This window comes from Pituophis catenifer, unplaced genomic scaffold, assembly GCF_029215685.1.
Source record: "Pituophis catenifer annectens isolate HBS135680 unplaced genomic scaffold, rPitCat1.0.hap2 SCAF_2, whole genome shotgun sequence".
Lineage (NCBI taxonomy): Eukaryota > Metazoa > Chordata > Lepidosauria > Squamata > Colubridae > Pituophis > Pituophis catenifer.
The window spans coordinates 251,888,453-252,176,810 of record NW_027256882.1 but is presented as its reverse complement, the minus strand read 5'-3'; the positions used below and the strand labels follow the sequence as shown (position 1 = coordinate 252,176,810).

General features: G+C 37.5%; 2 protein-coding genes across 3 annotated transcripts; one reads left to right on the top strand and one right to left on the bottom strand.

Moving 5' to 3' along the window:
* Positions 1-102,761: 102,761 nt before the first annotated feature.
* On the top strand, positions 102,762-144,233 carry RGMB (repulsive guidance molecule BMP co-receptor b). Its single transcript, XM_070934540.1, has 6 exons — positions 102,762-102,850; positions 103,375-103,510; positions 121,507-121,596; positions 127,390-127,870; positions 130,722-131,230; positions 143,377-144,233. The coding sequence occupies exons 1-6, from the start codon at positions 102,762-102,764 to the stop codon at positions 144,037-144,039; spliced, it is 1,968 nt and encodes a 655-aa protein (XP_070790641.1). The 3' UTR covers positions 144,040-144,233.
* An 8,135-nt stretch (positions 144,234-152,368) lies between these two features.
* On the bottom strand, positions 152,369-215,269 carry CHD1 (chromodomain helicase DNA binding protein 1). 2 transcript variants are annotated; one of them, XM_070938763.1, is made up of 37 exons: positions 214,972-215,269; positions 212,258-212,453; positions 202,693-202,894; positions 199,082-199,186; positions 198,571-198,638; positions 197,140-197,289; positions 195,764-196,032; positions 194,441-194,666; positions 191,391-191,491; positions 188,855-189,033; positions 186,135-186,262; positions 184,377-184,593; positions 177,490-177,579; positions 176,497-176,687; positions 175,356-175,544; positions 175,077-175,239; positions 172,255-172,407; positions 172,062-172,133; positions 170,314-170,463; positions 169,546-169,694; positions 167,590-167,686; positions 167,408-167,503; positions 166,916-167,092; positions 166,627-166,787; positions 166,352-166,393; positions 165,708-165,838; positions 163,507-163,645; positions 162,943-163,093; positions 161,099-161,221; positions 160,662-160,799; positions 159,108-159,362; positions 158,503-158,643; positions 156,996-157,174; positions 156,547-156,643; positions 156,274-156,328; positions 155,718-155,928; positions 152,369-153,346 (listed from the first exon to the last, which is right to left on the bottom strand). In XM_070938763.1, the coding sequence occupies exons 2-37, from the start codon at positions 212,308-212,310 to the stop codon at positions 153,001-153,003; spliced, it is 5,394 nt and encodes a 1,797-aa protein (XP_070794864.1). In that variant the 5' UTR covers positions 212,311-212,453; positions 214,972-215,269; the 3' UTR covers positions 152,369-153,000. The 2 variants fall into 2 exon arrangements, with proteins under 2 accessions (XP_070794864.1, XP_070794863.1); XM_070938762.1 differs by having other exon boundaries at positions 156,274-156,331; positions 214,972-215,268.
* Between the last annotated feature and the right edge of the window lie 73,089 nt (positions 215,270-288,358).

Below are 288,358 nucleotides of genomic sequence, written 5' to 3'. Positions count from 1 at the left end.
CAGCCAAACAATGTAGGATGGCAACCCCCAGGGGGAGAGCCTTCTCTGTGGGGGCCCCAGCCCTATAGAATTAATTGCCCCCAGACATACGAAGGATCCCCGACCTCCGCGCCTTCCGTCGTGCTCTGAAGACCCTATTATTCCAGCAAGCCGGTTTGACGGGATAAAGGATTTTAATTGGGTTTTGATAGGGGTTTTAAATAATGATTTTAGTTGGGTGTTTTAAATTCGGCCAGTGATTGAATTATTTTAATAAGTTTTTAAATTTTTTGACTTGTATACTGTTTTTTACCATGGCTGTTCACCGCCCTGAGTCCTTTGGGAGAAGGGCGGTATATAAATATAATAAAAGTAAAAGTAAAGTAAAGTAAAAAGAAATGAAGCTATGGCTAATCCATATTATAAGGACAAGTTGACCTTCATAGGTAGAGAGAAGGCAAGCCACTTAGGGGTGCCAGAATCTAACCTGGGAGAATATATGGGAAGTCTGTTATATATTGTTGCTAAGAGAATTTATTTTTTATTTTATATCCAATTTATATACCGCCCTTCTCCCTGAGGACTCAGGGTGGTGTACAGCTGAATAAAAACATAAATTACAAACATTAAAATAGTATTAAAAGAATATATATAAATTTGGCCCCGTAATTTAAGAACAATAACAAACCCATTTAGAACATTAAAAAAATTAAGAAAAAAGTTAAGCCAGCCCGGCTTGCTGAAAAAAGAAGGTTTTAAGGGCACGGCGGAAGGCACCGAGGTCTTGGATTCTCCTTATCTCTGGGGGCAGTTGGTTCCAGAGGGTGGGTGCCCCCACAGAGAAGGCCCTCCCCCTGGGGGTCACCAGCCTACATTGTTTGGCTGATGGCACCCTGAGGAGGCCCTCTCTGTGGGAGCGCACAGGTTGATGGGAGGCCATCGGTAGCAGCAGGCAATCTCGAAGATATCTAGGCCCTATGCCATGGAGCGCTTTAAAGGTGATAACCAACACCTTGAAAGCGCATCCGGAAGACCACTGGGAGCCAGTGCAGCTCACGCAGGAGAGGTGTTGTATGGGAGCGCCATGCAGCTCCCGTAACTACTCGTGCGGCCGCATTCTGGACCAGTTGGAGCCTCCGGGTGTACATGTCTATTATATTTTGATTAGTTTGTTGTCAATCCTTGGAATGACAACAAGAAGAATATTGGAAGTCTGAAAACACATCCAAGCCCACCTTTACTTTCTAGGCAACTAGGGAAGGTCTCTTATGAAATATTTTCCAGAACTTCATTTCTTTGGTTAGGTGAAAAGAAGGTCAGATCTTCTTTCAACCTCAAGGCTATTCTCTCAAGGATATTCCCACAAATCATTATTTCTGTTCTCTAAAGGATAATACCCCAGATTCGAAGACCCTCTTGTAGTTATTACAAAAAGTGTGAAAGTGTCAAATGTTCATAATTACCTGGTTGTATGACCAGACCAAAGCTGCATGGAAATCTGGATACTTAACAGCGTTAAGTTGTTGTCCAGCTGCTCTATTCATGAGAAGACAACAAGACTTCCATCTCACAGTTTCCTCATGAGCAACAGCTGTTCAGAATGCAGATGGGCATCTTGCTGTCTCTCCTTTATCTGGAAAGACTTCATTGACCAGAAACCACCCCTGGCCACTGTTCACTGTAGCACCATGCCTGATCCTTCGGAGATATCTAGTGTACTATAAAACATCATCCATGTTATAGCAAATCTGATAGATTTTTATGCTGTCCAAAATTGTGGCAAGGAGAATCATGTTCAAGGAAGAATAGGGCAAATATCTTTTAATAAATGCATAAAAGAATTGCTGTCTAGTACCAAAGGACACAAAAGGAAGTATGTCACTGAATCCAAGATCTTTTGTTAAGGAGAAATGTACTTCTGAAGATTAGTCAACAATATTAACCTTGAGATTGTTGAGATTGTAAAATACTGAAGGAACTAAACAAACCACTGACCACACCCAATCAAATTGTAACATTTTATTGACACGCAATTCTTGATTAAAAAGAAAAACAGATTAAATTTGAAAGCCTTGAAACAACAACGAATGCCTTGTACAGAATTCCTCCATATCTGTTCTAAATGTATAACATGTCTTTGTACTCACTAGTCTGGAACAGAAATGGTCAAGGACATGGAAAGACAAGCCTCTGGAGCATTTATGTGCTATAACCAACCAACAGAGGTCAGCTAAGCTCAACGTCTCATCTGAATATAATATTCACATAAATTCTTCAATAATTTAGCTGAGTAAGGTCAAGTCTTGTCAACCTTTCTGTACAAGAGTCTGATCCAAATCTTTGGATAACTGTTTTTCTGCAAAATCCAAAGTTCATTAGAAAGTTAAAGACATCTAATTCTTGATTTTAAGGAGACCAAAATTGAGTGCAGTCAAATGCATATTTTAAACTTCAAAAAATGAGTGTTAATAAAGTCAGGGCAGTAATAAAGAGGATTTCATGGTAGGAGGAGCAAATGGGGAAAAGAGAAAAAAGTGATTCAGATAAGTGGGACTTTATAAAAAAAAAAAAAAGGAAATACCTAAACATTTTGATTAAGAATTCCAATGTGGGATAAAATAGAAGAATGCAGAAGAAGCCAATTCATGAGAAACCTAATGAGGATTTGAGAATAAGAAAGGACAAACAAGGAGGTGGATATGTGGTTGGATTTGTCACCAAGGACAGGTGTGTACAATAGCTCTGAGCTGTAGAAAGCTAAAGATGACATAAATGAAGAATAGCATGAAAAATGAAAAGGTTTCTTCAGATATGTTCTAAATACAATTAAGACAAAAGAATGTTATTTTGACTACATATCGTCGTCACTCCATACAATCTCCCCCCTCCAGTTTCCCACAGTAGAATTTATGGCAGGCCTGAAGGCTCAAAGGTGAAAAGATGGCTTCCAGGTCTGACAACTCTCTTGTTCCAGAATACAGGACACAGAATTATGAATTCAAATTACAAGAAGGTAGAACTTGATTGCAAATAAACTCCCTTTCACATAATACTTTCGGGCAACAATAAAGAGCCATTATACTTTAATTTGAATTCTTGAGCAAGTAATTGGATTTGATGGACTAGTTGGACTCTTCCAACTCTATAATTCTGATACAACCAACAGTTGTTTTCACTGTTAGAGCTGCCCCAAAGTTGAACTCCCTTATATTGGTCGGTTAGGGAATATTTTGTTGTCAAACATTCCAAAATGCTATGAGATCTGGCAAGACTTATTCTCATCTGAAGACTCATGTGCAGTTCAGATTTAAATTAGGTCATCGAAGAACATCTTCCAAACAATCATATTTGTGATTAAAAACAGAGCCATAATCGGAATCTTTTGTTTATCATCCTTCCAACTGTTATTTATGTGCAGATTTAACATCTTCAAGTCGAAACGGTCAGCTAAACTGCTGTATACATAAAAAAGAGAACATGCAGAGAGTGGAAGGAAGTTAAATTTGGCTCCCTATGAACACCTGTGTGTGCCTTCCTTCCTTCTCACCAGCTGCAAGACATAATAGAACTAAATTCCAAGTATTGATTGATCCTGTTGGTTCAGAAAATGAATCCAGAAAATGAATCCAGATGGCTTAAATATCCTCCAGGAAACTGATCTGATCTGTTATGTACATCTTCTGTATATCACTCAAACACAATGAACAAAAAGAGTGTACTGCATAAGAAGCACAATTCTGCCAGTTGTGATGACTTTCTGTATGAACTCCCTTGCCCTGGTTTGGGATGCCCTCAAACATACCTTTGATATGATATTGGATATTGGATCATGATGTAATAGCTAATGACAGATGTGTAATCCTGTAAATAGCTAAGCAAGCACAAACTTTGGAAAGGGTTCCCTTTAAGATACTGGCTACAATAATTGAAAAGAGTATATGAAGAAAAGGAATTCAGCAAGTCCTAGTTCCCTAGAAATAGGAAAATAGTAAATAGTATGGCCATGGCATTCTGGAACAGCAAAAGTTTCTGAATATATTTCTAAGGCAGACCTCAAAAAGTATACCTTTTTAAATATTCTTTTATTAATGTTGTATACATTTTATTCTGAAAAGTGTACTTTTGTATACATTTTCCTTTAAATTTTTCATTTTTGACCTCTATTTTACCCAAACTTTGTTTTTCATAGTTTGACCTAAATTATCTCATTTTGTAGCATTTCAGTTGTTAGATTATTTGTCCTGCAAACTCTATCACAAATTAAGAGAAATCCAGAAAGCAAAGAATGTTTGCATTTCAATCCATGTAATAGTCCAGAAGTGCATATTACATAAAGTCATTTAAAAGATACAAATTGAACATGATTCTTTGGTATACATTCATTAAAGGGACCTTGCCACTTAGTGTACAGATGTTGTTCCTAGGGAAATATATCTGACCTCATATATTTCTGGCATCTGACAAGGATCTTCTTCTTTATTTCATCTTTTGCCACTCAAGTGTTGAACAAAATTCTGGTTCTTGGACTTCTGGCAGCCTCAACCATTTTTAATCCATGCTGTTGTAATGTGTCTTTGATATTGTCTCTCCATCTTCTTCTAAGTTTGCCTCATGTTCTTTGACCTTCTTCTCCTTTTGTATATACCTTGTATGATATGGAATCCCAAGATATTCTCTCCAGGTGAATAAATCCCTTTATGTACTGTTTTTGTATGTAGTTTAGAATTGGTTCTATGTCAATTCTTTTCTTACGGTCTCATTTCTGATTTTATCTCTTTTGATCACTCTAGCAGCTTTTTTCAAACATCTTATTTTCGTGGAGACTAACTTTTGATTGTAAGTGTCCATGTTTAGCACCGGTAACATAGGATAGGAGAGAGGTGAGGATGAATATGCTTTGAATGGGATACTTCTTTGTGCTATCTGGCAAACATTATTTTATTTAATCAAGCTTTCAAGTATGCTATCTTGGATGATTTTAATTTACCATTTTCTTACTAGCTTCAGTTGGCTTGTTAACTTTGTTGACTTTTTCTTCTATAAAAAAAATGGCTGTGTTGGGGGTGTTTCCATGAAAAATCTAGCCAGAAAGATCAACCGTGGTTAATATTTTTTCAGTGCATTATCTGGGAAATTTAGGACTGTAAGATAGAGTAGGAACTCAAATGCCATTGTTCTATATTGTAGCTAAGAAACTGCCGAGATGGCTCTGTGTAAGTCAAATCAGCCTTCCATCCTTTCTAAGGTAGGTGAAATGAGGACCCAGTTTGTGGGGGCAATAAGCTGACTTTGTATAAAATATACAAAAGAATGAAGGCTATTGCTTAACGCATTGTAAGCCACCCTGAGTCTCCGGAGAAGGGCGGCATATAAATCAAATTAAAAAAAAAAAAAAGGTGATACAATATCATCTATCCTTTTCTCAGCCTGCCTTGAAGAAGTATTTCACAAACTAGACTGGGCAAAAGATGTAATAAAAATCAATGGCACCTATTTAAATCACTTAAGATTTGCAGATGATGTTGTTCTCTTCTCACAAAACCCAGAAAAGCTACAAAGACACATTCAAGAGCTGCACAAAGCCCGGAGAACCATTTGGCTTAAAAATAAAACTGAAAAAGACCCAGGTTCTGTTTAATAAAATCATCAAAGAAAGAAAAAAAAAGTATATATGGAGAAGAACTAGACATAGTAGACCACTACATATATCTTGGCCAACAGATCTCAATGGAAGATGATACAATAAAGGAAATTGAATGGCATGTTAAATGTGGTTAGCAGGCATTTGGCAAGCTAAGCATAATTTTCAAGAATAACCTCCCCCTATGCTTGAAGCGAAAAGTTTTCAATCAGTGTGTGCTATCTGCTCTAGCATATCCCAGTGAAACATGGGCACGCTAACCTCACAATCAATACAAAAGCCAAGAGTGGCACAAAGAGCCTTGGAAAGATAATGCTTATGATTAAAAGACAAGATAGAAAGACCTGCACATGGATTAGAGAACAGCAAAATATACGATAACATCAAGAGAATAAAAGAATTGAAAGGGAAATGGGCTGGTCACATAGCAAGGAGAACTGATGGCAGGTGGACCAAGGCAGTCATAGAATGGAACCCACTTGTTCAAAAGCATCCACAAAAGAGACCTAAAATAAAATGGATTGATGACATCAGCAACTATTGCAGGTCCAATTGGCAAAAGAAAGCTCAGGACCGTATTGGTTGGAAACAGGCGGAAAAGGCCTTTATCCTGCAGTGGATAGACAATGGCAAAAATAATGAAGTCTTCAGAGGTTGTACTTGACTTGAACAAAACTTGGCTATAAAAAATAATAAATAAATAAATAAATAAATAAATAAATAAATAAATCAATCAATCAATCAATCAATCAATCAATCAATAAATTTATTTCTATACCGCCCTTCTCCTGAAGGACTCAGGGAGGTGTACAGCCTATTAAAAGCACAAAGACAGACATCAATTAAAAATAATTAAAATTATTAAATAATTTCGGCTCAGATTTAAAACCCCAAAAATGTAAAACACCCAATTTAAAATCATTACATTGGTAGCCTGGCCTGGTGGAACAGCAGGGTCTTGAGGGCACAGCAAAATACATGGAGGTCGGAGATCTTACGCATTTCCGGGGGCAGTTCATTCCACAGGGCAGGGGCTCCCACAGAGAAGGCCCTCCCCTGGGTGTCACCAGCTGATATAACTTGGCCGATGGCACCCTGAGGAGACCTTCTCTGTGGGAGCGGACTGGCCAGTGGGAGGCTATTGGTGGCAGAAGTTGGTCTTGATGTGTTTTGACTTATATGTCCTCTATCCACTTTTATTTGATACCCTTTAATGAATTTGGTAGCTGTTCTGGGATATTTGTTGAGTAGAAAAATGGCATAGCACCACCAACAAATATATCAGTCTAAAGATATTATTATCTTAAGTGACTTTAGTTAAGCAAACATTTCTTATATTGCTTAATGGATTACAAATAAAGAAGGAACTAAGAACCAGCCCATGTAAAACAAGCTTTTCACAATTTATTTGAAGAATGTTTTTACTTCTTAAATAAAAAGTATTTAAACATTATTGGTTATTTACATTATGACTATGTAAATAACCTTTTTTATTCATAGATCAGAATAATAAATGTAAACCTTCATCAGCTACCCTTTAATTTAATGGCAAAAGGAGTCATAGAGAAATATAGCAGGAAATTTATGGCACATGTTCTTTACTGTGACATTTTTATGAGTTTGACTATTTCTTAAAAAAATAATAATCCTGTTTATGACATATTAGGTCTTTCTGTTCCCCAAACCCTAAACAGAGAAAGAAAATAGGACATTACAAAGCCCTTCATGCCACAGTGGTAATTCAGATAAATACATTTCTTTCACCCACACATGCTAAAACAAGCCTTTTAGTTATCATTCAAGACACATGTTGTCACATGGTAACTATACCATTTGCTATTTCTATTAGCTTTTAGCAACCATATCTTTAAAAAAGGGGGAACTTAGTATCTTACACTTCACACTAGGAGCCAATACTTCATTTCAGTTGTTTGATGTATTTCAGAACCATTGGTTACGCTTTCCTTTTTTCCCTGAAATTCAAAGCATGTGCTTCAGTCTTATGCTTCAGGGCTCCTATCATGGACATTTTTTTTATTGCCTTTTGCAATCACTGAGATGCTTCTAAAAAAAACCCAACAAAACAAAATTAGCAGCAAAAGGCAAAATGGAAGGAAAAAAACAGAAAATGGAAGGAACCTAAATAAATCAACAAAACAGAACGAATTTGAAGGATGCTCTACTAAACCATCTGAATTGTGTAGAGTAGGACTCACAAAGTCAGCCCTGCAACCTCTATCCTTTTCACCTAAAGGCCTCATTGTCTAAGTTTCAGATCTTGCTGGGTTAAGTGGCAAGGATGAGAGAGAGGGGGAAGAAAGAGAGGGAGAGGGAGTGGGACGGAGGGAGGGATGGATAGATGATAGATGATAGATAGATAGATAGATAGATCACATCCTCACAAGGCTGTAGCTATAGTTCTACACTGAATATAGTTCTTAGTTCTTAAGGAATGGACTTCTTTATGCCTTACTTCATGCATTTTATAGAGCCTTGATTCTTCTGGCAACTGAGATTTGCCAATCACTCTCTCTGTACATGAATTGTAATCCCGTGACTATTTTAAAAATAAGTAAGCAGCTTTCAGAATATTTTAACCAAAACATTCTTTGTGAAGCAAAAGGTACATTAGATGGCACCAGTTAGGATCAGTTTATCATTTCTAAATGTTCTCAGGCACTTAGCTGACATTTCAGAAGCTTCAAGGGATAGTACCACTGCATGCAAATGATAATGTACAATTAAGGGGAAATTATAATCTCCTACTAAATAGATATGTCTCGCTTGGCACAATATTCATATCTGTGCATGGATGAGACCAAAAGATGGTGATGTTTGAACAGCTACTGCACTCTAAATCTGCTTCAATTGATTATGATCTCTTTGCAATTGTTCATGTTGTATTATAAGGTAGCATTTATTTTAGAGGGCAATAAAGCATTCTGTTTTCATATTATTTCCAAAGTAGTTACCAGTATTCTGTTCTCAAATTAAACTATGAATAAACCATTCAAGCTGCAGACCTACACTCTTCTGTCAGTTTTAGCTGAATGGATTTGGTTTAATGGTATCACATCTTAATAAAATATTTTATGGGACCTGTGCATCTTGCACAGGTCCCATAAAATATAGGTTAATAACCCTCTAAAATACATACTATCTTACAGTATAATACAGCATGGATACATCTCATACAAGTAGTGCTCGATTTACAAATGGTTGCATAGTGACTATTTGAAGTTACGACAGCACCCCAAAAGTACTATGAGCTAGTTCTGAAGTTAAGATGCCATCCATCCCTGCAGCCAGATGAATGGATTTTTGGATGCTCAGCAATTGATTTGCATTTATGATCATTTGAGTTACCTTATTGTCATGTGTTTCGATTTATGACATTTTTTTCTGGAAACTAGTGTTACTTCTGGTTTCCAGAAAAAAAGTCCCATAGTGAACAATGGGTTTGCTTAACAACCATGGTGTTCATTTAGTGACTGCAGCATTTGCTTTATGATTACTGCGTTTGCAAAAAAGGTCATAAAATTCAAGTCTGGTCACATGATGGTCTGCTTTTTGACCATCACAATTTACAACTGTTAATACCAGGCTCAATTACAGTTGTAGGTTGAGAACAATCTCTAGATCAGGTAGCACATTTTTTTCAAAGTAGGACTGATGTATTGACCACTGCATAATTTTTTAGAGATCACCCCAACAGAAATGGATGTTATAGAAGATTATGCCATGTACAGAGCTTTTCTCACATTGCATTGTGCCCCAGCAATGCTATATCTTACTGGGTCCTCAAGACATCATGTTCCTCTGTCCCCAACTTAGAGGTTTTCCTTAGCTTAGCTGTATGATTAAAGTAATATTTCCTTCTTATCTAACAAGGTTTTGTCATGAATACAATCTAACACATTTCACTGATCATTTATTGGTCATGCACAAAAGTGATTGCTAAGGACTTGGATCCTCTACTGGCTTCCTTTTCTTTCTAGTTCCTGGACATTATCTTCCAGTCCTATTGAAATCAAGCACTTTCCCAAGACCTATCAGGTCTCTTGGCAGCTCCTTGGATCTGAGACTGGAATTAGCCTCAACAGTAGCGGCATAAGTGGAAATCAGCCTCCACATTGACGTAGCAAATTTGTACTGTACGTTAAGCATTTCAAAGTGAAGACTACGATTGGTTCATGATTGAATTCTGAAAGTATAATGGGAGGTTTTCTACATCATCCTTCTGCTTGCAATCAGTTGCAAAATTCCACCAAGAAACTTTTGAGGACCTTAAATGGATCTTTCAAAGCAGTGTATGATGTGCTGTTTCGAGGGTTGTGGCTAAGAGGCTAGGCTAGTGATGGATAACCTTTTTGCCATCACGTGCCGGGGGGGCGGGGGAGGTTTGCGCATGTGCATGCCCACACCCATAATTCTATGTGCTCTGCCCTGCACATGCGTGCGCAACCCCACCTCCCCCCCACTCCTGGCACGCGATGGCCCGGTAGGCCCGTTTTTCTTTCTCACCTGGCTCCAGATCCCCTCTCTATGCATCTGGGGAGGGTGAAAACAGTCTTCCCCAGCCTCTCGGAGGCCCTCTGGAGGCCTGAAACGGCCTATTTCCCAACTCCTGGTTGGACAGGAACTGACTTCTTTTGCTGTTCCCAGCCTCTCTAGGAGTCTCTAGAGGCTGGGGACAGCAAAAAAGTCAGTTCCTGTCTAACCAGGAGTTGGGAAATGGGCCATTTCAGGCCTCTAGGGGGTCTCTGAGGGGCTGGGGAAGGCTGTTTTCACCCTCCCCAGATACATAGAGAGGATCTGGAGACAGGTAAGAAAGAAAAACCAGCCTTCCCCACTTCCGCAGCCCCTCCAGAGGTAGGAAACAGCCTGTTTCCCTACTTCTGGTGGGCCCAGAAGACCTGAAAATCAGCTGCCTGAGCTGGCGTGCCCACTGATATGGCTACCCGTGCCACCTGTGGCAGGTGTGCCACAGGTTCACCATCATGGGCTAGGCAATTAAACAGAAATGCTTTCCATTCTTACCTGAGGATATTATAATACACCAAAAATAGTTAAATATGAAACTCTTCTGCACCAATTTTTGCTGCAGAGTTTATTCAGTTAATTAAAAGATGGGGTGTATTTAAAGATATGTACTCGTATCCAGAGTCACAAGTTTTTATACATAATAAGGTGTCTTTATGAACATCACTTGGAAAAAACTTCAGTATCAATGAAAGTACAAATTTATAACTGTATTTTTATAGAATTTTTGTTTTTGATCTAAACAACTTCATCCATGTTCACTTAACCTATTTACTGAATTAATCTATATACTGGATTTGGTCAATACATTGAATATTGAAATAAATGGCTTGAGTTCTCATAACACATTAAACCCATCACATACACTGCTAATTAAGTGTTAAAGCTAAGTTTAGTATGTCGTGCCAAAGCAGAGATTGCATTTATTTATTATTTTTCAACTGCATTCTGTGAACACTGCCAATATGTTTGCATTATGATAGTTATCTTCATCGTTTAACACCTTTTCAAATGTGTTAGTGAATTCAGACTCAGAAGAAATGTTATTATGGAGCTGTAATGGGTAGTAGAGTTCAAGCTTTTGAACAGATTCAAGTTTCCTACTAAATTTTTACTGAATCTCAATTCTGTCATTCCTTTGAACTATTCATCTTTATTCTTTTATTAACTTTCCATTTAAAACAGTTTCACGTATCATTTATATATCCATTCACATCATCCACTTTTCATTATTATAGTGCAATTATTTCCAAAAGTTCTTCCATTAGTGTTTTGAATCTCCAGAGATTCTTGGCTGAATAAAGCTGGTTCTCCAGAATCATTTTTTTCATGACTTCCATACAATATTTCTGTAATCTTTCAAAAGCCTATAGAATGAAAGTAGTGAGAATTTGTCAGTTCTGAGTATGAATTATCTATTCAAACTATTTCATTGATAGAATCTTTTTGCTTTTCTATTCCTTTTAACTTAAATAAAAGTTCTAAAATTAATTCTATAACTGTATCATTTTGCTGCTGCATTTTGTTCCTTGAATCTATTTTCCCTTTTTTTAATATTATGGAAATACATCCTATTGAATAAAACATTAAAAAAACATATTGGAAGCTATATAAGATTCTTCTTATGCAAAGTGTTACTAGCTATCACAGTGAATAATAAATACATTTTGCACAATAAAGTCATTTTGCACAATGAATAAAACACTGCACAAAAATATTGTGATAAAAAGTTGAACACCCAATCATCATAAGAGTACTTCTATACATGAAAAGGCAAATATACTCAGATATAATATTCTTCAGGAAAAAAATAAACCATGAGGAAAATATGTATTATATAGGCACATTCTGATTGAAATTTGGTAGGTGGGAATTGGTTACTGTGGTTTTAGCATCACATTGCCATTGTATGCATTACTGCCTCAATTCTATGAGGTGATTCTGTGTTCTGTATTAGATCCAGGTTCAAGTACACCCTTAGCCACAGAAGCTCACTGGGCATCACAATTAAGATACAATTGATTCTCATTATTTGCAGATTCTATGTTTGCGAATTCATCTACTCACTAACAGTTCGGCAGTTCGAGTCTCACCAGTTCAACATTGATTCAGCCTTCCATCCTTCAGAGGACTCGGATTGTTGGGGGCAATATGCTGACTCTGTAAACCGCTTAGAGGGGGCTATAAAGCACTGTGAAGTGGTATATAAGCCTATATGCTATTGCTATTGCTATTAATTCCTATGAAATATTTCACACAGATAGTTAAGTAAATGATTTGTCAGGTTAAATCATTTTAGTTTAAAGTGCCTCAGCTATCTTTGGCCAGATTGTGATTACTTTATGAAGAAGGCATTCTATGGTTTCTTTAACATATCAGATTTTCAACTATATCATATCATTTATTTTAAAATGTATACATTTTGGAATGAGACATTTTGCAATTACTTTCCATTTGGGCCCATTTAGAGAACAAATATGGCCAAGTTTTAGGTCTGAGTGTACCAGATCTTTATTTTCTGCTTTGAAAGGGGATAAAGATGTTTGATTATTAGTGGGTAAGTGGTTATATTTTGATCCCAAATCATTTGAGAAGTTGATGTTATGGAATAATTCAAGTTGAAATGCAGCAGAAAAGAAGTTCTGTTGAAATGCTTGGGCTAAATAAGGGATTAATACTTTAAAACACTGAATACTTTAAAGTCTGAAAATTATGGCTGGGGAATTCTGCAAGTTGAAATTCACATATTTTCAAGTTGCTGAAGCTGAGAAACACTTGGGTTTGACTTACCTTTAATATACATTAGGCAATATATAACAACTGAAATATGTACAGTACAAATGAAACACAGTGTCCCAAATGCTTTGGCAGTTCCATGGCACCTCCAATTTGAACTTCTTTAAAAGATGCTGTACTTGAATTGAATACCTTTGATCTATGGAAGGAGAAAGTGGAATATTTAGTTTGGAAAATGAATATAAAATATATATATAAAAAATACACCTTCTATGATTTAAACATGAAATCAGTTCGTTATAAAATATGTCCATTGGATATTAATGCCTATAAAAGAAATTGACATTATATTTTTTTTATTTTGACAATATAAGAAATGTGGGGTTTTTTAACTAACATAATTTATTCTTGCTCTGCTATAGCTTTGCATTGATTTGACAGCATGTTAATATAACTTTGGAAGAAATATTTTATTTAGGGCCCGCTATTTGATGCTGAATTATATTCCTAAAGCATGTATTATGCTATAACTTTATCATCCTATGTATAACTGGCACTACTGAGCCTGGGCTATAGCAAAAGGGACAAAGAAAGAACCCCCTCTCCTGATTTTAAGATATAGATCCCAAATATGAATTTATTACCTATTTTTGAGAACTCAGGGGTGAAATTCAGCAGGTTCTGGGGAACTGGTAGTGGAAATTTTGAATAGTTCGGAGAACCAGCAAATTCCACCTCTGGCTGGCCCCAGAGTGGGGTGAGAATGGAGATTTTGCAATATCCTTCCCCTGGAGTGGGATGGGAATGGAGATTTTGCAGTATCGTTCCCCTGCCATGCCCACCAAGCCACACCATGCCCACCAAGCCACGCCCACAGAACCGGTAGTAAAAAAATTTGAACTTCAACACTGTGAGAACTCCTTACATTCTAAAAATGAACAAATAGCACAGTACATTATTATCTTAGATTTAAAGACAAACTAAATATATTTATATTTAGTATTCTTTATATTTAAGGTTTTATGTATATGGGTGTTAGTTGATTTTTTTTCTTCACTATATAGCTACCAACCCCCAAACCTCAGAAGTTCATGAAGTGACTTTGGGCTACTCATCTTTCTCACCCCTACCTATCACACAGGTTGTTGTTGTTGTTGTGGAAAAACATGGAAGATGACAATATTATGTCTTGAACTCCTGAACAAAAGGAAGGATGTAATGTGAGAACAAATAACGTTTCTTTTGGAAGGTATATATGCCTTGAAAAAATAAGGAACCTTAATATATTAGCTGCACAGCTACATGAGAATATTTTTATCTATGTTGTACTTCTATGCTGTCCAAATCCAATTCACACATTTATCAGTGAGGCATATGCAGAAAGCTCCAAGCTTAGCCTGAGATTTTAGTCTACCACCTGTATTTTTTTTATTAAAAAAAGCACTAATGTCTTTCCCACCCTACCCCCCCAAGTATTGACTGCTAATGCACATCTGGGAATTCAAAAAGTGTGTTTTTTCAGATGTTAGATATTAAGTGAAGGTCAGTCAGTTAATAGCAGGCTCTACTTTTCTTCCTTATTTAACTGCATTATCTAAAGGCTTTTAGAATCTATGCAGAATACAAGAAAATGAGCATTGTTGTGTCATATGACTTCAGCATTAAACTTACAGCTCCTTCCATTTCCAGTTAAATTTTGCTGCCATTCAATCTTCCAACTCAGTCTGGGGAGCCCTTCTTGTTGATGGCCGGAGCTTAGTTGTGGTTGAGTTCAGGGGTGGGGGGACTCTTCAGTGAAGTAACAACATTGCCAACATTGCTGCCTAACAGATCAATTTGTTGTGTAGGTATAAAGGCATATGCTTTATCTACCTCAGATTTTGGTGGATGTAGCAATAAATACAGCCACAAGAATGTTGCCAAAACCCACTAGATAGACCAGACTAGAAAATGATCCCCACAGGAAGATCAAACCCATGTTCTATTGAGCTTGTGATAACAGAATTTTGCAGGTGTGATAGTGCCTCACTTCCATTCCTTCTCATACTCTGGTGAATCCGGCATTTAAATAATGTTTCAGACCCTTTGCTTAGAAAACAGAAGAAAATTTCTTAGAATTTTTTAGAAAATTTCTGTCAAAATCACCTCTGTTACTCTCTACAAATATGAAGGTATCTGATTACTGAAGTATATATCTGGGGAACTATCAGCCAGGTATCATCAGTTGAAAATAGGACATGAATTTTGTTATAAAGATCTTCTTAAACATTCAAATAAAATACATTTCTGTGACTGATCAGACTTATGCTAGTTCTTGAAAAGATTTGTGAAGAGATGCCCAGGTTTTCACTTACAAGATGATTAAAGAATATAGAATTCAAGAGGACAGACTTTGGGACATTTTGAAGTTAGAGAACTGCTGCAATATTATTCTTGAAGTTGAGTTTCATGACCTGGTGCCCTTCATACTTATTGAACTAAAACCCAGCATGGCAAAATTACTTAGCTTCCATGCTAGCAGAACATATTGCAGCAACCATATTGTCTCTCTTCCATTCCTTCCTTCTTCTAACCTCTTTTCTAACAGCCTTTTAGGCTGATTATTTTATTTGCACCTTGTCCCTCTAACCTTTCTTCTGGTAAATACTAATAATATGCTGTGCCAATGTTAAATACTGTTATGGTTCATTCAGTGCATTTGAAGTTAGTTAAACAGGGGTTTAATTCCTCATGTAGGTGATATAAAAACACTTAACTGTCACTATATTATACCAATTCAGTACCAAAAACATGATCTGGGCTCAAGTACTTTTACTCATTTGCATTTTTACTGTCAGATGTATCTCAGAAGCTCTGTATGCTTAAATATTATTTAACATGTGATTGTATAGATGTGAATGCAATATAGATAACCATCCTATGTGCTGGCATTAAAATATTCATTAGTTGAGCTCAACAATAATGTTTATTTATAGCCTGATCTCAAAAGATTTGCAAAGCTCACAGTATCACAATAGGGCCCACACCATGTTATTATTGCTGCTCAGAATATATAATTTATCTTGCTTAGCTTCTTTGCATATATCCTATTTTAGGCTAAAAGACTCTTAATGGCTTCTAGATACTTCAGCTTCTGTTCCAGCAAATGACTTTGGAATTGAGAATGTAATAAATCATTTTGATTGACAGGTCTGACATTTCACTGAGGTGCATCTCCAGCAACTGGCTGTGGGGCTGCAGATTATTATTATTTTTTGGTACAGACTAGAAAACTGTCAGAAAATATGTTTTCTATCCCTTCAAACAAAACACCAGACCATGTTTCATCCAAACAAGCCCCTTCAAGTTACTTCAGAAGTGTAGTCAGAAGGCTTGACATATGGGAAAACGTTACACAGAGAATTGGTTTTGAAAGATTGTCAACACTTTATATTTCCCATATGAAAAAACAAAAGTAATAAGATATCCTAAAGTCTAATGTAGACATTTAACAGAAGTTAGGATGAAGGTATTTAGGAGATTCAGATTACAAAATTACAAGATTCTGAGAAATATTCAGGTAAATAATATAAATTAGAAAAAAGTAAATATATTTAAATGACTAAAAATATCAAAATATCACACAACACCTCTATGTGCACACTTGAATTCTCATGAGATGTTGGCATGTTTCTGCCAAATTTTCAAGATTTCATGTGGGGAAACCAAAATGATGATATAGTGGTCTAAAAATAATGAATAGTTTGGAAGATATTGGTGCACATCGTAAGACTCAAGTGTGCCAAATTCATCTTTTTAAAAAAAATATTTAAAAGTCTAGTTACCCATTCAAAACTAGATTTTCTTGTGTCTTGGGTGTTGTGGAGATGATAGAACCCACAAGCTCTAAAAGATATAGATTCATAAAAGAAAGGCAGTTTGAGGGGAACTCCTCTTTCTTCTATCACAATTTCCTTTTTTCAACTAAACGTCTGTTTAGATACCTGCTAAAGTGAAAAGGGGACTATATGGTTTTATTTTCTCATATTTAATTTCTCATTTCTTTGGTATATTATATAGGTAAGTGATACATTGGTTAAAGGTGAAAAGAAACATGTTATGTCTTCAAGAGGTCTGCCCAAGGTCTCTCAATTTTCTCCCCAACTTTGGTTACCTCCCAAATAGATTATCGCAATGAGCTCTAATGGGATTGCCCTTAAAAGAACATATAGCTCCATGATGCAAACCTATGGAACATGTGCCAGAGGTGGCACAGAGCAGCCTCTCTGTGAGCAGGCAAGCCATGGCCCCAGTTCAGCTCCACCGCGCATGCATGCATGCTTCCTAAAAGAACATATAGCTCCATGATAGCAAACCTATGGAACATGTGCCAGAGGTGGCACAGAGCAGCCTCTCTGTGAGCAGGCAAGCCATGGCCCCAGTTCAGCTCCGCCGCGCATGCATGCGTGCTTCCTGCCAGCCAGCTGGCCTTCGGATCTCTGCCATGCATGCATGGGAGGTGGGGGTGTCCAGGGAGGCACGTGCACATGCGTGGGGGGCAGGGGGCATGCAGGGTGCACATGTGTGGGGGTCAGGATGCACACATGGGGCCGCATGTGCATGCGGGGGGCCTTGCGGGGGGCACACACATTGCATTTGGGCGCTTTGGGCACTCAGTCCGGAACAGGTTAGCCATCACTCACCTAGCTTCAATTGATCTAGAATGCAGCTGTGCAGACAATTATGGGTATGTCATTTTACACTTTTCTTCCAGAAGCTTCACAGGCTTCCAATTTGCTTCCAGGTGCAAATCAGATCACTGATTATTATCTATAAAACTCTACTGGCATAGGGTCGGAGTACTTGAGAACAAGCTTACTCCATTGTTTCTACCCATCCCATTAGGTCAGCAGCATGAATATGCTCTGGGTACCACTGATTAGAGATTGTCATTTAGGAAGATACAGGAAGTGTGCCTTTTCTGTAGCTGTACCTGCCCTCTGGGACACCATACTGTCTGAGGTTAGGTTGCCACTGATTCTCTCACCTTTCAAAAATCCTTGAAGTCTTGGCTGTTTTTTCCAGCATGGGAATTGGCAGAGTAATTTTATTTATACATTTTGTATACCAGGTATTCAATAGCTACTTTGTGCTTCAGTTGATTTTGAAATCTATTGTATTTATATTACATTTTTATTTTTTTATCAGCCACCCAATTACGCATTAGTGAGATGGGTGGCCATATAAATCAATTTAAATTTAAATAAATTATACCTTAATTTCCCAGCTGCCATTGAGTAGCAATTATGAGCAATAGAAGTATCCATCTATCAAAAATAATGTTGAAATGCAGAGGAAGGGTGCATGCAAGACTAAGTAAAATTCCAAGAGGAGGTTTTCTTCCTGTTAATGGTTTACCTGTGTGATTGAATTGCCAAGCAAAACCAGGTTTAATTTGCAGCATCCATTTTATATTGATTCTCAACTTACCTGGTTGTTTTTCTTAAGCAGCAAATTTGTGCACAATAAAATTAACTTTAAAGTAGAAACACTAGAGGATCTTGAAATAAAAGATATTAATCACTGAGTCTGAAAGAAAATATGACCCTTTATTGGAAGGATCAGTCCTATCAAGCAGATATAAAGCAAGTGGTTGTCCAACCAACTTGCTTTATATTTAGATTTGCCCCAGATTTAGAAATTCATTTTATTGTATTATTTTCATAATGGTTGATTCGGGTTGCTGCCAGCGTCCTAGGTATCAACCAAGTATCTTCTTAAAATATATGATGTTCCGAGTAGCACAGTTTTTTGCAGTTCCACTGGTGTTATTCCATTTTGTGCTCCCATGACTTTTCGGATACAGGTATGTCATATGTTTTACATAATGACCAGTGGACTAATTTAGCAACTCAATCATGTCTAGCTTTGTAATCAGTTTGTGTGATTTTGCTGCACTCACATATTAAGAGTGAAACAGTTTCAACGTTGTCGTTGCAAAGTCGGCAGTTTGGATTGTCAGTGGATTTTTGTATCTTCGCTTTCATGGTATTAATTTATAGTGCTTGTTCTTGAGCAGCAAGTATTAAACCTTCTGTTCCTTTTTTAATGGTTCCTCTCTTAAGCCATGACCATGTCAAGTTGTTATCACACTTTCCTTCAATGTTTTTCTTCTTCATCATCATCATCATTATCATTATCATCATCATCATCATCATTATTATTATTATTATTAATTATTATTATTATTATTATTATTATTATTATTATTATTATTATTATTATTATTATTATATTGTGAATCATCTAGTCATTTGGAGTTGGGCAGTGCCTAACTCGAATGAATAAAATAAAATTATATTAATTGGCCATTTTGGCATACCACATTTAGTCAGTTTAAAAAGCTGTGGCTAAATTGGGAAGTACTGTTTCAACACACAAGAAATATCCTAACGCATGTAACTATTTTACTCTCTTACTAGTCATGGGATTTGAGTCATTCAGATAAAGGCAGGTCAATCTTCAAGACAAAAGGTATACCAGCACATAAGCAAACACGCAGCCAGGATGAAGGGTGTGGAATTTCTATGGAAAGATAAGTTACCCTTTCAACTAAGTCATTCTTTGTATTTTCAAGGCCACATTTGATAGCATATCATAGAATCTAAAGTCTGAATCCTTTTAATTAAATGGAGATATTTTCAGTAAGAATACCCTTGTTTTCACAGCAAAGTTGTTTCTGAAGGAAAATAATGGTACTTCTCTTCTTGTTCCCTCCTGACTCAAAAGGTATGCCTGAAACTTGTCCTTTGCAAGAACAATCAAAGATAACCTATGTGCAATTGATTACAGACATTGTACACTTTAATTACTTGTTTCTACAAAGTTGCCCTATTCCAAACTGAAAGTAGATCTCTCTGAATTCATGCTAAGCTTCTGTGCTTTCTCTGCTTACATGGATAAATAAAAGAGCCATTAGTAAAGTGCCACATCCATAGAACAATTCTAGCATTGACAGAACCAGATTTTCTCTCTGTGGCCATCAAGTATGTCAGCAGAAGCAATGGGAAGCTTTGGTTCTGATTTTGCTGTTCTGATTTTTGTTTTTTTGTTTTTAATGTACAAAAGGTAACAAGAGAAAGAGGCAATTGTGTCCTCAACAAATCAGAGCTGGTTACATAGAAAAGTTATTTGCTTACTAGAAGGAATAGACTTAGAGGTAGCTGATTGCTTTCATTAGCTGTTTTCTATTCCAAATGCATTTTTGAAGGTTCATTTCCTCCATATAAACATCCTTTTCAGTGTACAGAGAAGAATAAGATCAAAATTCCTCAGAAAGTTGGCAAGATACGTTTCCTTGGAAAACTCTTCTGTTCTGATAAAATGTCAAAGTCTGCTTAAAATTCAACTGCTGTGTTGACAAAGGAAATTTTGAAACTTTTGATATCTAACTTTTATTTTGGATTTGGCCACAAACCAAATTAGATGGTCTCTGAATTAAACACAAAATTATAAGCTGAGTTAAATCTTGGGGTCAGTGTTTACCTTAAATATTTCCCTAAAAATGTCATAATTGTCCTGCATGAGACTTTGTAATAAATGTGATGCACATGGCTAAGAATTCTTTTAGAAACATTTCCCTCTTGGATCAAATGTAATTGCTGTACATATATTCTTGATTATAGAATATTTCTTTAAGCAGGAACTTCATTTCATATTCCATTTTCATAAAGCATATGGACAATCAACAACTTCACAATATGGATTATCATTTCCGAATAGTTTTGCAGTTGTGTCAGAAGAGTAATTTTTCTGGCTATATTTGGTTGCCATTATACAGCCTAATAAGGTAGAACACTGTCTTACAAAACAAAAGTACTTACTTCTAAAAAGGGACTTGATCAGAAGTGTCCAGAGCAGTGCTTTATAACCTCAGCAACTTGAAGTTGTGTAGAACTTCAGCTCCCAGACTTCCCCGTGCTAGCTTGGGAATTCTGGGAATAGATTTTCAATACATCATAAACAGGGATGGTTCTAAATATTTTTACTACCGGTTCTGTGGGCGTGGCTTATTTTGTGGGTGTAGCTTGGAGGTCATGTGTCTAGGTAGGCGTGGCTAGCTGGTCAGAGTCATTTCTGGAAGGTCCTCGCACTTACGACCAGTCCTCGCACTTACGACCCGACTCATTTGTTTGCTTTTAACACTGATCAGCTGTAGGACAGCCCTTTGAAGCCCCACGGCAAGAGTTTGAACAGTTTTTTTCCCTGTAGTCATCAGCTGGGACTCAGGAGGCAGCAATAGATTGGGGATGGGACCAAATAAAAGGTAAGAATAATGTGGGTGGGTGGGGGGATGGGAGGGAGGGGGAGAGAACCAGTTCGATGACGTCATATCGTCACCGCTACCGGCTCGGCCGAACCGGACCAAACCAGGAGGAACCCACCACTGATCATAAAATTGCTGATATTGAGAAATACAATTTTAGAGAATTCTTTTTTTTAATCACTGGGCAGGTGATAAATAACAGGTTTATTTATTCTAACGTTCATCCCTAAAACTGATGATACAGGATCCCTTTCTCTTTACATTTGGAGAACAGGACATGCATGCATATGCATGGAGAGGCTCAAAAAAGAAACAAAAACATTGTATGGGTAATGAAGGAATATAACAATTCATTCCATTGGGGATGCATGTAAGGTCTTCTGTAACATCAGAAAAAAAGAAGAGAATTGTTTGAGAATCTGCCTTTTTGTTCTTCATCATTTTTGAAGCCTCTGTTTTTAAGGTCCTTAATCCTAAAGACACATTCTTTTCATAAAAATTGTGAGTCATTCTGACTGTAATTTAATTTTGATACTTCTCTTTTGCTCTCATTATTCTTAAAAGACCTAGCTTTTACTAAGTGGTTCAGTTATTTTTTTTCTCAGATCTGTATCTTTCTTCCAAGGAAACTAGACTGATAAAGAATTTAATCTTGGATGAATTAAACAACCATGGATTATACCACAACAGCTATTTAAATTTGAACCTGTACTAGGGGTGAAATCCAGCAGGTTCTGACAGGTTCTGGAGAACTGGTAGAAATTTTGAGCAGTTCAGAGAACCGGCAAATACCACCTCTGGCTGGCCCCAGAGTGGGGTGGAAATGGAGATTTTGCAATATCCTTCCCCTAGAAGTAGGGAGGGAATGGGGATTTTGCAGTATTCTACCCTGGAGTGGGATGGGACTGGAGATTTTGTAGCATCCTTCCCCTGGAGTGGGGTGGGAATAGAGATTATGCAGTATCCTTTCCCTGCCATACCCATCAAGTCACGTCCACCAAGCCACACCACGCCCACCAAGCCACACCCACAGAACCGGTAGTTTAAAAAAATTGGATTTCATCACTGAGCAGTACTGCATTTGGAAGGCAGAAGTATGATACCCAATAAATGTTAAATCATGTATTATTTGTAAATATTATAATATTTACAAAATATTACAATAATAGTTGTAACAAATGTATTGTTTATCTTTTTCCTTTGGGGGCTCAAAGCAGCATAGATAGAAGTTTCTCCTCTAGCTCCCTGCAAGGTAGATTGGGTTGACAGAGATTAGTAGTAATGTGAAATACTAAGGAAGTCATTGTTTCTTACTTATTTAAATAAAGGAGTAGATATTATTACATTCTTAACTTCATTGTAGTGGTTTCTACAAGGGTGGTAGGGTGATGTCAGGCTGAAAAAAGCAGTGTTACAGTATTGCACCACAAAAACTGCTTCTTTGGGATGTGCGTTTAATATCCTGATACCTCCAGAAAAGGGATGGGACTTGTGTTGCAATGCCACAGTAGTCTGATTCCCACATGGCCCTTCATTATGAACTCTGCCATTTCATTAATGATAACCTGTATTAATTATATAGTGTCACTTAGATATTTTTATGGGGGGAAACTCTATACCTGAATGCAATCTTCTCAGTCAGTGTTTTCTTTCCCCCTTCAATAAAGCAAATTGCATTTTATATATTCTTGGGCTATTTTTTGTAGTCATGCTGACTGAGAATGATGGGAATTGTAATCAAGTGTAATTTAAAGGCAGAAGATTGCACCAATCAGAAACCAGCCCTGACCAATCTGCACCAATCAGAAACCAGCTCAGCTAAGGACCAATTGGAAGTCAGATCACCTGGCTACAAAGACAGGAGCCCAGCAAGTCCCTCCTCAGTTGTATGTGGTCTGTGCAGCAGAGCTCCTTGCCTCTGAAGAGGCCAGCCACTTTTGCTAGCAAAATGTCTGGACATCTATTAGGTAGACCATGATCACAAAACCCTGAAGCTCAATGCCGCTCAATATTCTGAAATCAATTTTGGAGAAAAATACTTTGTGGAGGAAATGCTGATGTGGTACTAGCTAAAGATATTTCTTCCAAAGTAAATTAGATATTTATTATGTTACCAGTCTGCTTCACTCATCTAATGTTATAGAAAGGAATGCTTTCCCCCATTCATTTTTACACTTTTTCTCATGCCACACAAATCTGTTAAGAGAAAGAGAATAGCTCCATAATATATTTTGACTTCAGGCACTTCAAACTACCTTCTGGAATTACCCATAGTCAAAATGGAAGTTTCAGGCTGCCTTGTCTCTGTCTAACATTATTAGGCTAAATAGGATATATTTTGTTTTAAATTGTGCATGATTTATTAATACTTTTCCAGCTCTTCAATTCACACCTGCAGAACTTTGGAAAGATTTTGGTATAAGGTTTCATGGGGTGGCTTAAAAGAGAAGATTAAGGCTCTGATCCCAGAGGAGAGATTGTCTTTCCTTGTTAAAGAAACAAAGTTTAGAAGCAGAACAAGGTTTCAGAGGAGGAGCTGAAATATATATATTCTAGCCATGCTACATGCTGCATTCATTGTTCCTCTTCCATAGAGTGAGCTACTTTATGCAGTTATCCCACTGACTGCACATTAAACTGAAGGTCCTCAATTCCACAAGAGTCATCTGTTATCCTGGAACAATGAAGAATTCTGCATTTAAAAGATGAGGATCACTTTTGGATACTCTTAATGCAAAAGAGATTTTCCTTTAAATAACTTTTACCAAGTAGCAGTGCTTGCTGTAATAAGTTGTAGCTATGCTGTGAATATAGAGAAAGAAGTAACTAAACATGTGCTATGATATTAGGGTGGAAACCTCATGACTTTGGTCCTTGTGTCTGACATTGGGACATAAGGGCTGGGGTTTGCATTATCATATTTGTTTAATCATTATGTAAAGGACCTAGACTGAAAGTAAACTCCTACCTAAATGGAATGTCAATGTACTGTACAATACTATCCCCTGTGTGAGTCACAGGATGTTTATAAGGCACCATATACTGGTCCCTTTTTGACCAAACAATTTTATCTGCTAGTTGACTGATGGAGCTTGGTAAAGGACATGGCAACAGTCAGTCTCCACTGAAGATGAAAAGCATGGAAGAAAGGTGCCACTAATGCAACCATTCCCCCTGGCATGGTGGCACAATCAGAGAAAGGCTTGTTTCCAACAATTCTCAGATTTTTGTTTTGTTTTGCTTTTTGTCTGTTGTGTCATGCCACTACAGCAATGGGGTTAAGTATTGGGATGTCTCCAGTTGCAAATGCAGTTTCTCCCATGTGCATCACAAGTCAATTTCTGGGGGGGAAAAAAGAAAATTTATGGTATACAATTCCATTTTTTATTCCAAATGAAATAAAAAAAAATTCCACTACTTTCACATGAATCTTACACTGTGAAGCAGATATATTAATTTATTAGAACTACTTGCACGGGATTCGCACACACTGCAAAAAACAACAATAACCCCACTCTATGCTGTATAGACAATCCTTGAGCTCCTGATAACACATGATCAATTTTGAATGATGGCCATAGTATTGTGGAATCAAAATAAAAGTCAGCCTACCAAGAAATGTGTGTACAATGTTATATGTAAACCAGGACAGAGGCAGAACTTTCTGACTTAACAGAGATTAGATGCATGAAACTGAAAAGTGGAGAATGAATGCTTCAGTTGAATTACGCCAGTCTTTGAAATTACTATTTTTAACAATGGATAATTTTGCTTATTAAACTCAACATCATTCTTCCAAGTCAAAAGAAAACCCTTCTGGAGATGTGCTTAATGGAAATTAATTTAAATATAATCAGAAAATTAAAAGACTAATGATTAATCAACTATTTTTTTCAAGGTTGACAATGATATAATTGAGCCCACTAAATACTGGGAGAGTTATAAATAATCTATAAATACATTCAATGATGAGTTTTATTTAATGTTATTTCTGGATCAGTAGGACTGCTATTAATGTTATACCTAATTCTGAGCTGTACAGAAAGTGGGACAAATGTCTGTCTATAAATTAAATCCACACAATGAAGTTTAGAAAGCAGTGCTGCTATTGCAAAATGTGGAGGTTTTTTTCCTTAAAAAAAATAGTGATATTGAAAAAATTCTGCAGTTTTTTTTAAATCATCTTAATTTTGTTTTATGACAAGGTGCTTTTGAGGCTTTGAGGATGGCATGCATTGCTACATTCCCCTGTTTAAAAACATTGGCTTTTTGAAAAAGGAAACATCTTTTGGATTATTTCTACTAAATAATATTTCATACTTATTTTTCAAAATGAAACCCTTAAGGCAGCATGTTCCTGATTATAAGATGTAAAAGATGGCCTCTAACTTGCCAGCATGGGTCAACGTGCTTCAAATTCCAAAACATTTGCCAGAACAACAAGCTATTTTCGACAGAGTTAGGATCTATATAATAGCCATCACAAATTCATCTGTGAATGAAATTTGTTTCTACAAAGCCTAAGAAGGACAAATTGCTCTTCAAAAGACTAATACTGCAAATATAAATACAAAGTCATACGCTTTTCATGTTTCTGCTAGGACTGGAGCCTGTAATGACTTGTTCAGGATTGATTAGAAATGTTAGAATTCTTATATAAAATTCAACACCTGAACTATGGTCCAGTTGTGTCATTAGGAAACTTTCTCTTTAATTTATGGAGGAAGAATTTACTAATAATAATTTTTAATAGCAAAGGCAGTTTGCTATTAAAACCCCCAGTATTTAGTTATAAGAAAAAAAAGCCCAGTATTTAGTTATAATATGTCTGGAATAGTTGAAAAAGGAATTAGAAGATATTGTAAAATGCATACATGAACAAAAAAATTTGAGGCTGGAAAAATATTGAAAGCACAAAACAGCATGAATAACAAAAACAAGGGCAATGAATAGGAACACAAACTGTGATGTAAAGCTTACACCAAACGCCATGTTCCTGAACAAGATTGTGAACAGGAAAAAGGAGCCAACAGGATTCAGCATGAAAGCAATTAAGTCAAGAAGGTCTGCAGAGTTGCTGCAAAATGTCCTTGTCTGTTGTGACTCCGGCTCCCAAGCCTGTCCTCATGGAGGAAGATGACTCTGAAAGTGATGGGGAGGAACTGACAAGGCCTCCCTCTCCAGGACCCTCCTTTCTGGCAACGCCTCAGTTCCAGCTGAAGGCCAGGAGGAAAGCATGTTGGGGCACCCACTAATAGGGAGTGATGAAGATCAATCTTAGATTGATCCCAGGCAGCGTCGGAGGGAGAGGAGTGCACAGCAAAGGAAGAGGTGGGGAAGGGCCAGAGATTGCTGAGTCACTGAGCCATGCCCCACAGGGGATAAAAGTGGGTGGGGTTGCTCTGCAGACTCTGTGATGGACAAAAACTGCATATCGTGAGCTTCGGATGGGATACTTTTCGGAATTAAGGCTTGGACTTTGTAAATGACTTCTGACTACTCTTTGAACTCTTGGTTGCCCCAGCAATGGACTATAGATACGCTGACTCCTGTTTCTAGAGGTGATAAGAAACTTGGCAGCCATTCGGAAAGTAGCTGCCAGAATTTGTATCTGCGAAAGGGACTCAGGTCGGCTTGTAAAAATAAATTACTGTAGACGTCTTTTGCTTGTGTGTCTGCTTATGTGAGGTGGGGGGACAGAACATTGTCAATAGACACTCATCTACTGTTTAACATTGGCAAGATTCCAACACAGGATCGCGAAAGTTAAACAAAGGATTGTTTCAGAAAGGCAATAAAAAATGGCAAATAGTGGTGTGCATGAATTGGGTTTAATTTCATGGATGTGACTTAGGTATTTGCACAAATTATTCTGAGCAAATTCTGAACTAAAATCCAGAAAGTTTTGGTTATTCCCAGTTTAACCTGAGAATAATGGAAAGTGGGGGCAATTGATATCAAGGGCGAAGGTGATGCAGGACCTGTTCATCAGAATGCCTGCCTTTCTTTTCCTCCCATTGTCCACAATCACCACTGATCTATCCAACCCATCCACCTGCAGCTCTCTCCAACTGTCTCATTCTCTTCCTGGCAAATTCATGCCTAACTGGATTATCCACATCTCCCTCATTTTCCCAGTGTCATCTTCCCCTAGTATTTCCACTCTTTTCAGAAATAAGCAAAGCATACCCAACAAGCCCACCTACCTCTCTTCTCCAGTCTTTTCCTTTCACTTTCCCCTGCTTACTTGCCTCCAACTTTGCACTTCCCCAAATGTTCTAGAATATCTTTGCTTGGAACATGCATGTCCTGGGTCAGTGTCCAGACTAACTCATGAGGACAAAGCATGACCTAGAGATGCAGCTAATAGAAAAGACCAAGCCTTCTTTCCCAGTATTAAAACATATAGAAAGGACCAAGAAATGACAAATATTTGGGATCTGATGAACAACAACATGATCACCTTGAGTTTGCTGATTGGTACAGCTTCTCGCTTCTTTATTCCCCCAAAGCTATCTTGGGTGCAAGTGTTATGTGACTATGGATAGGAAACATCAATAATGCTTTAAATATTAAATCCATTTTGCAACAATAAATATGAACAACAGGGAACATATATCAAACTATCTTCCATGTATTGTAACATCAATATTGCACAAGGTGTATATTACAAGGATGGAAGGATGCACATTCTCCATAAATTATACAATGGTCTGAACAACTTTCTTCTTTTTCTGTTTTAGAGTAAAGCGTCTGTTTCTGTAACCTTTATCAGAAGATTGTTTCAAACTTTGATCTACTTATATTATTTATTTGGGTTTGCTTATAATATTTATAAATTAAAGCTTTTCATTTCACCCTTAACATTGCTGAATAGGTGTATAACATTTTTCACATTTAGTTATTTATAGCCTGCCTTTATTATTTCTACAAATAACTCAAAGTGGTGGGCATATTTAACAAATCCTCCTTCTCCTATTTTCCCCACAACAATCCTATTAGGTGGGTTGGGCTGAGAGACTGACTGACCTAAGGTCACCCAGCTGGTTTTCATGGCTGATATTGGTGGGACTAGAACTTACAGTCTTACAGTCTCCTGTAGCCTGGCACCTTAACTTTATTAAGAAACAAGCAAGAGAAAAGAAAAACACTGAAGCCTTTTGTTGGAATTAGGAAAAGAATTATTGAATTCAAAGAATATATGTAAACAACAAGTAAGCTCATCACAATGGAGACTGAACTTCATAGAAAAATATTTGTGAAAGAATGTGGGCAAGGTTTTGAGCATATCCAAATAAAATCAAAATCTGAATACAGTTTAAGTCAGGGGGGCGTCAAACTCATGGTGTCATGGCAGTGTCACATGACATATCGGAACTTTTTTCCTCTTCACTAAACTGGTGTGGGCATGGCCAACACGTGACGCATCTGGTCAGCAGGCCGGGAGTTTGACAGCCCTTTAAGTGATTATGTACAGTAAGTATGTGATTCTTTCTTCAGTTCTTGAAATTTCTCACTTGAACATAACACAGAAGAGGCCATTTTTATTTTTCCCTGGAAGACTCTAAGACAAAAGGCCCTAGCAAACTTCTCTCCAATAAGTTAACATCAAAGAGTGGAATTTAGTTGGATTTACCTGTTCAGGGTTTCCTTACTTAGAGGAAGAAGGATATTAGGTTACAGTTAACGTGTGTCCTGTTCTAATAGGGATCTCTGAAGTTTGCCTTAGTAGAGGTTAGCCTGCAGCAAACTGAATCACACTGTTTCAAATGGATAGGAACACTCAAGGCAATAACAAAGAAAAAAAAACTTTGGAAATGAAGCAAAAAAAAAAAAAAAGTTCCCTGAAGTTCTTTTGACAATGAGTTGATGATTGATGAAAAAAAATTTCACTTCAGCCTTCAAAAAATGCTTGGCTCCCCATTCTGACAATGGGGCAACTGAGTGGTATGAATAAGCTCAGACTAGATTCAGTTCATTGATAAAGCTGCCTCTGAAATTGCTTAGAGAATCACATTACCTGCAAATCTGAAAATGTTTCCAACTTCACAGACCTGCAATGTAACAAATTGCAAAATTGAAGTTTTTTTCAATTAAATGCACTGCACCTGAAAGAAAACTACTTTGAGTGGCTTAAGATGGAGATGTAGAATGATATGACACAGAACTGAGGCTGGACTAGGAGCCTATATCTGATGAACATTTCCCATAGGTAAATAATATGCTATTATTGATGATTGGAATAATAAATTGGTGGCTGGATACCATGTTTAATGCTTTTTAGAAAAAAAAATACCACAAAGTGAGGCAAAGTCATGTCACACATATTTATATTGTCAAAATTGTCCATTCCAATTATCCAATTGTTAAATTGGAAGATATTCAAGCCTGTTCATTAAGGCTTTTGGGTGAGGATGTTTCTTAGAATGGAAAGAATTTACATTACTATCTTTAGATAATTGTAGCCTTAAATTGTAGCAGAAAGGGGATGTGGAGATCATAAAAATTGCATGTGGCTTAAACTTTATTATCTGATCTAAAGATCTCTACCCTACATTCCCTGAATCTCCTTGAAACTCAGGCTCTTAATAGAGTTTCAGTATCAATGGATTTAAACATATTGCTTTGTCCTTCAAAGAGGAAAGACCCGTGCTGCACTTCATTGTAGCATTTACCACTTCTAAGGTCCACATATGTAGCTCAGTTTTGGCAGATTTATCTTGTCAGAAAGTTAAATAGTAAACTTTTCAAATTATAAGTAAGTACCTTTAAATTCAGAGGGGTTCATTATCAGCTAAAATATACAACGAAGTCCTCAACTTACAACAGTTCATTTAGTGACTGTTCAAACTTAAAATGGCATGAAAAAAGTGACTTACAACCAGTGGTGGGTTGCCTCCGCTTCAGACCGGTTCACAAGAACCGGTAGTAAAACCGGCTGGAGGCCCCGCCCACCGCCCCGGATGTCATCATCAGTGATGTGCATGCGCGTCCCATTGCGAACCAGTAGTAAAGGTAAGTAGAACCCACCCCTGCTTACAACCATTTTTCACACTTATGATCTTTGCAGCACCCCCATGATCATGTGATCAAAGTTTGAGCACTTGGCAATTGGCTCATATTTATAATAGTTTCAGTGTCCCAGGGTCATATGATCACCTTTTTCAACCTTATGACAAACAAAGTCAATGGGAAAGTCAGATTCACTTAACAACAGTGTTATTGACTTAAGAACTGCAATGGTCCACTTAACAACTGTGACAAGAAAAGTCATAAAATGGAGCAAAATCCAGTTAACTTATGTCTCATTTAGTAACAGAAATTTTGGGCTCAGTTGTGGCTGTAAATCACAGGATTACCTGTAATCATTCCACACAATGATTATATTCCAATTTGAAAGGAGATCGAAATTTCTGAATACCCGTGATTAAATATTGTTGGAGATGTGACTTAATTTATTGCCAGCTCAGTTGTGGTATACTTGAATTCTGTTGTTTGGGAGTTGGATATCGCAAAGAATATGAGATGATCTGCAATTACTAAGAGCTCATTGTTTTTGTTCTGATGATTTGATCTAATTAATGATGCAGCACCTGTCAAGAATGTGAATCACCAGAGTTTCTTTCAGTGCACCACGATTCCAATCAAAACACTTGTTTAAAAATAAATTATAATTTGCCTTTTAGAAGCAACTCTCTAATTTCAAAACTGTCTATCATAATCACTGTGGTACATTGATTTGTTTATTTTGCAATATTTATATACTGGTCAATTATAAAAATGATAAACAATTTACAAAACGCACTAATAAAAGCGTAATAAAACTATGTCCAACTATGGTATACTTGCTGAAAAATCTTGAATTCAATTACCGCTCATAGTGACAGTCTTCTTTCTGAAACATATGTTGATACAGCTAAAGAATTCTTCTACCTCAAATATAAGCCTTGATACTAAGAAAACAGCTTTGACCAGAAATATCCTGGGCCTGTTAGACAGGCAGACCTCCCCAGGGAAGGCTTCAGTGACATATGCTTTAGTGACCTTATAAACGGCCTAAATGGACACCGCAATGTGCTGGTGTGAGCTGCCTTTGCAAATTAGAGAAGATACTTTTCAAAGTGGGATGAGGTAGAACATTGACTGCTATCCTCATTTATCTGAATCAGGCAGATGGAATGGAATTCTTCCAACCAGAACCATAACAGACTGGTCTTTTACAGTCTTCTTTCTTTCATCCATCCATCCATCCGGTGTGTTTCCGGTTGTTGTAGCAACTCCCAAAAGCCTTTGGGGAAAAAAAGAAAAGAAAGGCTGAATAGAGTTTTGTTCTTGCCAAATCTAAAGCCAATGGCATTTTCATTTCTGAAGCTTCACCCTTCCATTGCCTGTTTTGCCCTCCGAAATGCTGTTTCCCTGGAAAATGGTAAGACGAGTAGCCAAAACTTTCCTCCAGCTTAAGCCAGTCATAGAGAGCCATGGATTTGTTCACTTTTGTTTTCATGAATCAAACAAATTCAATAATAAAGGGTTGCCTTCAATGGGGATACAGTTTCGTTCTTCCCAGGGTTAACATGCTCTACTTTTTTTTTCTTCTTCCATTCTATTATGTCTCATTCTTGGAGACCGCCTCAACAAGTCCCTGCCATTTTCTTGACAAGGTATTTCAAAAGTGATTTGCTACTGCCTTCTTCCTCAGGCTGAGAAAAATGACTAGAGTAGCAAGGTCACCCAGCTGGCTTCATGTCCAAGGCAAGAGTAGAAATCACAGTCTCAGGTTTCTAGTCTGAGGCCTTAACCACTACACCAAACTAGTTCTTGTTCTACTTTCAGCCATCTTTGAAGTTATGCTATCCTCTACTTTCCTTACTAGGAAGATCCTTATTAGATCGAATCAGTGGCCCATCTAGTTCATGCTATGTCACATAATATTCAACCTGTGCACTAAGGAAGCTCACAAAAATGGACAGAAGAGGCATAAGCCTTTTCTACTGTTCTCCCCAGCAGCAGAATTTGAACGTATCCTTCAAAAAACAGTAAATAACTACCAATAACCCAATCTTACATTAATTTGTCTAGGTCTCCTTTTGTGCCATTCAGGCATTCAGTTGCTTCCAATTCTTTGTGATTCAATAAACATCATTCCAGGATGTGTATAAGTACTAAGTAGCCACTTCTTTGAGTTCTGATTAGGTCATAGTTGTGATATCTAATCAACTCATCATCTGCTAATATCTTTTTCTATTGCTTTCCATTTTTTCCCAAACATTCAAATTCCATGTCTTGTTAAATTGGAGTCTATAACCACTGCAGTTACAGTTTAATAATCTGTTGTGTAAAAAAGTATTTCCTTTTATAAAACCTGAATCTCCATACTTTGGGTGTTCCAGGACTTATATTTGCCATGCCATGACAACTGTTATTTTATAATGTTTTAGTTGATCCAAGCAAGATAAATAATTAATAAAGAAATTAAAAGTGCTAATGGTAGCATGTGCCACATCTGATTTATTCTGCAATTGTAAAAAAAAAAAATACTTGGGCAATTGTTAGGAATAAGCACATTATTTGTGCATTTAAATAGTTGAAAGAAAAGCTAATCCTTTTACCACCTTTGAGGCAACCCATATAAACTGAAAAGGATATTAAAGGGAGAAAATATATAGTTTTAAGATCTTGTAAAAACCTCTTTTAAGTTTCTTACATAATTGAAACAATTCTGCACCTCAAGGGTTCAGTAATTTTTCTAGAATGGTTTCTTCCTTTCGTTTTTTAACACACTCCTGATTGCAAAGCCCAAGCTACAAATTTTCTCAGCTCAGGACTGTGGCTAATATTCCCCAGGTAGCTATGTATAGCAGTATGTTTCACAGCTCACTAGATCTATATAGATTATATGGTTAAAGTTGCCTTTCCCTGGGGACATTTGTGTGAAGTGGGTGGGAAATTGAACAATTGTAAAATAAGAAAGAAAAATAGTCCCATTATCTCAATTGGTCAGAACAATGGACAACTGGATTTCCTGTGATATTAGAAATGAAGACAGTGGTGGCAGGGGAGATGAGGAGAGCGACAACACTCAGCTACCAAAATGGGTTGAGATAAATCCATGGCTTGGGATAGCCACGCGGTGTGACTGCAGAATATGCCTCTTGAGTACTATAAGTCAAGCTTTCATAGACTCAGAGCAGTTTGTTACAACCTAGAATGTGAATCCTGAACGCATATCCCTCAAAAGCCTCAGTGCCTCTGAATGCAGATCAAATTCAAAGGAGTGCACCAGATTTCTTTCCTTTGAGCTCAACTTAAATGCATCTGTTCTGGGGCTGTGGAATTTGTGGCTTGAGTGGTTAGGAAAGAATAGCCGGGTTGTCCCAGCTGCAATACAGTAGTCGGCTCTTTGTGTGGTCTCTCCAAGGAGAGCTTTGTGTGGGACTCCCCAGCTGTGCCATGAAGAGTGGGTGAAGGTGAAAAACAAGGAATGCTATGAGCGCCGTGCTCTTTCAGCCCGAATAGCTCAGGGTGGGAAGGTAATGGCTGAGAGCAATAAGGCCAAAGGCCAGTTTGTTCCCACTAGGCAGAGAAAAGGGGGTGAAAAGATTGAACAATCACTCTCTCTCAGGTTCCCTGGAAATGTGAGGCTATGAGGGACTAATGCATTATTCATTCTAGCACTTTGAGCTAGTCTGACAACCATCCTCATAGTAATAAGTTACACAATTTTAAATAGGATATGCACGGCAACTCTTTAACTGCTTTTGCAACATGCCTTTAAGATAAATGTGTTCGCGTGAACGTGTGCACACGTGCATTTTAGCAGTCCAAAAAAAAAGTACAGCATTCAACTAATGCCAGCTAATTTTAATTTGTACCAATACAATACCCACATTCATTGTGTTCTTCTGTAAGCCTGTAATACACTTGAAAAAAAATGTAAGGTTGTTTGTGTGGGCTGCTACAGTATCGTAGGCCTATATTATATGTCCATATTTCATTTAACTCCAAAGCTATGCAGGGCAGCCTTCTTCAAGCAAGTGCCCTTCAGTGGTGTGGGACTTCATAAATCCTGGAAATTAAATTATGGAAGCTAAAGTCCAACACATATAAAAAGAATCAAATTGGGGAAGGCTGATATAATGGCTATCAAAATACGTTCTGGCAACAGCCTCTCTCTAGTTTGAACTTTGAGGAGAATCATCAGCTATCATTCTATTTACAACCCAGGAAGTTTCTCTGAATAGGGAGACAATTCTGGTAGCAAAAGATTTGGGGAGAATCAGATTTAGTGAATGTGGCAATTTCAATAAGAAATAATAGATGCAGTTCTCAAATATCCAAATGGCAGCCAATTGCTACAGAATGCTCAATAAAAATTAATTTGTAGAAAAAGATTGTATAGCCATGCTTTTTTGTCTTATCACTAGTTTACCATAACTTGTTCCTTTAATGTCAAACTAGTAACATGACCTATTTCAAATAATCTTATTCTGGAATGCCCTTTCCCTTTTTGCTTTTAAAGCTTACTTTAGACTTTAAAAGCATTTTATGGATTTCTTTTTGGCTGCTGACCTGGTGTTTTAAAAAATCCTTTTAGCCTTTAATGTCATGCATTTCTGCCTTTTTTACAAACACACATATGGTTGCATTGTTCCTCAATAAAATATTGAAATGTCCAAAGGTGTTCTAATTTACTTGCAGCATATTTAAATATTAATAGTAGAGGTAATAGTAACTGTTATTGCTATTACTCAAAGGAACTTACATCAGTCATAATTAACTCAAATCTCATTGATTTCAGAAGGGTTTAATTTAAAAAAATTAGGCAACCCATGACCCATTGGGTCATAGTTTCAAAGATATTCCCTTACATAAACAACAACAACAACAATAAAACCCACCAGAATGAATAAGGGCAGCCAAAAAAATCAGTAGCAGTGGAAGTGACTTCTGACTTTCTATTGAGTTCTCCATTGAGTTTCCTTGTAGAAAATTGTCAGTGAACATTGGAAATCTTCCTTCTTTCCGTCTTTCCTTCCTTCCTTCCTTCCTTCCTTCCTTCCTTCCTTCCTTCCTTCATTCATTCATTCATTCATTCATTCATTCATTCATTCATTCCCTCCTTCTTGTCTTTTCTTTCCTCCCTTGAGTGCCTGACAGTTTCTGCATTTACTTTGCTTGTGAAAAGTTTGCAGGGAAAAAGTCAGTGGGGAAGCTAGCATGAAGTTGCAAGTCCAAGACCAGCAAGCAGGTAAAGGTGTCACATAGGCCGGAGAAAGTGCATGAGAGGTGCACCAGTTGAGAAGGATACATTGAAGTGCACATGAGATAATATGTGGATTGGGGAAAGCCCTCAAAAGGGTGGGGGGGTACATCAGGTCAGGAAAGGTGTGCAGGGGAGCAGATCAAGGGGGACCATGTGGGTGTGGTATGGGCTGGGAAGGGTACATTGGGATTCCTTTTCTCCTAGTCTTTCCCTTCCCTTCCCTTTACTCCCAGCAGGCAGCTAAGTGGCTGCTGCTAGGTAGGGGAGGACGCAAAGGATTGAGAGCCTGGCTGGGAAACTGACAGAATGTTGGAAATTTAGATCATGTCATCACAGCGGTCACCAGAGGCACTGACACAGTAACAGCTTTTCCAAATGTTATTCTCTTGAGAGTCATAGGTTCCAGATATTAGACCCATATTGCCCTGTGGTGTACTGTTTTGTCCAGTTAAAGATGACAACAAGAATTTTAGTAGTATTTATATAGATAGTTACCAAGGTCTGGAAATTAAGTGACAGATAGTTTACAACTCTGGAAGTTCTGCTGCTTCATGCGGCCAGAATAGCAGATGATATATCCACCTCAGTCAACAAGGCTCAGTGAAGACTTCCAGTTTGCTGTTCGTCGCTGCCAGACGTTCCTTTGGGATCGTCAGCTTCCATCGCCTGTCAGAGCCGCCTTCACAACGGAATGGCGGCTCGAAAAAACTCCATTTCCATGAGGAAACGGAGATAGAGCCGGCAGGGGTGGGTAGAACTCTCTGCGGAGTCCCAAAAGTTTTTCCTTTACTTTTGGGACGGAGCGGATGAGATGCCCCGTATCCCCAGCCGCTGCTCCGGGCTTTGGGAGACCTCTGCTGATGCAGAGCTAGGCGTCAAAAGCAAGCCTGCAAATTTAACAGACTACTCAAAGAAAATGTGAGCTGGACCTGTAATACTGAACCGCAAGTATTTTACTGATTTTTTAAAAGAAATTACTTAAGAGAGAGGAGGAAAAGAAAGAGGAAAAAAAGCCTTTTAAAATGGCGTCGGCTGGAGGAGAGGCTGAAAGGGAAAGTCCTTCCGTTTTTTATTATTACAATGTAGCAGAATAAATACCACTGGCTACATTTGTAGACAAAACTTCGCTCCTGTGTCTTTTTCTCTTTTTTTTCCCTTGGAGACCTGATATTGTTGTTGATTGGAAAGAAGTCTTTCTTGTTTTTTTTTTAACAAAGCCTGCCTGGGCGGAAACATGGCACTGAGACTCATAAAGTCAGATAAACAAGAAGGGGGGGGGATTCCCCCACCAACAACTTAAAGGAACAAGTCTTAACTCTTCAGTCTCAGAAACCTGATTTTAATATAATATAATTTTTTATAGAAGAGATTGAAAGAAGGGAGGAGATTGTGAATCAGCAATTTGAAAAATTTAAGCAGGAAATTAAAGAATTGGTGAAATCTAAGTTTGATTTTTTGGAGAAAAAACTCTCAAAAGTGGCTAATGGTTTTATAGAATTTATGATACAGTTGGACACAAATACTAATGTACTAGAGTCTAAAATGGAAGAAATTCAAGATAAATTGGACAATAGAATTCAAAAAATTGAAAATGACTTGACAAACATTCAGGATAATAGCTTAGAAGAAAAACCTAAAATGGATGCTGATCAAAAGTATGGTAATGCAGAAAATCTGCAACAGAAGATTGAAAAAGAGATTTTAATGGTACAATATAATTTCACAGACTATGCGATAAGATTAAGAGGTTTGCAGGAAAATAATAGAGATGATTTAAGGAAAATATCTTCTGAATTTCTAGCTGGGATTCTAAAGGTTCAACCTGACAAAGTGTTTTGTAGGATTGACAGAGTTTATCGAATCAACTCCTGGATTGCCAAGCAAAGGCAATTGCCTAGAGATGTGGTGATTTATTTTACAGATAAAGAAATTAGGAATAATATCGTGCAAAATTCCTTCAATTCTAATTTGCAATTGTATGGAAGAAAGATTTGGATTTACAAGGAACTCCGACCTAAGATATTGATGGAAAGGAAGAAATTTGGTTTTCTGGTGAATGAGTTAAAAAAAGAGAAATATCTCATTCAGGTGGGATGCCCCAGTTGGTATTATATTTAGATACCAAGGAGAAAGATATCAGCTAAATACTGTTGAAAGAGCGGAAGAATTTTATCAAAATAGGTTGAAAATGAACTTAACATCTTCAGGTATAATACAGGATAAGCAGAAGGAGCCGGAAATAAAGGTAAAATATCGAATTACAGAGACTGTACCAGATGAATTGCCTTTGGATTCATTGGATACCCCAGCTGGACTATCTACAAATTTGAGAGAAGTGGCATCTAACTTTAATGTGATGACTTATCAAGGCAAGGATAAGCATGGAAACCAATTAGGGGAAATACAAGGGATAAAAAAGAAACATGAGATACAAAAACAAAACCAACAAGACCAATCTACAAAGCAGAACAAAATCCGACCAGATGATACACAATTTGTAGAAAAGAAACCAGGATGGAAACCAAACCCACAAAAAGAAAAGAAAAAAAGAAATAGGTGGCATAAAAATAGAAATTTCTAAATCAGGCAACAGTGAAGCCAGTGACTTTAAAATATGAATGATTATGTGTAAACACAGAAGAGGCGACGTATTGGTTAATATCATCCTGAAGATTGTGGCAGATCTCTGCATGGCCGTAATTTGGGGACGTGAAATGAGCCTTAAACTGATGGATTTGAATTATCCATTTTGGAATTTTTTTTTGTGTTGATAAACATATTATATTATCTTGAATTACAAGGCAAGAGAATTATGCTGGGGCATGCAGAAGATCGGGTTGTTACCCACTACGATGATGGAAATTAATAATCCTGATGAAACCCACAATTATTACTATATGGAATATAATTATAATGTCACTCGGGTGGTTGTTTTTACTTTTATACATATAAGAAGATATTTACTACTGATGGGGGCAGATATGATTGAAGATCCTGAATAAACTGTTGCACCAGCAAGCTATGTTACCTGATTATGGATGTTGGTTCTACCAATCCAGTGGAAAGACCTTAAAGAAGATACTATATGGATTATAAATTTAAAGTCATTGTCTTTTCTTTTTTTTTTATTTAGATATAATGGAAAATATAGACATATATTTTTAAGTAGTGTGGGCAGTGAATCAAAGATATTAAGAAATGTTGTGTATGGTAATTTTGCATGATAGTGGGTGAATAAGCTAGTTAGTAGATTGATTAGTCTAAGAAAAGGGATTTTTAAGTGATATATTTAGGGGAGTGGACGAAATGGATAGAGTGGAATAAATGTTAAACTAGATTTTATGGGGAAGGCTGCTTTGAAATGTTATAGTAATATATATAGAAGATTAAATGTTAAAGTAGGACTTATTGTATAGTTTTAAAGTGGAGAAGTTATTTTATAATGTCATAGTATAATGTCCTTTTTTTTCCCCTTTTTTCCCTTTCTTTTCTCTTTTCTGAAATGTATGGATAAAGGGGGATGTTATAATATAAATAATATTTTTAGTAAGTAAAGGTCAATATCTAGAGGAGGGAGTAAGTAATCTGTTATGAATTAGGTTTTTTTTTTGTTATGAAGAAGTCACAGGGGGGGATGGGTGGGGAGGGGGGGGTTAGGGAGGGGGAGGGAGAGGGGGGAAAAAAAGGGGGGAAAATTTGTATTTGAAAACTTTTTCAATAAAAAAAAAAAACAAGGCTCAGTGAAGAAACTGGAAGGTGGGAGATGGTGAAGAACCCTGGAAAAATCTACATCTTTGGTCATTTGTTTGGCCAGAGTAAGCTAGCTGGACATGGCAGCTGCTGCAACAAAATCCCCAGTCCACGAATCTTGGCTGTAAACCATGTTACATATTTTTGAAGGCGATGCGATAAAATGTATATTATTTATATATTTCTCAAAGAAGCAATGTATACCCCCAGGGCAGAACCTGACCCAGCTGTTTAAGAGCTTGTAATGTTAAGTTTGCTGAAGTTCATAAATCACTGCACTTACCAAGAAGGTGCTGAGAGGTACAATCCAGGTTTTTTCCTTCAATATTTGTTTAGTGTCTGGCAGAACATCATGTAAAACCTCAAAACAAATACAATATTAAAAAAAAAAAACAGCCTGCAAAAAATACCTGAATATTTATTTCAATGTAGGTTTTGAGTGGTCAACTGTTTTATTTATTATTTATTTTATCTTTTTTTCCTGTCCATGAGAAGAAATGTTCAGAGTAAACACATAAGGTGCAACTCAACTTGTAAAAGACATAAAATGAGAATCATCATGCTGGCTGGAGAATTCTGGGAGTTGAAGTCCATATGTCTTAAAGCTGCCATGTTTGAGAAGGATTGAATTATATATTGTTAATCTTTTCCACCCTCTATTCAAAAAAAGCACCTGACTGATAGGAGAAATAATTACTCTAAGAGCAGTTTTCTAGATCGTTTCTACTGGAACAAATCCATGGATTTATAGAGAAAAGCTATATTTTGTTTTCAAACTGTCAATAAAATAATATATCAAGGGTGAAATGTTATTGGTTCGCACCGGTTCGGGCAAAACGGTAGTGATAAAAGCTACCAGGTTGGGCAAACCGGTAGTAAAAAAAACCTACCAGTTTGTCCATACTGGTATTTCCAAGGATCAGCTGTGCCTCACAATTTAAATTTCCTAGAAAATAGGAAATCCTGCTTTCTAGTGAATCCAAATTGTGCAGCACACTGTTCTCCCCCCCTTGCTGTTCTACTTATCTTGTTAAGCCTCTTTTTTCTGTGTGAAGCATGTTTTTGGCGTGCACTATGTATGTGTGTATGTGCATTTGATGTGTGCATTTTGATGTGTGCATTTGATGTGCATTGTGCATGCACACACAGCGTGCTTTTGGACTGCACTGTGTATGCATGCATGCGGCAGCATCCTTTTGGCGTACATGCAGCACACATTTGGCACACACCGCGCATGCACAGGCAGCGAACTGGTGGCAATCTGCAGAGGATTTCACCACTGTAATATATGCTTTCAGATCTAGCTCTTTTTTCCCCCCAAAGAACTTGTCTTTCTTTCTTGTACTTGTTTTTATAGCAAAGTCACCATCATCACCACCATCAGTTTTAAATTATACCTTTTTCTCATTGATTGCTGAATGGTCTGGCATCAAATTATGAGGAAAATATTACAAGAGGCAGTATGAAATTATGAAGTATTGTAAATACCATTCTACAATATCATATTTCTTCCTCGATCAGGACATAAGCAAATCAAAGTGTCTGCACTTCAACCTGCATTTACTCTAGCGCTAACATAAGAAGGAGAAGAGGGGGCAGCTGGCAAGAGGACGCTTGACTTCTCACCTACTTATTTTCCCTGAAGATAATATCCCCTAGGAGATGAGATGGGAGGGGGGACATTCCTGGGAGCTGAAGTAGTAGATATGGGGAGAGTGGATTGGAAGAGGGCCAATGAGACACAGAGACACAGAGAATTGGGGAACAGAAAAGGAAGGTTTGGGGTCAGGAAGTCACAGTTGGCTACACCACGATTGGGGACAGGTTGTCGTGCTTAATAAAATGAAAGATTTCTTCAAAGACTATTTGTTTGGAAATGCAATTTATTTTATTTGAGATGACATCGAAACCTGACACAAAGCCATATTGTTATAATTGGACATCTAATAAAGAAAACTGTAGACTATGTTTCACTTGGCTTTACCTTTCATTCTGAGTCCAGAGTCCAAAAAGAACCAGAACTTTAAAAGTCCAAATAGACTGTTTGCAAAGGACCTGTAATGCAGCTTTTTCCTAATTGGAGCATTCAATTGTGCTGTAATTACAACTTGCAACATTCTCATGTTGGCTGGAAATTCTGAAGCAAAAATGCTAGTATAATTGGAAGATTCTATGTTGGCGGTGGCTACCATAAAGAGAGTCAACTATGCCAGTTATGTTGAGACTTTTAAAATTTAATTTTATGACACTTTTATTTTGTTCAACAATCAATGCTTTTCAGTTCATTTTCAATTGTTATTCTAGGCTAGTCAATCCAGAATCTCTTACTGAAGATTCAAGTTAACTTTATGAAAAGCTCATAGCATATCGTAAACATTAGTATTTTACTGCAACTAGAGTAACCCCATAAATAGTAGTAGTCAAAGACTATTTAGGTTTATATATTTCAGGGTTTAAATCCTAGGGTTTTAATTTCTGTCTTTCCAAGCTGATATTTTTCAGTATTCTTCAAGGCCATAGGAAGCAGTTCAGATATGTTGACATAACAATATTCCTGAGGCTGAAAAATGCTGGTGTCTTATCTTACAGGCATCATTCCTAACATGTGGTCTTCTTGATGTGGCTGAAATACAATGGATGCTCTGGGAGTTGTATTTTTAACAATATGTAAGGAAAATAGCTTCCTCCTCTATGGGATGTATATTCTCAAATTCTGGAGTTGGACAGGACAAGAAACATGGATGGAAACTATTCAAGGAGAGAAGCAAACTGGAATTAAGGACAAATTTCTAACAGTGAGAACAATTAACCAATTAACCATCAACCTTCAGAAGTTGTGGGTGCATCATCACTGGAAGTTTTAAAGAAGAAACTGGACAGCCACTTGTCTCAAATTGTATAAGCTCTCCTGCTTGAGCAGGGGGTTGGGCTAGAAGACCTCCAAAATCCCTTCCAGTTCTATTCTGATTGAGTGATACGTGCTTGTTCTCAAAGTGCTTTTGGAATACATACTGAGTTAGGTCAAGCTGCAAAAGCATTTCTCCATAGGATTCTCAGAACTGCTTTTGGTTGAAGCTGCTGACAATTTTGTGAAATATTCAGTCTCTTATAATGCTCTCATTCCTAGTTTCTGGGGCAAGGAACACTTGTTGCACAGATTTAAACTACAAATCTCGGTATTCAATCTTGGTATTCAATAGGAAAAAATAAATATGCACTGGAGACTATAGGCTCCTCACTTATTGAAGTAAGTTTCAGAGGTTCTACAACTGGGGTGAGTGACCTGTAGCATTTCAAACATGGAACATAGGATATAACTCTGAAAGGCAATTCCAAATTCCTGACACTGGCCATTCTGCCTTGGGCTGATAGAGATTAGAAGAGGAAATTCTGGGCAGCCAGGGTGTCCTTAAGATTATTTATGAATGCAAATTCTTGGGGCAGAGCTGGCTGGTTCTTCCCTACACATTTTTATCATTATTTGTGACTGACTTTTCTCCAAGCTACCTCTAAGTATCCTTATTAAAATTGTCCCCTGTGTTTGCTCTGTTTCCTGGACAAAACTGTATCAATATGGGGTGTGTTTTCATTGTAATCATCCATATAGTCCTGGCAAGAAGGGCATATTTTTCAAAGATAAACATGGAGATACCAGATGGGGGTTATTCTTAGGTATCTCAACTAGAAACATTTCAATTTTCCACCTTCTTTGGAGAAATAAAATCAAGTTCTTCACTCCAAAGGCAGCTTAAGAAATACTGAGAGTTTTAAGAAAATACACAATTATTTAAAAGTGGACTTTCAGCTATCCACCTATAGTTATATAATCATAATAATAATTACAAATGTAATTGTTTTATGAGTAGGATATGAAATCACTGGACTATGAAGTGGATAGCTATTTTCAATATAAATAAATGCACAGTCTTATTATATATAAAGCAGCCACAAAAATACTTGTAACTTGCAATATTGAGAAGTTGTTTTGTTATACAATCCTCTGCATGCTTGCTCACAGCTAAGTATTATTTTATTGAGTAAGTGAAACTTTACATACTTTATCTACCTACTTAGATAAATTTCTACAATTTTGATCCCATAGTTTGGAACCATATGCTAGTAGCTGTAAGATTCATTAATTTTCCTACTTCTGAAATGTAGCTAGAACTCCAGTTTTGTAAAGGTTGAAAAGCCAACACCAAATTTTCTTCCTCTATCATCCATGGCTGACGTGTTCTCAAGTCCTGAAATATTGAACTTAGAAAAGCCCAAAAGAGAGAAAGCAAATTTGAACAAGGTACCTCTGGCCATGTCCATGAGTATGGCAGAAACATTTATTTAAACTGAACAAAGAAATGCAAATGTCTCTCGATTCTCAGAGAGGTTGTGGAATGGCATTTAATTCTTTCCTCCTGGAAATTCTGAGGATTTTTCTGATGAAAGAAGGCACTTTTAAAGAGCAATGGGCAATGGAAGACCAGTGGTGGGTTGCCCCCGGTTCAGACCGATTCACAACAGGTAGTAAAACCGGCGGGAGGCTCCGCCCACTGACCCAGATGCCATTAAAGTAGATCTGCACATGCGTAGAAGCGTGGGCACGGTGCGAACCGGTAGTAAAGGTAAGTAGAACCCACCCCTCCTGAAGACTTGAGGTAAAACTATGAAGGTCTGTCTAGTTACTGCCTAGATGGGATCACTTGAGAACTCTGAATATATGACCTTGATCTCAAAAAGGAAAACAAATAGCATCTTATTTTAATAAATGTAACATTAAAGCTGTCAAGTTTTATGGACGTTTCCATAAATCATCAAGCTGTTGTTAAACACAAAGAAACATATAGTTTATTTTCTAGTTCTAGGAAGTGATACCTTTTCTGTCACAGCACTTGCCTTAAACCAGCCCACCAGAGATTTATCTGGCCTCTATCCTAATTGTTTTTAAAAGAACTTTGGAAACTTGGCTCTTGCCCTGGGCTTTAGGTCGCAAGGTGGGTCCTTTGAATTTTTTGTTGGTTAGATGGTTGTTTGGGCTTTCCCATTTGTGTGACCTGCTTTTTTGCTGGTGTTTTTATGTGCACCACCTGACTCATAGAGTTGGATGGCCCTGTACACTTAATAAAATAAATAAACAGTCAATGGGCATCCCTAAAAATGAAATGGGAAGTTGAATTGATTAAAATGAAATAAGAGCCCGAGAAAGAGAGGCATCAGCTAATCCCAGTCTTACTTTAATCAAAAGTCTGTAAAAGCTATGCCTGAAAATGAATATATGCTTCTGAAAGTTATGTAGTAATAGCTGTAGTTGTTAGTTAAAAAGCTTATTTCAGGGAGCTTATATTTCAATAGTTGAGAAAATTAACATAACAAAGAACATCTTGAAAATTTGCATTAAAAAGGATTGTTGGGCAGTTTACACAGACATCTATTTAAATTTAAATTAAGAAAAGTTAAATACAGAGGTTCTGTATATCAGGAGAAGTTGCATGCATCAACAATTGCTTTTTTTTCTTTTTTTCTTTGCTATAGATTAAAAAAACTGTAAACAGAAACCTGGAATACTGCATTACTAATGCCAAAGTAAAAAGGATTGAATTTCTTCCAACTGCATATCCCTAAGCACTTAGTTGTGTAGCTGTACCTGTCTTTTTTGTCTTTTTCATCTTCATCTCCATTTTATGACTTAGCTATATATCTACTGTCTAAATTCAGCTATTTATGTCAACCTACATTTATCGGATTTCATGTAAGCAAGCAATATTATAGCAGCCTTTGCTTGATCAGAATATTTGTTCTCTGTCTTATTAAAACAACCTGTAATGGAAAAGGTCATTGAACAGATATAACAATATTTCTCATCCCTTGAGTGACAAGGCTCAGCAACATCAATGCAGCTCGCTCCTTCCTTCCTTCCTTCCTTCCTTCCTTCCTTCCTTCCTTCCTTCCTTCCTTCCTCCCTCCCTCCCTCCCTCCCTCCCTCCCTCCCTTCCTTCCTTCCTCCCTTCCCACCATTACCCAACTGGGTACTCAGCTAAAATCAATGCAGCTAATAATGGGTGCCCTGAGCCAGCACTTTACAAATAGGCAGCTAGCTGGTTGGCCATTGTCTTTGGTTGCATGACAAAGCGAGACTTTGAAAGGGTCACTGATGTTTGAATGCACTCTTAAAATTAACCATTCAGGTGGCCAATAGCATTTTCCTATTAGAACTTTTGTAGCCTAAGAAATACAACAGCTAATGAACTGCAGATAATTATTTATGCTCCTTAAATTTGCATTACACATCTCAGCAAGAAATGTCCTATCTTAGAGGAGTCCAGATTGGATCGTTACTTCGTGAGTTATTGTTCTGTTTGAATGGTTTTGTTTAGTTATTTATTTTAAGAATTTATATGCCAGCCCAACTCAAATGTGTGACTTAGTTGTATGAAAAACAAGCAAAATAAAATATCAGTCAACAATAGCAGTAATTATTTAAACAGATTGGCTATGATTCTTTTGTTTATAAAATGGAAGGAGAGGTGAGGCAAAACTGTTTGAACAGGAAAGAGAGGTGGGGCAGAACTAATTTATGCCGCTTTTGAAGATAATTTTTTATACAATCAAAAATTGAAAAATCAGTAAGAAAAAAAATGGTAAAGGAGGAAAATACTAAGAAAAGAGGTTGTCAGATATTATGCTTCTGATTTATAAAAGCATGAAACCCAATGGATGGAGCAAACATTTGACCTATGACATTTTTTCCCTCTTTAGTTGAGATTGGCCTGGACACTGCAGCATGGGCTTGTGATGGTTCTTCATAAATTAGTAAGATGGAAAGGGAGAGTTCATTAAAGGGAGAACCAAACCCTCCAGGGAAATACTTCAGTTTGCTGCTCCAGCTGCTGGTTTGTCTTTACATTCTATGCATTAATTATATCAAAACATTAGCTAAAGTAATGATCTGATTTGCTGTTTTTGTATTCCATATACCTGATTCTTTTTTAAAAAATAAAATATTTTTTTTTAAATTTCGTAATTGTTTCAAACAGGAACATGTCTTTCCCATTGTTTCATGAATGGTTCCATAAAGATGGGAGCCTTGTCTTACCTCGTCTGAGGTAAACTAAGCAGGAATATACCTGGATAGGGGACCTATAAAGAATCCTGGATAGGAGATCTTTAAGGAATCCTAAGGCTATGAGATAAATTAGGAATAGAAAGAACATCTTGCAATAACCTTAATTTCAATCTACTTCAGTACTGCTTCCAAGCAATGTATATACTGTGAATATGTCCATGAAGTCACAAGGAATCAAGGAGATACTTACTTTTTAAAAACTGGATCCTACTACCTAGATAAGGGAAGGGAAGGGAATGGAACTTGAGATCCCCAGTGTTTCATGCCTCTATTCCAGAGGTGCTATTCAACAGGTTCTGAAGGTTCTGGAGAACCAGTAGCAGAAATTTTGAACAGTTCGGAGAACTGGCAAATACCATCTCTGGCTGGCCCCAGAGTGGGGTGGGAATGAAAATTTTGCAGTATCCTTCCCCTGCTATGCCCACCAAGCCATGCCCACCAAGCCACACCACACCCACCAAGCCACGCCCACAGAACCGGAAGTAAAAAAAAATTGAATTCCACCACTGCTCTATTCAAACCCCTGGATGTGGCTCCCACACAGCCCTTCCACAATCTGACACTGAATGGTGAATTCTAATGTGACCAAAAATTACTAATAGAAGAGGATTAATTATATCACCTGTACCTAATGAATGTTAGTTGTTCTGACACCAACCGTTTATTTGTTTTGGCTCTATTTTTTGGTCGGGTGGGGAGAAGTCTCATTTGGGGGAATTCAGATAAGGAGATGGCTCCCCCACTATTAGCATCCATATTTTCTGCCCCCCCCACCCTAACTGAAATAATAAGCTACAATAGTAGGTGTAGATATAGGTACAGATGGATATAGATATGTACAGTATCTTTGCGTTTGCCTTTACCTTCTACGTTAAATCTTAACAACTTCATCCTTCCTCATGGCAGATGTGCTTTGCTAGAGCTTGGGAAAGTCCTGTTATGTTAAACTGGGACATGTGGAAGGCAGGGCATTAAAAAAAAAGTCAAGATGGCAACGACAATTGCATAATTAGAGTTTTGCCCCCGTTTTATGTGCACAGTTGCAGCTTTCATCTTGACTGTTTTGATCGCTTCTCCGCTTTGCCTGCTATATTAAAGAGATTCTGGGTGATGAAAATAATATCAAATGTTTTCTGCTTTATATTCTTCATTCTTTCTTGAGATTTTGTTTTGCTAGACAGATTGAGACACTACGTTTCATTCATTCTTTAATGCCAGCTTTCATACCATACACAGGTTGCATTCACTGTCGATCAGATGTGATTCTAATTATTATTTGAACACTTCTCTGACCCATGCAGTTTTATTTAGGTCGATGTTGATGAAGTTCATAATCAATTCTAGGGTGTTGCACTATTCAAACACAATTGACTGTGAGCTTAAAAATTAAGCAATAAATCAGCAGTAAAAACCATCCATAAATGTTTATTTTCCCAAAGGTCAAATGATTAAAAATGCATGTGCCTAATACTTATTTGATTTAAATACATTTTGCATTCCAGTCGTTGCAAGGAGTATTCATTCCTATTCAGTCCACACAAAGAAGCTTGACTTTTGTTTTTTAAACATCAGCTTCCAAAGTAGAGGTTCGTTTAAAAAAAAATAAAAAATATTCTGGATATATTGACAGATCCCAATTAGTGCAGATAAACATTTACTGCTCATAGATAGTGTCTGGAAAGTTCTGTTGTGCATTGTTGATGCTCAGAGTTGCCTCTCTCTGAAGGTTGCCTTTGTCTGAAATATTTGTTCAGTTTTACCACTTACAATGTTGATTTAACAATTTTAGCCCTGTCAATTCTCATCCATCTAGCTCTGTACAATTAAAAGTCCTGCTTAATTGACCTTCTGTTAACTCAATATAAGTTGCTTTGACCAGAATAACAGTGAATATGACTTAGACAATATGAAACATCTGCATATATAATTTCTGTTCAAGTAGCTGCACTTCTACAGTTTGGTTATGATACCTGCATTGTGAGCATCCAGACCATCACATTCAGCAGTGTACGTGCCCATAATGAAACCTACCAAAGGATGGAGAAGTATATCAGAACGGGTTAGAATAATGTCAATATAATATCAACATGCCATGCTTTCTGAAGCATACCACAAAACTGCTTTGAGAAAATAGATTGAAGATCAAAGCATAACTATATATAAATATTGTACTTCTATTTGAGTACTGTGTATGCTAGGATGGGCAACATGTGTTTATTCAGATATAAATCTATAATTCCCATTATTCCCTCACCATTTAGTGTTCTGACTTGGTGGTGGTGATGGTAGACAACATTACCTGGTCAGATGTATGCAAATACTGTACAGAAAAGGAACATCTGACCTAATTTGACAAGAATACGAAGGCCTTTCGTCCATCAGAAAATAACACACCTGCCAGAAAACATGATTTCTGTCAGTAGACCCAATTACAAATCCTGTTAACAATATTAAAATGGCCTCAAGAGACAAATTTAACTGAGAAATCCAAATAGAAGTATATACAATTGGGATTCCTGTGGAAAACTACACAAGGCTGATAAAATGTGATAACTGGGACTCATTTCCATAACAGGTCAGGAGAGTTGTTAAAGCAATAGCTTTCCCATGCAAACTGTTTATAGATAAGAAAGTAACAGAATAACCCAGAGGGAACAATGGTGAGTTGACGAGGAAAATGAAGGTAGCAGAGAGCAGCATTTACTTGAAAGCTTATTATCTGTACAGTTATTTATTCTAAAGCGTTTCTAATATCCAGCTAGCTCAAGGTGATCTGCAAATCATTAGTATTTGATACCGATAACATTATAGACGTGACTCAGGCAATGTGGTAGCCGCCTGCTCATCAAATTTCACTTCTGGTTCTTCACAGCTTCCCAATACCCAGAAATTCTGCAGATGGTTTATTATATTGATTTTTGCAAAATCAGCAACTTCTGTGAATTCTCTTTCTATCCCTGACTGAAAAATAAAATAAGTCTCACCAGGATGCCAAGGCGACCATTTTAAAAGTTTTCAGTCTCCACATAACGTAGATTTATCATTGCACCCTACCTCCAATCATACATTTCTTCTCCCAAAAGCAGTTATGTAGGCAATTTATATCGTGACGAAAGAGGACAGTGTGGGCTGATATAACGCTTTACCCCATCTGAATCGTTCAGTACAAATTGTTTGTTCCCTGAAGCTATTCTTGATTTGCAAGGACACAACTAATAAAAACCAGGGGGTGGAAAACAATGTGTGGGACGGTTTAACACCGTTTCTCTTTTATCATATTTCCAATTCATAACATCCTACAATTGTTTTTAGAAATAAAAAAGGTCACTGCAAAACCCAGTGATAGGTTTCTCCTGTCACTCATTGCAAGATACAATTTGTGAAGCACCCACTCTGGAAAGTACAATATATATCTAGAAGGCCATGGCTTTCTTCAGAAATAGAGAACAATTTATGTTATGGCTGTTAGTATTAAAGCAATGGCCACTCAATCAAGCAGAAACAAAAACCTAATCAAGGAATTGCTGAGGAGAAAAGAATGCCCACACCAAAACCGATTGGGCAAATTATTGTATATAAACAGAGAGCAAATCCCATTCCCTTCTAGTCTGGTATTGTTACCTAGTTTGGTAATGAAACATCTGCAAGCAAATAACTAAGCTCAGAGGCACCAAGGACTCCACAATTCAACCATGAGCTACAAATATTCTCTTCTATTGATTTTTTTTTTTTTTTACTCTATGGAAAATACAATTACCAGTGTGAGTTTTTATGTATGTGTGTATTTCATATCTATATTGATTTCTATATCTATATCAGGTTATTTGATCTCAGCAATGACCTAGGATATTCTAAAGGTAACCATGAGATAGTGCCAGCATGTATCCACATCAAACATTTCTTTGTCAAGACTGCTGATTAATTTTTAAGAATTGGTAAGTTACAGCTTCCTGTTTTTATTCCTTGGTTTAGGATACTTCAATCATGTCTCACCGATCATCTTTACACTGCCCAGTTTATTTGTCGATACGTGGGAGAAAACCCCATGCTGACTTATTGATCTTTGTAATCTTGTCCCGTCAAGCATACCTTTACATTTACAAAACCTGGTTCTCCATTATGGAAAGCTACCAGGAAAAAGAAATTAATCCTAAATATACAGTACATCCAAGGACATCCTTTGGATCCCCAAAGTAATTTTCATTCTAACACAGGTGTTAAAATTGGCTTCAGTAAGTAGTGACTCTTGGGTGAAATCAAAGGCAGCCCTTCATAGCTTTTAATCCCCAAACTGACATCTTCTCTTCGGGAAGCTTTGATGTTCTACGGGGTGTGAAGTCTTGATTGGGATTCATGTGGATTAGTCTCGCTGGGAAGAAAGAGTCATTCTGCATTTGTTTTCAGTGAATGACCCACTTCTGTCTTTAGACAGTGCCTTCGCTGAAAGCACAAGACTGAATGTGGTGATTTATAGCAGAGAGGGGGGGAGGGAGGGAGGGAGAGGAGGTCAACAAGGAAATAAGGAATTTGTCATAAAAGAAAATATTCTTTTCTCGTGCATGCAGATAAAGAACTGATGAAAAGGAAGCTTAGCAGTTTATAACTGCAGTTGTCTGAGTTATGAAAGAGAAGAGAAAGAAAGAGAGAGCTTAGTAGGCACTGTGTGAATCAACAGAGGCTAAAGAAAATTAGTCCCCATTAAAAGTTTTATATTTTTATTTATCATATTCATAAGCCCCTTCATCAATTATGATGAATAATACAACCTCTGTGGACCATGAAAGCATAATGAAAAGTCCAAACTAATTAAAATTAAATATATAAGAGAGGCAAATGAAGAGCTGAATATTCATTAGAATAAAATGGTTTTAACTTCCTGATAAATTAGGGGATGGAGCCATTATCATTTTCAGGGGTAAAGTGCCCCAAAGAGTAGAAGCTACAGTAGAAAAGGCTATTACCTGACCCATACTCCATATACATTGCTGTAGGGCAGAGGTGGATTTAACAGGTTCTGACCAGTTCTGAAGAACTGGTAGCAGAAATTTTGAGTAGTTCGGAGAACCGGTAGTAAAAATTCTGACTGGCCCCACCCCTATCTATTCTCTGCCTCTCAAGTCCCAGCTGATTGGGAGGAAATGTGGATTTTGCAGTATCCTTCCCCTGGATTGGGGAGGGAATGGAGATTTTACAGTATCCTTCCCCTGCCACGCCCATCAAGCCACACCCACCAAGCCATGCCACGCCCACAAAGCCACATCCACAGAACCAGTAATAAATTTTTTTGAAACCCACCACTGCTGTAGGGTAAAAACAAATGAAACTACAATGTAGAGCTAGGCTACAAATTTGTTAGTGTGTCCTGAATGAAATCTGGAAGCATGCAGATACCAAGGATCCCTCATTTCAACCCTGAACTACAAATATTCTTCTTTATTGGCATGTAGATACATGTGGCAATTTATAGGTTACCTGTATAATGCGGTGCTTATATATCTATTGTATATTTTATATAATACAGGACTTGCCTTTGCTGTAGTGGTTAAGGCATCAGACTGGAAACCTGAGACTGTGAGTTTAATTCTCATCTTGGACACAAAATCAGCTGGGTGACCTTGGGCCAACCTCTTTCTCTCAGCCCTAGGAAGAAAGCAATGGCTAACCACTTCTGAAAAACTTTTCCAAAAAACTGCAGGGACGAACACAACTGAACAATTAAAAAAAAAGAACATAATACATCATCCAACACTCAACAAATTTGGTAGCTAAATTGCCAATGGATTTCAATGTTAGAAAATCAGTGGGTGTCTCTTACGTAGTTGGAAGTGCTGGTGATATAACATCTGAGTTCATGAAACCCGATATTTCAGCTATGGTTATTTCAATTCTTGAAACAATGAAATGGTTTATTTCAGCTATGGTGATTTCAACTTGATGCAATGAAATGGCTTATACTGTATTGCCTCGTTAGTGTGGTTTTTTGGGTGGGGAGATAGGCAAAAATGCTTAGTCAGGGTTCTCAAGTAAAATAGGAAATTCTTTCATTATATTGTTTTTTTCTGAAATAACTTTTTCTGAATTATTTATGATATACTGTTGTGGGATCTGAGGACAGACGTTGGCAGAATATAGTGTTGCTTATCTTTTGTCCTGCTAAACTCACACAAAATGTATAAATCTGTGAAAACCTTGGAACATTGTGTAGTTGCTTAAAGAACATTTTCAAGACAAGAAACAAAGACTCAAATAAAGACTCAGCAATTATAGCCCAAAACATTCTGGTTCAGCACACAACCACAGATCAAACCCCACATTGTTAACAAAAAATACCACAAGGACATCCCCAGATGGATGTAACACTGAACTGGATTTTTACACCAAATGCTTTTGCCAACATGCTCAAGCCATAATAATCAAGTAAGGAGGAAAAAGCAGTCCTCTTAGTCAAACAATCTCAACAGAGCAGAACAAGATCCACCCAAACTTTGAAAAACACTATAATACCCTTCCTGTGTCAACAAGTTGACACAGGAGGGGCAGTTGCATAATGAAGAAGATGTATTGTGTCAAGGAAGTTGAGAAGCAACTCTCCAATTCACTCTATGCATCTGATAAATTGTGTTGTAATTCATGAAAATGCCTTTTAATTTTGTTGGTCTGATTTATAAAGCTATGTTATCTACAGTGCATTCAGAAAGTATTCACCTCCACTTTTGTCAATTTTATTATGCTGCAGCATTATTGCAAGGCACAGATCTGGAGAAGGCTACAATAAAATTTCTGCTGCACTGAAGGTTCCTAAAAGCACAGTGGCCTCCATAATTCTCAGCCAGGACTCTTCCAAGAGTTGGTCACCAGTCAAACTGAGCAATTGGGGAAGGAGGGCCTTATAAGAGAGGTGATCAAGAACTCAATGGTCACTCTAACTTAAGTCCAGAGATCCTGTGTGGAGATAGGACAGAGTTCCAGAAGGACAACCATCCATGCAGCCTTCCACTGATCTGGACTTTATGCAGAGTGGCTAGATGGAAGCCTCTCCTCACTGCAAAACACATGAAAGCCCATTTGGAGTTTGCAAAAAAGCACTTGAAGCAGTGGTGGGTTGCCCCTGGTTCAGACCGGTTCTATAGAATCGGTAGTAAAACCAGAGGGGGGCTCTGCCCACCCACCCCAATGTTATCAAAACGCTTCTGTGCATGCGCAGAACAGCACATGCGTGAGTGAAGTGAGCGCATACCCGTGGCCCCATTGCAAACCGGTAGTAAAGGTAAGTAGAGCCCCCCCTGACCTGAAGAATTCTCAGATTGTGAGGAACAAGATTCTCTGGTCTGATGAAACCAAGATTGAACTATTTGGCCTCAATTCTAAATGTTATGTCTGGAGAAAACCAGTCACTGCTCATCACCTGCCCAATATCAACCCAACAGTGAAACATGGTGGTGGCAGCATGCTGGGGGGGTGTTTTTAAGCAGCAGGGACTAGGAGATTTGTCAGGGTTGAGAGAAAGCTGAATGGAGCAAAGTACAGGGATATCCTCAATGGAAACTTGTTCCACAATGCTCGGGACCTCAGATTGGGTTGAAGGTTCACTTTTCAACATGACCATGATCCTAAACACTCAGTCAAGACAACATAGGAGTAGCTTAGGGACAACTCTGTGAAAGTCCTAAAGTGGAACAGCCAGAGCCCTGATTTGAACCCTATTGAAAATGTCTGTCCACCAATGGCCACCATCCAACCTGACTGAGCTTGAGAGGATTTGCAAGGAAGAATGGCAGAAAATACCCCAATCCAGGTGTGCAAAGCTTGTCGCGTCATATCCAAAAAGACTGGAGGCTGTAATTGCTGCCAAAGGTGCTTTAACACCATACTAAATGAAAGATCTGAATACTTATGCCGATGTGACATTTCATTTTTTTCTTTTTAACAAACTTACAGACAGTTCTAAAATTCTGTTTTCACTTTGTCATTATGGGGTACTCAGTGTAGATTAATGAGAAAAAATGAATTTCAACAACTGTAGAATCAGGCTGTAGCATAACAAAATTGACAAAAGTGAAGAGGGTCTGAATACTTTCTGAATGCGCTGTATATCTATATACACAAAGGTTAATGCCAAATATATTTTTTCTAGAAATAAGTGGTCTCCTTTAAAGGATAAACTCAGTAGAGATAGATAACAGTATAAAATATGAAAACAAAAGTTACTATGGAGCTGGGTGACACTTTTAATTCAGTTCCCAAAAGGTACTTCAAAGCACGCAGGAATGTATGCTTAGCATTTGCTCCAACTCTTTAAAGCAGTTTGCAGAATCACAGGACGTCTGTGGAGGACAACTATATAATCCTAACAGAAGATGCAATTGCTTTCAAAAGCTGTAGGCCAGTGCTATGGTTTCAAAGATATAATAAACATATTTTGGGTGCAATGTATTAGTCATTAGAAAACCACAGCATGAAATGTCTGGGGGTGGGGGGGAGTGAAGGCAATCAAAAGAAAATATATAAACTAAGCAGAGGGAAAATAAAAGAAACATGATGTATAAACACTGTGCCCCAGATGTAAATCCCAGCCAATTTCAAGGGAAAACTACTCCCAGGATTTAAAAGGTTTTCCTTTAATGTGCTGAAATCTAGTTTGAAATTCAGTGTATGTACACCATATCTTTTGTTTTCCTCCTTAAAAAAATACAACTTACATGAAAATGAACTAAAATAGAATAAACATGAAAATTTATCTTAGAAGCCAAACAAGTAGTGATAATAGCCTTCCATTCAGGATGTGATTCCTTTACCAGCATTATTTGTTTTTATTGTGTTTATTATTTCTCATCAATGTTAATATTTATTTATTTACTTATAAGTGTATTTATGAGCACTCTGGGGATTCCAGAGTTACAAGAATGTAAAGTAAATGTTTAAATAGTTTCTTTCTTTCTCTTTCACATGGATATTTCATTACATCCATAGTTTCTGAATGTGGATCAGTGTTTCTCAACCCTTGCAACTTTAAGATATGTAGACTTCAGTTCCCAGAATTCCTCAGCCAGGCTGGTTAGGGAATTCTGGGGATTGAAGTCCACACATCTTAAAGTTTCCAAGGTTGAGAAATACTGGTGTGCATAATTTTATTGTATCTTATTCTTTGCACACTGCTTGGTGTTGAAATTATTCCATAGCATACACATGTAATAAATTATTACTATCATTGTAAATATCGGTAAGTTTACTACTATCTCAAAGGAAGGCATTTCTAAGGTAACAGTCTAGATTGGGAAATTGGGGAAAAAATTACTGAGAAGAATGCTGTGGCAACCATTTCTGAATTTATTTATTTATTTATTTTGCTGAGAAGTGTTTATAAAATCACCTAGAGCTGAGCTCAGTTCAAGAGCATCTTTAGTTTTCAGCATTCTGTGCCTTCCTTGAGTTGGGTTGTACCTGTTCACAATAGGCACATGCTGATTTCAATAAAGTGAAAGAAAATGTATGGCTTTTACCGGTTGCCTTGAATAAACCTTTTCTCCACAGACATGCACACATGCACACATACACACTTTTGTGCTCTACCTGCTGTCTCAATTTTAATCCCGGCTCCCTCCCCCAAATGGATAACCCACTCAAAATTTCTTGATAATTTTGATAATCTGGTTCTATCCCGTATAAGGGTCACTGTTTTTCTCATTTCACCTAAGGCACCAATCAATTTGGGGCCTAAGTCAGTCAGATAATACAAGTCCCAGCAGCTTTCTTTTATAGAGGAAAAAAAAAGAGATATTAAAACAAAGAAAATCCAGCTTTCCAAACCTCCGGTTCCCTAAAACTTTATTTAAATCGTGTAGTAAGCTCATTGAACAAAATAAGCAGTGAAACCTATTCAAAACGTATGCTAGCAAGGCTTCCGGTCTGGCTTCCATCGCCACCAGACGGTCCTCTGAGACCGCCAGCCCCGTTGCCTGTAAAGAGCCGCCTTTACATCTGAAAGGTGGCTCGAAAAACTCCATTTCCTAAAGGAAATGTGAGACAGAGCAGGCAAGGGCAGGTAGAGCCCTCTGTGAAGTCCCCAGAGTTCTTTTTTTACTCTTGGGGACGAGCAGGTTGTGGCTCCCTATTTCCGCTCGCCGCTGCTCCGGGCTTCGGGAGAACTCTGCCTTTTTGCAGAGCTAGGCGCTGGAACCAGACCAATTAACAAAATTAACAGATGGACTAATTAAAAAGGACGAGATTTGGACTTGGGACCCTAAATCGCAAGTATTTTTAATGATTTTACAAGCATTTCAGAGTGAAGGAAAAAAAAGTTTATAATGGCGACTGCTGAGGCTTGAGAAGAAGAAGAAAGCCGAAAGTGAAAGTCCTTCCGTAACAAGCTACAAAGTAGCAGAATAAACAGTGCTGGCTAGAATCTGGAAGAAAAATACCTATTTTAAGTTTCTTTTTTCCTGGAGATTTGTACTTGATCTTGCTTGGGGAAAAGTTTTCTTTCTTTAAAAAGAGTTTGTGTGGCAGGATGGCGTTAAAACTAATAAAGCCTGACAAACAAGCAGTGGGGGGGGGTGTTCCCCCATTTACAATTATGTGAACAAATTCTGAGCTTACAGACTCAGCAGAATGGCTTTAATTTAAAAGAATTTGTCCAGGAGGAAATGGCAAGATATCACGAGACTGTGAACCAGAAACTTGAAAAATTTAGGCAAGAAATTAAAGAAATGATACAACTAAAGTATGATAATTTGCAATGAAAGATTGTAACAGTGACTAATGCTTTTTCAGAAATTGTTATAAAGATGGATACAAATATCAAGTTATTAGAGTCTAAAATGGAGGAAGTTGATGATAAGATTAATAATTTGGACAATAAAATACAAATAATTGAAAATGATTTGACAAATATTCAAGACAATAGTTTAGAAGTAAAGTCTAAAAAGGAAGCTGCTCACGAGACTTACAATGCAGAAGATATAAAGCAAGGGATTGAAAAAGAAATTACAATGATGAAATACAGGCTCACGGAATTTGCAGTTAGAATGAGAGGGTTACAGGAAAATAATAGAGATGATTTAAGAAAAATATCTGCTCAAGTTCTGGCCGGGATTTTAAAGGTTCATCCTGAGGAGGTATCTTGTAAGATTGACAAGGCTTATAGAGTAAATTCTTGGATTGCAAAGCAAAGGCAATTGCCTAGAGATGTGGTGATTTATTTCACAGACAAAGAAATAAGAAATGATATTGTGCAAAAATCTTTTAATTCTACTCTACAATTGTATGGAAGAAAGATCTGGATATATAAAGAGTTGCCACCTAAGATTCTAAAAGATAGAAAGAAATTTGGATTTTTGGTGACTGAGCTAAAGAAACAAAATATCTCATTCAGGTGGGACGTTCCAGTTGGTATAATATTGAGATATCAAGGAGAAAGATATCAGCTAAATACTGTTGAAAAAGCGGAAGAATTTTACTACAAGGTTCTCCAAAAGCAAAATCAACAAGAGATAGAAATTCAAGATAAGCAAAAGGAGGTAGAAGTAATGGAAAAACAACAAGTTACAGAGGTCCCCGTAGATGAGCCGCTTCTGGATTCTCCTTCAGAGGTCTCAGCTGGACTATTTATAAATACAAGAGAGGCGGCTCTGGATTCTAAAGTGATGACTTATCAAGTTACAGACCAGCATGGAAATCAATCAGTTGATATAAAACTCATAGAACCAGAATGGAGATTTAAGCCACAAAAGCAAAACCAACAAGATCAAGTTATAGATCAGCATGAAAACCAAACAGTTGATATACAATTTATAGAAAGGAAATCAGGATGGAGATCTAACCCACAAAAAGTCAAGAAAAGACGAAGCAGGGCACACAAAAACAAAAACTTTTAAACCAAACAACAGTGTAATGCCAGTTATTTAAGAGATGATTGAATATATGAAAAGATAGTTGAGGCGAAGTATTGGTTTATATTATCCTGAGGAGAGTGACAGACTTCTGCAGTGCTGTACTTTTGGGATGTGAAAAGGGCCTTAAACTGAAATGATTGGAACTACCTTTTTTTTTTTTTTTTTTTTTGGACTCTTTGATAAATATACTACGTTTATGCTGAGCTACAAGGCGAGAGAGTTATGGAATTGGGGCACGCAGATGATCTGGCTGTTACCCTATTACGGTGGTTGGAATTAATAATTTGGATAAAAGACACCTCTATAGACACTATATGGAATACAAATATAAAGTCACTCGGGTGGTTGCTGTTTTTTTTTATGAAGATATTTGCTATTGATGGGGACAGATGGTAATTGAAGATACCGAACATACTGTTGGAATTAGGATGTGATGTTACCCTAACATGGGTGATGGAGTTTACAATCCAGCTGAAAGACATTACAGAAGATATTATATGGATTACAAGCTTAAAGTCTTTTTTAAGAGGATTTTATTTACATAAGGGAATATTTTTTAGTGGTGTGGGCAGAAGAATAAAGATATTACGAATTATTAAGTATGGTAGTCTTGTAGGAAAGTGGGTGGAGACAGGTTAGTTTATTGATTGTTTAGTTTAAGAAAAGGGATATTATGTTTAGATATGAATATATGTAAAAGATTTGAGTTAAGAGATATAACGATGGGGGTGAAGGAAATGGGTAGACTATGAATTGAATAAATGTTAAATTAGGATTTATTATATAGTTTTATAGCGGAAGGTTGCTTTGAAATGTTATATTAATATACATAAAATATTTGATTTAAGAGATATATGTATGGGGGGGTAGAAAAAGGGTAGATTATGAGCAGAAATCGCTAAACTGGGAGATATAATAATATTATTATGCTAAATTAGGAGTTATTATATAATGTTATAGTAGAATGTCATTTTGAAATGTATAGTATAAGGGGGATATGATAATATTATTAGAAAGAAAGGGTCAGCATATGGGGATGGAGTAAGGGGATGGTAAAGTATTATATAATCTGTTATGAATTTGGGTTTTATTATGAGAAGCCACAGGGGGAGGGGAGGGGGAGGGGGGGTTAGGGAGGAGGGGAAAAAAAAGGGGGTGGGAATTTGTATTTGAAAAACTTTTTCAATAAAAAAAAACATATGCTAGCAAGAGAATGCAATAAAGAAGCCATCCTGTTGGTTACAGCAGGAGTTTAAGAGTTACGATCTGGTGCCAGCTAGCAGAAGTTTGCCAGGAAAAGGAAGGAGGTTGAACTGGGTGTCAATGCCACCTGCCATTCACAGGATTAACAGCTGCTGCCCAGAAAGAGTATCAACATCTCTTTGTCTCAAACAAGAGTTGCCTGAGTGAAACACAGCCCGAGCCAAATATCTTTCCCTACAAATCCTCCTCCCCATTCAGGTGAAACAACTTTTGTTCTTTTGGAAAACCTACAGTGGGGAGAAAAAAAACAGGAGCCCACAGAGGTTTGAGAAAGCACTTTCTGCTTCTGAGCTTCTAATTAAACTCTGCAACTGCAGAAGAATCCAGAAATTCAAGGGAAGCCAACTTCCTTTGCTTCAGGGAATCCATTTGTCTATGAAATAGGGAAAAGGGTTTAGTTAGAAATCTACGTTAGGATTGAATGCTTTACTTGGATATGTGTAGGCCTGTTTTATGGTTTTTGACTATCTATTTTCTCTAGGTAAGCTAAGTTATTGTATGTTTGACACAACCTGGGATCTCTGGCCAGCACCTCCGATGTTATTAGCTGATCCATCCCATCTTCTGATTTTACCGCAAGCTTATATTCCCTTTTGTTGTTTTCTATAGGAGATTTCTTTTTAAAAGTAATGTGTGATTAGAGCAACACTATATCAAAATCAAATCAAATCATTTATTTACAGTTCTGGACCAATAAACACACTACATGCTTATTTCTTCCAACAGTGATTGCCTCTCAAGTGACTACTTGAGGTTAATAACAAATGTTTATATACTTAGTTTTCATTTTTAAAGCATATTGCTTTTAATTATCCATTTTGAGATTGACTTAATTCCCAAAGAAAGGAGAAGCTGGTTTGACTAATCACATGCCTCAATGCTTCAAAACTAGGAGATGGCTACAGAATTTATTTCCTTTTTATGCTTTTTTCCCCCTTTTGTTTGCCAGCAGACTGAACAGCCTCGTCCCCTCTATCACACATACCTAGTTCAGAGGACAGCAGATTAAGGCATCCCCCAGGAAAACACATGGCCACAAGCAGAACTGCCAAGCCAAGATTCCAAGGCAGCAGGTGGAGCTACTTGACATAAATCTAGAGGAGAAATATTTAGAGACCTCCAACCTTTTACCCCCAAAGTCAAGGCCTGTTCCTACAAGTGCTGAGGATCCAGTCCCATGAAGCTGTAATTAGGAGAAGTCAAAAACAAAGGAAATAAGATCCTCAGAGGTGTTAAGGTCAACAATGGTAGAAATTGAGGAAATAATGCAGAAGTTCTTACTAGACATCCAGATTAGAGAGTGGGAGTAGGGATAGAATGGAAGGAAAAAGATAGTTTGGAAGATGAAGAATAGAAGTAGTTCAGAAACATTTAAAGAAAGACCTCTAGTTTGAATGTGAGACAGAGAAAAGGAAAGAAAAACACTGGGAACCAGCAGATCATGGAGCCTCCCCCCCCCCAGCAAATGGACAGTTTGACAGTAACCAATACACCAAATGGAAAAGGATGTGGCTTTTCTTCCTGCTGCATTTTGCACATTCCATGCTGCTAACAAGGGGAGGTGGGGAACAGGATAGAGGATTAAAGAGATCAGCTGGCAGTCCAGCCAATGGGAAAGGAGGGGGCCAGAAGTCTGGTAAATCAGCTGGGAGAGAAACTGAAGACTGAGCAGACAGGAAGGGCACTGCTCAGTTTGGTACAAATGAGAAGGGATGGACGGCTATGAGATAATCCCACCAGGGCCCTAGAATATTCATTCATTCAAGTTCTGTATTATACTGACAAGGGCCCATAGACTATAGCAGTATATAGTTCATGGGTTTATATGCTGTTTCCTAAAGATAAAAGCAAAAGCTGTTCACAACTACATGTAGAGGTGAGCTATTATTATTAGATGCCCCAAAAGGGAAGGAAACGGATCCTGCTGTTGGAAGATTTGCCAGCAGATTGGTTTAAAGTGAATTGAATAGAAGCTGAAGGAGTCCTGCTGAAAAATCCAGTGACGAATCAGCTCCTCAAAGCCCAGACCAGCTTTCATGTTACAGGGGGGTGGTGGTGTTTACAATAATTAAGTGACAGAACATTTAATTTATATTGATATCAATTGTTTCCTAGTATGATTTGATTGCTTATTGTACCGTATGACTGACACTGGGTGTTGTGCCTTGTGATTCTTGAAAAGTATATCTTGTCTTTTTATGTACACTGAGAGCATATGCACCAAAGACAAATTCCTTGTGTGTCTAATCACACTTGGCCAATAAAGAATTCTATTCTATTCTATTCTGAAATATACTTCTTACCTTCCATCTTATCTATGAATAATATGGGATATAAAATATACATTTACCAAGGTCTTGGCTGACATTTCTGAGGCCCTGTATATAAAATACAAAGTAATGTTTGAACCTATAAAAAGAATTAGCCTTTTAAACTCTCAGTTTATGTGTACTTTATAGTATTCCCTTTTTAGAAACCAATCATGTTTTGTCTCTTAGAGATGCTTTTTATATATGTGGTAATGCATCTTAGATCACAAGGAACAGAGGTCTTGTGGTGGGACCTTAGGCCACAAGTATAGCTCAGTTGCTGTAAAATTATGAACTAGTTAGCTATAAAACTTCACTGTATATTACTTTGTGATATACAGTTACATGAATATGTGTATTTGTAGGTTTATATGTACCTTGCTATAGCTATAACAACATATTAGAAATATTAAAATAGATCTCACTAATCTTCTGATACAAGATATGATGTTCACTAGATGTTTTGGGGCCATAGTTCACACAACCCTTTCACTAGTATTCATAGGTGGGTTCAGGAAGCTGAAATCCAAAACATGTTGCTTATTCCTAATATACCGGAAATATAATTTGTCAGATGTAAATGCCTTATTCTCTAATGTGTAAATAGCATAAGAATGGGGTATCAGGGGTTAACTTATTCTTCACTTCTTAATGTATTCATAATTCACCACTCCCACTTATAGCTCCACCCATTGTATATATAAGGAGCCACCTACACCCTTTTCCTTGCTTCTATCTGTGAATATTCAGTGAATATAGAATGCCTATTGTAAATAAAAGGAAGTATATTTAAAACTTTAACTCTCACTAATATTATTGAGTCTGATCCTGAAAATATTGCAACAAGCTGGTAGCAGAGGATGGTTAATTGACTCAATAAAAACTTAAAAATGTCTAAGAAAGATAGGCCCAACACCAGGGCCTACAGCAAAGAAATGGAAACAGAACAAGAAATAATCAACGAATCCACAAACGCAATTTCGAGAGAATCCGAAGAATACACCACTGAAGATGAAGAAATAATAGACGAAAATGATGACCAGGAAGAAATCGAAATAGAGAACAACGAACTCAGGTCAGAGATATTAAAACTATTAAAAAGCCAGAAGAATGATGAAAGCCTCATCGCGAACCTCCAAGAAATGCTGAAGAACAGCGGAGCAGCGAGAGAGAAAAACATCGCTAATGAGAAGTCTAAAGACCCAAAAATAGTGAGTGATATGACTGCAGAAAAAGTCATTACGAAGAAGAAAAACAGTGATCCCGCGCGAAGTTTTGAATGGCAGCCATCTTGGTTTCAACAGGCCTCCAAGGTGAGCGAAGCAGAGTCAATCAAAATGCTCAATTCAAAATTTCTGGCGCGAAAAACGTTATCAGACAACGAAAATGAAAAAGAAGATTCGAACTCCTCAGAAGAATCAGAATCAGAAAGTGAAGATGACTCAACAAAATCCCAAATAAAATCAGCAATGAAAACACTTTTTGCTGCATTTGGGCCAAAACTAAAAATTACCAAAGAGTCACCGAAGAAGCGAGCGAGCAAGCCGATACCTCAAGACCTGCCCGCTCCTATCCTGACTTCGAAAGCGCCGACGCCCGAACCCAGAGAGCCTTGTCGATTCCGCCCTACACCACAGACCGAAGCAAGTGCCAACGCTCCCAAAAGAAAAAGGAGAGCAGCAGCCGTCGTCAGAACTCCCAAGGTCGAACCAGAGACCGACTCGTCTGAAGCAGAGCAGAGCGAGCGAGCCGCAATGGAGAGAACCTTCCACGACGACTACAAAGAAGAAATGGACAACGCGCATGCGCGAAACTACGCAGACGGTCCGGGAAGACATGAACTGGCGAGAGAACCACGCAGACTCGTTGCGAGCATCCCCATGCCGTTTTGCAATTTTCTACACTTGCGAGACCACGGACTGCCCCAGGTCGTAAGTAATGGACAAAATAATGTCGGAAATTTACCCAGTGACTTCCCAAAACTAAGGGTTGATGGCATTAATTTGCAAGAATGGTATCAACAACTCCAGGTTGTCTTTATGAAGGAAAATTTACTATTTTTTATCACTAGTCCCCCAAAAAGACCTTGGACTTTAAAAATAGATTGTTTACACCATAGAGCATTTTTCTTAATAATATCTAGTGTGTCTCCTGCAATGTATCATAGCATCAAACCTAATCTGACTGTTTCAGAAATTATTCAATGCATGTTTAATTTGTTTCACAGCGATAGTGTGGCTACCACCACAAGAATGTCTAAGGATTTCTTTTCATCTAGAGTGAAACCAGGGGTTTCTATAAGTGAACATTTAATATCTTTAAACAAAATAAGAGCTGAGCTGCATTTGAGGGGGGAGGTAATTTCAGACCAAACAATGAAAAGTGTTATTATCAACTCACTTGATTCATCATGGGACAGTTTTATGTCACATTTAGACACTATCAATCTAGGATATTTATCCATAGAAAGTCTATCCAATAAATTGATAGCAGAAGACAATTCAAGAAGAAATCGTTCTAGCAATCACACAGAACACAAACCTTATAGGAAAGTAGCTTTCCAAGAAAAATATAATGAAACATTTAAATGTCACAATTGTGGATCCAGGGAACACAATAGAAGAGATTGTCCCAAAATTTCAAAGGAAAGACATAGGTCAGAATATAGGAACAAATACAATTATAGACAGTCTTCCATAGATAGACATAGATATAGAAGCCCACCAAATTACAAAGAGAATAGAGGGGGCAGAGATAATTCAAAGGATAGAAAATCTGGTTCACTGAATGGATTAAATAAACAAGACAACACTAAAATACAACAAAATGAGAACAATAATTGGCTTATTGATTCTGGAGCAACTAATCACACCACTAATAACAAAAATATATTGTCTTCATTTACAGAAGATAAATTTGTAATAAAAGTAGCTAACCAAGAAAAGGTTCAAGTGTTAGGCAGAGGAAATGTAACCTTGCCTGGTCTAGGAAAAATAGAGGGGGTATTGTTAATACCTGAAATACCTCATAACATACTAAGTGCCATAAAACTAAGTAGAGATTCTGACATTAATATAGTTTTCTCAAAGGGAAAAGCGACTTTGGAGAAGAATAAAATAAATATAGGCACCGTGATGATTAAAGGAGGCCTACCTTATCTGATAGCAAAGGAAAAATGGTTGCATAACATTGATTCAAATATGGAAGATTGTATTGAAGCAGATGATGAAAATATTAGTAACAGTGACAATGATGAATGTAAAATATCTCATGATCACGCAGATGCACACAATGAAAAAAAACCAAAAATAGGTAAACCAATTCATGATGAGTGTGCTCACATCTTACATAGGAAGTTAGGACATGCCAGTTTTCCTGTAGTACAAAAAATGACTGAACACGCAGAAGGTGTCAAAATAAAAAATTGTGAAAACTATTTGGAATGCTCAGTATGTAAATCTACAAAACTAAAAACTAGTCCCAGACCAAGAAAATCTACTAGATCAACTAACAAAATTTTTGACTTAGTACACATGGACTTAGTTGGCCCATTAACTCCATCAATCACCTATAGAAAACGTTACTTCCTGACAATAGTAGACGATTATAGCCGTTATGGGTTTGTTTATACATTAAAACACAAAGATGAAACCTTTCAAAAATTTAAGGAATTTTACAAACGCATAGAAACACAACACAATATCAGGATAAAACAAATTATGACAGATAGGGGATGTGAATTCATGTCTAAAGAATTCTCCCAATGGTTAAAGGATAGAGGAATGCTACATTACATGTCTAGTCCATTTTCTGCGTTTCAGAACGGGATTGTAGAGAGAAAGAATTCCACATTACAAACCATGATTAGATGCACATTGGAGGATGCTGGCTTAAGCAAACAATTTTGGTCAGAAGCCTTACATTATTCAAATTACACACAAAATAGAACCTGGTCCAGTATTGTAAATAAGACACCATATGAAGTAATGTATAATAGGAAACCAAAATTAGCACACATGCACATATTTGGAGTCACTGCAGACGTACACATACCTAAACAATTGAGAAGAAAGGGAGAAAACGTATCCAGAAGACTCAGATTTATGGGATATGAAACTGGCACCAAAGGGTACAGATTCATTGATAATAATAACAAATTTATAGTTTCCAGAACAGCTGTGTTCCATGAACAGGCCAACTGGTCTAAATTACATCTTAATGAAATATTTCCAAATAAATGTAAAGATACAAAATCTCATGAGGAAGGGACCATAGAAAAACAGAATATCAACAAATATAAAAGCAAAACCAAAACTTGGACAAATAGCCAACACAAAATAAAGACAGACACACTAACAAAAAAAGAAGCAAGATATTTGCATGATAACAATAGCAAACCTGAAAGAGCCATTAGAAACAACAGAAATCAAATGCCAAATAAATACAGAGATTACATAATGCATATGGATGGTGAGCCAATAACGCCTAATACTTATGAGGAAGTTTTAAAACTCCCTCGTGAAGAAAAAGAAAAATGGGAATTAGCTATGAAAAAAGAGATGGAAAGTTTACAAGGATTAAATGTATTTACACCTGCAATTGCACCTAAAGATAAAACGATTATTGGTACCAGGTGGATATATAAAATTAAGAACTTAGAAGGAGGCAATACTCTATATAAAGCTAGATTAGTTGCACAAGGTTACGCACAGAAATATCCGGAGGACTATACTGACACGTATTCCCCCACTGTAAGAACAGAGAGTGTCAAAACAGCTCTAGTGGTAGCATCAGCACTCAACCTTGATGTATTTCAATATGACATACAAACTGCGTATCTACACGCAAAACTAGATAAGGAAATATACGTAAGAGCACCTCACAGTCAATACACCAACAAAAATGAAATTTGGCTGTTGAACAAGAGTTTATACAGATTAAAACAATCTGGTAAAAGATGGTATGATTGTTTAGTAAAAGTACTTAAGACCATGGATTTCAACGCTACCACTGCTGATAACTGTTTCTTTGTCAAAAAGGGTGATGATTACACTGAATTTGTGTTGATTTATGTAGATGACATTCTATATATAGGAAAACACAAAGAGAGAAGAGAAATTTTTGTAAATAAGTTAAATGAACATTTCTCGTTGAAATCTCTAGGTAAAGTGAACAAATATCTCGGTGTTCAAATTAATAAGACTAGAAGGGGATTCAAATTTACTCAGAGAGATAAGATTATAGAACTTTTAAATAAATGCAATTTAAACAATGCCAAACCCTGTGATACTCCTATGCAAACTGATTTTCTTAGAAATACTGATGAATCTTCACCTGAATTCAAGGATAACACGTTTTATAGATCAATCATAGGTTCACTTCTTTATATATCTAATTGGACTAGACCAGATATCGCCTTACCACTCAATTTATTATCCAGACACGTCAGCAAACCAACAATGTATCACTGGGAAGCTGTTAAAAGAATTTTAAGATATCTGAAATGTACACTGGATTTTTGCTTAGTATTAGAACCTAGTAATAATAAAGAACCAAAGCTTACATGTTATGCAGATGCGGACTGGGCTGGAGACACATCATGCAGAAAAAGTACATCTGGTTATATTTTTCTTTTAAATGACTGTCCAGTTTACTGGTATACTGGTAAACAAGAACTAGTAGCCACTTCAACGACAGAAGCGGAATATGTTTGTTTATCCAAAGCTGCAAATAACCTTGTATGGTTTAATGATTTAATTTCGGATGTTTGGAAAAAACCTGCTTTGCCTTTTGTTATGCATGAAGACAATAAAGCAGCCATTGAAATATCTAGATCTGATGCCATTGGACAAAGGTCCAGGCATATAGATATAAAATTTAAACATGTAAGACAATTATCTCAGGATGGATTTATTAAAGCAGTGCATTGTGATACTTCAGAACAATTAGCTGACATATTGACAAAGCCTTTACCTTCTAAGCAACACAAATATTTAACATCTAAATTGTATGTCTTGTATTGTCCTGAATCTGAATGTAATTGGTGTTGTATAACGAATCGGCATTTAGAGGGGGATTTGTCAGATGTAAATGCCTTATTCTCTAATGTGTAAATAGCATAAGAATGGGGTATCAGGGGTTAACTTATTCTTCACTTCTTAATGTATTCATAATTCACCACTCCCACTTATAGCTCCACCCATTGTATATATAAGGAGCCACCTACACCCTTTTCCTTGCTTCTATCTGTGAATATTCAGTGAATATAGAATGCCTATTGTAAATAAAAGGAAGTATATTTAAAACTTTAACTCTCACTAATATTATTGAGTCTGATCCTGAAAATATTGCAACATAATTCTATTCCAATAGAAGAAATCCTCTGAAAAGGGTGATCAACCTTCACTTAAATTTTTCCAATGAAAAAGAATTTACTATCTTCTAGGACAGTCTGTCCTGCTACTGAACAGAAAGTTCTTTTTAAGGTTCAATCTCTAATAGAAAAATCCTATGCATATCTTCCTAGAGGTAAAGTCCTTTATCTCTAGTGTGACTTGACCAGTAGTGTGCTAGTAAATATTTAAGAACTGTCTCTGCTGGCTCCATTACTGCCATGCTACTAACCATGGAAGAGCTGTTAGCATGATAGGGATTGGGGCTCAGGTCTGCTCTCAACTACCTAGCAAAATTCCTGAAAATTTGCGGATCAACTCTTGTGAATTGCTGCAAGTTGGCTCCAATGTATTAGTGGGCAGTAAATGATAACCCATCCTCAAGTTCAGAGTGCTGTCATAGTCTAAATCAGAGGTCTTCAAACTTGGTAGGTTTAAGACTTGTGGACTTCAGCTCCAAGAATTCTCCAGCCAGCATAGCTAGGAGTTGAAGTCCACAAGTCTTAAAACTGTCAAATTTGGGGACCCCTGGTCTAAATGAATGAGGAAGGAACCAGATTGGGTTCCATTACAGTTTATTATTGTTGTTGTTATTTTTATAATTTGTTGGCCCCATTGATCTCCAGTGCTGGGGAAACAATGTAAAGAATCCACTGGTCATAAATGTTGTTCTGAATGGGCTTTCAAGCATAGATATTTGCTGATTGGTTTGTCCTTGTCTTTTTGTTTGTGTTAAAAAAGAATTAAAATATTTAAATTATATTACATATGCTGGTATAAGAAATCTTTTCCAAAGTCAAAGGCTTTATGAAACCAGAACGGTGGAAGTAAGGTAAACAGACATGCAGAGAAACATAAACATATAATAATAGCACAGTAGCAGCTTTTAATGAACATTAACTGCTATATAAATTCAAAAGTTTTTTTTTAAAATCCATGTAATTGATCTATTGGTTTATGCCAGTAGATTTTGTGTGTCTCACTGTGTGTTTTAATGAATTCCCTTTTGATAGCTCCAAAGTAAGGCACATGTGGCCCCTTCAGAGGATATTGGATTGCAACTCTCATTAGCCATCACAAGCGTAACCATTAGCCTGGAATGAAAAGATTTATAATGCAACAATATGCATGTCTTCATGGCTTAAAAATTCCCATTTCTCACTTAGCTATTCAGTTAATGTTCACTATATCAATTCTTATCATCATAAACCTTTGTTTGCATGATTTGGGGGAAGAAATCTTTTTTTTTTACTTTTACCAAAATATACTTTGTAGGAATTGAAAATTGTGAAATAAAAATATAATACTGAATGTTTAGAAGCAGAAACCACACAGCCCTACAACTACAACTACTGTTTTGCATTTCAGTTAAGAAGAAATAGGACATGTTCTCCCATAGGCACAAGACCATGTGTTTGTCACCATTATTGATCATGTGGTTGTTATTCCCTAAAAGATCTTCAGTACCAGAAAAATTTTTGTATATCATTCATTTATCCAAATTTTTAGAAATTGATATTAACTCACCATTAACTCACCTATCACAACTAAATGGGTGGTCTAAAAACATGAAATATACATACATACATACATACATACATACATACATACATACGTACATAAATGCATGCATACAGTACGTATACCTTCTCTTGCTGCAAAATACAGCATCTTTCAATAAGGTGACCTGAAAGTCAGAATTTTTTTTTATTTTTTTATTTTTAATTTGATTTATATGCCGCCCTTCTCCAGAGACTCAGGGCGGCTTACAATGCGTTAAGCAATAGCCTTCATATTTTTTGTATACTTTTTGTATATTTATACAAAGTCAAAATGGTTATACAGAAGATCTAGAGTCCAGGGGTGTCAAATTGGCAGCCCGTGGGCCGGATCCGTCATGCACAAGCCATGCGCATCCCAACTCCGCAAAGGGAAAAAATGTCATAATACATCACGTGACCGCAACATGACATGGTGAGTTTGAGTCTAGACCCATGATCTAGACAAACTTTAGCAGTGGGCTAAAAATAGAATTGGACAGCGATCTGGATAGGGAAAATTTTGGGCACATGTACATTGCAGGATGGTGCAGGGGTTATTTTGGCAGTATTACATTGGCAAAGGATCTGGATATCCTTGTCAACAGTGTTAATTGTGAGCTGGCAGAATAATGCAGCAACTAAAAAGACAAACAGCTTGGAGTACATTAGCAGAATCATAGTGTCCAGCTGGAAGAAAATAAGAAAGTTAATAAATATCAGATAATAAATAATTGCCATAGTCTAGGTTTTTCATATGCTTTCCACTGGCCTCCAGAACTATGAATTAATATGGAAACTTTACAGAGGACAATATGGAAACTAATGAGAAAAAGTAGTTCCTAATGGAGGATTGACTCATTTGAACGGCCCTTATATCTCCTTTATATCTAGAACCTTTCTGAGGCCATCGCATGAGCACTGAAACAAGTACAAAACTAGAAAGAAATATATCTTGGGGAATGGATGCAAGAAGTAGAATTCAGAAAGCAGACTATCCTGCAGAATAGTCAGAAAGTTTCTGTAAATCCAGTGATGAACAGCAGAATGGAAATGAAGAAGTAGCATGTGTAGTTCTTCTCATGTTTTCAATTGAACCTTCTCAAAGATAGCCATGGTGGGAATTTAATCCCAGTAAACCCAGTAGCTGGTTTCAATAAAGTAAAGACTTGTCAATGTCCTTGGGCTACTTGGACATAGTTCTTCAACTGCACTGTCTCTCTGTGTCTTTTTTTCTGAGACTTATAGAAAGCATACGTGAAAATTGGAGTGGAGGAATTTTTAAAATCCATCTAATAATCCTACGCTTAATGGATGATTCCCTGAATAGGTTTTAGTTCTCCCTATATTTTGTCATCCAGAAGCATCATACAAGTCCCAGAAAAATAAAGGACTTTCCTTCTTTGAGGGGTCAGTATAACAGCAGATGAACAAACAATAAGCAAAACATATTCATTTGTCTTTGCCAATTTCTTTAAAATGACCAGGCATAAGAGAGAGGAAGGAAGGGAGAGAGGGAGGAAGGGAGGGAGGGAGGGAGGGAGGGAGGAAGGAAGGAAGGAAGGAAGGAAGGAAGGAAGGAAGGAAGGAAGGAAGGAAGGAAGGAAGGAAGTGAGATTTTGGAATAAAATTTGATAGCGCTATAAACTTTGTTAATCCTCTTCTTGTTAGAGGCCATGTGTTGGAAGAATAAAATTGGATTTCTATTTGGAAGCCTTGCTGTTTTGTAGCAAAAGGTAATGTGGTTGTCCCCCTTGAGATAGGAGTGACAATGTCACTCATGATAAATCTATTGTGTAAAAGAAAAGAGGATAATTTTCTCACCTAATAGGTTCCTTCACACAAACACGTTGCTGATTTTTAAAATAAAATGCACTGCATCATTCTTTTTAATGTAAGATCACTTTCCACAAAAAGGGAGATCCAGATGATGACTGAATAATCAGACGGTGATGAGAAGACTAAAATTGGTGTGTGTTTGTTATGAATAAACCCATCCCACGGGCATTTAAAGCATCATCTGCAGATGTGGCACTCCAGTCAATCAGATGCACGTCTGCCTCATGTCAACTATGCTCTCTGGACTCCGTCTTTTTGCTCTTATAAATTTCCTGTCAATTGTTTTGCATAAATAATTCAAATAAATGGCTTTGTGAGCTACCAATTATGACAGTGCCAGCACTATCACTCATTACCCTGGTGTCAGCTCTTCTATTACATATCCTCAGATTCCAGATTAAAAAATCCCATCACTTAGTTTTAGCTCGAGATCTAAAACATGTTTTGCACTTTGATCGTCAACCCTGACCAAAAAAAAAAAAAAAAATTAGAAAAAGAAGAAAAAGTTTGCTGGGCTAGTTTTATTTTAGATATTTGGATCCAAGTTCAATCTTAGAATTAGAAATTACATATTTAAAGTTTTTGCTTTATGTACATAGTGACTCAATTTACTAGATATCAAGAAATAACTACTTCTTTCTTGAGAAGAAACACTGCCTAATGTGTGCTGTCAAAAATGTGAACTCTCCACTTCTAATGAGTAAAACTGGAGACTTTTGCCAAGGAAATTTGATCATGCATAATTCTTAACCCTTAATTTTCAAGCATCTATGATAATCATAATTAAAATCTGAAAACCTTTGATTTTGGTATTCATAAATATATGGCTTTATAAAGTGCTTGTACTGAGAAGAACTGAAGGTGGATATATAGACAGGGTGAAACCAGGCTTACTAGCAGTAACTGTGAGATGGATCTTGGAGTGTTAGTGGACAACCAATTAAATTTGAGCCAACAGTGTGCTGCAAGCCAAAAAAGCCAATGCAGTCCTAAATTGCATTAACAGAGGGATACAATCAAGATCAAGGGAGGTATCAATGCTCTATGTCTATACTCTATAAAGCCTTAGTAAGACCACACCTAGACTACTGCATCCAGTTTTGGTTACCACACTATAAAAAACATGTTGAGACTAGAAAGAGTGTAGAGAAGAGCAACCAAGATGATTAGGGGACTAAATCATACGATGAATGGTTGCAGGAACTGTACATGTCTATTCTAGTGAAGAGAAGGACCAGGGGAGACATGATAGCAGTGTTCCAATATTTGAGAGGTTGCCACAGAGAGGAGGAAGTCAAGCTATTTTCCAAAGCACCTAAAGGCCAGACAAGAAATAATGGATGGAAACTGAACAAGGAGAGATTCAACCTGGAAATAAGGAGAAATTTTCTGACAGTGAGAACAATCAACCAATGGAACAGCTTGCCTTCAGAAGTTGTGGGAGCTTCATCACTGGAAGCTTTTAAGAAGAGACTGGACTGCCATCTGTCAAAAATGGTGTAGGGTCTGCTTGGGCAGGGGGTTAGACTAGATGACCTACAAGGTCCCTTCCAATTCTGTTAATCTGTATCAGGATATCAGGATATCATGTACTACACCAACCACTTGATCTCAACCTGTATTCATAGTAGGTGCCCCTTCCTGTGAGCAAGAATCTGAAAAGTGAAATTCATGATATTGAGCAAAACTGGCAGATGCTTTAATATGATGGGCAGAAAATTTGGAGTCATGCAAATAGTCATTGTGTGCCACCCTCATAGGTTCACCACACACATAAGATGGTTGACTTCTATCCATCTTTACAAAAGGAAAGCTGACTGCAACTTTTTTCTAGCTGCACTCAAAGAATCAGGGTCTATGATAAAGAAACAGGAAGGATTTTTTTAATGTAAACTGAATTAAAATTGAAATTTAATTTTATTTAATATTGGTGCTTCCTTGATAGTCAATAATTTTTTTTCATTGTATCAGTTTAAATCAGTGACAACTTTTGCAGAGGTAGTGGAAGTCACAATTAAGTTTTCCTGGGCTACAACCCTCAGTTTTTCTGGTGGCCTTGAAACCCTCAGATAAGCAACTTGAGATGGCTAAAAGAAAAGCATTCTTTGAGATTTCCAAAGCAAGAGCACCCATTGTAAAATTGGTTCCTCCTATGTATTTGCAAATAAATAGAGGGAACAGCGCTGTGGTATGAATTGCTACTGTTCTTCCTTCCAAGAGAAATTTGAGCTCTGTGAGTAATGGTTAACAGGATGCAACTCAGTTTTAATCAAGTTTGCAGGAGTCAAAAAGGGGGGGGGATCAAAATGGTGGCTGCACCTGTGTAGTCAAAATCTTATCTTTTTAATATGTATTTTATATACAATGCATGTGAAAAAGCAATGGGGATTTCTGTTGCAAATCATTGCCACCATCTTGATTTTTTGAAAAACATATCGCTGCCAATTTGGAAAAAAAAAACTGATGCTGATTTTTGTTTTTAATTTAATATTTACCCTGAACATTTAACATAAGTCATGCTAGCAGCTAGACACTCATGTTAATTAATTAACATGTAACAAAATACCAAGCAAATAATAATAGAATTATTTCCTAGCAAGATTACATCTTTTCTGTTGTCTCAACATATTTCTGCTCTTCAATTTTTTTGAATGAACAATGACACTGGTGGTTGGTCCCATGCTTTGTTGGATTGTCTTTGCATCTGTCTCTCCCCACCACCACCACCATACACACAAAAAGACAAAGGCAAAATGGGGTGGTTGACAGCCTCTGAAAAGGAAGCTAGAGAAGATACCACATCAGTGGGACTATTGATAAATAGTTTATGTTTTGTAACATGAAAGCACCTATATCTTCTTAGAATCCCATGGTAGTCTTATTAAGTATTTATACCAAAGTGATGGCCAGCTCTTTGGAATGGAAATACTTCTGCACACATTCCTCAGTCTATCTTGAGATTAAGCTACCCCCCTCTCCAATTAAGAATAACTGTTTAATTTGCTGCTGAAGTAGGATAAACTTTAGTGGGTCAGAACTTCAGCCAAGCATGTTTAGGCTGAACTTCTTGGGAAGTTGTGGGAGATTTTTCAATGGACTAATTCATCACTGTAGAGTTATCTTTACCTATTCCTCTTCAAACTAAGAGAGAAAAAGAAAAAGTTTTGTGATACTATAGGTTTGATGGGGTGTGGAAATGTAACTGCATGTTGAAATCTATACTTTCACTATTCTCATTGTTCAGTTGCTTAGGTGTTTCTTATTATTCACGAATGTGCTGTTTTTCAGGTTTCGCAACTTTAAGATGAGCGAACTTCAACTCCCAGAATTCCCCAGCCAGCAAACAAGGGCAAAAATGAAATGGTGGCTGAGGAAATGTGAGAGTTGAAATCCACACATGTTATAGTTGCCAAGTTTGAAATACATTGAAATAACCAGTATCATTTCCACCATTATTGTCTATCAGTAATTGTTTCTTTGAGTTCTTGTCAGCTTTTGTTAATAATCATAGTATCCACCTCAGAGTCTTTTCCAATGACTCTTGCCTATGCATTACACATCCAAAATAGCTAAGCTTTTCTTGTTAGTGTCACCTGTAAGAAATCTGATTGTACTAAATAGAATTATTGCTCTTATTGCTGTCCAAGGTATTCTCAACAATTTTCTTCAATGCTGCAGTCATTAAACTACAAGTAAATATATTCTACAGGATAAATATGGTATATAAACTACAGGTAAATATATTATATGCTATGAAATAATTGTTATATATTTTCCAAAGTCATCTAGAGTTTTAAGATATGAATTTGCTTTTCTACTGTTGAGATCTTACCCGCATGATCCACTAAACGTGGTATGAACATGCTTGATATTTTTTTAAGTAAGATCAGTTTAAGTATTTTTTAATGACATGTCCTTCTCATGTTGCCTTTGTCTCACATCTAACCCACAGCTGAAGGTGCTTAAATCATCTTTAGCTGTTCCAGTTTTAACTACTGTCGTCCCTTTTTCTCTGACACAATGTTGGCCATAGTTACAATCTAATATACTTCATCTAATATTTGCAGATGTAGTCAGAGATGAAGTCTGCCTAGATTCTACTGACCACCGTTGCAGGCACAACTCATCTCCTATGGTCATTGAGAACTGCCCTTTCTGGACATTTTGGCTTCAGCTGCAGAAAGTGTTGGACACCTGGCTTCTGTAGAGGCATCTACTCACATATCGGGTAACCAGCGCATTCCAAAGGCTTGTCAGATTTTATGAAGGCTTCTTAATTTGTCAGTGTTTTGAATGACTAAAAAGTGCAAATGGAGTCAAGTTAAACTAGGTATAAGAGCCCCATGTTCAGAATTAGCTCAGCTGACAGGCCATAGATTGTACCTGTGATCTGTTAATCAGGTAACTTGACATATGGCAAAATATGGTCTTTATGAGTACTTACCTGTACTGTTGCCCAATCCCAGTTCTCCTTGCATTAGGGAAGGTGGTGAGTAATGATTGCTTTTTCATTAGCAAGTGATGCTTCATGAGAGGGCAAGCAAAAATGGGGGAATTCATCAAGCGCTTTCCTTAATTTATTCTGCATTAAATCAGTAAGGATGGCACCCATCAGTCTCCTAATTATTGTAGTAGGATATAGTTTGGACAATCAGGCTGACAGATGTCATGCTGGCACAGTTTCTATTAGCTAAGATGGCCATTTGGAAGAGTCCTGAAAATTGGAGTATGAAGCATTTTCATTCTCTGCATTTGAGCAATTGCAATGCATTGACCAATATGAAACCTGGATCGAGATTGATAAGAAGACCAATAGCCATCTCCAAAATAATCAACAGTGCAGCCTGCTCCTCTTTCACAAAAGAGACAAGTCTTCTCCCTTTTCCATAAAAAGTTATTGAGAAAAAGAAGCAGAACTTTCCTACCCTAATTTACCTATGTATTGGGGTCTCTTTTGCAAACAAATGGTTTGTTCCTATAGTTTAAGGTAGTCTAAATACATTTCACTAATCAGAACTCAGGGCACTTCATTGTTGGGATGAACTGGTCTCAGTCCAAATGGCTCCCAGAAGTCTGCTATCCAGCATGATAGGAAAGGTAACAACTGGATTTTCTAACAATTCCTCTCTACTTTTAAAGGTCAGCAATAAGAATCATATTACAAATCTTTTTTTCCTGAATAGCTCACTTCTAATAAGATATCTCTGCTTGTTTAAAATGTTAGATAGAATGGATCTGATTAGCTTTAATAACCCTGATTATAGATAGGCTATGGAAGGATATTTTAGTTACTAAAGCATCTAGCTGTAATAGAGCAAATATGCTGTCTATTGCTTTGTGCCTCGGATGGGAGAGGGGGAAGACTGAAGTCTGAATCAGTCATTGACCTTTGTTCTCGAGCCTGAATTGCAATTCTGCAGCTATTAAATGATGCTTTGCGGACCGCTCAGTCAATGCTGGTCAATAAGCCATTAGTGCCATCATTGCTAGTGTGTCATACTCAGGCCTGAAGAGTGTGATTAGTTCTATTATCAAGACCTTTTTAGCCCCCTTGTCCAGGCTCATTCTGTGTCTCTGAAAGAATTATTTTTATACTCTATTCATTCAAGGAAATTGCAGGGCCTTAAGGATGGTTTATATTTAGCAGGCCAGACAATTTACCAGATGCGGAGAGTTCAAATTGCATTTCCAATGAGAAATCATCTAGAGTTCTGTATTTGTCAGTCTCGAATGAGGACCTAGTAGCCTTCAAACTACAACTCCCAGAACTTCCTTTTAGCCTAGCCCAGGAAGGATGCTGAGAATTGTAATTTATCAAAATCTGGCAGTCCACCAATTTCACATCCCTATTCTAAATTATAGAAAAGGAATAGAAAAGTTTTTAGAAGTCTTGTGTGTGCATGCAAGTATGTCAGTCCTATGAGGTGGACCAGATTGGGAAACTGAATCTCCAAAAAGACTAGAACTATGCTTTATTGCGAGCATAATCTCACAAGTCTGCCTGAATTTTCCCTTCCTCTTCTACCCCATGGAGTCTGGAAAGAATATAGTATAGATAGTATAATAATAATATAGTATAGTACAATTCTATTCCCTCAAGCATGAAAGCACCACAATTCTGAAAATATAAATATAAGCCAGCGGAACATATTGCAAATTTAAGCAACAATGATCTATCTGAAGATATGTTAACAGTCCTGTGGACTTCAGGATTCTGCTTAAAATGTTGCAAGGAATCCAAATTACAGAATCCCTGCCAAAGTCTATGCAACTGTGAACACATCCAGCAATAGGGAAGTTACCACAGGGAAATTATTCAGAACACTGTTCCATTGTCGAAGTGCTCTTACTGTTAGAATACTAGCTCTACAATCTGATTTAGGTCCCTTTTGAATTATTCCAATATGCTCTATATGAGTGATTGAAAAGTGTTACTAACTTCAGTTGTATCAGAACGTTGTGGCAATTCTATTGATGCTGACGACTTAAAGCACAGGTGATAAACTTGCAGCGTCACATTGCTGTCATGTGATGTATCACAACGTTTTTTCCCTTTGTGGAACTGGGGTGGGTGTGGCATGTGTGTGACTCATATCGCATATGGCCCGAGAACCGCCAGTTTCATACCCCTGACTTAAAGGATTATCTAATTGTGTTGTTCCAATAGCTTCATTGGCTACATTCTGTTTTCTAACATAGTTCAAAGCATGAACTTTTACAGGTATGACCTGTAAAATTCTATCCAACACTGTTAAAATATTTACCCAGGTGAGCTGGCTAGGAAAGAGATTGGATATCTGTCTTGTTCCTTTACCAAGTTAATAGGAAAAGATCTTTATAGGAATTGCTGTTGGATTATGGAACTCTCTTCTAAAGGATGGTTAGCCATCCCAATTATTCTGTTTGTTGACAAAGGTATTTTAATTTTTTTTAAAAAAATATGTAAACACTTTTTTTAAAATTAAAATTTAGATACAGTACAATTAGCATCTATTGAAAAATATTGCTAAGTCATTAGCATCATATATAAATTAAATAATTGTATAACTAATGCATATACACTTTCAACAAGCAATCTAATCTATTGTATTTTTAAAAAAACTATTTGATGAAAAAAACCATAATATGCTAAACTATTTAAGGAGGAAAAACTAGGGAAAAATACTGTCCTATAGAAACAAAAATCCAAAGAAAAGAAAAAACAAAACTGTAAAATGCAGACATAAAACCATATAAATTATTGTATATCTAATGCTGAATATGAAAGAAAATATTAAAAATCAGGCTATTGAAATTGTATAGCTCTTTAGTTTCTAACAGTTAGAAATTATGATTTATGAATAATGAATTAGTCCTAGACATACTTTTCCTTTGATATAAGGCTAATTCCAGGAAATATGTAATCTGAATAAATAAAGTAGATTTTAATAGCTGTTATATAGTGGTCTCTTTTTAACACATTTTAATGTCTTTGTTCTAATCCCTGTGCTTTGTATTTTAGTATAGTTAAGGTTGAGTATTTTTAATGGAAGGGTAATATACAATATATATTTAATATTCAAAATATTAAACATACTGAGAACCTTGAAAATACTTCTTGATTCATGAATAAAATTCTATGGTTAGCTGGGCTCACTCATTCATTCCTTTCTCCCATTTTGGAGATGAATTTCACCTTCAACAACCACCATATTATCTAACATTCCTTCTCCAGCCTGGCACCTTCCGAATGGGTGGGAATGGCAATTGCCATAATTCCCATTTGGCATGGCTCAATTTCAGGTATCTAGAGAATGTAAGGTAAGAAAATGACAGTTCATTTGGATCAATGGTTTATACTTAAAGTGGGCAATCCTGAATACAGACATGGTGATCTAAGTGTTTGACCTCAGATGTTTCCTCCGAGGAACAGACTGTAAGGTGGGATGTCTCTTTATTCATCCTAGAGGGCCCCTCTCCCCTTCCATTAATGATTTCACTGCCACTGCTTTCTGATTTATAAGTATGTCCCACCCAGGGTTGGGTTCTACTTACTTTTACTACTGGTTCGCAATGGGAATGTGCGCGCTTGCTTGCTTCGTTCGTATGTGCGCGCTTCTGCACATGTGCAGAAGCTTCTGCACATGTGCAGATCACCAAATATGATGTCAGGGTGGGTGGGCGGAGCCTCCCACCACTTTTACTACCAGTTCTCAAGAACTGGACAGAACCGGGAGCAACCCACCACTGGTCCCACCCCACAAAACTGCTTTGGCTTTAAAAATGACACTTTCTTTAGATTCTCTATGAAGAAGAGTATGTCTTTGAGCAATGCCATATATGACATGAACACACAGAGCATGAAGATCAAACAACTATGTCCCAAAAAATCCCCAACTCTATGACCATCAAAAGCATTTGTCCTTTTTTTCCTCTCACTTGAAAAAAATATTTCTGTTCTTTGAACTCTGGAGCATCCACTTCATTCAAGGAGATTCTGGACAATGCCCAATTGAATCAGTAACCTGTCTATGAGAATAAAATGAAATCTGAAAGAGTATAGCCTTCCTTTATAAAATCAAGATTTTGCTTAACGCATTATAAGCCGCCCTGAGTCTCTGGAGAAGGGAGGCATATAAATTAAAGCAAAAAAAAAAAAGATTACTTTTAACAAAGCAGATCATGAATGAACAGGAAAAATCCTGAAGTTGCTTCTCAGAATATATCCTTTTATGAAGTTGGGCAATTTTTGTTCACATACAGAAATAGCCAAACTAGGCTCTTTTGGTCACATGTTTTGAAATGTAAATAATTTTACTTACTGTTGATAGACCTTTAAAGAATATTTAGAGAAGATTCCATTAGAAGCACTTACTTAACCATGAAGACTTATTTCATGATGGGTTAAGTCTAATAGCAATGAATATTTTGTTAAATCTTTTATTCCAGACAATACTAGACATTATCAATCATTTCCATCTTCATTCAGTAGAGTTCAATGGAAGCTTCCTTGACTTGCAGAAAATCCTTGCCATGCTTCAAAGTTTATATTGAGGCATATCTGAACCAGATAAAGGCTTCTTTATCTTTAAGGCAATGATAAGCAAGCAGAAACACAGATTTTAGTCATGTGATATGAGTAGAGGATAGACTAGAACAGGGGCCTGAAACCTTAAACACTTAAAGAGCCATTTTGACCCATTTCCCACAGAAAAGAAAACACCGGGAGCCACAAAACCAGTGGTGAAATTCAAATTTTTTAACTACCGGTTCTGTGGGCATGGCTTGGTGGGCTTGGTGTGGCTTGGTGGGCAAGGCTTGGTGGGCGTGGCAGAGAAAGAATACTGCAAAATCTCCATTTCCATCCCACTCCAGGGGAACGATACTGCAAAATCCCCATTCCCTCCCCACTCCTGGGGGATGGATATTGCAAAATCTCTATTCTCACTCCACTCTGGAACCAGTCAGAGGTGGTATTTGCCAGTTCTCCGAACGACTCAAAATTTCCGCTACTGGTTCTCCGAACTACTCAAAATTTTCACTACCGGTTCTCCAGAACCTGTCAGAACCTGCTGGATTTCACCCCTGCACAAAACCCTTCTCATGCCTGACTATTTCTTGAGCGGCCACAAAACTAGCATATGTAGTTGAATTAAACGTTCTGTTTTCTTTTGAAACTTTTCTTTTCTTGGATTTATCCATGGTTGGCCTACTGGGGGTTGAAAAGCTCAATAAGTCGGGTGCTGGCAGGTGTCGCACATTGGTGGTTGTGACACATATTTTGAGTGACAGGGAGCTGCAGCAGAGGGGTGAAAGAGCCACATGCGGCACCAGAGCTGCAGGTTGCTGACCCCTGGACTAGAAAAACATTATTAGCTTGGCAAGGCTGAGGAGAGGAGTGCAAGGAGGAGAAAGTGAATACAACCTAAGAACAGTATCAATGATCACAGGAATGTACTTTGAAGAGCTGTGAGTTATTAATAGAGATAGATTGAGATGACCAACATTTGTCAATGCAGTTACCAGGAATGTAACCTGCCTTGGAGGCACTTAGCTAACTTGTTTAACTTGATTAGCTCAACTGAAAATCTACAAACTTGTTCCAAACATTTAAGTTTCCAGAAGCTCTATCAGACAAGTTCACTAACAACTGAGACCAAAAAACATGTACCAGGACAAAAATGGCCCTCATGCTTAAGTCAAATCTTCATCAGTTTACAATCTGATGAAGATTGTAAACTCTGCAGAGATACAAATTGGTTACTATTGTAATGTTCTGCTGTAATCTATTTCCCGACCTTACCCAGGAATACCTGTTTAGAAAAGCATGCCAGGCCTGATTTTGGAACTAGTTAGAAAGAAGAGGCCAAGATTCATCTGTAAATAGAAATAATACAAAGCAGAAGGGCTCAATTCTGGAAATTGTTACAAAATACCTCTCTAGCTTTGGCAACTTTCTTCAGTAATTTTCAGGACAGCCCTTATCAGTTAGAGAAGCATTAAGTTACAGCAAAAAACAAAACAAAATTTGCTGGAAAGAAGAAACAGCAAATTACTATTGGTCCCACCTATTAAGATAAAACTTTAAAAAATTGTTTCCATTCTTTGTGACAACAAAAGAAATATTATCCCTCTTGATATACATTCCAGAGCTCTAAAGAAAATGGCTTTCCAATACTTGGGAATTTTGGTAAGAACTGAACGTATCTGGACAGCACCACACAGAGAAAATGAAAATAGCACAATCTATTTTTAATACTATTTTGAATGTTTCCAAGCAATGCTCACCAAATTCTAGGTACTGGTAAATTATATTCATGTCTGAGGGCAAAATGAATAGGAATGATAGATCAGCAGCAAAGAAGGAATATATTCATAAGGAAAATAAATCAAATAGGACATTCTGAGTTAAAGCTCAGCCACAGATATTTATTGTAATCTTTTCTCTTGGTTTTCAGCTGTAAGACAGGAATGTGGGTGCTCTTTCTCTTTGTCTCTGTGCATTCAAAGATTCTTAAACCTTAAATGTATTCAGTAAGGTACGTGATAGGGAGCATTTCTACTTTTTCACTTCTTCATTCTGTCAGAAAACTTGTTTTATGTTTCTCGCATACCAGCAAATAGTTGTACTTACTATTCTCCCCATCCCAGGAAATAACTGTAGCAAACATTGCTTTGGTATAACTATCCAAGAAAGTTTGTAACACGTGACAACAAAAGGTGGCATGCTGGGAAGAAATAGGGAGAAGTTGAGATCTGGAAGATCCAGTATTTTTGATCGCCAAATACTTATGTGGCATATTTATAGAGCTGAGGTGGCGCAGTGGTTAGAATGAAGTACTGCAGGCTACTTCAGCTGACTGCTAGCTGCAGTTCAGCAGGTCAAATCTCACCGGCTCTAGGTTGACTTAGCCTTCCGAGATGGGTAAAATAAGGACCCAGATTGTTGAGGGAAATATGCTGACTCTGTAAACCGCTTAGAGAGGGCTGTAAAAGCATTATGAAGCATTATATAAATTTAAGTGCTATTGCTACATTTATTTTTCATTCTTTTGAAAGCAGACAGGAATGATTTTTTAAAAAAGAGTGGAATACCAAGGGAGAAAGCCAAAATAATAAAAATAAAACTCACAATCACACTTTTATTCTCAACAAAATAAGCCCACGCAGATTTAGAAAGGGGTGATTCATCTACTGTGTTCAATACCTTTCTCCACAATACAAAGTCATTGGGATAATTAAATAATTGTAAACTTCCTGAACTACTACGGCACTTCTTGCTTCTCCGTAATTCTTATTTCAAGTCCTTTTTCTTTTTTCTTTTTAAGACTAAATGTATCAGTTTTCTTAAATTCTAAAGACCTGCTGGTTTTTGGTGAAAGAGAAAATCAGCTAGTGAGAAAAAGGTTCTATTAAATAACCTGCCATATCAAGAAGAAGCTAGTTCTCTCCTCTATTAGTGTTCTCGGACATCACTCAGCCTATGTTATACACTGCTCAAAAAAATAAAGGGAAAACAAGCAGAAGACATCTGAGATCTGAATGAATGAAACAGCCTTATTAAATACTTTGTTCATTACATATAGTAGTTTTGTGTTCCCTTTAGTTGTTTGAGCAGTGTATAAACTACTGTATGTAAAGAACAAAGTATTTAATAAGGCTATTTCATTCATTCAGATCTCGGATGTCTTCTGCTTGTGTTCCCTTTATTTTTTTGAGCAGTATATTATCACTTTTACTGTTTGTGGAACTGAACTAGAGGATATGAAACAAGATTATTTATAAGTGTTTTGCTAACTGGAATTTTACTCATTTTATTGCTGGTATCCCGTTATATTGATGGAAAGTGTTGATCCACCTAGCCCAGTATTGCAGATATGGCCTAGCCATCACTATCTAATATGGTACTCCTGAACAGTGGTCCCCAACCTTTGCAGCTTGGTGGCCCAGCTGTGGAGGGAAGAAAGGGGAGCTGGGGCATGTGAGCAAGTTGAGATGTGTGCATGTGTGCATGCATGCCAGCCTGCCACTCGCACAAGTTGAGCTGTGCATGGGCCAGCCCGATGCTCAAACATCCTGGTTGCAAATAGGCCGCGGCCCAGTAGTAGGCCACGGCCCACAGGTTGGGCACCCCTGCTCTAGAAAAAACAAATCTTTCCTCACAATATCTGACACTGACATAGAAAAAAAAAGCATCTTCTGTCTAAAACATAGGAACTTTATTAATCATTTACAGTCCTTACATTAATATGTGAACCATGTCTAGAATAGCTAGGCATTAAAATACATAAGATAAATGTAATTTGTCATAAGGAATTTGGATAGGAAGCAGGCTATAAAATACATCTAGATTAACATTATTATCTGGATTATTGAATATGATAATGTAATTATATCACAACAAATATAAGAAGTGAAGTTATGCCAAGGTATTGATGGAGAGAAAAATGTTGTCATTTGGGCGAACATATTAAATGCTACATATTATATAATCTTGAAATGCAGGATTTCCAAACTACAGTTATTCTACAGTTAAATGATGCTTGCTATGACGTTGGTTCAGCTTTCTAAATAATCCCCCGGGAGTACTTGACAGTAAATATTTAAACAGCTGGAAGAACCATTGAGGAAGAATTTTGCCTGAATTGTAATCTTTAAAACAATGCTGTGAAATAATTTTGATAGCAATCTAATTTGAGAATTATTCAGATTAAACAGGGATTATAGTGATGAAATACAGAGAAGTCCTGTCTAATCTGAGGCCAAGATACTGGCAGACACTAACTCAATTTCAGCTTTTATTATTCTTTCAACTTCATTGACCATTGACCAGATAGTATATGCAGTATTCCTTTCAGTGGTGGGTTGCTACCGGTTCGCCCCAGTTCATGTGAACCCGTAGTGGCGGCAGTGGGAGGCTCTGCCTACCTGCCCAGACATCATCAAATATGGTCTGCACATACGCAGATGTGGTGCATGTGCGAGCAAAGCGCGTGCGTGCGCATGAGCAAACCAGTAGCAAACGTAAGTGAAACCCACCCCTGATTCCTTTGTTTAATTTAGGCATCTATCCCAAATTCCTATTTTAGGAACAAAACAAGCAGATATATTTAAGGAAATATAGTAAAATTCTTCTAAATTGAGTAGGGTTGTATAATATCTGTAAATAAAATGCTAATATATCATCCAATTTCAGAAATATTCACACCAAATTCCTAATAATATTCTGTGAATTCATCCTGAAAACTGGTAGAGGATTCAGAGCACAGAACTGGAATAACAGTATATGTATGGGTCAGTGGTGGGATTCAAAACTATTTACTACCAGTTCTGTGGGTGTGGCTTGGTGGGCGTAGTATGGCATGGCTTGGTAGCTGTGGCTGTGGCTTGGTGGGCATGGCAGGGGAAGGATACTGTAAAATCTCCATTCCCACCCCACTCCAGGGGAAGATTACTGCAAAATCCCTATTTCCTCCTGATCAGCTGGGACTCAGGAGGCAGAGAATAGATGGGTGCAGGGCCAGTCAGAGGTGGTATTTACCGGTTCTCCGAACTACTCAAAATTTCTGCTACCGATTCTCCAGAGCTGGTCAGAATCTGCTGAATACCACCTCTGGTATGATTATCTACTGTTTAGACTTCTTTATCTACTGAGGGCTGTTGGCTATGGATTCTTTTTATACAGACTGTTCTCTTTTCTAATTTACAAATTTGCATATTTATAAAACTTTTTTTGTATAATTCATAGCATTTGGTATTTCAGGAGATTTGTTTGGTGTCTTTTCTTTCAGTATTAACTGAAAGATCCTAGTGCTTTAAGGACAATGTCATAAGAAGTGCAAAAGAGATCAAAGTGATGCAAGCAGTAGCACAAGGTATATTGTAATTTCCACATCTTTTCCGTATGCATCATGATGTCATTTGTACAGATAGTCCTTGACTTACAACCACAACTGAGACCAAAATTTGTGTGGTTAAATGAGATAGTAGTTTAGTGAGTTTTGCCCCATTTTACGACCTTTTGCCACAGTTGTTAAGTGAATCATTACAGTTGTTATGTTAATAACATGATTGTTAGGTAAACCTGGCTTCCCCATTGACTTTGATTGTCAGAAGGTCACATGTTCACATGACCCAGGGACACTGCAACCGTTATAAATATGAATGTCAAGCACCCAAATTTTAATCATGTGACCATGGGGATACTGTAACGGTTGTAAGTGTGAAAAGTCATAAGTCATTTTTTTCAGTGGCAACTTTGAACGGTCAGTGAACAAACTGTTGTAAGTCAAATATTACCTGTCTATCCAAAATGTGACAAACATGTACAGATTGATTCATCAGATTGACTCATTAGAGCTTGTATCACCTACACCCAGTACCACATTACATTTTCAGCATAGAAGATGCTAAAGTAGGCAAGCAGAAGTATGGGTCCTCTTTGTCTATGATAGATTACAAGGCTTTGGTTAATATTTCTGAAGACTAAAACTAATACTAATTTAAAGTGATGTCTGATTTGGAATAAGAATTGGATTTTTAGTAGGATAGAAATTATTCCTAGCACACACGTGCAGACACACATATTTGTGTGTGTGTGTGTGTGTGTGTGTGTGTGTGTGTGTATCCTTTTCATAAAGTTTCTATATTCTATCTTTTAAAGCTTTTGTTGGGCTTAATAACACTATGACACTATTACGACATTATGTCACAACACACATTTTTTGTGTGTGAGGAGCATCACTTTGCTGTTTCACCTTGTGCAATGTTGAGGAAACAGGGAGGTAGGGCATAAAAGAAAGCATGGATTGGACCTTCCATCCAAGTCTGCAAACCAAGCAAGTCCCATGAGGAACTGTTCAAGGATATGGGGTATGTTTAACTTGCAGAAGAGATGATTGAGAATACATATGATAGTAATCTTCCAAGTATCTGAAGGTTTTTACCAAGAGGAGATAATAGATCTTTCCTCTGTTACTTAGAGGGTAGAACCAGAACCATTGAGTTGAAACCACAGGGAACAATGTTCATGCTTGACATCAGAAAGATGAAATGCATTGTCACATGTCATGTGAGCTCAGTGAAATGGACCACCATATGACATGCTGAAGTCACCTTTGCTAAAGGTCTTTAAGCAATGGCTAGATAGTTGTCTATCAAGGATTCTGTAGTGGATCCTGCATTGAAAAAAGGATTGGACTAGATCAGCAGTCCCCAATCTTTACAACTTGGCAGCCCAATGAGGGGGAACCGGCCCATGCAAGTGGTGGCCGCGGTGCACAAGTCAAGTGCATGCAGGGCTGTGACTCAAGTGCAAGTTGAGCTGTGCATGCGCTTGTATGGCCCGGTTCTGAACAGGCCACGGCCTGGGGGTTGGAGACCCCTGGACTAGATTATTTCTATGATCCCTTCCAACCCATTCCATGTTTTTTTTTTCATTCTATAATTCTGTAGCAGGGCCTTCCCATTTACCTTTCTGGAATCTCAGGCTGTAAGACAACACACTGAGTGCAATTTGGAAGATGACTGGAAGGCAACCAGGCATGGGATTTATGGGTCAGCAAAACAAATAAACTTGAGGTTGGGACAGCGTTGACTCAAAGACTGTAATCGCCAACAGGGCAAGGTTCCAAATCTTCCGTCCTGTTTTTATATTAGTCTCCAAGACTGACTATTCCTAGTGGCAAGAAAATAATACAACATATAATGTATATGCTGCTTTTTTAAAATTCTAGATTTGGACCTGGTTCTTTATTATTTAATTTTTACTCTAAGAAAACCAGAAAAAAACTTCCAGGAGTTAGAGGAATTTCATGGATGAAATTCTAACAACTTGCTGTGTAATATGTAGTTGTGAGTTATCTATATTACAAAATTATCCTAATTTCTATGGTAACAATTCTATATTTAACTACTGTGACGACTTAGAGTTTTCCTTTTTTAACACTTGCTTCATAAATGTGATCTCTATAGTCTGACATTAATTGAATGGCATTGATTTTAGGAAAAATAGGAGCACAACACTATATGATGTCCAATATCTGGAGAAAAAAAGTTAGAAAGTTAACAGCAAAACAAGGCTCATAAATGTCAAGGTTGATAAAAGGCTAAGTACAATTTACAAAATGCAACATAAAGAAGCTAAAGAAAACAATAACCTAAAGAACAATGACCATGCTGAATTGTAAGACAAGGATGGGATAAGTCTGAAAATACACAATTGATTCAGGATGCCCTGGGCAGATCAAAATCATATCAAGCCCATAATTCTGTCCTCACAGTGGCCAAAAATTGCCAAATAAAACCACCAATTGTAACTGCTATGCAGAAAAATTCTGCCTTGATTCTGTACTACATGAATTACAGTAGTATATCATGATTGATGGAAACTGATACTTTTATCCTGCAACAATATGGCTAATCTCCTTTTAAGTCAGCATGTTGGTGGGTGATACACTCCCATTCTTTTTGCTCCTGAAAACATGGACATTTAAGCCCGGGTGCGCTTCAAGGTTTTGGTTACTATCTTTAGAGCGCTCCATGGCTCAGGACCAGGGTACTTACGAGACCGCCTCCTGCCACCAATAGCCTCTCACCGACCAGTTCGCTCCCATAGAGAGGGACTCCTCAGGGTGCCGTCGGCCAAACAATGTCGACTGACGGCCCCCAGGGGGAGAGCCTTTTCTGTGGGGGCACCTACCATCTGGAACGGGCTTCCCCCGGAGTTACGAAACATCCAAGACTTACGCATTTTCCGCCGAGCCCTGAAAACATTTCTATTCCAACAAGCTGGTCTGGCCTAACTCTCCCTTTTTAATTGGCTTTTAAACTGTCTTTTAAATTGGGTTTTAAACCTCTTTAGATAAATTTGGATGTTTTTTAATCTTTGAGCCTAAATTACTTAATCTGTTTCTTAATAGTTTTTAACTTCTATATGTATTTGTATTTATTATGGCTGTTCACTGCCCTGAGTCCTTCGGGAGTAGGGCGGTATACAAATATGAAAAATAAATAAATAAATAAATAAATAATGTTTTAAAAAATGTAATTCTTAAGCTTATACTACCCTTCTACCAGGAATGCTGCACAGTCTTATCTGAGAATACATCCCAATGAATCTTAAATTAAATTATTTCTGAATAGAAATGCATCAGATTGTTGGAATATAACAAAACAGAATTTGAAAAATCAATTATACTATTGATTTATTAAATATTATATTACTAGGACTTAAAAAGGCAGTATTATGATTAACACAGGAGTAATAAGCCAAAGAAAATATCTGAATTTAGCCAATGCCTGAGCAGAATAGCTTGATGACAGCACCCAATTAATAATTTAATGCAGGAAGGATGCAGAAAATAGGAATGTCTCCTACTGGATTATGTGCTGGGCCACTTTGCCACTTTGTGTAGATGGGTTTACATTTTGACATTATTTCACAACTACCAAATTTGGCTATTGATTATGAATATTTATCAGCACTTTTATCAACTTTTGTACACCAAAACCAGAATCCTACAAGAGGAATTTTTAATTCATGCTAGTTGCAGTTATAATGGAAACAGCAAGAAATTTACCATTAAGGTAGTCTGTAAAGAGCTGATCTTTGAAGATAGGTAAATGACACCTAGAATTAAATCAAATATTTGTTAGCTGAGATGATCACATTCGTAAAGCTTAGATGTATGTTTTAATTTAGACAGAGTTGCTTCATTTAGAATATATTGCCCATCAATGATTCAAATCTGTTTATATTGAACAGAATATTGTATGGGGCCGCTGAAATATAACTGTGTAATTCTATATCATAAAAGTTGGTTAAATGCTTGAAACATTACAGTTCAGCTACATATATAACTGAGTTATTTTCTATAGCTAAATGGGTTAACCTTATAGTGCAAATATAGTCTTAAAATCTATAACGTAATATATAAATAATAGATTTTCTTACTCTAAAAGCAAATAGTTGTACTTGCAATAATTATTCCACATAATTTAGGAATACTGATATTGTCCCCAAAATACAGCATCTCCATACATTAGAATAACATGTAGTACAATATTTGTTTTCCTGTAAAATTATAGATGGTAAAAATGAAGATGTAAGACACACACACACATCACTTTTGTAAACATTTATATCCAAGAGATAGGAAAGTTTTATGAAGGGGGGGGGAATGAAATATCTTCACATGTCTACATGATTTGGAAATGTTAGAAAGATCTTGCCTTTGTGTTTTGGAAAATCAAATATTCTAATGATTTTATCCTGCTTTGATCTGATCTTATCTTGAACCAGTGGTGGGTTTCAAATTTCTTTACTACCGGTTCTGTGGGCGTGGCTTGGTAGGTGTGGCATATCTTGGTGAGTGTGGCTTGGTGGCCGTGGCGGGGAAGGATACTGTAAAATCTCTATTCTCTCTCCACTCCAGGGGAAGGTTACTACAAAATCTCCATTTCCTCCTGATCAGCTGGGACTCGAGAGAATAGATGGGGGCGGGGCCAGTCAGAATTTTTACTACCAGTTCTCCGAACTACTCAAAATTTCCGCTACCGGTTCTCCAGAACTGGTCAGAACTTGCTGAAACTCACCTCTGATCTTGAACACTGTTTACTTCTGAGCATGATTATTTAAGGAATCCGTGAAATTAGAAAAGATTCAGAAAAGAGCAATAATTGATCAAGTACTTAGAAACAAAATCCAGTGAAGAGGTAGAATTTAAACAGGTCTTCAAACTGTATGGGCCTTTGCAAGTGTTTTAAATTGAGGAATAACACTTTCTATAAGAAATATTCTTTTGAGAAAGATAGTGTGCTATAATCTAGTGTACAATTGGCTAAAAAGTTGTAGTTTTGGCGGCCTTACAAGATAATTGAACTGGTGTTCAGTGGTATAAAGCTCTTAAATCATTTGAAGATTTATCACTGAGCTTATAGTCCAACATTTAGAAGAGTGACATGAAAAAAGAATTGTATTTCTTGCCCTAGCTGGTCCTTTTCTGAGAGCTATCTTAATTTCAGAAATCCTCAGAATCATAAGGGAAATAGTTTTCAATAAGGGCAGAATCACTGATTTTTTTTGGGATTAGTCCCTGTTTAATTTTCAGGAAGATATGAGAATTTAATCAGTCAATTAAAAATATTGATTTATATTCTCATTTTGGGATTCTTCCATTCTTATTTCACTGGCATTAGAATGAGGCCATGATAGTTTTCTGCCAGAGAAATAGTGAATACGGCACCTCCTCATTCCAGATGCAGAAGTTGATTGGGCTCAGCTGAAATTTATTTATTTCAAATGAGTAGTGAGTTTAGAGGGGATAACTCAACTCCATTCTCTAAGTAACTGGGTAGAAAAAGCTGTGATGACAGTCACAGCCTCACTTTTCTAAAAGACATGCAGGGCATGGATAACGGTTCTCTGAACTACTCAAAATTTCTGCTACCGGTTCTCCAGAACCTGTCAGAACCTGCTGAATTTAACCCCTGCTATACATCAATGATAGGAGAATCCAAAGGAGGGGGGGAATCAAAGAAATCAGTCACATATACACCTCATTCATAATCTTCAATTCATGCTTTCCCATTTCTGTATTTGTTTTATGTATAATATCATTGATATACATGCATATTCCAATTCCATTATGCAATAACATCTAGAAGGGATACTTAGATTGATCAGAAAGTGCCATAGCGTATTCATGATCTAAACTGGTGGTTCAGTTCTGCATTTTATCCAAATGGCTTCTATTTCATTGAATAAAGTGCATTTGGCGACTTCCAATTTGGATTTTTGGAAATCTTCTCAGAATCAAACATGCTTGGTATCTATTTGCATGATAGGCTCTTTGGTACAGTGACAGTAACATTTAAAATATATGAATTAACATAGAAAGTGTATAAGGTACCAAATAAAACTTGCCTAACCTTTCACATGTACATGGGCTAGAGAGAGCCATTTTGTGCCTACAGAATTCACAAATGATTCACTTTCTTTTAGGTAAAGCCTCCTATTTCTGCACTAGCACTAGCCATATGCAGCCTTATTAATGAGGAAATAAATATGGTAGGGTATTTCCTGTACATATTTTTAATATATAGCAAAATCCTTGCTCCCATAATTGTATTCTTAGTTTCTCCAAATTCATTGTTCTAGACTAGAGTCACTGTTGCATTTCAGACTTTGCAAAACTCTCTCTCTCTCTCTCTCTCTCTCTCTCTCTCTCCCCTCCCTCCCTCCCTCCCTTCCTCCCTCCCTCTCCCTCTCCCTCTCTCCCTCCCTTCCTCAGCCCCCCCCTCTCTCCCCCCCCCAAATCTGGTCTTAATTCCACTGATTTACACAATAGGCTTCTCTGATTTTATTTGGAAAAATGCCTTACACTACAAAACTGTTGGGGAAAGAATGTTTATATTCTTTGGAATTATGCTACATCATCATCATAATACAGGCAGAGAAATAATGTCTTGATTTAAACAATCCTTCAAATTGTGGTTTCGTGATTCACAAATATATTTATGAATCTCCTAATCTTCTTTCCTTTAGTCCTTAATATATCAAAATGTTGATTCTTTCCTCGTTTCGTGCTTTTCGATTTCAGTGAAATCCACTCTTATAAACTGCACTGTCTGCACTTCAACCTGCATTTACTCTAGTGCTGACATAAGAAGGAGAAGAGGGGGCAGCTGGCAAGAGGACGCTTGACTTCTCACCTACTTATTTTCCCTGAAGATATTATCCCCTAGGAGATGAGATGGGAGGGGGGACATTCCTGGGAACTGAAGTAGTAGATATGGGGAGAATGATTTGGAAGATGGCCAATGAGACACAGAGAATTGGGGAACGGAAAGGAAAGGTTTGGGGTCAGGAAGTCAGTGTTGTCTACGCCACAATCGGGGACAGATTGTCGTGCTTAATAAATGAAAGATTTCATCAAAGACTATTTGTTTGGAAATGCAATTTATTTTATTTGAGACGACATCGAAACCTGACACTGCACATTGTTTTTATAGGTATTTCAAGTGATGGGTTGAAACTTTGCACTAATAATAGTTTGTCTGTTATCAATTTTATATCATGGTAAATTGTGGTTAGCAAAAATAAAATGGAGGAGAAAAATCCTAGTTGTTGGCCATGTAGGCTGGTAGGAGGCCCAAAACATCTGAAGAAGATCAAATTTGGGAAGGGTGTTATAATCAACCACTTCTTTGACAGCCTAGTGAAAGCTAAAGCCATCTTCTATAAATGAGTTCTATAAATGAAATGCAAAGTCTGAATGCTCTAAAACAGGGGTGCCAAACTCAAGGCCCGGGGCCCGGATCCGGCCCATGGGGTACTTAGATCTGGCTCTGGAAACAGCAAAGGACCGGCTCGCGGTGCTTCTGCCAGTGAAAATGGGCTCCCAAGTTCCATTTTTGGCCTCCTGCAACCCTCTGCCAGCAAAAACAGAGCTCGGGAGGGCCGCATGCTAACCCTAACCCTAACCCTAAAACCTTTTTCCAATTTGAATTGAAATCTATGTCAGATTTACTTTTAAGGTATGAAGTTGTTTGGGAAATTAATGCATACTCTCAAAACTTGGTTAACCATTCTTTTGTTTTTTTACAATCTTTCCAGTAGTAAATATATGGTATGCTTAACTATTTGCAACTAATTAATGGTATGTCAGAAACATTTAACTTCTATGACATGTTTAAATTCCTGATTTATTCATGTGTATTATATTATTTTATTCTTTCTCATGTTACTTCTTACACATATTTATATTTTCTTTTTAAAGTTTTCAATTAAAAAAATATATTTATAAAAATACAATTTGAATAAAGTAATGAAAGTACAGTATTAGAACAAGCACAGATTCTAATGTGTAAGTTTCAAAACAATATCATTATCTTGGAATCTGATTTTAGTAGTAAATGTACTTCTAGAAACTCTGAAAGCCAGGCCAGTTTCTAATATCAGCTTGCATCCTGATAATATCTTGTATCACTGATGGTCCACTTCATATAGTTGAACACTGTATAGCTGCATCTTTGAATGCTGACCAATATAATTACAGATTCATACAATATCTTAGTTGCTGTAGGATAGCTATGGGTTGTTTCTGAAACTTTCACTTTGATTGCAAATGAATTTGCCTTTGACATAAACAAAATTTCATCTTCAAAAACCTGTTATTTAATGCAGGAACTTTTTCTGATTCTATTCTAAAGAGTTAAGGTAGCCTTCTTTCTCAGTGCTTCATAAGGTTTGGGATATTTTCAACTCATTTAATATGGCTATGATTTAAATTCCCCATTAAATCATATTATTCAAAACGAAACACTTCAAAGAGCTTCTTTTAAGCAGTTGCCGGAAGGGATTTCAGAAAAGGAGAAGAAGGTTTTCTTTTCCCCATCTAGCAACATGGTTAGCAATGATAGCAACTGTATGTACTATATAGTTGAAGAAAAATAAACTAATTTCTTAGATAACCTTTATTGTGTCATTACATCAGGAAGCAAATTTATCCAATAAGAACAAAGCTGTCCAAATTGGAAAGTACATTTATTGTTCATATTGTTGCTACTGTTATTTCTTCATCCTGCCTTCAAGATAGTTTATGAGAGGTTTCCTATAATTTTGTCTTCAGATACATTTATTCTTGGATTGTTTGCAAGAAACTGAAAGAAATGAAATGTTGATTTTTGGAATTGATGATTAGAAGTATATGGGATTATAGAAAGAGTTACTTTCTCTTACTCTTAAAGTAAGAGTTTGGTGCATTTTTTATTCATATCTGTACCAAAGAAAGTCAGAAGTCATTCCTTTTTCTATTTTCTTTACTTTTTCTTTTTGCACCTCTTTTTTCTTTTTTGATCTTTTTTCTTTCTCAAACTTTTTCTTTCTTGTCTGTTTATTTTTTAACTGTTTTTGAAAATCAATAAAGTTTTTTTTAAATGTACATTAGTCTGGAAAGGAACTGGCCAAAAGTCATCCATGAGCTGAGTCATTCAAGTGGGAACTTAATGTGATTATCAGCTTGCGCTGCAAACCTGGGTATATAAGAAAGGAAACGCTACAGCCGGATGCTTCTTTGCTGCATGTAGGTTTAATCAATCTCCAGATCTGCCGCTGACAAGGCTGACAGTTTAATGCTATACAACACAAAGTCGGCGTTGGGAGCTGCCGCCGCCCAACACCATTTAAATAGTCGCGCCAGCGAACCCAGCAATCAATCACACTTCCAGATCTTTGCCGCTGCTGCTCCTGTGCAGAGTATGGCATCAGTTCATAGTGTCGTCTTCCTCAGTCAGCATGGCGGCAGGGAGTCAGGGTAAAGATGCCTCATCCGGCTGCAACGTGACCGGCCGCCTAACCCGTCACAAACACCCAACCACCATTGTGCTCAACACCCACCCAGCCACCCTAACAAGCACTTCGCTGCCGAACATGAGATCCTCCAAGGTGTCTGGGGTCCTGCAAGTCATCCCTATCTCCTGATGTGTCGAGTGGACCTCAACACTAATATACAGTAGCTAGAGGTCTCAAATAATGATCCAGACTCCTAATGTGGAAGAAGGCCCAATAATTTACAGGCTGCAGGTAAATTCACCCAGTAAATTTCCATGACTGATGATGAACTTAAACCCAAGTCTCTTCAGTCTATTTAATGGGACATAGTCTAGGTGTTTACTAAACACCTAGACTATGTCCCATTAAATATTGTTATGGGGGGTACGTTTAGCCGTAATATTTATATGTAATCTCCAGTTCAAAGACTATGCATATCATCTGCTAGGAGAAGACTAATACGTCCTGTCTTTCTTTTGGGCTTCCTACAGAATATGGAAAGTCTATGAGATAAATATCAGTGTTCCAAGTAACATATCAACCAAAAGCAGAACTTCCTCAAAGAACATGTTTATTGGATACATTATATTGGCACAGCTAGTGAAAACCAGCTCTAAATGTTCCCACAGTTTTTAGCCTAATTAAAAGAACAAATGGTTCCCTCCACAGATGTCACCGATCACATTGTCCAATGTACATAGCTAGTAGGGTGCTTGATCACTCCTCTCTTCCATCAACTGCCAACTTGTTATGATGACCTTGGTTCCCACAAGAAAACGTTTTGTTTTGACTGTTAGCCTGTCTATCTGCTTCCCCCTCCCTTTCCTTTTTCAGAGTTTGTGGCAACTATGAGGCAGCAAAAGATGGCTTCAGCCAGGTTCACTTCAGAGTTGACGCAGAGTTGATGCAGCAGAATTTTCAGTGTTAGATTTTGGCCCCTAAGAAAGCTAAAAAACTAACAAGTAATGCACAGAATTACAATAAAGCAAGAAATAAAAAGAAATAATAGATCTACTAGTGAAGGATGACAAAATATCATTCAAGGACCGGAATCCGCCACAGTTTGAGCTAAGAAGACACCTTTTTATTTCAACAGTGAAAATATTATTATAAACAGAAATAGATATAAAATTTTAAAGTCAAGTTGTCAAAATAGAAAATGGTTCATCCTCAGCAGCTCTACAGCTTACTTTGTAGTATATGGAATTATTGCTATCATAGATCAACTATTTGTGCCTCTTGACTGAAGTGTCTTTTGCTTGATCAGCAGGAAAGATACCATGCTCCTTTTCTGACGAAGTACTTGAAGCAAGAGCGGGAACCAAAGTGATGTTATTAAGTAGCTTGTTGAATATGGAGGAGCTTCAAGAATCAAATTAAAATGACTCAGCTACATATATAACCCATCAGCCACAGACTGTCAATCTTTTCTTTTCATGCAGAATAATCCTGATTTTATTCTACTGTTACCATTTTACTTTTTCATGCACAAAAAAGCCTGAATAACAGATATGTTATTCATATCTGTTATTCCAGGTTCTATGCCTGGAAAACCAGCCCATCAAGTAGAGAATACTGAACTCTGTGGACAAATGCTCAGGAAGATAAATATATCTCAGCATCTATTTCTGTCCTACTATCACAGCACCATTGAGCATACGGCTTTCTTGAATAGTATGGGAGCAGCTCTATAGTGGACAAAAAAGCTCTACAGAGAATCATTAAAACTGCCCAGAATATCATCGGGCTCCAGCTACCAGCCCTGGATGACATCTTCGAATCTTGCTATTTGAAGAAGTTGCATACATTCTCAGAGACTCTTCTCATCCTGCTTACAATCGTTTTGGACTGTTGCCTTCTGGCAGAAGATACAGAACAATTAAAACTCAGACCACACGTTTTCTGAATAGTTTTTATCCCAGAGCTATAATGAACTAAAGGGCCACAGTCAGTGAGCTGTTGGACAGCATTACTTGGTCTGTTGCGTGGATGTTTGGGTGGTTTAGGAGTAGGGAATTTGTGGTGGGTGGGAGTGTGTTTGGGGATTGTTATGTGTGTTGGACCTGGTCTTTGAGTGTTAAGTGAATTTCATTTATGACAATAAAGTTGTTGTTGTTGTTGTTGTTGTTGTTGTTGTTGTTGTTGTTATTATTATTATTATTATTATTATTATTAAATAAAGCCATTGGCATAAAGAGACTGAAACTCTATCCATTGTTACCTGGAAGCATGTCTAATTTTGTTAGATTTCCTCAAAGTATTAGCAATCAAATCTATCTGCAATGTCTTGATGTTTTTTGTCCTGAGAAAGAGGCTTCTATACTTTCTTCCACATTATCAGAATGCTTTAGGATTGTTTTGTGGGGGGGAGTCTTTTGTTTTTGTGTGTGTAAGTGAGATTGCACATATGTGTGTGGTTTAACTTATTATTGAAGGCTCCGTCCACTTCTATAGTTCTTCAGCTTCCCTGGCTGCCCATTCTTCAGGAACACAGTGGGAAGAGCTGATATCTTGCCATAGAAATTATTTGAAGCATATGAAGCCATGAACACTGCAGAGATACCTGTTCAGGATAATTACTTAAGATAAGTACAGATCGTTTTTGACTTATGGTCACAACTGGAACTGGAACTTCCATTGCTTAGCGAGGCAATTAAATGACTCATGGCCAATTTTACGATCTCTCTTGCTGTGGCCATTAAGAGAATCATACAGTCAATCATATGGTTATTAAGTGAATCTGCCATCCATCACTGACTTTGCTTGCTGGAAGCTGGCTAGGAAAGTCACAAATGACAATCGTATGACCCCAGGACACCTCAGCCATCATAAATAAGTGCTAGCTACAAAGTGTCCTAATTTTGATCATGTGGCTATGGGGATGTCATAACAAAGATCAGTTATAAATCACTTTTTTTCAACACCGTGGTAATTTGCAATGGTCATTAAGCAAACGGTCGTAAGTCGAGAACTACCTGTATCACAAATCTATACCACATCCCACGAAAGTCTTACATCACTTTCCCATGCTTGGAAACTGGCTTTTCTCTGTTATTGTTATTTATTTTTTTAGTGTATGGCATACATATGCATTGAATATGAAAAGGCCCCAAATTCATGCCCTTGGGAACTGCAGGAAGGGCTGGGAAAGAAAGCTTTCCAAAGCTCTCTGTAGAGTGGTTGCTAGCCATTCATGAGATTCATGCATCACAGTTTGCCTTGCTTTGTTTTAATTGTTTTTTTTTTTTAATATACTACAATGGATCCTGCAAAGGGAAAGTGTCAAAAAAAGTGAATTGCACTGCCTGTAGTCTGCATGACATGAGTTGCCTTCTCCTAATCAATGTTGATAGTCCGAGGCTGAATGGGAATGAAGTGACACAAGGCAGCCTCCTATGCTGATATTAAAAAGAAAAACATTAAAAAATACTGCACTGGTATTGAACGGAATCCAAGTCTGAGGCTTAAGATTTGTCACCATCTCCTCTAAACAATAATTTGTCTGTTGTTGTTTCATGACGGCTTTTTTCAACATAAGGGAAGAAATAGGAAGATGCAAAATAATGATGACAATTATAAACCTGATGATAAAAACAATGTAGCTTCAGGGTGAGAAATTCAGTTTCAGAGACCTGCCTACTCTTGGTCTTTCCAATTAAGGAAATCTTTTTTTTTAATCTTAACTCTTGTAGTCCTTCACTCAGTTTCAGATCATTCTGCCACAGGCAGACCCCAAACACACATATCATTTTCTGTCTAAAGCTGTAATAAGTAATTGGAGTAAGCTCTCTGCATTTAAATCAACCTGTCCTAGAGTCCCTGAACCCCAGCTGTTTTTAAATTCAGCCATTTGAGCAATAGTCAAAAGAAAATTAGCTAACACCAACTGAGGTGAAGAAATATTTTAAGTGGGTATAACATTAGATATAGTATTTCCATTGTTGTTATCAGCTCAGAAATAAATCCAGCTGTGCAGTATAAAGGAACACTGAAACAAAACTTAAAATATAAACTGCTAAAAGTGGCATGAAAAGAGTTCTTAAAATAATCTTGTAGGATTTATATTCAGAATAAAACTAGCAGTCACACTCATTTATTTGGGCAAATGGGGATTGATTTTGTTACATGTACACAGGTAAATTTAGCTTTTACCCATCATAAAGTTCTGAGGATGCTGTTGAAGTCCTGGTGAACAATTATTGTCTAAGTGCAGGCTCAAGGTTGATCATAGTGTAATGTGAATAACATTTGAATGGCTAGCCCCACAAAAAGCATCAAGTATGAGCAATTCTTTGTATGTGTATAAGGAAAATATCACTCTAGTTTTATTGGCACTGTGTAAATTAACCACATTTCTCTTCAGTTATTGTTATTGCAGATCTTTCTGCATTTTCCAAATGGCTAAGTTTTATGAATGTTTTCATGTTTCATTACTGATTTGTGAAGAGTTTGAAGAATAGCCCTGAAGCATTTACCCTACTATTCCCTAATAGGAACTTCAGCTATCTCCTGTAATTGTTTAACACCAGATTACTTATTGAGACTGCCAATCCAATATTAGAAAGGCTGCTGTATTAGCTACTTTATTAAAAATACAAGTCTACTAGCATCTTGGTTTTTTTTCCTCAAGAAGGTGTTGGTTGTGTGGCAATACCCCTTCTTAATAAATAATATTTTTATGAAACTGTATGAAATCAGTCATTCCTAGTTATAACATAATGCAGATTAATGTTGAAATATCAAATTCCTTAAGCATGTCTTCCCAGCCATCCTAAGTTATGAGTGAATCAGGAATTGAACTCTGGATTTTCTAAGTAATGGCTACTGCTCTTAATCTTGTATGCATTAACTCTTTCATCTAACTCTTCTATAACTGTTATTAGAGCGGGAATAACATATGCATATATATGTGTGTGTGTGTGTGTGTGTATATATGTGTGTGTGCGTGCGTGTGTGTGTGTATAAATTTATTTTGATCCAGCACCAGAGATATAAAAAGAAATCATTACAAACACAATAAAATGAATAAAGTTTGTAAAATTAAATTCTGCGGCAAAATTTGGCTCAAGCAATGAATCATCCTTTATATCATTATAAAGAATTTTTCATAATATGCATGGTCTCAGACAGAAATGTTGCCACCTTATATGGATTTTGAATCAGATAAATGGAGAATGATCTAAATCATATCTGATGTCTATGACAATAACTTGGAAGAAATGTTATTAGTAGTATTGGACTATTACAAAAGATACAATACTATAAAATGATTCCCATTGGCCTGACATATTTCCAAGGACCAAGGACATAACTTTTCCAAATATGGACAACTGCTAATCCAGGCATCCCCAATCCCCGGTCCATGGACTGGCACCAGGCCACGGCATGCCAGAAATCAGGCAGCACAAATAAGCAATGACCCATCTGTGGGATGCCGGTAGAATATGAAACCATGCCCCCTCCGGTCCACAGAAAAACCTCTCTCCATAGAACTGGTCCCTGGTGCCAAAGGATTGGTGGCTGCTGTACTAATCTACCTTGGATAATTGAAGAAGGCCATGCATTTAGTTGGGCTGGGCTATTAAAAATAGATGGTGCTCCTTGGAGAGAAGTCACTGAAAAAATAGGAAACCAGGGCAGAGATGTCAATAATGTTGTTGATAGAGCAGTTTTGTGTTGTTCTGTTGAAATAGTCTTGTTTACTTATATCCAAAATACACTGTTTGATAGCTTCTTTGGATTTTAAGTACCTCATAGATATCATAAAAAGATGGTAACAAGCCACGTTTCCTTAGGATTTTTTTCCAGACAACTTATCCACCTAAAATGATGTTGATTATATAAGATTAAGAGACTAAGCCTTCTAGGCAGTATAAAAGTCTTAGCCAATACATTGGCCTATTTTTCAAAACCAGTCTTCCAGAAAAATAAGTCATGGGTAATGGATGTATATAAAAGCAACCATTACAATGCATTTATTGTTTGTTTATGAAGGTTATGTGATGTGAACCTTTGAAAAGTTTGAAGGGGTGAGTTCGGTTCAAAGTAGATGTGATCAAAGTACCCTATCAAAACTTGGACTATCGGTTTGAGGCCTTGAATCAAACTGATGTTCCCATGCTTTTCCCCTTTCACAGATTTACAAACATTGTTTCAGCTTCTTTTCCATGAACAGAAAAAACAGAAAGGGATGAGACTGAGTGATCAGTTTTAGGACCCCTCCCCCCACATACACACTTATCACAGTGCTTGATGCAGTGGTGAAATCCAATTTTTTTTACTACCGGTTCTGTGGGTGTGGCTTGGTGGGCATGGCGTGGCTTGGTGGGCGTGGCAGGGGAAGGATACTGCAAAATCCCCATTGTCTCCCCACTCCAGGGGAAGGATATTGCAAAATCTCCATTCCCATTCCACTCTGGGGTCAGCCAGAGGTGGTATTTGCCAGTTCTCCGAACTACTCAAAATTTCCGCTACCAGTTCTCCGAACTGCTCAAAATTTCTGCTACCAGTTCTCCCGAACCTGTCAGAACCTGCTGGATTTCACCCCTGGCTTGGGGGGTATATTGTGCTGCTGTCTCACTATTCCTCTAGAATTGGATAGGCAATTTTATTTTGGGGAGAGAACAGAATTATCATACTGCTTGATGCATATATTACAATGCATATCAAGCATTTGAAACATAACAAGGAGTTCCGTAGATAAATTTACTTTATTTGTTCAACACTATAGAAATCTTTAGAGGCACGCACAATGCTGTATCTTATACAGAAGTGATGTAATTGTTTTCCCTGGAAATTCTCAAAGGTCAAAAGGTATAAAATGGCCACCTAGTTTATAGAAAAAAAACTTAGAGTAATAAATGATAACCACTGGACATTTTTGTGGTCTAGAAGTTTGGGGCTTTGCTGTTGTAACATGCTCAGGAGCTATGCGCAGGCATGAGAGAATCATGCTGTACCGCGTATGCGAAAAACTAGATAAAGGTTGCAACAACTCATAGATAAGGGCTGCAACAATTCACTAGCAGCTAGGATTGTAGATCTTCCCAAATTTGGGCATTGCTTCCATGTATTACTTGTACTTACGTATGCATTACATGAGACATGCTGTAATATATTATTGGCTTAAGCTAACAAACCCCTCCTGCCTTTGTTTGTGTACAATAAAAGAGGCTCCCGGAGTCAGATCTGGGTCGTCTCATCCCGAGAAAACTCGTGTCCGAGTCTTTCCTCAATATTGACCTCATGGGCGGCCCGCGGAAAACTCACATCTGGTGACCCCGACATGATATCTGTGTCACCCACCCATCTCACCCCCGGCTGGGAATAGCCTCGCACCCAGGGACGGCCGTCGGTGAACGGAGCACCCTCCCACATCGTGAGTATGGGATCGGGCTTCTCGAAGGACCAGGCAATTCATCTCAATGAACTTCGAGATATCTGCAAATTATCTAGTGTAATTCCAGGCGGCGGGTAAGCCGCTTCCCATTCCCCCGAAAAAATATCTAATCAGTGTACTAAAATACATTTGGCAACATTATCCGGCTTATCCGGAAAAGGGCTCTTTAAAAGTGAAAGTGTGGAAGCATATAGGAACATGCCTCCACGAACCTCCCCGAGCCCTGGAAAAATTCTGGCACTCTGGAGATTGGCTATAGAGTGTTTAATTATGCATGAAAAAAAAAAAAGAGCCTTCAGGACACTGATAATGGTTCCTTTTTAGATTAATGTCATCAAGGAATAGAAAATATAGCTCTGATGCCTTGGAAGAGCAACAATTAATTACAAGTCCTCCACCTGATTATAAAGTTAAAATTGTCACCTCAAAACCATCTTTAATTGAATCATCAGTTCCTTCTGAAGGAACTGGTAACACCCCCACTAAGCAGAATTCAAAGAAACAGTTAGACAAAAAAAAGGGGGGGTGGAATATAGAAGAAATTCCTATCGGCTGCAACTTTGCAAGTTTCTTCTGAATGTGCTTATCAAACCTTCAGAAAAATGCCTGTTTTTGGCAAGCGTCAACAAGCCTTCTCTAACATAAGGAAAAAAGCTACAAAGAACGCCACTTCTGAATGCCGAGGAGCAATTGTTGGGCTGGGAAAAGATCTTGATTTGGCAGATATGGTTCAAGTGTGTCAGGATATAGAAACATTGTATAAAACCAATTTGTTAGCACTGCTTTATCACCAGGCAGCAAACCTCAAGAAAACAACCTAATTGGCTTTTTGAAATACAAAATGATTTATGTGTAAATGAATTGCACATTGCCCCAGAAAAAATACAGCTGTACACTCCTTATCTGTATGTGCAATTTCTTTCTGTTCTGGCTTTCCCTTGTATAAAGTTACCAAAAGTTATTTCCTTAGTAAATTTGCAACAATTACTGGGTACTATTAATTGGGTCCGCTCATATTTTTTTTACCTATGCATTTACTTAGCCCATTATTTGAGTTATTGACTAAAGGAAAAAAAAGCCAGGAGATTTAATTAACATCTTGAGTATTCAGTTTGTAGATTGGATCCCTCATAGAAATTGTCAGTTTGTTAATATTTCCTACTAGTAAGCTACCCACAGGAGTATTGGCTGCTTTAGAACAGCAAAAAGTATATTGCATTGAATGGCTTTATTTGTCTCATTACCATCTAAAAATGTTTTACCCTTTATCCAAGCTATTGCTGAAATTATAACCTTGGGGCATACTCCAGACTGTCGAAGAAATGGAACTGATTTAATAAATATTATTCTTTCTATCTCAAAATCTGACTTTTACTTTTCTATCTTAGCTTTCACACTTTTTCTCAACAACCTTTTAATCTGATCTCTGACTCTCAGTATGTTTCTCAGGCTGAAAAAAATAGTTTATTGTTCTTCCCACCCGGGGTTTAGCAGGTAATAAAATTAAAACCTGTCTAAATGGGAAGACTCAGATAATTTGAACTGATCAACTTGAAGTGATTTCTGTTAAAAATATTTTGTTGCTATAATGATAGTGTGTGGAATAGTATGTGATTGAAATAATTTTAATTATGATATGCTTGGCTGGCCAGCAAAAATTGACTAGGCTTGAACTTGAAGCTGTGGAGAAACAGGCAATGGTTATGGGCCCAAAAATCACCATTGTGATTAAAACTGCTGCCTGAAATTTTTTCCAGTTTTGGGAATAAGCTACTTCATTGAAATAATTTTAATGACTGATTTGCATGGAGGACGCATTAAATGAAATTTTTTATGTGAAAGTGGTTTATACGAAAGGTCTGATTGCAGTACAGATGTGAATGGGTGTGTATGAAGTCATTTATTGGATTGCATGAAATGTAATTTTGTGTATAAGCATTTTTTTTTCCTTTCTCTTCCTGTCCTCCCAGGAGGAGGGAGGCTCATCCGTTTTAAAAAGTTTTTTCCTTTCTCTCACCCCCTCCTTTTTTCCCGGGAGGTGAGAGGCACAAAAAGGGGGGCTACGGTTTTTGTTCTCTTAACCATTTTTTCTCTCTCAGAGAACCAGCCTGAGAAAGACGGGGTAAAGGGTGATATCTGATACCTGCCTTTGCAGTTTCAGAGTATTGACTCAAAATACCTCATTTAGATTGTTTGTTTTATTTTTGAAGCTGTTTTTCTTACTCCTTTATGTTTTTATGTCTGCGTGCATTCTGCATACTTAACAGATGGCACGTTTGTTCGTTTGTATGTTTGTTTGTTTGTTTGTTGTTTGTTTGTCAGCAGCATAAATTGCTGCCTTTTTAGGAATTGTCACAGAGATAAATTAGAGATTACAATATGTAGAAAGAGAGGTAAAATACTTAGGACATTTAATTAATGAAAGAAGATAACACCTGAAGAGTTGAGGAAATTTCTAGGATTGACTGGATATTGTAGGCTGTGAATAGATAATTGTGCTATTTGTATGAAGACTGGTATGCAAAGAACCCAGTGTTACAGGGAATGTAAGGGTATGGCTTTGAGGGTTTTAACCCAGAAGTGGGGAGGGAAGAGAGAGTTAGTGAAGGAAAACAGAAAGTTGACTTTTGGAAGTAAGAGAAAGTGGTTGCATGTAAGAAAAGACATTTAGGTAAGTTGGTTTGCACAGACTTGGGCTGGCTTGGAAGTCAGAATGGCAGTGGGAAAAGGATTTGAATGTATAGTGTTATAAGGAGATTTGTTTATTGGAAGGTTATAGATATTGTGGGTGGCGGAGACAGAGATTTCCATCAAAATAAAAAAGCATTAGCGAAGCAATTTGGTCTCACGGCAGCCGAAGCGACTGCCATCATACAACAATGTCCTACCTGTAGTCAACAAGTTTATTCTATCCCTATGGGTGTAAACCCTAGAGGTCTCAAAGCTTGTGAAATTTGGCAAATGGACGTCACAAGGTACGACTCCTTTAAACCATGGAACTACCTGCATGTGACCATTGATACCTATTCTGGATTTATCATGGCATCCCCACAAAGGGGAAAAGCAACCAAACATGTAATAAATCATTGTATTCAGACTTCTGCATCGATGGGATGCCCAATTGAACTTAAAACTGACAATGGACCTGCATACACCAGTACTGCCTTTGCAGACTTTTGTAACAAGTGGTCCATCACACACTAATTTGGCTTATAAATTGAAAGATGAAAAATGCCTCGGCCTCCCAGCCATGCAAAACAAACTCAATCTTTGCTTATATACTTTGAACTTTCTTAACCTGACTGGACAGCCTCCCACATCGGCTGCGACCCGTCATTTTTCTGCTTCTCCATCAGCTACCCCAAAACCGAAGGTCTCTTTCCGCCAACTACCTGATCCTGCATGGAGAGGGCCCGCTGACCTTATTACCTAGGGCCGTGGATACGCTGCTGTCCAGGACAATGATCGCATCATTTGGATCCCCAAAAGACACGTAAGACCGTTTCATTTACAACAAAAAGAAGGAGAAACCCCTGGTGCTGAGATTTAAGAAGAAAACACCTTGCTGAGTCCTACCGGCAACAGACTCTCAACGCACAGCGGAAGATTCATCAGGAGGAAACTACCTTCACATTGTACATATACATTTTATTAGCCTTACTATAGCACTTTCTTACACATACTAATGTTAGTAGAAGTTTAGGAGTGAGTTTTGTGGGTAATTGTTTTTCTAATTTTGCTAGTAATTTTGTTTCACACATATAAGTGACTATGATTTGTTTATGGCCTTGGACATTGTTAGCTTTGGGACTCTCAAGTGACCATGTAAGGAACATCAAATCCCCACATACATACACTTCAAGTCAAGTACGCTTCCGCCACAAACGCATTGTCTATGCACAAGGTCCTTACTTTCTACCTAAGTCTACTCCACCACCTAAGGTTCCCATATTGACATTTCCAGCTGAAGGGGGAGTGAATAAGGACAATGGGCCTCTGCAACAATTGCATAAAGGAGACTATATATCACGGATTCTGGAATTAAGTCACGATCTTGCATCTATTGCCCCTACATCTCATGATCCTTCATGTCAGCAGCCTCTACATTCAATCATGAGGGGACAGTAATAAAAGACATTCAAATAGCTGCTAATCGGACAAACTCCACTACTCCTATTTCCCAAACCACACCCACCACTGACACTGGGTGGCTCATTAAAAACTCAGATATCCAGAGGCATCTTGCCCAATCTCGGGTGGCAATGAACTATCGGGATCTTCATTTATTAAATAGCTGGACAGTACATATGTTCAACGAGACTATCGGGGTGCTGAAGCTGATGAACAAAGAACTGGCTGAAATCAGGGACAAAACCGATATGCCTTAGATATTATGCCTTAGCTAAAGGAGGCGTTTGTGCCCTCATACACTCACATTGTTGTACCAATGTATCTGATTATCACTATAACATCACTCACACCATAGAACATATGGAAAACTTGATCAAAAACAATCCCTTATCATCCAATTGATCTGGCGCCATTGACATCTGGGCTGCTCTTTGGTCATGGCTCCCGAATGGTTCTTGGTTGAAATCAATTATGCCAACTATTGTATCTATAATCGTACTGCTTGTTTTGCTTTGTTGCTGTATCCAATGTCTCCCCTCCCTTCTGCAAATGTGCAAAGGTTTTATTCCCTCCAATAGGAAGGACGTCCTGATAAGTGAAACCACAGCCCTTCTGGAACTGGAGGAACAAATCAGGTGTGGTCAGAGAAGGTGCTCGGGACTTACAGGATAGGGCTTCCAGAATAACTCAGAGGTTACAAACTCCTGACATGTGGTTTTCTTGGGTGCCTGGATCTGGATGGATTTACAATTTGTGCGAGCGATTTGTGGAAATGTATAACTGGAATACAACTCAGAAACTTGATGGCCTACCTCGCTTGACATCTCCTGGCCACTTTTCCACTAACTTTGTTCACCGTAATAAAAGGATGGGTGAGCTACAAACATTTGCAGAAACCGGATGGCTGAAGAACATATTGTCTACTGTACTCATGATCATTGCTTTGCTTATTTCTGTATGTTGTAGTATCCAATGTATTCCTGCTTTGTTTGCTATGATGACAAACATGTTTCCCAGGCATAAAGAGAACATCATAATAACAACACAGCTAACCCTGTTGCAAAAAAAAATTAAAACAAAAAGTAGGAGATGTTGTAACATGCTCAGGAGCTACGCGCAGGCATGAGAGAATCATGCTGTACCGCGTATGCGAAAAACTAGATAAAGGTTGCAACAACTCATAGATAAGGGCTGCAACAATTCACTAGCAGCTAGGATTGTAGATCTTCCCAAATTTGGGCATTGCTTCCATGTATTACTTGTACTTACGTATGCATTACATGAGACATGCTGTAATATATTATTGGCTTAAGCTAACAAACCCCTCCTGCCTTTGTTTGTGTACAATAAAAGAGGCTCCCGGAGTCAGATCTGGGTCGTCTCATCCCGAGAAAACTCGTGTCCGAGTCTTTCCTCAATATTGACCTCATGGGCGGCCCGCGGAAAACTCACACTTTGCATTTGCATATAACATGAAATTCTATTTTGTATTTGTATTGGATTACTTGTTCTATAGTGTAGCCACATAGTCCCTAACTACAATTTTAGCATAATTTATCATAAGTCTTTCTTCCTTTCAACAAGGTATTAAGAATTATAACAGTCTACACACACACACACACACACACACACACACACACACACACACCCTTCCAGAGAGAAAGAATAGCACAGAGTATGGCATAGAGTAAGAATTTGTCTAGTGGTCAGATGTATGGGTGTAAATTTGAACTTAGAAATTTGTATTTCTAAGTCTAGAAATACAATTTAAATAAAAATGAAGTACAAAGAAAGTCATTATGCAGTCCTATTTCATCCACTTATTTCAAGGGATATGTCCTTGGGCATTACAGTGGAGCTTCAGATAATTTTTCAAATGCAGATTTTGTATAAGAGATATAGCTTGCAGGCTATTGATGAGGCTGGCCATTTCCCCCAAAACTTATCTAGCAAAATTGAATCAAAATGGGATTTAAGGGCAATAAAATCAGGATGTAAAGCCCCACAGGGCCTTGCATTGTATTTTTCTGCCAGATGTTGGAATACTGAGTAATAGGCAATTGTTGACCTGCCAGTTCTAAAGCCAGATTGTTCATTTGCAATGCTATTTTTGGATTCCTGCCAATCCCAAAGTTTTAGGAAAAGGTGTCTCACATTTGTTTGCTGATTATACTCAACAACTGGATGGGTCTCTCTGGAACCTTTTTTTATAAATAGAAGAAATAATGGAGGAAGTGCAGTCTTTGGAAATTAACTTGTTGCTGGTATCCTTACAATCAGCCTTGGTAGCGCAGCAGACTAAAGCACTGTTATTAACATCAGCTGCCTGCAATTACTGCAGGTTCAAATCTCACCAGGCTCAAGGTTGACTCAGCCTTCCATCCTTTCGAGGTAGGTAAAATGAGGACCCGGATTGTGGGGGCAATAAGCTGACTTTGTATAAATATACAAAAGTATGAAGGCTATTGCTTAACGCATTGTAAGCCACCCGGAGTCTCTGGAGAAGGGCAGCATATAAATCAAATAAAAAAAAATTATATTGACTGTTTCCTAATATGATTTGATTGCTTATTTGTACCCTATGACTATCATTAAGTGTTGTACCTTATGATTCTTGACAAATGTATCTTTTCTTTTATGCACACTGAGAGTGTATGCACCAAGACAAATTCCTTGTGTGTCCAATCACACTTGGCCAATTCTATTCTATTAACAAAGAAGAATCACTAACAATAAAACATTTTGTAGGATTGGTGCCCAACAGAATAATACAACTTCAGTGGTACCCATATGTTTTTATCAGTTCTCTCTCTTTAGTCCTTCTTCCAAATCTCACTGCCCCAAATGGGGGAAAAATAGGCAGAAATTCAGATGCTAAAAAATTAGCAGCAGCATCTTGTAAATTGAAAAATGTTATCTAAATTAAAAATTATATTAAAAATAAAATAAACGCCTCCATAAAAGACTTTCTAGAACCAAAATTAACAGAGAAAATTGAAGATAATTGTTAGGATAATTAGGAATTGTTTTTCAACTGAGCAATGACTACTGAGAGTAGCTGTGGAATTGTTCCCAGTTTCTGTTTCAAGGTTACTCTTAACAGCCATCATTTTTTAAATATATAGCAATCAAAAGTATTCTGCTGTAGGGGATAGAGTAGATGACCCACTAGAGATCTCTCCCCTATCAAATAACATAATAGACTATTTGGGCTGAAATTAATGAAATGCTAACATTGTAGAATGAAAAGTATTAATATTCATTGCTTATCTGACATTCACAAACTAGAAAGGAAGGGGAAAGTATTATTTTGAGCACACTATCAGTCTTCCCATGTACCTGCAGAAAAAAACTATGTATATACAGAATAATTTGAAGAAGAAAGGGGAAAAAAATAAACTTTGGAGATGCTGAATAGGAGTTATATAGTCCATGTTTTAGTCTTCCAGGTTGGTCATCATGTAATAATTTGTGGAATGGGTCAGATGTATTCATCAACAGAAAACAAAATTATATGTTCTTTGCAATAATCATTACCATTGTCTTCCTTTAATGTATTTGAATTACAAAGTATAGGCAAAAAGGGGCTGTTTTTAGCAGGTGAGTTTCCAGGTAGCTATGCAACTTTCACCTACAGTATATTCTCCTCAGACTCCAAAAGGCTATGAGTTCTACATACACTAAGAACTATTGGATTTCTAGCTATGTCCAATAACATGCCACACCATGCTTGAGGTTAAAATACACACATTTAGAGCAGGGGTGGGCTTCAAAAATTTTAGCAAGCGGTTCTCTGCCAGGTTGCTGGGTGGGTGTGGCCATGGTGGGCATGGCCTAGTCGGACTCCTGCACCCTGGCAGGGGCCATTTTTGCCCTTCCCGGTCTCTGGAGGCTTTCCTCGAGCCTCTGGGAGGGTGAAAACGGCCTCCCCATACTCCAGAGGTCCTCTGGAGGCCGGAAACGGGCCCGTTTCTGGCCTTCCCGAACTTCTAGTAGGCCCGTTTTTCACCCTCCCTGAGCCTCTGCGCGCGCCCTGCACTTACCTTACCCCACCCCCACATGGGGACTCCTGGGAGGGGTGGGATGGGTGGGGCCAGCCAGAAGTGGGATTTGGGGGTTCTCCGAATTGCACAGAATCTTAGAGGTTCTCCCAAACCCCTGTGAACTCCCAGCAGCCCACCCCTGATCTAGAGGTTAACCAGGTTGGAAAGTATTTGTATAGATTCTCCAACATTAGTTACATTGCAGATGAGCTTATTTAGATGAGCAACAAAATATAGCTGTGAGTGCCAATGTCCACCATTATAACTTTCCAAAATGTCTCACTGCATTTATGTTACAGGATTCTGTAAAATATTAAAGTGGAAGTTTCTCAGCCACTTCCAATTGCTTCATGTAAAACTGATTCTGGGAAATAGATCTGAATAAGCACTGACATTCTCAAATAGTGCCTAGCTGTGACTTAAACATATTGGATAAATCTGTAGTATCTAGTACAGTTGTTGCAGTGAAACCCCAATAGAATGGATTCTCCTTTGACATTCTGGCTGGATTCCTTATGAAAAACCTGCTTTGGTATCATAAGAACTTACAGAAAGTAGAATACATAGGTTCCAGGAATGAAGATGGATTGAATTATAGTGCTAATGAATCACTATATTTAATTAAATAGAGAAAGAAAATTCTTGAATGCAAGGACAGGTACTAATTGACTAAACTGCATATTTGATTAAAAACTGTCAGAAACCTTTAAAGAGTGGAATATACATAAAATTGGATTGGGCAGAACTAAAAAAGGCACGCCTCCTAAAGCTACTGTTTAAAATTAATTCCGTTTTATCACTAAAATATCAAATCTTTCCAAAAAATCTTTTTCTCTCTACTTATATGGTATCCCCAGAATAGCTTTAATTAGACCCAACACAGATTTTGTCTTCTGTTAAACCTATAAAATAGTAATAACGTGCAAGAATGATATAATTAGCATCCATTCCAAAAGCCAGTTTCAGTCTACCTTTGATTACCATCAAGTCAAGATAGACCTACAATTGTATACTGTAATTAACTTTTCAATGCTATCCTCCCCATGAAGTTCATTAATTTTGAAATGTATTTTCTTCTTTGAGGTGAGAGATTTAGAAATCTTTTTGATATTTGGGTACCAATGATGAACATTTAAGAGCCTGAGCAGCAAAATCTACAGAAATTGTTAATAGGATCACTGCATTTTCATTATAAACCATAAAACTTTCTTTATAATGCAAATCCATCTACAAGAGATTAATGGGCTAGTCCATTCTGTTTAACCATGTCAGGTGCAAATATTCAGGAACATTCACTGAGTCAATGAAATTCACAAGGGGCTAGACTTGGTTCTCTTGTGGCAATGCAGAGACTCCAAATTTTGACATGTTTAATCCCCCCTTCCAGCTCAGCCTGCTCTTCTCAACTACATCTATGCCCTCATAAGGAATAAATTTGAACTGGGACAGAATAGAGTTGCTCTTACATGATATATTTTGCAAGGTGTTTCTTATCTTTGAAATCATCATCATCATCTTAAAGCTATGTGTGCTTGCAACCTGCTTACAATAAAGTTGGATTTTGAAGAGGTAATGTTTCTTTATTGGTGCCTTCTGGAATAATATAAGCAGATATTGCAGATATAAGCAGACCATGTAGTATAGTATAGTCACACCTATTGGAGGGAGAAAAGGCTTTTTTTTTCTTTTCACTATTCTAAACAAGCCTGGATTTTTAATTTTTTAATTTTTTTTTTAAAAAGACATTGGGTTTTCAATCACTTTGTGAAATTTGAAAAATAAGTGCAAGTTTGTTCATTCATGTCATGTATGTACCTTGGTTTCATTGAATCAGAATAACCAACCCCATCAGGATTGATGATGGAATTTTTAAAAATTCCTACTGTCAAATGCATTTATTGCTCTGCAACTGTAACTTTTGTCTTTTTTAAAAGCCAGGTTTCCATATAGAAGGGCACCTGAAATCTCCCATCCAATGTGCTTTTTTTTTTACTTGAACCTTCTACCTCTTTTTTACAGCTACTCTATCTTAAGTCTCCAGAAGTTGTGGGTGCTCCATCATGGGAGGTTTCAAGAAGAGATTGGATAACCATTTGTACAGAATGGGCATAGGGTTTCCTGCTTGAGCAGGGGGTTGGAGTAGAAGACCACCAAGATTTCTTCCAACTCTGTTATTCTATGTTAGAAGCATCCCTAATGTGATTATTATAAGCTGTCTTCTTAGCCATGTTTCATTTGTGGTCATCCTAACAAAGGTTGTTAAACTACATCCTGAGGACTCAAATCCTAGCCAACTGATGTTCATTCACATCCCTCTTTCTCTTCATTTCTTATAAGGGCAATGAATTCCATACATTTTATAGTATTGTATTCTACTGTTACATTGTATGAGAAAATGTTTTTGCTTTGAGAAATTTATCTGCTAATTCTCCCAACTAAATCACTGGAATATTTTGCTTTTTGCATGCTAATACTTTGTTTTCAACAACTTCCTTTTTTTAACAACCTATTGTGTGGAGATGCAACGCTAATCAGACAGAAGGGTCTGAACATGTTGTATTTAGATATAATTAAATTAGTGCTTAAATGAGTTCTCCCTAGTACATAGTCTGGTAAGGATAAAAAAAGGAGGACTGGTTAATGATCGGATATCTACTGAAAACTAATTTAGTTTTGAGAGCCACTTAGTGGTAGTATATAAATTTTAATGATTGATCAATGATAAATAAAGTTTATTTAAAACTTCATGAATCCATGGTGGAGCCATGGTAGCGCAGTGGTTAGACTACATTTTTGCAGGCTGACACTGCCCACTGCCAGGAGTTCAATCCTGACAGGCTCAAGGTTGATTCAGCCTTCAATTCTTCTGAGGTCAGTAAAATGAGGATCCAGATTGTTGGGTGGCAATATGCTGACTCTGTTAATTGCTTAGAGAGTGCTGTAAAACACTATGAAGCAATGTTTAAGGGCTAATAAGGGCTATTGCTATTCACAAATGAAGGTGAATATACGTGTCCCAGGATAATGCTGCAGGATCCACTCTGTGTCGGAAGTTTGGAAGACAAAAACTCTGGTCCGGTGACCAACCCAGATTGGATCTTGCTATTGCTATTGAATCCCTAAATTTAGTTTAACAGCCATCTCAACATATTAGACTGACTGGGGAATAATAGGAACTGGAGTCAAACATATCAAAAGTGCACTAACTTTAAAAAAATGTTTTGCCTGCTTTTAACAGATCATTGTGTGCTTCCTTTTCAAAGGAAGCCTGATTAGCATTGTATAAAAATATGGTTAAATTTTTTTCTCCTTAAACTTTGAAGGATAGCCAAATGAGAGGGACAGGTTTCTCTGCCTCTACCTTTTCAATGTTTCCAGTTGCTGAAAGCCCAAAAGTAACCTCATAAGGGATTGTTCTTCTAAGTTGTAAATCAGACAAGGATCAACTAACAAATGACTGCCAAAGCAAAGGTCCCTTGTGATGATAATGACAACAAAGGGGGCAATTCTGGCTTGAATTACAATGTGTTTATCTCATGTTTACTTTAATCCTAACAAACTAAGTATTTAGGCATGCTGCTTAATCTTTCTGGAGAGAGGGACTCTACTAACTTTACTGAAATTCTCTTTCTTCCAGGCAAAAAACTCTGACATGAGAAGGAGTCAGAAAGAGGCTGGAGCTGCATTGGTAAACAGGCTCAGAGGGAGCTTTCTGAAATTGCTTTGAACTCTTCTTCATCATTATTTTATTATATGATCATTTTTATGCTCATGGTAGTAGAGGGAGAAAGAAGGAAGAGAATGAAAGCTACAGCTTTCTTGATTGCCACTGTGAATTGTGAGGATGGAGGAGTAAAATCTCAGGGTTACCTTTTCCAAGCAGTAGTCTCAGCTCTATAAATAGATGGTGGTGATGATGCTGTATGTATTGCCACTACCATTTTGTACAAGAAGCTTTTTGGGAACAGGAGTCTTTTTTATATATCTCAGAAGCCTCTAGAGAAATTACGATTTTAAATAATTAGGTTTAGTTTTAGGTTAGGTTTAGGTTTATTAAATTTGTATACCGCCCTTCTCCCGAAGGACTCAGGGCGGTGAACAGCCAAGATTAAAATACATGAAATATAAAAATTAAAATAAATTAAAACAGAATTAAATTAAATTGGCTACCCAAAATTTAAAACCCTTTGCCCATAAAATAACCCATTAAAATTTTAAGCCAGCCTGGCTTGCTGAAATAGGAAGGTCTTCAAAGCTCAGGCAGGAGCAGTGGTGGGCTGCTGCCGGTTTGGGTGAACTGGTAGTTCTGACCAGGGCTGGCCCTGCCCACCCACCTTGGCATTACCACGTCCTATAAAATTGCTGGTTTTTCGATGCCGGCATGCATGTGCTCACATTTGCGATGCCTTGCTTCACTTGAGCGCGCTCACATTTTTGGTTCCAGGCAACCTGGTTGTTACAACTGGCAGCAGCCCACTCCTGGGCAGGAGGGATGGATATTTTGAAGTGCCAGAGCTATATATGGTCCACAAACATACATATGTATGTTTGGGGACTATATACTTAAAGTAGGATCATTGTTTTAAAAAGCAAAAAATATTCCCCTGACTTACAACCAAAGTCATGGTAATATCTACAGGAGCATGGTGATTCCATAAATGAATGAACGAATGAATGAAAATGAATGAATGAATATTCTAGGGGGCTGCAATGAGTAAGGCAAGTGACCAAGAGTGCACAACTGTCATTATGAACCATATTGTGCAAGGTCTGAATAAAGATAGTCCTCAATTTATACCATAATGGGACCGGAATTTCCATTGCGAAGCAAGGAAGGTTGTTAAAAGAGTCGCACACAATTTTACGATCTGTTTTGCCATGGTTGTTAAGCGAATCACTGCAGTTCTGGTGAATCATGCAGTCATTAAGTGAATCCAGTTTACCACATCTTTGCTTGTTGGAAGCCAGCTGAGAAGGTCACAAATGGCGATTGCATGACCCCGAGATGCTGCATAACTGTCATAAATACATGTCAAATGCTAAAATTTTGTTCATATAACTATGGGGATGCTGCCACACTCATGTAAGGACTGGATGTAAGTCACTTTTTTCAGCAACTTCAAACAGTTGCTAAACAAATGGAAGTCAAGGACTACCTATAGTTCTGGATTTTGAGATAAAGTTTGGATTTTGTACGCCTGCAGGTTTAATTATTGTATATCAAGTCAATTTTAGAGATTACAGTACAATTTTATTGTAGGAGGAGAGCCCCATGACTCTACGGTAGCCAATAATCAGAAAAAGTATAGTAACACCTTTTCAGGCTAACACTTTTTATTAAAAGGCATATGCTTGTTAATTGCAACTCAGTTCAGATGCATGGATTGGACTAACAGAGGCAGGATTTAAACTGGAATGAGATGCTTCACTTAAAGGGAGGAGAAAGCATAGTGGGTATGCAAAGGCAGGTTACATATGAGACAGATTATCAGTACCCTATCAATTAACAATTGTAGTGTGCTAAAAAAAGATCCATTGTGTTTGTTAAGAATTTCTGAAACAGTCTGAAACCTTTTGATGTATCAGAGTTCAGCTGTTCTTCGCTACACTGTGCTGATAGTTCCTTTGTTCCAAACCAGCTATTTTGAAATCTGTTATGGAATATCCTAGGAGGCTAAAATGTTCTGGTATTACTTTGTCCTTATTCTGAGTCCTGATGTCAAACCTGTGGCCATTATTTCTTTTCTTCAAATGCAACTTGTTAGTCCTAAGAAGAATCTTAGACAGGCACTGTTGGCAGAAGATGGTATAAACTAGGGGTGGGTTCTAAATTTTTTTACTACCAGTTCTGTGGGCGTGGCTTATTTTGTGGGAGTGGCTTGATGGTCATGTGACAATTCTTTAGGATTTAGCAGAGGTACTGGTCTACCAGGCTTTTAACTGCTTGCAGAGCTATACTGGTCTACCCATTTGTTTTTGGAGGCACTAGTCTACTCATTTGTTTTCGGAGGCATCGGTCTACTCATTTGTTTGTGGAGGCACCAGCCTACCCATTTGTTTTTGGAGGCACCGGTCTACCCATTTGTTTTTCAAGCGCCCTGGTCTACCACCACACTGCCTTTTAACACTGATCAGCTGTAGGGCGGCCCTTTGAAGCCCCGCGGCAAGAGTTTAAACAGTTTTTTTTCTTCTATCTGATCAGCTGGGACTCGGGAGGCAGCGAATAGATTGGGGGCGGGACCAAATAAAAGGTAAGAATAACGGGGGGGGCAGGAGGGCCCAGCTCCCAAACAAAGAGAACCGGTTCGGTGATGTCATATCGTCACCGCTACCAGCTTGGCCGAACCAGGCCGAACCCACCACTGGTATAGACTACATTAGAAGTGCACATGAAGACACCTCTAATCTTGTGAGTGAAGTTGAGGCCTAGGATGGGACTGCTGGTATGAGTGTAGCATACCATTTGGTTCCCATATTAATATCATTGTTATATTTTTTTCTTGTTGCTGTGGGAATTTGTTTCAGGTTGACTGGATGTCTGTGTGCAAGTATGGGCTTGCCACTGCTGAGAAAGAGCAGTGGTATTGTCCAAAATGGGTTGTAGTTTATTAATAATGTACTTGCGTAGCTTGAGCTGATGACGAACAGTAGGATTCTTTTTGTTCTATTTTATTTTGTCTGTAGTTTAGAAGGTCCTCCCTGGGAATTGACTGACTCAATTATATTGTTTATTGATTTTATAGGGCAGTGTTGGGGAACCTTTTTGGCACAAAGTGCCAAAATGGGAGTGCGTGCACCCATGTGCGCGCCCATGTGCCGGAAACCAGAAGAGCAGCCACTTGGCACGCATGGACATGCCAGAAAAATGAACTTCTGGTTTCCGGCGTGTTCATGCGTGCCAGCCACGTGGTCTTCCGGAAGACCAGCTGGCCAGTGCACATGCGTGCACCGGAAATCGGAAGTGACAATGAAGCGCTGCCCCCAGCCCACCACTGAGAACAAGACAGTGCAGCTCCACCTCCTGCCAAGGGAGCGCGACCACTTCCCAGCTGGCGTGCCTCTTATCCCAGAGCCCAGCCAGCAAACACTACCCCGCTGCCCGCTGCCCCATGCACCTGAGCCGGCCAGGAGTTCTGGACCGTGGATGTGCATTGGTGCCACGGGCTGAAGGGCTGGAACCATGCAAGAAGCTCGGTCAGGCGGGGAGCCAGTCGTGGAATTCAATTTTTTTTTACTACCGGTTCTGTGGGCATGGCTTGGTGGGCATGGCAGGGGAAGGATACTGCAAAATGTTCATTCCCACCTACTCCAGGGGAAGGATACTGCAAAATCCCCATTCCCTCCCCACTCCTGGGGGAAGGATATTGCAAAATCTCCAATCCCACCCCTCTATGGGGCCAGCCAGAGGTGGTATTTGCCGGTTCTCTGAACTACTCAAAATTTTTACTGGTTCTCCAGAACCTGTCAGAACCTGCTGAATTTCATCCCTGGAGGGAAGCCCCGGGCTGCCCATCCTGGCTGACAGCTCTGCTCCCCTAGGAAGTGACCGTCGGGATCCCCTCTCCACGTCTTTGGGCACGTGAGCCATTGTCCGTTGCTCTTCTGGGTTCTGGTGTGCCGGCCAGCTGGTCTTCACGCATGCAGGAGCAGCAGAAACTGGTAGAGCAGCCCGGAGAGATGGCTTTGCATGCCACTTCTGGCACGCGTGCCATAGGTCCGCCATCACGGTTATAGAGTGAGAGGTACAATCTCTTGGATGCCTAGTTTAATTTCAACAATTGAAAATCTCTGTCCAGTGGGCCAGAACTGTTATTTGGATCCACCTGTGTTCCCCTTTTGCTTGACTATCCAGGAAGTACATGTTAAACACACAAGGAGAATGATCACAGGCAGGCGAAAAAAAAAAAAAAGCCAAGTCAAGCCAAGCCAAACCAAACCAAACCAAACCAAACCAAACCTGGGAGCAGCAACAACCTGTGACTTTCTGGGGACTTCCCCATTGACTTTCCTTAATAGGAAGCCGAGAAGTACTTGAAATGAGGATCATGTGGCCATGGCAACATAGCACACAACAGCACTGTAGCAGTGAAAACTTTGCCCGATTTTAATTCCATGCGATTTATAGGTGGTAGTGGTGGTGGTAGATTTTGGATGCATTCTGTAAGATCATTTGAAGTACTTTGGTTCAAAAATGGTTTCCCTATGATAGTTTCATCCAATTAAACGTTAAGCACAGACCCAAGGCTGTTAGTAGTATATAGATGCTTTATTTCGTTTTACAGAACAGATGAATTTTTAATTTTAAAAGATTGCTGTGTAATCCAGAAAGCATGCAGGTAGAAAGTACTGAGGGGAAAAAAAAAGTATGATGAACTGCACCGTGAACTCGTGGGAAGTGAGGGCAGAGAGAAAGAAATGAGAGCACGTTTGAAAAAAAAAAAAACCCTTATTTTTTTTTCTTCCATCGGAAAGGATCACCTTTCAATGGTCCAGATGTGCGGGTAACAGCTCCTCAAGCAGCTCCGGGCCCACGTGCGTTGCGCTCCCGCTCCTCGTTTTGCTTCCCGGAGACAGACTCGCCGAGACGACAGAGCCCACCCCCCACACTCGCCTTCCCTCCCCTCCCCTTTTGTGTCAAAACTCAAACCAAGCGAAGAGGGTCTGTCGCGCTTTGCGGCCACGGAGTCGCGGCCGTTCGCCGGCCACGCGGCGCAGGAGGCGCCCCTCCAGGCCTTGGGATCAGAGGGCGGGAGGAGACGCCTTCAGCGCGGCGCGCTCCTGTTGTGGCGGGCGGCTCCGCTGGGGCCGGGGGGAGGCGAACTTCGGCGAGAAACTAACGAGGCGATGCTTGCGGTGAGTGGTTTTGTTTGGTCGCCGCTGGGGCGGGGGAGAGGAGGAAGCGGCGGAGGAAAAGCGCGGGGGTGGGTGGGGGTTGTTTTGCTTTGGCTTTTTTTTCACCGGCTTTTCCTTAACTTTGGAAGCGGGAGAGGGGATCGGGCTCCTGAGAAGGCGCGGTGGCGGGAATCCGCCTTGAACAAACCCAAACACCTGGAAGCTGGCGCGCCGGCGGGAAAAGCAGGGCATCCAACGGCGCAAAACGGAGCGCAGGCTGCCTGGCTCAGCCCTGCACACGTCCGCCGCCCGGGAATGAACGCAGCTGCGCTGAGGCCGCCTGAGACCCGAGCCGGGATCCGAAGCGCGCTTCCTGAAGCCTCACTTACGGAAGGGTGGCCGCTCTCACCTGAGGAAGGCGACCCTGAAGGACAAGGCGGGACCGATCTACCAGCCTGCCTCCTCTGCGGCGGCTTTGCCTCTCGAGGAACAGGATGGTCTATTGAAGCGGGACTTCGGTAAAGATAACTGCGTTTACGAAAAGGCGGGCCCGCTCCCCTTCTCGCAACAGTAGCGATACGAAGTAGCGGAAGACTGTTAATTGTTAATGAGAAATTGGAGCTGAGGGAGGGGGGGAATGAGAATTTACTTCGAATCCAGCCGCTTTCCATTTCTTTGGATGTCATCGCCAAGAAACTGTGTGGCTCAGATGAGCGAGTGTGGATTCAGTTGGAAGGAAGGCTGGTTGTTTTCGCGGTTTCTTTCGTTCTCCTGAGCTAAGCTTTGGTTTGCCGGGAATGAAGTTATGGGCAAAGTGCCTCGGGTGCGATCTCCAAATCCCCTTTTCCCGCAGCAGATCTTTAGGGAGAGTCCTGCAGAGTAATCTACTAGCCCCATCTCAATCTACATTTACTTGGAAGTTGGAATTTCCAAAAATGTCACAGGAGGTTATTCAAAATAAAATATGTGTAGGATTTGAATGGTCAAGCAGGGCTGATTCTGAGGGCTGTTCCAAACAAAACAGGTCAGAAACCAGACTGATCATACACACTGTACAGTAAATGGATAAATACATGACTTTGTCTTGGAAGTAGAAAATAATATGAGATCTTTTTTTGGGGGGGAGGGCGGAATAAATGGTAATATAGTTTATTTTTCTCTGGCTTTTTATGCTGGAATTTAAAAAGCACCAAGTGAGCCTTCTCAAATTTTTACAGTTGATTGCAGTAACCCTTCTCCTTCAATTCTATTTAAGGTGTCATAAGACTTGGATTGTGGGTCTTTTTTTTTTTTTTTTTGGTAAAATAAGCAGTGTGTGATGCCCTTGGCAATTTCAGAACTGATCTTCCAGTTTGGGCAGGCTCTGCATGGGGAGGCATTCATGTCTTGCCCACATTTTAAAGAAAAGGAAAATCAGAATGAAAAAGAGCTGTCTTGAGATATATTAAGGACCCTGCAAATCTCTTAATGCTGCCTGGTTAGTGAGAGGTTAATTTTGTTTCAGCAAGACAAGGGTGCTGGTTTCCTGAGATAAATGGGCAGGAAGTGAATTGTTTCCCCTGCTGGCCAGCAGCTCCCAAATGCTTTTTGCACCTGCTACTCTGCATTTTTCCAGTTCCTGGCTGCAAGCCCCCCTCCCCTATTTTTCCCTTTGGCCGTGAAAAAGGACCATATTGCTGCTGTATCTTAATTTTCATCTGTTTGTCTTTGTGATTGCGGATCAGGTCCTGACGTACCAAGTGTCCTGTCCTCTTCCGTGCAAGTATAACACGCTCCACAATCTGCTCAGCACAGGAAGAGTTAAAGATGATGATGTAAGTAGCCAAGTATTTCAAGGCAGATTTATTCAGCACTTTTTATGTGTGTGCATGCACACTGATATTTTCTTAGTAGGGTGGAAGAGCAAAACAATGGCAATGCCAGGAGCTATAAAGGGCAGCTAGCTCTTACCCTGAAGTAGCCAGTTTGGAGCTCCATTTCTCTAGATGCCTTCCTTTCCCAAACACCAGCTCCTTAGTCAACTTTCAAAGATATTTGTCTTGGCAAGAATTTCAGCACATGGGAATTAAATGGTGTGTCTGTTAAACTGATAATGGAGGGGGTTGAGAAATGAAATCACAGATTGTTTTCAAACTCCTAATGTGCCTTGCATATGTATTTAGCTATGTGCAGTGATGATTCAATTCTGTTCTCTTTCTCACCTTATGTAGGATTTGTAGTGTACAGTCTTCTTCTTCTTAGAAGAAAATAACAAATTCTTTGTATTTTTATTGGCAAGTCCAGAAGTTGGTGTTCAGTAGATCTTGTTCCCAAGGAAATATCCATAGAATCAAAAATAGCATGATCACTCCTGTCTGATTAAATAAAAAAACATTGTTTTTTTTTGAGGGGGGGGGAAGATAATGATTAAGGAATGGGGAGTCCACTGGCTAACTTTTGATCAGGCACTCTTTGAACCCAACCTTCCAAGTTGTTGTAGGGCAAACTAGGATTTGTATTGCACTTATATATAAGTGCATTACAATTATTTTAAATTTAAAAGGATCCCTTAAACAGCTAAACTACAAGTGAAACCCTTAACATTTCAGTATAATCTATTCACAATAAAAATACTAAAACTTATCTCACTTCTCAAAAACTTGAAATAATATTTAAAAGTAAAGTTGCTGAAACAAACAAGATTTATATCAAAATAAATTATAACTGTGTTCTAGGCACCTGGAAATTGGTAAGGATTAATCTATAAAAATTAAATAATTGAGTGTTGCTAATCATTTGTGAAAATGGATGGTCCGTTACTAAACAAAATAAGGTGTTATATAAGCATATTTGTAAGCAGAAAAAAATGTTCGTGACATGATTGTTTTTTCTCAAAGTCTTGACCACACCCAAACATTGAAATGCATACATTTTAGTCATAGCTCACAGGAGAGTAAAGCAGTTTTATTAAGACTTCATTCATTAGTTAGAATGTAAGTGCTAACATTTTCTTTCAACTAAGTTGTGTAGAACATAATTGACTTTGGCACCTAATTGTCATCTTATTGCTAAACTCTTAGCATTATAAAAATATCCCTGCTGGTTCAGAGCAAACCTATCTTAATCTAGCATTTTGTTGCTCAAAGTGATCACCTAAAAAACTTTAGGATGCTCACAAGCAGGAAATACAGACATCCTTCTTTCCTGTTATTTTACTTCTGCAACTTGTATTTAGAGATATGCTGTCCCCAATCTGGAAGTAACATTATGTCTTCAGGAGTACTGGCTTACTTTCAAGATCTGACTTGTACACATCCCCCTCCCCTTTAAAGGCATCTAAGTTAGTAGATGTTACAATAATTGTGGCAATTATGCATTTATAGTGAATAGAACAAAGGAAGATCCTATATTGGAACAAGAAGAATAGAACCTAATAGTGATTTTTTTACAGCTAATGTTTCTGTTGAATATTTATACACTTCGAGATTTGTCAATCACTTTCAATATGTTAGCATTTCAAAAATTAAATGCCATCTGGCAAACAGTAACAGTTCAACACATCAAAGTATTTCAATGGCAAAAAGTCCTATTGGCGGGTTAACGTTAATATCGAAATATTATGGTCATATTCTGTAATTGCAAAATATGTAAATGAAATGTATCAAATTCAATATTTTCTGCATTTACAGTTGATCAATACTGTAAAGCCTTTTTGATGACATGTAGTTATTTTTTTAAGTGAAAGCAGTAATGTTTCACAATGTTTACAATAACTCAAGAATGCCCTCTACAGTATGAAGACTGTTGTGCAGTACAATGTAGCATAGGAAATCTCAGCTCATACAAGTTTCTTCATGTGGAATTTGCTTCCAGCAATAATATTTATATAATGCATTTAGATTAATATATTAACTGTACAAGGAAGTCCATCTTATAAGCTAGTGTAAGCATTATCACAGAATTCATACAAAAATGTTCATTGCTGAAACCATTGATAGAGGTTAGACTATTACTGGTACTGTCCTTGAACTTTGTCTATTGAATATTTGATTTACATATTGTAATATATGACTTTTCCACAAAATCTTTTAAAGTATAAAATGTTACCTTGCTATCGATAAAAATAATATCCAATGAATAAGTATTAGATAAACTAACATACAAGGAAGAGGCACTCATTCTTTATTGCAACTAGAATCACCACGATACATTTTATTTATTATTTATTTATTAGTCTAATTTATATGCCGCCCTTCTCCGTAGACTCAGGGTGGCTTACAATGCATTATAGCAATAGCCTGCATACTTTTTATATATATACCTGCTTATTAGGGCTTTCGGCCTCCCCCTAAGCGGTGGTGTTCTATACAAAGCTGGATTATTGCCCCCACAATCTGGGTCCTCAATTTACCTACCTCAAAAGGATGGAAGGCTGAGTCAACCTTGAGCCTGGTGAGATTTGAACTCCCACTAATTGCAGGCAGCTGGCAGCTAAGTGCTAGCACTTAACAGCACTTAGTCCGCTGCATCACCGAGGCTCTTACATAAACAGGATTCAGACATAACTATATGAATAAACCCCAAATAGCTGTAATTGTATAATAAAGTTTACTATTCTGTACAGTGTACAGAAATTGATTTAACAATTCAATGACTAAGATTATGCACATAGTAAAGCAAAATCAAATTATGTTCTAGCCTCACCAACTGTACTTTATTTTATTCGTTTTTTAAAAAATACTAGCCCAATCCCAAGATTCTGAAGTGAGTACAAGCAGAATTACAAGAGTCCTCCAATAAATACTTGCTAAACAAGAGCATCACTAACAAACTCAGCTGTGGATGTGAAACACTTGTATAAAATGGAATATGTTTAGGTTATCACCTTGAATACTAGAAGTAACTTCAACTGCAAGACACTAAAGTTTGTGCATGCATATTTGAGTTGTTGCACATTTATGCATTCATATCCCTGTCTATTTATATAAAGCCAAGACTTTTTAACAAAAGGAATGAGTTTGCTTTCTAAAATCACAACACAAGTTTTGTTATGCATCTCCTCTTGCTCCCTAGCTTCTGTGTGTTGAAAGACAATTGCATGAGCAAATATATTACTCTTCCTGATTTTATCTCTGTATTTTGAATGGACCAATCCATAAAAAGTTCAAAGTGATTAGAGCTTTGTATTGAGATAAGCAGTGGCAAGAGTTGCTTTACCTGTGGCCTTGCATAGACAAAAGATACAGGATAAGGAGCCTTTTACAAGGATGCCAGTTGCAGGCAACAAATACAGTGAACTGGCTCTCTGGAATGTGTGACTGGACTGCTCATTCAGGCTTAAAGACTGGCTAATGCAAGCAGTTTTCTAAGAATTTATATTTTTTCACATTAATTTTGATGTCAATGCAATATAAACTTACCTTGAACATGTAATTTGAAAGTACATATTCACCAATGCTTCCATCTTATACCTTTATTATGGAATCAATCCTATTGGATTCAGTGGGGTGAAATTCTGAATAAACAAACCTTAGAAGCTTTTTTATGGCCAATGTACAAATAGTGATTCATATACTATGGCTGCAGTTACAATAATTTAGAATAAATTATTTCAGAATTAAGCTAAATATGATTTTTAAAATTGCTCATTCACTTGAAGAAAAAATTGCCATCTGTTGCACATAACTTTTTCATACTTATACAACACTCCTTTTTTTTACGAAGTGCTGATATACCGCTCTTAAAAATTTTACTCTAAAGGTTCTCAAGTACTTTTTCTTACAATTGAGGCATTCAGGTGCAAATCCAGCTCCCTTTTTTGCATAGCAAATATCTCAAAAAAGATTCCACAATTTGAGGGAAATAGGAAAATTAATCCACTGCTTGTATTTCTTAAAGAATACACTGATAGTTGATAAAAAGAAAGGTGCATGTAAGCATCAAGATGATTCATAAAGATTCGATTCAATTTTACACTTACTGAATACTGATAAGGAAATTGGTTGCTTCTCTACAAATTCATTGTGCTTCTGACTAGCATCAGTTTAATTACTGGTGAAAAAAAAGTTGCTCTCAAAACTCTAAACTTATTTCAGTAACTGCTTTCTTACTCGCCACCATTCTAACATCCCTAAGGAAATCACTTTTAAAATTCAGATTAGTTACTTCAATTTAACTGTTTTGGGTGCCTTGGGGTCAGTTGCTGACTTTAGGCAAGTGCCTGGACTAACCAATGCAGCTATTCTTGGCAAGATTTCAGAAATAATTTGCCACTGCTTGCCACATTGTGAGTGGCCCAAGGGCACATAGCTGGCTTTTTAGGCCTCAGGCAGGACTAGAACTCCCGGTCACCAGCCTAGTGCCTTCACCACCACAGCAGATTGGTTCTCAATTAACTTGTTTAAGCCACTTTAAAGTTGGCTTGAACCTGCAAGGTTTACTATTTCCTGGGAATTACCATCAATTGAAAGTAGATATTTGGCTAATGATAAGCCGCATTTTACAGGTCATATAATTTTTGTTACTCTCTGCGACTGATTAAAATGGGCTTGTTCTAATGGCTCAATTACACCCACATAAAAAATAGATCAACCCCGCTTGTAGTGAGCTCTTGGAACAATGGGACTGCTGCAATTTTAATTATGAACAAAAGATCTTGCATCATGCGGAATAATGGGAGTCACCTCTAACTGTGCTTTTCTTAATTAAAGACCAGCACGTCAACTAAATGGTTCATGAAGTAGTCAACTGAATTAAAAAGAAAAACAAGCCTATTGCTCATTAATTAGGGGCGCCAAATTACTAGAAATTGCTCGTTTTGTTTATTTGAAAGGCATCCGTTCCCTCCCACTCAACCATCCTCCGGGCAACAATCCCACTACTCGCAACCAACCGCACGGCCTTGCAGACTTGAGTACCCCGAATTGCAATGAAAGCTTTCCCAGCCCTTCCTATTTAAGAGTTCTTGCCTGAATCGTGCAGTTTAGTTACCGCGCGGGAAAAAAAATTGAGTGGAATCACATTATTTCTTCCTACCCCCCCCCCCTGCGCTCCTCAGTTTGTCTCTGAAGCGAGCTTTATTAGTTCTGTTTCTGTATTTAGAAGCACTGGCCGTTCAGGGTCTTTTTCAGCACTGTAGGCCACGGGGGCCTTGACAGAAAGATCGGTTGAACGACATTTTGAGCTGTCCAGAGTGCTCCTCTATATACCGTCAATCTTTTTTCCTTGGTGGTGGGTTCCAAAGCAGGGGTCTCCAACCTTGACAGCTTTAAGCCTGGCGGACTTCAACTCCCAGAATTCCCCAGCCAGCTTTGCTGGCTGGGGAATTCTGGGAGTTGAAGTCCGCCAGGCTTAAAGCTGCCAAGGTTGGAGACCCCTGTTCCAAACAACTTAAAAGAGGCGGAGCACAACGGATCCAAACTGCCAGTTTTAGGTGGCTTTGTAAGTTCCGGCCTCCTCCGAGGCCTTGCCTTTGTTTTAATTGGACGGCCCCTCTGAGCCAATCAGAGCGCGCCGGGAGGAGCCTCGAGCTCGCTGGGGGGGGAGGGAGCGGGAGCGTGTGCGGAGCCGAGATTGTTTCCAGTGGGCAGGACGAGGCTGTGATTCGCGGCGAGTCTCTAACGGGTTAGCGAGGGCGCTTCTCGATCGACCGATCTCCGATCGACTCGTATTTCCTCCCCCCCCCCCACACTTGCATCCGGATTCCTGCTCACCCGCTTTTGTGTGTTTATGTTTTTCTCTCTCTCTCTCTCTCTCTCCGCTTCCTCCCCTTGTTGCCTCTCCGCGATGCCGCCGCCGCCCCTTCTGGGCCCTTTTTCCCTGGCGTGGCCTGGCGGCCTCTTTCCACCGTGGGGTTAAATCTGCAAAGGAGGAAAAAGAGGAAGCGCGGAGGTCCGTCCCCCGCTTCATGCCTCAGCCCCGTCGCCGCCCCGCCGCCGGAATCCCGAAGAGCTGCATGGACGGGCATGGGGACAGCGGCCCCTTTCTGCGCCATCGCCTCCGCCGCCGCCGAGGTTGAGGAGCAGCCAAGCCGTCCCGGTCGTCAACCGCGCCCCCCGCCTTCGACTGCCCTCGTCGTGCTGCTCGGCCTCGGGCTGCTCCTACACGCAGGTAATAACCGCCGTCGCCCCTTTCCGAGATGAGGGTGAGGCAAGATTCGGGGTGGTCTTAATGGGGATTTGGAAGCAAATGGGCCACGAAGTGAGGGCGGGGGGGGGGAGGGATGCCCCGGCGGCCACAGAAATTGTCCCGAGTATTCCGACTTTTTTTTTTTTTTTTTTAAATGGGTCTTTTGGTTCTTCTGGAGTGGGAAAAAAAAACAAACCCGTGATTTGATTGGAAAATGTTTAAAAAGTAAACTTTTTTTTAAAAGAAAGTCTGCGGCTGAAGTTTGGAACAACCCACTTAGGAAGAGTTTTTTTTTAAGAGAGAAAGTTTGGATTCAGTCAAGGCTTGTTGCGCCTGCTAGATTTAAAAAACAAACAAAAAAAAAAGCGCCTTTGTTTTGATCTACAAATCCGGAGAATCTGACCCTCCCCGGCTGTGCAAAAAGGCCCCTTTGCCCGTCTTTGAAAAAAAAAAACAAAAAACGGGGGGGGGGCTTTGGCGGAACGATGCGGCGCTGAGTCGACCGGGTTCGAGGGAGGAGGGGGAGGGGGTGGTGGCTGGCTGCGTCGGGGTCTGATTGGCGCTGGGCCCTCCCTGCCTTTGGTGTTTACTGAGTCGGAGCTGGGATCGGATTTCTCCTCTCGCTGCCGCTCCCTCCGCGGGCAGGAAGAGAGTCTGGGCTCCCGTGATCTGCTGTTGCTGCTGCCGCCAGCGGAGGATCTCGGGAGGGGAAAGCGAAGCAATCGCGGTGTTGATTGAAAGGCGTCCTTCCAGCCTCTACGGGAGTTTAAACACCGTCTGGCGGCTGGAATTCTGTATATTTTCTGGGTTCTGAAACTATTTTGATGAAGCTTGCCCGTCTGTTTCTGCGAGGTTGCTTTGTGTAAGAGGACGAGCCAGTCTTTTCCCCAGGGATATTCTGAGAGTTACAGTTACAAAACGACTGGCGGGGACCAGGTTTAAGAAGGCTTATGGTAACCTCATTGGGTTAGTACAGATAGGGGTCTAAGAGTGGTATAGTTTTTCTCTTGTTCTCTCTGAATAAAGATCGATCGGTTTCAGCGTTTTAAAGACAAAATTGGTAGTTGTTCAGAACAAAATGGGGGGGAAAAAATCAAAATGTTTATATACAGTGCAAAAGATTTACCAACGATCTGGTGTGGTAGTTGTACTTCAGCAAAATGAAGAACAAGAACAGTGCAGTAAAAAGTCCTTTCAAAATCTATGTATTTAGCCATTCAGCCATAGATTAAGTGTTAATATTTTGAAATTATTAACACTTAGTTTGGATGGATTAGTTTAGCCATCCTTATTTTTTTTTTTTCTTCAGGAGGAAAGCAGTGTTGGTTTATGATAGCCCAAAGTCAGGAAGAGTTTGGTAGCATTTTATTTAAATAAGATTTATGAAAATGTTTTAATCGGAAACAGTGCTGTTCTGACATTTGTAATTTGCAACTCATGTCTTATATTTTAATTTATTGTAGGGATATATTGTAGGATTCCCTTCCCCCAGCACCACTTCCCAGTATTTATGGCCAATAGGAATCTTGGTATTTAGGTGTATCTATTTAAAACATATAGCCACCCATCTTATAACAAAATGTGGGCAGATAAATGTTAGCTATGTTGGTGTTTTTAAAAGCTGCCCAAGTGCTTTGGAGATTTTTACAGAGTAAGAGGAAACACTGTTCGACATACTGTTCATCTGGATTGTGAAGGAGAAATTTAAATTTAAATAATATTGAACTAAAATATTTGAGGTCACAATTATACTACTACATTTCATGCATATGTCTTTTTAATGACAGGCATTCTATCAATGTGCCTTGGCTTCTGAAAAGGTATAAAAGTCCCATCAAGTGAATTTGAGTCTAACTTCATAAATACCCTTTCCATGACTTTCTTTGTGAACTGAGAAATGAAATCATGCTCAAATGAACAGAATTGGGAATACAAATTAATCTTGCTGCGTTGATGAACATGAGTGTTGCTTTTGTGAAAGGTTGGATATGAAATTGGATTTCTTAGTCTGTGATTTCAAGTGATAGACAAAATATGCATCCTGCGTATCATTATTATTATAAAATGAAGGTGAAGAAGAGTATGATCTGATGACCATGGATGCAATTTGTTCTGAATAGAACTTTTCTTAATTTCTTGATATATTCTGTTGTATAGTTGGTTAGAGAAAAGCAATCAAATGCAGTTATAGAAGCAAACACAATTTATCTACAGTTCCATGGTGGTTCAGTTATGGGATTGTAGGAGGTCTGAATAAAGTATTGCACTACAGCACAGATGTCAAACTCGCCGCTTCACATTGCCATCATGTGATGTTTCGTGACTTTTTTACATTCGCGGACGTGGGGTGGGCGTAGCCTGTGTGTGACACATCTGGCCCATGGGCAACCAGAGTGACACCCCTGCACTACAGCAGAAGTGATGCGGGTCGGCCCCTTACATTTTCCAGGACGGTCCCATGGGCCTTGTGTTTGACCATCCCTATTCTAGATTATCTGATTATCCATTAGTTAGAAGGGATATTGAACATAAATAAAGGATGTATTCCTACTTGTCCTTTATTAGGGAGAATTTCTTCAGTAATTTGTAGGATTTATTTTTGAATAACCATAAGAGGTCGAGGCTGCTGTTTTTTGGAATGTGCTATTGTGGACAACAAATATCTATTACTACAATATCTATATGCACTTAGGGTCCTGCATAGAGGGTGATAGTTTATTAAATTTGTATGTCACGCCTCCAGTGACTATTGCATTAAAAGGGTTTGGGGTCTTTTCTCAAAGAAGTTAATTATATCAAATGCTAATATTTCCCTGTTCAATCTTCTGCTCAGGTGATTGTCAGCTGCAGACACCATGTCGAATCCAGAAGTGCACTACAGACTTTGTATCCCTAACATCTCACTTGAACTCAGCCATTGATGGCTTTGATGTGGAGTTTTGCAAAGCCCTCAGGGCCTATTCTGCTTGTACCTATCGTAATTCCAAAGTCTGCCGCGGCAACCTGGTCTATCATTCTGCTGTGTTGGGGATTGGTGATCTCATGAGCCAGAGAAACTGTTCTAAAGATGGTCCAACATCCTCTACTAATCCTGAAGTTGTTCATGATCCTTGCAATTACAGTGGCCGTCAGGCAACCAGAGATTATCGCGGAGGAGAGCAGATTCCCCCTACTTACTTTTTCTGTGGCTTGTTTGGAGATCCCCATCTACGGACCTTTAAGGATCATTTTCAGACATGCAAAGTGGAAGGGGCTTGGCCGCTCATAGACAACAACTATTTATCAGTGCAAGTGACAAATGTTCCTGTGGTCCCAGGATCCAGTGCTACTGCAACAAATAAGGTATGCTTTGGGTCAGATGTTATCCTTTATCACCTAGTTTCAGAAGCTCAGAAATGTTGTGAAGGTTAACATTTTTTTCATAATACCTGAAACTAATAACTGTTGTGTATAATCTATTGCCAGTGAGGAAAATGAGTTGATTCTTGGCAATTAAAGAATGCATAGTTGGCCAGCCCTTCAACTACAATTTGCAACTGGTCCAAAAAAGTTTGTTCTTGAGGTACTAGTGCACGTACAATTATGTAAGAGTACTCAGATTTAAGTACTTGATGTTTTGTGTTTGCTTTCAGAATTTTCATGGACAGCATTTTGGTGGTCAAGATCTATTTACATTTTGGAGAAGGGTGTAATAGGAGGGAAAGGGTTACAGAGTGGCCTTGGTCATGCATGTGGGTAGGATATGGAGAGGTGAGAGGGATTGCCTTCAAAATAATTTGAATAATTTGAAAGGTGGAAAGAGATGGCCTTCAAAATAATTCCAGGCTCAGTTGTGGTCAAGGGCTACATTTAGACATTTGCCTGGATTTTGGGTAACTGTAATATTGGACATAAAACTGCTGGCTTGGTTAACTTTAAACTGGCTTAGTGTGGGTAGTGGTTCCTCCGTGTGGAATTTTGGACATGCATTTGTGAAGTTCTTGGTGATTATTCAGATTTCAAGTCCCAGAATTTCATAGGTTGCCAGGCTGTGATCATGTGATGGCAAAACATGTATGCTTCTTTCCTTGATAAATGAAGAAATATACATTTGCTCTAGAACTGCATAATACTTTGTTGCAGAAAACTGCTCAGTAGAAAATAGTGAAGAATATGAGGCACTAGAAATAAAGTATCAATGTGAAGGGTGATGTATTACTTTCACACATGATAAATCAGAAGGATCTTTTACACATGTATTGAGAAAATAAGTAATAAAAGGTCATCATAGATTGCTTGTTCCTTTAGTTGTTTATCTACAAGAATGTTAACTCATGCAGTGTTTGATATGTTATACATGTACCTGTCTCTGAATATGTTTTAATCCAGTATATTTATTCAGCTGACATGCCTAAACAAGTCTGTAAAAGAGATACTCAAATGCCACGTTTTATGTGCAGATTTAACACTCAAAATACTTTAGAACTGTGTTCAATCGGTTTAACCCCCCCCCTCCAAAGGGAGGCAGGGGCACAACAAAAGACTTGGACAGTCAAAAAAATAATTTTATCTTTAAAATGGCAATTTCAATTGAAACATTAGTAATATGCAACCTTGGTTTGCAGTTCAAGGAAGATTGTGAACAATGGGAATTGTTTTCTATCCAATCGATCTGAAACAATGTCAGATTGAAAAGGCTGCTATTGAACTAAGTTTAAGGCTTTCTGAGCATTGTTTCCCATCTCCCCAAAGTTGATACTGTTGTGATGGTTGCTGCAGATGAACTTTAGGACACTCACTGTGTTAGATAGAGAACTTGGGATTTGTTATTACTTTTGACTCTGAATGGACTGACTGCCTCATGTTAGTAGGATCTATTGGAATCACCCAGAATATGGAGCCAAACAATAAAAGGTGTTAGTGTTTTTTAATGGAGGAAACCAGCATTTCATCAAATAAAGTGTCTTTATTTATTGTTGGCTTCACTTTCTTGAAACTGCAACCAATAGGAATACTGCAAAGTGTGTCTTTTAAATTGCTCTCTTTGTAACTGCTATTGGTAGAAACTTGTTCATATTTTCCCACTTTTTCTCATGGACTGAATCTTTCATCTCGGATATAATTGAATAACATAGTCATTTTCTTCAGTGTGTTTGCCCTTTAAAAACACTTGGAAAGCCAGTATCTTTTCCAAATCTCCTGTGGCAGAAAATGCCGGAAGTAAAAATAATGAGAGGCGTACCGTTCATGATCTGAAACTGCCTGTTCAGCAGTCTGCCTTGCTGTGTGTTGAGAGCATAGGCGGATATGCCGGCTAGACAGACCTGTTCCTGAAGTACCATCTATTGGCATGTCAGGTCAATTACAGAAGAAACTTGGAACAGTAAAATACACAGTGTGTGATTGAACACAACAGAGAAAAGTGTATGCATTAAAATGAATTGCATAATTTGTGCACTTAGGGATGGCTTAATCCAGTGGTTGGTTTCAAATTTTTTTACTACTGGTTCTGTGGGTGTGGCTTGCTTGGTGAGCATGGCTTGGTGGTCATGTGACTGAGTGGGCGGGGGCAACTTGACGTCACACAGCCACGGCCACTCATTCACATGACCACCCCACCTAGCCACACCCACAGAAAAATGTTTGAATTTCTACCTATCTACTTATTTTCTGCCCAGGCCTGACCTAATCTATCAAAGACATCCTCCTGCATACCACCCCGCCCTCCCTTTTGTCAATCACACACGTTGCCCCGTTTCCCCTCCTTCAGCGGTCCAGGCCTTAGTCCTCCCCCACCACCGCCTCTTCGGGCTGCTTACCTTCTTCCTGTGGCGGCTGGTCTGGAGTCCGGAAGGCAAGCTGACCTCAGGTAGTTTTCGGCAACCTCCAGCCAGCCACCGCTGCCTGCAAGCAGCTCTCAAAGAGGCGGTAGGTGGGAGGCTTCTTGCAGTCGCATTGCCATTGAAAATTACCAGAGGTCAGTGACAAAGCCACTGCCATCGCCCTGTTCTTTGCGCCGGCCACGCACGTGCATCCCATTGCCTGCTGTGTTGCATTTGGACTGACACAGCAGGCAATGGGATATGACGACAGCAGCTTTTTCAGTGACCTCTGGTAGTTTTCAGCGGCAATGCAATTGCAAGAAGCCTCCCAGCCACCTCTTTGAGAGCTGCTTCCTGGCAGTCAGGCGGGCCAGCAGGGCAAGCGAGCGGCGACCGGGCTACCAGATCGGGGGCGTGGCCAGTCAGCAGTTGCTAACGGTTTGGCGACCCAGGCCAAATTACTACTACCGATTCGCCCGACCCGGTGCGAACTGGTAGAAACCTACCACTGGCTTAATCCAGTTTGCAACTATATCTCTGTAGATCTAAAATGAAATCAGTCTATTTCCGGATTTAATACTGAACACACTGTGAATCTGCGGTTTAAGGACATTCAATGAAAATGAAACATCATTTGAAGCTCAAGAAGCTTTCAGAATGCCCCAGCCTCTAGTTGTGCATTACAATGAGGCCATTGGAGCAAATGGAGTTCCGCTTGGAAACACTCTCCTCTGAGTGCACTTTAAATAGATAAGGATTTTTTTAGTCAGAAAACTTGAAGCAGTAATCTTAACTGTCTAGTCAACGATTCTTGTCCTTGGCAGTTTTAAAATGCATGGACTTCAACTACCAGAATTCTGCAATCACCATGCTGGTTAGGGAATTCTGAGAGTTGAAGTCCACATAATGTAAAGCTGTCAAAGTTTGGAAACACTGCTCTAGTTCTTAGTATTTATCTGATTACTTTAAGTGGGCAGAATCAAAGGTTTTATTTGAAAGAGTAAGCTACATTATACAGGTAGTCCTCTACTTACATTCATTTGTTTAGTGACTGTTCAAAGTTACAATACCACTGAAAAATGGCTGATGACAGTTTTCACACAACCATTGCATCATCATCATCACGTGATCGATATTTGGACACTTGGCAACTGGAAGTGTCCTGGGGACATATGATCACCTTTTGCATCCTTCTGACAAGCATCATCATTGGAGGAAGCCAGATTCACTCAACAACCATGTTACTAACTTAACATCTGCAGTAGTTCACTTAACAACTGTGGCAAGAAAGATCATATAATGTGGCAAAATTTATTTAACAACTGTCTCATTTAACCAACATAAATTTTGGTCTCAATTGTACTCATAAATCAAGGACTATCTGTAGTAGAGTAGTTTTCTTTAGAGAATGCTTTGTTTCTAAAATGAGAAACACAATTTAATAGAATACATTGAATATTATTAAATAATAATAAGATAGAATAGCTCAAATCTTCAAACTATTTTCCCTAAAGAGATTTTCCTTAAAAACATAACTTTTTACAATGTACTGCAAATGAAAACATGGATAACCTTTTTCACATGTTAAAAGATTAGTATTTCCTATTTTTTTCTAGAACTTTCTTCTAGAAATAAAAAAATATATTAAATCAATTAATAAATAATGATATATCTTTTAAGATTCCAGTAAAAAAAAATTTAAATGACATTTTGAATTTCAATAAAATATTAACACACACAGGGATGGATTAAATATTTTATTTTTTTGTCCCCGCTATTGGAATATTTTCATATTTATACAGCAATATAATTAATATCTGTTAATTTCAGTTTTTGTCAGTTTATAATTTTGAATATAATTCATATCCATATTTTTTCCAAATATGCACACACCGATTTTCAATTGCTCTCAGGAATTAGAACTGTCATTAATTATATAATGACAGTATGCTAAAAGTTATTGTTTTGTTATTCTGAATTACCATGCTTGAATTTAATAAAAGAATAAAGATGGTCAGTGAAGGTTTGCAAGTGGTCATTGACTTGTTGAGTTGAGAATTTTGTCAGGAGGACAACTTGTACAAACTGGATGTTAGTTGATCACTTCAAGGTTATATCTTGTAGCTCTACATATTGCAGAGCTGATATTGATGGGTGCATAATTTCAACACAGAAAGTCTTTAATAGAAAACCACCTTTTTTGAAGCTGGGAGCTGGCCACAATACCTTTAAAAATAATATATTGGTGCTTTTCTGGAAGGTTTAAGATAATTGATTAGGCTAGCCTTAGACTGGATAAGTATGCAAGTTCAGTAGGATGTATTTGCTTTCCCTAATCGCTGTACTGTGTCACATGTTCATAATTGTTGACATGCTGATAACCTAACTCTTAATATTAGCAATTGACTAGTCTGCAGTGACATCACGTTGACCTGTACAGGTAGATTTGAAGCCAGTGGTGAAATTTAAAATTTGTTACTACTGGTTCTGTGGGCATGACTTGGTGGGGGGTAATGTGACTGAGTGGGCGTGGCCAACTTTTTTTTTTTTATCTTTAAAACCATTTTTTCTACAAAATGGTTTTAAAAGCCTCTGACGATCAGGCAACTCAGCTGGGATCATCAATGGCCTTTAAAAACATTTTTTCTACAACCTCTTCTGCCAAAGAAGTTGTAGAAAAAATGCTTTTAAAAATTAAAAAAAAAGCCTCTGATGATCGCGCAGCTCAGCTGTTTCAGGCTGCAGGGATTGCCATTGCCTATTGCTGCGCAGGCCTCTGCTGCTTGCTGCAAGGAGGTAAATTGCTGGGAGCAGATTTTTTTTTCTTGTGCTAATCAAGCTATGCTGAAAATGAAAATGAAAGTAAAGCAGGCTATTTGCTGCAAAAAGGCAAAATTTCTGGGAAACACATCCAGATTTCTTTTTCTTGTTTTCCTCACCAAAAAAGGTAGGTGTGTCTTATAGTCAGGAACGTCCAAAAAATACGGTATAAGTAAAATCATTTGAGGCATTTTCAGAAGATCAGTGAATAATCTCCATTTATTAGTAGGAGAGTAAGATGCAGGTACATTCCTTAATGCCACCTAGTGAGTTTGGACTTCAGCCTTATGCGTGAAGTGCAGAATGCAAACATTTCTATTGTGGATTATCCCTGGAGGCATAGAATTTAGCCAGGTGTACCTTACTGGTGAGCTGTAGAATCAATTGGAAGAGATGTATTAAAAATGAATGAATAAAAGCAAAGTAGTTTAGGAAGAGAGTTGGCAGGAGGGGAGGTGAAATGTTTAACAAAAGCATTGATGTTTTAAATGCACAGCAATATCATCTATTAATAATAAATGGTGTGGTATAGAGCAAATGTGCCAGAGTAAGTTATTGCAGTTTATGGATTAGGTCAGAGAAACAAGTAAGCAATGCAGATGGTGTTTGGAGGTTCAGAGACTTTCAAAAAGCATTTTCATGATCATGCTTAGAGAGTGAGGGGGTATGTACTGAAAGGTTTCATTTCAAGAAACCTTTAAAGGAGGAATAATTGACAGAGCAACCCAATATGCAGCTAGATGGGATCATTCTCTGGGGGAAAATCAGATGAGTTCTGATAATATTAGTGTCCATGAAGAAATGCATTTGCTATTCTTCTGTAACACTTTTGCAGTAATGTGCAATATATGTGCATATGGAATTGTCTGTAGTTGGGTTGATTGACAGTTAGCACTTTAAAAGGAACATTACAAATCTGTATGTGTTTACTCTGAAGTTAAGTCTCAATGAATTCACTGATTGGATTCCCAGATAAATGAGTGTAAAATTGCAATCCAAGAGTAGTAAATTCTTTCTTTTCATAGCAAAAGACCAAATAGTAAGCTTGTAAAGCTTGGCCTACTTTAAATCTCTACAGGCGAAGAATGACTTTTTGTCATTTAGAGTGAGATTACACTATCTTGTCTCTGTTTGAAATAATAATAATAATAATAATAATAATAATAATAATAATAATAATAATAATAATAATAAAATTACAAAGACAGAGCAGAGTAGAACTCTGTGGAAAGAGACTGAAGAATCAGCAGCCTTATGTTGAAGCTCTCCAAAACATTGGAGAAGTCCAGGGAATCAAAAGCAAAGGATCATTTGCTCCAGAAAAATCTTTTTATTCTTCTCAACTAACCTTTGCTTCTTTTCTCTCTGGATTTTTTTCCATGATCATGCTAGGAAAAACATGAGAAGCTAAACTTAAAACTACCTCATTATTACCCAATGTGTTAAGAAAAATCTCAACCACATTCTCTCCCAAGCAGCTGCAAAATTAACAAGAGCTTCTCCCAGCTGCAAGATAAAAGCTTGGAGGACCTAAGTCCTATCCCCCAGAAATCCTCTGGGTTTTTTCACGTTAGCCCAGTCTCTTGCTTTGGACAACTACTTTAGTAGTTTCTGCTAGCACCATCTATCTTTCAGACAGTGTCTCACATGGTATCCACCATAATTCCAATATGTGACAGCTATAGGACCTTCACATGTTATACTGTCTATTTCTTCAGTATAACGGTATACTGTTATACTAAAGAAATAAAAATGTAAAAACTGAGGTGATTTAAATAGTGCCATCTAAATTATCCCAGAAAATGGGAGCACAATCCAAGGAACAACAATTAAGTCAACAATTATTCTTGGATATATGTATGTATTTATACAGAAGAATGCTATTTTCTTTTCTATGTCATCTAAGGCCTTCCAGATACCTTGCTATCAATTCTCACCATTCCAGACACTAAAGGCAAATAGCTTTAAATGTGATGGATAGTCAGTGTTTACTTTGAAAATAGTTAGTATAATAATGAGTACTTGCCGGAACATTATCTTTGCCATCAACAATACTCAACATGTTAATCATTCACCATATTATTGTTTCAAAAGTGTTTGTTTTTATTAAAACAATAACATTAATTTTGGAATCAATCTGTTGCAGGTAGAGAAATGTGCTTCTTGAAAGAAAGGTAATCATATTACCTTTCACACACGTGTAGTTGGGGCTGCAGTTCATAAATGGATGTAATTTTGCACATATTATTTCTATGGCAGAGGTTCTCAATCTGCCATCTCTGAGATTTTATTTGAATTCTTCACATCCTCCTTCCCTCCCTCCCCCACCTCTTGGCTTTAGCAGTACCCATTGAGAGGATGTTTTAACATGCCTGAAATTCTTGAAGTATGGGAATTCTCACTGGCATGGACACAAATTTTCTTGCAGTTCTGATTGTGTAGTGTAAAATTGACTCAGTTGTACTCATGATTGGAAACTTTCATTTAAATTAGTTTGTACTATAAAATGTAGCAGTTGATATTACAAATGCTATTTATGTGAAAAAAGTAAAAGTGAATGTACTGGTACTAATAATAGTTCTTTAAACATGTGAATTACTGAAATCTTTGCTGAAACAGGCTCCAACAGAACATAAAAATGATAGCTTCTGTTTGTTTAGAAAGCCAGATAAAATGTTTGGAAAAGATAACTTTTTGTAATCTTCCTCGTGGTTCCTTTGCCAATACTGAAGACAATGGATGAATGAGGTCATAAAAAGAGCATTCAGCTGAAAGCACTGAATATATTGCCATCTCTTTCTAATATCACATGCCTTTATTTAGCAATCCCTTGTTATAAAGTCTTGGGAAAGTTTATTGAATTGTAATGGGCATCATGTGCCTTTAGAGATACATTGAGAGGAACAGTTGCATTTGCGGCAAGCAGAAGGCAAACTCTATTTGTCATGGGTCCTAGAATTCTATAGCACCAAGGTAGTTGGCTGTCTTACGTAGGCCTTATTTTGGACATTCATATCTTTGCAACATGGTAATAAGAGAATTCAAAAGAGATCAGATCATGATCTTTCTGACAGAAGACATGATCCCACATATTCAGCACACAATTGTTCTGGTTCTCTCTCATTTTTTTCCTGTAGCTCATGGGCCCTTCAGAGGACAATAGTTCTCTGATCTAAAAAAATAAATAAAATCAAAGGGATACCAGGTGGAGAGACCATGATCATGTCTTCTCTCAGAAACTCATAACATACACATAGTAAGGGAAGTGAGTTTTATGGATGGCTTTCCCCACTGCCCTTAAAACATGGATCATATTCCAAAGCTTGTCCTAGCAAAGGGAATTACATTGCTAAGTTTTCTGCTGGATGCCAGGGCTAGGGAACCTGCCATTTGATGTGGCAAGAGCAGGGTGGATTCGATTTAAATCACAATTTAAATCATGATTTAAATCACTAGTAAAAAGGCTTGATTTAAATCAACTCGATTTAAATCATAATTTTTAAAGAGCAACTGTCATCTCTGCTACTCCTTTGACCCACCCACCCACTCACCGATAGTCCCAGTGTTGCAGAATATACAGCCTCATGCTATGTAACTAAGCTCCATTTCATGCTGAATAAACTAAATTATTTATGTATCTTAAATAGAAAACTATATTATGATAGATTTTTAGCCCAAAATAAATTCAATAAAAATCAAAAAAATCCGACTTAAAAATCTGATTTTTTTGATTTTTTTTAAAAAATCATTGATTGTTATCCACCCTGTGGACCACCAACATATATCATAAAAGACTTGAATCAATGTTTGGAGGTTGTAGGGCAATGAATAGGGGAAACAGATTGAAGCTCAATCCTAGCAAGACAAAGTAATATGGATATGGATATGGACTTCCAGTTCTGGGAACTTTGCATCTCTAATTCTAAATAAGGTTACATTTAAAATAAATTCGATAAAAATCAAAAAAATCCGATTTAAATAAAAAAAAAACCGATTTTTTTTTTATTTTTTTAAAAAAATCATTGATTTTTATCCATCCTGGGCAAGAGTTGGTGTAGTACATGGAAATCTGAAATTTTATCCCAATACTACAGGGTTGCCCCTCCAATGTTAAATCATCATTGGAAGCAGCTCTTTGGGGCTTTGCTTTAAATTTTCCATCTCAGACCTCTAAATGCAATTGGTTAAAATATGGGAATCAACTGTTTTGTCAACAAAACTACAATCATTCTATGAAATAGAAGATCATAGCTCAAAGTGACGTTAATGGGGAGAATTACGGCAATTAGTCTTGTGGCAAGATGGTGAGGCTGAAGGGATCAGCAGAAGGAAAGGAGAGCTCTAATTAATCTCTCACTTTAGGTATGAGTAAACTTGCTCAGGATTCTTATTTTCCTTTGGCTAATAGCTTTTTCTGCTAAGCAGCATTAATTTAATTACAAAGTGGATCCCATGTCTATGCTGCTGGAGACTCGAGTTTTTCAGCCACTAAAAAGTAGCTGCTCATTCGTAGCATGTTCTCATTCTCAGTTTTATTGTGTAGCATATTTCATTCTCAGCTTTATGTAGTACCTGATTCTCCCCTTCCATTCCTAAGAGAAATCAAGAGAAGAATGGCTTATGCAACCAATAACTAGTGAAATCTCCAAAGTATGGTTCCCTGGGGGATTGTGAGCTGACTCTAACATTATTCAAAAAGAAATTGTGGTTTTCTCTGGTAGAATAGAGAGCACTCAATCCTTGCTCAGAACCAGACAATGTAAACACATGTTTCCTTTCAAAGCCACACGGTCCTGGTGATGGCCTGTGGCTATGCATTTGAGACACTGAAGACAAGCTGGGCTAAAACAGCTAAACCTCGTAAGTGATTTGGACTGAAGAAATTGCTGGAAAATTCCAATCTGGTGGCACAGGGGTGAATATGTGGAGCTAAAACAAGTATGGTGTAGGAGGAGGAAAATGACGAAGACAGAAAAGGGAGAGAATCCCAAATGTAGTAAAAACTAAATGTTCTTGATAGTATCTGATAAGAATATTGTGTGGTGCCCTTCCTAACATGAATATTTGACTCTTCTTTAATTGACAGCTTCTGTTAAAAATGACAGAGAACAAATATGAATAGATCAAAGTTCAAGTTCTAACACCTATGTGGAAGTTCTTTGGTCAACTTTGGGAGGGGCAGTCACTCCCCCCCCTTTTTTTTAAGGGGCAATTCTTTGTGAACCATTTCAAGGCTCCTGAGAAGATAGGTGGAAAATAAGAGACAGATTACGAAAACTAGTTATTTTGTTAGAATTATTTTGTTCCATAAACTTATAAACAGCTTAGATGCATTTGATTAAAGAAACACACAATGTAGAATAAACATGTATCTTAGAGCAAAACACTTAATGCTGGAAGGGAGAGAGAGAGAAATACTGAAGGGAGCATTCTGAAGTTTAATACTAGAGACCTTAGAAGGGAATAAAGTAATCTTTAAAATATATGATTTCATGAACAGTAAGGTAGACATGTAGAGAACATTTGCTTAGGTGTTTTTCCCTCCTGAAAATGGCGCACGTGGAAGCTGAAAACGGGACTCCTGGAGATTGAAAATGAGGCGAGCGGAGGTGGCAATGGGCTGTGCAATCCCCGCAGCCTGGAACAGTTGATAGGTGGTATTCCGGGAGGCAGAGCCAACCACCAACCAGTGCTTGTGGTAAATCAGGCTGTGCTGAAGCTGACCAGGCTGTTTGTTAAAAGGACGCAAATTGCTGGGAGGCAGAGGCCAAAGGGTGCGTGGGGCTACATTTGGTATATAAGACGCACCTAAATTTTCACCCCCTTTTGGGGGGGGGAAAGGTGTGTCTTATACTCCGAAAAATACGGTAATTGAAGACTTTGTACAGGAGATTTGCTGCTAAAGTTTAGTGACAAATGAGAGAGCTATGAGGACTTGCATAACCTGTTTATTTGCCTGGAAAATGTCTGTATTACGTAGACAGCAACTCACCAATATAGTTGCTTAAGTCACTGATCAAGTGATTGGTACTATAATAGTTATGATTTATCTATGGATAATACTATGGATACCATATTTTTCTGTCACATCGGCTTGGGATAATTCTGAGGAGATGTTTGCAATCCACTAAGATAAGAGTGCTTGTTTCCATTAGATCTTACAAATGTGATATATTCTGAAATGGACTAAATTTATCATTATGTACATTGAAGACACTTTTGTGATTTTGCACAATGAATAAATACCCTCATTATTGGTATTTGGCTGGAAACAACAGCACAGAATTAACTATCTTGTCCCCTACTTTTACTCTTATGGAGCCCTACTTTTTAAGTCGGAAAGTTCTCCCTAAGAGGTTTAGCTGTTTTAAATAGCAGCATGTTGGTCTTCTTGTAACTTTGAGGATAAAATAGTTGTGCAATAATGATTTGGAAATGTTGCACACTGTGAATTGACAAACCTGTTCCTGAAATTTGTATAATTACATTGCTCTATTTTTAACAATAGATGCTCCTCTTTAGGACTTCTTAATAGCAATAGCATTAGATTTATATACCGCTTCACAGTGCTTTCCAGCCCTCTCTAAGCGGTTTACAGAGTTAGCCTATTACCCCCAACAATCTGGGTCCTCATTTTACCAACCTCGGAAGAATGGAAGGCTGAGTCAACCTTGAGTCTGGGGAGATTTGAACTGCCAAATTGCAGTTAGCTGGCAGTCAGCAGAAGTAGCCTGCAGTACTGCATTCTAACCACTGTGCCACCGCAGCTCAGTTTAGTCTGTTGGAATTTATATAGTCCATGATACATATCGATGAACTGTCATGTGTCCCATTCTAACTCTCTTGTTTCTTTTGTTTTCCCCACAGATTACCATTATCTTTAAATCTTACCAAGACTGTACAGACCAGAAGGTGTATCAGGCAGTAACCGATGATTTGCCAGCAGCTTTTGTAGATGGCACAACTAGTGGTGGAGATGGGGACCCCAAAAGCTTGCGTATTGTGGAAAGAGTGAGTGGCAAATACGTGGAAATGCATGCTAGGTACATTGGAACTACTGTGTTTGTGCGCCAGCTTGGCCGTTACTTAACACTATCCATTCGCATGCCAGAAGAGCTAGCCCTGGCTTATGAGGAGAGCCAGGACCTGCAGCTCTGTATGAACGGCTGCCCTTCCAGTGAACGCATTGATGACAACGGGCATCTTCCTTTACCAGTGGGAGGGCAGCTCCTTCCTTCTGGTGCTTCAAGTCACACCCGTTCCATATATACACTGGAGAGTGCAACCACCAAGTGCCATGAGAAGATGCTGCTGAAGGACATCTATTTTCATTCTTGTGTGTTTGATTTACTCACCACCGGTGATGCCAATTTCACAGCTGCTGCACACAGTGCCTTGCAGGATGTTGAGGCGCTGCATCCGAGGAAGGAGAGATGGCACATCTTCCCCAACAATGAGGGCAGTGTTCAGGGGGGAGAATTTGGACTTGGACTTGGACTTGTAGGCTTTCTGCTTCTTGTGTTTTTGTAGGATCCTCCCCTCTTTGGTGGTTGTTGTAGAGAACAAAGTTTTAAAATATATATTGTCATAATATATTAAGAACATATATGTATATACTGTGTATATGAAGGGATGCTTTTTTGTCCTGGGACATCCAGAGGAGTGTATATAATTGTGTTATCCTTTTTCTTATGTATGTTGGATGTAATATTCTTTTGATTGTAATATTTTTTTGCTTTGCAGTTGGTGAAACATTTTATAATGTCCTCTCATCAGGACCTAATAGAAAGCACTTTATTTTTTATATATTAACTATTTATGTGTATCTAGGTAATATGTAAAGCATATATCCATCTGTACATATATCATACCCAGTATGCCCTCTAAGTATTGCCTAGCTTAATTCATACACTTATACATTTTATTTGATTCCTTTTCTTTCTTTTTTTGCCATTCCTTTAGCCAGTTACGGCAACACAAGAATCTAGCTAGGTAGATAATGTAGACCTAGGTCTAAAACAAGCCTAGGATTTACATTGGACCCTGGGCCAGTAGCCTCCATTTCATAGGAATGCAGCAATTATTGGCCATCAGCCCTCAGAATTAGTGCATTCACAACTGCATCTTATTGTTTACTGATGCAGCAAATGTCTGCTTCCTTCCAAGAATTGCTTTTTAGGATTAAAAATTGTACTTGGGTTCTAATATACAAGTACAAAATACAAGTTTTCTACGAATTTCGCAAAGGACACACATAGAAAGCTGTGTCTCTTTTCTTTCCAGATGTCTATGAATGAGGCCTAAAGACTTTCCAAAGCTTTTTGGGGTGGGCTAGGACTCAAATCTTTTTCATATCTATATGGATGTCTTCAAGTGGTTTGTATTAAATGTTGTACCCTAAAATAGTGGTAGGCCTTACTTGCTTAATTTTACTCCTAAACATTTTTGCAACAACAGCAAAACCCATAAAAATTGGTAACGAATATAATTTTTGAATTGTCTGAAAAGAAAGGTAGAAAATTAAGAAAATGGATATTGCTCAGGAGGTTAACTACTTAATTATCATTCCTTTGTCAATTTTAGCAAGTTGCTCAACTGCAAGACTTTGTGCATTGGTCTAAGTACAAAGATGCACATAAACATTATTTTGGATGTGTAAAAGACTGGCAGATTTATTGTAACATCAGTTTTGATGGACTACAATCTACTCTATTATATGATGCATCTGTGATACAAGCTGCAGCCAATAAGAAATGAATGACCCAATTAAAACTTTTGGGTGCCCAAATGCCATTTTGGGTTTTTTTTTTTTCCTTTTGTGTAACTGAGGAGACTGTAAGTGTACCATACTTACAGTATTTTATTTCAACATAGCTCCTTCCAACGCTTGCTAGAATTGTTGCACTTAGGTCCTTAAAATATACTCTAGGCACAGAGAAATCTATATAAAACATTCACTGCCAGCTGAACAATCATTTTTTTACTCTCTTATTAGCAGAATATCATTTACCATGCTAGCAACTAGGCTGACAACAAGCCTGCTTCAGACCATTTCAGACCATTTCAGGTTAAATGTGATTTAAGGATTGCTAGAGTTTCCGGTTACTAAAAACAATCAGTTTTAGCTACGCTTAATGAAGAGCAATTAGCAAAACATTAGCAATTAGCATTGTGTTGGGAAGGCATGGTGGTTCCTTGGACTGTGAAATGGTACATGCTCCTTTGGACTTTAGTGGTTGATCTAGGAATGGGTTGCTATGTTTAACCAGCATTTGAGATTGGAAGTGTCAAAGATTGAAGGTGCCACCATTATTCTGTCCCTGGATTTAGTTGCATTGTCCTTCCATGTGCCTAGTAACTTTCATTGAAGTGGAAAAACATTGGTTTATAATACTGATTGGAATTGTATCCTAGTTATACACATACTGTACTTCTAGCTTGCTTGGCTTGGATTCATGACATGCAAATTCTTGTTGAGCTTAAGTAAATCCTGTCTGCTTTAAAGTGACAGCACCATAATTGTATAAGCTTTTACTTAAAGTCACCAAATACAAGAAAAGTTGCTTGCTAGTTTGTATATTCAAAATGTGCCTGATGTCAAGAGCGTTAGGATGAACTTGAGGTTCAGTTTTTGTGGCTGAAGTACATGACTTAGTTTTTGCAGCTACAAAATGTTTAAAATTCTGCCTTTGGTCAGTTGTTAAGGCAATAAGGCAACATAGAATATGAAACCAACCTTACTGTATTTCTCCCCCTGTACCCTTTCCAGTCTTGTATGGAGACAGACATGATGGTCTTAGAATAGTTGATTTTTTTCATATTTTTATGTGCCAAGTGAAAAAGTATTTGTGGAAGAAGTCTGGTTAGACAAGTCTAGAGTTGTAGCTACAATGTAAGCCCATTGTAAACAACAGGTATATGCTAATTTTCTGCATTCCCAAGATGTGCATACATGCATGTGCTGACAAAAATGCACAACGAATAACTCTAAACTGAAATCCAGAGAGGAATCCTATTTTGGAAAAGTTGGCATTTGGAATGCTTTTTGCTTCTTGTCCTGTGCGATTTCTTACGAAAATGTTATTCGCACATGTTGGTTCTTAAAAGTCCACCAGAGCCAAAAGAACTTTAGTTAATGCCAAACATATGGATAGTTTGAAGTTAGTGAGTGGTCTCTGGGAGAAAACATATACTTAGAGGGAACACTGGTTTTCACAGATACTCCAACTGACTGTTTCTTTTAGAAAACTTCAGACTTATGCTTGAGAAAAAGAATACAAAACAAAACCCACAGTATGCCCGATATTTTGCAAACCGTTTTAGATGTGCTTCATGGCTATACTATTAAGTATATGTTTGTGTGAAAAAGAAAAGTGACCGTGCAGTGTATACTTTAAATTATGATAGAATAATAAAGTTACATATCATGCTGTGGAATGTTTGTGCCATTACTGACCCCTGCTGGTTGCCAGTATATAATAGTTGACGACTAGTAATGTAAACTAAAGGTGTGTTCCAATTAAATCCAACCACTCTCCAAATTTTGAGAGGAAAATGCAGTGCCTGAAACCAAAGCAACAGCTTATCGAGACGAGACTAAAGCCCCATAGAGTAATTAAGTGAACAGTGAAGCTTCATGAATAATGTAATGGTTTGGGGTGCTGCAGACAGCCAGACGCTGTGTCTGCAAATATCAACTACTTTCTTCCATAAAAATAAGGGAGTGGGAGAGGCATGGATTCAACTGTGATTGACAAGTCCATTTACTAATTGCAGGATTAATGCCAATGTTGGAAGAGTTCTGTAAAAGGTGTTTTGTGGGGGATGGAGAGTCTAATCAAACAATCACACTGTTGACTCCTTTGGAGAAATAAATTGCCCAGGGTCTTAGGCAAGGATGGTGAGGAGCGCCCATTGAGATGAGCTAGTTCTTTCCAAAGAGCTTTAGGGGGATCACTGTCTCCCTTAGGACAAACCTGAACCATTGATGAACTTTAGCTGAATGATGTTTATAGAAACTGCTCAAAATATTTGCTTGAATTGTGCCCTTGAAGCAAGTGTTAAAGGATATCACTTTCTTTCTTGTAGCATATTAAAATATTCTACTGTTGGTTTTGTCCTAATGAAAATTGTCATTTTGTTTTAAGCCGATAAGCAGTAACGAGCCAATAGTTCACTTTCTATTGGTATGATAACCTTTTTTTTTTAACAAAACAAAACTTTACCATAAGAATTTCCTTCATACAAAAATGCCTGAACCCATCTCTAATTTGACAGACTGTCTGATTGTGATTTTCTTTTTAAGTTACTGGAACTTTTTCAAAGAAGGTTCTAAAACTTGCAGTTTCTCTTCCATTAGGTACATTTCATCCCTCCACAGGTGCTTAATGTTCATTCAAATGAGTATGCCCCCAAGATTGACCATTTTGGAGCTTTGCAAGCTAATTAATGAGAGCTAAACTTCTTGCCTTGGATTGGGCAACCAACCTCTGAATTGTCCAAAGCCCCCCCAAAAGCTTTTATCCAAAGCCTAATTCAGTACCCAATGGAATTTTACAACCAGTAGACTTTCCCTACCAAAACAATCACAAGTTGAATGAATCAATCAATATATGATAGTCAATATTTCTGATATGTAGAAAACTCGTGAATCTATGCCCACAAGCATCAGCTCTGAAGTGCACGTGAGTGAATCTATGCCCTTCGGAGCGGATTCTTGTGGGCAGAGCCATGAATTGCTTTCTGGCATTACACTCTTCTAGTAGCATTTTTTAATTGATTAAAATCAAGTATGATTTGGAAAGATCAAAACCAGAACTAAGGCGTGTAATTCTGAGGTTGTAGCTCCTAGAAAAATCAATTTACCAAAATGATGTCTGATTGGCTACTATTTGTCTCATCTTACAGGATCATCTAATGCATTAAACTCAAAAAATTCCCCCAATTAATTTCTCTATCAATAAAGGCAAACGTTCTATAGCAGTGATGGCTAACCTTTTTGCCATCGTGTGCCAGGAGAGGGGGGGGGCAGGGGAAGGGTCGTGTGTGCACGTGCCACGCACATGTGTGCGCAACCCCCTCCCCCCCGCTCCTGGCACATGATGGCCTGGTAGGCCCGTTTTTCTTTACCTGGTTCCAGATCCTCTCTGTGTATATGGGAACAGCCTTTCCCACTCCCTTGGAGGCCCTACGGAGGCTGAAAAAGCCCATTTCCCAACTTCCGGTGGGACAGGAAGTGACATTTTTTGCTGTCCCCAGCCTCCAGAACCTCTCTAGGAGTCTCTGGAGGCTGGGGACAGGAAATAACGTCACTTCCTGTCCCACCGGGAGTGGGGAAATGGGCCCTTTGAGCCTCCGTAGGCCTCCAAGGAAGTGGGAAAGGCTGTTTTTGCTGTTTCCAGATACACAGAGAGGATCTGGAGCCAGGTAAGAAAAAAAAACGGGCCTTCCCCACCCACCCCCATGCCCTTCAGAGGCAGGAAACAGCCTGTTTCCCTACTTCTGGTGGGCCCAGAAGGCCCGAAAATCAGCTGGCCGGCGCGCGCATGTGCCCCAGAGCTGAGCTGGCGTGCCCACTAATATGGCTCTGCGTGCCACCTGTGGCACGCGTGCCATAGGTTCGCCATCACGGTTCTATAGAGATGTGTGGATCCATGCATGGGCTGTAATGCAGCAATGAAAAGTTGCTTTATGAAGGCCCTTTCCTCACATTAGGGAAATTTGCAGGTGGTCACAGATTCTGTAAAGAATCTTTGGCTTTGTGGATCAAATTACCTTTGCCATTACAAAGCTCGTGATTATGTATTGTCAACACCAAAGCTGGGGTTGATGTCCATCTTCTGAATCAACACACTTGTGTCCAAGTCCAACAGCTGCCTCATTATGAAGTAATTGCTGTGATCTAGCATGAATTACTTCCAATGTTTTATCTATTGTGATAGATGGGATCAAGGTGTTAATATTAGAAACTATTTGCAATACAATGTTCTTTACCCATTATGTTGCAGGTCTGGCTTTGATATATCTATTATAAGCTCATTATTGTATTTACAAGAGTCTGTGCGCATTAAAAATGCCACATTTTTCTAAGTGTCCTCTAATTTAATTCCTAAAAATATTGTAATATTATGCAAGCTATTTTTGCCATCTCTTGTGGATCTTTTCTGCAAGCTGCCCTGGTGTTTTATTACTGGTAGAATAGCCAAGCTGAAGTAGCCTGCAGTCCTGCACTCTAACCACTGTGCCACCTCGGCTCTTAGATATTCATCAATCAGTAAACTCAGTATTCAATTTCACTTGAAGTCGGTCAGTTGCCTTCAACATGGTTCAACAACATTGCAGACATAAAAAAACGGCATTACCAGAGGATGGATAGTTATAAAAAATGTCTGAATAGGGTGGATTGAAGTTACAGTATTAATCTTACTGAAGAAACTCCTGGGTTTCTCATGACAAGGCTGGCTTAACATTGTCAATAAATTGGGAACCTCTAACATAGGAATACAGCTTTCTTCCAGAAGGCTGCGAAGTGGGTCAGGAGTGGGATGATCCAGTTGGTCTGGCCAGTCACTGAGTCGAATTGTTTTGGCCACGCCTCCTCGGGCCTCCATTGCCCCAGTTTATTCGACTCAGTGGATCTGACCAGACAGTTTTTCTGAGTCCTCTCACTCCTGACCATAGTTCAGGGCAATTCTCCACTTTCCAGCGAAATCCGACCATCTGCTTCAACTGCGCTAGAACAAAGCAAGCCAGTTCCCAAATTACAGTACCAAAATTTACCTAGATTCAACATAATTCTGTTGGTCATTACTTTGGATGCTTCATAAATTGCAGAACCAAGTAGCACACCTTGAAAAATGTCAGGATATTTATGCATATAAAGATTACGATTCCCATCAACAGTACCCTTCCCTGGTTTCAACATTATTTAAATTTTACTCATTAGCATCTCATGTTTTCACTGTTTGCGCCACATATTGAAATTTAATACCTAGAGCCCTGTATTTTTTCCAAAAACTTTGCAAGTAACTGTTAATATAGGTTACCACATAACCAAAATACAAATGACATCTATTAAGCTGTTTATAATTTACAATATTTTTATAGGAAACATTAATATGCATAGCATTTTAAAATAACTGTTCAATAAGGTATTATGAGAATGCATTGCCCTTATGTAAATTAATTTATTCGGTTTCCTTAAATCTGCTAGACCTAGTCTATAATTATATCTTCTATAAAAATATGTTTAAATTATCCCTATTGTATCTTTTGTGGAAAGCTATTGTTTTCAGAAGTCTTGTTCAAAAATTCTTTGTGAAGAATTCCAGTTCCTTTGAGGACTTCCTTTATGAACATACAAATCAGCTGAAAGAATGCAGAAATGAGTGAGAAATTTTGTTCTGCTTGATGATACTCCAGCACAAGAGCCTTATCATCACGCAACATATATTATGCCTGGTTTCATTGCAGGCAGATTTTTACAAGAGTAATCAGAAGTTCCATCCACATGTCCTAAGCCTGTAAATTGGCCTTCCACGGACTGAAATAGACAATGTATCACCTCCAAATAATGTATATTATGCAAAGAGAAAATAGGTTATCTCTCAATACGTTTTGCAAGTTTTTCAAATGAGTGGAAGAAAACATATTTCTTTAGTGTCACAAATTCACAAAACATGAGAATTTATGTTTATCGTCCCCATTGTAAAGATACTTGTATAGACATTAACTTTGCAATCTATAAACTACCACAACTCCCCCATAGCTGTAAAGAAATATCCAAACATCTTAATGAAATGGGCTGTAATGTGATAAAGTTCATGTCATAATAAATATTTTGGTAACTAATACTTGTGTTTTCTGCAACAAACAAGAAAAGCTGTATCTTAAAAATATGTAACAACCACTTTAGTTTTGTTCATAACCATGTGTAAGCAGAAACACAATTTCATAATGAAAAATCAGTATTTTAGCAAGGACAACTTTTCTTTCTTAGCTATATTTGCACAATTAAAGGATATGAATTTGAGTTGGCATTGATTTTAAGCAATGTTTTCTATTTACCTAGGGATCTGCTGGGAGGGATAAAAAAAGAGTAGAAGCTACGTATTTGTGCTAGGCACTCAATTTAAAAATGTCAACATCAGTTGCTGTTTGTTGCACCGGGACTAAGAAAAAGAAGAAAATCTGGCATCACTTTGCTGTGCCATGGAAACAGTTCTATGCAGTTTAAACAATAACTCTGTTTAACTGAAATAAAGATTACAAGTTCCCAAAAGAATCTTGGTAACAGCTTTTAAATGTATTTTTAGTCCAGATCTTCCTTACAAATCAACAACTGTGAATTGAAGCAGCCAAGTCCATCCTTTTGCCAAGCTAATAATTGAGGATATGAATATAAGCCTCTGAGAGCCAATGTTAGAACCTAACTGCTTATTTCTAGACTAAATAGTTTTTTAAATAATTACCCAAGCAAATTGGTAACAGGGATTTTACACTTTTAGAGTGTAGCTTTTATTTGCTGAAATGCAAAATTACAGAAGATAAATATGATTGAATCATAAATTTATTCTGATAAACATGCGTGTTTTAGATTCAGAATAGCTTTGAATATGCTTTTAAGACAATCCATCTTGTGGGCATATAAACATAAAAGAAATAATGGACATAATTGTCCAACCTGAGTCAAATGTCAGGGGATAAAAATTCATTTGCATGTAGTCCAATCTGTAGGATTGAATTTTCTTCTTATAAAGGCAGACAGTTTTTTTTTATTTTCCTTTTTAGATTCTAATCATTTCATCTGAACTTTATTTAAAAAAAAAAAAATTAAAAAGGAAATGATCAGCCAAACCAATTTAGAAAGAAAAAGTCAGGGGAGGGGAAGCTCATTTAATTAATTTACAATAATTTACAGTCATTTTGTAAAAAGGCATTACAACTGATCAAACTGGAGAACGCCTGACTATTTTACAATTATAAGTACAGAATTTAAATATTCAAGCTTGTGATGAAAAAGCGGCAAGGTGGTCGCAGCGTATAACGTAAACAAGTAGCTTTGGAAAGTGAACTAGGTCATTACATCCTTTGAAAAAAATCCCCTTTCCTGAAATACTATCACAGATTATCATGTGAATACTCATCTAAAAGCATAATTTAAACTGAATTCAGGATAAAACTATTGACAAGGAATTCAGATTAAGATCCAGTCTAAGTTGGGCAGTGTTGAGGTCCCTGTAAAAAGTAAACATTTCCTATTTCTTTAAAAAAATGTGCCACAACATTTGCAGCACAGTGCAGCATTAAAACTTTAAATACAAAAATATTTTTTCTTCTGTGGGGATAATATAACTAGCATACTGGAAAGTAGTAACAATACTGCTACTCAGAGCACATCCGGTCCACATCTTTCAAGTCGTGTAAGGCAATTACTGTGTTAGTTTTATTTGTGTATGGCTAAAAAGAAGTCCATGAAATGTTAAGTCTTTGCTATGTTTTCCGATTACTCCACATATGTTCCGGTGTACTTTTATGATCTGTTGAATGGTCAAAAGGAGATCTATGTCCTAAAGGAGATCGAGAATCATAAGGTGACCGTTGATCTAATGGTGATCTGGGTCCACTACTGGAAGCTCTGTGGTCCATTTGCCAATCTGAGTGATACCTATAATCTCTTGAAGATTTATGATGACTGTAGTCTGAACTTGATCGATGATCTAAATGTATCCGGTGATCTAAATGTGATCGACTGTCTTTAAAACTTCCTTCCAGATTCAACCTGTGATCTCTATTTCTGTGATCATCTAACTTTCTATGTTTACTATCATTGTAGTATCTGAAAATAAAGAAAAATAATTATTATAGTGGAAGTTAACTTAAAATAATATAGCTTTAGAATCTACACCCCAAATTATTTTATAAAGGTTTCACAACTTTCTAAAAGTAAAGCTGCGTTCTTGGAAATGTAGCATTTATCTATTTGTCAAATTTAGAAACACTCATTCACAGAAAGGAAGATTTGTTACCCCTACTCTCCCCTCCTTTTTTTTTTTTTTTTTTTTTTTGATGTGGAAAGTCTTGGGACATAAAAGTTGAAAAGCAACCTTATTCAAGATATCTACTATAACGGCATAGGATTAATTTTTTTCTGTCCTTCAGTGATTATGGAACTCAGGATTTTTAAAACTGAGTATTTCCAATGCAAATACTATTTTCACAAGGGGAAAACCCGTTTCATGACTGCAGTAGAAAAGAATATAATTTTCTCTTTAAATGCTAATTCCTTTTATAATTAGCCTTTCAAAACAGATGCCTTTAATATCATCATATGCATATATTTAATATCACACTTAATCAGCCACATGAACTGACAAAAACCACAAAAATAAAATGAGGAAACTAAGTGGGATATGCTGGGTCAATTACTTAGAACATGTGTTGATAAATGTGGGGAAAGAAGGCAGATTCTACAGGAACAGGTGAAATGTGCAACATAGATTTCTTTCAGGCACCAGTACAAAATCTCTGTACACAAGTATTCATGAGTCTTTTCCACCTAAACTGTTGGAATTGTTTTTTGAACAGGGAGGTGGCAATACTGCTGGCTTATAACCAATATACTTGATATAGTCCCTATGGAGTCACCACAAAGCTTCTGCACTGATACAGAGGCCACAACCAACTTTTTACTTCTTAAAAAGTAGTGACCTGTAGCTTGACTTGCCCACTTTCCTCTATTCATTTCCACCAACTGCTCCTTCCGAGATTGTGAGACAACATGTATCAACTGCAGGCTCTGGTCTCTGAACCCTTTCAATGCTAGGGATGAAGCAATTTGAGTTCTTTCAGCTAAACAATGTTCTCTGTCAGGACTCCAGAAGTGTCCCTTCTCTGCAGAAGCACCTGCCCTCTGAAATGAGACTCCCCCTAGATATGGATGCCTTGTGGTGTTTTGAAGGTACTTGAGGACCTGGGTTTTCTTCTAGAAGTTTGGTGAGTGAACTTCCCTTGCTTTGTGTAGGTTTCTCCCTTTTTTTCCGATTTTTAGCATTTTTGCTCTTTTTTATTTTGTTACACTTATGAGTCAGTAACATTGGGAATTGGCTAACATATAAATTTAATAAACACATGAATAAAATAAACACTGGAAGTCTATTGTTATGCAGGTAATCCTTCAGTTTCTACAGCAATTGGGTCCATAATTTCCATTGCTAAGTGATATAATAGTAAAGAGAGACCCCAGATGACTGCATTGCTTAGCAAAGGCAGTACCTGCATCCCACCTTCCAATAAGCAAACTCAGTGAGGAAGCCAGCAGGAAGTTGCAAAACCCAGGTGGCTTGCAAGCAGGCTGGCAAGCAGGTAAGCAGCCATTTCTGGGTGGGAGAGAGTGGGAGGGAGAGTGAGTATATCAAGATCGCTGTTGAGGCAAGGTATAAGTCCGGTGAGGCTTGGGCTGGCTGCTGCTGAAGGTGCACAAGTGGAAGGGATTGGGGTGACTACTTCTGGGTGGGGGAGTGGCTATGTAGGGTGTGGGTGGCTGGCGAGGTGCGGTTGCCCAAGGGGCTGATGGTGAGTGTGTGGATGGGAGAGGATTATCTGAGCAACTTGTGACCCTCTTTACTGGCTTCCTCATTGATTCTGCTTGTGGGAAGCTGGTAGAGAAGGTCATAAATGCAATCACATGAACACAGAACACTGTGACTGTCATAACTGCAAACTGGCTGCCTAGTTTCTAGATCACAACCACATGGCCATGGCGGGTGCTGGAATGGTTGGAACTTCAAGTACCAGTTGTAACCAGCACTCATTCAGCATAAATTGTAACTGAATGATTGCTGAACAAGTGGTTGTTAACTCAGGAATACATGCTAAGTATAAGAACAGAAACTAATAGTTGCCACATATTGTCTTCAGCTGGCATCTTATCTGCTCTCCTCCCAAGGTGTGCGTGTTTGTGAGAAGAGAATGAACTTCTTCTCATGTAGATTCATGGAAACTGATGCATAGTCCTGATCCTTTTCATGCTATCATCCCCTACTACATTATGGTTTTTGTTCAAGGTGTGTTAAGTATATTATGAATTTAAAATTATATCAATAAATGTTATCATTTCCTGAACTCAGTACATAATTATCTCATTAATGATAAGTAAGAATTATGAAATGTCTGGGAACACTGGACTCAAGAAACGTCACAGGACTTACCTATTATCCTGTTTATAATGATCCCAATCTCTATGATCTTTTCCATTGCTGAAAGTGGAATAAGGCCTTTTTCTTGAATCACTTTTTTTGTACGAATCTCCATGAAGTCTGTCTTTGTGATGATCATGATACTGTGATAAGTATCTGTCAGAGGAATAACTGTCCCTACTACTGTCATCATGATTTGTGTTCTCTTTTAACCGTTCCACATCTGCTTAAATGGAAATAGAGGTGCATCAGCAATTTATATATTTGCAAATGCTTGCAAACAATGATCTTTAACATAAGGTATTTTATATTATTTCTAGCAACATACACACATCTCTATGCAAATTACACTTTTTTAAAAAATTGGAGAACTGTGAAATTCAGGGCAGTATTGATATGCCATTTGGTTTGTGGAAAGTATAAATTAAATAGGTTTATACTAAAGTGGAAATGGAAATATTTTCCCATTTCATAGAGATATTTAAAATTGGAATACGAAAACAGTATGGAGAATATGTCCTTATAATACAATATTGTATAACAATTAGCATAATAGTTAATAGCTTACCTGGATTTCTAATCAAATTTGTGTTCACACCGCTATTGATATTTTGTTCATTATACTGCTGGAAAAAGTCAAATAAAATATTATTTAGGTTTCATTTGATAAGTTTCAACTAGATCAGGGAACCCCAACCCCAGGTTTGTGGGCTGGCACAGGGCTGCGGCATGAAGAAACTGGGCCGCACAAGCAAAGCCCCATCCATGGGATACATTTTTTATTCGTAACAAAACAGCGTGCAGCATTATCTGCAAGTATTTAATAACTCTCCCCCCTCACCTGTGTTTCCTGGCGTTTTTTAATTGCATGTTTGTACAATTTGTGTAGTTTTCTGGCATCAAATTCAGTAAATTTGGAAACAAAAATCCACAAATTCCTAATATTGAAAAAAAGAAAGAAAGAAAAAAATGTAGACTTAATTTTAACAGGTTACATTTCTCAACTATCAGTAAATTACTGCTATGATTCAATACTGCCTTATTTATTAGATGTTCTTATTCAAAGACAAATTAGACCATGTTCCAGATAAAAAATGAATTAGGTGGCTAATTATGAAATAATTTGCACAAAAATACAAGTCTTAAACTCGGCAGAGAATACTTGGTTCCAACGTATTACTTTAACACAGTAGCGGCTGTAACAGAGATCAATTTCCACCTAGTGGTAATCCTATAAACTGTTTAATGATAAAGCAACTAAAAGCTCAGTAGATCTGTGTATTTACTTACTTTCTCCACTGTTTAATTTGTTCAGGATTTGTGTATTCTTTTAGACATTCAGTTATATGGTCTCCAATTTTTATGAGACACTGTCTAGTATGTTCTAGTTGTTCTCTTTCTGAAAGACCTTTCTCTGGTCTATCCAGCTGCTTCAATGCCGCTTTGACAGGCCTCATTCTTTCTTTGCACTGTAAAAAAAATGATATTCATATATTCACAAACAATATTCAGAGTTCTGCTAAACAAGTTGATACTTACATACACATAAAATTTACAGTAGAGTGATTCCATTTACACTTGTTCTTATATTGAAAGCCTTCTATTACAAATTAATGTAACTTTCAATTTTATATTAAACATCAGATTAAAATAATAAATATTTAAAACTAACTATGCACAAGTAGATCATTACTGAAATGGAAAAAGCAAAAAAATTTCAGAGGTATCTAAGTTACCTATTGCAACTTGTAACAACTTTTCCCAATTATTTCAGGTTCATGGGCACATTTTGAACTGGGAAAGTGTCATATGATCGTTAACTTTGTTCTTAAGTGCAACTCCCTTTCTATTCTTTTGAAATAGCAACAGATAAATAGTTACAACTTTCCTATGGTTTTGAAATCTGAACTAGGATTCCAAGCTGACAGTTTCTACAGGTATGGTTAATCTTCAGAAAAGCCTTTTTAATAATTTTTAGTAAGTGGGATGGTCCATTGTGACTGGAACTCTGATTCATACTTTCTGTGCTTCTGTTCAGGTACCTAGTCAAGATACTCCACAGCCTTTTTGTAAAAAATAGTCCCTATAGTTAACTATAATTACACAAAAATGGCTCTGTTCTGACAGACTGAAAATATTTTTTTTTGCCACATGCTGTTATTTTCTATTTTTCATTATTTATCCAACACAAAGGCTAGGCCATCATCTAATTTTGGTCAATACTTGCTGCAATAGTTATCCTCCTAAAAGAAGATCTAAAGGGTTAAGGTGATAGGCCAGAAATAGGAAGATCAAGTTTGTAGTCCAACTTCAGTCATGGAAGCTCACTGGGTGACTTTAGACCAGTCACTCTCTTTCAGCTCAGCACACCTCATGAAGTAATTCTTGTAGAAAAAAATAGATGCGCTAACTCTAATATGAGACGCAGGGTATACATTTATCAAATAACAACAGACAGTCTGTCATAATCACGCAGTATCTTGGCCAGCAATGCCATTTTGCAGAAGGAGACTCTGAGATGGCAGTAGTGCGTCAGAGCCCAACTAAACTTTGCAAAATTTTACCTGCTGAGAAAATTCTACCTCTCAACACTCCTTTGCTCCCATATTAGTTGACGTTGCCGGTGATAAAACACCACTTTTCTAGAAATCAGCCAGAATCCCAAATCCATTAGTTAAACTCTATATGGATTTTTTTTTTTCCTGACAACAGATTGTACATATGCAATTCACAACAAGGCAAACAAAGTGGTATGATCAAATAACAATATATTTGCTAGTACTGAAGATAATCTTACTATACTGAACGTTTTCTGATCCAACTCTTCTGAATCTTCTGATATAGGAACAGGTTCACCACTTGCTGTTATATGAACAGGTGTGTCTGCTGAAGGGTTTTTTTTTATTTTGTCTTTGCTGTCAGATTTATAATCATTTGTCTACAAATAAAAAAATCAAGAGTCTAAAATGCTGCGAACAATGTAATTTATTGGACATATGCTTTGTTATTCCATAGCATCCTGAACTGGGTAGATTTCATTCAAAGACTGAATTGAAGGGGAAACCCCTCCCCCCCATACACAAATGAAGCATATTATAGGATGAAGGCGCAGAACCTCAGTCACAGATTTGACTGTTCCACTAACTCCTCAACATGGGATAGGTTTGCCAATAAGTTTCAAAAGCTGTAACTAAACTACAATATTTTAAGCAAGGAAAAGAAAAAACAAACTTTAGCATTATTTAATTTTGATTAAATTTTGCTGTTTTTCCTGTCCCGTGTACATTTGGAGTGAAGCTCCTGACATACATGTGTATGCCTGGAAAAGACTGGCCAGCTCTTGAGTAATAGAATACAGCCCTGTTATAAAAGAGATCAAGCAATCTAATAGGGCTTAATTACCTTTTCTTCTTTAACTTCTTTTTCTTTGTGGGAGTATTCTTTTCCTTTGCTTTCCCTCTTTTCTTTCATATCTTTTTCTTTCATGTCCTTCTTGTCCTCTTTTTCTTTTTTCTCCCTTTTTAGTTCCTTTTTATTTTCCTTACTTTCTCTTTTTTCATCAGCCTGCTTTTTCAAAGCAATATCTGCATCAAGATTTTCTTCATTTTCTTTTTCCATTTTTATCTTACTTGGATTTTTCAATGAAACCATTTCATCCTATAACATATAAACATATCTGCTGAAATGAAAAATCTAAACGTTTGATTGGCATATAAATGGACAAGCGATATGCATCAGAAACAAAAGGAAACAGTGATATTATTTAGCAATTTTGTCATTTGTTCTGACACATTCTTCTATTTTATTCCTCTTGTCAATTATTGGCTTTTTAAAAATCTTATTATTCAATGAAACACAGGTAAATTGGATTTGGAGTGTTAAAATGACTAGACATTCTTTGCTATTTAAATCTAATTTTCAAATTATTTCTATTTATAATCAATGATGAAGGAAAAAACGCTTAACGTATCTACCATTTCCCCTTTTCTTGTATTATTTCCCATTAATGTATTTTATTAAAACAAAAATCTTTTCAGGCAACAGTTGATTTTACAATTTTAAACAATTATTTAAACACTACTAATTTTTTCCTCAGCTTAGCAATCACAGGAAAAATCCTAAGTGTAACCTAAAAATAAATAAAATAAAATAAATACCAAATAAAAACATTTGGTAGAGTATGCCTAATTTTTCATTCTACTTTTTATCTTAATATTATAATTAAATTTTTTCTTCCATTTTTTTAATGTTTTATTAAAATGTTTTATTAATTATTTTATTAGAATGTTGTACTCTAAATCATGTTAAGAGGCCCTTCTTCAAGTCAGAATCCCAGCCATATTTTTTAAGACTTTAAGAAACAAATAAATGTCAATCTTATTTTGCAATTTGCTAAAAAGGTCATGTATTGTAGGAATGAAAATAAGCAGGCAACTGGAGATTGTAATTTCTGATTCTTAGTTCAGGAAACTTAAATAAAGTTACATTTTTAAGGTAAAAAGACATTTTAAAAGCCTACCTACTGTTCTTTGCTCTTTCTTGAATAAAAAAAAAAATCTTCTTAAAATCTATATTTTAAATTATTTTAATTTGAGGTACATAAGCATTTTCAAAAACACAGGAATATCCTAAATATATGCAATGTTCCACTGCCACTTAGCAATGACTTCTAATAAGAGACATTTATTGTATAATACAATAAAACAGGTTTAAGAAAAAATCTTATTTCACTTTTATGCTGACTGCATTCTTCAAGTTGTTGCCTTAAATTAGAGAGTTAGTTTACCATGGGATCTAAAACACAAATATACCAGAAATCACCTTAGGAATTTCATTTAGATCCCAAACCTGTGATTTTGATATCAGTTTTATACAATTTTTCCCAATGTGAAGATTGAATAAACTGGTAATAAAATAGCTAAATAAATTTATAGATAACATTTTCAATATATTCACCTTGCTATCTTCTTCTTCCTCTTCATCAGACTTATCTGAAGGTGGTGGTGATGTGTCACTCTTTAACTCCTCTTTCATTTTTATTGCTTTTATAATCTTGCTCTTTTTCATTCTTAACTTTCTTCTCTTGGAACCTCCCTAAATATAAGAAAAGCATTGTGAGTATCAGAAAGATGCTAAGACTTATTTTTAGTGTCTTATTGTTTCTAAAAATCAATGAGTTGCATGTTTTAAATTTTAAAAATAACAAGAATCATACCCAGAACTAGTTAATAAATAAGCATGAACAATTTGTTCAGGGAGAATCCTGATTTAACCTATCTATATATGGACAGATATAGAGGTAATTTCAAAATGTAAATAATGTAAGCAGATATATTACATATCTATAAGATGAATGTTCAGCATCTTGCTTTTTGCTGCAACAGGTTACTTACTATTCCAGAAAGTCTTTGTGCTTCTTTTCTTGCAATATCCTTATTCAATAATTTTATGAGGTAGTCTGCACGGGTCTGCAACTGCTTGGCTTGGGGTTTCTTATCTGGGTCATCTGGTAGAATCTGAAAGCACAATTTAATATATTTTCTTCAGAATATATCAGTAGCAATATAGTGGATATGGACAAAATTGAAGTTAAAATTGAAAATATATTATGGATCTATGTATTTATATATTTGATTCAAATCTGATGCTGCCCATTCCAAATTGATTCTGGGAGGCTCACAATATATGTTCCTAACCAGTAAATGTTCACATTAAAGTATAATATTTGATCTATTTAACTTCCTAGCATCCCTATATCTATCTGTATAGTGCAATACATAGAAACACTGAGACACAATTTTTGTTGTGGGGAAATACTGTAGGAGGAGGAAGGAACATTATGCATGTTCATCACTTTGAGTTATAAAGTAATAAATATGGGATGAAATGAACAATAAACAAAGGAATACTCCAGATGACCAAGAAAGAAAACTTACCTATACAGATGAAATGGAATAATATGGAATTAAATGTTAAGACCTATTCATTCTTGAAATATATTACCCAGCTGCTATACAGCAAAATGTACATTCAATTTGTGGCACTTTCTCTCTCTTTTTTTTTTTTTGAATTTGATTTTTATTATAACATATAACAATGTATGTATAACATACATTCAATACATTTTCGGTTCATTGGTGCAAATATATATATATACATCTACATACATTATTACTTGTCTTTTATTTGATATTGTTTCTTAAAGCTAAATTTAATTTCAAAACACTTAAAGATAATAGTGCTCAAATCTCTAAGACTAGATGTAATACTGTTCATTTCTCCATGGATTTTGTTTATTAATTAATACTTAATCTCTGTACTCTATTTCCTTCTTTATTTCTTTTACCCATCCATTTGTACCACATGTCCCACATGCTATAAAATTCCGAATCCTCTCTGTCATTAATTTCTGAAGTCAGTTTATTCATTTCGGCGCACTCCAGTATTTTGCCATAACATGTTCTTGAGGTGGTATTTGTTTTTCTTTCCAATACTGGGCAAAGGAAATTCTAGCAGCTGTCAGAATATGTATAATTAAATACTTTTTCTTTTTTGCATATTCAATTTTCAAAATTCCCAGGAGAAAGGCTTTTGGTTCGAAATCAAAATTTTCTTTTATTATTTCTCTAATCCACATCCATATCATCCTCCAGAATTTTTGTGCCTGATTACAAGTCCACCAGCAGTGATAGAAAGTACCCTGCTGATGGTCACATTTCCAACGTTTAGAGCTCGAATTGGGGTAGATCTTTGCTATCCTAGCTGGGGCCATATGCCATCTGTAAAACAGCTTGTATTGGTTTCCTTGTAAGTCATCGCCTTTGTCATTTTAAGATTATTATTCCATATTGAATCCCATTCGTTCAGATTTATATTCTGTCCTATATTTTTGGCCCATGCTAACTTGTGACACTTTCTCTTATGGACATGTACTGAATCAAATAGATGGCATTATTGATGTAAATCAAAATTTACATTTTGATGGTTTTGAAATATTTTGCTGATTAAAATGCACTAAAAAAGTAAGGGGAACCCATAGAAAAATATTTTCTTATTTTTCTGTAGACATCATGGAAATAGTAATATAAAATCCCAAATGAATTAACTAAGATAGTATGGCACCAGCTAATCTCTCACTGCAGAGTTCCAAAATAAAAAGTCACTATGAACACTCCACTAAGAAACAGCTTTAATCTTTCAAGCAACATTATATTTAATGAATAGAAAAAAGATTTACCTTGTGTGTCAAGCTGAGATCTGGGTCCATTTTTATCATTTCCCAGCTACCATATCCATACTCATAAATGCCTATTAGAAGGTTGGAATCATCTTCCTTACCCCAATCCATATCAAAATGAGCAGCCTTAGTGTGACAAGGAATGGTGTATCTAAACAAAAAGTGAGTATGCTTCAGAAGTAATGTCTAAGAATAGAACGCAAGCAATAAAAAACAAAGAACATGTTTAACTAAATATTTATTACCATTGTAAACTTATTTCTCCACTGTGTATATTAACAGTTCTGTGAAAACTGTTAGATGATGAATGAACTGTGACTATTTTGGGATCATTAAAATGTTTTAACATTTCTTAAAACATTTGAGTGCAGTGATAGACATTGATCATTATACCATAGTCACTTTAATAGTGTCACCAAATTGGCAATAGGATTACAAGCTCAGGAACTAGTTCAGAATTCAGCCATTATAAAATAGCAACTCCTTTGCTTGAATGAAATCACGCAAAGCGTGATTACGATTGTCAGAGTTTCTACTTAAGAAAACAAATACGGACATACAAACCTCTTCCTTTCCTCTGGATCTGAAGGAATGGATTTATGCAATGGTTCCAGCTCTTCTTCATGTGAGATGACCAATTTTGCATTTACTTGTACCCCTGATATTCGGAATGTTGGGCCTTTAACTTTTCCAAGTCTACCTCCTTAAATTTAGAATGCAACAAAGGGAAAGTATTAGACTTTCTTACTCTCTTTATATAAACACTCCAAAATGTGAAAAAAACCAAAAGGCTCTACAGTTCAATATAAAACCACCCAAAGGAGTACAGCCAATTAAACAAAATTATGTCTCAAAAGCAAATAATGCATAAGATATAAACATAGTGACTAGGAATGCTGACTTTTGAAAACATGAGGTAAAAAAAATTGAAACAGTAATTATGAATAAAGATAGTACTTGACCTATGATCACAATTGAGCCCAACGTTTCTGTTGCTAAGCAAGGCAGTTATTAAGTAAGTTTTGCCGCATTTTACTACCTTTTTTGCCACAATTGTTAAGCAAATCACTTTAGTTGTTAAGTGAATTACAGTATGTGGTTGTTAAGTGAATCTAGCTTCCCTCATTGACTTTGCTTACTGGAAGCCAGCTGGGAAGCTTACAAATCGTGGTCACATGACCCTAAAACAGTGGTTAGGATTAGGGAGACAGAGCTGGAAATCAGGTAAGATGGCAAGAGGACTCACATCTTGCTCCATGCGCCCCAAAATAATAAGACCTCCTCGAAAATAAGGCCAAGCGCTTATTTCGGGGTTCAAAAAAAATATAAGACAGGGTCTTATTTTCAGGAAAACACAGTAAATGAGTTGTTACAAGTCAAGGACTACCTATATAAAATCTTACCACAGTATTACCTAATACTGGTTATATTAAGTGTATAGATAGTCCCTGAGTTATGACTATTTGTTCAGTGACTGTCTGAATTTACCACGGTACAAAAAAAATAATTCTGAAATTACAGTGACCTGGCAGGCATGAACAAAATTTGGATGCCTAGCAGACCAGTCTGAGTTATGACTGCAAAGGGGCTTCAACTCCCCCACCCCCCCGGTCACATATCTCATCATCTCTGTCTTTTTGGTTCCCTGCTCTCAACACCCAGCTGACCTCTGCTGTCTTCGTGCTCCTGATGCTGACCAAATGTGCCCACACTGGCCCTTCAAAAGGCAGCTGTTGACTGCACATGGTCTTCTTTTTGAGGTAGAAAGTAGTTTCCTCACAAGGCCTGGAGAAGATCTCATGCAGGCAGCAGCTGCCTTGCAAAGGGCCACACCTCAGCAGGAACAAGAACATAGCAAAAGTCAGTGGAGCACTGGGTGGCAGAAGCCTTGTAGTATAGGTTGGTGAGGAAGTCTGGGTGTTTCTGGAGTAGCTGAGGTTTTCATGCCATGGGTGCTGAGGCTTCATTGGGCTGGGGTGGCTGCATGTTGCAGCTCAGGGACTTCTTACAGGCCGAGAAGCACTGAATACCAAAAAGCCAAAGCTGCAGCATGGCAAACAGCCATTGGACCACACAGCCCTGAAAGGCAGCTGCAAGAAAGCCAAAATGGCAGAGATGAAGAAGAATAGGCAGTTGGGGGGACGGGGGGGAAGCTGAAGGGGAAGACATTTCATGTGGTCACACTTTATGCGGTCACTTAAGGGGTCACACTTTATGACCATATTGCTTAGTGGCAGAAATTCTGATTCCAATTGCTAGTGTAACTTGTTAACTACCTATATGACACTATTTTTCTTGTTCTTCAAGTTTAATAGAGACAGATCCATTCTTAGGTTCTTAAAATAGTAAGGTTTTATACATGATGAGAAATTAGCCCAATAGATAAGAACAGTTAATATAGCATTGGTGAAATACATAAATGGGAATATTTAGCATTAGTCAAAATGGGCAAAGAAATGGGAGTTACTGAAAATAATCTATTATGTCTCCTATTCACTTTACAACTATTTTTTTCACTTTTTAATTTTTGTGATTGTTGCCAATAATGTTCTAAGGTAACATGCTATACTGGATGTATCTGGAAACAGGAGGAGGAGAAAATACATCAACAAATGGGAAACTGCTGTCAGCCATATCAGCAATAACCTGTTCATAAACTCAAGGGCACGACCAAGGGATGTTATGATTTTTTATGGAACAAAAAGGTGTAATCTGAACTCTTTGCTTGGGTTCATACCACATAGCTGTTGTTAAGCACTCTGTACCTGCTCTTTCTTGTCCAGATGAGTTGTCTTTCAAAGCTTTGAAGCATCCATTATGTACAAGGTCTCCAAGCCGTCGGAGATCTATCTCAGATTTATCCACTAATTCAGCATCTCTAGCTATGGCATCTAATCTGCAACAGGTTAACATTACAATTCCAGTTTCAATAGTACCAAACATTTTACATCATAAAAAAAACCTATAAAACCATTAATGCTAGACATTTCAATAAAGTTCTTATTAAGAAAGAAAAGACAATCAATCCATCTCCTTGTAATAGTAATTGATATTTTCAGTAATTCATTTGCCAGTTTTTTTCCTTATTTCTGAAGATTTTCATTACAGGGGAAGAATAGGAAAAATATCTCTATTTTTTGTGTGAGAGGGTGATTTATTATTTTCTAAGCTTTTACATCTCTAGTTTTTTAATTTGGCTTTTTTCTCTTATTATTTTCTTATAATATAAATTTGACAGTTCTATTTACTGACTTTAAAATAGAAAAAATCCTTGTTGCAGGAGTAAGTAAATGCTACAGAATTCTGGCTTTCATGCACAGAACTGTATATATTTTCCTTTTGTTTGTCTTTTAAAGTAGCATTGGAATACTTCACTATAAAATAGAAATTCCACTTATTAGTTATTTACCTTTCAAGAGGTCCCCCAAATTTCTTGTAACTCTTGATAAACCTAAGAAAAACAGTTTTGATAAATTAAGTGGAAAATTATTCTTGTTTTAAAATAAACCACTATAAGCAGAGAAAAGAAAAATATTTATCTATCTTAGTGAATAATGACAAATTAGAAATGATTGTCTCACAGAAAAAGTTCATATAAAGCCTTTTAGAAAAGCTGATGAGCATTTTTACTTTTTAAATTGAAATAGATTCGGATAATACACATTATGATGATGTGTTCCTTACCTCCGAATCTCTGCATCACTAAATCCTTTAATGTTTTCCCGGGGAATGGTCCGTGGTCTTCCACGTTTTTTTGGTCGTTTTCTTTCTGAGACAGAGTCACTGTCTGATCCAGAATATCTTCTGTTTCTACAACGTCTTCCTTCATTTCCATTAAAACTTATCTATTATTTTTTAAAAAAAGAGTGCAGAGGTGCTCAAATTCAATCTTAACATTTAGCATTTCAAATAAACAATTGTTCTAAAACAAAAGACAATGTAGAGGTGAACCCTTTTCAAAGGTCAAGCGTACTTGTTTTGCACAGTTTCTCATTCTTGGAAGCATATAAATTTCTTCCAATTCCTTTTGTCTTTCTTCTTCTTCTAATCTTCGTCTCTGGACCTCTGGAATTATTTCTTCCCAATTTCTTGAATTTTGTTCAGGCTCCAATTCAATATCATCTTCATCCATATTAGAAAAGTTGGCCACCTGTAAAAATATTGTTTTACCAGACACAATACAAATGCACACATTATATAGTGTACATATTGTGACAAAATACAGTATATAAATTACCAAACCAAGCCAATAAAATACTGATAAGAAACTAATTCATTTAATTGTAATACTTGCACATTTGACCAAACGTGCTTCAATTATTTATATTCCTCTGCATTAAAAGCTCTGCTGTAATGGAAATAAAGGCTAAACTAATTTAAACTAGAGCTGTATGTATGCTTATGTAGAAATGAATACCATCAAATTTGGAAATGCTCATTTACAAGTAAACATGCATGTTAATACCTTAAACTGAGAGAGCAATTCATCTCCCACACTTAATGGTCCAGTTTCGTTTTCCCGTGTTTCAGCTCTCTTCAATATTTCATCTATGTCCATTTCCTAAGAATATGAAATAAAATTATACAATTGAATTTTGGTTTTGAATTACAGATAAATAAAATGCAAGGAAGTTAATTTGCTTGTACCTGCGGTTCCTGTTCTTCCCCTTCTGGTTCTTTGAAAAGTTCCTCAGCACCAAATTTCAGAATAGCTGACAGTTCCTCTTTGTTAAAAGGAGCAGAGCTGAAAATGAACAATAATAATTTTAAGGAATGCTGAGGATACTCAACTGTATATTTCAACCCAGGGCATTCATGTGATATTGATGCTGCATCCTGGTATCAGGAGAGTGTGCAAGTCTGGATGAGGAACAGATTCAGGCTCAATTCTGACAAAACCGAGTGGTTCTTATAATCTGGGCCCCTGGGCTCTGTGGATATTTCATCCTTAGTTCTACATAGGGTAGCAATCCGGGGGCCATCATGGACTTATAGGTTCTCCTCAAAAACCAGGTGGTGGTGGTGGTCCAGACAGACTTCATATATATCTATTGCAGCCATTATGCCATTCTGGATCAGGATTCAGATGGCAATTCACACCATAGTCATTTCACAAACAGCCTCCTAGATCAGTCTACCTGGAGCTAATCCTGAAGCCATTACAAAGTGCTGGTAGCACAAGCATGGCAGCACACGCAGTAATAAGAATGCACACTATAACAATAGTAACATCACTACTCTGAAAGCTGCACTGGTTATCATTTGGTGCCAGTGTAATTCCAAATGTTGACTACCAGTCATACAACCCTTCATAGCTCAAATATTGATTTATTGGAAGAACTGTCTATCTCCAATATTTCTGTCTGCTCAGTAAGTTCAGGAAAATTAGGTGAGATCTAGAACTTCTCAAATAAGCAATGTCACCTCTTGGGACCTAGGAAGCCTGCTTTTTCAGTCACAGTACCTAAATTCTGAAATATTAGAGATACATATTGCTCTTCCTCCCACATTCAAAAAGTCACTAAAAATCTGGCTACTCCTTTAGACCTTGGGACAGAGTGGTTGTTGAGCCCATATAGTTTTTAAATTGTTTTTATGTATGTTTTTCTTCTGCACGCATATTTATGTTTTGTGCTCTTTTTCTGTCATTTCTAGGTTTTAATGTGTAAACTGCTCAGAGTTGTCTGGAGTTAAATAATCATAATAACTAAATATTTAAAAAATACATTCAGATATAATTGATTTTTTGAATCTCTAGATCAGAGGGTCTCCAATCCCTGGGCTGCAGCCCACTACCGGGCCATTGCCTGTTCGGAACCAGGCCACGCAAGCGGCGTGCACGGGCTTGCAGTTCATGCATGTGCCTGATGCTCACATGGAACCATCCCCCCTTTCCCACACCGGTCCGCCAAGCTGGAAAGGTTGGGGACCGCTGTTCTGGATTCTTATCTCTGATAGTTTATAACAAAACAAAACAAAAATCTTATTTTGCTCACATCCTTTTCTTCTTCAATACCTATCCCTACTTGTTTTGATCGTCCCACTCACCATATTTCTCCCCCTTTTTTTGAGCAACTTGAACTTGGCCTTTACAGAATAGTTGCTGCAGAAGAATGAAGCAACAGGTAAGTATCTTCTTCCATATCCCAATAATTCAGGAATGAAGAGAAATGGGGATTCTCAGTAATATATATGTATACTTGTCAAAAGAACTACACCTCACTAATTAATAGGAGCCTGGATAGCTCTGCAGACTAAAGCACTGTAATTTAACACCAGCTGTCTGCAATTAAAGTAAGTTCGAATCTTGCCAGGCTCAAGGTTGACTCAGCCTTCCATCCTTTCTAAGGTAGGTAAACTGAGGACCCAGTTTGTGGGGGAAATAAGCTGACTTTATATAAAATATACAAAAGTATGAAGGCTATTGCTTAGCGCACTGTAAGCCGCCCTTAGTCTCTGGAGAAGGGCGGCATATAAATCAAATTTAAATAAATAAATAAATAAATAAATAAATAAATAAATAAATAAAAACACATTACTTTTGTACTTTAGGGAGGTCTATAACACACACACACACATACACACACACACACACACACCTACCTAGATGGTGCGGAACCTGTATGTAATACAGTTTTTCCTGTAGTGTCCATTCTCTGAATAACTAGATGATCTAAAACCATTTTCTTCTTGGCTCTCTCCAAAATTTCTTCCTCTACTGATCCTTTGGTCACTAAACGATAAATGTTAACCTATGGGTAAAATAAAGAAACATTTAAAAGTTACATAGGAAAACAGAAGTTACTATTTAGAGCAATATGCATTCTGAAATGGAATAATATGTATTTTATTATTTACAAACGTGTATTATATTTGAATCATATAGGTAGCACTTCTGGCTCTCATAAAATGTCATGCCCCCCTCCACCCTCGTATTTCGGGCATTTGGCAACTGGTGACCACAATTTGGAACTTTTTAAAAGCTGATTTCTAGCAAAAAATGTCCACTCAGGAGAATGGAATTACTTAATGATCACATGATTTGGACTTACAACCACATGATTTACTTAACGATCACTGTAAAAATGGTTGAAAAAATCAGGTCTGGTCTCGTGGTGCCATTCAGGTACCAATCGGGGTTGTTAGTCGAAGATTACTTGTCTCTCACCGTTCAATATATGTACTTAAATGAACCATATAACGTATCTATTTTCAAGGAGTAAAATTCTGCAGCAATGAACCACAGGAATAGAGCATCTTTAACTACCTTGATTAACCATTCAGTGAATACAAATAGAGATAAAATGCAGGAAAATTTAAATGTTTGTGCTCTGATATACCAAACATTAAATTAGAATTTAAATTTCAAACCTGTTTTTTTTGTCCGATTCTGTGTGCTCTAGCCTGAGCTTGCAGATCATTTTGAGGGTTCCAGTCAGAATCAAATATAACAACAGTATCAGCAGATGCCAAATTTATACCTAGACCTCCAGCTCTTGTAGACAGTAAAAAGCAAAAATCCTGAAATTAAGAGAAGAATTAAATATTGGAAAATGCATATGATACCATACATATTTGTGAGCTAAGCTGTCTAAGTTAAATGGAAGGAAAAGTTTAAGAGTTTTCTGCATCTTTTTGCTGCAACCTCATAGATTTCTGGATTTTTGCAGCTCTATCCGATAGCCCCATCAATGCCATAATTTAGTACAGTAAACTTCTAAGTTAACTCATTAATCTTTGTTTAGTGGACTTTGACAAAATGCAAATAAATAAATATACGTTGCATTGGGTCAATGGCAGAGGTGGCTGATGAAAGAAAGGTGCCAGAAGATTGGGGCAGATGAGATCTGCAACAGTGGCAGCTGCTAAAGAGAAAAGAGGAGAGACAGGATGATGTATGAAAGCTTTGTTTTGTTTACAAACGCTGCCTATTCATTGTTTTTAGGATTACAAGAAACTGTTAATTTGATAGACATTCATCTTTAACAGGTACTCCTTTTTCAATTAGTCTGTTAAATCAGGGCTTTACCATAATGACACATTTTTAACCCTGTTGTTTGGTGAATCTCTAAACACACCAACATTTGCTTCTTCATGTGTACCGTGTTTCCCCGAAAATAAGACCCTGTCTTATATTTTTTTGAAGGCCAAGTGTTTGGCCTTATTGCCATGCACTCAAAAGCCCTATTGGACTTATTATCAGGGGATGTCTTATTTTGGGGGAAATAGGGTACAAGAAAAAAAAAACACAGCATATTAAGTTTATTTTTTTATTAGTCTCATACTTGTTATGGTAAACTCAGACTTGAACAAAGAGTTTAACAGTTAGCAGCCTGTTTCAGAGTTAATAGATGAGTCACCATCTAAGGACCTGCAGGAAGTTATGATGGGATTTCTGGTAATCAACAGAAGCATTACCACTGGCCTCTAGAGATACGACTTTGAGCTGCCATTTCCCCCCTACACCACGAAGAGCAAAGAGCAAAGGCGCTCTACAAAGTTCTTCGTAAGACAAGATCTGTGCTGTAATGTTATGCGGAAATAACCTTGGGAGGCAGGGCAACAAGATACAAACAGGAACAATCAGATAAAAGACAGTTTAGCCCACAATAAGAACGTGGATGGGACATGAAACTTCCTAGCTTTTGGACTATAAAGGCAAGAAGGAGGAGTACTTTCATACTTGCAAAATTCTGTTAATGTAACATTACAATAAAATAGAATTAATTCATCTGGTCATGTTTACTGTTAGGTCTGCTTCATAAGGCTGACATGTGCCCTCCCATAATGAGCAGTATCAACAGACTCTATTTAAGTAAAGCAGGAAAGCAAAGCCTCTCTGTTGGACACAACCATTCACTAACCCGACTTTGTATACTTTGAATCTTGACTTTTGAATCCCGTGACTTTGATTTTAGACCCCCAATTGGCTGACAAATTTTCTATTACACTCTGACTCTTGGAGCCTACTCTATTTTTTTTTTTTTGTCTGCTGCTTTGCACTTGGAAATTTAAAGCATACTTATTTGATTTTTGAAACTTCTTGCTTGTGTCTGTGCATGTTTAGTTTGGGACCTAATACTTATCTTAAAAAAAGAAAAAGACAATTAACTGCCTACCTCAGAGGCTTCTGCATTAAAATGATCCAATGCTTGTTTCCTAATTTCTCCTTTTATTGACCCATCTAGTCTCTGTGGGAGAGGGTGGAGAGAGAAAACAATTGTGTAAGTATGTAAACAAGCATGAATAATGAATAATTCAATAATGGAAACAAATGCACTCAGTCATGTAGCTAAAGAATAACATTCTTACTTGAAATGGAAACTGACGATATTTCAAATATTCAGCTAAGATGTCCAGCATCCGCACCATCTGAGAGAATATAAGTACTCTACTGCCACGCTCTCGTAAGCGAATCAGCAGCTTGTCTAAAAGAATTAGCTTCCCACTACTCCGGATCAAGTTCTTTAAATGAAAAATAAATTATTACACTTTCAGTTTCTGTTTTTGTTTCTTTTAAAAAAAATGTTTGACAGGAAGAAGATTATATTATTTATTTATTTGTCAAGCATATATAAGGTAATATATATAAGTATAAGCATGAATTGAATACATAAAATGAATACAAATAGAGGGAACATTAGGTCAAGGATGGTAGGCACGCTGGTGCTCTTATGCACGCACCTTACAGACCTCTTAGGAATGGGGTGAGGTCAACAGTAGAGAGTTTAAGGTTAAAGTTTTGGGGGTTTGGGGAAGAAACCACAGAGTCAGGTAGTGCATTCCACGCATTGACCACTCTGTTACTGAAGTCTTATTTTCTGCAATCGAGTTTGGAGCGGTTTACCTTGAGTTTGTATCTATTATTTGCTTTATGTATTGTTGTGGTTCAAGCTGAAGTAGTCATTGACAGGTAGAACATTGTGGCAGATAATTTTATGTATACTGCACTTAGGTCAGGCCAAAGTCGGCGTAGTTCAGTTGTCTAAGCCCAAAATTTGAAGTCTGGTGGCATAAGGTATTTTATTGCAGGTAGAGGAATGGAGGACGTTTCTCATAAAATATCTCTGGACTCTCTCAATTGTATTTGTCCGATATGTATATTTATATATATTTAATATATATATTTAATATATGTTATATATTTACAAGACAACATTAATGCATTTCTATGAGAATTGCTAGAACCTCATGTCTAAAAAAACAAAAAAAAACCACCCCAAAGTAAAGTAAAAAAATTAATCTTGGCTTTACATATATTAATCCATAGAAGTGTATCATAAACTAAAATTGCGTAAAAGTAAGACTAGTATTGGTACTACCTAGCAATGTTTTTTATACAACCATATGAGACAACTCACTCATATTTTGCTGTTGTACACAAGATAAGAGAAATGGGTCTAAGCCAAAAGGGAGAAATGACTAAGAACCCCTAGTAAAATAGAATTCTCATCAAGAATTTTCCAGTTTGTATCTTGGTCCCTCAGCGTAAGGAGGACCATCTCTAAAGATCTCAAAGTTGATAAAGACAAAGACTGAAATAGAAAAGATGCAATAGCATACCAGATTCTGTTATCTAGTCCTTATTACCAGTCTTGCAAATTAAGTTAGTCATCCATTTTTAAGGGCAGTCAGATATAGAATGCATCCCAGTTTTATTCAAATAGCATTTATCCTTGTGGAGACAATTTACAGATAGTCCTCTACTTATGACCCCAATTGTGACCAGAATTTCTAGTGTAAGTCATTGTGATCATAAATCAAATCAGACCTGATTTTATGACAAATTTTGCAATGGTCATTAAGTGAATTGTTGCAGTCATTAAGCAAATCATATGTTCATTAAGTGTAACAGGCTTTTCTAATAGGCATTTCTTGCTGGAAACTGACATAAAATTGTGATCATGTGATATAGGACACTGCAACCAATCATAAATGTGAGCCAGTTGTCAAGTGCCTGAATTAGATCATGTGACTACAGGGAAAGTACAACAGTTATAAGTGTGAGTACATGTCTTTAATTACCTTTTCTAAGCCCTTCATAATTTTAAGCTGTCATTACATGAATGGTTGTATCAAGGACTACTAGTATCTTGTATGTATGTATTTACACACATAATTTCACATACTGTCCCCAATTCAATCTTATCTATAGTTATCATGAGAAAGTTATTATAAAAGGTACATCTTCCTAAGTCTCTCTTTTTCAGACCTGTTGCTTATTTGCTTGATTTCTAACAGTTACCATAAAACAAATTTACAAGTAATTTCAGTTGCTTAATATAATTATAAATAATAGTTTTCAGTTTTACAAAAAAAATGTTGAGATAAATTTGTGTGATCAAAATGTAAGGCTTTGCAGGCAAATATTTTTAAAGGCAACCCCATAGAGCAGAGGTGGGCAACTGTGGTCCTTTTACAACCTGTGGACTTCAACTCCCAGAATTCCTGATAGCCAAGCTGGCTCAGGAATTCTGGGAGTTGAAGTCCACAGGTTGTAAAAGGGCCACAGTTGCCTACCCCTGCCATAGAGAATGCATTACAGTAATCCAATTGGGAAATGACTAGATGACTGACTGTGAGCAGAGCACCCCATCTAGGAATAGGCGCAACTGGTGCAAGACACAAAGCTGTGCAAAGAGCCTTTTAGCCACAACTACTCCCCGCTTTTTGAGTCAAGAAGGACCCCAGATTGTAGTGTGGATCTGTCTGGGCTCATAAATCTCCCTCCAGCACCAAAGACCTGAAATTGGCAGTACCCAAATCCCAGAGCCACTCATTCTTGCTAGAGTTCAACTTAAGTGAAATGAATATCGCTAATCCACTTATTTTCCTTTGCTTAGAACATAGAATAACAGAATTTGAAATGATCCTGCCTTACTGAAATCTAAGTAAACCATATCCACAGTATTTCCCTGATCCACTAATTTGGTCACTCTCTCAAAGAATGCAATGAGGCTTGATTCTTGCGTTTATTTTTCTGTTTTGTAAACTGTATAACTGAAAGAAGATATATATAATATAACTGTAAAAGTATAATAAAACCAGCATCTTGAGTGACAAACCACTAAATCTCACTCAAAATAATGTGTGACTCTTGGAGTACATAATATAACAATTTAATGGATATTTACCTGTAAGGCCTCCTGTTTGTTATAGAATTCGTTATCATCTGGTGGCTTAATGAGGTAGCAATGATTACAACACTTTTTGAGTTCCATCATGATATTCAGAAAGCCTGAGGTACTGCCTTTTGAGCCCTTACTTAGGGCTTTGTAATTCCTTGTTAAAATCCACCTATGACATTAAAAACATTGTTGATAACAAGACTGTAGAAAACAAAACATAAAACAAGAGACATGGCAATTTGCATGTATTTTGTATTGTTCTAATAAACATAATAAATGACTTACTTGTAATACTGCTTTTGCAATGCACTCATTTCCATTCTTAAAATTTGTTCAACCTTGGCAGGCAGAGATTTTTCTACATCTTTCTTAACTCTCCTCAACAGAAATGGTTCAAGTTCTTTGTGAAGGCTTGCATAACCAAATTCCCTTCCTTTCCCATGTTCTTCTTCAAAATCTTCCCAAGAAGAGAATCTTCAATAAAAAAATCCCCCCATTGTTAATTTGCAATACATTCAAAGAGATTAAATTAATTTAAATATTAGTTTCACTAAGTATTATATATTCAGAATACAAAATAATACTTAAGAATTACAGGTGGTCCTCGTGTAATGATCACTCAACTGTGGCTATGTGTTACTTCCAGTATTACAAATAGTACATCTTTAATTATTTAAAGATTAATTACAAATAGTACATCTTTAAATAATTATGAGTTAAGGAGGGGAACATGACATTTACACTGATATCTTGTTGTTTCTATAAGCATCTAGGTGATCATCAAAGATACAAGTAGATATTTGGACTAAACCATCAGCACCATTCATATATTGTTACCTTATAGTAAGCAAGAAAATGAGCACTGAGATTCATTCTATTTATGTTAAAAAGAAACCCTAAATCAGTTCACTGATACTGGATTTTACAGTCTACAGCAGGGCTGTCAAACTTGTGGCCCATGGGCCAGATGCACCATGGGCTGCTTGCCCACACCCGGTTTAGCAAAGGAGAAAAAAGTCATGATTTGTCACATGATGACACAAGTTTGACACCCCTAGTCTGCAGCATTTTGGATATATTTTTTCCCTTTAAAGTCAGTGAAAATTAATTCTGAAAAGATTCTTCCACACAGCCATGTATATAATAGGTGGCCTTCATGAGAATTTGTAATTTATCTCCAAACCAGCCAGTTTAAATTTCTTGATGTAATAGTTACTGATTTTCTTAAAATTTAAAGTCTAAATATAATAAAGTAGCAAAGTTATCAAGTTTTATCTGAGTAGAAATAGCACCCAAAATACAACAGAACTGAAACAGGGTGATTCAAAAAGATAAGTTTTTATCCATTAAAACAAGATAAATATAAACCAAATTGCAGCCTTACTATATATGTTTGTCAATAAGGCCATGCAATATGATTACCTACTTTTCTGGCATGATGAAATGAAGCAGGGACCACAGCTCTTTCAGGGAGTTTTGTAGAGGTGTTCCAGTGATAAGAAGGCGATGATTAGATTTGAAGTCTATTAATGTCTTATATAAGAGGGAGTCATCATTTTTTAATCGATGGGCTTCATCTACTCCTATAAAGGCCCAATTTAAGCCTCCAAGGAATGACTTTTTAGAAGGAAAAAAACCCACAATAAGTATGCTTCCTTTTAAAAAAAAATATATTTAATATAACAATTTAAAGTAAATTATGGACAGTAAAAATTACACAGGTAAGTAAACAATAATATAAGAAGGCAGAGAAACCATTTTATCCAAAGCCCTGGAAGCATAGTGTTGATTAGTTTTCTTTTTCTTTTTTTCCAATAGGATGGAAATTATTTCTACCAGCCTTATCAAATCATACGTTTTTCCATAATTCTGATGGAAAGGAAGAAATGAATCCTATAGGTGCACAAGATTTTCTTTCAATCTTGTTAAGAATGTCCCCTTTCAGTTTGCTGAAGGAGGAAGTACCGTTTCCCTGAAAATAAGACCCAACCAGAAAATAAGTCTAGTACGATTTTCAGGCTGCTCGTAATATAAGCCCTACCCCCAAAATAAGCCCATTAAGATTGTCAGCCAGATGGATGCATTTAGTACCGTATTTCCCCCAAAATAAGCCCTAACCAGAAAATAAGTCCTAATGTGTCTTTTGGAGCAAAAATTAATATAAGACCCGGTCTTATTTTTGGGGAAACAGGGTAGTATAAAAAGCATTCTGAAAGATTCAGTCTTCTTTTTGATGATAGGCCTCGTTTTTTCCATCTTTGAAGAGAAATATCCAAAATATCCAAGCTATATTTGGTAGTTATTGGTATGTATCATAACAATCAATCTAGTTTCTTATTTTTAACTGAAAAAGTAACGTGTTTTGAATATTCAGTTATAATCTTTAGAAATTATTAAATTAATCAGTCTAATTACTAACCTTATCTTTCAGCAGAATTTCATAGGTTGTCAATAAGATGTTAAATTTTAATCGTTTTGTCTGTGGATGCATCCATTCATGAGTTCTTATCTATAAGAAAAAATCAGTGAAACACAAGGTCACAGGGTTTTTTTAAAAAAAATCTATGAAACAGCTAATATAAACAATTTTATTAATTTTAAAATACACCAATATAAACACAAATTGTATATATAAACACATGATAATATATGGAATAGGAAAGGAGCACAAAATAGAAATGGGATTAATAAACAGCTCTGTTTAACTTCTCTATGAGAAAGAAGGATAGCAAAAATCCATTGATAACCCATTATCCATCTGGTGAAGAGATTGAAGTTCAATTCAATCCAATCAAAAGACTTAAAGAACAGCACTTTCAGTTTTTAAAGCTTTTCTCATTAACTGATCAAGTCAAAAGTTGATCTGAAATTAATAAACGCCAATGAAAATAAACCAAAACTGTAATTCTCTATCAACTTATTTCAACTATTGCCCCTGACTAGTGGACAAATGGACAGCTTGGTATGGGCCCTGAGGGAGTCCGGGTCACCACTGCCATTCCTACCTGAGGGGACAGTCTCCTGACTTTGCTCTAGAACATACTATATCTGCCCAAGCATCGTGAGAGGATGCCTGGAAGAAGCACCCCTGGATATGCAGTAATGGCATAAGACTCTCTCCACTGTCGTGGGAGGACAGTGGAGTCCAGCTTCCCACATCTTCAAGTTTGCTTCCTTCTGTCCTCAGGACTTTTAGACACTATGAACCCTGCCAGAGGTCATCCTCACCTCTTCCGTTTGTGCATGTACTCTACCGCTGAACTTCTTGCGCTGCGAGACTCCCCCCTCTCGCAGGCCTGGCCCTCCACGTTATCGAGGGCCTACCTTGATGATGGATTTTGGAACCCAGAGAGGTGGCATGCCGCAAAGAGGGGGTTGAGGGGTTTTTTATCTAAAGTTTTAGTCAATCTTTTAAAGGGTTCCGGGAGGGGGGAGGGTTGGATTAGAAATCGGGTTGAGGGTATGGGGGAAAACCCACTAAGGGGAGGGTTGGGTCTGGCCACGAAGCACGGTGTGGGAGGTGGGGGGCCCAGGGTCGACGGGGGGGGGGGTCAGAGCTTATACAGATAGTATTTTTAACATCAATTCTTTGAGTGGGAGGGGCAGATACGGCGGGAGCAGGGGGCCATATCGTGTTAGGGGAGCGCGCGTTCGCTGTTTACGAGCGGTAATGCGCTCCGGCCCCCAAGGCTCCACCCATTCCCCAGGTTGCTCAGTTCCTCAGGGCCCAGGCCTTTGGCTGATGCTGTGCAATGCCAGGTCTGTAGTAAATAAGACCCCCCTCATCTGTGATCTCGTGCAAGAGGGGGGAGCGGACCTTGCAGGTATTACGGAGACCTGGCTGGGCCTTGAAAGAGGTGGTGGTGAGGCCTCTCCTCAAGAAGCCTTCCCTGGACCCGGCAGTGTTGTCGAATTATCGTCCGGTCTCCAAGCTTTGCTTTGTTGCGAAGGTTGTTGAGAGTGTGGTTGCGCGACAGTTTCCCCAGCACCTGGATGAAATGGCATATCTGTATCCGTTCCAGTCGGGCTTCAGGCCTGGGTATAGCACGGAAACGGCATTGGTCGCGTTGGTGGATGATCTCTGGAGGGCTCGGGACAGGGGTTGCTCCTCTGTCCTGGTCCTATTAGATTTCTCAGCGGCTTTTGATACCATTGACCATGGTATCATGCTGCACCGGTTGGAAGAGTTGGGGGTGGGAGGCACCGTGTTGCGGTGGTTCTCCTCCTTTCTCTCCGACCGGTCGCAGTCTGTGTTGGCAGGGGGGCAGAGGTCGACCCCGAGGCGCCTTATATGTGGGGTGCCACAAGAGTCGGTCCTCTCGCCTCTTCTGTTCAACATTTATGTAAAGCCGCTGGGTGAGATCATCCGTGGTTTCGGGGTGAAGTACCATCAGTACACTAACGATACTCAGCTGTACATCTCCACCCCGGACCACCCCAACGATGCCCTTGAAGTGATATCCCGGTGCCTGGAGGCCGTGCGGATCTGGATGGGAAGGAACAGGCTCAGGCTCAACCCGTCCAAGACCGAGTGGCTGTGGTTTCCAACGTCCTGATATAGTCAGTTGACGCCATAGCTGACTATCGGGGGCGAATCACTGGCCCCCACGGAGAGGGCTCACAACTTGGGCAAACTCCTGGATTCACGGCTGTCTTTAGAAGAGTACTTGACGGCCGTGACCGGGAGGATTTTTCATCAGGTTCGCCTGATCCGCCAGTTGCGTCCCTTTCTGGATCGGGACTCCTTAAACATGGTCACTCATGCCCTCGTCACTTCCCGCCTGCACTACTGCAATGCTCTCTACATGGGGCTCCCCTTGAGCAGCACCCAGAGGCTCCAACTGGCGCAGAGTGCGGCCGCGCGGGTGGTTATGGGAGGGACGTGGCGCTCCCATGTAACACCTCTCCTGCGCGAGCTGCACTGGCTCCCGGTGGTCTTCCGAGTGCGCTTCAAGGTTTTGGTTACCACCTTTAGAGCGCTCCATGGCTTAGGGCCTAGTTATTTATGGGACCGCCTGCTGCCGCAAACAGCCTCCCACCGGCCGGTACGCTCTCAGAGAGGGACTCCTCTGGGTGCCGTCGGCCAATGTCTGCTGGCGGCCCCCAGGGGGAGAGCCTTCTCTGTGGGGGCACCTACTATCTTGAACAAGCTACCGCCGGAGATATGGAGAAACCCGGATCTACGGACCTTCCGCCGCGCTCTTAAAACCTTTTTATTTCACCAGGTTTGTCTGGCCTAACCTTTCCCATTCTTTTTTAATGTAAATTTTAATGTAAATTTTAATTTGCTCTTAACCTGGGGTTTTAAATTTGTCTGGGCTAAATTGATTTAATTTGATTTTACTTTTGTTCTTAATTTTTGTATTTTACGTGTTTTATTCTGTGCCTGTTCACCGCCCTGAGTCCTTCGGGAGTAGGGCGGTATACAAATTAAATAAAACTAAACTAAATAAAAGTAAAACACAATACAAAAAGTGATAAAATACATTGTAATTAGTTTTGAAAACCTGCCAGCTTTGAGTTAAGGATTTTGTATTCTTTATTCATCCATTTTCTTCAAGAGATGGCATACATAATATTTGAAAATAATATGCAAAAGGCTGACAAGGTGATAATTTGAGGGTTCTTGCCTCCTTATGTAACATACTTCCAACTGGAGTGGTTGATTTCAGAGAAAAGATTAATTATTAATAGATGTTGAGCTGGAACATTTTGGAAGACAGTATGTCTTCTCTAGAGGCTTACTTATTAGGGGGGTTCTCACAATGTAACTATTTAAATTATGATTATGAAATTGTAGGTGAGGATGTCCTTTAGGAAGGGAATACTTGCCTAAATTATCCTGGAAATAATCACAGATTGCTGAAAATTATCAAATCTAGGATTCTGCCAAAATATTGGCATCAAGGATAACATTACCGTACTGCAAACCAGATAACGTCAATTCCCCAAACTTGTTTGGGGAACAAGTTTGCCATGTTTTTGATTTTATGCAATTATTTAGTGTTGTAAGAAATTTACTTTTCGGAATTCCTGACATCAAATCAAAACTTACTAATGAATAAATTGAAGCCTCTTTCCTGACATTAGATATGCCATTTGGCATGGGTAAATATATGTAGAATTCACTGCAGAGTAATTCTTGTGTTACAATTCGTTACCTACACTCTTTTGTGTAGATAAGAACATTGTTTGGATAGGACTAACTTTTTACTGTAGACTACTATCACACTCTTTCTAGACATTTTTTCTAGCATTTAATGACTCAATGTTGACTCTTTTAGAATGCAAAACTATATAATGACTTCTTCAAATAATTATGACAATGGTTCCAAGGAGGTTTCCGGCACAATATCTGTAGCAAGAGACAATATACTCAGAGACATGTCTGTTGATATCTTTTATATTTTCTTCCTTTTTGGTCTGACTATGCCATACAAATGACAATTATTTTGTTAGCAGTCACCCATGCCTCTTTTGAAAGCCCCCCCCCCCCCCAAGACTGTAATTTGTTCTCAAAATTTTCAAATGTTCCTGCTTGCCAAAAAAGTTGTGGATCAAGGGATTACCTTAGGGAAAAGAAAAAAGCTGAAAAAATATTACTCCTAGAAAAGCTAGCTCCTTAAAAATTTCAAAGAAATATTTACATTTTATCAGTAAAACATTAAACACTTTAAATTAAAATATATTAGCTGAAAAATAATACAGGATAAAGTGGCTAATGAATTCTGTTAATGTTTTGTTTGTGATAAAGCATTTCATTAAGTATCAAATGAAAAAACAAAATCCGGTCTGGAGCCGCGGCACCACAGTCGGGGAATTAGCGGGCTCTAATGAGCCCGCAGAAACCTCAACTGACAAACCACTATCCGACCGGTCTTCGGACCAACCCCCATCTTGTAGGGATGGGGGGTGAAGAGGAGCGCCTCGGAGGGCCAAGAGGAACAGGCAAGTTCTTCGGAGGCCAGAGGGAATCCTCAAAGTCGGCGGCGGGGGTAGGCAGCCATGGCGGCTGCCACAAAACCGCGGCAGACTAGGACACAAGATCGTGCAGGAGGAAGAAAATTGGATTCTTTTTTTTTCCCCCCCTTTGGAGTGGATTGAAAAAATGTTTTTTTTTGGGAATCTAAACCTGTGAAAGTTAACGAAGTTAATGAAGATTGACAGACGGATGGCTACAAAATTGCCATGAAGTCTGTGGTGACTAAGCAGGAGAGTGGACTGAAGAGATTTTACTTTCTGCTTGGAAAAGAAATATCCTAAATGGCTTTCTACTTTGGATTATTATGATTACTTTGGAATTAACATTAGACTAAAGGATTTTGGAAATTTTTATCCTGTTCTGGGTGATTTTAAGAAGAAAGAAGAAAGATCTTGGATCTTTTCTATAATGGAAATTTACAGACTTAGCAAAAAGAAGGTATGGCGCACAAACACAAGACAGGAAGTGGATACATCACACTTGGAGCAGACATTATAAGAGCATTAAAGTGATATATAGAACTTTTAATTTGAAAAGATGAACTTCGAAGTGGAACATGTGGACAGACAGGAAAAAGAAGAAACAAAATAGATTTAAACTAAATGTAATTAAATTGTAATGTAATGCTTAAAAGCCTAAAGGAATAAAAGGGTTTTTTTGGGGGGGGGGGATTAAAACAGGAAGGTTTTTGGAATAATAAAGGAAGAAAATAATAAATGGCAATTAAAATAGGGATTTATATACTAAGTGGTTAAAAATTACAATGAGAAGTGTATGCTAATGTCAGATAACTTTAAGAAAACTTATTATTTGTTGTAATATGCTTCAACTATATTCTGCAAACAAAGTTAGACCAGTGACTATGATTGATTAACATATTATTGAATGAAACTATGAAATACACAGATGATAGAGATAAATTGTGATTTAATTCAACAAATATTGGAAATGATGATTACTATGAAATATAATGAGAATTAATTTTGATGAATATGCTGAGACATAGAGACCAAATAGATAATTATGATGTAAGGGAAAACTAAAATAATGAGGTGAAGGATACTAACTAGATAAGAGTTAGAGACTCGGAGGAAGTAAGTGGGAAAATAATTAAAATGCTGGAAATCAGCTAAACAACGGCAGGAGAGTTGGAGGAGACTATGCTGTAAATCAGCCAAACATAAAATGCTGGAAATCAGCCAATAAAATGCTGGAAATCAGCCAAGCAATAGGAGGAGAGTTGGAGAAAAATATGCTGGAAATCAGCTAAACAATGGAAGGAGTTCTGGAGGAGATTATGCTAGAAATTAGCCAAATAAAATATGCTGGAAGTCAGCCAAACAATGGAGGGAGTCTGGGAGAAGATTATGCTAGAAACTAGCCAAATACAATATGCTGGAAATCAGCCAGTAACGTTGGGAGATCAGGAGGAGATAATATTGGGAATAATCTCAAAAGGGTTGATAACTTGGAGAAGAATAAGCAATATGTTCTTGTGATAAAACTGTGTAACATGTGGGATATCAAATTGGAAAGTTTAAGATATTTTGATTTGATAAAAAAGGTAAAATAATTAAGATGTTGATAAAATTGTGTTTTATAAATATTAACAAAATGGAGTTGTATTGAAATTGAACTTGATAATTCTGGTGATAAAATTGTAAGATATATAATTAGAATAAGAGACTAGAATATTGTTAATAACTATTTGGATATTGATGAGATATAGATACAGAGATAATGAGTTAAAATTTAATATGAAGCTAAAACTCTATTGATATATTAGATCTGTTTAGAGTAGATGAAAGTGTTAGAATTTTATGTTTAAATTTGTTTTTTTTTCTGTTTTAAACTTTTAAAAGATGTAATGGAAAAGTGGAATAGAGCGTGTTAAAAGAATGTAAGCATGTTAACCATCTATGATCGGATCGAAACTCTGTTCTTGAAAGTTATATTTTATGTTTATGTTTGGAAAAAAAGAAAAAAAATTTACAAAAAGAAAAAAAAAGAAAAAACAAAATCCAGACTATTCAACCATGCTATCAGCTTTGAATTCTATCTGTAGCCAATTAAAGAGATTTGTTAAATATAAATGTTACATATGAGATCTATTTCCTATTTTACAGTCTGTTTTCTCTTGTTCAACCAAATATCGAACTATTAAATAATGTCACTATATTTTAATTAATGTCTATCTAAAAACAAATAATAAATAATAAAAATTAATATAAAAACTCTTTAATAAAGATGCGGATTAAAATTACACCACTATACAAATAATACTTCCAGATCTCTGTTTCCCATTAATTTATAATTCCACTTACCACATTTCTACTGGTAATATCTCCCAAATAAACTACGGCATTCATCTGCGGAGCCCATGTCTGGATTTCTCTTTGCCAAGATGTAAGGGTGGAAAGAGGTACTACAAGAAGGAAAGGTCCATACAACTGATGCTCATGAAATAAATAATTCAAAAAGGAGATGGTTTGTATTGTTTTGCCTAAACCCATTTCATCAGCAAGAATACAGCTGTTTCCCCTGTAAAATGGTATGAACAAAATAAGTTAAACATCACATACAGATTCATTAATTCCTACATGTTAGAAATTATTATGATAGCATTAATTTCTAAATTTGACCAATATAGTCATTTAAATATTAACATTTTACTTATTTTTACAATATTTATTCATATTATAATTCACATGGAATCAAGGGGATAAAGGACTGAAAAGATTTGTTTACATTATTATTTAATTGCATAAGCTTTGATAGATCATTAAAAAATGAAACAAGAATAAAGACACAAAAAGCAAAGTGAAAGTTACAGAACTACTAATTTATCTTCTCTGCAAAAAACAAAACAAAACAAAAAAATCCACCACACCTTTTGGTAGCCACATTCTCCCCTTCCCCTTTATTTCCCAACTGCTAACCACTATCTAAATATTTATAGTATACTTTGGTTAATCATTGGATGTTATTCCTAGTATCTGTTATTATTTTTGATTAATCACTTGACTCTTTTCCTAAAAGCTATTATTCAAAATACCTGAATTTACCTTTGCTATACAATGTGTCTCATACATACATACATACATACATACATACCTATCTATCTATCTATCTATCTATCTATCTATCTATCTATCTATCTATCTATCTATCTATCTATCTATCATCTATCTATATATATATAGAGAGAGAGAGATACACATATACACACACACACACAATTACAGCTGATTTTTGTTACAGCTGTTAAAATACATTATGCATACACACATACTTAATAAATTTTGATACTTTTATGTTTTCTAGAATTATTCCTAATAAAAATAATTGTCAACTCAATGTTGAGTTTCACATTTTCTGAATGTTTGCTGTATTTTCTTCTAATAGTTTTTCTGCGTAACTACTATATGTGACATATTTTCCTTTTTGGTGTAGTTTGTTGCTATATAACTGGCTGGCAAGTTTTTGATCTTCATGGTTTAATAAGACAACAGTACTTTTCTCCCACTTTGCTAAATTAGATTATTAAATACATTTTAAAATTCCAAGGAGCAAGGAAAGAATAGATTTTATCTGATCCTAAAACTGTGGGTTAAACATATACAGAAAGCAAGATTCTTATTTCTAAATGTACTAAGGCCCCAATAAGCATCAATTTTGCAAAGTCCCTATGTTAAACCTGAAATATCTTTAGAATATAATTATTATTTTTGCACCTTCAAGTATGAGTGGAACATATTTATGCTGATAAGAAAACCTGTTTAGTATAGTGGTTAGGTCACTGGCCTAGAAACTATATGACTCTGAATTCTAGTCCTGCCTTAAGCACAAAACCAGCTGGGTGACCTTGGGCAAGTCATTCTCTCAGTCTTAGGCAATGGCGAGCGTTCCAAAACAAGAAGCAAGAAGTGCAGCCAGTTAAAGGTCAAAGTAAATAAATAAATAATAAATAGTCAGCTAAATGAAAATGTGTATGACACTTATTTTCTGTTAGTAAAACTGAACAGAGCAAATATATATATGCACTTTAATATATGGTTGTAAGATTTTAAATATGTACATACTTGCACCATGAATGGGCTAACCAATTTAGTCCATTTAATTGATAATCTCTTAACTCTAGGTTTTCATGACCTCCAATGTAATTAGGTTGCTTCTTTAAAGCCACGAATCTTGGTCTTTGCTTCAAAACCTACCAAAGTAAAAAAGAAATATTTTTATTCCTTATTTAGCTTTCAATTGAAAACCTGAATTCTATACTATCTGACATTCAAAGACAACAGAGATACCAAGTTCTAATGGTTATAGGAGATGAAGATTTACTAATGTAAAAAAAATATATAAAAATTTAAAAACGCATCGCTATTTTGTGGCAGTAATCGTACACATACATGACAGTATTGGGAGCCTTTGGCCCCAGCCAAAGGTTCTTCCGCCTATCAGAGTAAACTCCCTTTCCGTCTGTCAGAAACCCATCGGCTGAGGCTAAAGATCGCCAAGGAGAGCAAAATAGCAGCTGACTGTGTATGACACAACATGCCATGTAACTATATCTTGAGACCCTAGAATAATAGAATAGAATAGAATAGAATAGAATAGAATAGAATAGAATAGAATAGAATAGAATAGAATAGAATAGAATAGAATAGAATAGAATTCTTTATTGGCCAAGTGTGATTGGACATACAAGGAATTTGTCTTTGGTACATACGCTCTCAGTGTACATAAAAAGAAAAAAATACATTCATCAAGAATCATAAGATACAACATAGTGATAGTCATAGGTTACTAAATAAGCAATCAAATCATATTAGGAAACAAATAAAACAATATAAATCATAGAGATACAAGCAACAAGGTTATAGTAATAAGTGGGAGGAGATAGGTAATAGGAAGGATGAGAAGAATAACCTCTGGTCACGAATGCTTCTGACCACGACCAAATTGGGTTCAGATCAAAAAAGTCATGTAAGTTTTGAATCTTGTCGCGAACGCATACTCGGGTGGAGATCAAACACGTCGCGGTCAATTTCCCCTTACATGCCTTTTTTTTTTAAGCGCATGTTCAATCAGTCTTGCTTCCGCTCATGACCAAATTGGGTTGTGACCGAAGTTATGGAACAAATTATGGTTGTGACCAGAGGTTCTACTGTACAGTCTTAGTAAATAATTTTACTAAGTATTGTGGGAATTATTTGTTTAGCAGTGATGGTATTCAGGAAAAAACTGTTCTTGTGTCTAGTTTTCTGGTGTGCAGTGCTCTATAGCATCGTTTTGAGGGTAGGAGTTGAAATGTCCAGGATGTGAGGGGTGTGTAAATATTTTCACAGCCCTCTTTTTGATTCGTGCAGTATACAGGTCCTCAGTGGAAGGCAGGTTGGTAGTAATTGTTTTTTCTGCAGTTCTAATTATCCTCTGAAGTCTGTGTCTGTCTTCTTGGGTTGCAGAGCCAAACCAGACAGTTATAGAGGTGCAGATGACAGACTCAATAATTCCTCTGTAGAACTAAATCAGCAGCTCTTTGGGCAGTTTGATTTTTTTGAGTTGGCGCACAAAGAACATTCTTTGTTGTGCTTTTTTGATGACATTTTTGATGTTAGGTGTCCATTTTAAGTCTTGAGATATGATAGAACCTAGAAACTTGAAGGTCTCTACTGGTAATACTGTGTGGTCTAGTATTGTAAGAGGTGGTAGTATAGTTATCTACCACCATTTCTACGGTTTTGAGTGTATTTAGTTGAAGACTGTTCCGGTTGCACCACAAGGCTAGTTGTTCAACCTCCCGTCTGTATGCAGATTTGTTGTTGTCTCGAATGAGACCAATCACTGTTGTATCATCTGCAAACATCAGTATATTTTAACAGAGGGATCTTTTGAGATGCAGTCATTGGTGTGGAGAGAGATGTGGAGAGAGCACACAGCCCTGGGGGGCTCCTGTCCTATTTGTACAGGTATCTGATGTGATTTTGCCTAGCTTCACCTGCTGCTTCCTGTCTGTTAGGAAACTTATGATCCATTTACAAGTGTGATCAGGTACAGCTAACTGATTTGATTTAGTTAGAAGAATATCTGGAATAATGATATTGAATGCTGAGCTGAAGTCTACAAAGAGGACCCTTAAGAATGGAGACTCAGTAGCTGAAGCAATTTAATACTAACACCTAATATTCCTGCTTATTTTTCCCTATTTATTTTCCTATTTAACTGATTGCTTGGTTAAATAAATAAATTAGCCTGCCTATTGAAGGTACAAAGGTAATGCTTATGAAACATGTCATTTTTCAAGTATTCTTCACAGAATTTAAATGATTCCATTGTTACTTATGATTATATTTTTATGTTTTCAAAAATACTTTAAACAGCCTCTCTCTTGCTAGTTTTTGCATAAGTTGGTTAACCAGGGGCTGTCATCATGGAATGCCAATCTTGTGATCCATGACTGAAAACAAGGGTCCAGGAGCTTGTTCTGAGTTGCCATAGTTTACTGTGGATTGAATAGCTATCCCAATTTGGAACACTCTCCGGAGGAAAGTTTTGTTTCATACTTGAAATAAAAAGCAGTTTCTGTATTGGCATATTCCTAGATGTTTCAGAGAAAGACAATCTTGACTGAATCACCACTTAGAATGTGATGTGTTTGTTTATCCTGAGGACAACTCGACTCATATTTATTGAATTTATACATGCCTTTATTTATGGACTTTATTCATTTGCACAATGAAAACGTCTATGTTTTAAATGCTGAATATGATACATTTACTAATAGAATTTAAAGTTTACCTACCTTACAATCTTTAAATGGAGTAGTCTTCGACTGATTTCTACTAAAATACTCATCAATGCGTGACTGGAACTTTTTTGCAATAAGAGCTCCATCTTCCCAGCTGCACTCTGAGTAAGGGAGACCTTGCCATTTACAATAATAATCTGGATAACCTGCTGCTGACTTCTGATTAGAATGGGCTATAGAAAATAAGCATAAAAATGAAAAGCAACATTTTCACTTAATGAATCATGAAGAACAGATTGTACACAAAACCTGATTAAAATACAATACTCGTTAATAATGTCTGAGTTTGAATGAATGTAATTGCTTAACAAGGAAAGATTTGCGAAAAGAAAAAAAGAAAATGAAAAAAGTGACAAATGTTTTGAGAGAATGGTTAATAGCTTGGAGATCTGTGAATGGGAGTTAAAAAGCTGAAATAGCATCAGAGTAGAAACTGGACTGAATAAAAAAGGAACAATGCAAGAATGCAAGCTGAAGAGGCAGCCAGAAGATTAAGCCTGGGAAAGCCAGAGACAACTTCAGTGGAAGGTACATGGAAAAGGAAATTGTTGGATGACCTCACCCAGTGGTTTCATGTATATGCTAAATAGGTGGGGGGGGAGAGTTCAACCCTAGAGTAGCTAACAAAAAAGGGGTCTACAGAGTGTCCTCTTCTCCCCCAAATCAACACCAAAAGTGAACTGCATGTAGGCTCCTAAGGAAAAGGTAAAAAAACTTGAATAGTTTGAATTAAGTACCGTATTTTTCAGAGTATAAGATGCACTGGAGTATAAGATGCAGCTTAGTTTTTGGGGAGGAAAATAGGAAAAAAAAAATCTGCCTACCAGGTATTCATCTGGCTAACGTCCTTAGTTTGGTCAGCTTCAGCACATTAGTTTGCTGGTTTTTATCCCCTGCTTGGGAATAAAAAACAGCTTCTAAAGGACAACTGATCTTTGGAGAGAGAAGCAATGAGAAAAACGGGCAAACCACGCTTCACTTGCTAGCGCCTTGTTAGGGCTAAAAAAAACGTTCACAGCTGAAAGTGGGAGGGGAGGGAGCAGGCAAAGCGCTTCACTGCTAGCATGTTAGGGCTGAAAAAAAGCTTCACAGCTGAGAGTCTGTGGAGGGAGCAGGCAAAGCAGGGAAGCGGAGATAGCTTCACTCGCTAGTGCCTCCTTAGGGCTGAAGAAGCGCTTCGAAAAAGTTACATTCGGAATATAAGACGCACCCAAATTTTCAGCCTCTTTTAGGAGGGAAAAAAGTGTGTCTTATACTCCGAAAAATATGGTAGAAAGAAATTGGATGACCAGATTTATGTCAGTTGTAGAAATAATACAGTGCAAATTACCATCCAAAGAGGTGGCGGGGGGGTGGGGGGTACAAGGATGGTAGAATGCTCTCCACAAAGGGGGGCACTCCATTTAGAGAGAAGGAAAAGCCACAGGGAAAAAGGGTTGACTGAAGCTGGAAGGATATAAGGAAGTAAATTAGTCAACTCCATTAATTATCAGAATGGGGAGTGGAAGGGATTAGTGAGGAAAAGATAGTATCAAAATAGTAATATATGAGAGGAGATAGGGGATGAGCTGCCCTACTTTAATTCCTCCTCTCTCCACCTCATCTTGGTAACCAAGTAGTGGGACACTGCTATACTATGGGATCAAACTATTGCTACTGAATGTCAGGTTTCTCCATAATATAACCTTTCTCATTCAAATTCTGATCTTGGATCAGCAGATGGATTAGGCAAGTATTACTGAGATTTATATAGAAGGGAGTGATATGCCCAGATGGGCATTTCTTCCTCTTGGAGATATGCCCATCTGGGTATCAATGATGCATTAAAATCAGAATCAGAATAGAGGTAGAAGGGACTTTGGAGGTCTTCTAGTCCAGCCCCCTGCTCAAGCAGGAAATCTTGTACCATTTCAGACATTAGACGTAACCCATAGTAGGGAGGAAGAGGATGAGGAGTTATTGTCTAGAAGACTACATATGATCAGAGATAGTCTTCCACAGATAAGGTGAGGATGGGACTATTACAATCACTGTCCTAAACAACTAATTTCATAGGGCACTTCTTGAAGATTTCCCCAAAGCCCTGATGTACATTCTGTAGGATACTTGATCTGCCTATGGAATAAGGGGTTGATATTGGCAATTGACATGATTGCTCCTGCATTGCCTCCTGGTCACCCATCCAGGTAAATTTTTGATTTGGCAAAAGCTTGAGTGCAATCAAATACAGGTTATCAAAATTGATAAGAATTTAAGTTTAAGCTTACAATATGGCAGAAAGAGTGGTGAAGTAATTATATTGCTCTACTATTACTGCATTTACAAATTCAACAGCATTGTTTAAAGTTAATTTATCTATTTTCAGCAAAACCCAGATAGTAAGTAATTTTTAAGAGAGTCACCATGATTACAACAGCTTTAAACCTAAACAAATAAATAAAATACATTTAAAATAATGTTTTATATAAATATTATCAATTTAAACATATTTGAATCATGTACATTTCAAGTTTCAAGTTATATCACCTACCAATAATTCTCTCTACAATTTGATACTGCTTATGCAAGTCATCTGTAAGCTCTTGCTGACAGTTATAATATTCTACATCTTCTGGAGAAGCATTTTTCAGCCTGGAAAGAAAATATGCATGTTAGTGACATCATTAAAAATAACATTGATACCGATTTCAAGGTATGAAAATACTCTATCTAACGAGATGACAACCACCCCATATATGACATTTACAGAGTTGTGACTTTCAATGGTTGGGTCCTGAAGGGTAATATGAATAGTGTGGCTTCTTGACTTCCCAATGTTATCCTGCACAACCCCAAAAACTCTTTCTTAAATATTTAGATAAAGATTTAGGCTAATATGGAAGATTATCTAATGCATTTAGGTATTATCTTTCTGACAAGTTACTAAAAATGGTTTATAATTATACAGCAGGTCTGTAAAACTCTCACTTATGGTTTTAAGAAAATCTTGAAAGACAGTTTGATTTCACAAATCTTCAAACTTAGTTTGACCTCCCAGCATCCATTTTCAGGGAGGGTTGATTTATTATTTCATATTTTTTTACTAGTTAATCCCTACTTTTTTAAAAAAGATATTTTCACTGTATCTTTTATATGTTAACATATAACCCACCAGGGACATTTTGTTTGGATTAGCTATGAAAATTCATTAGCTACGAAATATAAATGAAGATTATATTAGCTAATCAATTATATTATTAGATATAAATAATAAAAAAAACAAAAATTATAAAAAAGAATAACAAGAAAAAGAGTTAACAGTCACTTCGGGACCTGTTGACATGTACTTCATGGCCTAAAATCTAATCTTTTCCTTATAGCACATGAACCTTATTTTCAGAAACATGAGGACATAGGAAGAACTTTCTGTTGATACCAAGGTATTTAGATCCTAGCTAGGGGTATGAAAAAGACTAGAAATAGCAACATACAAAACATTCCATACACAAATTGTTCTGTGCATGGAACAGCTACCCTATGCCTTGTTTGTAATGAGAATGAAATAGGATTGTATGGGTCTAAATATGGGCCAAAACACCACAATATATCAAGCAGAATGTGTGGATAATATGGAAATATCACAGCTAAAGAATTTCTTTGAAAACAGCATGTATGGAGATTAGCAACCATGGCTAAGAGAAAGGATGGGCTATGAAGATTATAGGACAGAAGCCGGTGGAATAGGCATTCTGAGAATCTGTCACTTATCACTAGTAATCAGTTTCATAATTAAAAATATGCATACAGGCTAATACACTGGCATTGGTGGTTAAATTGGGGCAGGAGAAAAGCACGAGGCAAAGTTCTATAAAAATGGGTGGTCAGACTGGTCAAACATGGATTGACTGTGGCTGAAAGGAGAGAGCAGGTGCTGCGAAAGTAAGTTGGGTTGGCTCCACTTGGAAAAAGATGGGGTGACATGCACAAGTCTTGACTTACTTGCCCTATAAAATAATTCCAGAATCCTTCTGGATTTTGTTTCAGCTAAAACTTTTTGGTATAGACCAGTTTAATTGAGTGGTTATGGCATCAAGCTATAAATCAGGAGCCTGTGAGTTCTAGTCCAATCTCAGAAATGAAAGCTGGCTGGGAGACTTTGGACTAGTCACTGTCCCTCAGCCCAACTCATCGCACAAGGTTGTTCTAGAGTAAACAGAAGGAAGGAGTATTCACCACCCTGAGTTATTTATAAAACTAATGAAGGTGGGATTTTAAAAAAATCTAAAAAACCCTAAAATAACTAAAATGTCTGGAGTTTTGTTTCTGCTGAATTCAGGCTGACCTAACAATGCTTCAAGCAGAATTTCTGGAATCCATGGTTTTCTGTCATTGTTTTTAAAAAGGATTTTTTATTTCATGTACACCCATAATTGGAACTTTAGTCAGATATTAATGACTTATACATAATTGAGCCAGAACTAAGTTATACTGAATATTCTTTTTTCATACAATTAAAAACAAGGCACCATCTTGCTATAGACTGAAGTCATCTCATTTTTATAAAATTAATCTTTTAACCAACATATAACTTAGCCAACAAAGTTTAGTAAATAGTAGTAAAATAGTAAAGTTTACTATTGCTAAAAAAATCAACAATGCATTTTCGAATAATATTGCATAGCTAGTATTTGATCTGTACATTTCTGAATATAAAATTTTCAATATGAATTTTTACACATTCTGTGCAACATGAATCAATGTAAAGAATAATTCTCTTATTATTTTCTAATGCAGACTATGGCAGGAGTTATACTGTTGCACCCTTATATGTTCATAACTTCAGCAGAATTGTCTTCTTTTTAACTGAAGATTCCATTTTAAATAACATTGGTTTAAAGACAAAAATTAGATAGCTTTTTAGAATAAAAACATCTTCCCAAATGTTTAGCAATGATTATGGATATTTATTTTCATCCAATGTTTTTTAAAGTCTAGTAAAGCTGTATCCTGTATCCTGCATAGTGAATCCCTGGATTTACAGGTATTCCTTGATTTACAACCATTTACAACCATTTATTTAGCAACTATTTGAAGTTACAATGGCACTTCAAATGACAAATTGACTTATGATTGGTCCTTGCACTTAGGATCGTCACAGCATCCTCAGAGTCAAATGACAAAAAATTGGCAGTCAGCATGCATTTACGACAGTTGCAGTGTACTGTGGCCATATATATATATAATCACTGTTTAGGAAGTGTTTAACAAGATTGTTAATGACTGTGTAATTCACTTAACAAATTGGCAAAAAAAAAAAATTCAAGTGCAACTGATTTAACAACTGCCTTGCTTAGCAACAAAAATTCTGGTTTCAATTGGGGTATTAAGTTGAGGACTACCTGTATTATTAAATATTTTACATTAAAAAGAAATCTATTCATTCTTCTGCTAAACCAAGAAGATATCCTGAATTTGGCGATCAGGAGTACTGATATACCTTGAATTTGAAAATATAAATTATTTAATGACACTTGCCTTATATATCATGCAAATATTATACATAATGTTAAGAATATGTTATTATAATTTGCAAACACTCACCAACGCTTAGTTTCCTGATCCTTTTTCTTATAGTTGTCCAGTTTCTTCATTCCTCTAACATTCTGCTGCTTTAGAGTTTCTTCAGTTTCCCAGGTATTATGAATATGGGACCAACCTTTCCATTTAATCAAATACTGCATATCACCAGATTCTTTTGATTTATCATATCCTGCATTTGGATCTCCATCAGCTTCAACTGCATAGATAGTGGTTGTAGCACCAGTTGCTGAGAAAAATAGTCATAGTTTAATGACTAGATGGAATATAAAATACTAGATGGTTTTAAGATAAAAACTTCCATAGGCATTTAATGCAAAAATGTGATGCAGTATTGTCAAATTAAAAGTTTCACAGAAATAATATTCTGCCAAAGAATTGACTATTGTGATTTTAACCAATGTAAAACAAACTGTTAGTGATTGCCGTAAAATACCAAGTTAGACTCAGGAACTTTGGCTAGAGATGCTGATTAGCTGAAGTTTCCTTTTCATGCTGGGCAATCACTAAGATATAGGTAGATGTGGCTTACTGACTGTCTTGTTCAGCAACTGTTCAAAGTTATAATACGGCTGAGAAAAATAATTTTATGACCCATGCCCAAGTTTACACCCTTTGCACTGTCCGAGTCATATGATCACTGTTACAGTTAATACATAATATCTGTGGCTGACTATTATCTCCCCCCCCCCTTGCAGAACTGAAAGATTGCAGAGGAAGGGGTTACAAGAAAGTAAACAGGCACAACAAAAAAATACGTAAGGCAGCAGCCATGAGTAGGCTCAGGGCTTAGAACTGCAAGTGCACTACTCAAACTGCCAATTGTATTCCTCATTGCATGTTTGCTTACTTACGTGTGATCCCTTGTTCCCAAATCTCTCCACTCTGCAGGGGGGAGGAGACAAGTAATCATGTCTTATCTACCTGACCTGTTTTTTTTTAAATTCCTCTCCCCCCCAATAATTAATAAGTGTGAAATAATTGTAAGTGTGAAAAACAATGTCTTTTTTTAGTGCCATTGTAACTTTGAAGGTCACTAAACGAATAGTTGAAAGCTGAGGACTACTTGTATATCATGTAGTATACAAATAATGTCTAAGTGAGCTAAAGAGAATAAGTACTTTTATTAATGAGTAAACCATCAAATCTTTTATATGAACATATATTTTCTGTTATTTTACATAGAAAAATGTATATTTAATGAAATTTTAAGATATCGCAAGCCATATGGCCCCAAGGTAGCCTGTAGCCATTCAATGTACACTGAAATAAAAACAAAACTATAACAATTATGAATATATTTTTCTAATGTAAATTGAAGATTACCTCCTTTTCGTCCAACGCGACTATCCATAAATTTTTCAATTGTTTCAAATTCATCTTCTTCAGGCTGTGGAACATCCTCTCCACAGACTTCTAGGAGATCATCTGAATCCGTCTTTGCTTCTTCAGCTTCTTTATAACTAACATTTACTGTTGCCTGGCGGCGAGAACCTCTTTTATCATAATCATCATCATCATCTGATGATGATGATGATGAGTCAAGTTGTCTTTTTTTCTGCACTGAAGTTTTCTTTCCACTTTTTTGTTTTATTCTTAAATAATAAATAATAGAAAAATAAGTCTTTCAAAACATTATTGAGTCAATGCCTGGAAAAAATGACTGATGAGTATTCTTAGAAAACTGTGGGCTATACAAATACTGAGATTTTTTGTAAACTTCTTGAATAAAAGGTTGGAAACTGTAAAGTATTAAAACAAAGCAACTTCACTGCTCTAGTATCTGCTCATTTTTTTTCTTCTTGTACAATAATTTCAGCCCATTCTTTTGCATATGGAACAGGACATAGTACACTACTGAAATAAATGAGGAATGTAGTTTGAATGCTGAATAATGGACAACCTACCTATCAAAGTGATCCAAACACTGGATTTCTCTATAGCATTTATTATGAAAAAAAGCAGCTGGAATCTCAACTATGATGTTCCATGTGCTCCCTGGAATGTTAGATTAATATATCAACTATCATTTGGAACCAAAAACATTATCCTGACTTTTAAAAAAATACACCATGATATACAAAAGCAAATTCAATTAAGAAAATATCATATAAGCAATTTGGCTGGCTACTCAGTGGTAGCATCTAGAAAATTATCGGAATTGCATGCCCAAAAGTTCATTAAGCAAAAGCCTAGATTCATAGCATTACTAGGTTATGATAACTAAGGGAACACAAGGAGACTTGTGCCTCCTTTTATGACAGATGAATAGGATGAAGTAACAGCTCAAGGTCTTCTGATTTAGCAATGAGCACAAAAATTAATGCCCTCTAACAGATTAAACTATCCATAAAATCTCTGAGATATCCATTTGAGGTAACCAGTTGGCAATTTGACTAATGCAGTTGACATGTATTCATTTCTATTAGAATACACGTTCTATTCAAGTTGTTATCAACCCAAAATTTTACTCTGGTTTGTCTGAAAACTCAGATTTTCATTTGATATTACAGCTTTGCTCATCTAAGGCCATCAATTAAATGTTTATTTTCAAAATCCAGCTTCCTAGCACATGGAGAGATAATTTACTGAATGAATATTTAGATGGCAATTTATTTGTACCTCAAAATTTGTACCTCAAAAGGTTCTTTAAAGGGAAGATATGCATATTAACTTTTATTTCCTAAAATGGTATTACATACCTGCTTGGAGGCTTTCTGCTTTTGACTTTATTTTTTGGTTCATAATCAGATTCACTCTCTTCACAACTACTTTTATCTCTGCTTTCTTCTATCTCAGAATCTGAAGCTGTTCCCGAAATAGATCCTGATCCAGACATTTGCCAATCTTCACTATTCAGGTTAAAATTACAGAAAAAAATATTTAACTATATATTCTTATTCTTTTCAAAATTTAATAAAAACATTAAACACTATTGTGTTTCACAAAAAGAATATTACTATCCACCATATTTTGGAGCAATAGTGAACCTAGCAGAAAATTATTATAAAAGATGTGCAAGAAAAGTATGCAAAAAGTTTTAAATATCAAAATATTGCTTTTGAATGTAGTAAACTGAAATGAACAATTAAAATAGTTTTGTAGGTATTTCAACTTCATATAACTTTTCAAATTTTCATATGATAATATTTAATCATGAATAACTTAAAATCATTAACATATAGCATTAACTAATTCCTTACATTGATAACTGCCATATTAACAATGTTAAGTCTAGGGAAAGTGGCATTTACATAATACATACTACATACTGTTGAGAAGTTGTTTTTATATTTCTGAAATTATGATGTGTGGATGAGGAAAAAGAAAAAAATAGGAAAAAATGAAAATGAAAGAAGTTTCTTTGCAAGCTCTTTGCCCTACTTTAAAGTTAAAAAATACAGTAGATTTTTAAAAAATAAAACCAAAAAAGACAGGTTGCTTAACAAAATAGCTGTATTCTTCTATAATTCTTATCGATATTAATGATTTTTTAAGGAGCCAAACATATACAGGATATTAACTACAAGAAATATTTTTCTGTCTCCAGCAAGCATCACTAGCATCAGCAATTGTCCTGAATTTGAACCTGAGGCAGTGGTTCATTCCTGCTTTTATAATGGTTTCTACTATTAGTATTCTATTATTACATCTCAGAAATAAAGCAGTTTTGGTATAATTTAAAATGTATTTCTTATACTAAGGGCCTTCAAACTAGAAGGAACAGTATAACAGTTTCCTCTTATGATCTCAAACTGAAAGAGGTAGAGCTCCTCCATATTGCATTATGCATCAAGTATTTCTCAACATTTCTTAAATATGACAGTAAGAAAAATCTATACTTCCTAGATTTAAAATCAAGAGGTGGGAGGGACAGCACTGCTCTAACTTATTGAAAAGGAACATAAACTAGGCAATAATACTTTTAATTCTGCTGTAGTTGCCTGAACTTCTCGTGTTAGAATGTTTTCTTACAAATCCTGACATGATTATATAAGATACAACACCAATGAAGAAGTTTAAGAATATTATTCCTTGGATAAGAAACAAAATATCTCTGAAAATAAACTTGCACTAGTAGGCATGGAGTAAATGAAATAACTTTTATGAAGCAATTTTTTTTTATTTCCTACTCTTTATGTTTCTTCCTCTTGATTTCATTGGATGAGTCATCTCCAGAATCCTCACTGCTTGATGATTCCTAAACAGCAAGAAATATGTATGAACTTTATTATCACCCTATTAATTTAGTAATAATTCATTACATGTATATTCTGCCCAACAAATTTATATATAGTTACTCCAACTACCAAGAAATTGTAGACTGCAATCAGAAATTAAGAAAACCAACTATAAAGATCCATTAAAAGGCAACTGGATCAAAGTCCCTAAAAATGATGCTGTCAATGACTTTAATTCTCTTTTATACAAAGATTAAAGCATATTAATCAGAATCATGAAGAAATAGATTTGCTAAGCAATTTTAAAGATGCAATGCCATTCCAGGTTAAGGAAACAATTATTATCTAAATAGCTTCTAGTCATAAATCTGAAATGTAACTTTTCTTTGACGAGAATCATTCCATTTTTTTCTTTAATGTATTGAACTATGTAAACAAATGAAATTCCATCATGATTATTTACCTCTTCTGATCCACTATTTATGGATGCTGCTTTTGACTGCTGTTGCTGTTTCCTGAGCATTGCAGACCTCTGTACAGCGAGAATGCTTGGATTTGATTTCCAAAACTGAAGTGGGATACATATAAAAACATTACAGAATGGTAAGACAATGGCAGCAGTTACTAATATTATTTCTTAATAAATTTTGTGGTTAGATAAGAGCCCAGATTATTTCTTCTTTTACTGAGGAGCATTAGGCAATGAAGTAAATCAGCAAATAGCTAGAATGTAGGTAGAAGTATTATTACTACAGTGAAAATAACCTAATGGAAATAATAAAGGACAAACATGCTTACCACATGGAGGGCCCATTTCTCCACTATCTTCAATAAACAGTGCTTTCTAAGTAGCGAGTGAGTTGCTTTGGGGCTAATCCTAAAATTTAGGTTGGCCCACAAATTAGTTGTTATTGTAAAACATTACTTGCCTCTACTCCAAATTGTGTACCACAATTAGAGGAGACCCACTGAATTTAAAGGGCATTATCTAATCCGAGTTTATGGAATCTATTTAAACTAGTGCAATCTGCAGAATTGGGAAAATATTTATGGATATCAAGAACAGGTGTGTTTAACCAAATGGTTGAACAGAGTGGATAATACCTTTTTATGGAAGAGAATTATTTCTACTTCTTTGAAAGATACCATTTTCAAATTACAATCCTTTTTTAGACAAATAAGAGTGGTAACCAGAAACTACAAGAATACTTATAAAAATGTGTTTATCTACTACGATCAATGTCAATCTGGCTTCAGCCTAGATGCAGCAATGAAACATTTGTAGCTGCTATAAGTAATAATTTTGCACTAGAAAGTGCTACATATAAATGATTACATATGAATTATTATTACAATTATCAATATTCAACCACCCATCCTTGGAGGCACACAAAATTGCATGCTAAATATATATGGAAACATCCTATGCCTGGTCCCAATTCATAGTTTAGTAATTAGGATTAGGATCTTTTTAGCAAATGATCATTTGGAAAAAAGGAATATAAGAATAAATTCAGTAAGACAGCAACATATGAGCTTCTGAATGAATGCAAACAGAAATCTTATTGTATTACAGTAAACAATTACCATAACAACACTCACCTGGTTCAAATATTTGTTCAGTATTTATTTTAAACAGTTATCTACTTTTTTAAAAAAAATCTTCCATGGTATCATCAGGTATGCTCAACTATTGCAAAATAATTTCCAAAGCTTAATTTTTATTACTTTTGTCAGTAATCTATAAAAAAAATCTATGTAAGATTTTTGAAGGTCATAAGGAATGCTAAAATTGATGCTGTTTGTTTAAAAGCAAATAAAGCTTTATGCTGTGACTTCAACAGCAACTAAGCATTGAAACAAATCAAATTACTCTTAAAAATACTTCCACTAGGCCACTTTTCTTGTGCTACACTTAGTATGTCTACCTTTTAAACAAAATTTCACAAAAGCCATTTCCAATAGAAACTTTTAATCATAGGCTTGTTAAATGCAAGTAAACAAATTAGATAATTCTTACCAGGGTGGATAAAAATCAATGATTTTTTTAAAAAAAATCAAAAAAATCAGATTTTTTTGATTTAAATCAGATTTTTTTTTATTTTTTTATCAAATTTATTTTAATAAAAAACTTTTGGGGTAAAAATCTATTGTAAGATACTTTTCTATTTAAGATACATAAATAATTTAGTTTATTCAGCATGAAATGGAGCTTAGTTATGTAGCATGAGGCTGTATATTCTGCAACACTGGGACTATTGGTGAGTCAACAGTGGGTCAAATGAGTAGCAGAGATGACAGTTGCTCTTTAAAAAATATGATTTAAATCGAGTTGATTTAAATCAAGCCTTTTTACTAGTGATTTAAATTGTGATTTAAATCAACTCAATTTAAATCAAATCCACCCTGATTCTTACATCAACATTTTTCTCTTACTTGTATAGGAACAAAGAATATTAAAGAGGGCTCATTCAACACATTTATTATGCTATAACAGTATTTCAAGTGATCAAATCTCTCCTTGGGAAGGAGGGATTGGAGCAGTCTTGCAGGGTAACTTTGAGAAGTATTTTAAGCATCAAAGTAGCTCAGATCCTTCTCCATTTGGCATTAGATGGACAGGTTTTATAGAAGTATCAGAGGCATGATCTTGGCAGCTTATCTGGGAAGAGATTCACCCAGTTAGCCCTGAAGAAGTAGATAAGTTCCTTGGAGTTATGAGCTCTATCATCTGTTGTTAAGATTTTTGTCCTTCAGGTCCCTCAAGGTTCATCAAGACCAGCCGGGTGATGGCATGTAGTTGTGTTCTTGTTTAGCGAATGCTTCTTTGAGAGAGGCATGTTCTGCCTGCTTTTGAGGCAATGGTTCATTAGCTTGTTAAAAAACTATCTTTTGATTGAATTGTATTGGACAATTTTTGCCGTTTCTCTTTTAGGAAGATTTGGGGAGAAGGTAATATATTATGGGTACTCTAGAGCAATTGGACCTGGACCATTTTCAGTTGGGATTCAGGCCAGGTTATAATATCAAGAAAGCATTGGCTATACTTGTGGATGACCTCAAGAAGGCTTGAGATGGATTACTTTGTGGGGTGCTTTAAGGTCCCCTCTGCTTCTATTTAAAATCTACATAAAACCCCTGGTTGAAGTTATCTCTCAGAGGAAAAACCATTCTGACAATTGTCAGCTTTATATTCATTTTTGTCACAAGTGACATTGTCAAGTAGTTTGAGGCTTTGAGTGTACAGTGGGAGGGAACAAGTTAACCTTAATTCATTCAAGTTCAACCCGAGTAAAAATAAAACCTTGGGGCTCCCTGGTCTGGTGATTCTTCATCTTTAATACTTGATAGGTACATTCCGCCAGAATTGGTGTGCAACCTGGGGGTCCTTCTGGATACCCAGCTCTTCCTGGAGAGGTTTTGAATAGATTGGTTTTGTGCATATATTGCACCCTTTACTAGATTGGGAGGCTCTGCTCACTGTCATTCACACCTTAATCACTTTACAGTTGCATTATTAAAATGCATTTTACTATAGGGTTATTCTTGAAGAGCACTCAGAAGCTTCAATTAGTGCAGAATGCAGTAACACATGGACACTTGGAAGCTGCAAAATTTGCCAGTAAAAGCACCAATGTGTGATATGCATTAGCTTCCAATATGCTTCTGGGTATAATTCAATCTGCTCATTATTATTATTATCTTTAAAGGCCTATTTGATACAGCCAGGTTATTTGTGAGATTTGTAAACCATCTCTGAGGGTTTATACCCATTTCACTAGATGCTCCAGGACTGGGACATCTCAGGTTTTTGTCCCCTCATACTGTATTATTTTAATTGATTCTGGGTTGTTATATGTTTTTATATATACTGTTCACTTCTAGAATTACATACTTAAAATGGGCAGCTATAAATAAATACATGTTGTGCAATGTTTTTATCAATTACTTTTTTACAGCATTGCAGTATATTTTAAAGCAAAATAACTATTAAATTCCCAGTTTTGTTTCATATGCTCAGTTAATACAGTATCAATTTAAAAGTGTCAATTATAAATAATTCATTCATTTTACCTCAGCTCCATCAACCTTTGGATGTTTAGCTTGGACTTTCTTTTCCTTGGATGTGTCAGACTCTGATTCTGATTGACTGCCAGACTCTGAACCAGAATCTGAATCACTGCTTCCTGACCGGCTGCTACTTCCATTGCTACTGCTTCCAGAACTTGAACCAGATCCAGATCCAGATGCTGACCCAGAATCATCATCTGATTGGCTGCAATTATAAGTTTAGAATTAGGAAAGCTAGGAAAAGGCAATAAAAAATGTTTATTTGTAATTTTAAAACTTGTCAAATAGAGTTAAAACAGAACATATAGATCTTAAGTGAGTTACATCTTAGACTGGGACTTCCATGAAATCTATGTCAATCTATTCAAACATTCCACTTAATTCAAATAGTACATTAAGTGTTTCAATAGTAGTTCTTAGAAAATGGAGAAGACACAGCACTGAATGATTTCAGGCATCATGTTGCTAAGCAACTGAGCACTTCATTCTGAACTTAGTAATATTAATAGCAGCAAAGAGAACACTAGCTTAATTTTTCCTCCCATAATTTGGTTACCATGCTACTCATGAAATAATTCTCTTCCTCTACAATTAGCATGGAAGCACAGTGATCCTCTGCCAGCTTTCATTTGAAGCTTGTTTTTATGGTAATCATTGGGAGGTTAAAGTATTTTTGCAAGCCAGTAATTTGGGGAAGCTTATTTATAGGTTGCTTTGTATTTCAGTTTCTTATATGCAGCTTTGTAACACAAACATAAATAAAAGCAACTGACTGACTGGCTGTACTGATTTGTGCCAAGTTTGATCAAAACTGTCCCAAGAAATTTTCACAACACAGCAACTAAAACATTATTTTGCAAAAATGCACTATCATCTTTCCAATATAAAGCAGACATATTCAGAATGTTCAACAGAATGTATACTTATATATAAGGGAGATTTGTCTGTCCATCCATCCCCATCCATGAAAAAAATAGTAAAGCAGAAATAAGCAACATGATGTGCAACGACAGTACGCTATGTACCTAAGCACTTCTCTTGATGCTAATTATGCTCCTTATCTTATTAAACTTATAAAAAAATATTTTCAAACATTAAACATGATGTTAGAATGTTATAAAATAAAGTATTAGCATCTAATTCCAATATTCATTTGCAGGAATGTGTTTGGCTTTGATACCCTCATGCTGGTATAATAGAGAAGAACCCAAAGAGTCAGAATAGAAGAGAAAAAACTGGAAAAAATAGCAAAGTACAAAGAGTTGTAAATAGAAATAGAACTATTGTGACAAAAGAAAGCAAAGAATAGTTGCCTTGGGTGCAATTCCCCCCAAAAAACTGGAGCATCACTTGAACACCATCAGCATTGACAAAAGCACCGTCAATCAACTGCAAAAAGACAGCTTTACTTGGAACAACTTATATCCTATGATGATACATTTAACACTATCAAACAACAGCATTTGCCTCTCTTTGTGAAGGCCTGGGTGAAGAGATATGTCTTCAAGGATCTCCAAAATACCAACAATTCTAAACTTTTTTAGACTTCTGTTTTTATGAGTGCCAGTTGCCATGGCAAATACAGTGATTTGGAAACCACATCTAAAACATTTAGAGTAAAAGTATACAATGTAAGGCTTATGGAAACTTGCGGTCTCCAAAAGCCTAAAATTCAGCTCTAGCAACCTCAAACATTATTACAATGGTTAAAGTGACTGAAAGAAGAAAGAATTAAATACACAACCAACAAATAATCACAGTAGGTACATTTACTTATATGTAAATGAAAGTTATAGTATATTTATTTCTAAGTGATGTTATTATTAACAAGATCAGATTATTTCTAGAATAATGAGAAAAGTTTAATCTAAAATATCTTTGATTTCTGTGAATTATTTGAATATTGTTTCACAAGTTAGGTTTCACAAAGAGAAAACAGGATACAGGAATACCAGTCTTTACTTCTTCATGCATTTCCACAATGGCAAGCTATGATGGGAAACTATCATTGGATTTATTGGGACATGTAACTTCAAAATATACAATAACAATAGCCAAAAAATAAGATACAGATGAGGCCATTTTAGTTCTTTTCAGCCCTTTCACTCCTAAAACTGCTCAACTGAGTGGATGCCTCCTTTCCACCACCAAAAATATACCTTAAAAGATATGTATCTTAAATATATATGTTTCCCTATTGGTGGGGGATGGCATTCAAAATTCCATGAAAACAAGAAATCTAGTGAGATTATGATATGGAGAAAAACATCTTTCAAAAGGAGCTTTAGAAGAAGAAACAATGTTAAAATGAAGAAACAGGACCAGATAGCCATTCTGCCCAATGGGCACCTGCTATCAAAGACAAAGGTTATATGCTCCTGGCTAATATACTATGATTCTTTCAGGAATAAACAAGAATTGTGCACACTTGAATCCATGTAGAAAACATTGCCACCTAAAACTCATGTCCTAATATAGCCTACTTGAAAATATATGTTTATAGAAAAAAAAAACCTAATTTGTGCAACTCATGCCGGACATATTCTGAGTGATCTACCAACATACCTATGCCATGCTTATGCCATTCTTCTTCCAAAGAACTGGAATAAACATTGGAATCAGTACATTGATTCCAGTCACTGTAACTGGAATTTTATGTACCAGTTGAACATAAAGTTAATATTTGTAATGAACATTGCATACACATATAACTATAGACTTTTCTGTATAATCCCCAATTTCTGAGAAACTTGAATGGACGAGAACTTAGTGCAGGCCCAATTCAGATTTAGAATAGATGAAAGAGTATATCTTTGTAGCATATTAGATTTTAAGCTTGCATTCAAACCAGAAATACAGGAAAGTCAAAACTTATGACACAGATGCCTAAATTAAGAAAAATCCTTTCCTCTTCTATCTGCAGAAGGTTCTGCTGAGGTGATTTCACAGATGTAAATATTAGCGGCTTCTCTAGACATACGAATGGCAGAAACTGAGTTCTGATCACAAACTGATGCTCTTTTGATCAGAATTTTGCTAAATAGCTTCCTTAAAGAAAGCTATATTGTGCCCTTGTTTTTTTTCCTTCTTTGTATATGAATACAATAATGGAATTCTTCCCAAAATCAGGCACAGATGTAGCCTTCACACCTTGAATTAGCTGCAAAATGCTGTGTAAGTCAAAAGTTAAGTTTTAATATTTCTTCAGTTATCCTACTTCAAACTGGTTTACCTCCTTTCAATAATTTCTCTAACCCTCTTCTCTGATTTCTCCCCAAAATTATTTCTATCCCATTTTCTCTATATCTTTTCATTTAATCATTCCCTCTTTGACTACAAGTAGTCCTCAATATGGGACTGTAATGGAGCCTGCCCCTTATAAGCATGAATCAGTTTGGTCACATTTTATGACTTCTGCAGCAGTGGTTAAGCAAACCCATTGTTCGGCATCACATGTTTTTATCAAAAACTGGAAGTAATGTCCACCCTTCAGCAAAATCATATGAGTCATATGAAGACCTGAAGTGCAATCACCTGACTAGCAGACAACTATCAAACCTGACTCATAACTCCCTTTTTCCAGGTAGGTTGTAACTCTAAAGCATCGCTGACTGTATTTTTCGGACTATAAGATGCACTGGTGTATAAGGCGCACCAAGATTTCGAAGAGGTAAGTAAGAAAAAATGTTTTTGCCCTCCCCAGCCCCCAGGAGCACTCTGCAGGCCTCCCAAAGCCTCTGCATGTCCCGTTTTTGCAGGAGCATTTTTGCCTCCCCAGCTCACAGGAGCACTCTGCAGGCCTTCCAAAGCCTCTGCATTCCCCGTTTTTGTGAAAAATGGGCCCATTTTTCACAAAAACAGGATGTGCAGGGCAGGGCTTTGGGAGGCCAAAAATGGCTGTATTCGGTGTATAAGATGCACCAACATTTCCGCCCTCTTTTAGGTGGGGAGGGAAGTGCATCTTATACTCTGAAAAGTACGGTAAATTGAGGTCTACTTACTACTTACCCATACACACACAAAAAAAAATTTCTGCTGTTTTTGCATCAATCATTTTTTTCTTCATCCACAATTTATTTCATTCCATCATTCCTCAAGCATCCTTTTCATATTTTTATTTAACATAACACCAAAGGAATTTGTATATTCCATAACATAATTATTTCACTGTGTTCCAAATATTTTCTTCCTCTTCATTCTGTATATTGATTTCACCTTAATAATGTTGGGAGATTAAGTTTTAGTACTTTTTCATGTGGTACTAAAATGCATATTCTTGCAGTAACTTCATTCTCATATTATATTCTATCACTATTTTTCCTTCTATGTCCATTTCTTAATCCACACAACACTAAATAGTGTTTTGAATTCAGAACCTCTCAATATCTTTTTATTCTTCAGTAATTATTTTTTTTTCACCCTTAAACAGTCAGATAAATCATGATTTCAAATTCATTCCTTAGGTTACATTTGTGATACTGATCAAAATGCTAAAACTGGACCAATATTGTCCTTAGCAGAAATGCTATCTGGCATGGATACATACAAGATTTCTAACAGCCTCTACTTTTTATCTTCCCCCAAACACTTAAAATCTTAACTGACCAAAGACAAGAGAGGAGTTCCATACTCAAGGATCTACCTTTTAATGAGGATTGGAAAACTGCAACCTGTAATATAAGAATTATCTGATAAAAAGCATGAATTAATGAATAAACTAAATGAATAAAAGAAAGAAGTTGTGTATGTGAAAATATATAACAGATCTAAATTAAAGTGATCTGGACTTAATAAGATCTACAAAATTAAAAATATCAACAAGTTGAAATTTTTAGAATAGAAAAACAGACCAGCTCAATCAAATAGATATTAAATAAGCTCATCAGAGACAATATATTACTTTCAAGGAAATATGGTATGTTAATCCATTAAGATTAATAAATTACTGTTCTTCATTTTAAATTTATTTCTTACTGATTTTCCAATAATCCTCACTACAGAATTTATATCTGTAATATACACATTAAATACAAAATCTACAATTAAGGATTTTTATATGCCACATAATACCTCTGTAATCTGATATAATTATCATGAACCTAAATTTTATGTTCGATATCTAACATTATTATACTGGTTGAAAATAACTAGCGCTACACCATGCTAATAATAAAGGTTGTTCAGTGCAAAAATAGTGAGCAAACTCCAACCAGTTTAATCAGTTTCAGGTGAAAACAGTAGATTTTTAAAAAACATTTGAAACTAGAAAGATCATTAATAATTTGTATTATAAACAATGTATAGGCAGAAAGACCTACTCAGTATTATATATTAAAGTTTGTAAAACAATTAAGTTATTAGATTTTTATTGCACCTTTTTATTTATGGTCAAATGATAGTGTCAAATATATTCCAGCCTATTTTCCCCACAATTACCATACCCTGTGAGGTGGTTTGGGCAACCACACGCATCAACTGTTTTCATGTCAAAGGAAGGCATAGAACTTGCAATCTCTTGGTTTCTAGGCCGGCAATCTAACCACTACACCAAACTGGATCTTAATTAGTTATTAATTAATTAATTAATTAATTATTCTAGGATAAATGTATAGGATTAAACATACTTTTAAAGAAGTATATCTTTTTAAATATTTACTCAATAACTACTAAAACAGTAACTGATCTCATTGATAAATCAATTAAAGGCTGCACTTCTCTCTCTCTATTGGAATGAAATAAAATTCTGCTGAAACTCATTAAACGCACAAAGCAATTTTTGTATGAAATGATAAAAGATAAAAATATATATAAATTAGTATGCCAGAATTAACACTAACATGACAACTAACATTAAAGATCTATCAAATACTAGTGGTCACAGATTATTACATACAATTTATAACTTCCCCAAACTCGGTATCCTCTAAGGCAGTATTTCTCAACGTTAGCAACTTTGAGATGTGTGGATTTCAACTCCCAGAATTCCCCAGACTAAATAGTAATCCTAAAGTTATCAAGGCTGAGAAATGCTGCTCAGTATCATCTCTCAAAATCTCCTAACCAGTGTGGCCAATGCTGAAATCTGTGTAATTGAACCCTACCCCCACTCAGTTTGGGAAGATTTTACCAGATCATTTCCTGTTCTTATTTCATACAGAGGTACTGAGACCAAGTGACATATTTCTGAAAAAAAATGTATAAAAATGTAGATGAGCAATAGACAAGCTTAATTTTACATTGCTCTTCAAAATTATTTTGCAACAGCTAGCTTTGCCTTTGTGCCTGCTCATTTTTACTTTCAGTTCTTGTTCTACTTTGCTCTACAGCTCCTTCTTTAGTTTGATTTCCTATTGATAGCTCTCGATCTACAACCACAATTGAGTCCAAAATTTCTGTTGCTAAGAAGAAAGTGAATTTTGCCCCATTTTACAACATTTTTTGCCACAGTTGTTCAGTGAACCAGTTGTTAAATTAATAATATGGTGTTAAGTAAATGTGGCTTCCACACTGATTTTGCTTGTCAGAAAGTCACGTGATCCCAGGACGCCTTCATAAATATTAGTTGCCAAAAATCTGAATTTTGATCACATGACCATGGGGATGCTGCAATGGTCGTAAGTGTGAAAAACAGTCATAAATCACTTTTTCCGGTGCCATTGTAACTTAGATAGTTGCTAAATGAACTGTTAAATCAAGAATTACTTGTATTCATTCATGCTTGAATACAAATAATTATGTGAAGGTAAGGGCAATATTTGGGATGATTATGCCAAGAAACTGAAAATTTTCTACTCTGCTAACATTTTTCTAACTTCCTCATGGAAATGGGATGTTTTCAAAAGTACACTCTCTAGCATACAAACTCGCCACGTCACATTTCGTAATGTTTTCCCCATTCGCGGAGCTGAGGTGGGCATGGCCTGCGCGTGACACATCCGGCCCACGGGTCACCAGTTTGACACCTCTGTTCTAGCAGGTAAGAAATAATAGACAGATGGGAAATCACAGATGCCATAAGCAATGCCTTCATTCAATTTCCTGCCAACTTTCTACCTTTTCCGTTTAAACCAGCAAAGCAACCGAGACAAATCAATTAAACAGCCAGACTTAATAGATATGCAAATATATTAACAGAAATACAGACTATTACAAGCACTAAAGATGTATTGTCTAAAACTTCAGAAATTTCTTGCCATTTCTTGATAATGTAGCATTAAAAGTTAAAATCCTATTTGAAGATATAATTGGAGGAAGAAGTTTCCATTATTCATAAATGCTTGCAAATTTAGAAAATTGATCCCCAGTAGTAATTTCCATTATTATGGTTCTAATACACTAATAATATAAAATTTACATCATTTGTGTAACATTATTATACAAATGAAATTTGTAAGTGAAAAGTAAACAGTGATCCATTCTATATAAAGTCCATTGTATCATGGTCTGCTAAATTAAGGATTTATTGTATTTTCAACAAACAGGACCTATTCTGAATTCTATAGCACATATAGTCATGTTTATGAATTATCTTGTGATATGCATAGCTGCAAACTATATCCCTTAACTATATTCTTTACCTATAACCTCAACTCTAAAGGATATTTATTGCCCTTCTTGCTCCATCCTAAGAATTCACATTGAAATTAAGTGATTTCCAATAATACATCTGAAAGCTCTTAATTGTTATAGGTGAGCAATATACTGTCACATTTCATGATATATGGCACTTAAAGCCTCCAGAAGAGCAAGACTAAGAAGGGGGAAGGAACCTAGACAACATTCACATCCTCTCTACCATAATTATGACATAGCTATGTATGTCTGAACAGCTAAGGATCAAGTCACAATTGATCTTGGAAGTGTTCCAAATAGAAAACATGTCTTTTTACTGTCAAATTCTTAAAACAATATATAACATATATTGTGATTCAGTTAATTTTTGACTGAAAGATGCATAGTTTATAGCCACAAAATTTATGAATGACTGAAATGACCAACAAGTAACTTATGCAAACAATAACATCTCCAATTGAATGATATTGTAATACAGCAGTACCTTGGTACTGAACAACTTTGAAACTTATCGAATTTGGTACTCATTGCATTTTTGACACAAAATTTTTGTCCCATACTCATTGTTAGTTTGGTACTCAACGCACAAGCTAGAACTTGTTGGTGTCAGCTGTCTTGTGACTCATTACATTACTCCTTATGGGAAAAAAATGGTATTCATGTGCCTCCCCCTGTATCCTATTAACAATGAGTACAAAAATATGACTGTACTTTATATTCCATACAAATAACTGGACAACCAATAGAAAGATGGATTATATTAAACTACTTATATCTAGCTTTTAAGAGTCCTGCTCAAAGTAATCCATATCACTGGCTAGTGCAAAGGTCAGTAAAATTATGTGAGGCATCTAGGACAATGAATCTTATGCACTTTATTGAGTAATAAATCTAACAGCTGGGTTCATACAGTACATTGTACTAAGTCAAGAATTCCTTAATCATTGGTTGTTGAATAAGTTACAAATGATTGTGTTCACAGATTTGCCTAGCTTTTAATCACACTTGAAATCTATAGTTTAATATGTTAGGTTAAAAAACAAATGTTTGTTTTTGGATCATATGTAAACACGATCAAATTAAAACTGAATTTATCTGCAGACTAGAGGGTATAAAAAAATCACTTAAATTTGACTTTTGCCCAAGACCAGTTAATCTACATGTATAAATTGTTCCTAATTTATTATCCATTTCATATTTATAACTGTACTTATAAAAACATTGCAAGTATTATATTAGTAAAGCTATTTCTTAAATCAATCTTCATTCTCATTTTCTCTTGCATGTATTTTTGAAAAGCAACAAAAGCAGTAGAAAAAGTTGAACTAAAAGTTGAAAGTTGAAATAGGTTCTTAGCAATTGTATAGAACTTTTTCAGCAGTAAATCTTCTCAATTCAATAAGTTTTACTCTTAGGTAAGTGTATACAGAATTGCAGCTTCAATGTGTATTGTTTTTTTGTATTTTTGTAACACATGCGCTAAAGCATTTTCAATATATTTGTGAACTTATTATCTGTTTAACAAGTATAACAAATAGGATGGTTCAGATTTCTTTTTTATTTAGTGTCCAGGTCCATGGTCATAACTGAAAGTTCTCTTAGCTTTCAACTATTGCTTTCTCCTTGTATATTTGAGTGAAATACAATTTGTTCCCATTCTTAATCAGGATTATAACATATACACTACTGAAATGTTACTGAAACAGAACTCACTGTCAGAAACAAAGGACATGATATATAGTTTTATATAGCAGGACCAAAAATGTCTCCCATAATGATTATTTAGCCTTGCACAACCAGATGTGTAGATAATTTTGCATATACTGTACTTGAACAAATAAGTCTCTGGAGTATGTATACAGGGGATGTAAAGACAGTCTTATTAGTAACATTAAGCTATACATAAAGCTTGAAATCTGAAAACAACTATGTAAATTTTCAAAGCTTAGTTATACAAAAATATTAAGATGATATCAAACTGAATCCCAGTGCGTACCTTGATTCTCCGCTAGTGTTCCTTGTGCTTTCTTCATCACTGTGCCCATTCATTGTAAATATTCACCAAGATAAAAATATAAATAAAAGTTATCCCAGCCTTTAACTAGGATATAAAATGTCCTTTTAGAAGGCTCTCTTCTTGTGCTTCAGATATTTCACTGTGTTCAGCAGTTCATGATTCTTGTATAAGTTACCTTTAAAAAATGAAGAACTATTTTAAATGTTTATATAATCAACTTTTTAGATATTGTAGTAGCATTATCTATTTATTTAACAAACTGAATGTGCATTCCTTCCTATTCTGTAATAGTCCTATAACATTAATTATGTAAAAAGTCCAAACTGGTTCAGTGGTTTCAACAATTTTCAGAAATAGGATTTTAATCCATCAATTAATTAATTCACATACCCCAATCCCACTCTGACAATATGTTCATACAACAGAATCGTATTTTAGAATAGAATGGAATAGAATAACAGAGTTGGAAGGGACCTTGGAGGTCTTCTAGTCCAACCCGCTGCCCAAGCAGGAAACCCTACACCACTTCAGACAAATCGTTATCCAACATCTTAAAAATTTCCAATGTTGGAGCATTCACAACTTCTGCAGGCAGAAGATATTCGAACACTGAGATATTGGAACACTGCTATCATGTCTCCCCTAGTCCTTCTTTTCATCAAACTAGACATATCCAGTTCCTGTAACTGTTCTTCATGTTTTACTTCCAGTCCCCTAATAATCTTTTAATCATTTAACTCAACTCAATTTTCTAGGTTCCCACAATATTATGAGCATAGGTTGAGTTATACAAAATACACTGTCTTACAATTACAATCTGTATATAAAAAAATCAGTACCTCAATAAGTTTTACAAAAACCCACAAAAGTATTGTCAATACTGTTCAAAGATAGACTAGCTTTTGATAATTTAATTCTATAGCACTTCTATAGTACCTGAAAATTAGATTTGATTCAATGGTTCATATTTATGAGAGGTGCAATGTCCTGGAGTTATGTGATCACCTTTTGCAACCTTCTGACAAGCAAAGTCAATGGGGAATCCAGATTCACTTAACAACAGTGTTACCAACTAAACAACTTCGCTTAAAACTGTGGCAAGTAAGGTCATAAAATGAGTCCAAATTCACTTAATAACCATTTCACTTTGCAAAAGAAATTTTGGGCTCAATTGTGGTCATAAGTCAAGGACTACCTGTAGTCCTAAATACATTTACCAGGACATACATGCTGGTTTGTCAAAACATGACAAAATTACATAGAATTGTATTGTGAACTCTCATATATACATATACATACAGTGGTGAGATCCAGCCAGTTTGCACCACTTCGGGAGAACCTATAGTTAACTCGCAGTTAACTTGAGCAGTTTGGTGAACTGGTTGTTGGAAGAAATCATTAGGGCAGAGAACCGATTAACTTATTTGAATCCCACCACTGTATACGTACATATACATATACACGTGTGTATACATGTGTGGTGTATGTGTGTGTATATATAGTGTATGTATTAATTTATTTTATAAATTGACACTTGAATATAGAACAAGGGGGGGGGGAAATCACATCTTTTTAACCCACTCATATGTGAGATGAAAAGACAGTTTTAGGATGACAAAAAGTGTGCATATATATCATTACAAGGCAATACAATACAGTGTTGGCCTGTTTTTAAGACTAGAATAAGGCCCACTTTAATTAAAAGTTCCAAGCTCCTGCGCAACTACAGGGAAAGACTGGGCACATCGTTGGAACCGACGCAAACTAACACCAGAGCCCGAAGCCCATTATTGGCACGCATCAGCCCAGCTGCGTTTCGTGCGGGGTTCTCTCTCCCGCGCTCTCCTCTTTTTAGGAAACCCAGGCAAAGGCGGGGCCACCGTTTAGAGCAGTAGGAAGGCAGCGCATAGACACCCTCACCGCCAGCCTGTCAGCCAATGAGGAGCGGGCCTCGTGGATTTAGTGGGTGCCAAAACAAATGGGCTTTCTCCCCTCCCTCCGGTTCCCCCGTAGCGTCGTGGGTGTCTCTCACGACTCCGCACACGGCGCCTTCCTTTTCTCTCTCTCTCTTTTTACTATTACCGTCACCGGGATTTTTTTTTTCCCCCTCTCAAAGCTGGCCGCGGCCGGCCCGCCCGCCCTTCCCTCGCCCGCTTGCGAAAGCCTCTTTTGACTCTCTCACAACCGCCTCTCTCTCCGTAGCCGCAGCCTGGTAAACAAAGGGAGATGGCGGGGGAAGATGAAAATAGCCGGACTCAGGGCCAGGGCAGCAGCGTGGTCGCTTCGTCCGAGCCGCTGTGGGAGGGGAAGGGGACAAAGCGAGAGCCGCGGTGCCGCATCTGGCGTGGGGCTAATAAAAGTGACAATTTTTCTGCCCAGCGCTGGCCCCCTGCAGGCGCCTCCCCGAATGCTCACCTGAAGGCCGGCCTTCTCCCGAAAGCACGACTGGGCCCCGTCCCTCCTCTCTCTCTCTCTCTCTCGCCCATTCCAGGCCGAAGGCCGCAAATCGGCTCCCAGCTCACTCGGGCCGGAGCCTTATTGCCGCCTTCCCTGATACTTTTTCCTCCCCTCGCCCTTCCTTTTCCCAACCTCCAGGCGCCCAGGCAAGTAAGTCGGCCTGCGATCTTCCCTGCCTACCGGTCAGCCCAACGCTGCCCGGTCTCCTGCTTCTTCCTTCAGTGGGCCGCTCTTACCTGAGCGTCGCCAGGCCTGCCTGGGCCTCTCTGGAAGAACAGCGTGGCGAAGAAGCGGCGGAAAAGCCCTGCAGCCGGGCCCTTAAAAAAAGGGCTGAGGCGGCGGAGAAAGAGGCGCTCCCGGGCCGGCCTGGATCTCCTCACCCTTCTCCTCGCCTCTTCCCGGCCCTTTCGCTTGGTTTGCCCCCAAAAGAAGGGGGAGGGAGCGCGACTCCTTCCGAAAGAGAGGCGGGGGAGGAGAGGAAGGAATGGGTTAAAAAAAAATGCCTGAGGTAAGCAGGCGTGCGTCGCCGTTGCTTTAAGTCCTCCCGGCCGCCGCCGCCATCACGCTGCCGCCGTAGCAGTTCAGCGCAGCCTCTTCCCCCTCCCTCATCCGATGGAAACCCCGGGCGTGATGTCAGCCGTGGGACAGAGCGGGAAGGGGAGGGAGGAGCCAGCGTGGAAAGGAAGCTGGCGGTGAGGCTCGCGCGCGCCGGCCTTGGAAGCTGAGGGCGCGCAGGGAAAAGGTGGGGGGGGGACGGAGAGAGCGGGTTGAGCGCGCGCTTGGAGCGCTTCGCCTTTCGGTCTCCACAAAAAAAAAAGGGGCGGGGGCGGGGTCGGGATCTAACGTGAGAGGGATTGCGGATGGGATGGTTACTTCCCCAATTCGGGCCGCTCCTAACTGGGTTCGAGTTTCGATCCGGTCTGAATCCCGTGTTGGTAAAAAAAATTCTCTCCCTTCTTCCGGGTACGCAGTTCTTTAGTCGAAGTATTTATTCCATTGAATCTGATGGGATCGCTGATGCATTGAGTATTTGGTAAACGTATGACAGGAATTTGAATCCAGCTGAATTCCTGTCAGGAGAGAGAAAAGAGAGCCGTGTTCGTGGGGGCAACAGCCTACTTTGCCTTCCTATTACAATTAAGATTAATTAAATTGCCTTTTTTCTCCCGCTGTACGTTTCTGACACATACATCACATCCGTGCATATTGGATTTGAGGGGGGGGGCAGAGATCGAATAATTTATGCGTTGATATCTGAGGGACACTTTGACATAATTTGTAATTTGTCTTATCCTGACCAATGAATAAAGACTCCTGTTTTCACTCTTCTAGCTGGAAATCTCTATATAGTAATTGTCACTGCTTGGAAATTCATCCATTCAAAAACCTGGTCAAGAAGCTGAGTAATAGGTTATATTAGGTAACAGGTAAAATAATTAGAGTGGTGGATATTTCATGGAAACTTTGCTTTATACTTAGGAAATGTTGGGAAATATTGCTCTTGGTTGAGAATGTACATTCTAATTCCAGGACTGAGCAAAAAAAATTACACCCACATTAATGCAGCCGGCAGGAATTTATGATTCAGAAAGTAAATTTGAAGCAATTTCCTTATTTCCTTATTTAGTCCTTTAATGTGCTTAATCTTCAAAAAAAGATAAGATCACTTATATATATTAACAGTTTCTTCTGTTTAATCAAAATGGAAAATAGAAAAAAAAATGAAATAATCTCATGTCTATCTTCCATTTCTTCCTATCATTTTTGACTGTACAGTAATTCTACATTCACTCACCATATCCAATCTCAAAAAAGCATACATTTATTAATAGTTTACAGTACAGATTCACTTATTTCCAATTATATTGGAGCTATGCAATTTCTGAAGAGTTCTGAACCCTATAAGAATCCTGCCATAAATAATGCTTGACTTTCCTATATTTCTTTTTTTCCTCAGAACTACTCAAAAGGATTTAGATTTCAAAGATCTAAAAGAAATCTGCATATTCTATTTTTATTTGTATGTTAATCCTTAAGGAGTTTTATCACTTTGTAAATTAGAATAGGTTTGCTAGGTCCACAAGGAGTTAGGAAAATAATTATATTGTCCCAGATGCAAATTATGTTTTGTCTAATTAAAAAAGCAGCAAAAGTGACAACTGTGCTTGATAGAAGACTACATAAAAAATAAGTCTCCATTTATTGTTGAAGGAAAAATAAGTATTGCGTACCAAAAGGCTGCATAAAAGCACTTTTGTAGCCAAAATGATGTGCATTATAATGTTCCTTTCAAGAACTGATTCTTTAAAGGCTCTGAGTTAAAGCAGCTATGAAACTGTCAGCAGAAGTGGAGGTACGTCTAAAGAATTATTTATTGCTGGCATTTATACAATATGCTATGCTAAGCTAGTTTATAACATTAATTGTTTGATTTTACTTAGAAGAGTGTTTGAACAAATTTGTGATTAATTTAATTATTAATCATAATGGAATGATGAAAATGAAGCAGCAGCCAAAGGAATAGTAGTTGTAATAATGGGTAGCTTCATTAGACTAACATTAGGTAACATTAAGATTAGTTGGTAACAGAAATCTCTCAAAGCAATAATACTTTTTATGTCTCATCCAGGGAGTACCTTAGCACCAGTTCAGAATTCCATGGCTTCCAAAATAGGCATTGTGAAAGAGCCATGTTAATCTATAATGGTCAAATAATTAGAAAGTGTAGTGTCACTTTTCATGATGAATAGATTTTATTATAAGACATAAGCTTTCATGAGATGTAGCTCACTTTGTTTGAAGCATCTGATGAAGTGAGCTGCCACTGCCCAAAACCTATGCTTTATACTAAAATGCCAAGTTTCAAAGAAAGATAGCTTGAGAAGGGGGTTCATTTCCCTCTGTAATGGTCAGAAGCTTAAGAATTTTGGTTTTATGGCATCATGTTATCTCCTAGGACAGTGATGGCTTTTTCCAAACCAAGTGCCCAAAGCGTGCGCACACGCACAAACGCACCCAAACCCCCAAAATGCAATGCACACACAGTCCCTGTGCATGTGCCCCATCCTCCACAAATGCATGTGCGGCTACCCTGCACAACCACCCCCCATGCATACGTGTGTACCCCTGCACGTGCCCCACCTCCTGCGCATGCATAGCAGAGACCTGAAGACCATCTGGCCAGTGGAAGGTGCACGCATGCGCAGCAAAGCTGGGGCAATGGCTCGCGTGCCATCAGAGAGGGCGTTGCGTGCCACCTCTGGCCCACGTGCCATAGGTTCACCATCACGGCCCTAGGAGAACCAGTAAGATGATCCATCCCTAGACAACTACAGAACATCATGGAGTCTTGATGGTTTGAAGGCTTAGAAGGCCTTCTTGACATATGGGACACAAAAACAGAATGGAATACTGGCTCAATTGCTCCTGAGTACCCTCTGTGAGACTCTGGCTATCCCCTGGTTTTCCATGCAATGAAACACTCTAGAAAACAGCAAAAGTACAAGTAATGTAAGACTTGCTAATATAGTCATGACGGTATTGTACTTAATGAGTACCAATGAAAGCTCAAAAAAGCCTTTTTTTTTTTTTTTTTTACTTTATTTCGTCTGGGAGATTGAGCATCCTAGATCAAGCTAAGTCCAAAAATGCTAAAGAATTCCTAGAATCCCGGTAGTCATCAAATCGGATATCAATAGGCATAGAGATAAACATCTACATACCATTCAAGAGAGACAATAAAAAGGTGAAGAAATCACAACACCTGGCTACAATCATCATCCAGATAAGCAGAGACTAACACCAAGCAGTAAATTGTACCCAATCAAGGAACAACCAACTCAGTAAATAACATCCTAATCAAAAAACCACCAAGAATACCCCCACCAATACTGATAGGACAGGCCAGTTGTCTATAAACGGAGAGCAAACCATGCCTTATAATATTGATGATATTACCGAGCTAATGAAATAGGTAAATGAAACATCTGCAAGAAAACCAAGCTCAGCACCAAGGACCCCTCCACCCCCAGTTTACTTTGTTGTCCTCTCAACACTCTAGCTAGAGTGGTTTAGGATAGGAAAAGTCTTATAGGTAGTCCTCACTTAGTGACTACAATTGGGACTGGCAAAATGGTAACTAAGTGAAACATCATGGATTACAACAAATTTAGATGTCACTTCCATTGCAGTTAAGTGAGTCACTGGGCTATTAAATGGGACATCATGTGATCATAAGTTGAAATTTTACTGCTTACTTTTCCATTGACTCAGCTTGTAAGACTCAGTTTGTTGTAAGAGTCACTGGCTGTGAAGAGCACAAATAGCAATTGGGTCATAAACATGCTGGTTGTGAAGTGTCTAAATGTCAATCACTTGACTATGGGATGCTAAATGGTCATAAACATGAGGACTGGTTATAAAATTACTTTCTCAGCACAGTCATAACTTTGAATAGTGGCTAAGCATGACAGTCATTAAGCAAGGTATATATACTGCTATCTGCCCTAGAAAACCAAATATCCACGTCATATATTTATAAGGCCCTTCGGGAATAAAATTGCTTGAACCAACTTGAACATTGCTTTTGATACAGTATCTGATTGAATAGAATAGATGAGTCTTAGTTTGTACCTGTCTGGCCAACTACTTGAGCTAGCTGAACGTGGTTAACTAGGGCTAGGGAATGATGTATGCATTTTTACCTATGAAGTAGTGGCACTGATCTTAATGAAGAAATGGTTTGCTATCCAGAAGAAACCTTGAATCCAAAGGATTTTATCAGTCTGTCCTGAATAAAATTGCATCCCCTCAGAAAGAGCTGTATGTAATTTAGGATAGTCCTAAAGTCATTTTCAACAAAAGTGACCCTCTATATGTTGCAGTGTTTATTGCCACCTTGCAAGATAACAGAATTGGAAGAGACTTGAAAGTGTTCTAGTCCAACCTCCTGCTCAGGCAGGAAACCCTATCATTTCAGACAAACGGTTGTCCAATCTCTTCTTAAAAACATCCAATGTTGGAGCATCCACAACCTCTGAAAGCAAGTGGTTCCACTGATTGTTCTAATGGTCAGGAAATTTCTCCTTAGTTGTAGGTTACTTCGCTCCTAGATTAGTTTCCACCAGTAATGGGTTTCAATTCCTGGCACTACCGGTTCGCTACCGGGAGCGCGCGGGAGTGCATGCATGCTTTGCGTGCATGCGGCGCTTCTGCACATGTGCAGAAGGTTCTGCGCATGCGCAGAGCATTTTTGATGGGTGGGCGGAGCCTCCCGCCGCTGCCACTCCCAGTTCACTCAAAGCAGGGCGAACCGGTAGCAACCCACCACTGGTTTCCACCTGTTGCTTCTTGTCCTGCCTTCAGGTGCTTTGGAGAATAGGTTGACTCCCTCTTCTTTATGGCAACCCCTTAGATATGGGAACACTGCTATCATGTCACCCCTAGTCCTTCTTTTCAGTAAACTAGACATCAACCATTCTTTATATGTACTTCTGTTGATATCACAATTATATCCTTTCCTAGGCAGGCATAGCCCAGGTATAGTTGTGCAAATGCTGGAAACATATGTTAACTTAGATTTAGTTATGCACTTTAGGTAGCTTGAGCTTGTTCTGGAAACTACAGCTAGCAGAGAATGTGATGGGGCACTTACCTGTGCATGTGTTACACATTTGTTGATGCAACTTTATTTATTGCCAGTTTGCTATTAAATGAGCTTTGTTTTGGTTATGACATACAAGAACTGAAATAATTTGGGTACCAGGGTATACCTGTCAGGTTGCCTTTTCTCTTTAGACCACTGGTCTGCAACCTAAAACACTCAAAAAGCCATGTGGACCCATTTCCCACAGAAAAGAAAACACTGGGAGCCACAAAACCTGGCTGGGTGTGGTCAACTCAACGTCACTCCTACCCAGTCACATGACCTGTCCCACCACTCCTACCCGGGTTTTGTGGCTCTGGGTGTTTTCTGTGGGAAATGTGTGTGTGTGTGTGTGTGTGTCTCCCTCTCCCTTTCTTCTGGTTTTTCTCATTTTCCTCTCCCTCTCCCTCTTTCTTCCTTTCCTTTCCTTTCCTTTCCTTTCCTTTCCTTTCCTTTCCTTTCCTTTCCTTTCCTTTCCTTTCCTTTCCTTTCCTTTCCTTTCCTTTCCTTTCCTTTCTATCCTTCTCCTTCTCTTTCATTTGGTTCCCTCTTTTCCCTCTCTCTCATTCTCTCCCTCCAGCTCTCTCTCATTTCTCTCTCCCTCTCTCTCTCCCCTCTCTCTCATGTTTCTTTTTTCCCCTCTCTCATGCTTTCCCTCCATCATTTTTTCATTTTTCTTTCTTTTTTCTCCCATTTTTTATTTCTCATTTATCTCTTTCTCTTTCATTTCTGTTTTTCTCTTTTTCCTCTCCCTCCCTCCCTCTTTCTTATTTTCTTTTTCTTTCTTTCTTTTTTCTTTCTTTTTCTTTCTCTCCTCCTTTTCTCTCTCATTTGTTTCCCTCTTTTCCTCTCTTATTCTCTCCTTCCATCATTTTCTCATTTCTCTCTTTCTTTCCCTTTCATTTGTTTTTCTTTTTTTCATCTCTCCCTCTCTTTCTTTCTCTCTCTCCCTCTTCTCTCTCTGTTTCCTTCTTTCCCGTCTCTCTCATTCTCTCCCTCCAGCTCATTTCTCTCCCTCTCTCCCTTATCTCTCTCATTTGTTTCTCTCTTTTTCCTCTCTCATTCTTTTCCTTCATCATTTTCTCATTTCTCTCTTTCTCCCATTTTCTCTCTCTCATTTCTCTCTTTCTCTCCCTTTCATTTCTGTTTTTTCTTTTTCCTCTTCCTCTCTCCCTCCCTTCTTTCTTTCTTTCTTTCTTTCTTTCTTTCTTTCTTTCTTTCTTTCTTTCTTTCTTTCTTTCTTTCCTTCCTTCCTTCCTTCCTTCCTTCCTTCCTTATTTATTTATTTATTTATTTATTTATTTATTTATTTATTTATTTATTTATTTATTTATTTATTTTATTCGGCTTATATGCCGCCCTATCTCCCAATGGACTCAGGGTGGCTCACAATAATAAAAACACAAGCCACAATACAAAATAAAATCTAAAATCTAAAAAATTTAAAATTTAACCCTTAAAACCCCCCATCAGACCAGGTCAAGCGATTTAAAAAGCCAAGTTTTTAATTCACGATGGAAGGTGCAAAGATCAGGCGCTAATCAGAGCTCCAAGGGAAGTTGATTCCAGAGGGTGGGTGCATCCACTGAGAAGGCTCTACCCCTGGCTGCCACCAGCCGGCACTGTCTAGCCGACAGCACCCTGAGCAGACCCTCTCTATGGGCACGAACCGGGCGATGGGATATCGTTGCTGGCTGTAGGTGGTCCACCAAATATCTTGGGCCTAAGCCATGTAGGGCTTTATAGGTCATCACCAGCACCTTGAATCTCACCCGGAGGGCAACCGGTAACCAATGCAAGCCGCACAGCAGGGATGTAGCATGGGAGTATCGGGATTCTCCCATCACAACCAGCGCGGCTACATTTTGCACCAGCTGAAGCCTCTGAGTGGTCCTCAAGGGCAGCCCCATGTAGAAAGCATTGCAGTAGTCAATCCGTGAGGTGACCAGCACATGAATAACTGCATAGGGCATCTCAGTCCAAGTAGGGATGCAACTGGAGGTTGGAGACTGGACAAAAATGACTTAAAACAGCTGGATCCAAGGCCGGCTTCTTGAGGAGAGGCCTCACCACCGCCTCCTTCAAGGCGGTCGGGAAGTTACCCTCCTTCAAAGAAGCTGCTATCACCGCCTGGATCTAGCCTCGTGTCACCTCCCGGGTTGAATAAACCAGCCAAGAGGGACACGGGTCCAACACACATGTGGCCGCACTCAGCTTCCCCATGATCCTGTCCACTCCCTCTGGGGTAACAGAGTCAAACTCTTCCCAAAGCATAAGACCCGCTTTGCCAGGCCAGCAGGCCATTCCAAGGAAAGGGGGGCATCCCTCAAAGCAACCAAGTCCGCTCTTGCGTATGTTTGTACTACCATCCCTGAACCTCAAGGCACAGGGGACTGTCCATGAAGAATGGGATGTATCAAGCTGGTCTATCTCAGGAGACAGGAACCTTCCTTCCTTCCTTCCTCTCCCCATTCTCTGTTTCCCTCTTTTCCCTCTCTCTCATTCTTTCCCTCTAGCTCTCTCTCATTTCTCTCTCCCCCTCTCCCTTCCCTCCTTCTCTCTTTTCCCCCCTCTCTCGTGTGTGTGTGTGTGTGTGTGTGCTCCCTCTTGAAGCATTTCCAAAAACAGGCGAGGGTTGGGTTTTTTTTACTGATGTTCTTTCTTCTTCTTTGGGTGCTTTTTACCATATGATTTAAATCAAGAGTCATTTCAGGTTCCCAGATAAAGGAAGCTCATTTGTCCCCCTGCTGTTGTGGGACTAGCTGGCCCTGCCTGTCGGCTGGCTGGCTGGCTCCGCCCCTTGCCCTCCCCTCCCAGTTACTCCTCACGTAGCCTGAGATGGTAAGGGCCATGGCGGGGATGGAGATTCAATTTGAAAGAGAGGGAAGTGCCCTTGTACTTGCCTCTCATCTTGCGGAGGCTTCTTCTGGTTCTTCTTAGTGCTGGCCGCATCTTGGTCGCTTGGGGAGACGCGTGACTTGCTCTCTGCCCTGAGACACTGGCCCAGGCCAGCTGCGGCCAATGCTCCACTTTGTAAATGGTGTTCCCTCCTCCTCCTGAAAACTGTTAGATGCGGAGCATCAGCCACAGCCAGCCTGGGCCAGTGTTTTGGGGCAGAGAGCAAGTCGCACATTTCCCCAAGCAACCCAGGTGCACGTAGCACTAAGAAGCACCAGAAGAAGCCTCCGCAAGATGAGAGGCAAGTACAGGGGTGCTTCCCTCTTGTTCAGAGCGAGTCTCCATCCCCGCCATCGCCCTTACCTTCTCAGGCTATGCGAATGGTGACTGGGAAGGGAAGGTGAAGGGCGGTGCCAGCTAGCCAGAGCAGGGGGACGAAAGAGCCGCATGTGGCTCTGGGGCTGCAGGTTGCTGACACCTGTTTTAGACCATCGAGAAGATTATATTGTATATATGAAGACTTTCCAACTGCCATCTGGTGGTAATTCATGGGCAGGCCTCTACAGTGCTTCTGAACTCTAAAATGCTGTTTCACCTGTTTTTCTTCCTCTTCTAAAACTGTACATTGGCAACCTTCAGTCTCAAAAGACTATGGTATCGTGCTCTGGAAAGATGTCCTAAAACAGCATCTGGTGTGACTAAAAAGGCCAATCGAGAGTGGTAATCCCTTCCACACTGAGGGCAGATACATTCTGTATCTATCCTGAGGGCAGATACATTCAGCCCCCAGATATTACTGGTTCCGGGACTTCCTCTTTGCCTCAGCCTGCCGAACAAGTGTCTCTTTGAATTGGAGAAGGCCATGCTGCGTCTTTAGCCTCCAAGCTGAATGATCAGAGGTCAACGTTTCCCAGTCATTAATGTCCATTCCCAAGGCCTTTAGATCCCTCTTGCAGATATCCTTATATCACAGCTGTGGTCTCCCTCTAAGGCACTTTCCCTGCACTAGATCTCCATACAGGAAATCTTTCAGAATCCGACCATCAGCCATTCTCAGGACATGCCCAAGCCAGCGTAGATGTTGCTGTTTCAATAGTGTATACATGCTGGAAATTCCCGCACATTCCAAGACTGCGCTATTTGGAACTTTGTCATGCTAAGTAATGCCAAGAATACATTGGAGAGAGCGCATACGAAAGGTGTTCAACTTTCTCTCCTGCCATGCGTAAAGGATCCAAGACTAACTGCAGTCCAAGAGTGTGCTCAGAACACAGGCTCTATAGACTGGATCTTTGTATGTTCTGTCAGCTTCTTATTGAGCCATACTCTCTTTGTAAGTCTGGAGAACGTGGTGGCCGCTTTACCAATACATTTATTCAGCTCCGTATCTAAAGAGAGAGTATCAGAAATAATTGGACTGAGGTACACAAAGTCATGGACAACCTCCAGTTCTTGTGCAGAGATTGTAATACAGGGCGATAAATCCATGTCCTGACCTAATACTTGTGTCTTTTTCAGGTTGATTGTTAGCCCAAAGTCTTGGCAGGCATTGCTAAAACAGTCTATAAATTGTTGAAGGTCTTTGGCAATGTGAGCAGTAACGGCAGCATCGTCAACGAAGAGGAAATCTCATAAGCATTTCAGCTGGACTTTAGACTTTGCTCTCAATCTAGAGAGATTAAAGAGTTTTCTGTCTGATCTGTTACAGTTCCAAAAGCATGTTTCAGCATGACAGCAAAAAAGATCCCTAATAAAGTTGGTGCAAGTACACAACCCTGCTTCACTCCACTTCGAACGTCAAAGGAATTTGATGTTAAGCCATCAAAAACTACAGTGCTTTTCATTTCCTCGTGAAAGGACCTAATGATGTTAAGGAGCTGAGGTGGACATCCAATCTTGGAGAGAATTTTATAAAGGCCATCCCTACTAACCAAGTCAAAAGCATTCGTAAGATCTATGAAGGCTACGAAAAACGGTCGCCTTTGTTCCGTGCATTTCTCCTGCAGCTGTCTAAGAAAAAATACCATGTCCGTAGTGGAACTGTTGGCTCGAAATCCACACTGTGATTCTGGATAAACTCTCTCTGCAAGCACCTGGAGCTTCTTCAGTACGACACGGGCAAGCAGCTTCCCTACGATACTAAGAAGAGAGATGCCGCAGTAGTTGTTACAGTCACCCCTGCCGCCTTTGTTCTTATACATTGTAACGATATTTGCATCCTTCATGTCCTGTGGTACTCTACCTTCCCTTCAACAAAGACAGAAGATTTCATGCAATTCAGTGGAGATGTTCTCTTTACAACACTGCAGAACTTCGGCAGGGATGTTATCTTTCCCAGGTGCCTTGCCAGCGGCAAGGGAATCCAGGGCCACGTTTAGTTCTTCTAAAGTTGGTTCACTATCAAGCTCCTCCAGGACAGGCAGGCACTCAATGTTATTTAATGTTTCTTCAGTTATCACGTTTTCTCTGGAGTATAACTCAGAGTAATGTTACACCCAGCGTGCCATCTGCTGTGCTCAGTGCTGGATAACCTCACCTGTAATGGACTTCAGAAAGGCAGATTTCTTCTGTGTTGGATCTAAGGCCTGCTTGATGCCATCATACATCCCCTTAATGTTGCCTGTGTCAGCTGCTATCTGGATCCGTGAGCAAAGCTGCAGCCAATAATCATAGGCACATCTCCTAGCGATCTGTTGGACCTTGCTATGAGCAGCTCGCAGAGCCTATAGGTTGCACTCACTAGAACAGGCTTTATATGCAGTTAGAGCTCTCCTTTTTTCCTCAATGGCTGGCATCAGCTTCTCCGAATGGGTTTCAAACCAATCTGCTGTCTTTCTGGTCCCCTTACCATATATCAACAAAGCACGGTTATAAACAGCATTCTTGAAATATTCCCATTGTTCAGTGCAACTCTGAAATGCTGTCTCACCTGTTTTTCTTCCTCTTCTAAAATGGTATGATAGGAATAATCTAATTTAATTGATTGTATGGTGTTTTAGAACAGGTAAAAGAAAGTTCTCTTAGATTTAATAAATAACTATTATTCTCTAATAAGCATAATCACTTGAATGATCCATTTACCTCTAAAACCTGAGAGGAGAATTTGGCAGATTGTATTGAAGGTATTGTGGAATATCAATTTTCACTTGTGCAGAGGAATGTTTTTCTTCTCAAAGTGTTCTGAAGGGCTCCCATCCTTCTGATGCAGAATTGGGAGGAGAGATACACTGGGAAACTAAATTCATTCTAACGGCTGGCAAATTCATTCAGGTACGACTATATCTGAATGCCTTCAGAATGGATAAAAGCTGAGTCAGAATAAGGTGATATGCTTCCAGGTGTAATTCAAGATACCAGTTATTAATTAAAAGTCCTTTATGGCTTAGGACCAGATTAATGTCTCTTCCCAATTGTTCCTACCCATCCTACCAGATCTGGCTGGGAATCAGTTTGGTATCAGGTGGCACTGAAATCAAATACAGGTAAGTATATAAGTATAGCTATATGAGTAAAAAACGAAGTATTTTTGAATAAGTCCAGAAAAACTTGCACTTGTTGGCCCATACCAATAAGACTTGATTGAACATTTGCTTGAAAGTGTTACTGTTGATTAGAATTGTTCCCTGAAAAGTTTTGAAAGTCTCCCACTTCTACAGTGCCCCCAAGTGCAGTATTTTTTCAAGTACTTTTGTAAAGTTACACTCATGTGGTTAATTCCAAGATCATAAATCATATTATTAAGATTTAATTTTATTCATTTTATTTTACTTTTCATTTCATTTTATTAAGTTGATGAATGTTACTTTATAATTTTGAGTAAAAGATTCTGGCTCCCTCTAATGGAGAAATGCCATAGATTTTCTGCCTGAAAAATCATACTTCATGTGAGAGAAAACCCAATATTGTTTTCTGGTATTGTAGTTATATATTTATTTATAATTATAAATGAGAAATGAAATAAAATTTGATTTTAGTTAGTGTAAAGATCACTCTTATTTTTATTTTAATCAATATTACATAGCTGTTAGAAACGGGAAACATGAATTTAAAGTCCTAAATGTTTTCTACTAGGATTTGTACAAAATTCCCTAATACTGTGCCTTTATTACAATACCATGGCTCACCATGATTTGCTTAATCACCAATTCTTGAATAAACCAAGATAGGTTGGCTTTATATCATATAAAAAAGCTTTAAGAATTGGCTTACAAATAGCAGAGGTTGGATTTACACAATCTGCTCAGCCATAAACAAGTAAACTGTACTTGAGTTTAAGCACAGTATGTAAACCCATACTCTTCTTTGCCCTGGATCAATTAGCTCCATTTTACTTGGTACACCTGTATTTATTGGAACAAAGCAAGCATTATGTCAGATTAAAAAAAGAACCAATTGAATCTTAGGACTGAGACACTTTGAAGAAACATAATAAAAAATTGTTGAACGACAACAAGTTTCCAGGATTTTTTTTTTTTTTTGCAGCAGCCTTCCCAGCCCTAACCATTTCAAGTAGGAAAGGATCACTTCACCATTCTGCTTTGGTATTAAAAAATATATCATGCCAATAAGTATTTATTTAGATATCTATATGCAAATATTAGTTGAAGATTTGTTGTTAGTATCAGGGCTGTGTCAAAAGCTTTTCACTGATGTGCTCTCACTGGGATGTTTAAGAGAGTCTTTTTTACATTATTGACTTAAAATACAGTCAAGTCTATAAAGTCCCATCCATTCTTGCAATGCCAGCATGTAAAATTCACTGTCCATACCGCCAATCCCTATGTTGTTCTACAGTATTTTATCAGTTCCAATCACTGCCAAGTCCTATTGAAATTATAAAAATCAATGCCTGCTCTGGCTTTGTTGCCCTCTCTCTTCCTTTATTACAATGCAACTACAACATCGCCCAATGTAGAAGACTACTACCATTTCTTGTGTCTCAGGACTCTGTATGATCTTGTCTGCTCCTCCTCCTATATCCCAACTAGGTATCTTCCAGTTAAAGTGCTATAAAGATACAAATAGGAAGGCACAAAGTCAGAGCCAAAACTGAGGGAGAAAAAAAACACTTGTGATTGTGTAACCAATCAGACCTCCTATAGTTTCAGACAAACTAAACCGAATAGCTGTTGGACAAGAAGCTACTTCAAGGGGAGGAAGTGAAGCGATAATGATACATATAGGAAGACTGGCAGATAAAGTGAAATGTGTCTCCTCTGATTACCAAAATAATAGCCGAGTGGAGTTCTGCTTTCTCCAACTTGATGAAAGGCTGGAGAGAAGCTACTGTCAAAAATAGAGTGGTATAAGATGAGACGATGGCATTAAAGGAACTCAAAAAATCAAATACTAATGGGAACAGAAAGGCTGGGACAGACAAGGATGAAAATGGGGTCATCACTAGACTTTACCTTCAAGATGTGAAACTGAACAAATTTTATACACCATGAAGCTCCCATTGAATTGTATTGGAATAAAGGGAAAAATACTCTCTAATTCTACCAATTCATGAGTGATTAATTATATTTGTCTGGAAACAATATCAAAACAAAATCAAAGAAAAACAAGGGAAATTTGTACTGTTGTAGTATGATTGTGCTGTGGTGAAGGAGAAGATACACCCTAAAATAGTACCATAGAAGTGGAGACTTCTTATTGTTAAAGCCCTTCCTTCCTTCCTTCCTTCCTTCCTGGTGGCAAGTAGAAATGGACAATAGGAAGTTATTTAACAATATTTGTAAGTTTCCCAGAATCATAAATATGAGATGAGTGGCTATATAAATTGTAATAATAAATAAAAAAATAAGATAATGTGAAATATTTGCGGAACAATGACTCTATAGTGAAGATCTGGGTTAGTCTGGTTTTCTTTTTTAATCTCAAGTAGGCAGAAAGGGTTGTTTCCTGTGTTGTTGCCATGGTGTGGTTTCTTTAGGAGTTGCAAGTAGCCTCCAAGTCTTCCTCTTTCTCTCTTCAGGGAAGAGGTCCTGTACAGCGCAATCGAACTGGATTATTAATTATTACAATTTTTATTCATGTTTTGTTTTGCACTTGTAATTGCCTTGAGCACCCTGTGGGCTGAAAGACAGAGTAGGAATTGAAATTGAAATAATAAATGTTCATGCTTCAGCTGCTATCTTGTCTGATTTAAAAAGAAAAAGGAACTAGCTTGGGATAATTCGTTGAATGTTTCACCGGCAGTTTCTGTTAGTGCTATTCCCAGCTCTAAACATCAGGGGAGGAAGATTGGAGAAAAAGCCCTGACTACAGCAATTAGTCATGAAGTTTCTTATTACAAATGAATTCTGCAAAGATGTTTGACTGACTTTCTTCCATCTTTAGGCTGCTCATTTCAACAGCCTCTTTTAAATGCATCATCATTTGCACATTTGAATGCATCAGATTTGCATTTTCATTAGAAATTGGAACATTTCAGCAACCCACCCATTGATACAAGTGTTCTGCTAGAAAGACAGAGTAGAATAATGATAAAGATGTTAAACTCGGAGCAAGGAGTCTTGTTCAGATGGATGACTTTAGGTCTCCCACAATCTCTCCTTTAGTTGATCATTTTTATAAGGTTGTGAGAAAAGGGAGACTTTGATGTATATTTTCTTCTGCTCTAAGTTAAAAAGTAGACACAACAACTGTTGCTTCAAAATGAGATTGGCAGCAAATAAATGTAATAAACTAAATAAATAGTTCTTTGGATGTTTCACCGAGAGAATCTTGAATACACTAAAAAGAGAATCTTTTATAATTTGGCTAGTAACAGGGGTGAAGCTGTTCCATCAGCTCTGCTACCCAAGTCTATAACTCAACATTTCTCCAACTGAGTGGGACACAATAAACATTACCCAGTTATTTATATTCTAGGATAGTAGGTAGTATGAACCCAGCCTAGATAATTGGTTTAGAATTATGCAAATCCAGGCAGTTGAATATGGTTAAATTAATCATAGATAAGTATGTCACACAAACCCACTTTTTACTAGCTCCCTGCTTAAAGAAATAAAGTTATCAGTAATCATTCTATCTAGAGGATAATGGAATATATTTCTTAATAGTAACTTGCAGTTGATGTTAAAATAATTTCATCCTGATCCTTCCATGACTTCTTTATCCACTCTTGCTGTTGCCTGAAACATGTAATGGAAAGCAAATGAACCATCCCTGAGGCAAATTTTGACCAAAGATCACAAGGGCAATTCTTTCTGGCCTCGCTTAATTCTTTGAAGTAATATGCATATGTCACTCAGTTGGTGGATTGCAATACTAAATATTAATAAAGTGTTTATAGGTTTAAATAGAACCATTAGAATTAGTTTCTTCAGCTCTTCTTCTCCCACTAACATAGATGAAAAGGCCAAGTTATCATTCTCTTGGGAGGCTAACAACTATGGCCCCTAGCAGCAACTTCTTCAAAGACTAGTCTGTTCAGAGGAGAATTGCTGACCTGAGGTGAATTGTACTCATTTGCCATTAATCCCCAGGAAGTTGTCTATGTCTTGGTCATTAAAGTTTAATTGCTAGGTTAAGCTTAACTATATCAACATAATTATGTGTTACTAGAGCTTTTTAAGTGAGAGGTTAATGGTCTTGCTCCAGTAATTTAAGGCACGTGGGATTTTATTTTGCACATAAGATGCAGATTAGCTGGCTACAGTTTTTGTAGCAGGAACAATATTATAGTAATGAGGTTATATGTGCCCCCTGCTGACATTACACCTCTCTCTGGGATGGTCTTAGGCAAAATCCTCAAACTACGGGTCAGCTCAAATGATGAGCAAGTAGGGTTGATGGATTTATGTTGCTTTGCCATTTTTTTTTTGGTGACATAATTGTATCTTTGGTAGCTTTTCCTCTTCCCAGCATTTTCTAAGCCTTATTTTTGCATTAACAGCACCTGGTGATTGGAGTGAGTAGCTACTATTATAAGCCAATAACATCAGAAAGCTTATTCATCCAATTGCTGTATTAAAAAACAACACTTGCCACTTTATATCAAATAGGATACTAGTATGGTGCTGGCCTGGGACAGCTTTTACATCAACAGTAGTAAAATTTAATGTATTTTAGCAAATTATAATTTACAAGAAATATTCTGATGTATACTAAGCAAGACTGATGATTTTACGGAACAGCGTAAGAGAAGAAATGTTCCAAATATTTTATATTCCTTTTCTCCAATAACCTTCAGTTACAGTATGTTAATCTGTATAGCATGAATTCAACCCTTCCTCATTAAGAGTGATATTTCAAAACATGGTCTATGAGAAGCTGCTTGTACTTTATAATTTCAAAAGTATTGATTTTATAATGGCTACAAATATATGAGAATCTCTATTTCTAAAGTAGGACACCCCTCTCCCCATTTGTGTGTGTATATGCTTAAAAAGAAAAATGAACAGTAATTACGAATTGCAGTTTATGTGGTAATAGTGCACATTTCAGAAAGAGTAATGTTTAGATATGCATAACAGATTTTTAAAAATCCAATTTTATTTTTATGTATTTAAAAATTTAAATAGACTTTTACATCAATTTCAGAAGCCTTGCAGGTTTCCCATTTCAAGCCTGAATTCCGACTGAGGTTTCTGGACGCAATTACCAGTATGTTCCAGTTTTTTGGTGTCTACCAGCCTTATGACCTACTATATTGTTGTTGTTATGGTACAACACTGCACAATCAGCCAGATGTTTAGGCTGGATTTGGCATTTCATCCACCTATGAGTCCTTCCCAAGGACCTGGGATAGGCAGATGTTGTTGTTTGATGGTGTTAAATGTACAATCAGAGAATGTAAGCTGTTTCAAATAAATGTGCCTTTTGTAATTGACTGACGGTTTTATCAATGCTGATGGTGTTCCAGTTGTTTCGGAATTGTATCCAAGGCACCTATTATTATTGGTGCTATCTTCTCTTTCATTATTATAATCCAGAAGTAGACCTTTGGTCTCTTTCTTCAACTTCTCTTTTAGCCATTTAGCTTGTTACCATAAGCTTCCTAACAGACAGGAAACAGCAGGTGAAGCTAAGCAGAATCACATCAGATACCTGTACAATTAGCACAGGGCCCCCCCAAGGATGTGTGCTCTCTTCACTTCTCTTTTGTCTATATACCAATGACTGCATTACTATCTTCTTGTGGTCCCAGACAGTTGAATCTTGGTCACTGTGCTTCAATGGTTCATGTCCTTCCTCAGCAATTGGTTCTAGACAGTATTGATGGAGAAGGAGATATTGTATCTACAGTTGCTTATGTGTGGGTTGTTCAAGGCTTAATATTCTCCTCTCTTCTGCTTGATATCACTGTGTGAGGTCATTCACCAGTTCATAGTTTGGTATCACCAGTATGTTGATGATATTCAGCTTTACACCTCAACTTTTAAGCTGCACGATAAAGCTGTTGATGTATTGGCACACTGTCTCAAGGCTCCTTGGGTCTGAATCGGAGGGAACAGACTTCAATGCAAATCTGCCAAGACTGAGTGGGTGTGGCTGTTTGTCACATGAGATCAGGGATATTACTAATGTTGTTCTTGGATGCAGATCTACTTCCTCATTCAAGATTGGTGCACAACTTGGAGATCCTTCTGTACCTGTAGCTACTGTTTGAGGAACAGGTGGCAGCTGTGGCAAGGAATGTCTTTGCACAGGTTCATCTGATGTACCAGTTGTGTCCTTTCCTTAACTGAGAGGCTGTTCATATAGTTACTGATGTCCTGGTCACCTCAAAACTGGATTATTGCAATGTAGTTATATGGGGATGCCTTTGAAGACACTCAAAAGCTAAAACCACTTCAAAATGCAGCAGTATATTCAATAATGGGTATCTTGTCAGCATGCCCATGTATCACTACTGTTGCATTGGTTGCTAGACAGCTTCTGAGTACAGATTAAGGTGCTGTTTATTATGTATACAGCCCCATATGACATAGGGCCTACATATCTGAAAGATCACTTATCTCTAACTGTTTTTGCTAACCCAATATGTTCTGGCAGTGTAGGGATTCTTCAGGTCCCCTCTATTAAAAGTTGTCATTTAGTGTCCAGTTTTTGAAATAATAAAATTATTATTTCAAAATCATTTGCTTATTTATGTTATGTCTTGTAAAAACCAAAACATGACCTATTTCCCATCAGAAGCTGTTTGTATTTTATAATTAATTCCAAAATTACCGAAAACTGAAAATTTCAGAAAATGGTGAAGGGGCCACCCTAGTACCTGTACCTGTTGGCTGGACATTATAAAGGATGACATGGGGATGACCATGGCAGATCTGAAGGAGATGGTGCAAGACAGAAGGGCATGGAAAGTGCTGATCCATAGAGTGGCCGAGGGTTGGACATGACTGAATGGCTGACATCAACGATGATTTATTTTATAATAGCTTGTGGCATGTGAAAATTGGATAAAGTTTGCCTCATTCTATCTGGCACAAATTTATCTGAAATATCAACTCAAGTAAAAGTAAATGTAAGTATTCAAATTATAGAACTTAACAGGAGGGTGGACATAGATGTTTCCAGGTTTATTAATGGTGAACAATGTATCTATCAAAGAAGTTTGCAGCTAGTAATCATGTTGGATGAGAACTTGGGACAAAAAGAGGCCATTAAAAAACAAGCCAGCTCGATCCTTTGCCCAGACCTTGAACAGAATATTTTAATAGTTCATTCATATAGAATCCTTTATGTGAAAAGCAATGGATAATGGGAATAGTGCAGTCATAATATTACGGTACTCTATGGAACAAACACTGATGTTATACTCCTGATTTTTAGGACATTGCTAAAACAAAATAAACACAAATCTTGTGCAATGCTCAACTTTTCCACATTGCCATCCTATGCTGAAACCAATCCTGTAGCTTCCCCCTGCCCATAGATATGCCTGCATTTATGGATGTGTGAATATGTACTGTCAGCAACTACATTCCAAATACAACTAGGGCCAAGTCAAAGTAGAAAATAGGGGGAAACCTCATTTTGATGGACTAATTATGAGGAAGGGGTTCATTAATCACAAAGTCTGTAAAATATAAAAATATGTCATCACCTCTCATAAATTGACACAAATGATGCCAATTTATCAGTGAAATCTATATGCAAATTATGTTAATCAGACAAAATAATAATTTTTTTTTGCATACAAAATCCACTTCATTGGTTTTACTAAATCACAGTTTTATTATAACACAAGTATTAAACTGAGCAATTGCTACTGGTTGCATACTTTTAGGCAGAGCTGGAGCCTATTCATCCCAAGTTGTCCCTACCCCTTAATGTAGGTTGGAGAATTCGGGAAGTAAGATACCTGGATGAATAGTCCTTTTATTATATGTACAGATGCTGGTGAGATGAGGTAAGAATAAAAGTTTGTCCAAAAACAAAAGTTCAAATTTCCTTATCCCTGATTTGAACATAATATAACATGAGATCTGGATGGGGAGGAATAGGCTCAGGCTCAACCCATCCAAGACCAAGTGGCTATGGTTTCCGACGTCCTGATATAGTCAGTTGGTGCCATCACTGACTATTGGGGGTGAATCATTGGCCCCCATGGAGAGGGCTCATAACTTGGGCGTCCTCCTGGATTCACGGCTGTCTTTAGAAGAGCATTTGACGGCTGTGACCGGGAGGATTTTTCATCAGGTTCGCCTGATTCGTCAGTTGCGTCACTTTCTGGATCGGGACTCCTTACTCACGGTCACTAATGCCCTCGTCATTTCCCGCCTGAACTATTGTAACGCTCTCTACATGGGGCTCCCCTTGTGGAGCACCCGGAGGCTCCAACTGGCGCAGAGTGTGGCTGCGCGGGTGGTAATGGGAGCGACATGGCATTCCCATGTAACACCTCTCCTGCGCAAGCTGCACTGGCTCCCGGTGGTCTTCCAGGTGCGCTTCAAGATTTTGGTTACCACCTTTAGAGCGCTCCATGGCTTAGGACCTGGTTACCTACAGGACCGCCTACTAACACCAATAGCCTCCCACCGGCCGGTACGCTCTCATAGAGAGGGGCTCCTCCGGGTGCCGTCAGCCAAACAATGTTGACTGGTGGCCCCTAGGGGGAGAGCTTTCTCTGTGGGGGCACCTACTATCTGGAATGAGCTCCCCCTGGAGATACGGAGGATCCCGGATCTGCGCACCTTCCGCCGCGCTTTGAAGACTTTTTATTCCACCAGGCGGGCCTGGCCTAATCTTTTCCCTCTTTTCTTTTTAATATGCAAATTTTAATCTGTTTTTTAAATGATTGGGGTGTTTAATTTGTCTGGGCCAAATTGTTTAATTCAATTTTATCCTGTTTTTAAATTTTGTATTTATGTATTTTACTGTTTGGCTGTTCACCGCCCTGAGTCCTTCGGGAGTAGGGCGGTATACAAATCAAATAAAGATAAAGATGAGGGGTCCTTGGTGCTCTCTGAACTTGGTTGTTTTCTTTCAGATGTTTCATTACACAAACTAGGCAACATCATCAGTGCAAGTAGGGAGTGCGGTTTGCTCTCATTTTATATTCTATTGGCTTGCCCTGTCAGTGTTGGAGGGGGTGGTTTTGATGGTTCTTTGATTGGGCTGTTTACCTTTAGCTTATTTGGCAGTTTCTTGACTGAGGTATTGTTTGTTTCTTGATTGTTGGTCTAATGTTAATCCATGTTAATCTCTGCTCCTCTGCGTGTTAATTGCTGGTGAGTGAATGTTCTGGTCTTTTTGTTCTCTTTTGGGCTTGTTGATTGTCTCTTCTGAATGGTATATAGATATTGTTTATATCTATGTGTAGGTTGATGGCCAATTTGTCAGAGTGCCAGGCTTCTAGGAATGTGCCAATATATTTTAAAGATGTCAGGTTTTAAAGAAACCCTTTAGACTTTTCACTTAAGTATCTGTCTGTATTAAATAGCTTCTCTTAAACAAGCAATATCTTAGTCCAAACATACAATAATATTTTACTTGTACAAGATTCTTGAAACCACCATTCAAAGAGTCAGTGATTGACTGATTATGTGCCATCAAGTTGTCAGCTGTTAGCAACCACATAGATTTTCTCCATGACGATCTGTTCCTAATCTGTTCTTCTAACCACATAGCCCTCATTGTTCTGAGTCTGTCTACCTTAATACTGTTTGTCTTGTAAAAAAATCAGTAAAAGTTGAATTCTCACCAATTATTTGCTATATTAATAATGTTTTTTCTAATGGATTATTGCACTTTTTATTACAGTAGTGGTTAAGACATTAGGCTAGAAATCAGGAAACTGTGAGTTCCAGTTCTGCCTTAGGCACAAAGTCAGCTGGTTGACCTTGGGCTACAGTAGTTCTTGACTTACAATCATTTGTTTAACTATGTCAAATTTACAAAGGGATTGAAACAAGTAATTTATGACCAGTCTCCAAAGCAAATTATAAACCTAATGCAATAAAATTTTGTTTAGATTTATCCCATTGGTCTAATCTACTTGTTGGTTAAGCAGGGCTGTGTTACTGTACTAGTTGATCTGTATGGTCAAGAAACTGAATGGCCTGAAATAAACATGAGGTACATGAGATAGGCACAGCTTGCCCACAGCTTGGTTCAGATTAGGGCTCTCCACTTTATGGGATTCAATGCAGCAGCATTTACACTTAAATTGATTCTTTGGGCTTGTCTGTGTGTATTAACCCTGTTTAATTTATGATGCCTGTACACATTCCTCTGATCAATAAAAACTTTGCACAATGCAGCAGGATGCCATAAGTGCCTCAGTGAGGTAAATAGTGCTGCTCTTCTTCAAATGAAGTCTTACCCAGGCCTACTATTTCACAAAAGTGTTTGAAAAGAAGAGGGGGAGACGGTATAAGTAAGAAGAACATTGTGAGCAAGAGATGTTGAATATGTTTTATTATGATTAAATAAACATTTTATGCTTATAGCTTCCTGCTACTTCACAGTCTCCTTGGAACCGAAAATACAATGACACTTCAACTCCCAGGATGCTGTTCCTCTGGGTACAAATAATCAGGGAAGAGATGGGTATTCCTAATCCATACTAGGCATTGGATCAGTTTGCCCACACCTACACTGTTTGTACTGTTAAAAATGAAATAAAAACACACTGCTTCTCCTTTCCCTCTCCAAACCCTCAGAAATAGATATCCATGATTGTCTTCATATGTACTGACTCGAAATGTTGAATACAATGAATGTAAATAACTTCCTCATATTTTACTGTTATAAAGCCTACAGTAACAAGAAGCCCTTTATCCCTAAAGAGGCAAGAAGGGTGGTGGTGGTTCAAATATCATAGTGATTTGAAGAATAATGTAGCTCATGGTTGAACTGTGTAGAGTAGATCTTGGTGCTTTCTGAATTTGGTTGTTTGCTTGCAGACATTTCATTACCCAGCTAGATTCTAGATCCTAATAATGTTACTTAGTTGGATAATGAAATGTCTGCAAGAAAACAGTTAAGCTCAGGGAGCACCAAAGATTCCACTGATAAAACTCTTCTCAATTTGAACCCTATTTCTGTCCTCTGGGCTATTTAAGGAGAGCAGCAAAAGTCCTCCTTGTTTTCTTTCACAGATTAAGTTTAGGAAATGGAAAGAGGTATGAAGCAACAGTCTCCTTCAATGTGAAATAGAATGAAAGCAAAAGAAACAAAAATTTAGCTTGATAGAGATTTCAATTTCACAACTAAGCTGGAAAAACTTTATTTCAGCTCTCCAACACTACTAAAATTGCAGAAACACAGAGATCAAGAGTTGCTTTCAGACTGACTCAGAATCCCCATATAGAAATTCCCAGGACAGAATGGAGAAGGCAAATTTCTGCAATCTTGTCACATAATGTTCCAAACATACAAACTATATTTCTGGTGATAATCTGTGGTAATTTGGTAATCCAAGGATAGAAAATGAGCCGGGGCAAACAAATACATGGATAAGATTTCACACCCACACATATGAGGGGGAAATGTTGAAATGGACTGAAAAGCTGGCAGGAACTTTGTGGGATTGGTCTTGGAATCAGAGTGGGAGGTGCTTTATTCAGGTCAAGATTCAAGATCTTTGGTGATTCAAGATCACCAAAGAGAGATCAGCAGCACAAACTACTATGTAACTAGGTGAACAACACAGTGTGTGATGTGCCTACGAAATGAAGATGTTAGAGAAAGAAGAAGGTTCAAAGGCAAAGGCAAATGATTGCCAGCAAAGTTTTAAGTGAAAACTTTTATTAATTTTCCCAGGAATTTAATAAAGCTGTGTACCTGGCTTCAGCTTAGAATAGGCAAATATCATTAGTAGAAGCAACACTACTACAAGCATAGAGATAGTTAATCTCAAAATGGTAGAGCAGTTGCACCTACTTACTAAAGTAATTCACTACATCCCATTTCTTTTGAAAGGAGATGCCAGAAAGGGAACAGGAACAGAAACTCTGTATGCATTAGCTGAATGCCAATTGCATAATCATTTGACTGAAAGAGTCAATGTCATTCAGAAAATTGTATCTTTCCAATCTTGATATGCCACAAATAAAAAGAAAAAAATGGCCTGGTTCACGAGAAGGCTCTTGTAAGCTGTACCTTCTCCAATCAATCCCAAGAACCCACAAGAATTATAATCAGGGAACTTTTTCAATTCTGAAATTTTCAATTTTTTTCCTCATCTGAAAATTCATTATAAACCTCTGTGAGCCTTTAGATATCACTGAACTAAAACACATTTCTCAATATTCACCCTGCTAGTTTGGGTTACTGAGTATTACGTTTCAACATCTAGAATGCCACTAATTAAAAATGAAGGAAGAAAAGAGTAAATGACTATAAAAAAGCTGTATTATTTCTTCCCTTACCAGCCACCCGATTTATAAAAGAAATAATTCTTTCCATTTGTCAGTAGATGTCCTCAGTTCCATATGTTATCTTCAAGTTTGCTTCCAATATTTTTATCTTTAAATTACATTTCGCCTGGTTTGTGTGTAATATGTTCAGTTTCTTTAGCCAATTATTCGTAATTAGCTGAAGTACCTACAAATTACAGTTTCTAGAGGTTATTTTCAGGTGTCATAAAGATAAATGGATTTAACAAAGTATCTGCTAGAATATCTATTGGATATCATAAGCCAATGTGTGACTTAGCCTGGTTGGCACAGATGTACAAAGAATAAGGCAAAACAAGACAAAGCGACAGTGTGTATGAGGTCAAGCAGGACTAAAATATTAATAGGAACCCTGTATTTACTGCCCTAAATTGCTATAGAGGAATTTTAGAAAGTTTGGGGAAAGATAATTTGAAAAGAACTGATTTGAAATATGGGAGGTGGGGCTGAGAGATTGAGAGAGATTGAGAGGATATTCATACGAAGGACCTTATTAGCCAAATTAAAGTCCTTATCAAATATGAATAATTTAACATTCTCTTATAATAGCATTTGGACCTGATAATCTCTCTTTTTAAAAATCTTATGTCTTTTCATTAGAGTCATTTAAATGAAGAATAACTTTATATAGTTCTTAACTTCCTCTCCTCCCTTTTCATCTGTAACCTCTGTAAGGTTTAAATCTGGCATTTTTCCAAAGATAAAACTGCTGATATAACCTGGCATACTTTTATTGCTTTGACACAATAACTCTAAGCACATGAATAGCAGCTATTTGGTACAGTCAACAACTGAAGTTTTCTCCCATGCCACAACAAATTCTCCTCCCACAGCCAATATGGGGTAAAATTGCAAATTCTTCTGGACTACATTTTTCTCAAGTGGACTACATGTTGAAGTAGAACATATGCATAATCAGTTATTTTTAGCCATTATTCTGACAGTTTTAACCATTGAAAGGTCCCAGTGAAAATGGCAGCTTTAGAAAAACAAAGAAGGCTGATTTTTAAAAATTTCTCTAATTTTGTCATCATGAATAAACTGAGATTTTAGAACAATCACACTTAGCTAGAATATTATAAATTGATATCATCTCTAAATGTACAGCTCCCAGACATGTGAAGTGATGCTCTAATCTAGCTATTTTTTTGTTTCAAGTTTTTTATTTTATTTTACATATACATATCAATGCGTGAACAGTGTGGCATCTGTGTGTCATACATTCTAATCCAAATAAAATTAGTAAAATTAATCATAGTTATTACATTCAACCAACCTATATACTGTGTTTTCCCCAAAATAAGACCCTGTCTTATATTTTTTTGAACCCTGAAATAAGCGCTTGGCCTTATTGCCATGCGCTCAAAAGCCCTATTGGGCTTATTATCACAGGATGTCTTATTTTGGGGGAAAAGGGGTATTTCTACTAATACATATTTATATTAAGTTTTAGTTTATCCTTATTTAATTATTCCATGTTTTAATATATTGCTCTAATGCCACACACCATATTATTTGATCATACATAATACTGCCATTCAATTTCTAAGCTTCCCTCTTGTTATTGCTTTTATTTTATTATGTAAAAATGTGTACACTAATATTCCTCCTTTCTTTTATTTCTATCTCTATTCTAACTTTTAATCATGTCACCCTTTTATTACAAGATGTTTTCTTTCTATCCAACATCTCTCGTCCACTTTGGTGCTTTGAATCCTGTTCATTTTTAACTTACCTCCCATATTTCACTCTTTACATCTATTTATATTGAGATACAATCATTCATAATGAGTAATGTAGCCATATTTGTATGGTAATATAACTGTGTGTGTGTGTGTGTGTGTGTGTGTGTGTGTGTGTGTGTGATCTTAAACTGTAATTTTTGTGGATGTCGGTAATTTCCCTCTTGAGGTCCATTGATCCCCCAAAATGTGTGCAATTTTGCTTGGAGATGCAGGGATTTTATTTTATTTTGTTTTGTTTTTTTCATCTAGGAAATGGTTTCCCTTTGGAACTGGAATTAGGAGTTTGTTGTCATGGCAACAAAGATTTCAGTACTTCTGCTTCCTACAATCTCTCTCTCATGCTGCATTTCTAGTGCTTATCAGTGTTTGATCCACTGAGTGAGCCTGGTGATACAGATATGTAGAAAAAAGTTCAAAGCAGTGACCTAGAATATATCTCTGTGGATCAGGGCAGCTGTCAGCATATTCCAGTTGTGTATTAACACAATGTCCATTTGTTGAGCAACTATAACTAATCTATTCATAAGGGCAAGGTTTTATGGTATATATGACTAAAATTGGGGGAATGAAACACTGAAAATGTGTAGTTGCAGAAATATTCAAGGATATTCATTTTCTTGAAGAAATATAGGACTAAAGAAGCAGTAGTTAACCCAAAAGTGTGGAAGCACAGCATTGTACAGATAAACCAAGTATGTCTTATATTAATTGTTTATGATTAGTGGCAACTGCAGCAAACCCTGATGATACAAACATGATGACATGCATACACTTATGTAATTTTGTCATTTGTTTGATAAAAGCATGTAAGTTGTAGCATTTGCTTGCTTATATCTTATTGTAATTTGGCCCAAATTGTCTTGTGGATTTTCATGTTTATGACCCTAACAGGGGTATAAAATCTGTAACTTTCCTGATGTTGCCAAACTTTAGCTCTCGGCAATCTCTGTGAGGCCAGCCATGGTAAAATATGCTGGGAACAATAATTTAGCAGCATTTCTTTCTCTCTGTCTCTATCTAGTATCAGTTGTGATTCTGAAAGTTTGAAAAACTTTTCATTGGCATCTGACTTGATACAATTTATCCACAAATTATGAAAGGGAGATTCGGGATTTACAGAGAAGGAAACAGGCCAGTGGTGGGTTGCTCCTGGTTCGGGCCGGTTCGGGCAAGCTGGTAGTGGTGATGATGTGACATCACCGAACCGGTTCTCTTTGACTGGGAGCTGGGCCCTCCCACCCGCCACCCGCATTAAACTCATTTCTCATTTTTTAGCCCAGCTGATAGGCGCTGCAGAGTGGATTGCTGCACTTCAGCTGGGCAGAAACCTAATGTGCTTGCGTGGAGCACAAGTTTGGCACGCGTGCGAGCGAAGCAAGCATGCACATGGTGATCGCGTGCAAAGCACGTGCGCAAAGAGAACCAGTGGTAATACCGGTTGGAACCCACCACTGAAACAGGCAGACCTGTTTGATTTAGTTCCTGTGCTTAGTGAATGTTTTTTAAGGACTAGTTTCTGCTGTTCAAACTTGAAATATCTAGCATATAACATTACTGAAATATCTAGCATATAACATTATTGGGATGTAATAAATTTTGCAGCTGCATATACTAAAGTGATTCTGAACCAGGCATTTGGATAAAAATGCCAGATCTGGGACAGGAAGCTCAAATTCTTTATTGGCTTTAGTCACAATCATCCTTAGAGTACCAAAACTCAATTCCACAGTTCCCAAACTATGGTTGCCATAGTCATTTGGTAATCAACTTCACTATTTAGTTCAGATTATAGACCGTTTCTCCTTTGCTTGAATGTGGCTCTCAGCTGACTCCTTCTTATTGTCAGGCTCACAATGATTCAGGTTTCTTCCTGGTTGTCAAACTTTGTTGTCTTCTGCATTGATTGTTTGTATTTGAAAATACCGAACTATAGGTTACTGTAATGGCACAGTGGTTAGAGTGCAGTACTGCAGGTTACTTCAGGCTGACTCTGTAAACCGCTTAGAGAGGGCTGTAAAAGTACTGTGAAGTGGTATATAAGTCTGAGTGCTATTGCTAGTGCTACTTATCCTAAGATAAATAACAACATGATTTCCAGAATAAAAGTAAGAGAAAGAGAGAGGTGATGATGCTTTGTGTTCTAATCAGTCTGGGACATGATAAAAGAATAGGGAAATTATATTCATTTTTCTCTATGGGAATAACTCTGGATATCAGTGGAAAAAAAATCACTATCCATGGGGATAAATTTGGTATATAGTTCTTGATTTACAATTCAAATTTTGTTGTTAAATGAGTTCTGCCCCTTTTTACAGCCATTCTTGCCATAATTGTTAAGTGAATCATGGCAGTTGTTAAATTAGTAACATGTTTTTAAGTGAATCTGGCATTGACTTTGCTTGTCAGAAGATTGCAAAAGATGATCGTATGATCCTGGGACACTTCAACCATCGTAAATACAGTATATGCCAGTTGCCAAGCATCCAAATTTTGATGCCATGACCATGGGGTGATGCAAAATGGTCATAAGCCATTTATCAGTACTGCTATAAGTTGAAACAGTCACTAAATGAATGATCAGAAGTCAAGGACTACCTGTACCAGATTTATCTCAATGGATACTGATTTCCACTGATATCCATAGCTATATACAGCACCTAAAAGATAAGGTAAGGTAAGGTAGGGTAGGGTAGGGTAGAGTAGAGTATGATAGGACAGGACAGGACAGGACAGGACAGGACAGGACAGGACAGGACAGGACAAGACAAGCTTTATTGTCAATTTTTTCTGTGGGCACTCTGGCACACATTAAAAATGAAATTCTGTTGCCTGCTCTAAAAATGGGTACACATCCATAACACACATAAAGATATACTATATATATACATAGGTATATACCTGCACCCTAACATATATAATATTAATCACTGTCCTTCTTGAATACATAGCGGAAAGAGGAAGCTTGAGCAGAAAGAGGAAGCTTACCAAATATACTTCTATGATAAAAAACCCAAAGTGCTAGTTTATGATGTATGCTGTCAGAAATGGAGCCTTTGCCACAGATGTAAACAAAACAACTGCAGAGTTTTTCCATCAACAGGATACCCTTTCCTAGCATCCTCCCTCTCTGTGTATTTCTGTTGACTATTGACTATTAAGGAAATCACTTTCAGAATTGTGATTAGAAAATAGCGGGCATGGCAAACCATCCTGAACTTGTGAATGTATGGAAGCCTTACTGTCACTACCAGTCATCAAACAATTAAACCGCCAGCCAGGTGGGTCTTTGGGCAAGGAAATGCCTTTTTTCTCTTGCATCTCACCCTTTCTGCGTGCTGTGATTTCTTTACATGAAAAGCTGTTAAACACTAATTATACATGTACTATATAAGGTAAATGAATAAGTGACAGTAATTAAGGCTGCAAATGTTTATTTGGGTACTGAACATTTTCCAACTGAAGGGATTTTAAACTCCCTTCATGTCTTTTTTGATTGCCTTGTGCCACCTGTATTTCTCTTAATTGCAAGATCTATGCTGTGTGTTTACTAAAATGTAAGCCTCAATCTTAATCTATTTTTAGCTTAGTAAAAGTTACGTGTTTCATCCTAGATCATATGATTTCAAAGCATCTTGAAGTTTCATGCAAAAGTGCAGATTTTAGTGAGGTTGCATCAATACAGTAGCCCTGGCTGAATTTTCATTAGTCTTGCATTCTCTTATAGAAATATATTCTCTTACTTTTCAGACCCTTAAATTTCTGCTCCAACATATATTTCCATATAACATGTAATTGTCCTTCCATATTCATTCAGAAACCAGTTTGGTCCAGTGATTAAGGCACCAGATGAGAAGGTGGGAGATCTTGAGTTCAAGTTCAACCTTAGCCATGAAAGCCAGCCATGGGTCACTTTAGGCCAGTTACTCTCTCTCAGACCAATCCATATCACAAAATTGTTATTGTGGAGAAAATAGGAGAGGAAAATATGTTGGACATGCTCGCTGCCTTCAATTATTTGTAAAAATAGTAAAGATAGGTTACAAATAAATAAAATAAATATTGCCACATAAGAAGGGATGCATCAGAAATCTACTTATCTACTGAAGAAGCTCTCAATAATAAATGTTGTGATAAGGATGCCTACTATTAAAGTGTCCTTTTTATTCAAAGTAAGTTGCATTATTATGTTTAATTCTGAATTATTATTCATTACCAGTCAATTTATCAACTTTTTCTTGAATTGCTTGATAGACCTATCTCTGGTTGCTTTTGAAATGAAGTTGACTGGTCCATTCCTTTCTTTATCACCTATAGCTGTGCACATAATTAATCTTTAGTCCTAAATGTGGAGTATCTCTGCCTCATTAATTCTGCAGTGAGTACTTCTTGCTCTTCTAATGGAGCATGAAAATTTTTTTCTCTGTGATTGAGGACAGACCATCTCAGTCTTATTAGGGCATGAAGTGGATTTTACTTACTGATGGTCCTTCAGTTATAATTGTTTTCAGAGCAAGATGCCATTTGGTATTTTGCTTCCCGAAGTAAAATGATTTTTTTTATAAGAACATTGTTAGGAATAAATGAGTTCTAAGATCTTATTATGGTTTCACTTTTTGATTTCTATATTTTCATTTGGGCATGGGGAGGAAATATAATTGTTCACTATTTTCCTGGCTTCCTTTCATTATGAGTTCAAGTCAGGATATCCAATAAAAAAAAGATTTGGTTTGCATGCACATTCTATACGGTAATTCTGCACAAGTAAATAAAAAGAAAGCAGAGGAAAAAGTCCTATGTTCTGCTAGAAATATAGACCTTTTTCTCTCTTTTAAGAATTAGCAAGCCTAGCACAATGCATAAAAACAGTGTTAAGATTGCCTGCTGGCCCCTTCCTCTTGCAGCTTTGTTCTTCATGAAAGATGGTAAAAGTGGGAAGAAAGTGGGAAGGAAATAATAATGAGGATACAAGAGAGGTGATTGCCATGACTGGACCTTCAAAGAAAAAACATTTCTTTGGGTTCAGCTGCAGGACTGCTGCATATGCACTCATGGAAAGGACCTAGTTTCCCTAGGACACTATGATAGCTGGGAATCATCGGATTGACAAAAAAACCATTGTGAAATTGTGCTATAAACTCTGTAGGCATGTAATATCATGACACATCTGTTTATGGCATATGTTAAGATGTCACTACACTGCTTTTAGCAATCTGATTCCTTTTCCTCCATCTATAGGATGTACCAGTGGAGCCACATTTCTGAATTCTCCACTTTTACTTGGGATCGCTATACTAAATATTTTTATTATAATAAATAGTTATTTATTACCATAGCTATTTATAATAAATAATTATATAATAGATTAACTAAAATAAGTAGTAATTGTTATAATTATTTCCTAGAAGTATAACCTTATTTTCTGTTGTTTTTTACGGCTTTAACAGAGAACCCAAGGATCCTTTGAGAAGCAAATGCATCTTTAAAAAAACTGTGAAATTCTACAATTTTCCTTTAGCAGTGGAGAAAGCATTCTCTGTTTTGAAAAACCATTTAAAGTAATTGGATTAGGTTACAATCTAGCTCTAAATTCACAATAGCCCACTTGATTTTCACATCAAAGTAAATATTTCCTTTCATTCAGTTTTGGGTGTTTAACCAAAATTAAATGAAGCAATATTACTCAAATATCAAAGTCTTTATTTAAAATGCACACACACAGACACAACAAATTTTTCCTTCCGAGAAATCTGGAAGGCATCTATTGATTATTTCTTACTGATTTTCAAATTGCTTGGGGATGTGTCTTTAGAGATTTTCTCTGAGTATACAAATACAATCTTCCTGAATTATCATCGATATCAAATAAATAAATACATATAATACCTTCTATCATGTACACATTTTTTTTTTGCAGTTCAGTTTCCAAAACTTTGAGTGGATTGCAAAGCTTTATGGCACCAGGAAAGTTAAATTATGCTCTTTTTTGTTGTTGTTGTTTAGCAAAACAAAAACATAAAGCAGAAGGTGGTCCTCTTACATGCAGTCACATTTTCTGTTCATCAGGACTGGTTAAAGTGCCCACAAGGATAAAGATAATGTAATGTAACAAGCTATAAAGCATCATACTTGCCTCTCAACAGCTGCTCCAGTCACAAGCCCAATCCAATACGTTCATTGGTTAGTTTCACCTTTTTATAAAATTGTAACATTTGTGTCCTGAAAAGAAAAAGAATGAATTCCATCAGTACCAATAATGTTTATCTTAGATAAAAGTAGCTTGTAAGATTATCTCCAATATATAAAAGAATGGGGTGGACAGCTAAAGATTAGTTACTTATGTGATATTTTATTGCTTAGAAGGCAGAGAGGTCCTTGTGGAAATATCTGGCCTAAGTGACCACATTTTGAAAATTATCTATCCTTGACTTGTATAGTCAAGGATATAATTTCTTGCTGCATCTTGGTCTTGGACATTACTTTCACTGCAGCTAATTTTAATGCCACTCATTTATATACATTTGTACCTCTCAAACATTTTGAATTAAGGGTTTGCAAAGCTGTTTATGGATGCTTTTGTTGACAAAGCTTCAACTGATCATATTATCAAGACTGCCTGTCTGTCTGTCTGTCTGTCTGTCTGTATCTATCTATCTATCTATCTATCTATCTATCTATCTATCTATCTATCTTCCAAAAATTATTTTAAAAATATAGGACTGTATTTCATAAATTTCTGTAAGATTCTTCAATTCTGAAAATACCTTTGAAAAATACGTAATTACTAATTACAGCTACAGCTGCAGCATGTATTAACATCTTCATTTGGAACATTGGCATTTTCAGCTTCAGTAATACCTGCATTATTAGAAGTGATCACTAAATCCTCTAAGATGTAATTCCTCACAATTCTTTAAAATCCCTGTTATCATTTTTATATGCAAATTTTAATTTTTAATAGAAATAGAATAAAGGACTGGAGCTCCATATTTTGTCTGAACTATGGAAAACTCTTAACGCCAGTATTGTAAACATCTCAGAGTGTCAACAAAAATAATATTTGGGACATTTTGGACCCCATTGCATTTATGAAGAAGAAATTAGTAAATCATTTTGTTGGAGAGTCCTAGTTACAGTATTTTAGAAAAAAGTAATGATGTATACTAATTTGAAACAATATTTAATATTATTAGATGAACTTATTCTTTGAAACAACATATGTACTACATGGAAATTGACACTAGACAACTGGTTCTCTCTGCCATTCTTAATGCTAAGATATGAGTCCTTCAATACTAGAAAGATCAATTAATTATCCCAATCCACTCAATGGATTGAAGATTTGATGCTGATTGTGACTTATGAACAAGTTGTTTATAACTTAATGTATATAATCTATAAAAGTAATTCACGGCCCTACTCATATGGGGGGACACACTCTGGACTTAGTTTTTATCTCTGGTCAGTGGTTGAGTGGCCTTGATATAGGGGATATAGATATTGAACCCTTGTCATGGTCTGACCACTCACTCCTTCAACTTGACTTTCTGACCGCCGCACCCCGTTGCAGGGAGGCAGAGCCGACCAGGTGGTTCCGCCCCAGGTGCCTGATGGATCCTGATAGGTTCCAGATGGAGCTTGGGCCATTTCCTGAGACTCTAGCTCATGACTCGGCTGATGACCTGGTGGCTGCCTGGGATAGTGCGGCTGCCGGGGCTTTGGACTGGGTCGTGCCTTTATGGCCTCTGACCCGGCACCGAACTCACTTAGCTCCTCGATTCTCCGAGGAGCTGAGGGAGATGAAGCGCCAGAAAAGACGCCTAGAGAGTGGTTGGAGGGCCAGTCGTTCCGAATCTGACTTGACACTGGTAAGGTCTCATATTAAGACCTACCTAGTGGTGATAAAAGCGGCGAAATCTAGCTATTTTGCCGCTCTTATCGCGTCATCAGATAACCGCCCAGCCGCCCTGTTTAGGGTGACCTGCTCCCTTTTCCATCTGGGAGCGCGGAAGGACCCCTTGCAGGGCCGAGCTGAGGATTTTGTACAGTATCTGTATGATAAAATAACTCAGATCCGGGAAGACTTGGCCGCCGATTCGGATAGTTCAGACGAGATGACTGAGGCAGGCCTTGAGAGTGTTATCTGGGAGGAGTTCGATCCTGTGGCTCCTGAGGACGTGGACAGGATCTTGGGATGGCTGAACGCAACCACATGTTTATTGGACCCGTGTCCCTCCTGGTTGGTGCTGGCTTCCCAGGAGGTTACACAAGGCTGGCTCCAGGGGATTATCAATGCTTCTTTGAGTGAAGGTGTCCTGCCAGCCGCCTTGAAAGAGGCGGTGGTGAGGCCTCTCCTCAAGAAGCCATCTCTGGATCTGGCTGTTTTGGCTAACTATCGTCCAGTCTCCAACCTTCGTTTTATTGCGAAGGTTGTTGGGAGTGTGGTGGCGCGACAGCTTTCCCAGTACCTGGATGAAGCTGTCTATTTGGATCCTCTCCAGTCCGGCTTCAGACCTGGGTACAGCATGGAAACGGCATTGGTCGCATTGGTGGATGATCTCTGGAGGGCCCGGGATAGGGGTTATTCCTCTCTCCTGGTCCTATTAGACCTCTCAGCGGCTTTTGATACCATCGACCATGGTATCATGTTGCACCGGCTGGAGGGACTGGGAGTGGGGGGCACCGTTTTGCGGTGGTTCTCCTATCTCTCTGACCGGTCACAATCCGTGTTGACAGGGGGGCAGCGGTCGACCCCAAGGCGCCTTGTTTGTGGGGTGCCACAAGGGTCGGTCCTCTCGCCCCTCCTGTTCAACATTTATGTGAAGCCGCTGGGTGAGATCATCTGTGGTTTTGGGTGGAGTTCCATCAGTACGCTGATGATACTCAGCTGTACGTTTCCACCCCAGACCATCCCAACGATGCCTTGGAAGTGATGTCCCAGTGCCTGGAGGCTGTGCGGGTCTGGATGGGGAGAAACAGGCTTCGACTCAACCCTTCCAAGACCGGTGGCTGCCGGCGTCCTGGTATAGCCAGCTGATGCCATTGCTGGTTATTGGGGGCAAATCATTGGCCCCCACGGAGAGGGCCCGCAACTTGGGTGTCCTCCTGGATGCACGGCTGTCTTTAGAAGGGCATATGACGGCCGTGGCCAGGGAGGCTTTTTATCAGGTTCGCCTGATACGCCAGTTGCACCCCTTTCTGGACCGGGACTCCCTACGCACGGTCACTCAAGCACTCGTCACCTCTCGTCTGGACTATTGTAACGCTCTCTACATGGGGCTCCCCTTGGGGTACACCCGGAGGCTCCAACTGGTGCAGAATGCGGCCGTGCGGGGGATTATGGGAGCGATGGGGCACTCCCATGTGACTCCTCTCCTGCGTGAGCTGCATTGGCTTCCAGTGGACTTCCGGCTGCACTTCAAGGTGTTGGTGATCACCTTTAAAGCGCTCCATGGCTTAGGGCCGGAGTACTTACTGGACCGCCTTCTGCCACCAATAGCCTCCCACCGGCTGGTTCGCTCCCACAGAGAGGGCCTCCTCAGGGTGCCGTCGGCCAGACAATGCCGGCTGGCGACCCCCAGGAGGAGAGCCTTCTCTGTGGTGGCACCTACCCTTTGGAACAATCTACCCCCAGAGATACGAATGATCTCCGACCTCCGGACTTTTCGTTGGGCCCTAAAAACTTACTTTTTTCAGTTAGCCAGTCTGTCTTGATTTTATGGTAGGTTTTAAAATTTGATACGGATTTTAAATTGACAAGTTTTAAATTACGGGCCAAATTTATTTAATTATTTTAAATCTATTTTTAACTGTAATGTTATGTATAAATGTTTTTATTTTGGCTGTTCACCGCCCTGAGTCCGAAAGGAGAAGGGCGGTATAGAAGTTTGAATAATAAAATAATAAATAAATAAATAATCTTACATAGGTAATCATGTATTGTATATATTATACAGTATTATGTATAGTTGTAAATGAGTTTTTAATCCTATATTAGCTGCTGTTGCTGTTGCCAAATAATGTGTGTATGAAGTATTTTTTGTTGTTGCTTCTTATTTTTGATCTTTTGTCTTAAAAGGCAAAAAAAAAAAAATACAATACCTACAATATATCTGCCTAGAAATAGGCATATGTAGACTTGTTCCCCTGCCTATTTTTAGAGCAGTAAAGGTGCTATGAGAATCAAAGCATATGCCACTTTTATTATTTATTTTTATAAATAACTTATGATGATAAACATACCTAGATACCAGGGTGAAATCCAGCAGATTCTGACAGGTTCTGGAGAACAGGTAGTGGAAATTTTGAGCAGTTCGGAGAACCAGCAAATACCACTTCTGGCTGGCCCCAGAGTGGGGAGGGAATGGGGATTTTGCAGTATCCTTTCCCTGGAGTGGGGTGGGAATGGAGATTTTGCAGTATCCTTCCCCTGCCATGCCCACCAAGCCACACCACACCCACCACACCCACCAAGCCATGCCCACAGAACCAGTAATAAAAAAATTTGGATTTCACCACTGCTAGATACTCTTTCCTCCTCCTATTTTTTCCACAACAACAGTCCTGTAAAGTGAGTGTGTTGAGAGAGAGAGTGACTGACCCAAATTCACCCAGCCAGTTTTCATGCCTAAGGTAGGAGTAGAACTCACACTGTCATAAGAAGGGAGACTATTACACAAGAAAAAACAAAATCAGGTGACACCAAATTGCTCCAGAGTCTTTTGAAGGGATTCAGAAATTTCAGAGACTCAGTGCTTCTGGGATGATACAGTGTTGCAACTTCTATTCAATATATTAACAAGGTCAAATGGTATGATGGAAGCTGGCCATTGAGATTTATCATCTCATCAGCCTATCCAATCTCTTCTTGGCTAGCAAGACTAATGTTAATTGAGTTTCATTCAGTGTTTTAGCATTTGGCTTTTTAAATGTTGCCCACTACAAGCTGAATCTTTGGTCACAGAAGATTACATAACTGTGTTCATTCTGTCAACAAAATCTGGAGCTTAGTTTATCTCTCAGCCTTCTGAATGTGAACTGAAAGGGTTTGTCAAAAACCCAGAGACTTTTATCGGTACACCTATAAATTTGTTGATTAGTTTTCATGAAAAAATAATTTGTATGCAGTTACAGATAATCTCCCATCACAGAAAGGAATGAGACAGTTGTGTGGTTTCTCCTTATATTCATCATCTTCTGTTATGACTACCATCTTGCAATATGTCAGATGTCTGCTGACTTCAGTTTCATTTGTGTGTACATTGTTAGGCGCAAGATTGCAGTGGACGGTAATGTTTGCTTTAGCTTTAAATGGACTTTATTCATGATGATCACTAGAGATCGTTAAATGCCTCATCATAGCACTCAACCCTATCAGTCCAGGCACTTGCTGTTGTTGCTACTGTCTAGAAACAAATTACTCTCCATTTTATGTTATCCTCATGGAGTGGCCAATAAAGATAAAAATATTTTTAAAGGGGTGCCATAAATTAGCTTTGCTGTCCTTGAATTAAACAAAGGAAGTACAAGAAAGCTCTCAGCGCTCCATACACACTCCAAATAGCAAGTGGGAGTGGAGTATCTAGTATAAATTGCCAAAAACGTACAAAGCTTTTCTTGTTGATGAAATGAACATCTGTTGAAGTGTCAGAATGTTAGAGGGTTTTATTAGACCAGCTTTAGCCTAAAGTGCATCCTTAGATTGCAACCTATCAAGAGCATATATATTGTTCATCATCCCAGTAATGACTTCTGATTGTTTGCAAAGGAGAGCCTATTCTCATAGAGTCTGTCTGAACAACCCAAGGAAAAGCTCCAGGGACAAGGTCCATTGGAATGAGGAGATAGGGCAATACAGTTTTTGAATGCTCTAGAAAGGAGAGGAAAAATTTAATATTTTTAGTATTTAATATTCAAATCTAAATTTTGCAGTTATATTTTGTCATTTATTAAGCACATCTAATGCAAAGACTGATACATGACATAAGGATACTAGATCTCACCAGATAATGATTAGAGAGCGGCAAAGAGAATATTTTGTAACTCTTTACTTTCATCTGATGGGCATCCAGAGTTTGGAATTCCAGAACTGAAACCCCCAAATCACTCATGTGACCATATATGGCATCTGTTGTGGTATATCTCTATCTAATAGGTAAAGAGATTACGTTTCAAATATTCTCCCATGATATGATTAAATTCTCTCCATTTCATACTTTTAGTTCTCATTTTAAAAATTATTCCTCTCACTTACAGAAGCGGGGCAAATCCAAGGGCTTCTGTTTATTAGGGTCCTAATACATTCTAAATGAAGCATCAGCCAAAGGGACCAGTTGACATAATATTAATTTCTTAGTCTAGGCTGTACAAATCTTGTATCTAAACCTAGAGCTCAATTGCTCCTCTAATAAACCAATAACTATCAAAAAGACTGTCATGTATAAGAGGGCAGACCTGTTCTACATTTAAATTGATGGCAGGACAAGGACCAATGTGTTGAAAATAAAAAAGGAGATTCAGGCTGAATATAAGGAGAATTTCCTGATTATTAAGAGTAGTAAACACACACAAAATGGTGGAGCTCAAGTTAGACCTTATTTTTGCCTATATTGGCATCCTCTACTCTCTCTCAAATCTTTGGAGAGGTGGGGGAATCTAGGTTTGGTATTCTCTGTAAGGATGATCATAGAAGCAAGGATGGGAAAAAAAAATAAAATGAATTAATCTTTGCCACTGGTCTGCCCAGGTTCTTCATAAGATCAGAGAAAAACCTTATCTTCAAGAATAGAAGACCAAGAGAATTGGATGCTGTTACACTTAACAGAGAAAGACTTTAGGCTGGGATTATTTCAGTGTTGAGAGAATCTGGGTGAAGTGGTGAAGGTAGAAAGCAATTACACTGAGATTATTTTATCCAGTGTGAGAGTTTGATTGTCATGATTTCTTTCTCATTCTTTACCCTGCTAAAAGCTGTCAGTTGTTGTCGGGTGATTGCAGGGATCTTTTGTGATTTAGTGTAAGCTGGGACATTTTGAAGAAAAATACCAGCTCCTGTCATCTTAGTGTCAGGGGAAAACCCAGCCAACCAGTTTTCTTGGTGCCACTTATCTCTGGGGATTAATAGGTATTCCCAAATTATTCCTAAACCAACACAGTATCATTAGCAACATAGTTTTCTGTATCTGAGGGCAATGCCCAGAGGTATGTGTATGCCTGTGTATGGTTCAGGGCTTTGTATCCTTCAAAAATGTTTTAAAAGAATTGCTTTGAGTCCTTCAAAAGCATCAGCACAGCAACGCTTGGCTATTTATTAAAACATTATTCACACAAGGTTAACAAAAGAGTCACAGTAAAGACATGCTGTTTTAATGACAACATTCTTTAAAACATTCTTTTCAAGCTCAAAGAATGTGAAAAAAGTCATGTGGGGTTTAACATATAGCAAAATTATGCTTTGCTCTTACAAAGTCCGAAGTCCTTTTTCTCAATTATTTCCAAAAACATGTTAGTGAGTGTCCCCCCCTTCCCCCCGTAACTATCCTGCTTGAGGAGACAAAGAAATCTTCGTCAGTTTTAGTGTGAGGAAGCTAATGTGCATAATTCCCTAATACTTTTACACAGCTCTAATCCCTTTTCTCTGTTGTTCCCAACTTTAAGTAATAAGCAGATTTTAAAATTATCAGGTAAATCTATTTATTATTTTTAAGTGGGAATGTTTTAGAAAAACATGACTCAGTTCAGTTTGTGCCCTGACCCACTCAATTCTCCTTTGTCCCCACAATTATAAACCCCACAATGCTTCTCTTAAGTGCAAAAAACCACACCCTTAGCCAGAATTAATTTGGTCCAAAAGCTTTTCTTATGACTGCTTGAATTTTGAGAATGCTAACATTTGCCAGAGGGATGTATTAGATTGGCATTTACCACCATCTTTTTATTTAACAGCATAGGCCTGGCCTCAAGATTCGCTTTGCCTTACTGTAGCTTCTGAAATAGAGGACATTTGGGCAATTTAAGCCACAGTTGGGAGCTTATGAAATGGATTTACAAAGTGCTGACATTCACCTTTGATTGAATTATAGGGCCGGAGTTCTTGGTGCTGTTTAGAATGTTAAAAATCTATCTAATGCACAAACCAAAACGATAAATACCTCCTTGTCCAGCTCTCACTGTGGAGAAGAAGTGAAGCTTGTCAAAATTCAGCCATGTGCATTACTGCTGAAGAAAATAAATTTAGGAAGACTTAGGCCAGCAAACAGTGCTGCACTTTTGAGGATCTATTGCATAGACACCGTGTATCAAATACTTTTGGATTTTTATATTATAAATTACCTCTTATCTGGAAGCTTTAATTAATGCTTTAACTGTGTCTCTTACTGACTTAAGAGTTAAGAAAGACCCCTGCAGTTTCCATCTTAACTTTTTTGAAATAAAACCTTTCCCTCACAGAAGAAGGAGAAAAATAATTAGTTGTGCAGTCCTTGGTACTCTGAGCTTGGTTGTTTCTTTGCTAAGAGAGCATCAAGGACTCCATAGTTCAACCTTGAGCTACAAATATTATCTTCTTTTGATAACTAATTAATTTGAAGATGTTCTTTGGGAAAAAAATAGCATAAAGCCAATTAGCTATATTTTAAATAATAATTAAAAAGATGGAAAGTGAACCTAATAGCACAACTATGATTTTATCCAGAAAATAAAGGTAATCTTGTTCTCCCTTCCTCATTTAATTATGAAAACATTCCTTTACAACACTATCTTCCTCACAAGCATTCTTAGAAATTAAAAATGGTGATTGACGTCCAGAACTTTAAAAGTACCCAGAATAAAAAGCAGTATTAGGGTGCTAGAAAGGGAGGCCAGGAGCAAACTCTGTTCTACTTTCTGATAAATGAGTATTTTGCGACTAATCACATCCATTGTAGCAACATATTGTGAATAGATAAGCTACACATGGCAGTCATCTTTAAATGCTCCCAACCACTCTCAAAAAGAAATGTACCCAGTGAAAGAATTTAAAGAAGTGTTTCACAAAGTACACTAACATATTTTTGCAGACATAACATAAAGTATCCTAAGTTTTCAATGAATTTTCCTATGATTATATAACTTTTAATAAATGATGTAATAACTTTGTCAATCATTCAAGATCATAAAATACAAAGATTTCTCTTGAGCCATATAATATAAACTAAGCTAATTTGAAAAGTTAAATGGATTGATTTGATAATTGACCATTGTTAAATATTTCCTTTAAATATCTGCAGGCAAATTTTAAACTATAAATAAATATTTTCTTTATTATTAATATCTGTGTTACATGACTTGGATAATGCTGCTTAACCAAAAACAAATGTCTATTATTTTATTAAAAACCTGAAAAATCATAGATTTGTGCATACACACAATTTATTCCATAAATATTTAAAATAAATGTTCTGTATTCATTATACAGCTTGATATATTTTTCTCAACTAGTCAATTGAACAAGCTGCTTTTCTATACCTTTTGCTGTTATTCTAGCTCTCAATAAAAAACATTATCAAGTAGTATGCAATAGGTTCCTGTCTCACTCTCTCTTTTTTGACAGCTTTCAAGAATTATTGCTGTGCTTAATGAGATTTTATGCCAAATCATTTGTCTCATGCTATTTAAAACAATTTTTTCAATGTAGTTTTAGCTTTATATAATGCTGCCATATGTGAAATAAATTGACAGCCATTTTGAATTCCTCATGTTTTAAAAATACATTTTATAGTTGTTGCAGTAAAAAACTGACATCTTGAATCAGAATTATCTGCAGAAAACACAGGATAAATGGATTGATGGATAGATGGATGGATAGATGAATAGATAGATAGATAGATAGATAGATAGATATAATTTTACTACAATTTTATCTTCCATAAGGGTAATCCTGTTTCTTTTTCCTTTCGTGAAATGTCTTGGGTCTAACATTATTAAGTATAAGCTCATGAGTCGTGCAACTATATTTCATAGAATTCACTCAGCAGTATATCTAAGCATAATACAGATGGAGATCTGGTATTTTCTCATTTGACAATTGGTCAAAGCTGATACTTATATTTATGTATTCTTCTAATGCCAATTTGACAGAGGATTAGTATCCAGTGTATTAATATTGAAATGCTTCTATATATGAAATCAGTTTTTTTAAAAAGATGGATTGTTCATTTTTTGAAAGTTAAGGACATCAGATCAGTAAATTTTGTCATTCAATATATCCGATTATTGATTACAGGTATACAGTAGATTGTACAACTGTAAGATTCCTGGGAAGAAATTGTAAATATTTTATTTATATAAAGGACTCTCCTTTTTGTTGCCCACAAATTTTGCTTTACTATTGCTTAAAGTCAGAATGAAATCAGTATTTTCTCCACAGTGTAAATATTTGAGTTAATGTGGATTCCCATTTTTACTTCAGCTGGCTCAGGAGGGGATATCATCAGTAGAAGACTTGGTATGTTATCTCGTCCCATTCGCCCTTTGAATTACTATTTTTTACAAGGACAGTACCAGTTCTAATTAAAGTATTTGTATAAACTAAAGTGAGAATTTCCTCATTAGTGTCCTATTTTCAATAAAGCAAATGTGAGAAGAAACCCTAAAGCCCTACACCTATTGGAAAATAATTATTAACCTTTGGGTGTAAAATCATGCTAATTATTTGTGTTTTCTGTCCTTTTCAGATTTGCACATTTGAATTTATAGCTAAGAGCAAAGCAAAACTTATAGTAAATGAAAGAATTCTCTTTTCTCTATTAGCAGTAATGCACCGATACTTAAACCCATGCTTGCTTCAATTTATCATTGTTAGAGATTTAATTTGTACAATTCTCACTGAGTTATTAACAAAAAACAATTAACAAATTGTTAGAGATTTAATTTGTATAATTTTCATTGAGTTATTAATAAATAACTTACATACTACACAGAATTAGTTAATGGTGCTTGTGATAAAGTGATAATGACTGTCAACAGATTAAAGTATTACAATTGTTACAAAGGATGCAAAAGAATATTTTTTTTAAGTAAAAAGTGATATTTTTCCAGAAATATTTATATTTTAGGTTGGCTGTCAAGGAGAATAAGTTGCATTGCTTAATGTTGTAAGGTCCCAGAAGTTTCCCCGAGCCACTGAGATGCCAAAGAGAGTGAGACTTGAGACGAGGCTTGCAAAAAGAAGCAGATTTTATTTTTGGCCAAATACTAGGTGAAATTATATCCAGAACATACAAACACAATGCATGTAAGGAATAGCCACACCTTGGGGAAAGTATGGCATCCTTTATACCTTCAGAGGCATCAGCTAAGTACCCAATTCTGGCCCTCTGGCCCATGCCTTCCTTTGGCAGTGCAGCAAGGAACAGGGGGGTTGAGAGCTTAGCAACACAGGGGCTGGGTGCTTTGCCTGATGTAACCCTGCCAAATCATGACATATCCTGTTTCATGAGATATCCACCAGGCACAGAGTTGTACAAAAAAGCAAGATAACAGAAGTTAGATCACTAGTAGAAGCAAATGGCAGAGGCAATTCCAATTCTTAGCAAAGCAATTCTTACAGAAGCAAAACAGCAAATCAAACCAACTGACTACTGATTCTACTATTATGTCCCATTAATTCTACCTATTCTATTATTATTATGTTCCTTCAACGTCATAGGTATTGTTCTAATAAGAAAAGGCAATGCATACTCTTGCGGCCTGTATTTTAAAACTAGAAAGCAGACATATAGAACACTAGCATGCCTTTGAAATTCTCTGAAAAACAGTTTCAGAAAATACATTTTATAATTCCCAGTCAGCATTGACTATCCATTTAATTTTTTTGCCATTTTGATTACCTGTAAGCAAAGAAGTAGACTATCAATCATCAATCAATCAATCAATCAATCAATCAATCAATACAATTATTTAAACTACTGCAAGCAAATGCCACTGTATTTTGGAAAATATATAATATCTATTGTAATTGCCAGAGTTTTTCCAACCCTCACTCATAAAATTATCTAGCAATAGCAGCATTGTGAAGGGTTAAGTGGCTATTTGCCTTTAGCAGAACTGCAGTAAGTAAGGTTATGAATAAATATGAGAGAGAGAAACAGAGAGCAGCTTCTATTCTTTCACTTACTCTTGGGCTCACCTAGAAGCAGAATCCTGTCCTGAGCTTGCTTCCTAACAGTTGTGCTCCTCTGTTGAATAAATTAAGAATCAGGGAAGAAACATGGCTAACAGCTGCAGCTGCAATTCTGAGATGCATCTCAAGCAAGATACTAACTCCAGTGTCTCTTATTGGAGCATCTATGCTGATGTTGGGCCTGAGAAAGTCCATTCTAACCAGTGAAGTTTTACTTTCCAGTGACACATGGAAGAAACGTAAATGGAACACAGTGAACCTGAACTAGAAAAATATTTCTAAGTTAATATTGCAATATATAAAGCAATTTATCAACATAAATTGCCAGGTAAATAGTAATCAACCATGAATCATAGTTCTCCATCTACTGCTTAGTACATAACACCAGATTAAGGCATCCCTGACTGTTGCCCAGCCTCTGTTTGGTAAAAATAATAAAGGCAGGATTCAAATAAATAAAAATAATACAAATAAAGTACCCAATGAAGGCCAGCTCTCCACTCAGAACGAGTGTCTATGGAGATTCACAGTCATCCAGGTCATAGTTGTCCAAAAAGTGCTTTTTTCAAGAGGCAACTGGACTTTCTGTTGTTGCTTCTTGGATGAGAAGTGAAACGTCTTCAAAGAAAAAAAAAGAAAAGAAAAGTCCAGTTGTCTCTTGAAAAAAGCACCTTTGGGACACTGAAAACGAGCCATGTTAAACTATGGTGACAAAATAATGGAAGTCATTTTCCAAGCAACAAATTTTATTTCAAGGAAAAAGCATTTGTAAACTGCAGTTCACTTCATTAGATCATGATCACTTTGTTGGCTGCCTCTGTAAGGTTATACTAGTCCTTCTGTCAATTTTCTTAGCATTTCCTTTCAACCCTTCCTAACATGCAGGCTGCATTTAAGAGAAGTAGGGCATTGTGCCATTGCATGTACCATCTACACTACTTTGATATGATTGTGCAAGCATGATTTCCTACTGCATTATGTTGTGTGGACATAATAGCTGAGTTCCAATGTTTGTTTTCAAACTATCTGCTTTCAGGGATACAAATGTTAACCTCTGTTGTATTCTGATGTTGAGTGGAAGAAGGCAATATGCAGAAGGGAGTAGAACAATGTCAGTTTCCAGAAGAGAGAGCCTATGCACTGATTACTATAATTTCAGACAAATTAATATGTAAAGAGCATACATATGATGGGCAAACAACTAGCTGAAATAGTTTAATGCAGCTTAAGTTTTCATATGGGTTATCTCATGTTTTTCTACTTCTTTGCATTCTGCGGTTCTAGAAGCAGTTATGAGTTTAATTTTATAAAGAACAGTAGGTCGTATCATTCTAAATAAATCATACACACACACACACATACAGTATATATATATCCACACATATATATGCACAAACACATGCACATATATATAGCATATACACATATACAGTATATACATACATATACACACACACATACACAAATATATACATACATATATACAGATACACATATACACACATTTACCCACACATACAAACTAAGGGTGAAATGCTAGGTAGCGATGATTGCCATTGGTTCGCTAAACTGGTAGCAATAATCCCTGCCCCCCCCATATCCGTCCACTCATCCGCTTGCCCGCTTGCCTGCTCGCCGCTTCTTTCTGGCTCACTCGCTTTTCCTTCCACTCGCTTTTCCCACTACTCACTTTTCTCGCCACTCGTATTTTTGTTTGTTTGTTTGTTTTACTCAAAAAGTCCACAAGAGTTTCCAGTCAGCCAGAACCATAGTTATTGCTGAAGTCAGTTTGATCATCTCAGCACCTTCCATCATCTTCACCAACCATTCCTCCATTATGGTTACTGTTGAAAATTTCCATCCTTGTGCATACAATAATCTTACTGCAGTTACGATAGACAAAAACAATATCCCATGACTTCTTTTCCAACTTTGTCCATAGTTGCTTAACGAATCTGGCTTCCCCATTGACTTTGCTTGTCAGAAGGTTGCAAAAGATGTTCACATGACCCGAGGACATTGCAACCATCATAAATACATGCCAGCTGCCAAGCGTATGAATTTTGACAACGTGACTATGGAGATGCTGCAACCATCGTAAGTGTGAAAAACGGTCATAACTCACTTACAAATAAACTCTTGTAAGTCAAGGACTATATATAATTAACTCATGTTTTTCCCCCTACCTGTTCTGACCTAGGCTTCCTTAGAAAGTATAAAGTAAAGTCTTAGTCCCACAAAACCTCTTTTATTTATATGACTGTAAATTACTTTCATTTATAGTCTGCAAGGCTTGATAAACAGTCTTTCAGAGGAAGATTATCAACACCCTCCTATCTTATGTGGAACGTTGCCAGAGAGCTAATTTTCAGACGCAGGGCAAGGCCAAACTTGGCACAGAGTCACAAACAGAATTTTCAAATGTTGACTTGGCCAGATGAACTAATTGCTTCCTGCAAAAGCTCATGTCCCATTCACTCTTCTTTTATATCTTATGGGAGGGGCCAATCACCTCCAAGCCTTACTCCCAAATTGACCCTGTTTTCTTAATTGTTCTTGTCGTCTGGCAGCTCTGCGCATGCACACACTGGGAACAGGCTCCCGCTGTACTTCTCCCTCACTGCTGTCAGACTCTGGAGGCTGCACATAACTATCAGATGGCCTTGCCCCCCCCACTCTGCCTCTGATGCCCTCATCCGAGCTTTCCCCAGCCCCCAGGACTGGCCCAAGTTCCTCCCCAACCTCCTCACTGTCCGACTCTGTTACCAGCTCTGCTGGCCGCCGGTGGGCCACAATACTGCCACACAAATTTAGATACATCCTTCTGCCACTGTTTGAGTGGTGCATAATTGTCAAGTAGATATTGTCTGAAACAAAAACATCATCCTGGACATTTTTATTACAGAAATCTCCTCAGGGAGAAGGGCGGTATACAAATTTAAAAATAAATAAATAAATAAATAAATTCTCCCCAGCAGTGACAACTGTAGTTTCTCCCATCTTAACTCATCTTCAATTTTATTCCATGTCTTAGTAAAGTTATTTTGAAATAACATATGGCTCATATGTGTCATAGTGATATCCAGATATTTTACCTTCTTCACAATTCCCCAATTTTACCAGTTTTATTTATCATTCCAGAGTTGGCATCCCCTGGGGGACAGACACCCTAAACTGGTTTAAGATTAGGCAATCCAACACTTGCATCTCAGTAGGGTTGATTGCAAAGTTCGCACAAACAGCAAAAGATATGCAGTATCATCACTTCCACCAGTATTAGAATTGCTGGATTTCTCCCAAGATTAGTGAAATAAAGAAGAGGGGGCAGGTGCTAAAGCTATAGTCTACCAGTTCCATCCCTTTAGGCAGGCTGTACTTGGGTCTTTGATGAGTCTTCCAAATTGGAAAAGGTCATACAAAGCTGGATAATTATCAGCAGTGGAAACATGTTATGCTTGTGTAGTTTTCTGACATTCCAGGAAGAAGGGGGTAGCATTTTAACCAATATCTGGTTTAATTGATTTTTTTTTTTAGAATTAGAAGTCTAATTCTGACTCCAAAATGCTTTTGATAGTTGACATTCCCTAACAAAGAAAGGAAAACAAATGGGGAAAAAAAAAAACGTGGGCCAGTGGTTGGTTGCCCCTGGTTCGTACCAGTTCTATAGAACTGGTAGTAAAACCAGCGGGAGGCTCCGCCCACTGACCCTGATGTCATCAGAATGCTTCTGCGCATGCCCAGAAGAGCGCGCGCACACACAAGCAAAGTGAGGACATGCGCGGCCCCATTGCGAACTGGTAGTAAAGGTAAGTAGAACCCACCCCCTGATGTGGGCCCAGACAAGACACATTGTTGCCTGATTACAGATGTAATTAGATTTCTTTGGTGCTACTTACTCTTTTTTTGTGCTTTGCATAACAGTGCATCCTCCCAAAACCCCTAAAATGATGGATTTCTATATACCATATACGGTACCTTCATCAGACAAAATAATACAAAAAGGAACATAAGAGAGGAGGAGAGAAATCTAATAATATTGATGTTTGATGTTTCTGTCAACTGGTAAATGCACCCAACTCGTGCATTGTCAATACCACAGAGTATCCTGTCAGAGTTTTCAGCAATCCAACCAGCACACAAGTAAATAATTCAGCAGGATTCATGTATAAAAGAAACTTCTTTATACACAGTAATATAAAGCATCGTGCATGTATACAATACCCATGCAGCCCGAGCTCCCCTGGTTCACAACAGATCCTGTTTCTTAGTCACCAAACAGTTCCCATTGGCTGACTTGTTATGGCTATCCCAGCTCATAATTTCTTACACACTGACATATCCTTAGTTGGCTATTCTGATTGTAATTTTGTATTTCCACTGGTCTGGAAAGGTCTCTGTGAGCTTCATTGATCAGCTCTGTCAGTTTTGTTAGGGTGATGATGTCAAGTGCTTTAGGCATTTTTGCAGTGTTTGATTATTTCCAGCAGCTTAGTTTTACCATTTGCCAATTGTAGCCTCTATTAACTGACATCTCTATTGAAAAAGGCATGAAAGTTCCACTATTCTGCAGGAGCTTCATCAAAATCTGAAGTCGGGTAGGGTTAGACCTGTCAGGGGCTCTTTTGAAAAGATTCAAGCACCTGTTTTTACTTTTACTCCAGTACTCACAATCAGTGCTTGAAAACATTGTTTTTTCTTCAAATTGGGCCAAGGTCTCATCTGAAAAATTCCACTCGCTTTTTGTCACATTGAAAATAGCTCTAGGTATTGCTCTGAGATAATGTCAATCAACCACTGTCAACTGTGGCTGGGAACCAACATAAAGGGAGAATTTTATCATGCTAATGAATAAATATTATTAAATAAAAATGCCCTGTCTTCACACTAAATATTGAATATTAACAAATGAAAACTTTATGCAGCTTTCAGATAATATTGTGCTGCCTTTTTGCAGTGAACAGATCGTGTTTTATTTGTTTTACTTTCAATTTTTATCTAAGTAATTTATTTAACCTTTTAAGAAGACACAACTGAAGCTCTATTTCCTAAAGTTGAAGATGATCTTAGTGATTAATTAATTCAGGTTTTTGGGTGGCTAGCTTTTATATGAAAATTATTTGCCATTTTCACCCTTGGTTTCAAACTCTATCAGCCCCCACCTTCCACCAAGAACTAAGTTTATAGGGTATGCATATTCTTATTTTTCTGCTTTACAAAACTCCATTGTTCTGGAATCTTGTTTTAAAAACAAAGAAAAAGTAATTTTAATTTAATTTAATTTAATTAATTCAATTTATATGTCACCCCTCTCCGAAGACTCAGGGCAGCTGAATCAATAAACAAAGAATATAAGTTAATGCTGCTGAAAAGATGGGAGTGACAGGGAGTGAAGTGGATAGGACAGAAATTTCATACAAACTTCTCATATATACGGTAGGATAAAATATAATATTAATAAAATTGATAGAAATTGGATGGGATTATTTTTGGGAATACTGAATGCTGTAGGTATATTCCCAGTGAGGCATTACTTTTATGTGGTTGTGGAACTTGTGGGGTCTGAGAAAGATGAGCCAATGGATCAACCATATTGGACAGGTCTCAATAGAAGACAAGTATCTTTCCCATAAATACTGTAGTGAGATAATTTACAGAAATTCATACTGGATTGGTCATTACCTGGGTCAACTAGATGTTGAAGTTCCTGGACATCTGCTGAAAAAGGGTTATAGGACTTAGGACTGTTGGCTAAGCAACCAAGACCAGCAACTCAAGAACTACTGGAAGAAAAGTTGTTTACCTATCACAAATATACAATGATTTAAAACACAAAAATACTGATCAAGCAAGAACTGGTGGGAGCATCAAATAGACAAAGTAATAGAAAATGAAGACGTGAAAGTGACTTTGGACTTTAGAATTCAATCAGATAAGCACCTGCCATAACATCCCAGACTTAACAGCTGTTGATAAGAAAGAAAAGACAAAAATTCTGAATAGTGGATGTGGCAGAACCTGGAGCTAATAGAAGAAAAAGAACTGGAGAAAGTCACAAAATATAAAGACCTGCAAATTGAAATGTAATAAACATGGCAAAGAAAGCAAACAGTATCAAAAGTGCTAGGCTCCGTGGGTGCAATCCCAAAACATCTGGAGTGCAAAAGGTAGCTTTATTTGGAACAGCTTACATCCTGTGATGATATCTTAAAACCATCAAACAATAGCATCTCTCTATCCTAGGTCCATGGAAAGTAGTCAGTAAGTAGATAAAAATGCCAAATCCAGTTTAAACATCTGGTTGAGTATGTGAGAAACTGTAATAATAACAATTCACATTGCTGTGAATAGATAAAGGTCCTAGCTGTGATACAATAAATAGTACTGCTGCAGTTATTAAGTGGACACAAGCTGAACTGGACAGTTTGGACTGAAAAACAAGAAAGCTAACAAGTAATCAGTATGCATTACAGCCTTAAATATTGATAAATTATACCTACCCCGCAGAAATGGAGGCAGAGTTTTACTTCAAGTCAAAGAGGAAAAGCATGTATTGACTGATTACATAAAAGACAACTAAGATCATGCAGTGACACAAATTAAAATTGGAACTTACTGAATATGCAGGTAATAAAACTTGAATAACAAAACAATGCAATAAAAGCAAGAACATGAGGCAGGCAAGAAAAAGTATTACATGGTCAATTTCTAGAAATATTCAACAGGGAAATAGATACAGTTTATAATTAGATCATTGAACAAAAAAATGGAAAGGATGATTTTGGCTACTAAAAATGCAAGCCATTTAAGCTAATACAATGGATGCCAGAATTGAAAAATCATAAAATGATTCAAAGTGCAGATTGTGCAAAGAAGCAGAAGAAACAGTAGATGGTATATGCACAAACTGATTATATATAATGACATAACACAAATGCCAAAATGATTCACTGGAACATCTGTAAAATTTATCATGTGCCAGTAATAAAAAATTGGTAGGAACATAAGTTGAAAAAGTAGTTGAAAATGAGCTGGTTAAAATACTGTGGCATATCCAAATACAAACTGATAAAGTCTCAGTTCATGACAAATCAGATTTAACTGTGGTTGAAAAGATGAAAATAACTATGTTGCAATACCAGGGGATAGTAGAATAGAAGACAAAGGACAGGAGAAGATCACAAGGTATCAAGATGTGAAAATCAAAACTGAAAGATTATGGCATAAGCCAGTTTGGACATCCCAGTAGTTCTGGGACATTGGGTGTCAAAAAAATCTTGGATGGCAGTTAGAAAATATGCACATTCACAAAATTTCTATCTATCAAATCCAAAAGGCCACAAAGCTTGGATCTGTACATATACTATGCCAATACATTACTACATCTTAGGTTTTTGGAAATAGCTTGATGTGCATGAAGGATAACATCAGCTAAAAAACTGGCAGGTGTGATTTTATATTTTTTTGTATATTGTAACAATAATAAGATAGCTGGTTAAAAAACCCCCCTAGTATAAAATACAGCTGTTTTAATGGACAGAACACTTCTCTTGTATCAATGCAATTCTACACACAATTTGGTGTTAAGTATTGACTAGACGGGCACAGGAACCAATCAGGAACCAGTAGCTAAAGCGGGAAAATTAAGCGTGCGTCAGTGGCTGAAGCCGTGGACAGCTCCGGTTTAAAAAGGGCTGTCGTGGCTTGGTTTGCCATTGCTGTTACTGGAGCTGAATAAAGCTGTTGATCTGCCGGACGTGTCCTGTGTCCTCTGTCTGCACCCACTATTCAACATTTGGCATCGGCCTTTAAGTTCTAAATAAGATTCCTCCCACCCACCCACCCCTTTCTGTTCAATTGTGTGTGATTCTTGGAGACTGCCTGGATAAATCTGTACAAGTTGTCCTGCCCAAGACGGGACTAGAACTCATGGTCTTCCATTTTCAGGCTGATGCTTTAACTACTGCACCAAATTGGCTTTCTCATAAGGGTTTTCTTCAACTATAATAATTTAACTACACTCTGAAACAATATTTGCATTACTACTATAAACTCAATAAAATGTTTAGATTATTAATATTAAATGCATTGAAATGTCTCATTCTAAAAAGCAGCTTATAAATGAATAAATATGATAAAATAACTTCTGCATTGTGCAGAATGGGATGAATATACATTTCCAGTATATTTCCTGCAGAAGATAAACATATATGTAGCTAGGAGCTGTATGTTCAGATAAGCTTTTTGCAGAATTGACTATATTAACAAAAAGCTAATTACTTTTGAAATTATTCAGTTTTTAAAAGTAGACAATCATAAGGCAATTCTAGAAATAACAAACAGCACAATTTTGAAGTAGTGAAGGCCAAGATATCTGTCTGGGGTATAAAGAGCGTATAAATTTAAATTACAATTCTTAATTTAGTTATTCCAAATTCAGTTGACATCAGTGATCCCAAAATGTTGTCTGGGGACTATGGATTTATTTTACAAATAACTGTTTATTCATTCTTAATTTCTTCCGATAATAATTATGAAGTTACTATGCCAATTACAGATAGGGTAATTCAATTATTGTTGTGGCAAAAATATATAATAGCTTCTTCTCTGAAGCAATTCCTTGACTTATTTGATATGTGTATATATACACATCACATATATATATACCACTTCGCACCACAATCAACCACATACACGTTTCAGATGGTATATAGTTCATTTACAACTAAGTATAATACATGAAGCTATATTCTTCAAAAAGCTATTTATTATGCAATATTATTGATGAAAGAAAGTATTTCTGAAGTATTTCAACTTCTTTTTATTACAAAAGTAGGATTGAGAAACTGATACAGAAAAATAGATAAACCAAGATTATCTTTCCCAAACCTCCTCATTGAAACAGATTTTAACTTCTTCAGCTTTCTCATTCACAAAGAAAGGAAAAAGAAAATCATTTTTATAGAAGCTGTTCTACAGAAAGAAAATAATTTACATAGTTCATAAAAGAAATGCATCATTTTCATACTTAATTTTGCTATGTGTTGAAAAAGACATGGAACATATTTGACTATAACCTTCTAATGGGGCAAATTGTATTTACTGTCATGAGACACATCCAATGGAAAAAAGTTGTCCAAATCATTAATCTAGAAGACTATGTAGATAAAACTTCAAGAATTGTTGGGCATCTAATTTTATGAAGCTAGAACTGCACAAATCTATGTATTACTAAACAAAATTTATCACTAGCAAGGAGTATGTTGTTTTATATTGTCACAGAGATTTCCAGATGCTAGGTCCCTCTCAGGATTCTTAATCTCAAACTGATCTTTACAAAATCTATTTGAACAAAGTATCAGCACTGTGTACAATTATTATATAGTATTCTAATTTGTTTGAAATTTTATATACTGCAGCCTTCTGGCAATGGTATTCAAAATTTAATGAATAGACATAATGCTATTTCTATTGCAATACTTTATTCCCATGGTTAATCAATAGTTTGTTTCCCGGGCAGTAGCAGTGTACAATACTTTTTAATTTGTTTTTATAATTAAAATGACTTATTTGATTAAAACAATTGCATGCTGGAGTTTATTTTACTAGAGAAAACAATATTATTTTCCATTTTAAAATAAGTAGTAGGTTAGGTCTAGACCAGGGGTGTCAATCTCAAGGCCGCAGGGGCCAGATCCAGCCTGTGAGGTACTTAGATCTGGCCTGCGGGGCCATCCTGGAAACAGCGAAGGACTGGCCTATGGTGCTTCTACCAGTGAAAATGGGCTCCCGAGCTCTGTGAAGAGCTCCGATTTCACTGGCAGAAGATTGCATGAGGCCACGGAAGCCGAAAATGGAGCTCTGAAGCCTGTTTTCACTGGCAGAGCACTTGGGCCGCCACAGGCACCCCCAGCAGGAGTGACGTAGAGCTGGCCACTCCTACCTTGGCCGCTTGAAGTCAAACACAACCCTGATGTGGTCCTCAATCAACTTGAGTTTGACATCCCTGGTCTAGAGTTTTACAGACTGAAGTGTTCACAAAATAATCCTGGATCCAATTGAATTCTCAAATTTTGAAGAAACATTATAACCCACCACATTTGAATTCACTGTGGCCTAGTCAGTAGGGATCTGCAGATTTCAGAAGAGAAACAAATGACTGAGCAAAGCACTGAAACAATTCATTTTTTCCTTTTGAATATTACAAAAACAATGTATTTTGCTTGGTATCTTGGTATCTCCCTCCCTCCCTCCCTCTCTCTCTCTCTCTCTCTCTCTCTCTCTCTCTCTCTCTCTCTCTCTCTCTCTCTCTCTCTCTCTCTCTCTCTCTCAGGAGTGAAATCTACTTACCTTCCTTACCGGTTTGGAAGTGCACATGCATGCGCATCACATGCGTGAGCAGAGGATAAAAAACAGGAAGTAACAACACCCGGGCGGGTGGGTGGACCCTCGCGCCACCATCACTACCGGTTCTCTGAACCACCTGCCACAATCACTACTGGATCGCCTGATCCGGACCAAACCGGGAGCATTTCACCCCTGCTATATCTATCTATCTATCTATCTATCTATCTATCTATCTATCTATCTATCTATCTATCTATCTTTGTTTTAATTAAAACAAAAATAGGGTTTTCTAGTAATTCAGACAGGCATTCAATCCAGACTGAATTTTTAAGATTGGCTGAGCAATTCTGGACTTTCCAGAAAGTGCAGAAGTGGTGATCTACTCCAATAACAAGATCGTCAGACAGACAGTGAATCAAGATATAAAATAATTTTTAAAGATCCAAACTTATAAAAGCTTATAAGCTTTAAAAAATCCTAAAAGTGAGTTGGGAGGTAACTTAAATATAATAAGCAGATTTTATTTTGAGAATCTGTGACAGATAAAATATATTTCTTCTTATGAAATCTAATTTGAGCCTCTCTGAGAATGAACATGAGAAATTGGAGGTTAACATCAAATGTGACTAGTGGTGGAAAAATGTACAATTCTGGCACACAAACAGACATATTTTTTCTTGTTCTGAAAAGCTTTTCCTTCTTCCTGTAAGGTTACAACTCTAAAGAAAGTGTAGTACTACAAATCTCAGGAGATATTGCAGCCAAATAGATAGAGGAAGGAGCGAAGACATAGATACAAATGGAGAATATGATAGTGCTGTTTTGTAATAAGCTTTTTAAACTTATAATTTCTCCTGGAATATGTGTTAAGAATCTCTAAGAAAGGATAGAAATAAGTTCATGGCAGACATAGAGACTGCAACATATACCTCCATACAGATTGCAGGCCGCTTGGTTCATTGGAGTCATTGATGGGCTAGTTTGAATTTCTCTGCCTCCGTACCCTAGAAATCTTTCTGTTTGCTGAATCTTGCTTGTTTCATAGAATAGAATAGAATAGAATAGAATAGAATAGAATAGAATAGAATAGAATAGAATAGAATAGAATTCATTATTGGCCAAGTGTGATTGGACACACAAGGAATTTGTCTTGGTGCATACACTCTCAGCGTACATAAAAGAAAAGATACATTAGTCAAGAATGTAAAGTACAACACTTAATGATAATCATAGGAAACAAATAAGCAATCAAATCATATTAGGAAACAGTCAATATAAATCTTAAGGATACCAGCAACAAGTTACAGTCATACAGTCATACAGTCATAAGTGGGAGGAGATGGGTGATAGCAAGGTAGCAAGATAGGAATTAGTGCTGTTCAGAAGCAACAGAACAGTTTACACAATTTATACAATGCAGACAAGATGCATTTCAATTCCAAGCCTAGGAAAAGCAAACAAGAATCGATTAGTTGAAGGGAAAGTTTGGATATCTGTATGATCAATCCTGCAAGTGTGGCTTTAATCTAAGCTATTAAATTAATTAATCAATTTAATTTAATTAAATAATGACACACACTTTATAACTATATGAGAAGAGAATTAGTTTTAGGAAATATATGATAGGATAAACAAAGACTAGGACTACATCATACTACAAGAATCAAAGAACAAGTGTTCCATGCATGCCTGCAAACAAAGGCAGAAGGAAGTGTCTTCACAGAAAAAAAGTAATAAAGAGGAATCACTGTAAATCCTTAACACTGATTCTATCTACAGAACATCATGCTGCCTCTGTGATCACTGTGTTAGGAGATACTGAAGGGTAAGTGCCGCTGAAGTTTTCAATATTGCTTCTCTCTGACTCTGATGCACCAATCTACTACTCCTATAAATTCTCAAGGAATCCCGTGTCAAATCTGTGGGTAATTAAAAGGATCTGTCAGTATCACTTCTGCAGAATAGTATTTCAATTCAGCGAATATCGTTTCTTAGCATCTTGCACACAGTGGTACTTGGTGGCTCTGTGACTGACTGAGTTGACAATAAAATGAATGTTCCATGCTCTCTTGAGGATGGAATGACAAAGGCAGGCAGCTTTAACTTCTTCACTTCCATGGCCCTAGTTCACTTTTCCACACCCCAATTTGGATTTTCTTATTCCAATGTTTTGTTTGGCTACAAATTTTGAAGGACCCACAATAGCTGTAATTCTTTTAAACCAGTCCTGGTCTGATGTTATGGTTTGCAGTCAACTTTGATCACTGGAATGCTTCTCCCCATTTCTTCATCTTTTGCATTAAGTTAAGGATAGGATGTGATTCCCTCATTAACAGCAGCTAATTACTGTATCTTTGTGGACAGTTTTCCCAGCATAGGATGCTGTTCAAATTTAATTAAATGAGATGCATTTATTTAATGACAGGTAATAAAAGTGATATAAAGCATATCCAAATCAAGGTTCTCATAGAAACAAACAAGCATTCTTTAAAAAAAAAGGATAAGGAAGAAAATACCCCTATTTTCTGCTGTTTGACGTTCATTAAATTATTAGTGTTCTATAGGCTGCATGGGACAACGTATTCTGAAAAAGCAGATAGCAAAGAACCTTTCAATAAATTGTCAACTACATAAATATTTTCTTCCATTTATGGCAGGTCTTCCAATGCCTGATGCCATTCAAATATGTTAGACTACTTCCTTATTAGTCTAATTATCCAAATTATCTAACTTCTAGGCAAAGGGCGTATTATCTTGAAATTATAGGAGTTGTAGCCCAATACACCTGAAAAGAGTAAGACTGGGAAAAGTTGACTTTGATACCACTCAGAAAAGTAAATCTGGATTTAGTTTTAACAGTAAAGGAAAAATAAACGTAAAAAAATTACTAAAAGTACAAAATACCCTGTTTCTTTCTAGATCTAGATTAAAACCAACCCTCAGTACTTAACAAGCCTTGTTCAATTCTTTGTTTTGTGCTCCTTAGCTTTTAGTAAAAACAGGTGATTGGCTGTCTGATGTTCCTGGTTCATGAAGCAAAGTAAAATTCACTACATCTGATTACGGAAAGTAAAGCACATTGCCACTTCCTTAAGATTTACCTCCCGACACCCTATGCAGGACCTGTTTAGGGAGAAATAACCCATATAATATCAAGCTTAATAGTAATGCAAACTTAGTAAATAGTTTGACAGTGTTGAGGTAATTATTTGTTTAGCAGAGTGATGGTGTTCGGGAAAAAACTGTTCTTGTGTCTAGTTGTTCTGGTGTGCAGTGCTCTATAGTGTCATTTTGAGGGTAGGAGTTGAAACAGTTTATGTCCAGGATGTGAGGGGTCTGTAAATATTTTCACGGCCCTCTTTTTGACTCGTGCAGTATACAGGTCCTCAATGGAAGGCAGGTTGGTAGTAATTGATTTTTCTGCAGTTCTAATTATCCTCTGAAGTCTTTGTCTGTCTTGTTGGGTTGCAGAGCCAAACCAGACAGTTATAGAGGTGCAAATGACAGACTCAATAATTCCTCTGTAGAACTGTATCAACAGCTCCTTGGGCAGTTTGAGCTTTCTGAGTTGGCGCAGAAAGAACATTATTTGGTTACATTCTCCTAAAAGCTTCTGCCATTACAAAGCAATGTGGTCATGTGATGTGCTTTACGACCACATCATTGTCAAATTCTGGTCCCAATTGCCATTGTAACTCAAGAACTACCTGTAAGCTGAAACGAATTGGAGGGGAGGGATTTCACAGGGAATAAAACAAATATCATAAAGACAAATAAAAGGCATAAGATATGAGAAGAGCAGTAGCACATGTCAAGAGTATCTGAATGTCTTTGCAAAGCTCAGATGAATCAGCAGTGTGATATAATGCTAAAAAAACAAATGGTAGCTTGGAGTTCATTAAGGGACCATAGAGTCAAGATCACTGGAAGCAATTGTTTCATTCCATCCTAGTTAGACACATTTAGAAAAGTGCATGAATTTCGGGGCAGCACAGTTCAAAAGGAGAGTGACAAATTGGAGAAAGGTCAGAAAAGAGCTTTCTAAGATGGTGAAGACTCTGGAAAGTAATCCTATAAAGAAACGTTAAAGGAACAAGGCATATTTGACCTACAGTAGAGAAATAATATGTGCTCATTTATCGGAAGGGTTGTAACATAAGGAATGGAATGGACTTATTCTGTACTCCAGAAGGCAGAAATACAATCAGCAGGTTAAAGTTAAAAGGAAGTTGGTTTGGATTACAGGTCAACTCATAAGTTGCCAATCAGTGGAACAGGCTGCCAAATGAAGCATGAATTCATATTCACTGGAAAAGTACAGAGGCTGTATGATCATTTGTCAGAGACGCTCTGGTGGATTTGAGCATTGAGCAAGGGTTGGCCTAGATTACCATTAAGATCACTTTTAACTCTATGATTGTCTAATTGTCAATGTCAACTTTATATCCTTGTCCACTGACCAGGGGTAGGATGGATGGGAAGAATTGAGAATGGTAAGTTAAACAGCAAGTGCTAAAGAAGATAGAAAAGAATAGTGCTTGTCACCATTTGGAAAGATGGAGTAGAAGGAAATGAATGGGAAAACATTAACAGCTAGCTATCTCTTTCAAAGCTGGCACTTCTGTAGGCAGCAAAATCCAGTATTTTCTATCTTATTCCAAGAAAAACTCTAAGTTTATAAGATTCTCATACTCTCTGTCAGTCAGTAGCTTACCAGTAAAACAATTATGCAGACAAACAGTTTTTGATCCTGCATTTAATGGGCTATCTCTTTAGATGGTAACTTTGGGGCAACTTGTGATACATCATCCCTACTGCTTTGGGTGGTTGAGGGAGCTCTTTCTGTTTCAATTGTATAGTTCCCAGTAGTTCCCATGGTAGTAAACTAAGTCCATGAAGTCATAGGATAAGGATTTGTCTTGCAGGATATAAAGAAGATGTGGCATCTGAAATGTTACAAACAAGAAATCTATTTATCAATGAATCTCAAGGTATTGAGTATCTCAAGGTATTGAGAAAATGAACTTGAATATATGCAGGCATTATTGAACAACTCATGTCAGTTGTAAAGTATTCATTCTTCTTCCATTTTCTTTTCCTATATTTTATTAGAAGGCCTGCAATTCTTTATCCTAAATGTCCACTTTATGGATTACAACACTGCCTTTTATACTTCATTATTGCCTTGCAGATACTTAAATACATTCTGCAGATTTTATGCTATCAGGCACAATGTTTGAACACGCTGGATTCTTTTATAAAAATAATAAAATGACTGGAAGCTGTAGTTCCTATCATTCACTGTTCCTTTTTTCATGTTCATAAAACATTTGCAGTATAGTTTTGATCATACTGGTCATTTGGCAAATATTGTAACAAAAGAAATCAGTGTCTGCAGTGCTGTCATGATTGATTTAAGATTAGCTGGTGCAAATATCTGCAGGCTAATTCATGTGCCATTTGTCTGGTTTCTGACCTGTATTATGCATGTTTCAGGAAGATATGGACCTACAATTACCTCCAGAGGGTGGCCACCACCTCCACTGGAACAGAAACCAGATCTAAACACTTGCAATGTCCCTAAACAGAATAAAAGACCCCAAAAAGCCCACTTATGAAGTTACCTCTTCCAAGAGCAAGAACTACAAAGTTATCATTTGGCAGAAATGTTGATTTACATTTAAAATTACCTTTTCCTTTATTAGTACTAATTTAAACATTTTTTCAAAAAAACATTGAACATCTTTTGTAAGATCAAATATATATTTTAAACTCCTCTGAGAAGATACTTTGCAACAAGATGTAAATAAGGCATCAAAATAGGGCATCCCAGGACTCCACAGGTTATTATGTCTTTCTAGGATATTACTTATGCCTTCAAGTGGGAAAAGGTCCATTTGCCATCTGTCTTGTACCCCATTGCAACATAGGCTTGAAGCAATGGTGCCATCTGGTTCTCCTAGACTGCATCAGCGTCCATTTGAAAACATCACCAGAAAATAACCTGAGCCAGAGATAATTTTAAATAGAACTCATAGACTTGGAGACTAAAATAAAACTAAAGACTTGTTGCTTGGGGAATGAATTTGTTTTCCTTTTTCCTTCCTTCCACCTTTCTCTCACGCATATATTTATATTATAAAATAAATCATGGTTTCAAAGCTACTGCTTTGCCATTGCCAAAAGCAGTTCCATGACAGCAATTTCAACAGAGATCTCCAGGATGGTGGACCTAATGACTTAGCTGAACATAATGATACTTTCTCTCTAGCATGCTATTAGGCTGCTAAATTGCTGTTTGGCAATCTGGGATGGATACAATTTCTCCTTGTTGGTTTATTCCAGCTTTCAAAGGCTGTTGCCTCTCTATTAAGTTTGAGTGATTAGCCTTTCTTCTTTCTTTCTTTCTGTCAGACATTTGTGAATGTGAGAGAATTATACATAAACCCTGATCCACTATATAGCATCATATATGGCTAAAAATTATCTTCTCTGATTGTAGTTAAATCATTACTCTGGAAATAAGATAAGGCTATACAAGGTAAAGTAAGCATTATTTTCAAAACAAAAAGAAACGAGTGCATGTAACTTAAAATGTAAAGACCTATGTGCTTCTAATGCTTTCAAAATTTTGAAGGAGTTAGCTTGAGGGGAAAAAAACTCCACTGGACTGGGCACTGGATTCCAGAAGGACCTACTGTAGATCACTAATGGAATGTATGTTGTGCATGAATAAATTCTTGAGTTCAATTACTGGTGTTTTCAGTTGAGATATTCAGATGACAGGAAAGATTCTTGTTTGGAAAACCTGATGTCATGGCCCCATTGGATCCTGGTTCAAAGAAGGAATTGGAAACTGGACCATTTGATTGGGATGGCACGTTTCCACTGAATGTCTGGAGAGTCCAGGGGCTGAGGAAGATGCTGACTGAGGGCCCTCTGGCATTGGGGGAGGTGGTCTACCAGACAGGCAGCTGCCTGCCCTCACAAACACAGGAGAGGACCAGCTGCAGACAGGCAGTGGTGATGAGAGGCAGCAGATGCTCTCTGATGAGGAACAGCTGCCTCCCCCACTTGATCTGAGGACATAGAGAATGATCTGTGAGGCTGCTGGTGAGGAAGCTACCCTATCCCTCCTCACAAGGAACACCAGGCTTGAGCTGACTTAATCAAAGGCTAGGGAAGGGTGTCTTCATTGGGAACAATTGTTTTACTTTGGCATATACTTCCCGGGCCTTTGCAAACTCTGCTTCGGATCATGTTTCTGACCTGTGGACTGAACCTTGCTTGTTGACTAGGGACTTTGCTTTGTGGACTTTGAAGCTTGTTTATGACTTACGGTCCTCTTTGCATCTTGTTTTTGGGCTACAGACTTCCTCCTTGCGTGGTGAATCAGCTCTGGTAACTATTGACTTTTAGTTTGTGGGACTGGGTTGCCTTCAGGAAAATTTGGGGTGGGGTTTACCAGCTGTTGTAGGATCATTTGTCATGGGATAGCACAGGAATAAAGGACTTTACCGAAGTCTTTCCCCACATAACGTGGATATAACACCTGAAGAGGTATAACTAGTCAGAGTAGACCAGCCTTTTCCCAATGTGAATATCCTCCAGATGGACAGACTTCAATGGCTATGCTAGCTAGAATTCCAACAGTTGAAGGAAACAAATCCAGTTCATATAGATTAGTTTCCAGCTGAATCCTAGCTTCTGTCCACCCAGCAATTTGAAAGCATGCAATATTGTGAGTAGAAAAATGGGTTAGGGTTAGGGTTAGGGTTAGGGTTAGGGTTAGGGTTAGGGTTAGGGTGGCAAAAATCTTCAGTGGCAAAAATCCTAGCTGTGTTCATGTCTGCAGAGAGCAGAAGCCGGTGCTGGACCTGACCAGGCATGAGGCATTGCAACAGAAGTGAAGTGAGATGAGATCAGCTGAGAAGCCCAGAAGAGCCAGCAATGTGAGCACTACTAGTTAGCTGATTTAAAACTAGTTCATCTCCGCAGTGCACCAAGCAGTAGTGGGTTACTACTGGTTCAATCGGTAGTGGCAGCGATGGGAAGCTCTGCCCACCTGCCCGGATGCTTCTGCACATGCACAGAAGCTTCTGCGTATGTGCAGAAGTGTTGCACATGCACGTGCATTTGCATGAGCGAACTGGTAGCAAACTAAATTGAAACCCACTACTGGCACCAAGGATAGACGCGCAAGCATCAAACAGAATGAATTAGCAATCTAGTCTGTCAGGACTTTATTGTATCTAGCATGTGTAGATTTCACTGACATTGTAGGCCATACACTAAATAAATAAATAAATAAATATGTTTCTAGCCCCTAATTGCTCAAGCTATTATTGAAAGAGAGATAACACAATTGTGCCATCTTTTAATACAATCTGTGCCTTATAAAGCGTCCGGTACATCTCCCTAAATTCATCCAAAAGTCAGATTGTAATTTGTAATATGAATGAATGAGAAAATAATACAGAATCCAGCATTCTGTTCCCCCAAGTAGTTAACCCGGTATATTTGAGAAATTCATTAGCATACTGCATTTGTTAATAATGTTATCTCTTGTAAAGTGGCTTAGTCTCCTTTTGAAACTGTCCAATGTTTATCCAATAGACAATGTGATATTAAATTCTAGACGGTTTACTTATGCTCTGTTGAAGAAATACCATTTTCAATTCATTGTTTACACTTACAGGGTGACAGGTGTTGATATTAAGAGAAGTTTAGAAAAAAAAAATCTTTTATGACCTGGTGTGTCTCTTGCGATTAGACCACTATTGATTGCAACATATGAGGAGATGCTTTTTCGAGAGACTCTTAGCATTATCATTTGTTCCATTTTATTATTTACACAGTAGCTGTATAACACTTTGTAAGCTGTTTTAGTTAGCTGAGTGGTTTAACAAATATTTTCTTTTATCTAGTGAGTTAATCTCTTATACTGTTTCTTACTCTCAGCTGCTGAGAATCAGTAGATTTTTAATAACAGACTTGGAAAAAGAGATACTGTTTGCCAACTGGGAAAACACACTTGTTCTTCTTAATGATGATGTGCGAACAGTCACAGTTAGCATGGTTTCTGTATTAAACATGGCTCTGCATTTTAAGTTTGTTTGGATCACTGAGGTAATTAAATCTCTCTGTTATTACTGCAACCTCTCATTTTCAGTATCAAGACTGAAACAGCTGGAGAAAACAGTCTGCAGAGAACTGCCATTCCACTCTAAAGTCCAATATAGGCTCTTGGAAATAGATGAGCCCATTCAGGGCTGTACTGGAGAAAAATCTGTATGGCTCATTGCCCAAATCCAAAATGATTTTTAAAAACAAAAACAAAACAAACCTTGTTCATTCATAATGAAAGGATGAATGCTGCTGCTTTGGACTGGATTGTACTTGAGGGGTGTCTCCGTGGAAATGGTTCCTGTAGCTTTGCATGGAATACACAAAAGCTAAGGGAACTGAAGAAGGCAAAGAGATGCCTAGATCACCTCTGGAGAAAGATAAGATGATCAAACTTGAGCTAGAGCTGCTATTAGGAGCCTGCCACGTGGTGGTGGTGAGGGCAGCAAAACCTAACTATTTCTCTGCCCTTATTGCATCCGCAGTCGCCCAGCAGCCCTGTTCCAAGTGACTTCTCCCTCTCTGGGGTGGGTAAGATTTAGATTTACCTACAGGGTCTCTATAAAGAATAGAGGGCAGCAAAACCTAACTATTTCTCTGCCCTTATTGCATCCACAGTCACCCAGCAGCCCTGTTCCAAGTGACTTCTCCCTCTCTGGAGTGGGTAAGATTTAGATTTACCTACAGGGTCTCTATAAAGAATATGTTGCAGTGGATAAAATCACTTACATTGGTTCTTTGGCCTCGGAGAAGAAACAGTTATGGGGACTAAGTTCTGCAGGGTTATTTGGGGTGAATTTGATTCAACTGAAACTGAGAAACTGGACAGGCCCCTTGCGCTACTAGTACAGCCATTTCAGTGTTAGAGCCATGCCCATCCTGGCTGGTTAAGACTCGTTGGAGGGAATGCACGACTTTCAGGCAGAGTTCAGACCAGGTTATGGGACCAGTCATCTTGCTCTTTGACGACCTCCGATGGGAATGGAATTGGAATAGCGCATCCATCCTTGCTCACCTTGACCTTTCAGCGGCCTTTAATACCATCAATCATAGTATCCTGGCTCTGGCTTTGAGAGTGGGAAGCACTGTATTATGCTGGTTCTTCTTCTTCCTCCAGGGTCAGTGTTGATAGCTTTGTGGGGTGCCTCATGGCATGGATCTCTCTCCTTGCCTATTTAATATCTACATGAAACCGCTGGGTGTTGTTTGATATGTGCATACTGGATAGTGGGATGGGCAGCATGTAAATTTAATTATCTGTTTAATTAATTATTTGAATAAATAAATATGCTATAATACCCAGCTTTATATTTTTATCCCAGGCCATCTAAGGAATGCCATGGATGTCCTGTCTCAGTGCCTGGAATTGTGGAGGCCTGGATGGGGCACAATGTGCTTTGATTCAATCCAAGCATGGCTGAGTGGCTCTGGGAATTTAGGCCCTCTGGTGACAAGTTTTTCCCATCTTTGATGTGGCACTGCCCCAGAGAGACCTAAAGCATAGACAGTGGGTCCTTCTGGACTCATGTCTCTTTCTAGAACAGTAGTGATGGCAGTAGTGCTAGGATAATTTTTGCACACTTCAGGTTATATACCAGTTTTGCCCATTCTTCAGGTTGTCAGTGGTGTTGGATATTCGATATATGTATATTATGGGAACTACATTGGCTGCCTGTGTTGATGCAGTTCAAGATGCTGATCATCACCCTTAAAGCCCTTCAATGCTTGGGACTGGGTTACTTAAGGAACTGTCATTCCTCAGTGGTTTCTATCTATCTAATTCAGTCTGGCAGATTGGGCATGCTATCAGTCCTAGCAGTCAAGGAATGTCAACAGTGGTGGGCTGCAACCAGTTTAACAACCGGTTCTGTGAGCGTGCATTTTGTGCGTGTGTCTAACATGCTTGCACGCAGCGTTCAAAATACAGCAATTTGAAGCTCAGCTGCTGTACTGTACTGTACTGCCTCGAATTATAAAGAAGCAAATATAGGACAGGATAGGGCAGGCGTGGGTGGGTGGACGGGACCAGCTGATTGTCAGAACTACCGGTTCGCCTGAACCAATCCAAACCGGCAGCAGCCCACCACTGAATGTCAGCTAGGAGATGTGCCTTTTCTGAGATGTGCCTTGTGGAACATTCTCGTGGTTGATGTTGAGGATGTCCCTACTCTTGTTGGCCTTCATAACACTTTCAGGCCCAAAGTGTGTGAAGGGTCCCGTTTCCTGGCTATATTGACATCTATAATGACATGATTTCTTGGCTGCCATCTATATTTAATTTGCATTAAAATAATTATGTTCTTAATTGTTTTACAATTATTCCTTGCTTAATTCCTTGAGATGGGTAATTATAGAAATCGATATGAATGAATGAATGAATGAATGAATGAATGAATGAATGAATATGCAAAAGACACACTACTGTTTTGTTTTTGTTTTTGTTTTCTAAGAGCTGAATAAACCTAGATCACAACCAACAGATGAATGGTGCCAAACCACGTTGCTGTGGTTTTTAAAGAAGCACTATTAAAATCTCTTCTTAAAATGTTCATCATAATTTTGAGATGTTTTTGTGATGTGATGAAATATGCAGCAACAATAACTCATGCAGATAAACAGTAATGCCAAATTTCAGACAGATAACCCGAGGGATTTGGCATTAAAGGAAGGAATACTGATAAGAAATTGTGAATACGATAGAACTGATTTTCAGAGCTTGAGATGAAAATGCAATTAATGTGGTTCCCCCACCCCAAATATTTGAAGATGTATCCAACTGTTATGGATGAAAGGAAAAAATGAGATGAATAGAGTGGTAAAGCTAAGGGGTGTTTTGTTTTGCTAAGATATGTTAGTTTCCAAAAAGCTGCTGTGATTGGGATAACCAACGGTAGGCTGATCACAGGTTTTGATTTGAAGACCCATCTGTCACAGTTCTGTGAATTTTGTCCCTATGTGCCATATGTTTGGAATGTTTGACTTTTTTTCATTACTTAATCAATGCTAGTTGATACATGGATATCAATAATTTCGTTCTATGAAGTTATAAATTATAATAATTTATCTATGAAGTTAGTAATTATAAGAACACAATAGTCAAGCCAATTGTCTTTAATTTGCTAATGCTATTTGTGACTGAATTAAAATGCTAAAATGCTTTCAAATATCCATCTAGCTCAGATTTTGTACAGTCAACATGTTTCAGGATACTGAATTAGATATAGGGGGAGATATGCCATGTCTTACATTCTCCTGGGAATACTTTATTGTAACCAGTTTCACATCAGATTGAGAAAGCCTTTGCCTTAAGGCAAATAAGGAAAACTGAATGTTTTAAATCCTTAGTTTCACTTACTCTGCTTATGCATTTATACCCTAGCTAGAAAACACTATTTTTTTTCATTTTTAATGAGTAGCAGCAATCACTATTTGAAGCTGCCTAAAATTTCATTTATATTTTTAGCAACCATGTCTCACTGCTGAATCATGTTTATTTTTTGAACAATTCCAATATATTTTTCATATGTACCCTTATAAGAATTCTATATTCACCATTGTATACCTGTATTTTTTAAATTTTCTTTTTCAGTGCAGCTCAGCTAGTACTTCCATGCAGACATCAAGAGAACTGTCAAATGACCAACTGAAAAGGATTAGAAGTCATGAATTATTGTTGATTCATCTGGTTTGGCTACTTGCCAAATTGTGACTGAAATGCATGACAAACGGAATAATTATTTATTACAAACTTTACCTACTTCAACACTAAATCAGTTTAAAGATCAATATTTGAAAGCATATTATCTCCAACATCTACATATAAAGCCAACATCTACATATAAACTAATAGGCTTCCCATATTCCATGCTGCTAAGAAAAGGTCATCACATTGAGGCTATGTTCATTTTATTTTTTCAGTTTAAGTAATGGTGAAGCTTATTAAACCATAATCAACTTCCAGATTTTCTGCTAATTGGCTGGGGATGGGAAAACATCCTAATTTATACTTCGGTGATGGCCCTTTTCTTGAGCCAAACATTACTGTATGCCTTTTCTTTATCGATCCTGTGTGATAAACTTGCAAAAAAATAATAATCTCTGTCTATGTTACATGCACAAAATCTCTCTTTCTTTCCTTATGACTAGCGGTATTAAGTATTTGAAAAAGAAAAGGCAGGCAAGAGTAAAAGACAAAATGGCCTAAAATGAATAAGAGTAGAGGGGAAAAAACAATTCTAAAAATTGCTGGCTTTTCTGCCCTGTGCTCTGGTGGTAATTACATGAATCCACAGGGCACCCAGCCTATGAAAGCAAAAATCTGCCAGGTGCCTTAGGTTTTCCTGGGTTAAAGATAAAGAAAATGTTCTAAAAGGTGCACGTAAACTTTTCCAAAAGGAGTTGATTTTTGGAATACTAAGTAGTTTATTCTGTAACAGTTAGAAGTGAGGATTCAAGGTGATAGGAAGTGGACAACAAAGAATTAGTTTGTGAGGTAACTGCCAAATTGATGTATCTTGTTCCTAACATGGCTTACCTCAAAATTTTCATGCAGGATTTAAGGTTCCACGCTATTGTGCTGGCTCAATATTGTTAAAGAAAACAATTACTGTCATGCTTCTAATCTCTTTTGCAGCCTTGAAAATCACTATAGTTATTGCACACTCTAATTATAATCCTTGTTTTACTTCTCCAAAGAGTCCCCATTGCCAATAGAAACTTTTTTGCTATTAAGGCCTTCTTCCTCCTATTCCATTTTCAAGATTCCTTGTTTAGCAACTCCCCCAATTTAAAAGTTTCTATTTCTTCAATATGACTGAATGACAGTTGCCATTTGCTTCTTAGCAAAACGAATATATTTTGTACTGATCTGGAACATGATAGAATTAGCTCCAAACTTTTTCATAACTCAAATTTGTATCAATCAATCAATGTTTATTACAGTCACAGATTAGCATTACAAATAAAAGCATTAAAAACGATAATAAAAAGCAAAAATAAAAGACAAAATAAAATATTATTAGTGGGTATATGGGTTATCAGATATTATCAGATGGGTTATCAATGGGCACAAATATGTATACACATATTATTTATCATTATTATTATTATTTATTAAATTTATATGCCGCCCCTCTCCGGAGACTTAGGACGGCTTACAATATATTTAAAAGAAAACCATTCTAAAAACATTTAAAAGATTAAAAAACATTAAAAACCTTAGAACACATTCACACCATTCATGGCTGGATCTTGCCAGATCGCAAAGTGAGATCAATGGCCCCAGGCCTGCCGGAAAAGCCAGGTCTTCACAGCTTTTCGGAAGGCCAGTAGGGTGGGATGGTCTGGACTTCAGGAGGTAACTGGTTCCAGAGAGCTGGGGCAGCCACAGAGAAAGCCCTCCCCCATGGGCCCACCAGCCGGCATTGTTTAGCTGACGGGACCCAGAGGAGACCAACTCTGTGGGATCTTACCGGTTGCTGGGAGCTATGCGGTCTCAAAGATAACCTGGCCCTGAGCCATGTAGGGCTTTATACATATACTACATTATTGTATATAGCATATCAACATATGCATTTCAGTTTTAAATTGCTTTTGTATTCTTTGAAGGATAAAAAAATAAATTAATAATATGCTTCACTGAGTAATTGGATTTAAGTTCAATTATTCATAGCAATATGATTCTCTAGATTTCACTCCTATTAGCCATTTAGGTATTCATCCAGCTTCTTTTAAAGAAAGGATTTTGCAAGTTGCCAAGTCAAACTATTCATCAAGGTAACACCTTCACAAAAACAACTGGTTTGTTTTTTTTAATATTTAGCTTTAATATAACCACTGTTAAGTTACATAAATGAAATGAAATCTAAATTTCCCCCTTAACTTTAAAAATTGCAAACTGATAATTTACCGGCTGAATGCAAGTAAAATGATTATATGACCTCTGTTTATACTACAAAGAAGCTAATACGTTTAATTTACAAGAAGAACTTCATATTGTTGTGACAATTCAATCCCCTACTTGCAAGGCCATAAGTTTTGTATATGATGGCTAGAAATTCTCAGCAGTTAAATCACAATTATTAAATAGCCATAATTAATTTACTAAACTAAATCAAGACTCTGTGTATAATTGCTGGGTTTGAAAGTGCATTGAAATTACAGTCACCTGTTTATGGAACTGAGGCAGGGTAGAGGTTATGTGTCCTTCTAGGGAGAGCCGTTCATCGCTCCCTTGCTTCGCAGACCTTATGAAGGAAGGGAACTTTCAACAGGCCCTTTCTTGATGGGCAGATTCAATTCTGACAACATGCTGCCTAATGTATCCCGAAGCCGCACCATGGATTGTCAGGCCCCCAAGAACCAAGAACAACACATGGAGTTACTTCTGAGCAGTGGTGGGCTGCAACCAGTTTAACAACTGGTTTTGTGAGGACGGTTCAGCTACAGCAATTTGAAGCTCAGCTGCTTACCTTCAAAGGCAGCCCCGTTAAGTAGAACAGTGGAGACACGGAAATCAGCTGTGCCACATGAATCTGCTGAGCCAAAAAGAAGGAAATATAGGACAAGAAATATAGGGGCGGATGGGCAGCAGTGGTGGGTTGCTCCCGGTTATGTCCAGTTCTTGTGAGCCAGTAGTAAAAGCGGTGGAAGACTCCGCTCACCTGCCTGGAGATCATAATGGACGATCTGCACTTTTTTTTTTAATTTGATTTATATGCCGCCCTTCTCCAGAGACTCAGGGCGGCTTACAATGCGCTAAGCAATAGCCTTCATTCTTTTGTATATTTATACAAAGTCAGCTTATTGCCCCCACAACTGGGTCCTCAATTTACCTACCTTAGAAAGGATGGAAGGCTGAGTCAACCTTGAGCCTTGGCGAGATTCGAACCTGCAGTAATTGCAGGCAGCTGTTCTTAATAACAGGGTGCTTTAGACCACTGTACTACCAAGGCTCCTTTGTGTGCTTGTGCAGAAGCGCACGGGCATGCACACTCCCATTGCAAACCGGTAGTAAAGATAAGTAGAATCCACCCCTGGTGGGCAGGGCCAGCTGATAGTAAGAACTACCGATTTGCCTGAACTGGCAGCAGCCCACCACTACTTCTAAGTAGTTTCATTTATTGTTCTTCATCTATGGACAGAATCTTGCTAGACTAAGCAACTATTAACATAACTATAGATATATTCTGGGAATTGCTAGGGAGGAATTGTTTTAACCCTCTTCCTGTCACCCAAACTTTCTAAGCTTTATTGTCTCTTTGCCCTCTAGAATTCAACCCCCTCCTCCTGGGAATCAGACTACATTTCACCATATGGTTATATTCCAACCACATCTAGTCACCCTCTAGAAGAAAGCAAAGAATTAGGGTTTTCTGTATTTCCTTGCTGCCATTTCATAGTCCTCAGAATGTTCACAGGAAGAAAGAACCATTTTTACTTTAAAAAATATTGCTGGTAGAGAATATGTCATCTCTACCAGCTTTTCCTAAAAGTTCCAGAAGACTAATATTAATAGTTTACATATATTGGTTATAAAAGCCGTACAACCACAAGATGGCAGAAAAGAGACACACAATTCTTTTGTACTTTGTCAAAAGTTGATTGGCTTTTTGCAGCTCAGATATGTTAATTCTAGGCAAGTTAGCAGTGGACCCCCCCCCAAAAAAAGTACCATACCTATTATTGTTTGATACCACATTCTTCCTATATTGAGCTATTTTTTTTGAGACAGGGCCTTTCATTTCAGCGTGAAAAATGTAAGCAGAAACTCTTATAGCTATCTTGGAAATTAGGGCTGGCATTCAGGCCATTAGTATGTATACGGGCAAGATCTTCACCTCTCTTTGATCTGTCTGTTCTTTTACAGACATAATCCTTGCTCTTTCTTTTTTTTTGCTCCTTAGAGTTTGCCTGGAGAAATATATGCAGTTCTTTAGAATAAAGAATTAAAGAGCTAGGTCCTCAATTCTTTATTCTAAATGTGATGTCTTGCTCTGAAAAAAAATTGGTGTTCTCTGAAATATCTACCTCTTTTTGGTTCATTATCTTTTTTTAAAATCCAGATCACTTTATTCTTAAGGTGCCAGGTTTCAGGAATGCTTATTTATCAACTTTTAGGAACTTTGCAAATGCCAAAATCAAGCATCTATTGGGAAGGACAGGCGATGGAGACTAAAAAAGGCAAGGTGACATTTGTGATTATGCAATCAAAGCCCCACCCAACTTGACTTATTTTTTTGTCCCTCTCACAAACAGATACCCCTGCATTGAAGTTGCACATTTTGCTATACATATTTAGAAACATTTTTTTCCATTGTAGGGCTTAGGTTACCTCTATACTCTGTTGAGCTTTTGTTTTCCAAAAGATGCTTGTAGTTCATTTCCAGATTTTATATGCCAATGCATCCCCAGAATGCAAGAGAAAAGGTTCTGTGTGTTTATGATTCTGGAGTAGCAATGGATCTTTTTCCCTGTCTTTCTGAGATGGTATCCCATTCTTCAACTCAATGGGGAAGATTTTGAGGCTGGAAAGCCCATGTGAGCATCATCGCCTCCCTAGGATTAGCATCTAATACATTTCCCTGAACAGCAGCTTATAATATTACAATCTAAAACATCTGTGCGGTAGACAGAAATGAACCATAATTTGATGGTATGTTAACGTTGTTTCATGGAAGTCAATAGAGCTTCCATATCTCAGAATAGCTATATCTCAGAAGCTATATCCCAAAATCGATCCCCCTAGGCAAAGAAAATGCTTGTGGCTATTTTGGCCAAGAGATTTCTTGTAGCGTAAAACTCTGCAAAAATAGACAATGTAAGGCATATTCTTAACGTATTAAAACCCATGTTCTTGTAAATGCAAGCTAACTTGCAGAATACAAATTAGATTCCTGTCTCCTGTCAGTTCTAATGGCTGCACTTGTTTTATATGTTACATCTTTTCTTTGCAAATAATGCTGTCATCACATGGGCTCACCTTGCTGTCATACTGAGCCATGCCTGATGGACCTAAGTCCTGACCACCCTCTCAAAAATGACCGGAATAAGAAAGTTGGCTGGGCATGAATCTTGTATTTCTAGGTTATATGCCCTATGATTAATGTTTAAAGGAGAACAAGTTTTGGAGCACTAGATGTCTAGTATCTTCCAGACTTAAAGGGGGAAAAAAACATTGCAGAGATAATATCATGTATGTGCTCAAGGTCATACTGTCAATGCAACAATTTCTCTGCATTTTTAATGGACACATTTCTGAATTAAGCATACTAAAGCAGAAAGAGGACAGATTGTGCCTGAAGTGGGTATAATACTTCCCCATAAGGTAGGTTTGTGCTTACCTTCTATAGAAGCGATATATTAATTTCAGCACACATTATTTATTTATTCATTTGAATTATATATAGAGTTGGTCATCTTATCATTCTGTGCTACAGGGTGAAGCTGTAGCAAGATTCAAATCTAACCAGGGTGCTTTAAAAAAAAAAAGTAGAACTATAAGATAAAAGGACATGATCTGCCCTTTTTGATCAATTTCATGTTTTTTATCAATGGTCCGTTTCAGTCATTGATCAAACATAACTCATTGTCATCACAGTTGTGAATGGGAATATCTCTGTGTTCAGAATTATACAACCTATCTCACAAGTAAAAAAAAAAAAGTTGCTTGTAAGGCAGTTGCAAGATGAATGTTGATTTAATAAACCAAATTTGGTACTAGTGAACCATTGGCTTTCCCCATACACTTAGATGTCATAGAAGAGCAAGTGTAATATTTGCACATAGAAAATTAAATATATCATACCATATTCAGAACCACATATAATTAATATTCTGAAAGTCATAACA

What these genes read in the sequence shown, in the direction of transcription:
- CHD1 (XM_070938762.1), bottom strand. Translation starts at nt 212,310, where the DNA reads ATGAATGGGCACAGTGATGAAGAAAGCACAAGGAACACTAGCGGAGAA. An exon ending in GATCAGGAAACTAAGCGTTG is followed by an intron (nt 191,492 to 194,440) that starts GTGAGTGTTTGC and finishes TTTTCTTTCCAG; the next exon opens with GCTGAAAAATGCTTCTCCAG. An exon ending in GAATCGGACAAAAAAAACAG is followed by an intron (nt 169,695 to 170,313) that starts GTTTGAAATTTA and finishes TTTTACCCATAG; the next exon opens with GTTAACATTTATCGTTTAGT.
- RGMB (XM_070934540.1), top strand. Translation starts at nt 102,762, where the DNA reads ATGGGATCGGGCTTCTCGAAGGACCAGGCAATTCATCTCAATGAACTT. An exon ending in AGTGTAATTCCAGGCGGCGG is followed by an intron (nt 102,851 to 103,374) that starts GTAAGCCGCTTC and finishes TCAAACCTTCAG; the next exon opens with AAAAATGCCTGTTTTTGGCA. An exon ending in GTGCTACTGCAACAAATAAG is followed by an intron (nt 131,231 to 143,376) that starts GTATGCTTTGGG and finishes TTTTCCCCACAG; the next exon opens with ATTACCATTATCTTTAAATC.